The sequence below is a fragment of the Pangasianodon hypophthalmus genome, chromosome 11 (assembly GCF_027358585.1).
Source record: "Pangasianodon hypophthalmus isolate fPanHyp1 chromosome 11, fPanHyp1.pri, whole genome shotgun sequence".
Classification (NCBI taxonomy): Eukaryota; Metazoa; Chordata; class Actinopteri; order Siluriformes; family Pangasiidae; genus Pangasianodon; species Pangasianodon hypophthalmus.
Window position 1 is genome coordinate 6,675,248 of NC_069720.1, and position 264,291 is coordinate 6,939,538.

The following is a 264,291-nucleotide window of genomic DNA, read 5'->3' on the forward strand; positions in this document are numbered from 1 at the left end:
TCCTTTTTTTTTTTTTTTCAGTAAATGCAGGTTATTAATTCCAAAGGCATGAGTCATATTAAAGGGATGCTTTGGATAATTACAAGTAAATAATAGTCTAGTGCCTACATGTCCACCAACTTAAATGAAAATGAAAACACTAAATCAATTGTACTCCTGATATTATTACTCATGGCTAAAGTATCTGGGAGGGAGAAACGAGCACGAGAAAATATGCGCGCCATCAGAGATGACAAATCTGGACGTAATTTTGAAGTGATGCCAATTAATTACAGAAATGATAAAACTGGCGAGTTATACATTTTGTTCATCTTGTTCTGCTGTATTTCCCTGATTCATTTGTTAGATCTTTAAATAGTACTTATAAGTATCCCTATTTTTAGCATTAAAAATAAATTTTTAAAAAATGTATTACTACTAATAATACTTCACTATAATGAAAACATATATGAGGCACATGTAATGTCAAACTGGGTCATCAAGCAGATGTTGATTACAAGCCCCTAGAGGGGTGAAAAATTTAAACAAGAAAAATACCATTCGAATGAATCTGTCCTTTTTTTTTTTTTTTTTTTTTTTTTTGCAAAGTCATTATTTAGTGAGGCACACTTGTTCTGTTCTGTTCGCTCGTTCTTAAAGTGGGGTCCATGAAGCATAGCCAGAGGGTAGGGATCTAGTCCAAAACCAGTCTTGAGATGTTTACTGTATTGACTTGGCCTTGTTGCAGATTTATTGGCATTTGTATTTCAACTTATCTGGGTCTTGAGCATTGGTCTTCCTAAATATGGTGTTGGTCTCAAATAAGAGTTTGTGAAAATAATGTTTGTGTTCATGCACAAAGTTTGATAAGAATTACTTCCTTTTTCTAGTAAACCACTGGAGCAATGCATGAGTGAAGCCAACTAGCTGGAGTACAGGCTTGGCTTGGAAAAATGATTTGATGATTTTCAGACTTGATCTTGCTCAGTCTCACTTTCATTTGGATTTGATTTTGACTTGGCCTCGACTCCCTATAAGAGTCATCTTCACTCTGTCTCAGCTAGACTTGGACTTGAATATAGTCCTACTGTCAGTTATTATATTTATTATAGATTTATAATATAATTATATATAATAAATATATACTATTTTATATTTATTATTCATTATTAGCCAGTTTGACTGATCACTTGATTACTAGGTTAATCCAAATCTCAATAACTCATAAAGAAGTAACCTATAAACAATGAATCTAATGCCAAATTTAGAAAAATGTGTCTTGTGAGCTAAAAGTTCAAGAATAAAAGCTCCTTGCCTCAAGTAAATAGTCAAAATATTATTGTGCACAATATTATAGTGCATATTACGTTGTGTATTATTGTGTGAATAGTTGGATTATATTCATAAAATAAATCTGTACCGTACACTGTACAGATCCGTGGATTTTTTTTTTTTTTTTGAACAGTTAAAGGGGCCCCTGACTGCAAAACATTCGAGAAGCTTTGGTATAAAGGTCTATCTGAAATTACTAACTAATGACGAGTCAGTCTTTAACATTATTCATGTTTCAACTGGTGTATTCTGTTACGTAAATATTTGTTTGAAATTTCAGGAATCAACAGATACCTAGATGTTTTGGCATGCAAATACATTACTTCAGTCTTCTTAATCAACTACTGTCTGTGTGTGCATCATTTATTTGGAAGTGCTGGAATTTCCTGTGATTGTTTTATCAACTCATCGACAGACAAACATGGCCGTGTATCAAAGAATGTGACACTCACAGGTTACGTTACAGCCGGTATATAATGACTGTTTGGAATTTTTAATTGATGCCAGATGAAAAGAAATTGCCATGAACTTCAGTGTTTTATCCTTTTATGGGCTGATTGAAAGTTTACTCACCAGGCTAACAACCCCATTGGGGGTTGTTTGTGACTCAATCCTCAGTTGGATTTTGTTTGCTGAGTCACTATGCTGTGAATTAGGGAAGTAATTGTCATGTTAAAAGAATACGAAGAGTCAGGTGGTATTACCTGTATAAAAATTGGATTTAGCATGATGGTAGATTCTCAGAAATTGCATTGTCTTAGTAACATAGGGTGTGTGAGTTATATATTAGCCCGTCCTTCCTGCAATCTTGAGCTAATGAAAGATTCCTGGTATAGCGGCTCCATTTCATTGAACATCTGAAAAAGTTATGTGTGTAAGTCGCTGAGTTATTTATTAGAGTTTTCAACCTGCCATCGTGAGGAACAGCTAGGAAAGGACTGTACTTGGAGTAGGTATATATTATATATTCAACCAATCATATCGCGGCAGCGCAAAGCAGATACAGAGCTACAGAGCTTCAGTTAATGTTCACATCAGCATTGGGAAAAAAAGTTTGAGTCATTTAGAAACCACTGATCTCCCAGGATTTTCACACACAACAGTCTTTAACGTTTACACAGTATGGTGCGAAAAAAGCAAAAAACGTCCAGTGAGCGGCATTTCTGTGGGCAGAAACGCCTTTTCAATGAGAGAGGTCAGAGGAAAGTGGTTTGAGCTGACTCTAATAACCACTCTATACAACCGTGTTGAGCAGAAAAGCATCTCAGGACACATGACATGTCAAACTTTTAGACGAATGGGCTACAACAGCATTGGGTTTCACTCCAAGAACAGTTTGTGTTCATGTTAAGGAATTCTGGGGGAAATATATATGGTTCCAACATTACATCTGCCTGTTAACTGTTAAATTCAGTGCACCTCCTCAGTACAAATCCTCAGTACAGTTTGGATTAAATCAATTCAATTCACGTGAATATTAATGACATCGAATCATTAATAAACACTTTAGTAATAGTGGGTTGTGATTTCCATTGTATAACTAAATTTTTGAAAAAAGAGTAAGAGTTTCGTACCACTCATTGTCAGCATCACTGTTGCTTGGAGATGTTTGCTTGATGGACTATTTCTCAATCCAGCAGTGACACTGAGAAATAAAAGAGCGAATGAAGCTGTCACACAAGTTTGCAGCTTTTACACGTGGAACTTTAAGCCTTCCCGGCCTGAGATGATGATAGAGATAGTGTAACCTACTAACCAACATGGAGACAAATGGAAGTCTTTCTAACAGGGGCGTGGCACACCACATGGGTGGCACAAGGTGGCAGTTGCCATCCGTAGAATAAGCATTGCCACATTGCCTCGAATTTGATCTTAAATCAATTTCTCTTCTACCATTTCCATTTTCTCTGAGAGATCTGATGCTTCAGATCTGATGAGATCACCATTCATGAAGGCTGGAAAGAAAACCTCATCCTGAACCACATTGCATATGTTTATGCTGAAGAGTTTGTGATGTGTTTAGTGAATCTGGTGCTCGTCTGTTGGTTGATGCTGTATTGTTGTTATTCCTGTGAGAAGTATGTGGTTGTTTGCTGTGCTGATGTCATAGGAGTACATTGTTATTGCTAGTGCAATTACAAAGGTATTTAATAGTAGGAAAAGAACCCCCAATAATCTCAAACGTAAGGGACAGTGTTCCGGTTTTCAGTGTTAAAAAACATTTTACTATATGTCCATATTCAATGTCATATTAATAAGAAATCAAGCATAGAAGTATGGACTCAACGTTCCAAAATGCAGTGCAGCTATATGACGCCATGTTACGACATAGACTCGGCTCAGCTAGTAAGCAATCTATGAAATTATGAACATGATGACATAGTCAGCAGTATTAGCATGAAAGTTGAAGCTTTGCCAGCTAATCTGTTTGCGCACAGTGGCTTTCGCACAGAAGACTTTCCACAAGAGCATTAGTGAGGACAGACTGATGTTGGCTGAGGAGGTCTGGGGTGCAATCGGTGTTCCAGTTCATCCCAAAGGTGTTCAGTTGGGTTGAGGTCAGGGCTCTGTGCAGGACACTCGAGTTCTGCCACTCCAACCTTGTTACACCATGTTTTCACCGATCTGGAACAGGTTTAGCTCCAGTGAAGGAAAATATAAAATTACAGCTTACAAAGACGTCCTATTCAATTGTGTGCTTCCAACTTTGTGGGAACGGTTTGGGGAAGAACCACCTATGGGTGTGATGTATCCCAGTTGGTGTATAGATGACTAAATTGCCCCTAGGTGTGAACGAGTTTGTGCATGGTATCCTGTAATGGACTGGCACACACTAAGGAACGGCATTAAGAGATTATACCCAAAATGAATGCTCATTCATTCATTCATTCATTCATTCATTCTTGAGTAAGTGCATTATCCTAGTCAGAGATTATACCCAGAATGAATGCTCATTCATTCATTCATTCGTTCATTCTTGAGTAAGTGCTTTATCCTAGTCAGAGATTATACCCAGAATGAATGCTCATTCATTCATTCATTCATTCTTGAGTAAGTGCTTTATCCTAGTCAAAGATTATACCCAGAATGAATGCTATTTCATTCATTCATTCATTCATTCTTGAGTAAGTGCTTTATCCTAGTCAAAGATTATACCCAGAATGAATGCTATTTCATTCATTCATTCATTCATTCATTCTTGAGTAAGTGCTTTATCCTAGTCAGAGATTAGGAACAGTTTAGGGAAGAACCACATATGAGTGTGATGTATCCTGGTAGGTGTATACATGACTCTAAATTGCCTCTAGTTGTGAATGAGTTTGTGCATGGTATCCTGCAATGGACTGGCATCCATTCTTGGGTGAATTCTCCTTGTGCCTTGTGCTTGGTATTCCTGGGATAGACTCCAGCTCCACCTCCACCCTGACTTGGATAAAGTACTTACTCAAGAATGAATGAATGAATGAATGAATGAGCATTCATTCTGGGTATAATCTCTGACTAGGATAAAGCACTTACTCAAGAATGAATGAATGGGCATGTATTCTGGGTATAATCTCTTGATGCCGCTCCTTAGTGTGTTTTAACCTACAACCCTCGACACCATGATGTGTTCCTGTTTACAGCCTGTTGGATAACAGAGAGCAGCCATGGCTGAGGTCTTGCGCGCGCCCACGCCCATCCAGCGGGGCTCGCGAGCCGGTGCGCCTGCGCACTCGAGGCGTCGGTGTCAAACATGGCTGTGCTTTTGAAGAAAGAAAAATGCTGAATTGTGCTGGAGGAATTGGAAGAAAAAAGTGGCAAACATGGCTAGGCTGGCCGATTATTTCATCATCGTTGGATATGACCACGAAAAAACAGGTGAGTTCCTTAAGAAAGTGAAAGAGGGAGAGAGAGAGGGAGGGAGAAAGAGAGAGAGAGAGGGGGAGAGGGAGAGGGAGAGAGAGTGAGTTCATGTTGTGGTTTATGCAGGCCGTCCAGCTTGGGGCAGCGGGAGCTTAGCATAGTTTAGCTTAGCTTAGCATAGCATAGCATAGCATAGCATAGCAGTTGCTATCTGAGATTTATGTGTGTAAGAAATGTAAATGAAGGAGTATGTGTGTGATGAGTGAACTTTAGTAAGGAGGAATGAAATGTTTCGACTTTAAATTACACTCAGAGAGAACAGAATATGCTCCTAATTTCATTTTCTGTTTCATAAAGAACACTCAAATTAGACATTAGAAAGTCTGTGGTGTATTTATGAACAACCCCAAACTCCTAAACCATCCTGTAAGGCTAATTAAAGCAGACATTAATGACATTAATGACACAAGCGTCATTTGGTCTGTGCAGCGCTCGTGCTGTGTTTTTAAAAACAAACAAACAAACAAAACAAACCAGCACTCAGGCATCTCGTGTTTGTGTTTATTTCCGGTTTAACACTGCATTGATTTATTTTTTTTAACTGATAATGCACAACACACATTGAGTCTCTGTTCAGGATCAGGATCGTACACGTTCAGGAAAAATATACTGTTTCCATTGCATATCCCAGATCCTGTGTTGTATGGGAAGGTGTGTGTGTGTGTGTGTGTGTGTGTGCGCGTGAAGAACTCACGCGCTTCCTCTTGTTGTGGAAACCGGATGTGGTGCTCCAGAACGACAGGAAACAGGAGGGGGGATTATTACGAGTGATGAAAGCTTGGAACTGCACAATAATGCTGAGCTCATTGCTTACACAGGAACTCCAGTCCCTACTCCTTGTGTTTCATGCTACATATAACACAGCGCTGTTGAGTTCTCGATTCTGATTAGCTGGAGATTCCGATTAGTTGCCAGTAAAGTACTTTAAATTTACAGTAACTAACTGTAAAACATGTTTATAGCGTGTAAAGAATAACACATTACAGACCATGTGGTTATACAGACATAATGCACACTGGTGGGGTGTGATGTGGCACAACGTGCAAGCGGAGTGCCGCTACCCCACAAAGTGCATTATTTTTCATACAACTGCATGGTCTTGAGTGTGTTATTCCACTTATACCACAGCGATTTGTCAGCGATTACAATGTTTAATTTATTAATGAGCAACATGTCACACATTTTAACAGTTTAATGTTAGATTTAATGTTGTGGATTGTCTGAGAGACAAGTTACTTCCTGTTCTCACCTACATTGTAGCCGTGATAAACAGCCATTCCCTCACCAGCCTTTCCTCCTCTTTCTCTCACTTGATTGTCACCCTTTCTCTGTCCCTCTCTCTCTCTCTCTCTCTAAAAATGCAGTTTGTCATTTTACCAAGAACCCGGAAAGTGTAAACCCCTCTGTCCTGAAGACCTTTACATGCTGATAAACTTTGCAAACTGTTGCAAAGCTATTACACGTTTTAAAACAAACCTGTTTATTATTAGTCTTATATTATGTGACTTACAGTTAAAGCAGGATACAACTGAGCTGAAGGTTAAGGGTCTTTCTCAATGACCTAACCATGGCCACTTGGCAGTGCTAGGATTTGAACACACAACCTTCTGATTTGAAACTCAAAGCCTTAACCACTGAGCTTCCACAGCTAGCTTGCACTGATTCAACCATTTCTACCACTGAATTTACTCTAACTAAAAGATGAATTTCAGTGCTTTACTGAACCAGAGTTTTTACTACCCTATAAAATTAAACTCAAACAGGGTTTGGGCACAAAAATGATCCGCTAGTTTGCACATGTCGATTAACTTTAGATATCCCACTATGCATTGTGTTTTCTGATATTTTACTGTAAACCAATGCACTGCTCTAATTTCCTAACTGTTTACAATACAATCCTGTAAAATAACAAAACATTTTATTTTGCTGTAAAATAAATACTGTAAATTTGCACAATTTTTTACACTGAGTGCAGCGGCAAATCACTTCTTCTAACACATTATAATTTATAATAATTCTAATACTAATTATAAATAATTTAAATAATTCTGAATTGTACTAACAACATTCACAGGGACTAGGATTGTTATGTTTTCTCTAAGGATATGTTTATTCAACATTTATAGAAGAAGTTTCCAGTGTCAGTGCTTTGTAACAGTTAGTAAGTTAGTTTCAGGGTTTCTTGAAAACACGGCAAGCTGTGTTTTTTTTTTTTTTTGTCTTATGATCTTCAAGAGAGAAAAGAGAGAGGGTGGTGAGGGAATAGCTTGTTTCACAGATGTTCCACAACATTAAATGTAACTATAAACAGATAAAAAGTATGGCTTGTGATTCTTTAATAAATAAAACACTGAGCCTCATTTACCAATCATTTAGTAAAATTGTGTGTAAATGTTTGTTTAAACCAAACTGAACTAAAATTTTTGGAAATGCTGGTTTTCTTTGTACTGACGTGCGTATGGTGATCACCCGTAAAGTGCTAAGCACGTTCCTGACACAGCTCACTTGCATGCAGGGAAGCCCACAAAACTCTATAAAAGGTCAAGTGTGCAGATAGCTGAGAGCACGAAGTGAACTCTCAGGGTAAAAATGAAAGCTTGAAGACAGAGGTGGATGTTATTTTGACTCACTTCTATGCCAATTCAGTAATAATAATAATAATAATAATAATAATAATAATAAAGGAGCACTAAATCTTCCATCAGTTGAGACATTTGTTTATGGTTTACGGCTATGCGCAGACAGATCGACCCGTCCTCTGCTTATATAGCGCCATTTCTTTTGTCATAATTGAATGATTAGTTTTATTTATCTTAATTTATGGTTTTGTGTTGGCTCACTTTCTTTCTTTTCTATATTCTTTTATTAATGCCAATAATATAAAATACCTGTTTTTCACAAAATGTTCTCCGTGGTACTCTTAGTCCCTGACCTGCAGTAGTGAACTAGCATGAGGATGTGCTTTTGACAGAGAATCCAAAGCACTACTGTAAGTCGCCCTGGATAAGGGCATCTGCTAAACGCTGTAAATGTGAAAACAATAACAATACGCAATTTAAGCTCCACAGTATATTCCAGTTAAAATATATAATACTATAGTGCAGTAATCCATGCAAATATATATGATATCAAGTCAAGGTTTACATTAGTTAGTCTTCTTATGTGTAAATTTACACACACTCAGGAGCACGAGTAGGATACGACCGTTTTTTCGAATTTATGCGATTTTCATAATTACCAAATTTCTTGTTTAAAAACACATATGGACAATTTATGCATAAATCTGTTCGTATCCAGCTAGATACATGAGGCTTATTGTTAGCATTGGCAAATTTCTGTGGTGTAAACCAGTAGTTTTCAAAAGTGCGGTCTGCGTTTCATGAATTTTTTTTTTTAAATACACTTTGTTACAGTGGTTATTATATTTAGGGGTCCAAGCACCAAATTCAACTCAGACCTAACGTGTTCTAATTAGGTTTTATTAACAGTAACTCCGCATAACGTTAGAAGCCACATCACATGAGTCCATCACTGAGTGTTTTCCTATAACAGCACACCCATCATATTTTATGTTTCAAGCATAACATTCATTCTTTACTGTTCTAAAATGTAGATTGTTCTCCTTTAGTTTTCTCTCTTTTATTAGTACAAAAACTAGCAGTGCAGACAGAGACACCATTAATATTACATTCATTCATTTGTCCTTGAGGTGTTACTGTTACCCTGCGTTCATATCTACGAGTGCCGCTTCGATGTTGATTGATCTGAAGCAAATACTTGTATATACAGCATAACTCATCTAAAGGTAAGAAGTTGCTTACTGTTCAATCTGTGAGCGGCCATTTTGTTTTGATACCACTTGCTGAACTCAGGGTTGAGAGAACCATCCAGAAGTTACGTTTTATTTGTTTCTCCTGGTCTAAGTTCAGGAATTACAAGTTATCACCTCTAGTTGAATGCAGCGTATGGAAATTATACTACGCTCATCACAGTTATGTTGCTAGCTTGTTGCTAACTAAAGAGGATCATTGAGGCATCCATGTCCCCCCCCCACTTTGTACTTTGAGTGCATGGACATTAAAAATTATCATACTTCCGAGCTCCCGCTTACCACTTCTGAGGTAAGTGGAATGTGGGATCAGTGTCACTGGTAATTGGTTGACCTGTAGATAGAATGTAGAATAAAAACGAACTTGACTCGATGTCTTTTGTACATCATGTTCCAGTCCAGTCGGTTGTTATTTGTTGTTACGCAATAAAGAAGCCATGTAGGAATTTTTATGAGATTTTAAAGTGCATTCAATCAGCCAGTGTTTTTTTTGTACTGGAGTTATGAAACTAATTTTGCTAGCAACTAAGGGAAGCTCACAGCCTCATAGCATGGTGCATTAGCAACAGCACGTTGAATTCATCACACACTCGTGTCAAAGGTTTTTGTGGAGTTGTTTAGTGTTTAGTGTCTCAGTGAGATGTGTTTATGTGGTTTGTGATACCATGTGACATGCGAGTATGTATAACAAATGGAAATAAGGACATCACAGAGCTAAAAAACAGTCACGAAGCTGAAACATTCCTCAACACGTAGTTTGCTGTCGTTCCGACTCAACTAGGAGGCGTGGCCTGATGTTTGTAAGGTTGAGTGTATGACGATTTTGACATGCAGTTACTAAACTGGAGGCTGTAAGCTTCCATTACTTCTTAGCTACATTGCTATTAAGAAATCAAACTCTGGACACTAAACACACCTTGGCTGATCATTTAGGGTCAGGAAAAACAAACGGATGGGAATGTACTCTTTGGATATTCTGCTCATGTACTTGTGCTTGCCAAATGTTACATCATGTTAGAAGTGAGCCAAAAAACTGCTGAGCATTATTAAAATCAGTTATTTTTCTCTCAGACTCCAAACTCCTTGTCCAAGCAAGTGGATTCCAGTGCCGATCCCGGACACCTCCTGCCCTACCCTGCATGTTTAGTGTTTTTCCATCTCTAAGACACTCAAGCGGGATCAGGTGTGTGTGTGTGTGTGTGTGTGTGTGTGCTGACAAAATAACAAATAAAATAAAATAAAATAAAAAAATAACAAACTGTCCAAGGCAAGGATGCTCCGGAACCACCGGTGTACGTTACATAAGCCGTGTCATGGAGTATTTACAGCTGCCTGTTATTCCAGACTTCACATTCCTGCTAATGATCCATGGATCATTCCAATCCATGGAAAATTCCGTGTGAGATTCTGGCACAGAGGATTAGCTCATGCAATGTAGATTTTAATTTTTTTTTATTTTATTTTATTTTTTTTAGTTGGGATGGTTGTAAACACAGCAGCCAAGTAAAGTGTCTCAGTGATGCATGGAGCTCGGTCCTCTCAACTCAATCACTTTACTGCTGTTTTGCGGTAATTTAAATGGCCCACCAGGAACTGGACTTTATCCAGGGATTTGACTTTATAGCTGAGTCCGATAAATGAGTTGTTTCTCATTTGTGGCACTGACTCTGTTGAGTAGGTAAACAGTGCCCCCCTCCCCATCCCGATCATGGCCTTGTACTCACAAATGAGAAACAATGTTGTTGTGTAGAGGGAACAAAATGTTCCCAGCATCCGTAGGGCTTGCGAGTGGATCCGTAGCTCGTACAGCAGTGCTGCCGGAACCATTAGAAAAGATGACAAATGGACTTCCTGTTCGTCTGCATCTAGTGTTCCGAGCTTTAAATGATGTTGATGACAAGCCCAGCAGCCATCTCTGCTGGCTTTTCCATAACGAGGAGTGGAAGTGCAGAACATTCCGAATGCGAATGTAGACAACAGGCTAGGCGTGATTTGCTGTTTGTCAATCGTAATTGCAATGCTGGCATGAAACATGGAAATAAGACTTTCTGGCAATGGCATGACAAAAATACTTAAGGGGCTTTTACTTGTACAGAAATCACATTCGGTGCATTAAGAAAGTGAATAAGCTCTGAATCGACTCGACTTGACTGCAGAAATTCAGTCAAACACGTCATGTCTTGGGTTGCATGTTTTTTGTTTTTTTTTTATTGATGTGAGCTGCTAAACTGAACTGCTAGGCACAAACTGAGCCAACGGACAGAGCCTTAGAGTTGCAGAAATGCCACATGTGCTGTATATTTTGACCAGTGTCAAATCAAGTAAATGAAAACTGAATGCAACACAGAAAATGTCTTGAACCTTATTCGGGTGGGATTAAATGTACATGGAGTCCTGGGATAATTTCCTATTTAATTTTATTTCTGTCCGGATCGGCCATGTCAGTGTTTATCTCCGTCCTCTTCTGAGAAAATTACAGGCCGGATCACTTGCTGTTTTTTTTTTTTTCCCCAACCTTAGCGCTCGTCTCATCTGGATACACACGTCAATGATTTCGCCTCACATTGGAAAAAAAAAATATTCAACTGCTGCTGCTTGCTGTATTTAGTTGTGTAGCACGTGTATCAGTGTCCCTCCCCCAGATATTAAACATTCTCGACTCGCAAAACTAAAAAGGTTCACAAGATGCACTCTCTAGACGCTCGTATATGACAGCATGAGATTAAACCGCGGTTATATTGTTTTCTTCCAAACAGTAAACAGGAACTAATTGCAGGTAGGAACTACAGTGGGGAACTGAAAAAAATGGCATGACACAGATGATAGATAGAGCCAATCATATGAATTTTTCATATCTAATTTGCATAAAATTAAGAAAATCCCAACTCATGTTGCAGAATGGTCGCTTGTCATTTTGTCGCTTGCTAGTATGAACGCATGTTAATAGGAATTGTGTGTAGTTACACGAGTGAGGAACTCATCGACAGCTCTTTAATGCAGGCTGCTCTTCATTCGTGACTCTTTCACAGTTTGTTGTAATATCTCAAATGCAATAGGACGTACAGTGGATATAAAAAGTCTACACACACCCGGTAAAATGGCATTTTTGAAACCAAGATAAATCATGGCAGAACTTTTTCCACCCTCAGTGTGACATTACAATGTATAAAATTAAGTGAACAGCCCCATCCCCAATTATAAAAGGATGTGCACACTTACGCAACAAGGTTATTGTAACTTTTTTTTTTTACTATTTTTCCCTAAAATGTTTCTGATTGTTTTTCACTTAATTTTTATACGTTGTATTTTCACATTGAGAGTGAGAAAAGTTCTGACATGATGGTTTCATCTTTTTACATCACAAAAACGTGCCATTTTAACGGGGTTTGTAGACTTTTTATAGCCACTGTATTATAATTGCATTTGCTACTTTTTTCTATATTGTGTAGTCCTAGTCCTATGTGTTTTGAACATTTCCTGAAAACACCTAGCAGCTTGCATGCTGTGTGTTCATTGTGTCATACATATAGTGTTAATGTCTTTTTATGTGTGTCTGAATATTTACAGACTGGAATTGTGATTGTGCTACTATTAATGTCCACAGGTGCACAATAAACACAGGAACGTTTGGACTTCCTGTGGCTTTGACCTTAGTTTAATAGTCCCTCAGTAATTACGAGATTACAGATTACATATTTATGAGCAGCAATCTGTTTTCCAGAAAGAACCATGAGTAATTAGCCATAATTAAAGAAGACATTCTTTTAGGCTCACGCAATCAGCATGCTTTTTCGATGCGTCTTACTGTACGCGACTTATCTCATTGCTTTTATATCCTTGTGCTCAGAGAATACTCGAAAGTGCACTGTCTCATGCTTAAGCACAGTGACGACTTCTTAATGTACGTGTAGAGTTACTCTTTTATTACCTGTAAATTTGCCTCCTGGCACATTTTGCACACTTAATTGCCATTTGCTGAACACGTGAGTTCTCTTTAATGCTTGCATCGCTACAGACGTCAAAAAAGTGCCATAGTTTTTACTGCGGCTTCAGTGTTAGACACTAAATACGTTAACGTAACCTGGATCTTTTTCTATTTTTGTTAAGGACAGGAGACTTTAAAACACTTCCATATGCTGATTTCTGTTTTTAGAAATTGATTATATCTGTTCAGCTCAGATTATAGACTCTCTTGTGTGTTGCAGAATTTGACTCAGGTTCGTTTTCTAGGCTCGTCCTCTCAGGGTAATGTGATACATAGTTATAGATTGCGGAAATGATACACGTCAGCACGCTGTAATGCAAAAGATGCTCTGAATTACAGCAATGTCTGCAGAACTGATTTTGTACAAGGTTAATAAACTGTCAATAACACACTTCTCTGCGTGTTATCGTTTGTGGGCGGCGCTAATAATCGGCGGTGCTTCATATAGAGGAATTCCTTCCAAACTGTGACTCAATTACGCAATTCCATATGTCCCTTTTGTGCATGCAAGTTCGCAATATTATATGCACTAGGTTCATGTGTTTGCTGTTATTTGTTATTTTTCTGTGTTACCAACAGTGAAGCAGCTAAGAAAAACTCATTTTGGATGCACAGCATGTCATAGTAGAGTAGAAACAGAAAGTAATGTGATGTAGAGTGAGTGTGATCAATTCATGTAATATTAACGTGGTTCAATTCCATTATAAAAATGATAGTGCACAGGTAATGTCACTGCCTCCCGATGCCAGGAGTTCGATCCTGAGCTCTGTTGATTGCGTAGAATTCGATTTTATTCCAGGGCTTTGAATATACATGATCAAATCAGGGCTGTTCAAAAACAAATCGTGTTAATGTGTAAACTCGGTTCATTCACATGCAACCAGTATATACATTTGAATTCAGTAAATTCAATGAACTTTTTTTTCAGCATACAGTCATGTACAGATTTGATAAACAAATATTCTGTTTGTTACAAAATTGGTCAACAAACTGTGCTCTCAATCCAAAGGCAAAAAAACCGACAATTGGTTTTATCTGAAGATTTGGAGTATTTTGGAGCAGCCTTAGTATTAAATATGAATTGGTGATGGAGTGTAATGACTCACACTCAGTAAGTTTGATATCTTGTTTTGAGTAGAGAGAGAATTACAGAGAATCATGTGGTCAGGATTATTGTAGTCATGAGGAACTAAACCTGTATGCAAAAATCATACTTGCTTTGAAAGTCAGGAAATTGTCGTTACCTTTTGCGTTGTGTCTGTTAGAACTACTAGGACTAAAAGAAATTTTTTTCCTCTCTGAGAATTCTTTATAACAGCGATTATTGATCCTCTGCATGTTTAGCATTCTTTCGGGTCTAAAACACCCCTTAAGTAAGAGGTGAGTCAGCCGTATGAAGGCTGATTAACACTTGCTGTTAACTACACGTACGCAAGGTGGCCGCTGGTTATTTGGAGTGTCGTTTGTACACTGTTTTGAGTACCACTCTCCTGCGTTTTCTAGATCAGTAAATATTTTTGTGGATTTTGGATTTTAGACCCAGATCATGACAACAATCACACCGACGGCAGAAAGGTTTAAAGAGTTTAGCGATTTCATGCACAGTGATGTTAAACATTACAGTTTGACTTGGAAACTAGATGGACTGAGATGTTTTGGATTTGACTTACCGTTTAGTGGCTTTTTATCCTTCAGATTTACATATAATACAGTAGAATATGTGAACAATGCCACTAGCGTAGCAGCTGCATGCACGCGCATATGCGTGTTGAAAGTGAAGTATGTTTGCAGCTTTAGGTAGGAAAATGTGGAAGGAAATATTTTCACTTTCTATTCTCAGTAACACTGAAAGAAACTACACATTTTTTTTAAGGTTTTGTTAAGGGACATGAACTTAATCTCATTTACGCTCTTATAATCTTTCTCTATAATTTCACTGTAGTGCTTTGAATATGATGCATAATAAGCCAAGACTTTAAGAGGTTTAAAAAAAAAAATTAATCTCGCCTTGTTTGAGTTACAGGACATGGCGGGACATCATAGCTTACAGCGGTAACATTAAGCCATAAGATAATCGTTATGTAAGCCAAGCCGATCTGCTCTCATCTTACTGCATGTGTTTCTTGCATGTACAGGCTATACAGATAATTTATTTTCAGAACGTGTCTGTGAGATAAAGAGCAGGGAGGAAACAGTGTGGGTGGATTGGGGAAAGATTTAAAGTCCCATCACGCACAATGAAATAAACTGAGGATAAATTATGCCACATTTTTGGATATCACAAAACAGAGGTTAAGTCTGGAACATAATCTCCAGACAACGCCTTCATCGTGCTTGAACATCAGGACTTTATTCAGGACTGGGGAATATGATCATATGCTACTCGAGTCAATACAGTTTTTGTCCTCCAGTCATATCAAGGAGAAGCAGCATTGAGACAGCGGTTGTGTATGTAAGCCAGGATCAGATGCAGATTCTGCAACTATATTGAGGCTAACACGTGCTTCGTCTGAGACATGTGAAGCCAACAGATCATGTTTTTGCTTACTGAGTAACACACTCAGAGGAAAGCGCTATCCGCCCTTGTAAGCCCCTCCCACCCATATAGCATTTTTGCTCCCTTGGCTCCTGGCCACAGACAGCTGTGGAGTCATCAGGATTCGGAATTGCCATCTCCCGACTTAGTACCATGTTGACAAAATATTTATAAAAATACATTATATAGATGCACTAACACGTAGTCGTAGTGTTGGGAATCTTTAGCGAAGCAAATCTTTTGTGATGAAACTTGACCTTGTAATTCGCTCTGCCACTTGCTCGAGGGTTCCCTGTCAAGCAGGAACAGCAAAAGATTGTTTTTTCCTCCGATGCTTAATTCATTAAATCCGCAGCATGCCCATACAATCACTTTCTTAGTTTGTCCATCTTCAAATCTCCCAGCTAGCTTTGCTAGTTTCTAACATATAGCACGTGTGCTAGTGTACACACTTAGACGTTTTACCATCCAGGTAGTCAGTTGAGAAGTAATAACAGGCTCATTTCTTCAGAATCATTTAAACAGAGAATCAAGATGTGTCTAAGAATAGCTTTGTTTCTCTCACTCTTTCTTGAAGTGAAGTGAAGTGAAGTGACTTGTGGCAATGTTGCAGTGGCACGGTGTCTGTTAAATGTGCACACTTTTAAAAAGTTATCATATTTCATATGCAGTAACAGGAAACATGCCTTAATCAGCTTTATTGTCGTATGTAATAACTGCCAGCTTATTAGGTCAATCCATCGTACTTGGAACTTGGAAAGTACGAAGTCGGTTTTTCCGAAGTTTTGATCCAAACACATTTCAGTGCTTTGGCTCTGAAAAGCATGAACACCTAGAGCGAGGTCATATTTGTATGGCTTGCCTGTAAAATTGATAAGCATATAAAGAAGTGAATGAAATGAATTATTTCTGCGTGATTAGTGATGAGAAATGACGCATCAGACAAGTCAACTGTCCGGTTCATCTTTGCTTATAAAGATCTGTCACAGTAGTCTTATCATGATAGTCTAGTGGAATTATGTTACAAATCTAAACTTACAAAGCTGTTAAAACAGTTTTTTCACAAGACTCAAGCTACATATCGAGTAGAATCAAGTTTTATCAAGTAGAAAATAATGCAGAGGGTGTTCTGTTTATTGTTTACTGTTGACTGTCTGTACGCTGCCATGTTGTTTTGACTTAAGGTGTGTATGTCAGAGAACTCGGGCTACTTGGATGTTGTCTGAGATCCCAACTGGGAATTTTGAATGACTGTTACGTTGCACTTTTCCATGTCGGAGGTTGGGTTTTCCGAGTACAATGGTTTGCAGCATCAAGCTTCATTAGCTTGTCATCACTGCTGTTTTTTTCTTCTATACATTGTTTTTTTTTTTTTTTCATTTCATAAGTATTGTGTGCACTGTTTTTCCATGTGATTTTTAAGGGACGTTACTAATTGGCTAAAGCAGTTAACTCATGTTCTGTGGTGGACACTGAGAGCATGAGATATTTCCACCAATATTTCATGATAAATATCTTAGTATTGTTGTGTAACTTTGAGGTTGTATACTATGATTGTCTATGATTGACACTGCTCTGTCTAGTGATTGCTCAACGTTTGCGTTTGTGCTGCTTTGGTTATTATATGACTGAAGAGTGAAGGTTGGAATTGGCGTCTCACATCAAAGCATTTTTTTATTGTTGTTATGGTTTTGTTGCTGATAGGATGTGAATTTCTGCGTCATGGAAAGATGCCATCCGTATCCGTGGCGGTGCCATAATATCACTTGGGATGTGTTTTGGTGTCTTTTTTTTTTTTCCTTTAATCATTTGCATGATACCACGGTATTGTGTTGCGTTTAACAAACTTTCATCATGACAGCTGACTTTGACTTTAAGCAAATCATTACATGTTAGAAGTGCATGAGAGGGAATAATCCCTAATCTATATCTGTGCTACTGATAGAGTTGGGATACACTGTAAAGGAAATCACCACTGATGCATGCTAATAAAATGTCAAATATTACGTTGTAATTGTGTGAGGTATCTGATAAGAATAATAAAGGTCATTGTTGTTAGGTCTCTGACACTGTGTGGGTGATATATGATTTAAAAAAAATACAAGAACAGGTTAGTATCTGTAAAACGTTGATATTTGTGAGAAGAGAAATAAACGCTACATACATTTACGTCGTACATCATGATGATCTGGTTGGTTGATATGATGAGCTTTTATGTGTGGGGGGAAGTAATGAAGAACGATTTCTTTCTTGCTTCACTTTAATCTGCTTTTGAAGTATCTATACTTCACCTGAGGTTTCTGTCTTCTAAAACCTTTGACTTTCACTCACATTTAACAAAATTTTCTTTTTTTCTCTGTCCCTTTTTTCTTTTTCCACTGTTTTTTAATTTCCTATCTATACTTTTAAACTGTTTCTTTTACAGTCTCCTTGTTATTATTATTATTATTATCATCATCATCATCATCATCATCATCATCATCATTATTATTACTTTTTTTTTTTTACCTCATCCTAATCAACTCCTGGAGGTTAAATGCTAGCACTGTTATCCCAAGGTTTGATTAATATCTTGGAGTTTTTTTTTGCAATCTTCCTGACTCAGGGTGCTGGAAAAGATATTAGTAATTCTGCCTATTATCCAATTTTATCATGTCACTTTGTTTTTAATCTCCTCCTAATAAACTTTGCTTGAGTTTTTGTAAAGCACTTTGTATATGAAATGTGCTGTATAAATAAACCTGCCTTGCCTTTCCTTACTTTCTACTCACCACATTTTCTCTATAATCGTCTATTTGTAAAGTCATCAGGCGAATTGTTAGCATCTAAATTCTAACAATCGAACCTTTAACAGATGTCCGTATTGGATATCGTTCCATTACGGTTCTTATTTACTCGCACTCATAAAAAATTCTCCAACACCAACATCCGATACTATGTTACCTAAGCCTAGAGTTGCGCTAATGAACAGACAACACGAAATGGCTCTGGAAGCATTTCAGGATTAGTAAACTATCAAGAGGAGGAGATACAGCATCTTCCTACAATGCAAATATCCTGATAAAACATCTTGTGGTGTTTAAACAGTATCTAAGCAGCTAAGTTGAGTGTGCAAATGTAGGCATGAAAAACGAGCACAAGGTGCCATGAATTGTGAGTGCATATTGGAATTTGCAGAGCACTTCACTTCTGCGAGCACTAAGCACTGATGAGACATGCATGCTTCCTTTTCCCTCGCTCGGTCTTGCTTTGTGTACGAGTCGAGGTGCAATTCACGGTGTCTTGCATTTAATTTAATGACCGCGCTCGCTGATGCTGCTTGCACGCTCAGGTCGGTTGTCCTCGCTCTTTATCGCACTAAAGATATAAAGATATCAAACATGAAACTCTGCATGAGGAGTTCGGTGCTAGCAGCACACGGCACCAACCATTACTAATACTGAATGATGCTTAGTAGGTTATTCATTTCTGTGTCAGTATTCAAATCAAATCATTTTATTGTTACTTCACTATAACCACAAGCCTACAGGTGGTGAAAATCCTGGGTGCATTCTCCACAGCTGTGGAGATGGAATGCTGAGGAGTATAGAATAATGACGATAGTGAAATGAACATTGCTGGAATAGACATTGCAGCATTATCAGTTTGAGTCTGATATCAGTCTGTCAGTCAGAGTCCAGTGGAAATGCAAATGATAAAGTGCAGTGGATGGAAGGTAGAGTGGGTTGTGCTTGTGGTGGTGTTATCAGTTAGATTTCAACGGTCTGATGAGCTGCAAGAAGAAGCTGTCCCCCAGCCTGCTGGTGCGGGATCTGATGCAGCGATACCATGTGCCTGATGGTAGCAGAAAGAACAGTCCATGCTCAGGTGGCTGGAGTCTCTGATGATGCTCTGTGCTTTGCTCACATGCTGCCTGATGTTGATGTCTTGAAGGGAAGGAAGTTCTCCTCTGATGATGTGCTGGGCTGTCTGAGGGGGGTGCTGTTCCCATACCAGGCGGTGATGCAGCCAGTCAGGATGCTCTCCGCGGTGCAGGTGTAGAAAGATTTGAGGATGTTGGGGCTCATACCAAACTTCCTCAGCTGTCTGAGGATGAAGAGGTGCTGGTGAGCTTTCTTCACTATTGCCTCAGTCTGAGTGGACCATGTAAGGTCCTCAGTGATAAGAATACAGAGGAACTTAAAGATGTTGACCCGCTCCTGTCGGTCCCGTCAATAGTGATGGGGGTGTGCTCCCTGTCCTGTCTTCTGTAGTCCAATACAAGCTCCTTGGTCTTACTGATCTTGAGCAAAAGGTTGTTTTCCTGGCACCACTGTGTAAGAGTGTCCATCTCTTCTCTGTAGGCAGTATTCGGTATCAACAAGTATCACAGTATGTGTACTTGGACTTGGTGTGACAAAAATGGTATTCCCTAGCAAGGACGAGACCCATCTATCAGTTACATACACTTTGTATTTAACACGGATATATGTATCCCGACACTTTGGAACAGCTAGCTATTATGCTGCATTCGAAGCAAAGTTGCAACTTGTAACTCCCTGCCTACATATAGTAAAAACCACCAGACACCTTAACCACGAAAAACACCTCCTCAACTTAAAATTTCAACTTGTCAACTTTTCTCAACTACCAGTTCCTTCCCTGTTTATGGAGTGATGTCAAATCAGCATGGCTGCTCACACTGTGAACGGCATAAAGTGTCCCTTCTCTACTGTTAAATGAGTTGATAGCAGTATTGGCTTTCAGTTAATGTACAGACACTGTACTTGGTTAAATCTATAACATTCACCATTCATCACTGTTTTGAGAAGGTAATTATCAACATTTGAGTTATTACTAACTTAGTTGGCTAGCTTGTTGCTAAGCTACTCGCTATTGTCCACTGGCTATCTCTTTGCTAAGCTACTCGCTATTGTCTGCTGACTAGCTTGTTGCTAAGCGGCTTGATTTTGTCCATTATTGTTGCTGTGCTGATGTTTCAGGCCAAAATGTTGCATGAAAGTTCACTATAGTAGAATAGAACCAGTAGCCACTCAGGTGTGTAACTGTAAAAGTGAGCTTTACATGCTCTGACAGAGCAAACAATGGGTGGGGAAATTACACTGTAACAACTTGCAAATTACCACTTACAAGGCACTCATGATTGCAACATGTAATTCCCAAGCTCCAACCAGTAAAAGCCAAAGAATACACCCCCACAACTTGAAATTCCTAACTCCAACCAGTAAAAGCCAAAGAAAACTCCACCACAACCTGAAATTCCCAAGCTCCAACCAGTAAAAGCCAAAGAAAACTCCACCACAACCTGAAATTCCCAAGCTCCAACCAGTAAAAGCCAAAGAAAACTCCACCACAACCTGAAATTCCCAAGCTCCAACCAGTAAAAGCCAAAGAAAACTCCACCACAACCTGAAATTCCCAACCTCCAACCAGTAAAAGCCAAAGAAAACTCCACCACAACCTGAAATTCCCAACCTCCAACCAGTAAAAGCCAAAGAAAACTCCATCACAATGTGTATTTCCCAACCTCCATCCAGTAAACGAACGAGTGGTTGAACGTTTGTGGGATTTGTATGGAATTATCATTGTAACTAGCAGATGAAGTGATTAGATTTTGGAATTGATCTGAACAGGGTCAAGGTCACAGCAAGGTCAAATGTCTGAAATAGTTTTTCATCAATAGCTTCTTTCACATTTGAAGTATCTTTTAAGAATAGTTCTGGCATACAAATTAGTAACAAGAAGAACTAGACTTGTTGGTCGCGGAGACATCCCCGCTGACGCTGTTGGGGTCAAGTTCCACAGGTTTTTACTTATTTTTGTGAAGATGTTAAATTTGAAGATTTTTTTTTTTATTTAGATGAGTTTTGAACTTTTGCATGTAAACCAGTATTACACTGTAATATCGGAGGATTGGTGCATTCAAAAATCTAGAGTGGTGCAGCACATGAATTCAGCATATGCTTAGTTAATTAGAGCTTGGAGAAAAACTGATTAGCTCAAAGCTGATGACTTGATGGGGTTACCTGGTGACGATAGATACGCTTCAAGTGTCAGGTGTGTGCTAAAGTGTCTGATGTTTATTTTGCACTCACGGACACAAGCTCGAGCCGTTCATCTGCACGTATAATTTGAGAGAGCATTCAAAGCGCTTATCTCTTTGTTCAGGTTGTTTGATTTCATGGCTGACCTGGTATAGCCATATCGAATCACATTTTCTTGTAGGTTCACATCACGGAGCGCTTTGTTAGCCCGTCAGCGATTATTTTTCCAGTTCATGGATGTCGTATCGCTTCCTGGAATTTGAGCTTTCTGACATCAGGGATTTGCTAACCACTGATGCCCTTTGCCATTGCAAACATCCTCCTTTGCATGTATATCTCTTTTAATAAAGCACGTTGACATTTAAACACTGACTGTTCATACTCCTTGGATTGTACTGAGCACAATCGGGTGAAAAATGGATCTGACGTGGGAGAATATTTTCAAAAGCCCACATGCGTTGCAGAGATAACTATGAGATAATGGAGAGATCTAGAAGCAGATGCTCTTAAGCCTTCTCCCGCATCCCACCTGTCTGTCACACAGTAACGTGCCGCTGACGTAAAAATACATTCCTTTTTAAGTGCACGTTTGTCTCTATTTTTTCGTTGATTGATAGTGTAGAACTAGCCAGTGAATGACAAAGGATAAATGTTTCTAGTAGAAAAATGTATTGTGGTTTATGTCTTATTCTTCTCTGACCTCTTTCTTGTATTCCCCAGCGAACATGTGCCAAGCAAATACCATAAAATATAAAATGTGTTGATGTATTTATTGGGGAATACAAGCGGACATGCTGTTATAGGAAACTTTTTTCACTTTTTTGCCGTTTTACCGGTCTTCACTTATTGCAGTTTAATAGTTGGGCAATTCCAACCTGGAATTTTTACCGCTGCTGTCTCACTGCTGCCTCCGTGTTATCTCCGGGTTACAAAGACTGACCATGTGGGGTGCTGGTGATACGTTTTGCGTCTGGAATGCTAAGAATTTGTTTGCCTTGAGGCAGAAGCGAGCCTCGTCAGGATTTCGAACATGTGATTTCAGTTAACGTGGGCTACGGTCGCATCGTCATCGCTTGTACTTTGGCCGAAAGCCGAGGATCGACTCGAGGCTCGGAGATTAATCACTCCACACCTTCGCAAAGTATCTTTCGGAGGTCAGGTGTTGGAGGAGTCGCTGACACATCGTCCAGGATGTAAACCGCTACAGGTCACTACGCTTATACACGCAAGTCTAACGCCACCAGTGCCAGACTTGTGTTACATAATCACAGTGGCCTAAATTCCTCTCTTTAGATCCAAGTGCTGTTTTCTTTCCTCTTACTGTCTACAATAATCTCATTGTCCACACAGCAAAGCAAATCTGATTTTCCTAAATCCAATTAGGGTGCTTTCACACTTGCATTTTTTTGGGTTACAGAAAAACCACCAACTCAAGCTCTTTTTTGTGCTGAAAAACTATGGCCCATCAATCTCCATCATTATCAATCTTTTTGCAGAAATGCGTATTTGTGTAAGCCAGACTGAGCAAATTTTTGGGAATTGCTTGCACACGTAAACCACAGAGTGCGTTTCCGGCACTTTTGCATTTAATGACGCCCACAAAACTCTATATAAGGTAAAGCACTCGGAGAGATGCGAAAGCACCAGATGATGAATAAATGGCTATACCAGTAAAAAGTTTTAGCAGCGTAACAGCACATGAAAAGGCCAGATTTACAAATAAATTCATTCGTGTCCAGCTTCATAATTTAGGTCTGTCGTTATTTTTAGCTACATTGTCAACGTTGTAACATTGGCAGTGAAATATTTTTTACCCACACGTCATCCTCCATTTTAGTATTTTTATCAGTTGCTTTCCAAATTGCGACCCGATTGGTCAGGAGCTAAAAAGACTGTTGACGTCACAGCCGTTTTCTCCAAAGTGTAATTTTTTTCAACTTTCAGTGGTCAAAGAAAAAATCTTGACTGAGTCAACAAGAAGTGGATTTTAGCTCAAATTTTTTTTATATATGGTCTGTGTAGATTTCTTTTGTTGCTTCATTTTAGAGTATATTTAAATGATGTACAGACATGATGATACCCATCTGATATATATTTTTTAAAACCGGATATGTAAGCTAAAACTGCAGCTTTTGCACTAAAATCACTTACAGTGTAAATAGAATAAAGTATAAAGCCAAAATATAAGAAACTCATTCCTAACCAAAAATTGAATTGTCTCTTTAGATGTAAAAAAAAAAAATAAATCAAGTCTCTCCAGATGTCAAAAAAATTAAATCAGATCTTTTTAGATGTAAATAAAAAAATAAATCAGGTCTCTTTAGATGTAAATAAAAATAAACCAAGTCTCTTTAGATGTAAACAAAAGATTCAATTGTCTCTTTACTTGTAAACAAAGAATTCAGTCAAGTCTCTTTAGATGTAAGCAAAAAATTTAGTCAAGCCTCTAAATGTAAACGTTTCCATTTCCACAAAAAAATCTTTTCCAAACCCAAATTCCATTTTCCACTTGTTACAGGATCGGATTAAATTTGTTCCTTTATTTTCCTCTCCCATATCTGATCCACCATTTATTTATGTTATTTGTAATAATATATGATGGGTGTGGATTTTTGTCTCCCTTTTATTGCTTTTCAATAAAAAGTGTTAAATGGACATATTGATAAATGGACATATCAAACACAAACTTCTCTACAATGTATTATTATGTCCCTCTTTAGTAGCACTCAATAATAACATATTAACAGAAGCTGAAACTTCTTTATTTGTACCTCAGTCCTGGATCAGTACCTCACACTGTTTCAAGTACCTCAGCTCTTTCTTTTTTTGTCTGTTTTTTTTTTTTTTTTTTTTTTTTTGCTCTGACGAATTAAAGGCTACGAATTTTCTCTGTGGTCTTATTTAGGTGCCCTTTCATGGCCTTGTCCACTCTCACATTTTTAGTCAAAGGATTTGTCTCTTCTTTGTGTGTTATTTTGGATTTGAAAGGGTTTTAAGAAAGAGAAGCGTGTTCATAGGGTTATAATTTTGTAGAGCAATGTAGTGATTTTAGATGTCTGTAGCCAGAACTTTTAGACATAAAACTGTAAATTTGTGAGCAGGGAAACATTCAGCGTTAGAATGCAGAGTCGTAAAGGACAGGACGCGATTAGAAAATTACTTTTAGCATCATATTAACTTACTAAGGATGCGATTTCAGGCAAAATTACTGTTCAGATATTTAATTAAGTATCATTCGAACATGACTGTTTTTGCCGCGGTGTGTCAGGCATTGTAAAGGAGATATCTTTAACCATCTTCATTTTGTACAAGTTGTAATTTATCATGACTGATCCTGGCTCCATGATTCTTCTGAGTCACCTCCTGATAATCCGTACTCCAGCCTCCCTCTGCATTCACATCATGATTAATTGCAATTCCTTATGCAAAGCTGAAACTTCCAGCTTTCACTTTTCAAGTTTCAGGTTGAAATGACCCATTAAATATGTCTTTCTTTTTTTTCTTATCAAAAGTTGAACAATACTGCAAATTTCCAATGTGAAGTGTTGTGTGTGAATCATTTTCTGTACTGAACATGAAAATTGCATCATGTTGTTCAGCTCATTCTGACCTGATAATAAAAAAAAGTGTAATAAGTATTAAATCTGATTTTAGTTGCAGTTACCTAACCTCCTTCTTGTATTTAGTCACCAATGGGATCAGGAAGGTTCCTAATAATCTGGTTTGTGTTTCCATGAATGGTTGCTTAATTGGGGTCAGAAACCAAGGCTGTTCATTTTTATTATTCCTCCGCTACTAGGCATTATGTTTTCAAGGTCATGCATCCGTCCGTCCGTCTCAAGTACGAGAGGTTAAATGTTTGAGTGAACTGATCAGATTTTGGAATCGATCCAAATAAGGTCAAGGTTACACCAAAGTCAAATGTCTGATAGCTTTTCTTCCTCACTGTTTGAACTGCACTGTATGTCCAAAAGATTGTGGACACCAAACCATCACACTCAAATGAACATCCCATTCCAGATGTAGTCCCCAATTTGCTGTTATAATAACCTCCACTCTTCTGGGAAGGCTTTCGACTAGATTTTGGAGTGTAGCTGTGGAGATTCGTGATCATTCAGCCACAAGAGCATTAGTGAGGTCAGGCACTGATGTTGGGTGAGGAGGTCTGGGGTTCAGTCGGTGTTCAGGTTCATCCCAGAGGTGTTCAGTGGGGTTGAGGTCAGGGCTCTGTGCAGATCACTCAAGTTCTTCTGCTCCAATCTTGACAAACCATGTCTTCATGGAGCTCGCTTTGTGCACAGGAGCATTGTCATGCTGGAACAGGTTTGGACCTCTTAGTTCCAGTGAAGGAAAATTGTAATGCTACATACATAGACTTTCTATACAAATGTGTGCTTCTAACTTATATGGATGTCCACATACTTTTGGCCATATAGTGTTTGCACAAACCAAACAAATTAGAAGTATTAATTACAGAGCAATAGATGTAAATGATTAGAGAAGCTCGAAGACTAATCTGGAGTCAGTGCTAAAGGGCAATAATGTCCAACAAATGCCGTTTTATTACAAAGGTTATTTATAATCCTCATCTGCTTTTTTATACAAAACAAACAGGATTTTTTTTGCAGGCAGAAATGGTTAAAAACTCATCTCAGTGGAAACAGGCCGGTATTATTCTTGCTCGTAACGTGTTTCAATGTTTGTTTTTTTTTGTTTGACCGTGATTGTGCGTTTGTTGTTTCTGTTGCCAGGTTCAGGAGAAGGATGCGGCAAAATCATCCAGCGCTTCCCAAAAAAGGACCGGGATGGCACAGCATTCCCTCAGGGTGTGGAGATGGTGAGTGCAGCGTGCAGTGTGCAGCATACGACTTCACTTAAAGCTTGACGTGGCTCGGTTAAGAGAAATCTCTCCACAGCAGTCAGTTATGTAGCCTTTACTGTATGCGAATGAAGAAAATGGATAGATTTGCTAAAACTCTGAAGGGAAAAACTCCATCAGCTCTCTGAAAATATTCACTTTATGACAAACAGAAGAACTTCTGTTTTTCCCACGAGCACAGCAGGAACCCGATTTCTCTTCCCATCTTTGCATTTCCTCTGTCTTCAAATGCATAATGTTTGTTTGCTGAAACATTTGATTCTCACCCCCTTTTGATTTCCTCTAAACGAGGAATGAATTCCATGCTCGCATCCCAGGAATGTTTGTGCGTGTTATCGTCATGCCTCTGCTGGGGGTCCATGCCTTCTAAGGGCAGCAGCAGGGAGATCCTTTACCCCCTGCCTCCTCGCTCTCAATCTGTAGGTCAGGTCGCAGTTCGGGGTCTGAACTCCAGACTGAACAATTATCAGAAAGCACAAATCATCCCACTCCAGCACCAAATATTTGCTTATCTGAGCCAGAGAAGAACAAGCTGTAAATCTCGAGAGCAGCAGTCGCAGTAAATGAGCCTCTTCCCTCGGGATTATGAGATCACACAGTCTATCACAGGATGCCTGGCTCTCTCTTTGGGTTTGTTTATCTGTTTACTAAGGCATGTTGGAGGCAAACAGGAACTGCCATGGACCGGAAAACACGGACAGAAATGCCTCCACTTCCTTCATTTTTCTGCCAAGGATATTTTCTGTGCAGGAATTTGTTCTGACACTCTCCTGAGTTGACGCAAAACAACATATAGTGACATAAAAGTCATTAAATTAATTAATTATTAATAAATAAATAAATAGTTCTATCATTAATAAGTTGATAAAATATATCCAAGCTTTATTTAATAATTTATTCTAAAAACATTAATTTATTGAGGGATTTATTGAAAGATATATTTCGAGTTTTTTTCCCCACAGCTTTAAGGTTAAACTCTTCCTTTCAGTTTTCTGAAAAAGGGAAGCCGCTGAACTTTGAACTTTGCGGTTTCTTGGTAGCTGCGTTTTTCCCGCATCTTATTAACTTCAAGAGAGTGAAAAAAAGAGAAGATGGTGACAGAACGACCGTTTATAGCTCCTATAACGAAAGTGATAGGGGACAGGAACAGACTTGTTTAGCGGACGTTCCATAACATTAAATGTATGGGTTGAAAAAAAGACTACATGTATGGCATGTTTAATAAACATAATCACTGAGAAATTGCTGTGGTATAAGAGGAATAAAAAAAACTGTGGGATGTCTGTTGTAGGATAATAATAAGAAACTCTGCTAGAAAATAACTTCAAACCAGGGTGGAATTTATTTTTAAAAAAAGATATCACAAGTGCACTTTTCAAGCAAAATATTTCCCAAAAAATTTATTATATTTAAAAATATTAAAAAATGAATAGATATGCTGGTCATTAGACAAAAATATATTCAGACACTTAAGATTATTCTGATTGTCACAGTTAATCCACAGTTAATGTGATGAACTTCGCCATGTGCTTACTTTGCTCGGGGGCATCCGTATGAAATCAAAGATAATTGAATTCATACATCTATTGTAAATTACCTTGGGACCAGCTGGTTAAAAGTAAAATCGCAAAAATGACGAAGAGGGAAGTAAGGTTTGAGAAAAGGTCTAGTATCATCTATTTGAACAAAGAAGGCCAGTCTATTCGCCTGATCAGCAAAAAAAAAAGTTCAAAGATGAATGAAACAGGCAGAGCAAATGTTGACCCAGGAAGACCACCAGCAGACTAGGCAGGATAATTGTGAGTAAAATCAAGAAAAGCAGGCAAGAAACGGCATCCGGGATTGCTTCAGACATCAATAAGAATGACCAGATACAACAAGAGCATGAGCTATTCAAAACAGGATCAACGAGTATGGTTAGAGAGGAAGAAGAATGCGGCGGAAAGCAAGGGTGAAATTTGCAAGAGCGTGCACAGAAAGACAGCAGCTTCTGGAGAACTTATTTCTTCATTTCATATGAATCCAAATTGAATGGATAGAATATTTGTGTGGAGAAAGCCAGGAGAATAATTCCAACCAGACTGCACTAAGGGGACAGTTGGTGTTGGTGAGCTTGTGTTCACTGATGGCGTCACGAACTCCGAAGTGGATGCAAACTTGCAGAAATCAACGAGGAAATTACTGTTATAAGGTTTTTTCATGTCAAGCAGTACAAAGGAACTAATTGTAGGTTCGAACTAAAGTTGTGTGAGAGGAGACACGATGCTGTGGTATGACACGTGGCATAGGATTAGTCCAAGGAATCATTTGAGCCAATCATCTGGATTTGTTGCTTTACTACTCCTCATCTAATTTGTATAAACTTGAGAAAATGTTGTTTGTCATGCTGTCGCCGCAATCGTGGCTCCATGCCGCTCATGCACATAGAAGATGATACATAAGCTGGATCAGTGTCCTTTACAAAACGTCCTTATTACTGAATACATTTTTTTATATTTGTCTCATAGTCATCTTTAGCAAGAACTCAGGATAATGACATGTCAAAAGGTAAAGTAGAAACAGAGATCCAGTTAAGTCAAGTGGGTTTTTATTGTCATTCTTCTATAAAGTTTGTCTACATTGGAATGAAATGTCGTTTCTCCAGGAGCATGGTGCAATGCATAGCAGTATGCAAGACTACATAAAGCGCCAATACACAACTGTATGAGATGTGTGCAGGACAAAAAGTACGCAGGACAATAAATACACAGAACATGGGCTGTAACTGTAACCTATTGATTGTAACACCAATAAGTACAGCAGCAATATTTGCAGGAAAACAATTTCCACAAATATAAAGTGACTGATGCAGCTAAATGAAGTGCAGGCATACAATGTTTTTGAGTCATACTGGGTTAGATGTTTGATTAGCCCAGGTGAGAGTTGGGAGGCAGCAGGGTGTTGAATAATCTGGATTCTGCAATGCTGCTGGCTTTTTGAGACGTCGGGGTTGGGTAGCTCTTCAGCTCTTCTCACAATCCTGTAGGGTCTGTAGGGTCTTGCAGTCAGAGACTATGCAGTTCCCGTACCACACAGTGACACAGCTGGTTAGGACGCTCTCTATTATCCTTCTATAGAAGGTGGTGAGGATAGGAGGGGAGAGTTTGGGTCTCTTCAGCCACCGCAGGAAGTGGAGGCACTGCTGGGCCTTCTTGGCTACGCAGGTGGTGTTGAGAGTCCAGGAGAGGTCCTCCATCATGTGCACACCAAGACACTTGGAGCTTTTGACTGTCTCCACAGTTGTTCCATTTCCTTAGTCTTATCAACATTAAGAGATAGACTGTTGTCTGTACACCGTTCTGCGAGCTGCTCCTCCTCCTCCTCCCTGTATGCTGACTCAGCGTAGTTGCTGATGAGGCCCATGACTGTATTGTCATCAGCAAACTTGAAGATGTGATTTGAACTGTGCTTTGCAGCACAGTCATGAGACAGCAGGGTGAACAGCAGTGGACGGAGCACACGCCGGTGTTCAGTGTGGTGGTGCTGGAGGTGGTGTTGCCGATCCTGATGGACTGGGCTCTCCCGGTCTCAAAGTCCAGGATCCAGTTGCAGATGGAGGTTACAGTAAATCTTTATCCATCATGTTGACAGACAGGTCTACATTTATCTGTCATTTTCTCTTTTTTTTTCATTTGCCAAATGAATAATTGAGACGTTTCTCGCAAAGATCATGCTGTCATATCCGGTAATGAATAGCAGCGTTCCCGTTTCCACTTTGACCTGAAAGTACGGAATTGCATGAGTGACAGCGAATCTGAACATTCCGGATTAAGGTAAAAAGTAAATAGCTAGCTAAAGTTTTCTCACTTGGCTCACTAGCTAATTTGTTTAAGCCAAAGTTGCTTATTCATTATACAACACCAATAAAATAGATGTAGGCAACATGTGTATAGGGATGTGTCGCAGGAACAGGTCCTGTGTATATATGTGTGTATATATATATGTGTGGGTTTGTGTGTGGGTATATATATTTTTATTTATTTGATCTGTCCCTTCAAATCGAGAGGGTATAGCTCCATGTTTTAAGCGTTTACAGCCATTGGTTTGGAGTGAGTAGTCAGGTTCTTTGAAATGTTTCAACATCTTTGAGACGTTTGTGCTGCCTCTTAAAATGTTAAAGTGCTCACCCTCACCATGGCGAATAGCACCAAGCCATTTCTTTCCCACAAAGACATCGGTGGGAAAGGAGTGAATGCTCAAGTCCAGATGTTTCCATGAATTATTTGTGCATTTAAGAACACTGAAGTGATTGCGAGTGATTTGCTGCTGCTGTTTACCCTCTCAATTGAAGTTTATAAAGCTACTACGTACATTTCCTCACAAAACACGGAAGAGCGCAGTTCTGCTTCTGTTGCTGAATGAGTGTATGATGTTCTATGGCGGAAGACAAAGAATACCCTACACGCCTAGATTAAATGCCTTATTTTGCATCCATCAAAATGACAGCTGGCCTTTAGAAATGTCCTGTCAGTGCTTTTAAAATGAAATACGGTAAATGACAGGAAATTCTTGGTTTACGCAACCCAAGATTTTTTTTTGTTTGTTTGCCATAAGGCAATGAATCTGGGGGAAAACATTGACTTTATGAATGACTGATTAGAGGAAATTTCCGTTTTGTGCGATGCTTCGCCTTTGTGACACATTTGCACACCTCACTATGTCTTCGACCTCAGATAACACTTTTTTCTTTCCCTCACGGTCATATTTAATTCCCTCTTATTCGAACGCAGATCTAACTTTAGCTTTGACGTTTTTTACACACCTGAGGAAGTCATGCACATGTAGCAACATGAGACTTAATTGTTCACAGGCTGCTTTTTTGAAGGCTCACTAGATTATTTTAAAACACTCTTAAATTAATTTGCTGTACTTCTCCATGGCCGTGTTTTCTTTTTTCTTTTTTCTTTTTTCTTTTTTTTTTTTTTTTTTTTTTTTTTTTTTAAATCTTAACACTGTGGGTTTAGCTTTTTTATTTTGTTCTGATGAATTTATTTTTTATTACACATAATGTGTTCTTGGTTAGGCATTGAACATTCCTCGCTGTTACAAAATCCTGTTTAGGAGAAGTAAGGAGATTGTCTCATGATTTCACACTTTCAAAATCCCCTCGTGCCTCACGGTGCATGTCAGGACGAACAGGGAACAGCTGGGCGATTCCCGGTAAGTTTTCCCGTCCTGTCAAACAAGCCTCATCTGGTAGATACAGAGCAAATCGCGGAGCAGGTGGTGGAAGCTCTGTGGAGCCAATAAGTTAAGAAATTTTGGTTAAGCTTGATTTGGAGGGGATTTTTATATTTTAGTGCATACCAACTTTTATTATCCATCCGAATGTTTATTTATTTATTTTTTTTAATTTCCATCCATTTTAGGAAAGCACATACAGCATCTAGAGTCCAAAAATGATTTTTGGCTACAGAGGAACTGTTTTTTATTACATGAACTCAAAACATTTTCTTTCTAAACACATGAAGAATTGCATAATAATTTAAGCACAAAAATACAATTTTAATGAAATATATGGCATAACAATTTTTTTAAAAATAACAATTTAAAAAATTAATTTCATACGAGAATCTATCAAGGAGCTAAAAAATGAATTTGTCTCAGGTTTAAATACTTTGTTTTTGAATAATAACTATTATTGCAAATGAAATAAAAATAATTTGGCCCACACTGTGTTTGCTTTAGCTTGATGCCAGACATTTTAGTTTTAAATCTTTATGAATCTGTTGAGCAGTGTACCTCTGTTAAGTGCACATGAATGTAGATAAATAATTTAAATAAATAGTTTATGGGCTTTAATAGAGTTTCTGATACACAATATGTATCATGATGTGTAGGTTTCCTAATAATCTGCCAGCAGTACAGTAGTGCATTAACAAAAAAAAAGAACAAAATAAATAAATATAAATTAGTTTCTAATAATAAAATTTTGATGTCTTATATTAAAAAAAAAAATTATTTATAAAAATTAAATACAAAAATGTAACGCTGAAAAAGAGAAAATTTGTAACACATGCGTACACATTTGTAACATTTTCATAAGTTTAAGCATCTTCCAGTCAGTTTACAATTATTAAAAATAAAAAATAAAAATCACAAAATCTCAGCAAAGGATACTGTGACATAATTTATCACAATATTGATGTTACAGCATCATATCCAGCCCAGCCCAATGTATAAGGAATCGATTTAGCTTTGAAAAGTCTTTAGATTCAGTTTGATTTTATTTATATAGCTCTTTTAACAATAGACTTCATCACAAAGCAGCTTTACAGAAATGCACATGTAGATTTAGATCGCTAACGAACAAGCCAGAGGCGACAGTGGCGAGAAAGAACTCTGAGACAACACGAAAGAAACTTTGACTCAAAACCCGTGTTCTTCTGGGTGATGCCGGATAGTGGGATTATAAATCATTACAGTATACAGGTGTAGAAGAGAAAAGACAAACAGTGCTGATTGTTCAGTATGAGCAGAGTCCCGGGATGAGCAACAGGACAGTGTTGCTGATTACAGCAGCGGCTCTTTGGTACATGTTTACAGTATCCAGCTGAGATGAAACACTAAAGCAAGGGTGAGACTTGTGTAAACCGTTGTTGGTGCCCACAGCAGCACAAGATGTGTCACAAGTACAGAAAGCACCAAGAAGAACTAGAGCACCAGGATGAATCCTGCAGGATTCAGACACAGCAGTAGAAGTGAGTCAGGTGGAGATGGAGAGCAGGTCTAACTATCGTCCTTATACCACAGCATGGTTTAGACAGCCTGAATCTGATTGGTTGGAAGGTGTGCATTATTTTTGTATAACAGCACGGCTTGGACAGTAGTTCCGGCTATAACACGGATGGTTTATATACAAGAATACATTATCGTTTCCATGGTAACAATTCATTTCATAGGCACTCATAGGTACAGCAGACGCTTCGCATAATCCAAGACTAATAATAAACAGATTTTAAAATTTCTTCTTTAATCAGCGATGTGGTGATGTTTATTTTTTTGTGTATGAGGAGAGGTTTATTTAAAATTTATGGAAGGAATCTCCAGTGTCAGCGCTTTGTAACAGTCGTGGTGCTTTGCAAAGATTATTTTCGTACAACTGCACGGTTTATTGCTCGTTATTCCATATGCAACGTCATCTCTGAAGCTGAGATTTCTATTTCGTGTTTATAATATCAGTCTGCTTTTACTGAAATAAAATCTCCCTGATATTCAGGTGTATAAAATCTTTTACTACAGAACTATGAACTGCTTTATTGGGGTTGGACATGCTGTATGTCCTCCTCACACCGGAGCTCAAGGTCAGCACAGTCGACTGTCTGTATTAGGCTTGAGGCAGTAATATCAGGACAGCTGTCTGGTTGGATGATTGAGAAGTCTAGAGGAAAACGTTGTGTCTGCAGATTAAACATCAACAAATATAAATTGTTGTCTCTCTTTATATGTGTGTTTCCTTAAGTTTCGCCTTTTACGAACCTTAACAGCCGACTTCGGAGTATAGCAACAAAACATCTTTCTCTGATGCATCTTAGCTTCCCTTAGATAAAGTTGTGAATGTCTTTGCTCACAAAACATAAATGGGGGATTAAAACCATGAACCATGTGTTGTTTATCAGGGTGACCTCACTATAAAAGAATTGAAAAAGTGTCTCTGCTGTTATTCAACACAAAGCACATGCATGTGTGGTTTATATAATTTTATTGGAATTTTATAATGAGATTAGTTACAGCTAATAACTCGTTACGTATGTTTACAGTTTTGCAAGCATCGCTGGTCTTGTTAACAGGTAACAAGGTATCATTAATCCAATACAACTGACTACATGCTAATGCGACTAGCAGCTACAGCCAACTTGAAAGCAGCCTCTGGTCTTTTTTTTCTTTTTTTTCTTTTTTTTTTTTTTTTGCTGTAATGACATAACGTGTACACGACACACTGAAATCTGGCCACGCCCACTTCTTTTTCTGCAGAGTCAGCATCGCTGTAGCCTACATCCCTCCAAAGCCAAAGAGATACTCTCATGAATCAGCGAAAGTTAGAGGGCACAAGCTTAATCTGTAGCCTGGATTCTAAAAAACATGCTCATCAGTGCAGAAAAGAAGTGTGTGTGTGTGTGTGTGTGTGTGTGTGTGTGTGTGTGTGTGTGCGCGCACGCTGTTACTGACCCTGCTCCCTGCAGTATGACAGCGCCTTTTTTTTTTTTTTTTTTTTTTGAATTTTTTAATGACAGTCCTCTCCACAGTTTGTTGCAGAAACCTACACCAACATGTGGAGCGCTCCTAAATATAGACGAGAGCTCTGGTTGTTCAGACAAACATTTCCGCATTTGCCAGATGTTGTTGATCCCTCCAGTTACGCCACTTGATTTCATCCTGCACTCTGTTGTTGTGGTTCAATCCAGCAAGATGGCAGTTATTTTATTTTTATACGCATTTTGCGTGTTAGGAATCTCTCAAGATATGATGATACGTCTGCTGTGTTATGGATCAGTTTAATGCTTACAATTCAAGAGGCTACAAACATTTTAATGATGTTAATAGCGTTCGTATGTTAATTCACATTTCAGGCTCAACCATTTGCAAAGCGAAATTGTTTGCCGGGGGTCCAAAGAATCCAGCAGAGTTGCTTAAACTTTGGTTATGTGGAAGATTTACTTGAATTCTTGCTTGGTAGTTTTTTTTTTTTATATATATATAGATTCTCTATAGCCTTATAGCATTCTAGGGTTTACCATGCAAATTTTTATTTCAAAGTACGGTACCCTGTATTGTTTACAGACTTTCATTTGCATTGTGAAGATTTCGCATGGGAATAGATAAAATGAAACGACTGGGACTTAGCACGAGAAGCATCTTGTGGCCACAGCTGCCACCCAGCACTCTAAATAACTACAGATGAGGAATGTTCCAAATTGTAACCAAAAAAAAAAAAAAAGACCAAGACCCCCACGAACATATTTGCAACACTTGCCTACAAAGGTGTTTTTAATCTTGAAGGAAGTGAATCAGCCCTGCTGTTGCGTGCCGGTTTGAACCCATGTGCCCTTTAGAGAGCTCTGTTCACCTAAACAACTCTACAGGGATAATGGAGAGACACGTAGACACTCAGTCCCTGAAGTCTCATCAGTTGTGAGGATTCATTATAAAAGGCAGGTTGCCATTAAGGTCAACCTAAATGGTTCTTCGGCATCGTATAAAATATTGCTCTGGCGTCAGGTGTTGATGGTACAAGACTATTGCTTTTTATTAGAGAACAATTTGCAGTTACGAGACTTTGCTTTCTTGTTAAGGGTCAGTTAAAGTTTTTTTTTTGCACATTGGCAACACAACCTTACGCGAATATGTTTTGGTATATTTGGATTAGGACTGGGTGCTTGAATATCAGAGAGGACAGTATGTAAAGAGCAACACACGACAGACCGTGCAGTTATATGAAAATTACGCACCCGGGGGTGGTGTGATGCAGCACTACGCAAAGCGGAGTGCCGCTACTCCAAAGTGCATTATTTTCGTATAAACACTCGGTCTGGAGCGTGTTATTCTGCTTATACCACAGCGATTCTTCAAGGATTACAATGTTTAATTTATTAATGAATGACATGCCATGCATTTTAACCCTTTATAGTTAGATTAATGTTGTAGGATGTCCAAGAGACAAGTTAGTTCCTGTTCTCACTTATGTTATAGTAACGATAAACATTCATTCCCTCACCAGTCTCTCTCTCTCTCTCTCTCTCTCTCACTCCAAAAAAAAACACAGCTTGTCAAAATCAGAAAGTGTAAACTCCTCTGTCCTTAAGACTTTCCTGTTCTGGGAAACTGTTACAAAGCGCTTACACTCAAGACTATTTCCGTAAATAACCACATGAACAATTATACACTTTACTTTATTAAACAGCATGTTTTTTTTTTGTTTGTTTTTTTTTTTTTATTTTTTTATTTAAATCAGTTTATTATTAGTCTTAGATTATGTGGATTGTCTGCTGAACAGGTCCCTATGTATGAGCTGTTACTAGAGGAAGATAATGTATTAGAATGAGCACATTAATATAAACCCGTGATTTGCTCCTGTCAGTGCTGCTGTTATTGAAACGTAATCAACAGCTTCTGACCAGTCAGAGTCAAGAGTACTAGCAAATCTAAAAACAGGAGTTTAAGAACATCGGAATTCGATCGTTGTAGTCTTGGTCCAGTCCAAAACCCCCTTGACCTGTGCTGAACGGTAAAGAGCATTTTGCGGTATTTGGTGTCCTCGGAAAAAAATGCAGAGTCATTCAGTTACTGACCAACCAACCCGGTGTGTCCTTCCATGAAGCTATCTCGACTTTTCAGGAAAAAAGTAACTGATTGAGCACAGGGCTGCTGGACACAGCTCCAGTTCAGGACCTGCTCTAACACACATGGTAATAAACGGAGAGTTGACTCACGTGTCTTTAAATGGGTTACTACTGAACTGCGTGTGAGATTTGGTGTTAGAATGTGCCTCAAGCACCTTGTAATCTTTTCCACACTTTTCACACAGGAGCCTGAATTGATTTGTAAAGCTCGAACAGCTCGAAGAGATTTACAAATCAAACCAGACTCTTCTGAAGATTTTTAGCATTTTCTCTACATTCAGAAGTATTTTTACTTTTTATTTTAGTTAAAAATTTGGTTCAAATTGGGTTTGATTCCACTGGAAAGTTCAGGGCTGGGCGATATGATAATAATATTGATATTGTGATAAATTATGTCCAGTACACTTTCTGCGTTTTTTTTTTTTTAAACAATTACAAAGTCTGTAGTCTACCATTTTCATTCTTGAAAAAAAAAAAATTTAGATCGCCCTTTTTTTTTCATTTAATTTATTTTTTATAGACAGTAAAAAATGGTTTTGATTATGTTTTTCTTTTGAATGAAGTTTTTTTAAATGTAGCACTGCAGTTTTGCCAGCAGTTTATTTATTAGATAGATAGATATTTGCTGACTCCTGAGGGAAATTATGAGTAAAAGTGTAAAAAAACAAGCCGTGCTGCCATGTGTAAAAGTCAGCTTATGCAGGGCAAATGTTTATTCTATACAGACGTACATAATTATGCAGACGATCATTTGTTACTGTAATTTTCCTGCTGTATTTTTGTCTTATTGTCCTCTACACAGCTGCTCTTACCTGCCTATTTTAGCAACAGCCTCGACAAAGGCAAACGAGGTCTACTATGCATCGTAACCAGAAAGACTGACAGGAATGCATGCCATATTTATTGACACCTAACGCTGTACGTCCCGCTTTGAACCTGAAACCTGCCCGGCACTCGTTAGCCTGGGACCAGCCTTAGGACATGTCTAGAGAAAACGAGGCATTACAGAAGCATTTCTAAGAGCTTTAAACCCCCCCCCCCCCCCCCCCCCTTCATAGGGTCCTCCTCCGTTAATGCACACATGAGTGTTTGAGATCAGGGCACACTTCTGTGTCAGCGTCCTGACTGATTTGTTGGTCTTTCTTTTTACGGCTTCAGCCTGCAGTGTTTGTCTTCCATCTTCATGTAAAGTGGATTAATGTGTCCTCTTTCTTTTAAGCCTGAAAGAAAACATTTTCCTATCACGTAAAGTCAAAGCGAATTAAACATTTTGGGAACATCCACTGATGTACACTGATACTCTCATCACTTATAATGGTTTATTTGCCGATTAAGAAAACAAATGGTGAATTTCCGAGAACACTATTAATCTTTTTGACGACAGAAAAATGTACCAAGACATTCTTTGAAGATTTAGTCCAGTTTTAATCTTCTTATACTTTGTTTTGAGAGAACCGCGATGAAACACAGTATTCCTTTTTAGGGCCTGACATCCCATAATGAAGGAATTTGACCTCTCAGCACGGGGCAGATTGTAAATGTTTGTGTCATCTTGCCTGTGTGCTGGCTTTGACTTTTTGAACCGCTCTTTTCCCCTCCTGGATCCCGGTTGTAATGTGGAATGTGGCACGTACTTCCGGGAAAGATGCAAGGAGTTATTCGGAAAATGTGTCCATGATTGTAGTTTGGTCTGTAGGCTGTCTGCTATCTAATTGACTTGCTTCTCTGAGGACTTACACACACCGGGGTGCATTTTTTTAAAGTCAACACTAGATTGTATTTCGGTTTAATGGCTGCACATAGTGTTACCCTCAAGAGGAGTGTGTTTATGCATCGAGTGACGAATGAAGGCACATATTTCTAGCAGTACGATGAGCACATAAGGAAATTCATCAACAAGATTAAAGCCTTTTTAACTGACTCCGGAAATTATTTTTAAAAAAAGCACAGAAATGAACCGCATTTGTTGTGTTTCTTAGCAATGCTCAAAACATGTTAGTAAACATTCCTAATCACACACACAGCTTGAATATGCCACCCATGAACCGAGCTGTGACTGCCATTTCTGAAAAAAGACAACTAAATCATGCCCAAACAGTAGACCATATACCGAGAGTCCTGTTATTTCCTGCTCAGGGACAAAACGGGAAATAGTGTGTACCCAGAGCCAGTTTCAATGATTCAAAACAAGCCAAATATTTCCTTTTAGCAATTGCTTATGCACAATAACAAAAAAGGAGAGATTGTGTTATGATGATCTGTGTGTCCAGGAGCCTCTTTTATGTCTCACTGGGGCACCTGACTGTTTACCTGCTGTAGTAACACTGACGTAGTTAGGAAAAGGACAGAATATTTAGCATATGTACATATTTTATTTCAAGAATACCCACCATTTTATGATAGAATATGTGATAGAACCAAATACCTACAATGTTCCATATGTTATAAATGTCATAAGTCATATACGTCACAGTTGACAAACGCGGTTTGCCAAATTTTCCTAAAACCAGAACACAAGTATTTGCAAGTATTTGCATGTGTATGTTTTTTTGGTGGATTTTTCCCTGTTTTTCTCCCTATCTTGCTTACCTGCCAATTCCATCATAAAACAGTTACCAACCGGGGAGGGTGAAGGTTAATATGTGCTTCCTCTGAGACACTTGACGAGTCTTTTCGAGCTGCTTCTCCTGCTGCGTCACAAGGCAGCGTAACACACTCAGAGGAAAGCTCTGAAATCTGCCCTCTTCCACATCCATGAGCTCACAGATGCCTCCAGTTGCCTAGGTGTTGTGGTGATTGACAGGAGAGAGAAAGTACACCATCCTTCCCACCTAGAGAGCAGCGATTTTGCTCACTTGGCTCCCTGGCATGGATGGCTCTGACATCGCCGGAATTCGAACTCATGATCTCCTGGTGATTGGGTGTTGCTCCACTCAAGAACCCGCATGTCTGTTGTCGTCAGGGTTTTACAATATTGTGCAACAAACTCCTATAGTGCATGTAGAGCTTCACCATTGCAATATATTGAATCAACTGTAACAGTTTAAATCAATATAACATAAATCAAACAAGCTAGGACCCTACTGAAGGTACCAAGTGATATAACTCAAACATCCAATACTGCAAGTGCTGTTTAGCTGTTTTCAACCAGACTGTGAGTTTTGTCTGAGCGAATGAACCTCAATCCAGCTTTTTGTCACTATTTCCACCCTCAAGTCCCACCACTAATATTTTGTTAAGGCCTGTTCAGGTGCACTTTGTTTATCCTCATCTATTTCTGCAGGAGAAAAACAGTTCTATAGTAAAGTTAATAGGTCAGTAGTGATCTCTGTGTATAACTCGTCCATTGTTTCGAGAGTGCGGAGGTGGGCAGAATTTCCAGGCAGAATCAGGGTTCATGTTTTTCTTCCTGGGTAAGCACTAGAGAGTGAAGGCCCTCGTGACTGCCGATGATGTCAGGGTGTAGCCAACCTGCAGCTTTGTTTTGTCAGGTGAAGAACACAAAAGGAAAGAAACAAGCTCGCTGATTGGAGAGAGTGACGAAGGGGCTGAGCTCGGCGCTCTGTGACTCACAGGAAGCACCTGTCCCTGATGCGTTATCGCTCCGTTTACAGGCAGGGGGCTGCTCGGTGACGCAGGCCTGTATTGTGCATCTCTTCAGCTCAGGACAAAGGTGTTTACACTCGCCTGGCCAAAGCCTGCTGAACTTCTTATTATGTTTTTTTTTTTTTTTTTGGTTGTTGTGGTTGCTGTTGTTGTTGTTGTTTACTGATGGTGACTATTTGGCTTTTTTTGGGCAATGGTCCAGTTTCACAATTAACTGTAATACGTGATATTACATATTGCAGTCAATTGTGGTATGTAACCTGTAGCCGTCCATATATCACAAGGAATATTCATCAGGACTTTCCCGAGTTTGCTAGGAAGTTGTGTCCATGTTTTTCCACATTGTCTGGCTAGAGTGACTGAATGAATGAATTCCCAAATATTTGACTGAAAAGCTGTACACAAAACTGTACACAGCTGACTGTGATTGTAACTCACATTACCACAACGCACCACATTACAGATATAATCCCCTAGCCTTTATCACAATTTCTTGCATGCATGGAACATCGTCAGGAATCCAAATTATAGGGTTTGGAAGTCTCGTTATTGCTAACTTTCCAGTTTTGATCTGTGGTGAATTATAGACATCTTTCATGACTCGCTAAAAATATCTGTCCCTAAATTGAACCGTGTGTGCAGGATTGCATAACCAAGCCAATGGCATGCCCAGCTGGAATTGTTTTTAGAACAATACTTGACCGATTTTTTTATACGATTTGGCTGAAAAGTCCATAATGTTGTGGTTAACATCTCACCACAGCATGGAGCTACTTTGTGTAGATTCTATACAGGAGCGCCAGTGCAGCACAGTCATGCATTAGAGTTTTTTCCCCCCTTTCTTTAGCTTTGACCCTGAAGATGCTCTGAGGAAGTTTTCACGTCGGGAGTTTTCAGCCTATGAATAGAGCATTCATTTTGGCACTTCCTAGCTCAGACATGATGCTGGCGCTGGCCCTAGCTGTCAGAAATAGACCTTCTACATGTCTGGAGTTTAACATCCAACCCCATCTTGTTTAGTGAAAGCGTGCTGTTGGCTGAAGACCTCGAGGATGGCTGAGGTCTCCTGTGTCACCCCTTTCCTCCTCTTTCATTTATGTCATTGTTTTGTCTTCCTTGAAAAAAACTTTTGTTTTTCATTCCAGGACTTTAGCTTGCTATTTCAGTTGGTTTTAATTATTTTTTCCATCTAAATATGTGGCTTTTGTTCATATCATGCCACAGTATGGGGTCAATTTGTCATGAGCCTCTTTTCGATCACTCACTGGTTTTTCCCCCTTTTTTTTTTTCCTTTCTTTTTTTTTCTTTTTTTCAAATCTTCCAGTTCTTACTTATAGTTTCCACAGTTTTTTTTTATTTGAACAAACGCCCTACACAGACAGGATTACATTTACATAGAATTGCAAGTGCTCCTTCGTGATTTTGCTTCCCTCCAGATCCAGCCATGTTGGTGTTTTTCATTTTCCCTTCCTCCCCTGAGAATTGTTGACTAAATTACTTACTGTTTTTGGACCAACTCAGTCATGGTCTGATCATTTTAATCCCATCCGGATAGACACGTCTGTGGTTTTGCAGGCAGATGCTGCCTCTTGCATTGGGCAACAAAAAGTTCTGGCCACTTCTACACTCTGTATTTAGTTGTCTAGTGCACGTATCCATATGAAACACTTCCTAAATTGAGAAATCAAGAGTATGATATCACAGGGGATTAGTTTTCTTGAAATAAATGAGTGTATCGCTGTCAGTTCCTTAATCATCAGCATTAGATGCTGACAAATAAATAAATATAATCGTTAATGATCCAATAATGTTCTCTGTATTCAAACCTTAAATGCATTTAAAATAATGTATGAGTAAATGTAGACGTATGAGTAGATACATCTCAGAGTAGATGTATAAAAATATTTATTACAGACGTCATGGAGTGAAAGTGATCCCATCCAAATAGGGCTTAGGATAATACCAAATAATGATAATACCAAAGAACCTCGTGAGGTTATTCTGAGCCTGTAGCTTGCACTTGACAGCTCCTGCGGTTCATATATGCCAAAATGTTCTCTTTGTCCTCCAGACGGGACAATGCTTTACGCTATTTATAGCCACCACTAAAGAGGCACGACTGGAGTAATTGAATACACCAGACAGCAGATGAAGGTCTAATTTGGTTGTCCTGTTCTTCATGCTTGCTCAGCTTGCACCGATTCTTAGCAGGTCAAGCCGCAGATCCAGTATCGCTTTGTGGAACGGGCGGCATGTCCACATGACGAGGAACCCTCAGCGAAAATGTTATCGGGCTTATTGACATCACAAACTCAGGAGCACTTGAAGTGCCATTGTCACTTGACTGGGATCTAAACTAAGCGCAGGATGTGTTATGTCTTTGATATGACTCAGCTGGTTCAACACAAGTGTGTATGTGTGTGTGTGCACGCGTGTGGGTGTGTGTGGTTAGATAGACTGTTATGAGCATTCTGTTCGTGGTCACACTGTACTTTGTATAGAGGTCAGTTATGAGCTTACAGTAGTGGAGTTTCTTATCAGAATTCTGTTTATAGAGTCACTTCTCCCCTTGATATCACTCTGACTTGCCTCTTTACCCTTCACAGTTTTTCTGTTATCTGCTTTTTTCTGATGCTGTTTCGATGCTCTTTGTCACACTGTTGTGGCTTGCTTTTCTTTCTTAGCATCAGTAGCCTAAATAAATTCCTTGCATTCCTTTGCGTAATGCGTTAAAGTGTTTTATTATGTTGGCTTGGAAAAACCAAAATGCTGTTCTTCTTGTACTTCTCTCTTTTCACACATCACAATTTTTGACATAAAACCACAAAGTTTGGCGCAATCGTAGATCCTATACAAGAACAGTGGCCTTGTGCTTTTGGAAAAGATCAGAATTACGGTTGCCATGTAGCACTTTTTCACATAGGAATATATGGGGAATGGTTTGTTGTTCCTGTCTTCACATGATTTAATTCAGATGTTCTGGAGTCAATTAAAACTGCACTGCTCCACCCACTAACACCCTAGCAACCCCTTAGAACATGATAGCTACCAATTAACACACTAGAAACTAGCTGAGATTCAATAGCAACTTCCTAGTTACAACCTGGCAAAAACCTGGAATAGCATACCAACCACCTAGCAAACTCAACCAAATGGAATGACTAAGGAATCATTTAGAAACACTCTAGCGATCATGTGGAATACCAGAGCAACCAGCTAGCAACAACCTAGAATCCAACTGGGATACCATACCAATCACCTAGCAACCACATGGAATGACATGGCAATCACCTAGCAACACCCTAGAAACCACCTGGAATACCACAGCAACCAGCTAGCAGCAACTTAGCAACCTGCTGGAATACCACAGCAACCACGTAGCAGCACACATAACTTCCTGGAATACCATAGCAAGCACCAATTAACACCCTAGCAAACACCTGGAGCACCATCGCAAACAGGTAGCAACACTCTTACAACCACTTGTAATACCATAACAAACACCTAGCAACACCCTAGAAACAAGCTGGAATACCATAGCAACCACTTAGTAACATCCTAGATACCAGCTGGAATATCATAGCAACCACCTGGTAGCACACTAACAACCACCTGGAACAGCCTAGCAGCACCCTAGCAACAAGCTGGAATACCATAGCGACCACATAGTATCGCCCTAGCAACCACTTACAGTACCATCGCAACATCCTAGCAACCAACTGGTATACCATAGTAACCAACTAACAACAGCCTAGCAACCGCCTGGTTTAACATATCACCCATAACTAACTATATTTTAACCTTTTAACATTTTAGTCTTTAAACATACGTTTTTATCATTTTCAAATTTAAACATTATAACCTTTTACCTATTTAACCTTTAAATGCTTAACTGTTTAATTCTTTTTAAAAATTGTTATGGTAAATTGGGTGGCTGCTGTTATTATCGTGTTATTATCGTGTTGCTTTGCATTATGCTGCACTACAAACAATTCTGTGATGTTTTTCAAGCTCAGTTTGTTACATTTGTTTTTTTTCTCCTCTGATATCCGATCCAGCATTACGAATATAATAAACATGATCAGATCAGAGCATCCCTAGTGTGTTCCTGTAAAGTGTATTGCTTTAGTGGTTTTGTGTTCTGTAATGATCACCAGACTTTTTCAGAGAAATGCAGTCAGACATCCTGAAAAAGAAATTTATCATTGTGAATCAGATAAAATAACTGCTGTTCTGATGACAGCCTGTCATGGGATCTGACTTCATTGTTGGCTGTCCATAGTGATTGAATACAGCAGACAGCTTTGGCGTCTTACTCTGAGACACGTCCCAACATTAAGACACGGCCCAGATTAAGCTAATATTACTGTACTCATCAGACAGGCATGTACAAATGACTTCTATCATGGTTATTGTTTGGATTTTATTTTTGTGATTGATTAAACCAGAACAAATTGAGAATTTCACTTCTAGTACTTGACTCCCAAGGCAGAATTCTGACATTTCTAGACGTTTAATCTCTTTCTCAGCAAATCTTAGCTATTCAGAGGAAAGGGCTGTTGATGTATTGATGTGATTTTAGCCAATTCCACTCTTCTCCGTCTTTTATTGACGTGTCCTCAGGTAAGCATCTGTATTGTTTATCTGTTTTCCTCTGGAAATTTACCACATACTTTGCATATTTTCATATTTTCTGTTACTTTCCTGGCACCTGTCCCGATCTGATGATGCCGGAGCATTCCGCTTTTCCCTCCGCTGCCTTGTGGTGTTAGAGATTTCCTGCCTGCTATTGTGTCTGCCGTTGGACTGTGACATCCTGGTTCAAGCCCTTGGGTTGCCCCACCACTCTTTCGCTTTCTCTGCCTCTCATTCTACTTCCTCTCTGTTCCTCTCGTCCATGCGTAACATAACGGACACTCCGTGTAAACGTGACACAACTAACGTAAGGCAGTGCATGCTTATGCTTGATCATCATATGGCGCTCTTTTGCAGTGACTCTGACTCAGATACAGCCCGGAATGTTGCAGGACATCTGTTAGCCTCAACGCCGCAACTCTGCTGACGGCTGAAGAACCAGTTTTTGGTTTCTCTGATTGGACAAATCTGTATCGTCTAAGTAGCCAATCATTTTTTTCAGGAGCAAGTAGTGATACAAATGAAACGTAATTACTTTAACCTTAACATGAGGCCGTTGCTTGATGTTTCCTGATCTACATTCCTGATTGTGAGTAGAAAATTCTGAACGGGAATGTAGGTGTTCAGAGTAGGTGGCAAGGAAAGCGGATGAGTGCCATTTCCTGCTCTCTGATGAGAGGATAATGTAGTAGCTGAAGGAGGACATCCTGCTCCTGGTCTCCACCGACCATTTTACGATTATAAGTAGCCAGTATGCCAGGACCTCACAAAAGCCCCCTCTCACATCTTGTTCCAGTAAGCACTCTGAACACTCTAGGACTAGATGTTAGGATGTTTAATTTTCTTTTGAGAATTCCCTTTTATTGAGTTTCCAGAAATATGTTATATAACCAAAGGTATGCAGACAACTGACTATAACACCCATATGAGGGTCCTCCCCAAACTGTTGAAACAAAGTTGGAAGCACACAGTTGTATAGAATGTGGCATTAAGATTTCCCTTCACTGGAACTAAGAGGCCAAAACCTCTTCCAGCATGATAGTGCCCCTGTGCACAAAGTGTGATCTGGACAAACATGATTTGCCAAGGTTGGACTGGAAGAACCCGAGTGTCCTTCACAGAGCCCTAACCTCAACCCCACTGAACACCTTTGGCATGAACTGGAATGACGGCTGTGCACCAGGATTTGTTCCCTGACATCAGTGCCCAGCCTCTCGCGCTCTGGTGGTTGACTGGACAAATCCCCACAAGCATTTTCCAAAATCTAGTGGAAAGCCTACCCAGAAGAAGATTATTATAACAGCAAAAAGAGCAACTACATATTAATTCCCATGGTTTTGGAGTGGGATGTTCAATATTCAGGTGTCCACATACTTTTCGGCAATATAATGTATGACCTCAAAGTTGCCTGTAACAATAATTAGTCTCATTAGGTGATGTTATGCCACCACTATGTTTTTGGTTTGTCCATCTGCCTGTCCGTATATCCGTCTATCTGAGATTCTTTGTTAGTGTGATATCTCAAGAACGAGTGGTTGAATTTTTGTAGGATTTATTTGGAATTATCTTTGTAACCAGTAAATGAACTGATGAGATTTCGGAATTGTTCCAAACAGGGTCAAGGTCACAACAAGGTCGACTGTCTGAAATGGTTTTTCTTCAATAGTTTCCTTCTTGTTTGAAGTATATTTTAAGAGTATTTGAGGCATACATACAAAATTAGTAACAAGAAGAACTGGACTTGTTGATCATTGTAGGCATGCCCTTCTACTTGTTGAGATTTTTTTTTTTTTCGGAGGAAATCGCTAGCTACCCTCTTCCACATACACAATATCACAGATGCCCACGATTGGCTGCTGTCACTCTGATAGACAGAAGAGTGTAGAACCATCTCTCGCCACGGATGGCTGTGGCATCGTTGGAATTCAAACTCACAATCTCCCGCCGATAAGGGGAACACTTTTCTGTTGCACCACTAAGAAGCCCTCTCAGTGTAACTGTTGAGGTTGTTTGATCATCGAATGGATGTTCTTTAGCTCTCTGTTTTATGTTCTTTGTGAGATCTAAAATCATATGTACGTGTGCTCTCTTTCCACAGTTTTGTCAGCCAGGAGGATGGAGGCTATCTCGCGAAAGGAAGCCTCCTACATTCTTTACAGTGGTGCTGACAGACATCGACTCGGACCGACACTACTGCTCCTGTCTGACTTTCTACGAGGCTGAGGTCAACCTGCAGGTAAGGCTGACTAGAGCTCTAGTTACGGTCTATGGTTTCCTTTAGGCTTATGCGATAATGATTTTTCCCCGCTCTCCATTTTCCATGGTAAAATATTACGAAAACGAATGAGTGTTCCAGAACTGGTACCCTAAATAAGACAGGAAAGTGAGCATGTTGTGTTCAAGGAGAGTATAGGAGGGAGTAATAATATTACCAGCTGTATAAATTGTGAAAACTCAGCTGGATGGTGGATTTTAAGTGATTCTGCAGTAATGCAGTAAATGGTTAAAAAACATTTCAGCGCAAATTTCATATAATTCTTTTACAGATAGGTTGTCTAATATCAACATGGCTGATGTTTTTCACTGTTGCTGCTGCTCGCAGGAGAGCGCTGGTCAAAAAAAGGTCTACTTAATCTTTTTGGTCAAAATCTTTATCTTTTTTTTTCCCTTTTGAAATAGCAGGAAACCATTTTAACAATTTTCAACCAAAATGGTCAGTAATATATTGTAATATATTGTGAATATCGTTGCAATGTTATGTCATGTAAGTACGATAATATCCTTACATCGCACAAGCCTAGTTCCCTTCCTTTACAGAACCTCATGGTCCCACATAATGTACATGTTCTGAACATGCTCTGTGCTGTCGCTTTGACTGAGAAGGAACTTATGTCCTTGATGGTTTTCAGAGATTCATGCTTGAGGGTTTAAAATGACATTCCACTGAAATTCCAAGAACAGGCACCATAAAGATTAGTCTGGGAATGAAAAAAACTACTTCAGATGTTAGTGAACCATTGAGGTTCTTTCCAAAGCAAGTCACAATGAGTAAAAATCTAAGCTATATATATCAAGCATCCTGTCAAACATCCTGACAATAGAATTTGAGCGCCAGCCCAGCATCTGGAATTCAAACCTGGTCATTAAGACCGAATATCCCACACTTTTAGATGCAGTGAATCACATTGAAATTACATCTTACAGTTAGACTGCTTGGAAAGGTTAATTAGTTTACCAACACATTCGGGAATCAGACCATTTAACAATGGTGTCAGTCTTCCTGTGAACGCATGGAGTTATGAGATCAGTGAACCTTGTTCTCTACAGTAAATCTGCATTATCTAGAGTATTTTCTTTGGTTTGAGTCATTGTGGTACTAGTGGTAGCTAGTACATGAATGACCTTTTGCAACATTTTTCTATAGAATTTCCTGGTCTAGATTCAGTTAGTGATTATTAACATACCTCCACCATGCTTCATAGTTGCCATGGGATTTTATAAAAAAAAAAAAATTTCCCACTTTTTTTTTTTTTTCTTTTTTCAAGAGAGTATTTTCTCAGAGGAACACATACTTTTTCCACTAATGACCTCTATCGGAAATTCAGTTTTAAATTCAATATTGGGTGCAAATATAACATTACAGAATCTTGTATGTTAAATAAAACTGTTTACTATGACCTAGATTAAGGTCAGAACACATTTTAGGAGCCAGAATTATGGAAAATTCCACGTGTTCCATAAACATTTTTTTATATGGACAGTATAACGACAGCTGTGCATTTGTGGCCTGGTCCTTTTGAATGTTATGCAACAGTTTGGCCAGGATGAAGAGCACATCAGGTCTGGAGGCTGTGATGGCCCCCAGCTGTTGGCTGGTGCTGCCTCCTTTTGTGACTTCTCGCGGGAGTCGTCCTCTTGTGCTCTCTCTCTCTGTCTCTCTCTCTCTCAAAGAGATGCTTTAATCCTCCTCATCTGGGTTCCCCCTGACGTGGAGCGCCGAAGGCCACCCTGATGCGTGCAGCTGCAGTGTCATCGCACCCATTAACACCAAGGAATTATTTTTTATTATCAAATGGGACTTTTATGCCTCCCAACTGTCCTCTTCACTGTTTTATTTTTTTTTATTTTTATTTATTTTTATTTATTTATTTAATTTATTCCTCTCATTTATTCCCATGATTCAGACTACCCACAGCGCTTGACAGTAGTGCTGGGTGATAGGACGCTGTAATCAGATATTGTAGATGTCATTGATGGATTAGCATCACATATAATTTGTGAAATATGCTAATTTTACCCAGATATTTACAATCTATTTCCATTTGTCCCACGAATAAGATAAGGTTACCGAAATAGCCTGAATTAACTGATCTAGTGATTAGCGTGGAGTACAAATACATTACCGAAGCAGCAGGCAGCTTAAATAAATTTCTCACAAAGTGATTGCATATAAGAAAGAAAAGTAGGACAAGACATAGACTATGATCTGTATGGCCAAAAGTTTGTGGACACTTGATCTCACCCATATGTGGTTCTTCCCCAAACTGTAGCTACAAATTTGGAAGCACACAGCTGTGTAGGATGTCTTTGTATGCTGTAAAATTAAGATTTCCATTCACTGGAACTAAGAGGCCCAAACCTGTTCCAGCATGACAGTGCCCCGTGCATAAAGCAATGAAGACATGATTTGCCAACGTTTGAGTGAAAGCAGTCTAGTGTCCTGCACAGAGCCCTGACCTGAACCCCACTCAGCACTTTAGGGATGAACTGGAACACCGACTGCACCCCAGACCTCGTCACCCAACATCAGTGCCTGACCTCACTAATGCTCTTGTGGCTGAATGATCACAAATCCCCACAGCCACGCTCCAAAATCTAGTGGAAAGCCTTCCCAGAAGAGTGGAGGTTATTACAACTGCAAAGCGGGACTAAATCTGGAATGGGATGTTCAACAAGCACATATGGGTGCGATAGTCAGGTGTCCACAAACCTTTGGCTGTATAGTGTATTAAAGCATTTTTTTATGATGTGGTTACTTATTACAGTAGGTAGACTTAAAATTGAATAAAAACAGTTTCTTAAGGGTTTCCTCTTTGCTGTTTTCAGCCTAGTCTAGCTATTTTCACCAATAATGAGTCATCACGGACTCCTACGCGAGTATGTCATGAACTGACTGTGGATTTCTGGTTTTTGTTATTTTTACGCCTTATTTAGACTGATGATCTCTTTCCAGTGTACCAGTGTCTTGAAACTGGAAAAAATGTTAAATAAACATCTATCATTAGGCTTAGCTTATGTAGCTCGTCTGCCGTATAGGTTCCTGTCCGTGAGCTGTTACTATAGAAATGATAACGTATTAGAACGAGTGCATTACTATAAACCTGTAAGCTGCAATAATTGACACCTTCTGACCAATCAGAATCAAGAATTCAACAACTCTGTGGTATGAGCCATTTAGTAAATGAGGTAACGGTAATTACCCAAAGGATGTGAAACTTAATTAAAAAAAAAACCTAAAAGGTCATTAAAATGAAATGAACAGTTCAAAGGCTACAACCTCATAGGGGATTAGTTTTCCACCAACCAAAACTACCACTGAAGCAATGGACACAAAACCTGACGCAGCAAAAAGTAATCCAGTCCAAAAATCCATGTGATTTTTGGAGGATCAATGTTTAATTCATAGTTTAATAGAACACTATAGAATTCAGAGTATTGAAATAAATTTTATCTGATTGGAAGCAGCAGCTATGGAATGTATTCCCTCGTAATTGAGCCAAATCCTCCCAATAACGCCGAAATGTGTTTCCCATCTGTGGGGGTATTTTAATCCCAGCGCTCCCCACGGAAGATGCTGTGGCTCTCATGGCATGTTTTCATTGTCTGAGCAAAAAGGCAATAAAGAGGCGAGTCAGCAGGGTTTGAGCGGTGGCCACCAATATGAGCTTATGCGCATTATGGAGGCTCAAATAGGGCAATTCGAACCAGATTCAGCGCATCAGAACTCGATATTGGTTGCATATTTCAAGAAGAAAATTAAAAATGAGTACTAAGGTTAAATATTTGTTATTCAGTAATTTTGGTTTTCTGTGTTTTTCCAGTTCAACTCAATGAAGAATGAATCATGATCCTGAAAAAGCACTTTAAATACAATGGGTCCTTTTCATACGTTCGGGTTTTGCTGTTGAGTAGAGTAACTGTACTTCCGATAAAACAACAATGGCTGAATTGAACATCGTTTATGAGTAAGATTATAGAAAGTAGGAGTAGAAATGGTTCGCTGTTTGAACGCAGCTGATCTGAGACGCTTCAGCCGATCTCAGGTTTCTGTGGTTCTTCGTTCCTCCTCTTCCACTGCCAGCAGCTAGCTAGCATCTAGGTTAATAACATACCTTACACATGATAGCCTACTCTGCTTAAATAAAACCACTGGATTTAACCAGAAACCTCTGTGTTCATTTTTGAACATTTTTAGAGCATCCTTCTACTCTGCAGTGAGATTTGTTGCTTGTGGAATCACCGTCACTCCATCATTGAAAACCCTGCCATAACTTGCTGCAGCTAGGCAGGAAGTGACGGATTCTGGACAGGAAATAAGGGCTATTGGGAAAATGTTTAGGTTTACTCTACGTTTTCTTGAACTCAGATTGGAATGGAAAAATAACATTATCCGGTCAAGTGCTTTTTTTAAAATAACATTTTCACTCTGGAACAATTTACAGAGAACTTGTTTGCGTTCATTAAAAAATATCATTCATTTTCGCATTTCACTTTTGTTCTCATCCCTGGTTCTTACTACAAGTGTTAACTCAGCTCTCAATTATACAACTTTGGTATCCTTAGTTTGCTATGAATGATGACTTTTTTCTGAACCTTTTCAACTATCCACAGTTTTAGCATTAGTGGAAATACATACACAATGGCAATTAACTCCATATCTAGCTAGTCATTATCAGTGCTAACGTCAATTAACGTTACCTTACTCTGATAGCTATGAATGATTCCTATGAAGAATTTATATCCTTTATTCTGCTCACATTCCTTTGGTGCTGAGTTCTGGACACATCTTAGAAATTTAGTCTCCGCAGCGTTGACAAAAATGAGGAGAAAAATCTTCCCACTGCGACCGAAGGTGATGATAATTTAAATGTTTCTGTGGTAAACAGTTGGCCTTGCCCTGGCCTTCCATGTACTTCGGTCTGGGTTTTTCTTTTTTTCCTTTTTATTTTCTTTTTTGTGGAAAGGGCCCATTATTTTCTTGGGCTCATTAATGTAAGGAAATGAGGATATTAGATGTTTTTTTTTTTTTTTTTGCATAGATTTCATGTTTGCAATGATGTCATCTTGTTCGATATTGTTAGACATTACATTTTTCTCTACTGTCACTCTGAGTGTAATGTAATTGATTCGATTTCCACCTTCCATGGCTCTGGAACACGGTTTGTGTATCATGAGCCATCATGGGTTAGAATAACATCCCCCAGGCCACTGGAGAGGTCTCTTGGACAAAACAATCGCCAATTATACAATTACACAGTTTTTCTTAGATTAAAGTCTATTAATAGGACGACACACAGGTTTGACTTTCATTTCCTCTTGGATTTCTGTCATTAACGCATAACCTAATCTCGTATATCACAACATTTTTTGAATGTGTGCGTCCTCGAGCGATGTAAAGTCAGCATGAGCTCATGCTCTTGTGGTATGCAGGCCCCCTAACTTGATTAGATCATGTTATTTTCTCGCCGTCTTTGTTGAAAAACGAACAGTCACTTCTTGGTGCTAACGCAATTCATCAGAATATCATCAGAAAAGGCATTTTTTGTGCAAGTTAGCCACACTGTATTTACGAGAAACTGGGGTTTAGCTGTAACAGTATAATCATATTTATGCGTTACTCCCTCAACTTCCCATCTGAGATGAGTATACAGTGAGGGAAAAAATTATTTGATCCCCTGCTGATTTTGTACGTTTGCCCACTGACAAAGAAATGATCAGTCTATAATTTTAATGGTAGATTTATTTTAACAGTGAGAGACAATACCAACAAAAAAAATCCAGGAAAATGCATTTCAAAAAAGTTATAACTTGATTTGCATTTTAATGAATGAAATAAGTATTTGATCCCCTATCAATCAGCAAGATTTCTGGCTCCCAGGTGTCTTTTATACAGGTAACAAGCTGAGATTAGGAGCACTCTCTTAAAGGGAGTCCTCCTAATCTCAGCTTGTTACTTGTGTAAAAGACACCTGTCCACAGAAGCAACCAGTCAATCAGATTCCAAACTCTCCATCATGGCCAAGACCAAAGAGCTGTCCAAGGATGTCAGGGACAAGATTGTAGACCTACACAAGGCTGGAATGGGCTACAAGACCATCGGCAAGCAGCTTGGTGAGAAGGTGACAATAGTTGGTGCGCTTATTCGCAAATGGAAGAAACACAAAATAACTGTCAATCTCCCTCGATCTGGGGCTCCATGCAAGATCTCAGCTCGTGGAGTTTCAATGATCATGAGAACGGTGAGGAATCTTCTCGGTGAGGATCTTGTCAATGATCTCAAGGCAGCTGGGACCATAATCACCAAGAAAACCATTGGTAACACCCTACGCCGTGAAGGACTGAAATCCTGCAGCACCCGCAAGGTCCCCCTGCTCAAGAAAACACATGTACAGGCCTGTCTAAAGTTTGCCAATGAACATCTGCATGATTCAGAGGAGAACTGGGTGAAAGTGTTGTGGTCAGATGAGACTAAAATCGAGCTCTTTGGCATCAACTCAACTCACCATGTTTGGAGGAGGAGGAATGCTGCCTATGACCCCAAGGACACCATCCCCATCGTCAAACATGGAGGTGGAAACATTATGCTTTGGGAGTGTTTTCCTGCTAAGGGGACAGGACAACTGCACCGCATCAAAGGGACGATTGACAGGGCCATGTACCGTCAAATCTTGGGTGAGAACCTCCTTCCCTCAGCCAGGGCATTAAAAATGGGATGTGGATGGGTATTCCAGCATGACAATGACCCGAAACACATGGCCAAGGCAACAAACGACTGGCTCAAGAAGAAGCACGTTAAGGTCCTGGAGTGGCCTAGCCAGTCTCCAGATCTTAATCCCATAGAAAATCTGTGGAGGGAGCTGAAGGTTCAAGTTGCCAAACGTCAGCCTCCAAACCTTAATGACTTGGAGAGGATCTGCAAAGAGGAGTGGGACAAAATCCCTCCTGAGATGTGTGCAAACCTGGTGGCCAACTACAAGAAACATCTGACCTCTGTGATTGCCAACAAGGGGTTTTGCCACCAAGTACTAAGTCATGTTTTGTGAAGGGGTCAAATACTTATTTCACTCATTAAACTCATTATTCACTCTCAATCTAACAGAAATTGTCTTTGTCCTTAAAACAGTAAGATGATTTAATTAAAATAACATTTCAATGATTTGATTTTTTCGTACTAAAAAAAAAAATCTTGCCATAGGGAACCAATGATGAGCTTTAAATAAACGAGGCCCGATTTCTATTTAAGCAAGCTACTTTCTCATGCCATGTTCTGGATATTTTGTCATTTTTGTCATATTCATCAACATTTCACAGCTAAATGAAGTGATGAGCTTTTGCACTTCCCTCACAGATTTCTCACTGATTTTCTTCCAGGGCACAAAGACACTGCAAGGCGACGGAGATGAAGACGAGGAAGAAGATGGTCTGATCCAGCCAGCTCAAGTGTTTGCACCCAAAAGTCTAATCCTGGTCTCCAGATTAGATTTTCCAGAAATATTCAGGGTAAAAAATAAAAACATGACTCTTGTATTCAATGTTGTTGCTACAGAACTTCCAATTTGTTTTTCCAATTTGTTGCCTTAGTGTGTCCAAATGGTGGCCTTGTTAACAACACTTCATCTGATGACCGCAGCAGCTAGCAGGTTTTTATTATCAGTGTGTGTCATTGCATTTTTAAAGCACTACAGCAGTACTTTTTCAGTAGTGGTGCATGTGTAGTTTTGTGGTTTTATTATATCTGCTCTTCATTTCCCATCCTCACATTTTGCTTCTCAGTTAATACTCCATGGCCTCTAATATCTGCGGTTGAATCACATTGGTCAGATGATTGATTAATTAACAATTTTGTTAAGGTTAATTAACAATTAAAAATTAATTTTGTAATCAACATCAACTCTGACACTAGTTCCAGATGGAACTCAGAGGTTTATATTAATGCACTTGTTTTAATACATTATCATTTCTATAATAACAACTAATTAACAAGGATTTGTATGGCAGAAGCCCACATGAAGTGAAGTGAAGTGACTTGTGGCCAAGTATGGTGACCCATACTCAGAATTTGTGCTCTGCATTTAACCCATCCAAGTGCACACACACAGTAGTGAACACACACACACACACACCGTGAACACACACCCGGAGCAGTGGGCAGCCTTTTTTTTTTTTTGCTGCAGCGCCTGGGGAGCAGTTGGGTTCGGTGCCTTGCTCAAGGGTCTCACCTCAGTCATGGTATTGAGGGTGGGAGAGAGCGCTGGTCATTCACTCCCCCACCTACAATCCCTGCCTGACCCGAGGCTCGAACCCCCAACCTTCACCTTCGGGTTGCAAGTCCGACTCTCTATCCATTAGGCCACGACTGCCCCCCTCACATAATCTAAATGGTGAGATTTTCTGTAAGGAGATGTTTATTTAACATTTATGGAAGGAGTCTCCAGTATCAACGCTTTGTAACAGTCAGAGATAAAGCTGTAACCTTAAACAAGAAAATCTTCAGGATGGAGAAGTTTACGCTTCTTTCTATTAACTACAAGAGAGAGAAAAAAGAGAGGATGTGAAGGAACGGTTGTTTATACCTGCTGTAATGTAAGTGAGGACAGGAACTCGTCTCGTAGGCCTTCCACAACACAAAATTTAACTATAAACGAGAATAAAAGTAAGATGTGTCATTCATTAATAAATAAAACGTTTAATTCTTGGCACATTGCTGTGTTATAAGAGGAATAAAACACCGAGAACAGAAATTGCGTCTTCGATAAACACATTAATATTCAGTTTAGCAAGGCACAGTTTAGGAAAGGAGCTATAGCAGGAACTATAATGATTCCTGAACTATGACCTAGCAAGGTCTGGCAAGCGAACAGCAGAGTTATATAACAGCTTTGCACAGTATTTTATTTTGTTCAGCTTTGTGTTTCCACATACCTGATTCTGAAAAGATTGTCTATGTACCAAATGAAAACTTTTGCAAAAGTTAACAGAAAGTAGCTACAGATTTGTTTTTCTCTGCCCTCCTTGTCTACTTTTTGGTGCCTTGGTTTTCCAGAGCCTGTTGTGGAAGATTAATTGTTGTGCTCTACTATTCATCAGATTGATGTCTGTAGAACTTCAGGCACATTCTTCCGACTGAAATTAGTCTCGGTGTTGGCATTTCCTGTTAGTGATGTTAAAACCCTATTAAATCTTACTGAGACCCTCTGAAATGCTTTGGTGTGTGTAATGTGCAACCAAGTAAGACTTCTTTTTCCAATCAGATGTGTGCTGTTAATTGTACCAGTGTGTTTTTGTGGGTATCTGTGTATACAGACTGACGGTCCTCTCTCCCTCAGGGCTGTTTGGGGCTGATCTACACCGTTTACATCGACAGTCTGAGCTTCCCTCTGGAGGGCCTCGTGGCAAACCTCCTCACGTGCACTGTGCCTACAGCAGGAGGCTCCCAGGTGAGACATTACTCAGCCAAACAACAATTCCTCAAATGCCTCTACCTCTGACCCACACAGGCTCAAAGGGGGAACGCCAGCACCACGGAGGGTCACTCGGGGTTAATTGGCTCGCTCGGGTCAGGCCAGAAGCGTGGCTGTGTCAGAGAGGAGGCGTCTTTTCTCACCTCCTGTATTTACACTGAAGAGTTTAGTTAGCTAGTCAGGGTCCTCATGCCAGATGTTAGGAATGTTTCACAATACACCCCAGCAGTGTTCTTTGCTAATTCAGAGGTGCCAACAGCTACATTTTAGCTGTATCATTTAAATTATTTTTGACATCTTGCTATGTCAGGAGGTGCCTGAAAACTAGACTTTTCTACTTTTTCAGCTAAAGCATATAAAAGTCACCTGGCAGAAAAGCCAAAGAATGAAAAAGATGCAGCATGTGAAAGGCACATTTTTTTCTGCCACTTTTGTGTTGCATTGTGTTTAACGCTATTCAGAAGGAATTAAATGTACATGGGGTCCTGGAATAATTTCCTATTTTATCCCCTGTGATTTTGTTTTCATCCGGATCGGCCACATCTGTTTTTTTCTCCATCCTCCTCTAAAAAAAATCGCAGGCCGAATTACCTGCTGCTTTTCACCAAACTCAAACTCAGTGCTCTTCTGATAATTTTAGTCTCGCCTGGATACACACGTCCGTGATTGTTGGGCAAAATTGTTGGATCACGTTGGACAAAATGATGTTTGACTGCTGCTGCTTGCTGTATTTAGTCTCGTAGCACGAGTATCACTAAACTTCTGCTGTTATAGCCCATCCTCCTCAAGATTCGGCATGCTGAGATGCTTTTCTGCTTACCGCGGATGTAACGAGTGCCTATCTGAGTGCTTATGTGAACCAGTCTGGCTGTTTTCCCATGACCTCTTGTCTCATGAATAAGGTGTTTCCACACACAGAACTGGATGTTTTTTTGTTTTGTTTGTTTCTCATTCCATTCTGCATGAACTCTAGAGACTTGTGTGTGTGTGTGTGTGTGTGTGTTTATGGGTGAAAATCCCAGGAGATCAGCAGTGCCCATCCGGCACCAACAAAAATGCCACGGGCAAAGTCACTAAGGTCACATTTTTGATGTGAATATTAACTGAAGCTCTTTCATGCATTCGTGTTAATTTTGTAACAGTTGTATAAAGTGTGCTTGTACACTCTGGTCCTGGTTTCATCTAAATGCAAACAATTCTGCAGATATTTGTGGTAAAAGTGTGTTTTTTTTCCTCTCTGCTTGCTTTCTTTTTAGGAATGCAAATGCCACCTCTGCATATTTAATTATTTAGTTGGTTGGTTAGTTTTTATGTGTCTGTCTTTTTTATTTTTGCTTCTAAATTGGTATCTGGCTTTGTGGTAACAGTCCCATCTAACAAAATTCCAATTGAACATCGCAAGCATCACAATCTGAACAGCTTGTAAGAAAAAAAAATCAGTTTAAGAACCAACGGAAAGAACGTAGGCCGATATGATCTGAAACAGGATCTCACATTTGGACCCTGAGAATAATTTACAGGTTTTGGTATAATGCACTGATACATTTCACAATCCCTCCTACAGCCGTTATTCTTCCCAGCTGCACAGTGAGCTCAAACAGAGCACAAGTTATAAACCGGAGGAACGGCGCAAACTCCTTCAACACGACTCAAACTTCCACTCTGAACGTGAGGGCTGGCAGCGTCCATCAGCGTCTCTCGTCCTGCCTTCACTTCACGTTTTGTTTTGTTCAGGGCTAAATGTCGCTCTGTAGAACCACACACAGAGAAAGTTTGCACTCTGCAGTTTGACTTTGACTCATATTGCTGTAGACAGCTGCTATACTTGCCAGTTTTATTTTTGGGGGAAACCTATGATTTTGGGTTTTCTCTGTGCTAAAATTAATTCGGTTGTGATGTGGGAACAGTATAGGATAAATTCGACATGACAGAGTACACAACCACTTTATTTTTTTAAACACGTAAAACCCTTGAAGTGATCTGAGAGCAGTGTGGTTCATAGCATTGCTATTCTTTACTCATCCTGCAGCATGACAGTGATTCACTCTTAAGTTGTGGCTTAAAGCTTCCTATAATTATGACTCTTTATTAACGTAACTCATAATGTAAAGCTTGTCATTAGATATGACAGTAACAGATCATTCAGTGGCATTGCCATGCTCATGCTGACCTCAGTGTTTGTGTCCATTTTTGCAGAAGCTCTTTTCTCTCGGAGCTGGAGACCGACAGCTGATTCAGACTCCACTAAATGACGACCTGCCTGTTACCAATAAAAGCATCGCTCTCCTCTTCCAGCAGCTAGGTGGGTCTTACTCACTCACAAGTCCATTATTCTACATCTGTTTCCTCTATTTATTCATCAGATGTTTCATCTTAACCAAATCAGATTTGTTACTTACTGTTTAACATTTCATTTATAATCATGACTATGTATTGTATTAAAAATGCTTGATGAAATTGATGCATTGATTAATTAAACGCTGCAAAAAATGATATATTAGTGAGTGAAGATATCTTGAATAAAGGATAAGATATTTAATATTTCTGACTAGCAGCTCACTGGACCTGACTAGCAGCTCACTGGACCTGATGAGCAGCTCACGAGACTTGACTACTAGCTTGACTACTAGCAGCTCACTGGACCTGACGAGCAGCTCACTGGACCTGACTAGCAGTTCACTGGACCTGATGAGTAGCTCACAAGTCTTGACTACTAGCTTGACTACTAGCAGCTCACTAGACCTGACAAGCAGCTCACTGGACCTGAATAGCAGCTCATTGGACCTGTCTAGCAGCTCACTAGACCTGACTAGCAGCTCACTAGACTTGACTACTAGCTTGACTACTAGCAGCTCACTAGACCTGACTAGCAGCTCACTAGACCTGACGAGCAGCTCACTGGAATTGACTAGCGGCTCACTAGACTTGACTACTAGCTTGACTACTAGCAGCTCACTAGACCTGACTAGCAGCTCACTAGACCTGACTTGCAGCTCACTGGACCTTACTACTAGATTGACTACTAGCAGCTCACTAGACCTGACTAGCAGCTCGCTAGACCTGACTAGCAGCTCATTGGACCTGACTAGCAGCTCACTAGACTTGACTAGCAGCTCACTGGACTTGACTTGCAGCTCACTGGACTTGACTAGCAGCTCACTGGACCTGACTTGCAGCTCACTAGACTTGACTACTAGCTTGACTACTAGCAGCTCACTAGACCTGACTAGCAGCTCATTAGATTTGACTAGCAGCTCACTGGACCTGACTAGCAGCTCAGGTCTAGCAGCTCACTAGACTTGACTAGTAGCTCACCTGAATTGACTACTAGCGTGACTACTAGCAGCTCACTAGACTTGAATATTAATTCACTGGATTAATCATTATAGGATTTGACTAGTAGTTTATTAGACTTGACTAGCAGTTTGTTCGACTTGACTAACAGTTCATTGGTCCTGACTAACAGCTCATTGGACTTAATTAGCAGTTTACTGGAGTTGACTAACAGTTCCTTAGATGTGACTAGCATTTAATTGGATTTGTCGATTCACTGGAATTGATAAGCAGCTCATTGGGCATGATTAGCATTAAAAAAAAATCTTTGGGGTTAACATTTACAGAAATAGGATTGGTATGAGGTAGTCGTTAGCTGTTTGAGTTTAAGGAGCCCATGTTGTTGTTTCTGGTGGTTGCTTTGCTTCTGTGTGTGTTCTATAGAGTACACAGACCATAAATCTTTTTTAAGGTGATGATTGAGAAGAGTAAACTCATGTCCTCTTGGTGTCCTCACGAGGATATTGTGCAATAATCCTATAAGTGCACAGTTTTACAACGTCTGCTCTGACATGTGGTTGTGCAATGTTTTCAAGCACATTTTGTACATTTTGTACATTTTGTTATACATGAGGAAAAGTCAAAGGAAACATCAAACAATTTCAAGGAGTGGAAATAATTCTCCCGTCTCATGAAATGAAAGTGCTGAAAGTGCAGTATGGCCTGAAAACGATAGGTAGTGACCTCCTTTGGAATGCTCTAATAGTTAGCATGCGTAGATTTGGAGACATTCATAAACGTTTATCAGCGATGCACTTATCTGGACATTATTAAAAGGCAGAGAGCTTGTGTGACAGACAAATTATCCGCACCTTGACTCTCTCCTGAGCCTGGCTTACGTCAAACGCACGTGTTTCACGTTCACCGAACTTGAGACAACAGCCGTGATTAGCCTCATATGTGTAACATCTAAATGTGAATTCTAGAATATTCAGCAAGCACTTCATGCTCTGCCACACGTCAAGTGTGTTTGCGTGCTCCGCTAAAGCCAAGACATCGTTGTGCTGAAATGCAGCGAGGCTTTCTCTTTGTCACGCGACATTTCATAGGTGAATGAGTTTGAAACCAACACCAACAACAAACACGCACTCTGAAAAATGTATCTTCCCGCTTGAACTTGAAAAACCTTTAGGAACACTTGAAAACAGGATTCACTGGAAGTGATGACTTGGTCGCTGTTCATTTTGGCACAGATCGACTTGAACTGTTGAACTTTTATTCATCTGAACTATACGATATCAACATACCGAGAATATTTACGGATTGATGAGATTAATAATGTGCTCTCAAAGCGAATGATTTACTGAAATCCACTAAACATTAGGAGCAAAGTGCTGTTTTTTTCTGCTTCTTCTTTTTTTTTTTTTTTTTCTTCCATGCCACATAGCCCTTTCTCTGTGAACCATGCAGCATGCTCCAGCTTCCCCATCTGACACACACCAGCGTGAGAATAGCATAGTCTCCAGAGACCACTGACTCGCTTAATAGTTTGTGAAAAGCCTGAATTAAGATTGATGTTTGTGGCTGCCTGAAACAAACCACAGAGCCTGGAAGCTCGTCAAGTTGGTCATTACCTTTTATTTTTGTTTATCATGCGGTTCTAGAGCGTGCTAAAACAGCTGAGAAAGTTGGAGCACAAGTGGGAGGTAACTAAGGGAAAAAATCCTTCAAGGAGCTACTGATGCCATTCATTACATTCAAAAAATGCAAGTTCATTTTCCAGTAAAGTGTTTTATTACTTGTTTACCACAGAAGTTTAACAACGAATACAAATATATGTTTATTAACGAACACATCATACTTTTTATCCATTTATCTCTTACGTTATAGCAGCTGTAAACAGTCGTTCCCACACCAGCCTCTCTTTTTTCTCTTTTGTGTTAATAAGATTCAAAAAATTGCAGATTGTTGTGTTACTGGAAAACTTTGTTACGGCTTTGTTACAGCTTTACTGTCAGCTACAGCTTTAATTGTAAGATTCGGTGACTTCTTCTCACTTCTTTGCTATTATTGTTTCGCTGTGACTGCGATGTTTTTCTCCTTCCATAACCAATCAGAGCATCGTGAGGTAAACTACCAGAGGTCCGAATCCCAAATCCCATGACTCGTCTCCGAATCGGTCCCAAGTCAAACTTCGAGAACGTGGTCCAGCCTCGTCTTGTTCTGCAGGAAGCGCAGACCTGGCGGAACAGGAAGTAGTTCGTGTGCAGTGTGCCCTCGGCTTGTTGTCTGCCGGCCTGCATTTATTTGGGGTCGGAAATGGACCCCTGTTTCCAGCTGATAAGTAAATACCTCAAGGTCGGGGAGACAGAGGACAATGTGTGTGGCTGGATATCTCTCAGATTATGAAACCTGTTGTCTTCTGTTTAGCTGATGCAATGAAGCATTTATTCCGCCAGAGGCCAAGGACACCAGCTGGGGATGTAAACATGGTGGAGTTGAAGGCAGATATAAATCTGAAATATTACATTCTTCCTTGAGAACTCATTATTTTGCTTCATGGCTATTTGTGAACGGTAATAAAGTTTTCTGGAAGGTGTGCATCCCAGGAAGTCAGTTGTTGTAACAGTGACAAAAAAGTGCCTGTTCATTTCCCAAGCTCTTCATCCTTCATGTTTGTCATTTGTAGCTCAGCTCCTGCTCGTGTTCATATCATGTTCCTGTTTGTTAGTGACTGTTAGACTTTGACACATAGCTGCACCGCTGACCCTGGGCCATTCTTGCGGATGCCTCTGTCACTGTTTGGCCCTCTCGATCTTTCCCCAACCTGTGATTAATGATCTCCTTGGTATGTTGATAACAAACAATAACAGGAACTGTAAACCATTTCTCTCCTCCTGACTGTCGATTTGCTATGTCCTTTTATTTATATTGTTTACAAGATGCATAAAGCCTGCTATCCTGTGAACATATTGTGATTATACGGCTGACTATGAAGCGATGATTTATGTGGAACGTGAGCTGCTATGATTGCTTTCAGTATAGCGTGAAATTATTCTGCGTTCCAGGACCCTTGTGTCACGCCCGGGTTGACTTGCCTGGTTCACATTATGCCGGACATTTGGTCTTTGTTTTGGCCATGTTTGTGACTGCCTCATGGGTTAGAAATGAAATAATCAGCATTTTTACTAGACTTTAGCATAACGCCATTCGTGACTCTCGTCTCGAAAACAACACTTTATTTTTAGAAGGATTTTGTAATTCATAGCAGAGTGTTCGGTCAATAGGCGTATCCTAAGAGAATGCATATTAATGGGATTTTTATGTTGTTGATTTCATTTCAGGCATCCAGAATGTTCTGAGTCTTTTTTGTGCAGTTCTGACAGAACACAAGGTTCTGTTCCACTCCAGCAGCTACCAGAGACTCGGGGAGGCCTGTCGAGCTTTAGAAGCCCTGATGTTTCCTCTCAAATACAGGTGTGTAAAGAAAAGAAAATAGGACACAATTCCACAGAAAGAAACACATAATCTCTCTGCATCCTTTTTTTATTAAAACTAAATCTCACAGTCTGTGTCTGTTTCGCTTCGCATAATAGCATCCTGAAAGTATGATTGTAGGGCAGTAACATTAATTCCTAAGTTGTGGATAAAGGAACTGAATGGAAATTTCCAGAATATTTCCAGTGGGAATGTTATCACATGCTACTGTGCCATGTGCTCATTTTAGCTTTTTTTTTTCCAAGAATTAGAAAATTAGAACAGTTTCCTTGCTCAGGTGACACCTTGTGACTTTTGCATCTGACTGAGTAAATGACTCATTTTATTTTACCATCCCCCTTTGTTACTGAATACATTTGAGGACAAAAAGTTCAGACATTTAGTGTAGGTTAGGTGTCACAAATGTACCTTCATTATCACAAGTAACAAAAATGATGTAAAATATTAATAGTAGGAAAAAAATCACTGTTTGTTTTTTTGTTTTTGTTTTATTTTATTATTAATCATATTTTATTGTAGTTTTTTATTTATTTGTTTATTTTGATGATTTAGGTATTTATTTTTTGATAAAATATTTGTTCCACTCTTTGTGTCTTTTAGTGAAAAAAAAAAACACTAATTTGTTTTCTTTTTCCAAATTTTCTTTTCTGTCTTTGAGTGACACACAAAAAAAAAAACGCTAGTTAGTTTTTTGTCATTTCTTTTTTTCGTTTTAAAGAGTTTTTCCCAATTATTTTGTTTTTTCTTATTTAATTTAATTTATTTTTGTTTTTTCTGGTAAATCTTTTTTCTCCCACTCTTGGTTGTGTCTTTGCTTTTCACTCCATTTAGTTTTCTTTTGTCATAATGGTCTCTAGTGCTGTGGAAGGTCAAAATGTATTATTATTATTATTATTATTATTATTATATCCTAATATGGTTTCAGTAGGAAAGCTTCATTAAATGGACTCAGATTTCTCTTCCATCACCTGATAACCCACCCAGAAACCCGGGGTGGTACAAACATTTGCACTTCATCCAGTGTTCGTCCAGCATTAACTCACAAATCAGAATTGAAACATGTATAAAGGTGGACTGTGCTGTGATGCAGTGCAATCCAAATGTAGATGCTACAGTAGCTTTGTGAGAATAATCTACTATAAGATGTTTGTTGTTGACCTCCAGCAGCGGTAATCCCCTGCCTCTCTGATTTTTGCACTGCAGCTACCCGTACATTCCCATCCTCCCGTCTGGGCTTCTGGAGGTCCTCAGCTCACCCACGCCCTTTATCATCGGGGTGCACTCCATGTTCCAGAGTGAAATTCAGGATCTGGTGAGTTCGGGGTATTATACTGTTATAATATATTTTGATCAACGTTCATGTCCCTAACGTGTTTGTCGTGGGGCAATCACAGCTGGACGTGATCACTGCTGACCTGGACGGAGGAACGATAAAAGTCCCAGAGTGTATCCATCTGTCTCAGCTCCCCGAGCCTCTCTTACACACTACACACAGCTCGCTATCTATGGTGAGTCCCCCTTACACACTGTAGCTTCTCACCCATATACACTCAACGCTGATTTGGCATTCACATGAAAACTTCTGTATTGACTGACTCAGCGCTCATCACTTCTAATCACTCCTTTGCAGCTAAAGCAATAAACTCATATTTCTTCACTCTGACTGCTTCCAGGTTTTGCACCCAGATCTGGAGATAGCTGATAACGCCTTCCCTCCTCCGCGCTCCGCTCCGTCCAACCTCAAACTGCTGGTAAGTGTTTCACTAATAACCCCCCAGCCTGCCCTCCTGACCTCTGAGGTTGCTTTTTAATGCAACATCGTTGAAAAGGATTCAACTTCAAGATGAATATCTGGTTTGATATGCTGGTTGCAGAAGATGGTGTTATCAGTTATCTGCTCTCCAGGGGGGCTGAAAAAATGTTTCAGCGAGTTAGGAGGTGATTTAAGAGTTTAGCCTCTTTCATTAATGGCTCTATTTTTGAACGTTTGTTAATGTCTCTGACTCATGACAGTTAACTTTCTCTCTTTTGCTCTCTCTGTCTCTGACTGGCAGGATAAGGAGGTGAGAGCGGTCTTCCTGCGCTTGTTTGCACAACTGTTTCAGGGCTACAGGTCCTGTCTGCAGCTCATTCGCATCCACTCCGAACCCGTGATTCACTTTCACAAGGTGAGAGACGGCGCGCCAGGCCAAAGCACTCTGACATTAACCTCTGCCTATGGGGAGGGTTTATGAGGGTCCACCAGTGAATAATTACTGTAACCGTCCTAGTCCTCTTCAAACCGGTCTAGACTCGCGCTTGCTGGCGTGTAATGCATTTCGTATGTTTTGTTCACAAAATTCTTTTCCGCCTACAGCACACAATTATTTGGTGGATTTTGAAGTAATCAGTCTAAATCAGCCACTAAGAAAACAGAAATTGCTTTATTGCTTGACGATGATGATTATCCCCCTCCAAGCGCCCCGCTATGAGCACTTGCTGCTTTTAAAACATCATTTTCATTTCACTTTTAGTCACCTGACCTCTGAAATATTTAGCTAGCTGTCTCTTATTTCGCAATAAATTCATGCCATACATTATATTCGCATTTTTATAATGATGCCTAATTAAATATAATTAGTCCCAGAACCCATATTACGTATTAATACTTAATGTTAAGCAAGAATATTACATGTCCAAAACCTAAATATGTGCATATAGTGCACTATGTAGAGTGTGTAACATAATTATATATTAAACAGGGAGCCATTTGGGATTCATGCAGACAAGCTCAAGATGTCATATGTTTATGTTGAACATAAAGCGTAAGAAATCCAATCTAAATAGCAGCGTCATTACAAAATTACTGTGGATAAATAAATGAAAAATGATTCTGAAACACATGATCTAAGGCAGTATTTAAAAAAAATAGGGTCATTCAGCATTTTTGGGGTAATTAAAATCAGCATGCCAGTTTGAAATTAGTTTTACAGTCTAAGCCCGTGTAAAGGTTTGATTTTTTTCAGTCTTTTCCGGTCCGTACAAAATAAGTATCGTCTGCGTGTCCTGCTGCTTTTTGTGGAGACACAGACCCATAAATTATCACTGAAGTGTCCTGAGGCTGGTGGGGAAAAAAATGGCCGCCTTTTCATAAACGGTTCTGGAGTACAGGGATAAACCGGGAGATAAGCAGGAAGCCATGCTTTAGTTCATGAGACAGTGACTCGGCTGTAAGAGCCGATATTATCTCCTCGCATTAGTTCAAAAATTCTCCGTCCTGTGAAGAGCCACATGCAAAGAATCAAAATGGCACTCGTTTGTACGTGTTTGCGTGCTCGCCCACACACCCCCTCCCAGCGTTGTTTTTATTTGCTTGGGAGGTCGTTTCCACAACAACATCTCTGCACATCCTTCTCCGAGCACCCCACATGGCTCAGATTATGGCAGAGGAATGCAGCATGTTTCCCCATTAACTCTCAAGCATCCCTGTGTGCCAGCTGCACTGAGGCCCAGCGCTTTGCTCCATCCGTCTCACTCACCCCTTCGACAAATACGCTCCCTCACTGCAGTCATCTGTTTATAGTATGAAGTCGTCTAATCATTTTTTATCCACACAAACAGCGGCGGCTCTCAGGAATGCTGCGGCTGATCACGCTCTTTGTTTCTAGTTTAGATAAGTCATTCTGTATCACTTGAATCATGAGACATATGGAGTTTTAGCGCCACACTTTTTATAATAGGGATTTTCCTGGAGACTGTGAACTGTGACTCATTGATTGAGCATGCCACAACGTTTGACATCTTTGTTCCTTTTTTTTTTTTTTTTTTGCTGCAGGCTGCCTTCCTGGGCCAGCGTGGCCTGCTCGAAAACGATTTCTTGCCCAAGGTGTTGGACAGCATGGCCTTCGCCGGGTTTGTGTCAGAGAGAGGGCCTCCGTACAGGGCCTGCGATCTCTTTGACGAGGTGAAGTGCAGCACTCTTTTGTCCCTTCCCCCAAAACCCCTTTTTTTTTTTGGTTTTGGTCATGTCATTCTCAATGGATGAGCAAGCTCATTTTTTTTAATTACTGATTCAATAATTTAGCAAGTATTATATCTGCAAGATGTCTGAGAATCCTCAAGTAGATGTAGACTGAGATGACTCTCCTGCTGTTATCTTGCTAGTTGGTGGCTTACGACATGGCGCGTTTTAAGGAGGAAGAGGAGAACCCAGGCAAACTGCAGAAGCACATGAGAGAGCTCTCCGAGCAGCTTTACCGCAATGTGAGCACATAAAACTCAGCCTCATGACCTTTTTCCTTCAGGCTGTCCATCTCTACCTCTCTCCTTCTCTCTCTCTCTTCTGACCTCTCTTTCTTCACTCCATCTGGTTGTCCTTTCGAACAAATTTCTCTGTTTTTCTCTTTCCTGCTCTGCTGCACTGTGTTGATTAAGCACCGTGATTCTGCCAAATATTTGACCACTGATGCTCTCGACATGGACATTTCAGTTAGGACTAAGGGTTTGTTTATTGAACTTTTAAGCATCTGCAGAGTAGCTTGGCTCAAGAGGATCTCTATGATTAATGCAGGCATTTTTACTGCTTGCCATCACTGCAGTTTTTATTCCAGGTATATCCTGGGTTCACTCGCTGTGTGTTTGCTCCTCAGGAAAATCCCAACCCTCATATGGCCTTCCAGAAGGTACCTCGGCCCAGCGAGGGCTCTCACCTGCGCATGCACATGGTGCCGTTTCCCCTGATAGAGGAGCAAAAGGTTGGGGAGCTCATGCACGAGAGCCTGGCCAAACAAAACCATTCCAACATCAGTACGCGAGTCGAGAAGAAGTGTGTGGTTCCTGCAGGTCCCCCTGTGGGTGAGTACCAAAAGCACCAGGTAGGTCATGAATTACATTCTTCTGAATATTTATTCTAAGGACCTGGAGAACACTGAGCTGGTGCTCGATAAATTGCATAAGGTATAAAACACTTTGGGTTATGCTATTATAGGAAAACAATCAATGAAGTGGTGGTGTGCTTGAGAGTTGATTATTTTTCTATAACAGCATGTCTTTCATTCCACTTATACAACAGCAATTTGCCAACAATTACAAATTTTTTATTTATTAAAGAACATGACATACTTTTTATCCATTTATAGTTACCTTTAGTGATGTGACTAAAGGTAACTATAGTGTTGTGACTGTTACCTCTGACTCCTCAATACAAGTACAAGTTGTTACTATAGAAATGACATCGCTAATTAGCACCAGAGCTACTGTCATAGAAAATTAATCAACATTTTCTGGCCAATCAGGACTGAGAACTCAACAGCAATATGGTATAATACTTATTATACATTATGATGATCACTAATTAGGGTTAGTGTTTTCCAGACCAAACAAAAGGCCACTTCCAACCATTTTATTCTTGTGAAGTTGAATCTTTTAGTGTTTAACAGACCCTGTGTTCTCTGTCTCTGCATTTCAGTGTCAATCACAGGGAAGACTAGCTCAGTGTTTAACAGCGCCCGGCGCCTGGAGGTGGTACGAAGCTGCATCGGCTTTATCTTTGACAACAAGACGCTGGAGACCGAGAAGGTGAGTGAAGCAAAATAGCAGCAATAATGCAGATTACGCACACGCATGCACACATCTGGACCAAGATGGTCCAGAGATTAGACTGTATTACTCATGGCATTAGAATGGATATCACCATCAAAAATCCATCTGGGAGTCGTACACATGCAGCAGCTGAGGAGTGAAAAAGGGTGAACAAACAGTCACACATACTCCTCTTATCTCCCTCTCTTCCCCCTATCCCCCTATCCCAAACAGAAATATTATTCTAACATTAACTGGCGGCATTGTTTGCTTTACATTTTCTTCAGCCAAATAAATCTGTAAACCACCTAAAGCACAGGGGTTGCCAAGATCTTATCTGAATCTTTTTTTTTCGGATGGATTCCCCTTATAACAGCTGTGGGATGGTAGCCAGTTCCTTCACGCACCCATTATGTTTAATATAAAAGCCTTCACTCCTTGGTGGCTACAAAAATGCTGAACTCCAAGCTAACTGCTCCACGGAGCCAGTAAAGCCATCACCACCGTGTAGCCATTTCCACACCACTGATATGAAAATCTGGACTGAGCGCTAGCAGAGCAGCCAGAGGTTTCACCGGTGTCCATAAATGTTATGTGATACAGTTGGATATTGGCTATATTGTAATGTTTTTTTAATGAATTGTTCCAAGCCTCAATATCAAAAGCACCTTTCCACATTTAATATTATAAATTACAAATTAAAGGAAAACCACAGCTTGATTTTGACGATGCTATGGGGGCATTTATTTATTTTGCTTACATTAGTGTTGGGTCAACCTGTTCCCTTAGAGTGAAGCATCACTGCAAATATACACGATGAAACCTCTCTATCCCAGTGGGCACATTTTTAGTCCGAGCAATCTCAAACACCATCATCAAAACACCAACCGAGTGAATGGTAGTGTTCATTGCTTCAGTGATGTATAGAATCTAGTGCTTTGTACGGGCCTGATACCTTCATAACATACTTCATGTTGGCTTTTTGTTTGGTTTCTGTCTATAGAGGGAACCACAGAGGGGTGGGAGGTGCTAAATTTCCAGAAAGAAATGTTGTGGTGTCGTGTATATATGTATGTGTGTGTGCTGTGGTCCATGTTCATTTTACTGATACCATACCAGGAAAACAGGAAATACTAAAAATAAATATGTACATTATGAGCTTTATTAACTTTTTTCCAACAAAAAAACTGTTGAATGATGGACAGTGTCAGAAGAGTTATGGAGAACCTTATGAATGGAGACCAAATAATAACCAGTGCTGACAGAACAGGTGGAAGCTCTGGGTTTTGTGGGGTTTTTTTGGTGCTGAGTGAGATATGAATGCGGTGTTGTTGTTGGTGTCGTGTCCAGGCTCTCCCTGCAGCCCTGCGCGCCCTGAAAGGCAAAGCGGCTCGACAGTGTCTGACCGAAGAGCTCAGTCTACACGTGCAGCAGAACCGCGCCATCCTGGACCACCAGCAGTTCGACCACATAGTGCGCATGATGAACTGCGCTCTTCAGGTGGGACACGTCACATACCTGCACTCACAATTACACGACTTGGAGAGCATGCTTACAATCCTGTAAAAGATACTTAATCAAACAAAGTTGCAATTTTGCAGCTCTTTCTTAAAACTCATGACTTCCTTACCTATTTTCCTTAAGGTATTTAAGAGCTAAACCACAAACGATACCAGCAGAGACACTCTAATAGCTATCATTTCCACATTTAGCTAGTGAGACCCCCAGCTGTCTTTTCATAAATTAAAGCCGTCTGATGTCTGTGACGTCTGCGATGCCATGTAATGGGTACAGAGGTGGGCAGACGTGTGTGCTACCATTTTATTACTTTAATTCGCTCAGACTTTGCAGTATCATCATTATGACTTCTTTTACTTATGACTTCTTTGAATATACATGGAGAAGTGATTTGGGTTAGTTATGGCACTTTGGTTTATATCGAGTTTGTAATTTATGACTGTTTGAGAGAACAAATCACCAGATTCCCATGAAAGTCCTGTTTTTTTTTTTTTTTGTTTTTTTTGTTAGTGCGTTATTAAAAATTTCCCCTAAATTTTTATGGTATTCTTCTATAAACTGTCATGTTACCATCAATCACAGCGTAACGAGATCCTGCTGGTAGTCCTTTGTTTTACAGCTCCACATCACGAGGTTGGGGGATTTTAACAGCGCGGCGCCGTTTTACTAGTGCGCAGCTTTTATGGAGTCACTTTGAGTTCCTGGCATATTTTGGTGCTCTGAACCTGGGTGAGGTTATTAGCCCCAACATCTGCAGCTGTAGTGGACTTGAGCACTGCAGCACTGCAGGATCACTGGATGTGGGAGCTATAAAAGCAGTCAGGGGCACGACGGCTCGAGCTGTTCACGGTTTGCGTCTATGACAGGAGGTCAAATATGCGCTCTCTAATGTGTTTTTGCCCCTCAGTGCAATATTTGGAAAGGCTTTGGTATGTCACCTCGTTAGATTGCTGACCCTCTCGTGTGTACTGGATTGAGGCCGGGGGGGTTGGGGGGGCTAATCCCGGAGGGAGACTACGATATTGTTAGTGAAATTTGTAGTGAACAAAATATCTGTCATGTTTATCTTTGATATATTTAATCACAAGGATGACCACCATGTGATTCCTGTAAAACAAGAATGACTGTTAAGCATATATTACTGGTCAGTCCTACTCTTAACAATACTAGACAATGATTCTGCTTGTAGTGACATATGACTTATAGTCATCTGGAAGTCTCACCAGGAAAAATCTTAGAATTCTTATCAAATATTAACGTGAAGGACCTTATATAGCTGCTGTTGGTGACACTGTTGGAATGTTGTGAAATTTTATCTTTGTAATATTGTAAGAATTCACAGAATATTTTACCTGCCTTGATCTTGCCGTGAAAATAGCCATTGATGCGGTCATGGCATTAAAAGAACAATAAATGAAATAATCACGTGGATGTCACAGTTTAATAAGGCAAAGGGTGCCTATTTTTTTTTTTTTTATTATTGAAAGCAGGTTTCCTTGAAATAGTTGAAACAATGCCAGAGCTTTCTGTATATAATGATGTGCATGAAATCCAAACTCAGCCATCATGCGCACTTAATGATGACGACTAACAGCATGGCAGACGATATAGCGTTCTACACAGCGTCCATTGACTTCACGTAGATTTACAGATACAGAATTAGCAAGGAATGCTTCTGAGTCATGTAACGAACATAACATTTTGCAGAATTTGCAGCAGGCCATTTTTTTCCCCCTTCACATTGGGCCTCCGTTTTGTGTCAAGACCATCTTTCTGAAGTTACCGGCACATGGAGACGTTCTAATGGAAGCCACCTGACCGATAGTAGAGCGCAATCGTTAACTGCAGCAACGATAAAAGTCTCATCCACGAGAGGCCGCGATGTCAGTGTGTATGTTCACGCCACCCCAAATGGGAAATAATCAGCGCTGGACTGCACGCAATGTGTTTCAAGGAATGTCTCAATGGATGTAACAGATATCACTTTATATTACAGACACAGTTACTGCTTAAAACATTCACATTTTTGCTTTTACAGTTGCGTAGTCATAAATCTTCCTGTGTCACCTCCATTTAATAGACACATGTCAGTGTTTGGAGAACTTGCACAGATTTGCACTAGGCACCTGTAGCAGCGTTAATAAACGCCATCTTAGATGAAAAAAAAAATGTTTTTGGAGCATGCACATAGTTTTAATTCTTTCACATTTCCAAACCAGGCTTTATTTTTAAAAGCATGGCACTGTTTGGTTACACTGTAGATAATAAAAATTATTATCCAAATATGCAGTCTAAATATTAGTCGCATACTATAGGTGTGTGTGTGGCCAAAAAAAATTAGAGAAAGCATTAGAAGAATTTTTTAATTATTTCAAATTCCTCTTTTAGTTAATATTCCACTTTAATTTTTGCTCCTGTATTATATTATTCCAAACATCTATTGCAAAATGATCTTGCAAGGAGCCGGGAGTCGATGGATTAGTTTCAGATGAGCTGGAAACGAAACAGAAATAGCGGATAGCTTGCTCTCTTTAATTGTTTTCATATCTCACTCTGAGCAATCTCATCGCCTCGCTTCATCACAAGAAAAGGGAGGGCCGGCACAAAAAGTGCTGACATACGACAGCCAGCAGCGGTGCCAGTACTTGTTCATGAGATATGCATGTAATGACCTCGACGCTTAAAAATGAGCACACACATACACAGCCCCGTGGAGAAAAGATCTGCTCCTCGTTTTTGGCTTATCAGCTGCCTTGTCACACATGTCAATGTTGTAATCGAGCATAATAGCTCATTAGTGTAAATAGACTGACTACAGTTTGCCTATCTGCGAACAATACAGTGCATTCCTGCACATACTCCTAGTGAGGTCAAGGCATTATGGGATCCACATGTCGCCCTGGCTGCCGTCATGGACAGAGGTCTGGCTTGTTTTTCACTATAGGTGACAAGTCTGTTCATTCCTCTGTTATGTCAGTGTGCTGGTTTCACTAGGATATATTTTTCCAGGAACAACGGTGCACATTATAGTTACATAAGTTACAGGCTGTATGTTAGATCAGAGGTGAAATAAAATTCGCCACATGGGAGAAAAATTATGCTCCGTTCGCTCTGATAGACTTCTCTAAAATCCATGACCATGTGTTTCTATGTGCAAGTTATACCCACATGTGCATTAAATCAGCTGGATATTTATGCACAGCCATATGTGAAGCTGTTGGAGCCTTCTCTGGAGCTCCACAGGCTATTTCTAGACAAGCCGGAGATGGAGACAACCAAAAGGCACAACCCTGTCACTCAGCGCTCGTCATCCCGAGCACTTAAGTGATCAGATATAGTGCTTAAAAGCTTGAGAGAACACATTTGTCAGCAGGAGGCTTTCGTCTTGTCTCCAAGCACTTTGAGATGAGCTGGAGGTAACTGGAAGCGATGGTGCCTGCTCTGCTCATTGTCAATCTCCTCCTCAGCACTGTCTATGTTAATGAGCACATGCTTATGACCACTAACACAGACGCTGCTGAGGAGGAGATGGATCATAAACAGAGCAGGCACCATCGCTTCCAGTTAACTGCATTCCCAAATCGACACGGAGCATCTGTTGTCGGATTTGGATGTCACGAGTCAGATGTGGATGCTATGAATATACATTGGTTTTGCTGTGCAGAAAACACATGTGACTCGATCTGATTTCTTGTTATTGGAGGCGCCGCATCTGCAGGTGGGGTCAGCTCAGGTTGGGTTGGTGGCAGTCGCTCTTTCCTTTTTGCACAACTTCTTGGAAAACAAGTGAGCTAATAACAAAGCCGTTGTGTTTTACATTCCTGTGGTGCTTACCGTCATCCTGTTTCGTTTTTACACCAAAGCACGAGGACAGCTTCAGGGCAAATGCCGCTCGACTGTAACTGTTTAAGCAGACTAGAAATGATGAGTCGATAATAATCACAGCCTCATATAACAAATATGTTAATAAGTCTAATAGTAGTATTTAGAGTAGAATGTTGTTTGGATTTGTTCTAATGGGTGAGTTATAGCTACAGCCATGGCCAGCTCAGGGACAGGATGTTGAGCAAGACAAGCAGAGACCCTGCAGGGCGACAGAGTGCAAATTCATCCTGGCATCCCAGCCATTTCCTGCACAGTGACAGATGACCAAGCTGTGAGACAGCACCCACTCTGTTCCTTGTGCCGGAATCTGTTTCTTAAGGCTGTGCCTGCGGCTGGTGTTTTGCAGAAATAGTCTGTTTGCATTCTTAAGTGTTCTTTGTGTGTCCTTCTGAGGAAGACTTAAACGTTTTCTTTCACATTGTAGAAATGATCACCCCCTAGCGACTAGCCCCTAGTTACTGGATGATATACACTGCCTGGCCAAAAAAAAAGTCTCACACTCTAATATTTCATTGCACCACCTTTAGCTTTGATTACAGCGCACGTTCGTCGTGGCATTGTTTCGACGAACTTATGCAATGTCACAACATTTATTTCCGTCCAGAGTTGCATTAATTTTTGGCCGAGATCTTGTATTGAGGATGGTAGAGTCGGACCACTTCATACATCCCACAGACTTTCAATGGGGTTGAGGTCAGGACTCTGTGGTGGCCAATTCATGTGTGAAAATGATTCCTCATGCTCCCTGAACCACTCTTTCACAATTTGAGCCTGATGAATCTTGGCGTTGTCATCCTGCAATATGCTTGTGCTGTCAGGGAAGAAAAAAATCTTGAAGAAATTGACGGGATAACCTGGCCGTTCAGTACATTCAGGTACTCAGCTGACTTCATTTTAGTGCCACATGATGTTGCTGAGCCTAGATCTGACCGATTGAAGTAACTCCAGATCATAACACTGCCTCCAGAGGCTTGTACAGTAGGCACTATGCATGACAGGTGAATCACTTCATGCACTTCCCTTCTTACCCTGATGCACCCATTGCTTTGCAATAGGATAAATCTTGACTCATCAGACCACATGACCTTTTTCCATTGCTCCAAGGTCCAATCTTTATGCTCCCTAGCAACTTGAACTTGTTGTTTTTTCTGATTACCCTCACTAACTAGTGGCTTTCTTGTGGCCACACAGCTGTTTAGTCCCAATCCTACAGTATAAGTTCTCGTCACACTGTGCGTGTGGAAATGCTCTTACTTTCGCTATTCAACATAGCCATGAGTTCTAATGTCAGGTTTTTTTTTTTACGATGTGACTTCACCAAGCGTATTAAAGATCTCCATTCACAACCATTGAAGTTTTTTTCTGACCACATTTCTTCCACAGAGTTGACAGCTCACCACTATCCTTCCCAGCTTTAATAATGTGTTGAACAGTTCTTAACCCAATTCCAGTGATTTCAACAATCTCCTTAGTTGTTTTCTTTGCTTTATGCAGGCCAATAATTTGCCCTTTCTGAAACACAGTAACATCTTTTCCACAACCACGGGATACATCTTCTGACATGGTTGTTTAAGGAATGAGAAGCTACACACTTCATCAGTTAGGGTTACAAGAAATGTTGCCAGCTGAAACGCATTAATTACTGAAATAATGATCCAAGCACAGGCGCTTAAGTATCTGCTTATTTAAATCCAAACAGTGACCCATTTTTGGCCAAGCAGTGTAACAATTCAAAAATCATCACCAAAATACTTTTTTGGGCTTAAACTTGAATCACATTATTTGCCAGAGGGTTTTTTTTTTTTTTTATACAAAATTCAATATTTGAACTGTGAACTGTAATAAACCAAACCAGAGAACAAACGAAAACTATTTTATAATGACTATTGATGATGTGTTGCACAACAGCCTAATATATTACGTACTTAATATATTAAGTACTCCATCATTTATTTAGCTGCAAAGCTACATTGTGTCTTTGTGTTTGTTAAAAAAAAAATCAGTAAAGGGAGGAAAAAAATCACTCTCTTATTCCTGAGCAGTTGTGACTCACACACAATCCTATTACAGTCATTCACTGTCAGCACCATGCCAGGGGGGTCTGTCAGAACTGGCGGCAAATTTGTAGTCATATGACATATACACCAGCACAGACATGCCAAACATCATTACATGCCTACTTCAGATACAAAACAAGTCCAACAACAGTGTGACAGACAGGAGCTGACAGCTAATCAGAAGAGAGAGAGAGAGAGAGAGAGAGACAGACAGCATGAGAGTGTAAGCAATGGGACTTAGACTCAGTTTAATACTATTAGGGGAAAAAAAGCTAGATTCAGAACCTTTTTTTCTTGCTGAACAAATAAGGCTTCTCGAAATAGCTGGCTAGTGATGAACAGGAAGTGGTAATCTTCAGCTCAGTTTATATCGAGTGAGTCGAGTCATCTGCTTGCCTCTGTGTATATTTATTTGTGTTTTAGCTAGTGTGCCAAAACTATTTGCAAGGCACCAGAGGTGATAGTTTTGTTCTCTGCTCTGTAAATTAGATAGCTTTAGATAGTAGGCTAGCTTTATCAGCTCCAGTAACTGTGACAGTCACACTGATCAGCACAAGCAAGTTTTTTCTTTTTTTTTTTATCAGCACAATGCTTCTGTAAGCCTGAGGAAACAGCAGCACATAATGAATTCCTCACACTCACGACTGCTTGGGCCACGTCCCAAACTGCATACTACAAACTGTTTAGTCAGTACAGCATTGCAGTCTTTGCTGTCAGTGGACAAGGGCACAGAACATTGTTCATTGCTATGAAATGTTCTTTAACATGTAGCTTGGTCTGTCTGCATTGACCACGTACTACTTACTTCACACGTGTCAAACTCAAGGCCCAAAACGTAATACTGAAACAGCCCCTAGTTTCTACAAGGTGGGAGACTGAGGACGTCCTGTACGTTCTTAGTAGAGACAGAGTTCTTCTTAAAAGTTGTTCTAACAATTTTCTACTGTTATACGCGTATTCCATTATATATTTTTGATATTTGGAAAACATATATTAAAATAAAAAAAATTTTTATTATTTTAATTAATGTTTTCTCTTAGAGTTCTTCTTTTTCCTAAAAACCATCTATTCTAATTATAGAGCCTAGGTTAATGGGGTTAATTGATTAAATAGATAATATGATAAAAAATAAAAAAATAACTTTAAATTATAGCTTTTTAAAGATGCCCAAAAATTCAGATGTGGATGAGAATTTGCAATCTGCCTTACATCATTATTCAGCTTCCATAAATCAGCACTGGTGCTCAGGATTTGTTCTTCAGACCAGCAAAAGTTGCACAGCAGTTCAGCAGCTACCTAGCACATTTCAAGCCTTTTTCCAGACAGCAAAAGATGTCTGTGCATCCGTCCAAGAATCTCGTTAGCGTGACATCTCAAGAACGAGTGCTTGAATGTTTGTAGGATTTATATGAAGTTATTATTGTAACCAGATTTTGGAATCCATCCAGACAGGGTCAAGTTAACAGCAATGTCTGAAATAGTTTTTCTTTAGTAGCTTCTTCCTGCTTGTCATACAGAGATGTAACTCAAGTGCTTATGCTCAAGAATTTAGGACCCATGCTCTGGCTATCTAAGATTTCTGTCATCGGTCCGTCCGTGCGTCCGTCCGTGCGTCCAAGATTCTCATTAGCGCAATATCTCAAGAACTAGCGGTTGAATGTCTATAAGATTTATATGGGGTTAGCATTCTAACCGCAGATGAACTGATCAGATTTTGGAATCCATCCAAACAGGGTCAAAGTCACAGCAAGGTCAAATGTCTGAAATAGTTATTCTTCAATAACTTCCTCCCTGTTTGAAATATGTTTTAAGGGTATTTCTGGTATACAAATTAGGACTAGACTTGTTATTTTATTCCCAACCACTCTATTCTATTCCACTCTACGACTCTTAATATTCACAAGGCTAATGGCTTTATCATCATCTCCAGCATTACTGCGATTGCCAGCGTAAAAGACAGTCTGGAATCCTTAGAACGGCAGTCTGATTCTTTTTTTTTTTTTTTGGCCATAGAACAGGGCACTGTTCTAGTCACTGTTTTTAATTTTAAAATCCTCTCATAACATTTACTCTGCAATATCTCTGTCTGTGCGTGAGTGTTAACACAGAAACAGTGCACTGGGAAGTTGTGATGTAGATCATTCCCATGCAGAGCTTCAGGAAAACCTTTTAGTAACATCAGGCAAAAAAACCATGCAACACCATCAGCCCTGGCCTTTGGCTTATTCACGCTGGCTGAACAAACAACTCTGGATGACTGGATGTTATTCACCAATGCATGGTGCAAATATTACACAGATTATACAGGAAACTTTGCACAGACTTGTCGTGAAACACCTGGTTTTTAGAGGTTATTGTGCTATTTTTGCCCACTATTATTCAGATTTCTTGTCAAGGGCAAATCTTTTCACAGATCCTCGAAAGAGTGTGTGAAGTAATGCGTACAATAAGCTGAGCCATCTTCGTTTTCCACCTTAGTGTGTACAAAAGTCAACGTGCCAAAGGGAACTAGGTCATGTAGAGAAAAGGATATACACACACACACACACACACACACACACACTTGTGTAGGGACACGTACTGTATGGACTCAAAGCATCATGACTCACAGGCACATGAGCTCGTCCTGCATTCCTCTGTGGTTGAGTAAAAGCCTCATACGTGCTGCAGCTCACAGCAAATAAATGCATGTTATATTCTGCACTGTTAAGCATGACGTCTCAGTGATGTGTGTTTAACAGTAGCAGTAAAAAGTGTGTGTGTGTGTGTGGATGCACTGTTATAAGAATGATTAGTGACAAGGTGATGATGTGTGTTGGTAGTGATGTGATGGTTATTTTCCTATAACAGCATTATATTCCTCTTATCCCACAGCAATGATTGCATTATTTATTTAGCGAAGAATGATGCATTGTGCGTTTTATCCATTTATGACGTTAAATGCTTCTAACCTCTTCTTATTTTGAAGCAGGATGTTTAATAGCCAGGATGTTTTCTGACTAGTGTAGTGTCACAGCTGCTGATTGCCACAATTCACCCTTTTGTTGGACCATTTCTCGGCCATCGGAGATGAATCAGTGTCTAACATTAACTCTCCCAGCCTGTCTACTTCACACCAAAATGCTTCATTCTGTTCCCAATATAACCTCTAGCCAGCAGCAGAAATGGACCAGACGTGAGCCTAGCACTGTTCTGTGTTGCCCTGATTTCCCATAAAGCACCTTGTTGCTGATTATTTTCAGGGAATCTCCACAATAAGAAATCTGTGATCTAACAGTCGTTATATTTAATGTTGTGGCTTGTCTGTGAAACAAGTTTGCTCCTGTTATCACTTACATTACCAGCCTCCTCACCAGCCTCTCTTTTTCCTTCTTCTTCTTTTTATTACTTGTCTTACAGTATGTTTTGTTTCATTTTATATTAATCTTTTGTGATTCTTAATATCCTTTGATTTTTAGCATACTTCTGTACACCACATTGGCCAACAAAAGTTAAATGTGCGATATAAATAAATTTGACTTGACTAATAAGTCAAAAAATGCCACTTGTTACTAAACTCCCCCCAGTCTGAAGACTTTCCTTCTGCAGAAGCCTTACAGCTTCACTTCTGACTGTTGCAAAGTGCTGACACTGGAGACTCCTTCTATAAATGTTAAATGTTAAACATCTCTTCACAGAAAACTTCTCCATACTAATGATAATACATTTTTCATTGTTAAATAACCGCAGGATTTTTTTTAAGCTGTTTATTGTTTGTCTTAAGTCTGATCGGATTAGTTTATCAGGGAGACATCTGTAATAATTTTTTTTTTTTACACTTATAATAAAATGACCATAGGTGCAGGTTTCTAGCAGGTTGTATTTTCTATAAACCCAGAGATTTGTGTCGTGAGGTCATATGATCACACTAAATTCACAACCTGGCGTCCAACATGCTTTTTTTTTATGATTTTATTTCTAAAGCATCTATTTTTCATTTTGCAATTCGAGAAGTGTTTAATATCGGCAAGCAGCAACAGTCAAAACATCTTTTTTTTCCAAAGTGAGGTGACATCTCCAAAGGAAGTCTCAGATGTGTGTATCCGATCGGGACTAAAATGAATCTGTGTGGTGAATGATGTGTGCATCTGATCAGGACTAAAATCAGATGAGCTCAGAGTTTGAGTTAGGTGAAAAACAGTAGATAATTCAACCTGCAGTTTTCTCAGGAGGAGAAAAACACCGACATGGCCGATCTGAATCGGAATAAACTCACAGAGTAGCATCTGTGAAATTGGAAATTACCCCAGAACCACATGTACATTTAATCTCGTCCAAGCAGGGCTTTAGATTATGGTGTTACTCTAGAAAGGAATGACATATTTGAGTAAACTGATTAATATAAACCTAGGAGTTGTAGCTAGGAATTTGCGAGACTAGTCGACTAAACGGTACTGCTGCTGCTAGTTGACACTGGAAATACTAGTTGATTATATAAAAAATTTTTTTTTTTACACATTTATGTTTTGCTTTGTATTTTTGCAAAGGCTATGTTCAAATTTCTGTCACATTAAGGTTACGTTTTAAAAATAACACGTTATTTTGAAATGTGGATATCTTGAGAGGAACGCAAAATCATTTCATTTCACCACTCACGGTGGACTCGGAGAAATATCCACTCGGAAGACGAGCAAGCTGTGGGAGTATTTTGACTTAGAAGAAAACAGAAAAGTTTTCTGTCGGCTCTTTTCTTGTCATTTGAAACTGGCGTATAGCAATTCCACCGGAGCCATGCATAACCATACTCAGCACACACACGAAGGTGTTAGCATGGGAGAGGATTGCATCTATACACAATGTTTTCTGACTGTCTGGAGGTTTCTTACTTTTAGACTATTCGACTAGTCAGTTACAGAATTTCCATTTAAACGTCAGTGAATGTAGTTGTAGCTGCACTCCCGTCATAGATACTATTATAGAAAATCAATCAGTACCTTCCAACCAATCAGAATCGAGCGTTCATCATGCTTAAAGCCCTATTCGGATGGGATTAAATTTACGTGGAGTCCTGGGGTAATTTCCTATTTTACAGGAGCTACTCTGTGCTTTTATTAGCATCTGGATAGGCCATGTCAGTGTTTATCTCCATCCTCCTCTGAGAAAATTAGTTTTGTTTTTTTTTTCCACTGAACTGAGCACTGATAAACTGATCATTTTAGTCCTGTTCAGAAACACATGTCTGTGATTTTCTATGCACGTCACCTCGAATTGGAAAAAAAGATGTCTGGCTGTTGCTACATGCATTATTTAGTCTTGTAGGATGTGTATCAGTGTCCCTCCCCCAGACATTAATCACATTCCAAATCGTGAAACGGAAAATAGCTGCTTCTCAAAGCATTTGTGATTGTTTTTATTGTATTTTCAAATTGTTGCTGGAACTTTGCGTCACCCCAAACAAACAAAATCCAGTGTCTCCAGTGCCTCTTCAACTGTTTGGATGCCGTGTTGTGAATGGAGCGTGCAAGAGTTTTTAATCACTGAGAAAACTTGTAAAAATTATTACCAATGCCCCCCCCGATAAACTAATCCAATCTGGATAGGACTTAAGATTCCAAGGAAAAGAAGACTACTTTTTTGTTGTTGTTTTTTTGGTTTGTTTAATTATTATCAGTATAACTATCCAGATTCAGCAAACAGACTAATAATCCTAAATCACTTCTGATGCTGCTGCACTGTTTCATCTGTTTTAGTTAATTTTACATTCAGCAGATTCTGAAAAGACGGAATTATAGAATTATACAGAATGCAGGATAGTTTAGTATCTGTGGATATACAAGCTGCCATTCTTCATCTGTGAACCATTTTGTTTCTCTCTGGAATTCTTTTAAACAGTGTTGTGTGTTATAAAACAGCCATGTAAGACACTTAGAGGAAAATCTGCTGCGCACTTGGTCTATGGGGGGTGTTGTGGGGGCGTTGTGGGGGCATTGGGGGGTATCGGTGACACGGCTTTCGTGTTCTGCACTTCTGTTTTGCATTTGTTCCTCTCCTTACATTCCAGTCTTACTCCTTTTTTAATTTTTAATTTTTTTATTTTATTTAATTTTTTTAGTTTTTGCGAGGGAAGATTTTTTTGTCTGGAGACGTGGTTGTAAAAAAGGTGTTTTAGACAGCACACGGGGATTTTAAAAAAATGCTCCACGATTAAAACTCAACCAAATCTTACCGGTTTTGACATATTTGTGGCTAAAAAGATAAATCCTTACATAGTTGTGAAGACTTTTCCATTTCCTGGATGATGCTCGTTGTTTATGTTGTCGTAAATCCAGCTATTTGTCACAGACATTCTGACTCCAGATGCAGTTTCCTCCTTGACACATTTGCTCATCCACCTTTGCTGTAGTTCTTCTGTCTGCAGAAACGCCGTGATATTTAGGGCTGTGCGATATGATGATATATCGCTATTGTGATATTTTCACTCCATGCTGCAGTTTTATAAGTATCATTGTTGTCGTCAGGAGTTTGTGCTTCTATAAGCATCCATCTCACTGAATATGTCACTTTTTAGTATATTTTAAATCATCTCTGAATTGATCATTTCTTATATTGTCCACTGTTTCGTAAACGTCGGCAAAACTCTATTTCAAGCCCTTTAAAAGGAATTATAATGTTCTAGCAGACAATTTTTTTTTATTTTCAGATAATGAGCCATAAAGTTTTAACCCTCAGTAAATATTTTTCGGTATTTTGTCGTAAAACTTTTCCCATCTATTCAGTGATACGTAAATAACATAAATGTCCGGTAGCCAAAAAAGTCGTATAATTTTGCAGTTCCAATATCATGATAAGTATCGTGATATGATATTCATTCAATACAATCATCCACCACCTAATGTTACTGCAATAAAAAATGTCTCCTTTTATCAGTAAATTTTATATAATGTTAATAATAGACTCTTTAAAAAAAACCATGAGCATGCTTACGTTATCTTATTATACTTTGATTTGTTGTAATCACCACAGATTTATAGTTCATTCGTAATGACTGTGCCTTATCTCCTTATCTTTATATTGTGCTTTATTATTACATTTATCATGAAGCACTTTGAAATGGTATATTTTAAGATGAATAGTACAATATTAATACAGATTATTGTTATTATTTCAGGTCACACAGTTCCAGTAACATTGCATGTGTAACAGTTCATGAACATTTTTTTTTTTTTTTTTGGTGTTTGAATTATGCCAAGACAACTCCAGCGTCTTCTTGGAATGCAAATCATGAAATTGTTTTAAAAAAAGAGAGAACAAATGAGTCATAGAAAGGTTTATATAAGTGTATGTGGAAGGACAGTTACAGGACAGTGAGCTAATGCACAACGCTCCTGCCAGAACTCTGATAAGGCCAAGTATTGTTTGGATGTGTGATTATGCAGTAATAATTTTTTTAAATAATGTGAACCAGGGTGTTATTTTAACAGGAATTATTTTCTTATGTGGACTATCAGATTTTTTTTTTCCTGTTAGTCATCCGCTCTTATTATCTCTGCCTACAGGACTGCTCCAACTCTGAAGAGTATACAGTGGCTGCAGCTTTGCTTCCTCTGACCACAGCCTTTTATCGGGTAAGTGCACTCTGAGGTCAGTTCTTCATATAATTTCAACATGATGTCAGGAAAAATGACTGCTACTGATGTCACTTGTAGGCAGGAGTTGTTGATGTTGTTGTTGTTGTTTTTTTTTTGTTTTTTTTTTTTACTTCGAAATGTATAGTTAAGTAAGAAATAACAGAACAGATCATGTATTTATAGGAAAATAATCCATGCTGATGTGTTCTGATGTGATGCAGCCTGATACGAAGCAGAGAATTCGTGTAACAGCACGGTTTAAAGTGTATTATTCTGCTTATACCACACCGATATGCTAACACCGTCACACATTTTAACGGATTATAGTTAGATTTAATTTTGTGGAACATCCGTGATACAAGTTAGCTCCTGTTCTGACTTACGTTTTAGCCGTGATAAACAGTCGTTTCCTCATGAGCCTCTTTCTCTCTCTTTCTCAAAAACACAGTTTGTCATTTTACCACGAAACCAGGAAAACATAAACTCCTCTGTCCTTATCCTCCTCCATACCATAGGTTCACACTAGCAAGTAAACGATTGTTCCTTTTTAATGTACCTGCTCGACACGCAGGCCCGATTTCAGTAACAGCGGCAAGCAACAATGTTTCTCTGTCATGCTGTTTTTCCCCCACAATTTCAGAGCACAGCAGCATGAGAAAACTCATGTCAGGAATGGAGAAATAAATAAGCATCTTTGAAACCCCAAGGCTGCTGGGATTTAAAAAAATATATATATATATATATTATTTTGCTGGGATGCTGAGTTAACACGCCTCTGTGTGAGCAGATGACTGACCACAGTGTCCACACAGTTGTTGTCATAGACACAGACACAACGGATCTCTGTCAGTTTCTTGCTGTGTGCATGTGAGAGTGTGTATTGACATAATGACTCACTGCTTGCCTATGGGATCTCTGATGTAACTGAATCATTCGGGGCGATCGCTGTTTCCTTTCCACAACAACAGCACCTGCTCTGTCCTCGAATTAACCCACTTAAATATTTGCAGCACATCTGCCCCAGGCCTGGGGCTGAGGGCCAATGCAACCCACGCTTGCATGGAACTCAGGTTGTTTTGTATTCATGTGTTTTTATTCGTCTGTTTTTTTGTTCTAGTGTTTGTTAGCAGTTCCTGGCCACCTATAGGCTTAGTGACACATCATCGCCCACTTACACTGTGAGGAAAAAGACACTAACCTTTGCCAGAGTGAATGTAGCTTACCTTTAAAACTCCTAGGAAACACATTAAATATGTTTTTATTTTCAAGTATTTCTGCTGTGATTATTGATTTTGCTGCTTATTTGTTTGGTTGGTGTTATATTTCCTTTATTCCTGTGATGTAAGTGATAAGGATCAGGTTTCGCTGTTAGCTCCTAAAAGCAAAAGAGCAAGAGCTTCTTTTCTCACTGGACTCAAGAAATCCAGCGTAGAAGTAGCAGAGACGTTGGTGCAAACGTTGGAAATGTCCCAGAATGCAATACAGCTATATGTCGCATTTGCTCTGAGTTACAGCAGAGACTCAACTCGGGTCGTTAGCGATCGACGAGATGACGAGCACGATGGCATTGACGCTGGCATTAGCATGAAATTTGCAGCTTTGGAAGCTGATCTGTTTGAGCAGAGATTACAGATGAGGAGGTGAGAGAGCTGGACAGACTGAAAGGCTAATGCGCCACCGCATCACTCTTTAGGTTGAGAGTAAGCGAAGGTTAAATTCCACTGAAGGCCAAATCATGGAGGAAGTTAAATAAGGGCAACTAAAGATACAATATATAGAAAACACCCTCGAGGGCAAAGTGGTACAGGTTAATACCCTTTTTCTCTTCAGCACCATCAGCTCTTCACAGCCAGTAGGAAGTCTGAGACCGATTTCTCCGAGCAGTGAGTGCATCTGTGATTGGAATTCCAATTCCGTGAACCTATTCCTGACATAATCAACAAGCGCTTTTCTCCGCACACCCACGGGGAGCCCGGAACAGCATCATGTAATTTGTTTGTAAGACAGCTAATGGTGTGTATTTCCACAACCAGAACATTGCAGAACTATTTTTCCCCCCTTTGTGAATGCAGCTTAAATCACAAGTTCACTGACCAGCTGTGCTGTCTTTAACATCTGAAAACTATTCTTCAGCATATTGGATTTCTTGTAATTCCTGTTCCATTTTACATAACAAAAAAACTGATTAAAGCGTTGTTTAAAAAGGACGCACCACAACGTTTATATAAAATGAGACGTCTCTGATATCAAGAGATTAATGAAACCGTGTGCACTTTTCGCCACTCCAGGAATCCGATTTCTCCCAGCTTTCCAAAGGAATGATGTTTGTATGCAGCTTGCTTACGCAGGCAGATCAAGGCTAGGCCCGTGATTTATTCTTTGTGTTATCAATCTTTCACCTAAAGCCAAGGCAGGGACATTTGCAAACATTCACACAGCCGTTTTTCACTGTATCGCACATCTCCACGGTGTGTATTTCTCCGGCTCCCAGGACCGTACTCATGCACGATGTGTGTTACTGGCTTCTCAAAGCTGGCTTGGCGGGAGATGAAAGCATAAATCTCTTTTGAGTATTCTGTCTCTTCTCCTCTTTTGACGTTAAACTGAGATATAGAGGTAAGAGGAGGACGTGATGGAAGGATCAGGAGTCATGGTTTGGATGCTCCTCTCTTCCTGTTTCCAGGTGCGGTGTTGGTTAGCGTAGAGTGCAGGTCACGCCGTGCCGATGGAGTTTAACGTGGACGGGTTTATTGGTTTATCTTGGATGGAAGATTAACCACGAGTCCCAGGCAAGTCAATCGAGGACATCGGTATCGCTGAGTGTGAATCGTGTCCTCATGAGAACCTGCTGTGTTTAAAGACTCTGCAAATTAAAGTCGTTGATGGTTGTAATGAATGCTCTTCCTCTTACCTCAATGAAAAGTTAGGGGCATTGTAGGGGCAGATTCTAATCTAGCACATTGTGTTTGCGTCCAGCCAATTCAGCAAGCTGTTGGCCAGTGTTACTGCCATGACGTGTCCTCGCATTGCACATTAAAGATGTACGAGTCTGGCTAGTGTCTTCTCTTGACGTGTTTAACCGTGAGGAGACTGACCAAACCAAACAAAAATATAGCTGTGCTCCTAGGCTACGGTTGTGTGTTCTTTTAGTTACCCACAATAACATTTTGTTATCGCAATTTAACATGGTTATAAAATTCTTACTCATGATCCAAATATAATTCACTATTTTTAGGTTCGGGTGAATCCCAAATGGCTTTCTGTTCACTTCGTTTCTGCCCTACATAGGGTATGACATAATGCCACTGTATATTCTACCTAGTGCCCTTCCTGCATACTACATAGGGTATAATATAATACCTAGTGTCCTTCATTCATACTACATAGGACATAACATAATGGCTAGTGCCCTTCCTGCTTACTACACAGAATGTGACATAATACCTAGTGTCCTTCATTCATACTACATAGGACATAACATAATGGCTAGTGCCCTTCCTGCTTACTACACAGAATGTGTCATAATACCTAGTGTCCTTCATTCATACTACATAGGACATAACATAATGGCTAGTGCCCTTCCTGCTTACTACACAGAATGTGACATAATACCTAGTGTCCTTCATTCATACTACATAGGACATAACATAATGGCTAGTGCCCTTCCTGCTTACTACACAGAATGTGTCATAATACCTAGTGTCCTTCATTCATACTACATAGGACATAACATAATGGCTAGTGCCCTTCCTGCTTACTACACAGAATGTGACATAATACCTAGTGTCCTTCATTCATACTACATAGGACATAACATAATGGCTAGTGCCCTTCCTGCTTACTACACAGAATGTGACATAATACCTAGTGTCCTTCATTCATACTACATAGGACATAACATAATGGCTAGTGCCCTTCCTGCTTACTACACAGAATGTGACATAATACCTAGTGTCCTTCATTCATACTACATAGGGCATTACATAATGGCTAGTGCCCTTCCTGCTTACTACACAGAATGTGACATAATACCTAGTGTCCTTCATTCATACTACATAGGACATTACATAATGGCTAGTGCCCTTCCTGCTTACTACACAGAATGTGACATAATACCTAGTGTCCTTCATTCATACTACATAGGGCATTACATAATGGCTAGTGCCCTTCCTGCTTACTACACAGAATGTGACATAATACCTAGTGTCCTTCATTCATACTACATAGGGCATTACATAATGGCTAGTGCCCTTCCTGCTTACTACACAGAATGTGACATAATACCTAGTGTCCTTAATTCATACTACATAGGGCATTACATAATGGCTAGTGCCCTTCATTCATACTACATAGGGTATAACAGGGAATCAATTAATAGGGTATAACATAATACCTACTGTCCTTTGTGCATACTACATTGAGTATAACGTAATACCTACTGCTCATGCATACTACATAGGGTATAGCATGATTACTACTGCTCTTCATTCATACTATATAGGGTATAAGTTAATACCTATAATACCTACTGTCCTTTATGCGTACTACATAGTGTATGCCATGATAAGTAATTCCCTTCATGCATACTACATAGGGTATGCCATGATAAGTAATGCCCTTCATGCATACTACATAGGGTATGCCATGATAAGTAATGCCCTTCATGCATACTACATAGGGTATAACATGACACCTAGTGCCCTTCATGTATACTATATAAGGGATCAATTATAATAGGGTATAACATTATACCTAGTGCCCTTCATGCATACTACATAGGGTATAAGTTCCCTTCATGTGTTTTAACATTCTGATAAATTTTGACCTCAAACTCCTCTCAGTTTTTTTTTTTTTTTTAAACCAAAGATTAAAGTATTGGCACACTAGGCTGTCTTCCATGAAAGCAAACTAACTGTGTCTCGTGCTCAGAGGTTCGTCCTGCAGGGAGACACATGACAGCACTGTGCATGCTCTGACGTAAATGACGTGCCTGCTCATGTCCATCACTATTCACCCAGTAACCTCTCAACATGATGAGAAACAAACACATGAAAACCCACATGCGCATGTGTGCGCGCACACACACACACACACACACACACACACAGATTATGGATAGTTGTGGCTAAAAAGCACTACAAGTGTTCATGGAGATGTGGCTCACGGCCTGCTTGTTGCACTGAATCACTGAATTGCACTTAATTACTGTGAGCACGCGCTGTCCACGTGGCCGTGTGTGTGTTTGGGTAATGTTGTGGTGCTCATCTATGGAAGAAACTAGGTCAGAAATTCACATCCAAAGTTTTATGACCTTTGTCAAAACTTGCCTGCACACTTTTAAAAAATTTCACAGCTTGACTGCCTCCTCTTTATAGCCCCATTAACCAGATCACTTGCTCTTACCTTAACCAGTGTTCTTAGACTCGTTTATTTATTTATTTTTTTTTTTTACAGTGGGTCCAAATATTTAAAGCTGCTGTAGATAATTAGGCAGTAAAATATGTGTTATTTTTGTCCTTGCTGGGATCTCAACCTCAGAGCTGTGTCCCAGTTTTATGACATTCAGCAGCTCGGTAGCTGAAGGCATTTTTACAGCATTAGAAAAACGAATGTCCCCGCCTCCGCCGCAACCACTTGCTGTTTGTGTGTGTTGTAAATGTATCTGCTCATGTGGTTTACCCTCTTACCAGGTTTGCCGAGTGAGCTTGGCAGTCCTCCAGAGCTTTGTCATCTCTCCCTTACTCTCTGTGCTCGAGGTCTGCATGCCATAGTGCACAGGAAGCACTTCAGCACTCAGGCCACTGTTTAAACCTCTGGACCTGCAAGGTTCTTTTTAGGTTGTTTTTAACTTGATATATAATCTAATTTTTATCCTTTGACAGAGATTTCATGTCCTTAAACTGCAGGTCATTATAGTAAAGAGTCTCCTAAGGTTGCTTTTAACAACAGTAATCCTATGAGAAGAATTTAAAGAAGTGCCGCCAAAGGCTCCTTTTTTTTTTGCTTGGTCACAGCGGAGCTTCCAAAGTTCAGCTTTTTTCAAATAAAAGTGCCTAGCTTTCTCCAACTTCAAGTGTTTAGAGTGAAAGCGAGAAAAATCAACATGGAGGTGCCAGTGAAAAAATGAGTCTTGTTTGTGACTGAATATGAGGAGATTTATGACGTGTTGAAACAAAAAAAATTCGTAGCCAATATTCCAGTGTTGCAATGTAACTAAGAATAACATGTCTATGTTTGGGGCGTTCAGCAGTATGTGATGTGATACCCAGTGTGGAAGCATCCTTATAGGTCTCTTTTGGCCTTGTAATATTATGATTTTTAGATGCCTCCAATTCTGTGTGTTTTTAAAGTGATGTTGTAAAGTGTGTGTTAAAAAAACTGCTAGTTATGGCCTTTAATTTGTGTCATTATGTACTCAACTGCAGAGCTGGGAGAGAAACTTTAAAAGTGTATTCTGTTACAGTTACAAATTACTTCATAAAAAATGGTAATCAGTAACATAGTCCAAGTATCACAATATGAAAGTAATGTAATCAGATGTAATGTAATGATTACATTACATTTAGATTAGTTCAAAGTCACATATGTAAATAAAGTCAAGAGAAAAGCAATATGAACAACATCAGCAACATCACAATAGCATTTCAGAGAACAGCTTCAGAGTTTCAACTGAAGTTCTGATGGAAATGAGAAGTGACAGTAGAGCACATATCTGCAAGGGCAGTGACCAATTGAAAATTTAAAGATCAAAAATATTATTAATTTTCATAACTTTGCAACTGATCTTAGATGCTTTATTATACAGTGTGTCCTTATTAAACACGTTATTTATTTAAAAGTTTGATTCAGCAAAAAGTCCAGTTCTTTGTATATTCATTGTACATTTTGTTCTTGTACATTCCAATTTCATTAACTGATGTTAACAAGTACAAGGAAGAAATATCATTACCATCAAACACAACATTTAAAAAAAAAAAAAAAAGTCTACACCATCTACATGTACATTATGCTATTTCAAAATCCATGTTGATCAAGGCCGTGATCTTTCTTCATTTCACCGATCGACCTTGGGGGGGGTGGCGGGATTTCCCCTTACTGGCTTTGACAGTAGGCATCCCGTGTACCAGGAATCGATGGAGTGGGTGATCGTGGAGGGACTCGTGTTAATTTCTACCAAATACAGGAGGTTCCCAGCTAATTCAGCATAGCTGGCAACCTTAACCACAACGGTGTCCGTGCAAACCAGGGAATTTCAAAGCAATAACACTAAATAATTTGAGCTAAACTAGCTAACATGATTTCCGTGCCTAAATGTTTTTTAAATTAGATGTTGAGTGCTTCAATAAAGACAGCGTCTTCACAACAGGAAGGCATAGTTTGCGATGTACTATGATGTTGTTGTTTTTTCCATTTTCTCCTTTATAGACAAAATAATTTTGAAATGTCCACAACTGTATCGCATTTTTTCCAGCAGACATCATCGTGATAAACAGCCGTTTCACCGTGCCTCTAGTTCAGAATGATTAGAGACAGATGTTATTTGCACATGCACCAAGAGGTGGCTCACGTGAGTCACGACAGCCAAGAGAGAACCAGAAGTATAATCAAGCAGCTGTCTGTGTTGCGTTATGTCAAAAGATAAATTGGTTTTAAATTTAAAAGCTTGTAATCCTGATAGTGTTCCCTTTTTTTTTTCCCCACAAAAGTCTTTTTTTTTTTTAAGTCTGATTCCTTTGTTTTTTGACGTAATTGTAACGGATTACAGTTACCAGTTTTTTGTATGCTGATTACATAACACCGTTACATGTAACCCTTTACTCCCCAAGCCTGCTCAATTTTCCTGTAACAAAATAACATCCACCAAAATGACTCACATAAAAATTATGTTTGCGAAAATACCAGGAGTACAAGTTTAGTGTCACAATTCATGATACTAAAATGATAAAACATTTGTTATTGAATACCCAAATAATATTAGGTCAAATATAAAAAGTCTTCTTGTTCTGTCTGTTCATCACCAAGGTAGGTAACATACTCGATCTGCACTATCCACATTTTCCGCAAGTTGAGAGATTTTTAAAATTTTTATTTATTAATTTATTTAATTTTTTTTGCTGTAGATATTCAAGGTCACACATTAACTATTAGCACACAATTGGATTTAAGAAAAGGCAGAATGCATGCAGCCTCAGTTTAGTGTAAATGCAGCACTGGAACTATTAAAACAAACATTATGTACCTCGAGGTGATCGATGCTGCCAAAATTTCACATATTTGCCACGTCTGCATACAGACTGTTAAAACTCAGGAATATTTATTTCAGATCTTACAGTGAAAATGAATTTGACATGAGCGTTGTGTGGCTCCAGACTCCGCATTGTCGATCTCTGACCTTTAGCCAGCGCAGTACGATTGTTTGCATTCTTTTGGTCACAGTTTGTGCAGCAGGGGATTTGAAGGTTTTCTTTGTCAAGCTGTTATATTCCTCAAAGCAGTCACAGCGATTTGCTCCTATGACTCCTGCGTGCCTTAAGCTGTCCACTGCCTGACCTCTTGGTGTTTACTTTGCATTGCGCTACGTCCAAGCTGCGATTTCCAGAGTGTTCTGGAGTCTCTTTGCCTAGACCAAGCTTGTCGCTCGAATACGTAATATGTTGACCTGCTGTTCTTGTTGCACAGGTTTGTTTGTCAGATGTCATAGCTGCAAGTGCTTTGTTTGGTTCAAGATGGCTTTTAGTGCTCCTAGACACAAATATTTTGATGCACAATGTATTTAATTCTGTTCGTCAGCACCTCGGCAGGCACCCGATTAAACACAGAAGGAGTTTATTCAGAATGGATAAGCATTAAAGTGTTGTTAGCATTAAAGAGATAGTACGGCAGTTTTTCAGCCTAATCTTTATGCAGTCAAACTTTTGGAAAGATTATTTATACAGATTTTGAGAAGAATTTAGAGTTGGCAATATTGATGCACAAAAGTTACATCAATATTTACATGGGTAAATTCGCACATATTCGCACCTGCGCACCATTCGTCTGTTCGCCTCTGGGGTTTTCTTGAGTAGAAGTGTCCAAAATGAAGTTTTTCAGCAACCTCTAGACCACCGGCTTTAAACACAAGTACTTGCCTTTAAGCCTGAAAAAATCAGGGATAGAAAATGTGGACTGCATATATATATATATATATATATATATATATATATATATATATATAAATTGCGTTTTGTCTTATCTGTCAAATATCACAAAAGGATGCAACATAAAAGCAAGAGACCACTTATAAATCAGAAATAAAAAAGAATAATGCTACATTCACAGCACACTTTAATTTTATTCAGAATTTTATCTATAAAGAAATCGGTCCTTGAGATAAACAGTGTCTCCAATTAAGATTCTCTATGTGGGAGAAAAAACTTTAAAGGGATGATACTATTAATTAATTGATTAATAGTGTCATATTTGTTCCTTCCAGTTTATTCTAAGTCTATTTTGTAACTCATGCAATTCTTCTGAATATCACATAAGTCCGTAGTTATGTCCGAGTACGCAATTTTGGCATCAAATCCTAACTATGCACACTTAACCATGAAGCATAGATTTATTTGTTTATTTAAAGAATCCAACAACTGCCTTTAGACTTCCATTGTAGATGAGTTGGAAGTAAACAAGAGTTTCTGTTCTTTTCTCACTGCAGGGAAGTTCTTGTTCGTGGTAAGATACAGATACAGTGGATAGAGATTAGGATGAAACAAAATGGGCTATTCCTTTAATTAAGTACCGTGTACACCAGGTTAGTTCAGAAATACTCATGATTTAGTGATTCATTGTATATATATATAACTCAAGTCTCTCTCAGCTAAACAATGCATTCCTTTGACTTAATCACACAAATCACACGATTACTGTAAAAGATACTCATTGTCTCCCTGTTTTCTTTCTTTATTAGCCTGCAGTTATCTTTTTTTCCCTGCATGTTTTCGGCATTCCTTTTTGCTGGCAAAAACACACATTCTCATTCTCCAAACAACTGGAGGCTGTGTGACTGGAGAAGGTCATCTTGACTCTATCACTAGTGTGGCAAGACAACAGGCTGAACACACACACACACATTCAGACTTCCACTTCATGATGATGAAGAGCTGGGAAGGCTGAACTCCTGGTGTACTGCCCGTTAAAATAAAACTCCACTGTTTTAGGTTAATCCTCAGGAGCAGGGAGCAGCCTTATCACTACTGATCACTTGACTTGGAGAGCAGAACACGGGCCAGATTGCTCTAGATTTATCTTCACTCGCAGCGAGCGGTCCACCGCCAGCGTTTCACGTCTGGGTCCCTGAGGACATTGTGTCCAAAAGTTAATGGCTCAGTGTACATCCGACATAACAGACAGGGTAAAGCAGCATAAACTATTTAAACAAGCTTTCACGCGGTTGCTCTGAACCCTCAGTGATGGAGAGGGAAAGTTGAGGAAGAATGCATACATCTCTGTAGAGCTTCACATCTGCCATTTAGTTATTAGGGGATGGGGACTGCCATCTAATGGAAGAAACATGATTATTGAAATTATGCTTATCATGCAGGCTTGGAGAACAAACTTTGGCCTAATTTTGGCCTGACTGTGTTACTTTTTTCTTTTTAAACTGTCATGTTTTGGAAGTAACTAGATCTCATAAAATGCTTTCATTTGATATATAAAGAATAACAGTGATGGTGTGATGCGGTCCGATGCAAAGCTACTGTTGCGACCCCAGGCTATAACAGCACACTCCAAGTTGTTTTATCCCTCTTAGACCACAGCAGTTTACCAACAAGTACAATTAAATAAGGACTAAATAAACTTTTTTATCAGTTTATAATAACAATCATTGTTGTGCTACTGTGGAACATCCGTGAACCAAGTTAGTTCCCGTTCTCACGTACGTCATAACTCAAGGGTTGACACCCCACATTAGGGTCGCTTCGATTTACAAAGGAGGTTGTGAGAGAAAATCACAATCTCCTGATTTGTTTCATTCAGTTATTTTACAAATTAACAGATTTTGTGTGCTAATATTTTGAAATGTTACTGGGAGTCACATTCAGACAAACCACGTTTAAATTAATACATGCTATTTTAGTCTTGTCTGCTATCTTGACACTGCACTAGTATAGTTAAGCAAAAAAAAAAAAAAAGAAAAAAGTGCCTGTCCATCTACCTCCAAGTTAGCATTGTGTGTCAAATTGCATGCGTGTGAACTACTCTATACTGTTATTGAGTGCTAATACTGACTAGTTTTCCTATTACAGTAAATTTTAAAAACCTATCACATCACCTTCAAACCTACAGAATGCTGGTTTGCGTGCCAGCCTTCTGGATTTTCTAGAGTAGTAAATATTTTTGAATGTAAGATCAGAGTTTTTGATTTGAGACTCGGCTCATGACAACAATCATGACGACAGCAGAAGGTTTTGAGAGAGACAGACCTGTTTAGTGTGCTTATCATTGCTGTGCATAAAATCTCTAACCGCTTTACAGTTACAGACTTGGATGTTTTGGCTCTGACATGCTGTCTAGTGCATGTTGTTTTTAAATATTCCAGATGTACATAAGATATGCAGTGTGCGTGTGAATAGTAATGGCACTTGTGTTACCGCTGCTTCTGCATTGACACGTGAAAATGCGTCAAGTATAAACCAGGCTGATTTGAGTCGAGCCGTATCACACCGCCCCGGCGCGGGTTATTTTTCTGTAACAACACAACACTTCGCAAGGAATTTAAGTTACGCACACTTATGTTACTGACATACTAAATTGTTCAGATGTAGTCATATATTATAAATCTGGAATTAAAAAAATTTTGGGGTGATCAAGGCTTGGGGTCACAAAAAATTTATAATGTACATTTGGGTTTCTTTGTCTGAAAGGATTGGGAACCCCTGTTATAGCAGCTATGAACAGACGTTTTCCTTCTCTCTTTTGATGTAAATAAGACAAAAATACTTGTCGGAAAACTTTATACTGACACTGTAGACTCCTTTTCTCTCCAATCGGGCTGAAGATTTCAACAGCGTTTTATAAACAGAGAAATAATCAATTGAAATATTAAATGCACCACAAAAGATTTACTCAATCTCCACGTTACTGATCGTCGGCTCAGCATTTCACATGTGTGATCACAGTGATAATGCCTGTTTATATTCGTTTGTCAGTACAGATATTTGCTACGTTTAAATTACTGCACCTGTGAATGAAACATAAAGTTATACTCCACGTGAGAGCGGCAGCCAAAAGTGTGGCGGAGCGATTAGGATATGATACATGTGTAGTGTAAAGTTCTGAAACTTTCCTCAGGGGGGAAAAAAATGTTTCCGAAACTGCATCAATATTTTTCCCATGTACATCCATGTTGTCTTCCCCAAATCATTCTCTGCTCTTTCTTCCACCCTCCTTCATCGCAAACCCAACACCCCCCGCCCGCAGACGTGTTACTCTCTATGTCTGTGATTGTGATTGTGGCTGTGGCTGTGGTTTAGAGGGAGATGGGGTAATAGAGAGAGTCTCTAGTGTGGTGCTCTGTAAAGCTGAAAGGAAATCAGACACAAATTTAATAAGAGGTTTTAGGATAAAGAAAGGCACACAGCCTGCATTGTGAGTCAGAGAGAGGAGCCAGTGTTGGTGGAATGATGAATAGTTTCTCTGTGTAAGCAAAGTTGTATTATTAATAAAACTGTTGTCATAGTAGAGCTTTATTGTGTCTTGGCAGAAGTTTTATTGTGATATGCATCAAAAACATGAGAACCGGTTTTTAAAGTCTGCTTTGGGAGTTACGCCTGTTCTCAGTCACTTTTTTGTACGTGTTGAGAAAATTATAACCGCTGAGACTCATGGATCACTCAGAAGCCGTTGGCAGCTGCACATTGTTTTCCTCTTTTTGCCCCAGGCTCCTTTGCACGTGAAGTTCTCGGACTTGTTGCTTTGACGAGTTATAACATGCCATGTTTTGTATTGGTTGGGTGATATTTAGTTAATTAGTGTGCCAGATATCAAAAGTGCACTCTTTTTTTTAATTTTTTTTTTATTACTTATATGCAGAAACTGGCCCCAGGCGTGAACCAGTTTGCCTACACGTGCGTGCAGGAGCACCCCATCTGGACCAGTCAGCAATTCTGGGAGACCACCTTCTACTCTGAGGTGCAGAACCAGATCCGGGACCTGTACCTCAACACCCCTGAGGAGAAGCCCCTCATCACAGCCAGACTCAAGGTAAAGAGATTAAGGTTGTGCTTCCAAAAAAAAAAAAACATGCTTAAAACCAGGATATTGGATTATGATGTTATCATTCGATAAATATTTTTAGATTTGAAGCACCTCAAGGAACTGTCTTGTACCTCACTTGACTGGCTTCACGTGTCTCAAAGGAAACATCTTGAAAGCACAGAGGAAATGGGTGCTAATTGGCCATGACTAAAATGTGGAGAATTTTTTTTTTTTTTTCGAGTTTGTCGTCACATGCATGCTTTCTAACTAGTAACACTATTTGTACTGTATTATGCAGTCAGTGCCTGTAGTCTAAACCCTTAGTCGTACAGCAGCAGCACACAATCTCACCTTGGTTAAAATTTGATAAACCAACACTTTAACGCTTGTGACACCGCTTGAGAGCTGGTGTAAATTGCCGTGTAGTTGCAACTGCATATTCATAATTATGCCAGAGACTCAACCTGTGCATAGATTGAGAGCATCACAACCTCTTTCCTGTTTTTCTCATTCCCATGATCTCTCGTTCTGTTTCGGGTTCATCAGGATCCTGGCTCCTCTTCAGTGCCGGTCCCCGCTCGATCGGAGAGGACGGCTATGGACCTGGCAGCCGAGCAGCTGCGTGCATGGCCGAGCCTTAGCAAGGAGAAGCAGCTGGAGCTGGTGAAGAGTGAAGAGAGCACAGTGTTCAGCCAGGCCATCCACTACGCCAGCCTCATGGTCTACCTGCTCGTGCCTCTGGACGCCAGCAAGAACAAGCTGCTCCGCACGACTGCCCCTGCCGCTGACTGGGAGAGCGGCAGCAACAGCATCGTCACCAACAGGCAAGGCAGTGTGCTCTAGAGTTTTAGTGCAGTGAAAACACTGGCTTTTTTTTAATTTATTTACTGTCCGGCGTTTGTCATTTTAGACGAGTCGCCAGTCTGGAAAGTAGTGATGCAAGTCTGTTAAAATAGCTCACCAGCCTCCAGTGGCCAATTAAATAGAATTAAATTAGCCCTATGTTAGCGCCAAGTGTTATTCTAGGGCAGGATCATGCTTCTTTTCCATAAGCGAGGCAGCTCTAAGGAAGGTGCTGACAGCTCCGGGGGCGTCGTCTCAGCACGATGTGTATTCTAGAGATCCATTTCTGTGCCATATCCTCTCCACCTCGTCCAGCTGGCGCAGTAGCCTCAGCAGAGTGGGTGAAATCTTCTGATGTTCTGGCCCAGTGCACAGCAAGTGCTCAGTCACAACCAAAAACAACAATACTGGGGAACCCCAGAGCTTTGTAGTCACAATAATATGTGCAAATGTTGGGGAATGTTGTGCATAGAGTGGATAAAGACAAGCCAAATCGTTATCTCCAGCACCGGTTTTATTTTATTTATTTCTTGTTCCATCCTTCTTGCCAGGCTGCACAGTAGCCCTTTGAAAACACATTAGTTCCTCATACACACTGGGAGCTTTTAGGGCTACTAGATTCCTCTTCTACTGGCGCTTAAAGAGCAGAAGTGTCAGTTACATCACTCTCCTAAATGCAGACATTGCCCCAACCCTGAGCGAGCATGGTACATTTTAAACTTAGGGAAACTTTGGTCTCAGCTTTGTGTGAATTTCCATAAATCTACATAGTCAGCATGTTTTTTTTTTTCCAATTAAATTAGTCTTACTTCCAGAAACAGTGGTGTGATAAATTTGGTGTCAGGTTATATGCATAGCCAAATTATCGTTAATGTGTACACAGTTTTTTTTTTTTTTTTTTTACTGCTTTTGCTGTATTCCAAGGGGGAAAGCATTATGGGGAGGAAATAGTTTGTTATACTTTTAGCCTTGGGGTTTAAAGAGTGTTTATAGTTCAGTCATAAAATCAAAATACTGGCTAACACTTTATTTGCACCCTGCACCATAAGACTGAAAAATCGACCTCATAAACATCTCGTACGCTGTCAGTAATATAATCAGTATTACGTTGTCATTACAGGTAATTCTCATGATTGCCATCATAATGTTTGTCATGACACGGTCATTTTTTTTTATCATGGATGTTATGACTGTTATGGCTGTAATAACACTGACAAAATAGGTGTTAATGTCCACTCTGACATACTTAATTTCTTCTAAAAGATTATAACTTGCAATGATGTTATTGCTAAATCTATGGCAGCATAGTGGCGCATATTAATAAGCTACTGTTTTACAAGCTGGATGATTCATCATGATTATTATTTTTAGTTGTCCTTTGCCCTTGTACTTATAACTATGGACAAACAAGAATGTATTCATAAGCATGAACAAAAGATATATTTAAGAAAAGAAATTGATAGGGAAAATGTATATGGACAGTATATTAAAAATATGTCTATATAAAGTTTACATAAAAATAAATCAAGTTCTGCCAAAAAACAAAAAGTCAGGCAGATTGCATCTGCTGTCATTATAAAAGACGTCGCCATCGCAAGTAGTGATCACGGTGAAGCTGAAGGAGCTCCCTAAAGTTGTCAGGGACAACATTACTAAACAATACTCTAATAGAAAAAGCTGCAGAGCCATAACTAATAGCTAAGATTGATATCCCTGTCAGTACACTTGGTTCAGTAATATGTAGGTGGAAAGTTTATGGAGCCCCAGCGAATCATCCCGGGACAGCAGGAACAGCATTTACACGGAGAACAATAGGCAATGACCTGCACCGCAGTCAACTCCGTTCCTACACTTCACGCAATTCTCCTCTGCTAGAGGAGAAGCCCAGAGATGTGCGTCTAAAATTTACACACAAGCATTTAGACAACTCTGAACTCTTCTGGAAGAAAAGAAGAAACAAAAATAGAAACATTGACCGTATGCTTGCTGTCATGAAATCTGGATGGTTCCATAGGATGAGGTGCTTTATTTTAGAATTGTGATTGAATTTTTTTTGTATCCGAGCTACATTAGAAATATCTAGCGATAAAAAACCCACACTTGACAGTCAATCCAGAATAAGCATTTTATATGACTGTTATAAAATACGTGTAGTATATTTCATAACATCAGTCATAAAACTCTTTCCATGTGACAAAGTTGTTATAGTATATATCAATCATTATAACAGCTATCATGAGAGTCATAAGAACACTCATGTTATTTATGATCTTTTACACCGTGAACTCTTGATCAAATCACAGATTTATGTTTACACGCTCATTCTAATACTTAATCTTCCTGACATGTCACAAAGGGACTTGTGTGGAGGACACTCCTCATAAGTGAATCAAAAAATTTGTTGATGTTTCTTGAGGAGATTATTTATGTAGCATTTTTGGAAGGAGTCTCCAGTGTCAGTGCTTTGTAATAGTCAGAGGTTGGAAGTTTTACGACACAGGAATGCCCTCAGGATAGAGACGTTTATGTTAACATTTTAGAGAAAAAAATGTGTATAGCTGCTACACCATAAGTGATAACAGGAACTTGTTTCCACAATATTAAATGACAGATAAAAAGTATGTTTATTTATAAGAAAATAAGAAATAAGAAAATGGAATGATTGGCAAATTGCTATGATTTATGGGGAATAAACTTCAGAACATGCTGTTATAGGAAAGCTATCAATTCTGCTTTATTAAACCACCCCATTGTTGATACTGTTTCTATACCAAAACACCCGCAAGTGATTTAATCATTGCATATTACATGTTTATGACATTTTATATGGCTATGTCAGTCTGAGGACACAGTGCTCAGGAACAGTAGTATTAAATGCTGTGATATTCACTGCCTGTTATGCTTACAGCATCGCCGGCAGTGTTGCGGAAAGCTTCGACACTGAGAGCGGATTCGAAGACTCTGAGAACAGCGACATCGCTAACTCGGTGGTGAGGTTCATCGCTCGGTTCATCGACAAGGTCTGCACTGAGAGCGGAGTCACCCAGGACCACATCAAGAACCTGCACAGTATGATTCCAGGTAAGAACTAGCTCAAGGGGAAGATGCTAGTGAGTCATATTTATCACTTTGTACGAGCTTAGAGCACAACAGCAACATAACAGACATGTGCTGAGTTAAACTATCTTGTGTGTATATGTGTGTTTAGGCATTGTGGCTATCCAAATGGAAACTCTGGAGGCTGTCCACAGGGAAAGCAGGAGACTTCCACCCATCCAGAAGGTGAGCATGGTGTTCAGGTTTGCTGATATACTAGGTTTAGAATCATAATCTTTTCAGTGTCGTCTTTGCTGTGTCACGTACTGATGACTAATTTATCCAGACACTTTCTGTTTTGAAACTCCTAAATCTCTGGTTTAAATTTCTGGATTTGTTACATGCCTGAGTGAGCATGCTGTACACACGGCAGGGGGGAAAATGGGCCACGGTTCTTTTTTTCCACAAACATTTTGCAGAAGATTTAAAGTTAGGACCCAGTTCATGTTAATACACTTAACACTGAAAGTTCAGTGAGAGGCCATTAAAACAGAATGGACCAAAACTGACATGTCATTATTTGAAGAAATCTGAAGGAAAAGCTCTACAGTATGAACTTAACATGCATGCTCATTCAGTCTTTCCTTTGTTTGTTAACTTTTTCATCATTGGGAAATTAAATATACTAACTTTTCATGCACCTTTTTATGCTTGGCACATTTTTCTCAGTGCAACAATACCCATAAAGTGTCCAGGCTGGAAATGTGTGTGCAGAATACAAAATACAACACCTCCTGTTAGAGGAAAATAATCAGTGACAGGGTGGTGTGATGAAGTGGAGTTAGCGTTCCAGTTACACCATGGCTATTTGCCAAGGCTAACAGGTTTTTCTTTATTAAAGAACGACACATTGTTCTTTTATCCATTTATTGGTACATCTAATGCTATGGAATGTCTACGAAACGTACATCTTTTTTGAAAAAAAAAAAATGCAGCTTGTCACATTACCAAGGAACCACAAAGAGTAAACTCCTCAGTCCTGAAGATGTCAGAAAACTTGAAGTTATAGCTTGACATCTGACTGGTACCAAGCGCTGACACTGGTGACTCCTTCTATAAATGTTAAATAAACTGCTGTTAAAGAAAGTAAATCAACACAGCTGCACAGGGGTATAATTCAAAAATAATAAATAATGATATTTATCATTAATGTGCTATAAAATTACAGATCAATTTCAAGTGACTTTATTGTCATTTCGACCATATATATAAAATTGCATATCAATTTCAAGTGATTTTATTGTCATTGTCATCAACCATATACAGCCGGTACAGTACACAGTGAAACAAAACAACATTCTCCAGAGCCATGTTGCTACATAAACAACACAGAGCTACATGAGACTGCACAGAACTAAATAAGCCTACAGAGACATACACAGGACTGTATAAAGTGCACGTGTGTAAACGTGTGCAACAGCGCAAGACAGTACAACACTTACTAAACAGAACAATGGCACAGTAAAGGACAGTGCAGTGCTAACCAGTACATAGTCCTTGTATGGAATAAAGTGCAAAGAGATATTGCGCTATAGTAATGTGTTGTAAATATAAGCATAACATACTAATTAGCAGCAAAAATGCAGGTGGTCAGTACAGTATTTTGTTTACAATGTTTTAGGAGCAATTTAAGAAAGAAATGTGCAGAAATCGGAGAGGTAGTGGAATGGTGTTCAGTTGAGTGTGCGTGTGTGTGCGCGCATGCATGTATGTGTGTCTGAGTTGATGTCAGTCCAGCCTCTGGGTATTGAAGAGTCTGATGTGGAAGAAACTGTTAAACAGTTTGGCTGTGAGGGCCCAAATGCTTTGGTGCCTTTTGCCAGATGGCAAGAGGGTGAAGTGTTTGTGTGAGGGGTGTGTCTGGTCTTCCACAATGCACTGCTTTGCAGCGTGTGGTGTAAATGTCTGTGATGGAGGGAAGAGAGACCTAGATGATCCTCTCAGCTGTCGTCACTATCCGCTGCGGGGTCTTGGGGTCCGAAATGGTGTGATTTCCAAACCAGGCAGTGTTGCAGCTGCTCATGATGCTCTCAATAGTACCTCTGTAGAATGTGGTGAGGATGTGTGTGGGGGATGAGCTTCTCTCAGCCTTCGCAGAAAGTAGAGACGCTGCTGGACTTTCTTGGCTATGGAGCCGGTGTTGAGGGACCAGGTGAGGTTCTCCGCCAAGGAATTTGGTGTTCTTGATGATCTCCATGGAGGGGCTATCAGTGTTCGGCAGAGAGTAGTCGCTCCGTGCGCTTCTGATGTCAACAACCATCTCTTTGTTTTGGCCACGTTCAGGGAAGGTTGTGTCACTTGAACTTGATGATGTGTTTTGAACTTTGCGTTGCTGCACAGTCATGATTCAGCAGCGTGAACAGCAGTGGACTGAGCACACAGCCCTGGGGGGGCCCCAGTGCTCAGTGTGGTGGTGCTGGCAATGCTGCTCCTGATCCGGACTGACTGAGGTCTCCCTCAGTGGCTAGGATCAAGTTGCAGAGGGATGTGTTCAGTCCCAGCAGGCTTAGTTTTTCCGATCAGGTGCTGAGGAATGAATGCTGAACTGAAGTCTATGAACAGCATTTGAATGTAAGTGTCCTTTTTGTCCAGGTGGGTGAGGGCCAGATGGAGGGTGGTGGCGATTGCGTCGTCTGTTGAGCGCTTGGGACGATATGTGAACTGCAGGGGGTCCAATGAGGGGGCTTCCCCCTCCCCAGAGAGGCACTAGTGATAAATAAGTGTGTTCTAATTTTTCCCGTCTGTCTGTGTGCCTTTTCTGACCTCAGTGAGCTGTTTGGAGATGAAGAGAGAATGCAGGATAGGCAAAAAGTGATGTGGGTGTTGCAAGGCCGACAGGGACTCGTAGCTTGGGCGAACTTCATGGAAGACCCTCATAATGACCTCCATTTCCTCTGGCCTTTTCTGTGTGATGTGAGAGCGGTCAGAGGTTCTTCCAGGGTTCCTGTCCTCATAGCAGTCATTTGTCCACTGGTCTCACAGGCTCTGGCTATGGGTTTCAAAAACCTGAGCTTTTACAAGAGAAGGTCGTTCTTCCTGATAACCCTGAAATTCTTACAGTAGACAAGAGCCTTGTTTTACAAACTCGTCCTTTGCTCTTTTGCTCACATATTTCTTAATGAGCCGGACAAGGACAGAGCACAGCACCAGCTGACAGCGCCCGGCTGAACACTTCTTCAGTGATCTGGACAGTGTAAACATAACCGGATAATTCGAGCAACGTTACTTACAGTCAACAGAGATCCTAATCATTTGAAGTCTTCAGATACGTCGTCCAGGCGCCGTAATAACAACTTGACATTGTTTACATAGAATCAGACCATAAAGATTGAGTTGTGTTTATAAATTGTCCACGTAAAGCTGTCATTCTTTGCAAACCATTGAACTCCATGAACTCCTGGTCTTGGTGTTTTCAAAGCAGAACATTCTGGCTGTTTTGAATAATGGTGAAGTGTCTTCACTGAGGGAGACCCATTGTCAAACTCAACAGTACTGTGTCAAAAGTACTGGCTTTCAAGACAAAGGAATGAGAACTAGGGTTGTTGCGGTGTATGATCAGCCAGCTACCTCATTGTTGACTTTTTCACAATATTGATTCACATGCATTTCCATCTATTAACATTTCATGTTTTTGTACCTGATCAAGTTCTTTACTCCAGTGGTTCTCATCCTTTTCGTGTCTGATTACTACTCCGCAAAAATTTCACACCTCTTCCCTTTGGACCCGCCCTAAATCTGGCTTGCTCGAAGTAGGTGTAAGCTTTCTCGAACTAGGTGTAACTTGATTTACAAATAGGGTTGTGAAAGAAACACACGATCTCCTCTTATGTTTCATTAAATTATTTTACAATTTAATATTACAGATATGAAAAAACAGGATTTGTGTGCTAATATTTTGAAATGTTACTGGGAGTCAGATAAGCCACAGTTAAATTAATAAATGATATTTTAGTCTTTTTCACTATCCTGACATGCAGCACTGGCCTTGTTAAGCAAAAATAGACAAATTTTCCTGTCCATCCACCTCCACTAAACAAATATGCATTGTACCTTAAATAGCATGCATATGTACTGCCCTGGACCGTTATCATGTACTAACACTAACCAGTTTTCCTATTACAGTTAGTTAGAATTTTAAAAACCTCTCGTGTCACTTTCAAACCTACCAAATGTCTGTTTTTTTTTTTTTTTTTGTTTGTTTTTTTTTTAACCAGTCTTCTGGATTTTCTAGATTAGTAAATACTTTTGAATATAAGGTCAGAGTTTTCACTTTGAGATCCGGCCCATGACAACAATCATGATGACGGAGAAAAGTTGCAAGAGGCAGAACTCGTCAGTGTGTCTATCATTGCTGCTGTCATTCATAGCATTTTTGTAAATTTACCATACACAGTGGCTATCAAACACCCAGAGGAACATGGCATTGCTGACCACACCTAAACCAAGCAATTATCTGATTCTGAGTAAGCATCACTGCACACTGCCACGCTAGAAAGATGATTTTTTTTTCAGGTTATAACAACAACGTGATAAACACTGTCAATCTAAGAGATTTAGGGAAAAGTCATTCAAAAAACATCTTCATAAGAAAGAAGAACGCTTAGGAGATCTATGTGTGTATTTAGGTATACCTACAAGAATGTGCGAAAAATATTTCAGAATGTTTTTTTTTTTTTTTTTTTTTTTTCCCACCAAAAGCTTGAGTGCTTTCAAATACTGTGATAGAGGGAAATCGCAATATTTTTAGACAAGGTTATCATAAGTATTTGTATCCATCTCCACAGCCAAAGATACTTCGGCCCACGCTGCTCCCTGGAGAGGAGTTGGTAAGCGAAGGGCTGCGAGTGGTCCTGGACCCTGATGGACGTGAGGATGCTACGGGTGGCCTGCTGGGAGGCCCTCACATGCTGCCCGCAGAGGGGGCGCTCTTTCTCACCACCTACCGCATCATCTTCAAAGGCACTCCTCATGATCCTTTAGGTAAGAGCCAGCTCTCATGAGCCACTCTCTTATCAGGTTTCACAACAATGTGCACTTTGTGGACTGATTATCATGACAGTAGCACTATATTTGGAACATAATGCTTTACTGACACTTGTCCTATCTCTACAATGTAGTTCTTATCAACCTGACAGTTCTGTGTGTGTCTGTGTGTGTATCTGTATTTGTTTGAGTAGTCGGCGAGCAGCCTGTGATTAGAAGTTTTCCAGTGTCCACGCTGACTAAAGACAAAAAGATCACCATTCAGAACCAGCTTCAGCAGAACATGCAAGAAGGCTTGCAGCTTAGATCTGCCTCCTTCCAGGTATTACAGTGACTGAAAGGTTGAGAAGTGGAAAGGTTTTTGTGTTAAAACTTGTTTTTCCCTTTGGTGATGGATATTTCCGGTACATATGTGCAACCTTTTGTTTATACACCAGGGAAATAACTTGTATTATAATACACTTTTTTACAGAGTTCCTGCAGGCTGAGACTGACTTTAAAATAGTCGAATTTGTTTTGCATTTTTGTATACTCTTTAGGGGTGTCAATGATTTTACCATACTTTTGAGATAAAACATGATTCCACAATTTAGCCTTTTATTCAGCCTTATAATATTGAAAGTTTTTAAACATTACATTTTTAAATATTTTTAAGCAATACTGAATACATAGTATTGGCATGATGACATGAAGGGTATTTTAATGATTTACTTATGAAACCAAGAAAAAAGAATGACAGAACTGGCATTTATTCTTCCCATTATCTTCAGGAAATTTGGATGATATGAATTGAAAAAGATGTTTCATTTTGTTATGTGCGGTCTGTGTATGATCATGGAATAACTGACAACAGTATGGAACTATGTTGTTTGTGCATTTGAAGCACTGAAAAATATCTGCAGATTATAGAACAGCTCTGTTTCATAAACTGTGATAATTATGGAGGTGCAATGTACATTTTGATCCGATATGACTTTTTTTTTTTTTTTTTAATAACCATTATGTAGCTTTATGCTGCATATAAACCGAGCAGCGTACCCACATGTGTTGCGTTCTTCACGTACTATAAAGATTTTATGGCTCATTCCTATCTCTTTACTAACACGTGTTATATAAACCTGGGCTGCGTATAAAAGCGTGGGTCATTTGGGCCTCTTTGCCCATGTGTGGATGTGCTTGTGCTTGTGCTGTGCTGTCTGGGATGCATTATTAGACCTTTATTAAGCACGGCAATCCACTGGGGGTCTCTCTGTACTGTCAGAGTAGCCCCCTTAAGACCACAGAGATAGAAATGAAAAGGAAAGTGGATACACACAGGGTCATAGAGGCCAGCTAACCCTGCACAAAGATATTTCCTCCAGATCCTTGGGGAACGAAACGCTTTCCAAACCGACAACATCCATTTTAGAGCAGGTCAGCGGGGCCTGTTGTGTGTCTCCAAAAAAATTCCATTGATTATTTACAGATTGCTTTTGCCTTGTGGAGCCCTGGCTCCAGCTGAGAAATATTTTGGCAGTAAACAAACTGATAAATCTCACTAATGCAATCGTTGCTCATCGAGTAAGAACGTCTGTGTTCCGAGTGGAACTGATCATCTGATGTGATGCATCTTAGCTGATTAAGGTGGCATTCGACGAGGAGGTGACCTCTGAAATGGTGGAGATCTTCAGGAAGCACCTGCAGAGGATCCGTTACCCACAATCCATCTTCAGCACCTTTGCCTTCGCGGCAGGACAGACGGCTCCACAGCTTCTCCTGCCCAAGCAGAAGGAGAGGAACATGGGTTTCCGGTCAGTTGAAGTTTTAGTGTCTAACAGCATCACTGAAACCTCATCAGATTGTAGAACGCATTATTGAAATTAAATAACTGTCGTTAATTAAACATTTGGCCACAAAAGAACAGTTAGACTGAATATGAGTAACATTTGAAAGCCCTTTTTTCCAGACGTGGAAAAGTAAAAGACACTAAGGTTCTGAATCCATCATTTTTTTTTCCCCTTTTCCTGAAATATTTAATAAACTTTTAGAAATGTCAAGCAATGAATGTACATAGAGTACAGAAATTTATAAACCCAGATTGTCTTGGAAAGGTCTGGATTTTCACAAGGAAGGGGCAAGACCCCTGAAAAACTCAGTGCTCTTTAATGGGAACACGATGTGAAAGAGGAATTCACTTCCGGTTGCAGTTCATTTTGATTCACATCAAGTTTATCTAGATAAACTTTAGCCTTGCGGATTTTTGCAAGTTTTTGAAGCATGAGCCAACAGACAAGAAGAGGCAGTGGTCTCCTCTTTAAAATAATCAAATGGAGGGACTGCTGATTATGTAGTACTCAGAGTAGATTCCGCCTTTATATTTTCTTAATACAAAGCTTAATAATACAAAGCTTAAACTTAATACATTATTTAGAAAAAAACACCTAGCTTTTTAACACGTTAAAATATGTAGTAATGTAGCGTCACCACATAAAACCATTGTAAAACCTTTTAAGAATCACTTTATCATTGTTTTTGACAGTACGCTCTCCAAAACCATTGTAAAAGGAGCAAAGAGGGCAGGCAAAATCACCATGGGTCGTCAGTCCACGCTGCAGAAGAAAAACGACAAAGGCATGCGCATGACCTGGAACGAGGATGATGACATCTCAGGTGAGCTGCTTGCGTCAATGTGGGTAGCGGAAGGTCGTGGGGTATAGTCAGAGGTCATGACCTGTACTTATTGGTTTGTATCGTAGTATCAGATGACGGCGAGCCGCCCTCCAACAGCACTCTGAAGGCCTCGGACAAGTCCACTATGGAGCAGCTGGTGGAGCGTGCCTGCTTCCGGGATTACCAGAGACTGGGTCTGGGCACCATCACTGCCAGCTCCTCACGCTCCAAAAGTGGAGAGCAGTTCCGCGTGACGGCAATCAACAGACTCTACTCGCTCTGTCGCAGGTTTGATCACTCGTCTTGCTTTGACCTTGTGGATTAAACGGAATAAATTATTCTGAAAGCTTGTAAATTGGCAAGGTAATATTTAGAAAGAATTAGTAAAATTGTAAACATTGCTTACTTCAAGTAAGTAATCTTTATCTATATAGACCGTTTCAATGAGGTAAACAATAACAGAATTACTGCACAAGCCCGTTCCTAAAGAATTTCAGGTAGCGCCATGTTTAAAGATAAAGCTGTCAGAAAAAGTCTGATTAGCTTGTATTTCCTGAGTCTCCTGAAAAGTGAATGAACAAGATACAAATATATAAAATTTAACAATAAATGATCGATTGTCATTAACAATCTTTCAAACAAGAATTTGAGAAAACTGTTTGTTTTTTTTTTTTTTGCAGACGTAAAATTGATCCTGAATTGACTACCCAATGTGCACCGTTGCCTTAATACCTTGAAAGCTTATTTTAGTTTGGATGCTTACAATTAATTTCTTAGTGGAAAGATGGGAAACATTTGCTCTTATAATGAATCTATATTGTGTATGGTGAAGCTGGAGAAAGTACAGCACTGTCTAAAACACACTCAGCATGGTTTTTTGCTATGAAGGAAAGATAAGTTGCAAGCTAGCTAGCTGGTTAGCCTTCTTCTCTTTAGAAAGCAACATCCAGCTTGTATTGATGTCTTGTTTTAAATGTCTGTTAGACCTGGATATGGTTTTGTTAACGACCTTGAGTTGTGCAACAGTGCCACTTTTAAGAACGTAGTATTTCATTTAAGTTGAGATAAAATGTGTTCTGGACTAAATAGTGTGTGTCCAGCTGTCTCTATTTACTGCAGCAGTCCAGGTGTTTCAGTATGTTATGTCTTTTGGAAATGGATACACTTTAATTTCTGAAATCAGGTTTGTTCCCTGGCCTGAGAGATCATCTGACATCTGTACAACATGGTCCTAATCTCAGTTTGGATATCAATATTTAATATTAAGTTTAAGTTAAACACATTAAAACACACAAACAACACAGATCAGACACATTAGGTATGAAGACAAATAAAGGTCAAAGCATAGAAACGAGCCTTAAGCAGCTTTCTGAAAGTGTTCATTAATTCGCAAAGACAGAATACTCGCATTTATACGTCCGAAATATATTCAGAAGCTCCGTCGTTTAGTACTGAAAGTTCTAAATATCCATGGTGCATGAGACTAGCCATGAACACCACAGTAATGTGCTCCTTATAGTTAGAGTTTGTAAGAAAACAAGCTGCAGCGTTTTGGACTAGATTCAGGTCAGTTAAGAACTTGAATCGTCCAGGCTTGACGCACAAACGCAAGGAGTGTCTAAACTTGGCCAGTTTTCTTAATTCTTCACTGTTTTACAACAATGATAAACATTTATCTGAACAGGAGATTACTAATCAATCTGCTGCTCAGTACTGCAGTGTGTGTTATCGGTGAACTGCAGAAATCTAGTGAAATTAAATGAGAAGGTACAGTGATGGGTACAGTGTTGTAGCCTGATAGTCGATCTGCAATCTTCAAATGTTATGCAGTGCGATGTAAACCTCTTACCTTGTTTAACCTTGTAGGCCCCTGTGCCATTCTGTTAAATATTTATTGAAATAAATGTCACCGTGCCTGTTCTTGTTGCTATTACAGCTTTATTCACAGCACTTCACTAACTCATTAAAGGATTGGCTGTTTACTGGAAATGAAACAAGTGATTTATATCTCTGTGTTTTGCACAGTTACCCCGGGCTGCTGGTGGTGCCTCAGTCAGTGCAGGACGGCAGCCTGCAGAAAGTCGCACGCTGCTACAGACATAACCGGCTGCCTGTAGTGAGCTGGAAACACCCTCGCACCAAAGCCGTGCTGCTGCGCGCTGGCGGCTTCCACGGGAAAAGCGTAGTGGGACTGTTCAAGTCGCAAAACCCCTCCACAACAGGTGTTTAAATGAATTCCATTCCTCAAGGTTTCATCTCACTCTCCTTCTTGCATATAGACTGATGTAGGATTGTTATAACTGCGTTCACACTGACAAGTGACTTCATTTGAAAGGTTCCTTCGTTTGGCATTCATTACACATTTATAAGCATTGCACACATCTTTTATAAAACAATACTAGAGAATTTGTGTAAGGATTGTGTCAAAACCCAAGAGACGACCCGGGAGTTCAACTCTGACCCTGACACTGGGAAGCAATATAATTGGAAAAGTACCTACTTTGGGCTTTCATAACACATTCATTAGCATTGCATAAATATTTTATAAAGCAGTGCTGGAGAGTTCATGTAAGACATGTCAAAAGCCAAGACATGACACAAAAGTGTAACTGTGTTTACACTGGCAAGCAACACAGTGACTTAATTTCAAGGGTACCTCTACTGGGCATTCGTAAGCATTGTATAAATCTTTTATAAGACAGTCCATGAGAATTTATTTAAGGATTATGATATGGCACAAAAGTTTAACTCTGCATTCACACTGGTGTGTGGCCTAATTTGAAGGGTACCTACATTGGGCGTTCATAACACATTCATAAGCACTGCATCCATCTTTTAGTCAAAGTCCAAGATATGAAGTCTTTATGAAGTATATTGCTTTATCTTATGTAAAAGCAAAAAGAGAGAAGAAACCTAAAGTATCATTGTATCTGTATTTTATTTTTCAAATAACCTACATGTACTCATGCCTCTCTCTCTCTCTCTCTCTCTCTCTCTCTCTCTCTCTCTATCTCTCTCCCCATCTCTCTCTCTCTCTACCTTTCTTCCTCTGTTTCACCCCCTCTTTTTTCCTCTGTCTCTCTTTGCTCTCCGTCTCTCCCTCTGTGTCACCGTCTCTTCCTCTCTCTCTCTCTCTCTCTCTCTCTCTCTCTCTCTCTCTCTCTCTCTCTCTCTCACACACTCTCTCTATCTCTCTCCCCATCTCTCTCTCTACCTTTCTTCCTCTGTTTCACCCCCTCTTTTTTCCTCTGTCTCTCTTTGCTCTCCGTCTCTCCCTCTGTGTCACCGTCTCTTCCTCTCTCTCTGTCTCTAGCTCCTGTCTCTTCATCCGAGTCGTCCAGTAGTCTGGAGCAGGAGAAGTACCTGCAGGCCATCCTCAGCTCCATCCCTGTCTACTTCAAATCCAACTGCAGCAACACACTTTCCAACCGCTCCCTCATTGGTCTTTCTCCAGGTACATCATTCTCAGAACCTCTGATGCATTTTCCAATGAGCCCAAGCCCGAGATGTTTGTACTTGTTTTGGCTTTTTAGTTGTCCCCATTTCATCGAGTCTTATCTCCATGCTCCTTCCTCTCATTGCCAAAATTGTTATTTATATTTATGGGTCTGAGCTACAAAGGAACTAAAGCACAATGTGTGCACTTACAAAAAAGGAACAGGACACAAAAGGTCACCTCGAATTCATCTTACTGCTCCAGCTCATTCAGAAAGAACAACTGCATCATCAGCAAAGCCTCTCACACATAATGGGCCTCATTTATCAATATTTTAGTACAGTTGTGTGTAAATGTTATTGTGGGCCAAACCAAATGGAAAATTCCTGCGAGATTTACAAACATTTCTGTAACAGCTAAGATAGTTCATGGTGATTAAAAAAAAAAAGCGAATCAATTTGAAGTGGAGTTCAAATGATCGTTGACCCATGATCATTATCATATGATAAGTTAACATATAGGAGAAAAAAATGGAGTAGAAGAAAGGGTATATGCAGAAGGTCGTACAATTCCTTCCATCTTCTCACGTTCACTTGTTGAAATATACAAAAAAAAGATATTTTATTTAGTCATTGCTTAAAGAAAGGTCTTTTTTGTTCTTTTCCAAAACAAAGCCATTGGATGGTTTGCCTCATTTAGTTTTGCCTCACATTGAGGCCTAATTTACCTAAATTAGGTAGATTACCATACTATGAAATGTCTTAAAGTCCCACTTTATTTAAACATTAGTACATGCCAAACTGTTTTCCTAGGAAAAAGAAGAGCACTCATGAAGCGGGAAAGTGAAAAATCCCCAGAATACTTACTGGCTTACTGTGTGCTGAAGGATTGGATAGATAAGGCTGAATGTGGTTTTTATTTTTATTTTATCTGTCGTTCTCTGAGATGACTCAATACATATTAAACTGGTGAAGTGAAAGCAAGTGAAATGATCTGAATGAAACTATCACTTTCACAATGACGCCAGGTCTTCAGAAGGGGTTTTCACTCTCTACAGAGATTTGCAGAGCTACTTGCCCCAGTTCATGCAGGAATATAATCAGATTAAACACATAAAAATTAAAATGTAAATGCACTTGAGACACATGTGAAACAGATTTAAATCCGATTGCTCAAAACACCACGAGGTCCAAGATGCATTTTAACCACTTGGCATTTTGGAACCAATTTCACATATGCAGCATATGCATAAAGCAGTCAAAACCGTGGAGGGTTGTGTTTGAATGTAATGAACTAATTTTAAAATATTAACGTGCAGTACAAATAAGAGCTTGCTCATGAGTCTCATAAATCAGAAATCCATTCCTCTGAATCAAATGTCTTTCACAGCAACTGAAAGAAGAACATCCAGAATACCAAAGATGGTCCCTGTCCACTTGGATATTTCTTTCTCCAACAGTTTTACCAGAGGAGGTGAGTATGTCACGATCAGCTACTTTCATTAGCTCAGAGCAGTTTTAATTTTTCCTAAAGGCTCTTATTTTTCACTTCAAATCTCTAGTTAGGTTTCTGGTATTTTAAAAGCCGATTGTCTGTGTTCTGTTAGTGAACATGACCACAGTTGGACTTCCCACACACACACACACACACACACACACACGTTCATGCACACCATGTTGACTTTGGCCTGCCGTGAATTCTCAAATGACAGCTCAGCAGATGTTTGTTAGCATGATGCTCATGAGCACAGTTTTAGAAGTAAGGAATAAAATGCTGCTATAGGAAAATAATCAACGACGGAGTGGTGTGATTACGTCCCGAAATGTTTTTATTCCTCTTATACCACAGCAATTTGCTATTTGTATTAATTAAAGAACGACACATTGTACTTTTTCTGTTCATAGTTGCGTTTAATGTCATGGAACATCCACATAACATGAAGCTAATATGACAAAATCTGTCCTAAAGACTTTAACATGTCGTAGTTGCAAAGAGCTGACACTGGAGACTCTTTCCAAAAATGCTAAATGAACATCTCCATAGAAAAAAAACATCACCATATAAATGACTACACCTGTGATTTGCATTGCAGCCATAATTACTGGCAGAGCTGCTGTTAGAAAATGAATCAACACATTCTGCAATCACAGTCAAGAATTCAAGAGCGCTGTGATATAAAATGGACAAAACTTTGCATTCATCGATGATCATATTCTCGTATAACAGTTTCCTTTAAATGAATCGTTGATCCATCTGGAGTGAAACTGGGAGTGAAAGGGAGTGACCGTGTTGTAATTTGGGTTAAATGCGGCTGCTGCAAACGATGACTCAGACATCAGCGCTCAACCCGATGCTTTCCTTTCTTGGAGGAATGTACCATTGCTTCATCAGCAGGTGTAACCATTTAGAGTGCAATCCAATTACAGAGAGACCAATCCAATGTCTTGAACTTTTCAGAAATGTGGAATTGAGTCACTCATCATGATGTCATGAAACATCAGCGTGCACTAACTAGTGCCAAGGTGTGACAGCTCAAGGTGGAGTAAGAATAATAAAAAAACATTGATCAATGTCTGCAGCTGTGAGGTTAGACCATCAGTTCTACGAGGTCATAAGTATGGCACTTAAGTTACAGTTCTTCATATGTACATTGTGTATTTAACCCTCATTTTCATCCATCTCTCACCCATTTTGATTAATGTTGACAGTCATTCTGTAGCGCCGGCTGTTATAAAGGAATATTCCTCTTTTTTCCCAATCTGTAATGCATGTGTGATTACCATAGCCAAGATCTTTAATATGTGTGTGTGTGTGTGTGTTTTAAAGCCTCTTTAATGCAAATTCACTTATAATAGAAGTCTAAGGGAAGTTGGTAAAAAATGATCAAATATATGACTATACAAGGTGATTTATAAACCGCAGCTATTACACAGGAACAGTAAAGGTGTCAGGATGTGATGGAGATGAGAGAAAATCTTACCAAAGCTGAGTTTTATCAACTTTCCAACACTAGAGAAATACAGCAAAAAAGTACTTCCAGTTACTTCAGTGTAGGTTTTGTTTTATCCATACACCAGCATTGCCTGCCACCTCCACAGGTTCTTCCCCCTGAAAAAGTAGGTCCGACTCTCAAAGGACTAGTTATACAGTACCATCATATACTCAGAAGCCACTTTTGTTAGCAGTCTTTGCTCTCTGAACATCCGCAATTCTTGGCAGCATGGATTTCACAAGGTGTTGGAAACATTCCTTTGAGCTTCCATGTTGACATGATTGCAACACCTAACTGCTGCAGATTTGTCAGGAACACTGAACTCATTGTTGTGTTCATGGAACCAGTTTGAGAAGACAATCTCCACACCATTAAACCACCACCACCACCAGCCTGGATTCATCTCTGACACTAAGTCTCATGTCACAGCAGAAACTGAGAATCAACAGACTAGACGATGTTTTGAAATATTCTGCTGTCCAGTTTGTGTACGTCTGCTGTTGTAATCCATCTATTGACTGTCACATGACTGGCCAGTTGGATAATTGCACGAACAAGCAGGTGTACAGATGTTCTTATTAAAGTGGCCAGTGAATATAGAGCTTAATTTCCAAACATCGTGGATTCAATAATTCATGAAAGAATTCTACAAAAGAATGTTTGGTTTATACTTAGTTTATTGATGGAGTTATACAGCTGTCCTTAGACTTCCATTACGAAGGAGTTTGGAGTAAACAAACTTCTTTTTTAGTCCACAGAAACATCCCAACTGATGGAAAATGAGGTTGAAAAGCACTTGGAGGGGTGTGTTTGTGTTTGTAGTGTGTAATTTTTCTCCATCTGATGCAATTTCTCTGTCCTTCCCCCTCTCTCTACATCTTTAATCTACCAGTACTTGGGTACAAGGACAAACTTTTCACTTACACAAACCAAGCTAAAGGGAGACTCCACAATCAAGGTATAGTTCCTCTTTAACTAATCTGCTAATCTTTTTCACAAATCTTCCTTATAACACATTTCCCTCTGTCAGGTCATGGTCTACTTCACTAACCCCGGTTCTGTAGAGTTCACTGTGCCATCTCTGCCCACCACAAACCTCACTGACGTCCTCAGTTCCCCTCCATAAGTGTACAGTGAGCGCTAAGGACTCGGATTGTTTTGTGGTGTGTAGGAGCAGGTCTGTGCTGACTCAAGAGCAGTGTTCTGTGGTCTTCTGGTTTATGATTGCTGGGACATTCCAGCTGAGGACAGCAATTTGAGCGAGATTTGGTATTTACTGCTAACCTTGCAAGCAGATGGGAGATCATTCAGTGCTCTGAGGGTGAAACAGAATTCAGTTTCTAGCACAAGCAGTCTAGTCTCTGAGTAAGGAGTGAAATTTTAGGTGAAAATTGCATTTAATTTCATTACCCCGATATGATGCTGAGGTAGCAAACACCTTGCTCTTACTTCCTCCTCCTGCACTTGTTGTTATGTAATTTGTGAAAAGCTATTTAACCTTCTGACTGTTGTCCTTGTCTAATACCTGCACGTTCCTCTTTTGATGAAAGGTGTGTGGGCAAGTCTGCGCTCCAGTAACAGGTTCAGTCAGCACCTCTCTGCAGCCGACGTAGGGGCACGGCTGGCAGGCAAGGATCTGACGCCCCCTGCAGGAAGCGAAAGCCTCCAGACGCAGCTCCTCAAGCACCAAGCGGCTCTCTACATCTTTGGAGAAAAATCTCACCTCAGGGTACGGGCTCTGTGCTGATAATATTTGTTTTTAGTGATTTAAACAAAGGCATAACATTTATTCGGATGGGGTTTGTTTTACATGAAGTGCTGGGTCGGTGTTCTCGTCCTCCTCCCTTGAGAAATTCCATCTCAAAATGCACACCGCTTTTTGACTCAGAGTCAAAGGGCAGGCTGATCATTTTCGGCCCCTTCATAACAAAGCCATCTCTCTGACATCAGAGCAATATTTCTGACTGCTGCTAGTCACTAGACTTAGACGTTTTTGTGCACATAAATTAAAAAGATTGATAGATGCTTTGGAAGTCTCTTTAAAATTAGCGTTCTCGAAGTGAGGTCCACGAAGCAAAAAGTGCCTAATTTTTTTAATCAAAGAATTGTGTAATGACGAGATGGCCTGTTTGTTTGTTTGTTTGTGTTTTAATGAAAAGAGTTCCTGACTATAAAATGTTTTAGAAACCATGTTTCTTAGCTTCTTAGCAATAAGTCATGCCATTTTTCTCAGAACTAGAAAAGAACAGTCTATTAAAAAGGCTATTATAAGCTAAAGATACCTACAGCCACTATCAGGCCTTATCTTAAATCCATATATGCCACAATATCATGATACTTGTTAAAAAAAAAAAAAAAAAAAGTATGATTGACTTAATGCGATCATGCCACCTTGTGTAACATAAAACATGCGGGTTCAAAGGAAAAGAAAGCAGTTTGAAACTCCCCAAATCTATTCATCGTCATTCAGATGCAGCAGCTTTATCACAGAGGACATTGCACATGTTTGCAAATATGCGCAAATATTTTACTACAGACTACATTACGAGAAGCCCCGGGTCCGAATACGCCTTTAGGATTTAGGTTTTCTGTTTCAAAATGAGATGTCGGGTAACAGTTGCTATTTAACAACATTCCATAGCACTGAAGTAGATCTCATCATTTTGGCCTTTAAGTTAATTTTCCGGATAATAATAAATCTGCTAACTGATAAGATATTAATATCCGCTTATAAAGAGAGCTGATTTATCAATACAATTAACCTATTTTGGCTAAAACTGTATTACATTTGGACAACAGAGAGAGCTTTTGTACACAGTGGAAAACTGATGATTTTTTATTTTTTTTTTGGCTTGCTCATTTCACATAAATTAATATTCGGATTAGCAATTATGCATACTGAGTTCTTGTCTGCTTTTGTGGTCTGTGTTGTTTTTTTTTTGCATTCTTTTTATGCTCTGTAAAGGTCATTTCATTTTGTATGATCCACTGAGCATGAACAATAATTACTCAGCATTATACTGGTGATTGCAAAGTTCGTATCGCAACAGACGTGGTGCAGAATCTTTTCTTTGATTAAAGCTGCTACACACTATGATCTCTTAAGGTTGTTACTCATCACACTGTGCAATCTCGCTAAATTCTTGGGCGATTTCTATAACAGACTGTGTTTTCTCCATCATCGATCATGTTTGGTTGATTGGTGGATTTAGACAGCATTGTAGCAGCGCTATTTGGAAGCGTTATAGCAGCGCTCACACTCTTGAGTTCACTGCCCGAACTTTATCGGCTCGCGATGGCATTCTAAGTGTTCTAAGACCGGCAATGTCAACCAAAGATTTCTTTCATGATTGAGATTTTTGTCTGAGACAGCAAATTTGGACCGAACGTTGTACAGTGTAAAGCGGACTTTAGACCTGTTCACAGTATTACACTTTCTACGTGAGATAAGAGTGAGCTCTGACTTTTTCAGGGCTTCAAGCTGGACTCCATGCTGAACTGTGAGCTGGTGCCGGTGGAGTTCACAGACACCCGGCAGACCAAGGCCTCCTTCAAAAAATTGCTGCGGGCGTGCGCTCCCAGTGCCACGTCTACCGACTCCAACGAATCATTCCTTAAAGCCCTAGAGGAGAGCGAATGGATCCTGCAGGTGAGTTTTGTCCACCAGTTCATTCTTTGCTGTGCAGGTCTATGTCTTGATGTAAACACATGGACTGGGCCTTAACTGGGTTAATTTATGTGTCACTTTGGAGGATACACATGGTGTGTATAATATAGTCTGGTGTGAGTGTGTGTGTGTGTGTGTGTGTGTGTGTGTGTGTGTGTGTGTGCGCATGTGCATGCTGCCCTGTGATGGCCATCCAGGGTGTATTCCCACCTCGTATTCCTGGGATAGGCTCCGGATCGTTTGCGATCTTGACCAGGATAAAGTGCTTACTGAAGATGAATGAATGAATACTGTATAAGAACTGATTTATAAATTGTCAATTTCTTGTACTGTAACTAAGCAGCACTCGCAGCCCTGTTTATATACACAGTGCTCTTGCAGCAATTCACTGTGTCAGAAAACTTTATTAATTATTAACAACACTGATTGATGATGAAATTTGGGTAATGACATACTCTATGTGATTCCATTTGCAGTGTCAGTATTTTGGCTAGTGACAATGTTGACGTTATTTGGCATCTCGCCTCAGGCGCTGATGGGATACAGAGTTAATGTCAAGCACACGGTGATACATGCTGTTTAACTTAAAGCTCCATCTCTGCAGTTTTGCAATGCCGCTCCTGTGAGAATGGACTCTTTTCCGCTGCCGTGAATTTGACCCCTTCACAACCAGAGGAAGGGGGTCAAAGCTAACCCCCTTCCTCTGGTTAGCTTTCCCCAGGGAAACGATCCGATACAAAGATGGGAACTTATTGCGCTAAGAACCGTGCCCGACAAAAACCTCTTGCCCCGAGAACACCCCCTTGCCCCTCGTACACCAGAACAATATTATCTGTGAGGCTGTTTGCCAAGCGAGCTCATCTAGCTTAGTCAGCAGTGAACTCTGCCTGTACCTAGCTGACCGTGACAGAAATACACAGGAACTGCTAAACTTAGAGTCTGAGATTAAACCTGCTGTTCTGCTGATGTGTTTGTGTGTATCACAGCTGCACAAGCTACTCCAGCTGGCCCTCATCCTGGTGGAGCTGTTGGACAGCGGGTCTTCGGTGTTGCTGAGTCTGGAGGACGGCTGGGACATCACCACACAGGTGAGATTCCATCCTCACACGTTTATCACTCGTGTTCTTATTACCTGAGAGACTAGCGTCTTTGAATCATCATCTGCTGAGGTTAGGGTCAGAATGGACCAACCCCATCGTTTTTGTGTAACTGCAGTTTAAACAATGTTTCTCACATTCTTACAGGCTGAGCTCAAATGTTCCATGAATAAACGAGTGCAGCGTTATTTGCCGAGAGTGTTGTGTATCCTCAAATCCGTCTTCCCCTGGGCTTGTAAAGTGAAGCGATGTAGAGTGGGCACAGGGAGAGAGCGTGCCCATGCCAGACACGTGCTGGAACCTCTCTCTCTTTCTCCTCTCTCTCACTCTCCCAGTCTCTCTCTCTGACTGTCTGTCTGTCTCCCTCTCTTTCTCTCTCTCACTAACTGTCTATCTATCTCTCTCTTTTTCTCTCTTTCTCTCAGACTGTCTGTCTCTCTCTCTCTCTCTCTCTCTCTGTCTGACTCAATATTTGTTTCTCTCTCTCTTTCTCTCTAACTGTCTGTCTCTCTCTCTATCTCTGTTTTTCTCTCTCTCTTTCTCTCTCTCTCTCTCTTTTTCTTTCTCTCACACGCTCTCTCTCTGACTGTAATAACTCCCTTTCCCCCCTTTTCTCTCTGACTTTCCCCATCTGTCTCTCTCACTCTCTATCTGTGTGTGTCTCTCTGTGTGTCTATCTGTCTCTTTCTCTGTTTTCATCTCATTCTCTTTTTATGTCTCTTTATTGCTCTTCATCTCACACTGTCTCTCTGTTTCCCTCTACCTCTCTCTTTTCCACCCACCTCTCTCTGACTGTCTGCCTCTCTCTCTCCCTCTCTTTCTCGCTCTCTCACACACACTCCATCTTTCCATCCTCAGTTTTGTTCTGATTAAATAGGCTCCATATGCTCTGACTCGCTCTGGCTGCTAGCCTGCTCTGTTTGGGCGAAGCAGAACCGCATGTTCTTGTAGGATAGTTCTCAATTCTTCCAGATGACACCATGCATATCCGACCAGGAGGAGAGGTTAAAAAACAGAATTCTATACAGTCATTATGTCCCGACTGTACAAAGTAACTGAACTTTTGGCACTTTGGAAAGTAACTCTACTTTTTCCATCAGTGACTGGTTTAGCACCCATGGTTCCAGCTGGATGTTTTTTGGTTCCTGCTGAACACTATCTGCACAGACAAACACGGAATATAGAAGAATAATAGAAGCAAAATCAGAGCAGTACTGTTTGTGCCACACAAAAAAATGCACCAGCACAATTTTTTTTTTTTTTTGCAGCAAATGTGGCATGAACGAACAGAAATACTTTCATTTTCTAATACTACTTGCTGACTTTACAGCAGTGCATTGATAAAATCCTGAAAGGTTCACTTTGTTTTGTCATATCATCAGCAATTGGTTGAAATTAAAATCATTTTAATTTTGGTGTGGTGTAATCATTGTTGTTGAAATGTAAAAATGTATTAGCGAGTCTTTTTGCCAAATCAGATAAATGAGAAATGCTAATTTGAGCTGTTCTTTCACATTGGATTTAACAAGTAAAATTGGTTTCTGTTTGGTCTAGTTCTATTTGATTGTCCATGAGTGGGAACTGTAACTTATAAACTCATGCTCATTACTCTCTTTCGTTTCTCATGCAGGTGGTGTCTCTGGTGCAGCTGCTCAGTGATCCGTTCTACCGGACATTGGAGGGCTTCCAGGTCCTGGTGGAGAAAGAATGGCTGTCATTCGGACACAAGTTCAGCCAGCGCAGTAACCTGACCCCCAGCAGCCAGGGCAGTGGCTTCACACCCATCTTCCTGCAGTTCCTCGACTGCGTACACCAGGCAAGTGCTAAGGCCTGGCTTGTGAGCAAATGGAAAATTGAGAAATGACCGCTATGGAACGATCATTCTGCCCCGATCCATAACGACCTCCTCCTGGTTGCCGTCGAGCCATATCCTTAAGCAGTATGCATAGCCTAGCATTTCAGTCACGCAATTTTTTTCCGTTGCGGTCACTATCTTTCAGATCGAGTTTCTGGCTTTGCTGCACAATGCAAATATAGCTAGAGGTGAAAGATGACAGGATTCACTCACTTTGTATGTAGTGAAGTGTAATAGGGCAGTTGATTATCAGTGTAAATGAAAATAAAATTAGCTTAATAAAGTAGACAGAGTAACATTGATGCCAGTCCTGTATTCAGTCCCCAGAATTGCAGCATATAGTGTACGCAGGGAATACTGGTCATTTGGATCGATCCCCTTGCAGATAAAGCATTTTTTTTATTCAAAATTCTCGACCTCCCCTACTACAGCTATTTCCTTCTGGCTGCCTTCTGTTGTCATCACTTGTATATCAGTTTTATATCAGTGCTTAGTTCAGGGGGTTCGCTCTCTTCCGGCCAGTGTGGTTAAACAGGAAGCGATCTGTAATATGCAGGAAAAGCTTGAAGACTCCTCTCACTCCCAGCTGGGACCTCAGCACCACTCCCAGCCTCTTGCTTCATCCACACTGTTTCCCAGCATGGGTGACGAAACCGAGGCTCGGTTGGCCAAAGTGACCTGCACAAAGAAGTATGGCAGAAAGCGTCTGAAAATAGAACTGCCTCATCTTACAAGCAGCTGTTGTTTTTGCCAACAAACACAGATGGCCCCAAATGTGAGAACTAGAGCGAAGTTGGTCCCAGCTGACAATTGGATGGCGGCCCTTGTTGTTGTCTGTTTTACTGCAGTTTCCTATTTTTTCCCTATGTCCTTCATCTGGATGATTTAACAGGTCTTCTCCCTCTGAGCTCAGCCTCATCTTGTCTGTAATGATTAGCTTATGTGATTACATTAAACATGAATGACTGGCTGTGATTGGCTAATCCACTGATCTGACCCTCTTGTTCCAGGTCCATAACCAATACCCGTTGGAATTTGAGTTTAATCAGTACTATCTGAAGTTCCTGGCGTACCACTACGTCTCCAATCGCTTCAAGAACTTCCTCTTGGACTCGGACTATGAGCGCCTCGAGCACGGTGTGTATGAGGGGGGAAATGGTTTGAGCATACAAGGCATGAGGTGTGTGGCCACGTGCACACTATGCTAGGTTTTTCACGTTATATTTATCATATGGGAGAGAGTAAACATGAGTTGTATTAAATAGAGTTATAATTAAATGTAGTAAGATAGTAATAAGGCAGCAACTAAAGAGTAAGACCTGTGTCTGAAATAATCCCTACTCCCTACTGTTTTCAAACCGGAAAGTGGGTTTTTCGGAAAGAGTCTCCAGTGTCAGCACTTTGTATCAGTCAGTTCACTTCTTTCATGGGAAGTCTTCAGGGTGGAGGAGTTGCACTTTCCAGTTTGTCAAGAAAGAAAAACGTTCCACATTATTAAATGTAACTATAAATGAATAAAAAGCATGAGGTTCTTTAATAAATAATAATGTATAATCCTTAGCAAACCACTGAGGTATAAGAGGAACTTCCTTTTATCAAATATCTTCCCCAAATATTATGTTTCATTCGTCACCGATAATAGGGATATTCTCCACTGTTCTTTCAGACAAAGCTACAAAACACCTCAAATTGTGCATTGTACAGCAAAAGGTGTGAGGATTTGATTAATGCTGAATCATGAAATTTAATACTAGTTAAATTTCACATGTAAAACCAGCCATAGTGAGGACTTTGTTTCTATGGTAACAGTCAACAACTTCACCTAGAGTAAACAAAACTCCTGAAATTCAACACCCAAGAACAAAATCCTACTTGTGTGAAATGATGACAAACATCAAGCTGAATTGATATAAAAAAAAAAAAAAAGTCACATTAATTCCAACCTGTTTGTTCAGAATGAGGTTGCATCGCCACGTATCACGTCTGTATCAGATTTCAATAGCACGTCTGAAAGTGGCTCACAATTTGAGTCGAAAGTTTCAGACTTTAAAAGACATAGTGCATGATTATAAAGAGGTTCAGAAATACAGTGGAAAATATCCACCGATTTTTTTTTTTTTCAATTCTATAATGCACCATGAGAGGTAGTGTACCCTATCAGCCATGAAATACCCATAATGCACTGCATCTCAGAACGATAGGCAAACCAGTGTAGTGTAGAGTGCAAATTTGTTTACTTCAAGCTCCATAATAGTGTTTGTCTGGTACTCTTGGTTTTCCAGTGTAGCGAATAGAGAGTATGAATAGTAGTCCATAATGAACACAAAATTAACTACACTATACGGCCAAAAGTATGTGGACACCTGACCATCACACTCATATTTGCTTGTTGAACATCCCGTTCCAGATTTAGTCCCCCCTTTGCTGTTATAACAACCTCCACACTTCTGGGAAGGCTTTCCACTAGAGTTCCACTAGGTGTTATTTTTAATAATAAAAAAAAAAAAATAATTAAAAATATTTTATTATTTTTAATAATAAAAATAATAATAATAAATGTTATTTATATAGCACCTTTCATACAATGCAGCTCAGAGTGCATTACAGTGGGAAGTAGAAACAGAAAAATAAAGGAAAAAAAGGTTTAAAAAATAATAAAATAGGCTAATAATTATATAAATAAAAAGTGCAATATTTTAAAAATAAAAATGAAAACTAAAATACAGGGTGTCTCATACGTCTAGCATTATAGGAGAAAAAAAGACAAAACAAAAGCTTTCAGAACATGCTACTATTTTTCTCAATACACAAATTCCTATGAGGAGAATTATTTGGATTTGTTCTTCGATGCTCAGATATGTCATGGTCTGTAAAAACATACATTAACCCTATAACGCTGGACTTATGGGACAGCTTGTAGTATAAATTTAATGTAGCAGTACAAGTAATGCAGATAATAAAAGCTAATTAAAAACTGAAGTGAAGTGAAAACCTGCTTCACCTCTCTTTTTTAAGGAGGAGGCTAGCACTTGATACCAGTCTGTGTACCACCCAGAATGTGCCAGAATCGCACGTGCCTGTAGTGAAGCACTTACCACGCTTGTTTTTATCTGTGTGCCTGATCCCTTATCTCTCGTTGTGATCTCTCACCTGCTTGTGTTACGCTTGACAGCTTTTCTAACAAGCTGCCCTTTGTTTTGTTTTTTTTTTCTCACTATAAAGGCACATTGTTTGAGGATAAAGGAGACAAGCAGGCCAAGAGAGGGATCTGTATCTGGGAGTGTATTAACCGAATGCACCGCAGAAGTCCGATCTTCTTCAACTACCTGTACAGCCCTTCAGAGGCAGAGGTAAGGGTGAGAGGAAATTGGATTTGGGTGTGTGTATGTATTTGTTTTCACACAGACAGGCTGGTACATGTGTGTCCTTCAGCCTTCGAGGCTTTTACCCCAGTACACTTCATCTAGAGGTTGTCTCCACTGTCCTCTCCAAGCATTTTGATCTGCCATCCAAGATTACAGTCATGATTAATAGTTCTGCACTCTTGCATAAAAACATGTCTGTATTTGACCTTTGAAAATAGTCAGCCTTCTTTGTTTTGCTTGGGCTGCTGAGCTCCACGAAAACAAGAGCTGTGGATAAAGTAACTATAGATGGGAGCAGCTACAGAAGGACTTTATAAGGCTTCCTCTATTTCTGCTTTGTTTTTTTTTTTTTTTAAACCGGTCAGCCTCGTCACGCTAGTGGACCGTGGTGGTACTGCAGTAGTTATCTTAGGGTGCTTTCACACTTTTTTTTTCCAGGAAGTGGCTGCAAAGCTTGCCGTTGGTTTGGTCACAGCAGAGTTCCCAACATATCGAGTGCTTGTACCTCCTGACCAAACAAACATGGAGGACAAAGTGTCGATGAAAAACTGGTCTTGTTAAAACATCAGTCTTGTTATGAATTAATATGAGGAGATTTGTGACATGTTCCAGTGTCGCCATGTAATTAAAAATAACAGCATGTCTAATTTTGGGATGTGATGTGACATGACATCCCACTTTAACTGTGGCTGCATACAGTCAGGTCTAACAAACAGCTCCTCGTCTCCTGATTTTCTGCCTCCAAAGCTGCAGCAAAGGCAGACAACCTCCTCATCATCATCTCCTCATCACCAGAGTTAAACATCTGCCCATGTATGCCAACACATAGGAATCGTGTTTTGACCATTCGCTATCCTGATCCAATTTCAGTATCATGCCATTTATTTTGTGATGTGTATTTCCGCATCACATTGTGAGCTAGTTGGCAAAAAAAACAGCCCTAATGAAAACAACATGTCTTTTGACCCGTGATATAAGTTAAAGTGAAAAGGAAAGGAGCATCTTCATGCTCCATATCTGGTTCGGATCAGTTTTGTGTTATGATGTGAATTTGGCAGAGACTCTGTCCTGCTCTGATAAGAGAAAGCCTTTAGCACTTGGTTGGATTAATTGATGATTTTTTTCCCACTCCTTTTTATTCCAACATGAATAAATCAAAACAGTAAAAACTTCTCTTTTGAATCTGTTCCTCTGTAGTGTTTTACCACACTCGCACAAACACAGGCATGATTCATTCATGAACTATTAATGAACTATTTACTATGAATCCTTAGATGTTAGTTGGAAAGTTTAGAATTTGTGCAGTAATCATTTTTGTGCAGAACTGAGTGTTAACCCGTATCACCGCACTTAATTCAGAACTTAATTTGCTGTCCTCTATCCTCTATCTGTTTAGCCTGTCTTAAAGCCGTCCATTTCCATACCCAACCTGACCAAATGGGAGTTCTACACGGCCGAGACCCTGTCCACTGGACCCTCGTATGATTGGAGGATGCTGGCCGTGCCCACAGAGAGCTCAGAGGAGCCAGACACTATCGCCACCAGCAAGAGGAGGATCGTCTGGCCCTGCTACAGCAGCGTAGTCCGCGCCCAGCCCGACGCCATCACCAAACTACTGGCTGTAAGTCAGGTTTAATCTGCTCCCGTCTTCCTCCTCACTATTAGGATGTACCACAGGCACAGCAGGGTGTTGGAGTGCATTTTAGCTGAATGTTCGTATTTGCAGGACGTTGAGAGATTGGAGGGAGAGCTTGGACAGGTGCCTGAGCGATGGCATGCTACTCTAGAGAAAGTGCGAGTCAGTGTACAGGACGACCTCAAACAAGAAGGCAATGTAAGAGCTTCTATATCTTCTCCCTCTCTGTCCTTCTGTCTCTCTTCATTTCATGTAAAATTGCTGCTAGTTTTGCTATTTATTTTCCAGTTTTCAATATTTTAAATTTTATTAAGCAGTAACACTTAGCTCTTACAATAAGGATGTACTGAAATAAAATTTTATTTATTTATTTATTTTAGCCAAAAAGGGCTACTAATACAACATGAAAGAGATATTCTTCTTTCATTTTTTTCAAGATTAAATCCATTGGATAAAAATTAGAGATGGCACAATGCCACTTTTCCTTTTCCAATACTGATACCAATACTGAAACCTTGAGTATCAGCTGATATCAATAGCAAGGCGATATTTAAAAAAGCTTTAAAATGATATTTTAAATATTCATTCTTTTAATTCATTCTTTTATTTCTCCAGTGTCCGATCCACCATTTTTATTTTTTTTGGCTGGTATCGGCCTGATACCAATCCTGGGTAACAGATCCATGTCATCTGTAATAAAAATATAACACTTTGCAGATTATTTGTCATAAAGAGTTTTCACACAAGCGTACATCACATTTTCCAGCACTACCTGATTTTTGCACACACATGACGTTACCATTTTATAAGAAAACCTCCACATTCACGTTTTTCCCCCAATGCTAGATTGTCATGTTGTACTATTTGCAGGAACCCGATTGCTTTTGGTGTTTTGTCATTACCCTTTAGTAATGAAGCATAAAAATGAAACATAGAAATTAAGCATAATTTATGACATTACAAAAATATCAAAATGTTTTTATTTTAATGAACAGAAAACTACAACTACACCCTTACCATCATTAACAACAACACTGGGATCTATAACTATTCATGAATATGCAAATTTGGAAACGCCCCCATGCCCTCCTGCCATCGTAATATCACTAATATTAAACAATTTTTAGCATTTTTAGTATTCATCTGTGATCATTTGAGTGTTTCAGTGATGGTAGCTGTTTATGATAGCTGTTTATGAAGAGACATGAGTAATTCTCTTTCCTGTGTCTGCTTTTAGCTACGAAAACAGTCCATATCCATCTCGGGCTTGATCCCTAACTCTAACCTGCAGGCGTATCAGCGCCACTCCATGCTGCACCTCCCCGACGGCGGCCTGGGAGAGGACAGCAGCCCCACGACGGCCAACGGCATGAGTCGCCGAGCTGCAACACTCTATAATCAGTTTACACCTAAGAACGATGAGAACAGGTAAAGCGAAAATGTACCTTTCCTCTCACTCTCATCCCATTGTAATCTTCTTATTACTGTTTTTGTTTTTTTTTATTCTGTAAGGTGTACTTGCCCCACTGTTCTTGGACATTTTTACATGGTGATGTTGTTCTTGTTCTCGCAGGTCATTTGAAGGTGTCCTGTATAAGAGAGGTGCATTACTTAAAGCCTGGAAGCGTCGATGGTTCGTTCTGGACATAACAAAACATCAGGTGTGTTTCAGAATCTTCTGTGTCGTTCAGCGTGTGGTTTTTTAGTTCAGAGAATCTTACTGCAGATTGTTTGTGCAGCTGAGGTATTACGATACGGATGAAGACACCAGCTCCCGTGGCCACATTGACCTGGCTGAGGTGGAGTCGGTCGTAATCGCCACCCCGACCATAGGAGCTCCCAAATACATCAGTGAGAAGGCCTTCTTTGATGTGAGTTGATGAGTGTGTTATGCCTGTGCAGTATAATAACAAAATGGTTAAAGTAAAGCACAGTAATGAAACTAAAATTCTAATTATCCGTATGTTACCTGTAAGGCTTTGAGAAGCATAATTATCAAGATAAAAGAGATTTAAGCAAGTACATTTTTATACATATAGATTTAAACATGTATAATTTTTCATTCATTATCATCATGCAAATCTACACGAGTTGCAACTTTACCAAAAAAGGAAAGAAATTGTCCACTGAGCAAAAATATAACCACACGGTTTGACTGAGTCATTCGTTAAACATTTGACATCTTCAACTTTTATTCTATTATCGTCAAATGATTTAGAGCAACCTGGCACATACTGGTGGGGAGTGTGTAAAAAAGATTACGCATTAATTCAGTTATGCTCCAGTTAGTTCGTAAAAATGTAATGACATTTCAAAATGTTAACATTTGTCAAATAATCCTGATAGGATATGAGTGTAGCAGTGGTGTAGCTTTAAGGCAAGATGAGGTTGTGTACTAAATAAAATTTCCAAGTCTACCATCAGCTGCTCTTTCCATATTAATAACATTGCCATAAATTGTTATACCTTTATGACAGTTAATGAAAATGATTAAAATAAGATGCAGGTAAAAGGAAGAAATTCAAGATAGGAAATTTTATCTTGAAACTCCTCCAGCAGAAAACCCTAGTATGTAACCTCAATATTCATTATCTCAGAGCTCAGAGTGTAGCTATTCTGGCTTTTGAAAAGAAACGGGACAAATGCATGATTCCATTCAGTTAATCCTGTTTCTCACGATAGCCACTGGTAGCCAATAAAATGTGATTAAACAAACTAAGGGATACGTTCACTTGACTCCCGGGGAGGTTATTGAATCACAATGAGCATGACTATAGCACAGTTACGATACAAAAATTTTATTTGTTAATGAATATCATTTTTGAGCAGTAATTACACAAAAATATATAGAATCAGCTGTGCTGTATGTTCATTAACCATCCACAAATAAGCACCTGGAAACTGGAAACTACACAATATGGCCTAAAGTTTGTGGACGCCTGACCATCAAACCCATAAGAAACACGATACACTGGCTGAGAAAATGAGTGTAAATGTGAACATATAGAGCACGTGTAGCGAATAATGAATACAAAATTAAGTGAATGATTTTTTTTTTTGTTTTTTTTTTTTTTACTTTAATTGGTTCCTGTCTTTTCAGATACCCTGTAAAATCATGCATGATGATGTGTATATATATATATTTGGATTTTCATCTACAAAGCTTTCCTGACCCCTTACTGTCTCTCCAGCTGAAGACAACTAAGCGGGTGTACAACTTCTGTGCGGAGAACGCTCAGAGCGCGCAGCAGTGGATGGATAAGATCCAGAGCTGCATCTCGGACGCCTGAAGCCCCAAGGACTGGTGGGATCCTCCACCTTCATCACCACCGTCTCCTTCCCTGCAGGGAGACTCACTGTGCATTAGTAGGAGCATAGCGAAGCCCTCAGTGCCTGTCGAAGAACAGCGTGAGCTACCAGAGGAACACGCTCTCACTTTATCACTAAAAAGTGTGCACTCAGGCTTCAGAGTCACTGCCACACTAATCCTCCACGGAACTGTGCTTATTCCCATTAGATGGGTCTGTTTTACTGCTCGAACACTCCTGAGCTCATCAGTCTTACAAAGCAGTCGCACTAAAACCCACACACACATACAAGTGGAATCGATGCGTGAATATATTAGGAAAGGATTTTGCTGCTTAAGATGCAAAAGGAGCGCCAAAAAAGAGTGATGCATAATTTTCAAAGATGCACAATTATAACAAGGCAGTTTATTTGCACTTACTTCTTTGATATGCACTCCTTAAATATATAGATTTTCTAACAGATAAAAAGCAAGACAAAAAGCATTACTTAATGTACAAAAACATCTTTGTTTATAGATGCATACACTACAAAAAATACTTTGCACACTAAAACATAAATATCCATTTTTCTATTTAAATCATTGATGTTTTATGTTGTTTTTAATACATGAATGTGTCTCCATGCATAACAGGTCAGTTTTTGTGATGTAAATTATTTTTTTATCTTTACAAGAGTAACTCGTGTATGTTCATGGATGTTGCGTTGATGTTGTTTTGTAAATATCCGTCATTTTTATACTGTGGTGAAAGTGCTTACATTACTCTAACATTTACCTGACATGAAGCCACCATACACTTGTTTTTTTTACATTCTTATTTGACATACTGACCAAGAAAAGTGCTTCCTCTCTGTCAGCTTGTTTATAAGACATGAAGGGACGTACACTCGATTTCTCTGTCCTCACCGTGAGCTCTGTGTGTGCTAAAGGGCTCGCCTCTGAATCTGTGGAACACTACGCAGTTGGTTTGGGTTAGGTTTGTGATTTTGTACATTACTAAGACAGAAAACTGAAGAAAATTGCTCTGACTTGACAGGTATCTGTTCCTATACCTGAAAAGGACATCACTAAGCTCATGTACTCATGTTTTGTGATGCCACTAATGTTTCTATTCGGCTATTTTTTTAAAATTTGAAATAAATCAAGATTACTTGAACATAATTCATAACACAATGAAAATGTAGTTGTGGCTTGTAATGTTATCTTCTTACTTACATTTAACTGTATTACATTTCTTACTTGCAGTCCAGGTAAAATTCTTCATCTTCAGGTTGGACCAAATTCCAAGTGGCTCCTTGTTCACTATATATGCTCACTACATAGGGCAGGTAAGGCTGTCGCAGTGCACTACGTACCCAACAGAATGCCATTTTCGATTAAGCCACCAGTTTCCTTTTGTTTTTGTCCTTTTTTTTAACACAGTCTGACAAAGTTTGTGCTTGACATTCTTAATATTTTCAACTTTATTTGGGTCGCTTGCTGCCTTTAAAACAAGCTTGCTGTGTCTCATGCTGTGTTCATGCTGTGAGGGAGTAAAATTTTGCACGCTATATTAAAATAAGCAATACATTTGGGGTTTTTTAATAATTTAATGACAGAAATTTTTGCAGTTTGCAAATGTCGAATAATTTTACCAGTTGTGCCTATCACTAGTGCACTACTGCACACCCTGCAGAGAAACTCCTCCTACTTCATGGGTAGCATTATGTGATGGGAGAAAAGAACATGGCCTTGACCAAGTGTGCGCATAGTTCTGGGTTTGGGTTAGTAACTGTACCATGTCTTACTGTCCATACACAAGTCACTGTTTTCTGGACTCAATAATAATTAACCCACTAGACCAAATGCCTGGCATGTTCAAGTTAAAGTTTTTTTCCATTATATCTGTGAGCTTCATGAGAAGTGACAGATTGGCCATTTGAATCCTGCGAGCTATATTTTCACTGTAACCTGCCACCACAGCTCCTGACCATCAGTGAACAATACAGTTTGGTTATGTGCTTGTTTTTTTTTTTTCATCAGTGTTAATTTATTAGGCTTCTTTGGTACAGTAAACATTCCCATGCAGTGATGAGACTACGACATATTTCACATAGGATGTGTCAGATGGGCTACTTGTTGACAGTAAGAAGCAAAACTTCTACTTAATCCCCTGTAATGATTATGCGTGACCTCCAGTGGGTTAGAGCATTTTTAGACTGCCTTGATTTATTACACTGCTAACAAGTGTTTATTTCTCACTGAAGAGTCTGACCATCCTCATATAAAAGTGTTCCATCACTAGGATTATTTACAGCTGAGTGTAAAGGTTTGCTTTCCCTTAGGACAAAATAAATGTGACAGATTTCATTCATGGTAACAGGACATTTTAAGTAATATTCCATTATTAGCACAAGTGAAATATTTAACCATTTTTATTTAGAAAAAATGACTGAATATCTGTTCAAATGTTTGTATTTATCTTTCTGAATGTGACATAAATGTTCTCTATACCACAGCACTGTTGATTGCTCCATTCTGATTGGTCAGATGGTGTTAATTAATGTTCTGTTGATTAACAGACTGTAGTGCCAGCTGCAAAAGATAGCACAAGCTTTTATTAATGCGCTCCCTCTAATATGTTATTGTTTCTATAGTAACAGCTTACACAGGGACTTGGATAGCGAACGCTCCACATAAAGGGATAAAAACCGTGTACGTTTTCTGTGAGGAGACGTTTATTTAGCAATTTTGTAAGGAGTCTCCAGTATCAGCACTTTGTAACAGTCAGAGGCCAAACTGTAGCTGAGTTTTCTAATACAAGAGGCTGGTGACGGAATGTCTGATTATAACTGCTATAATGTGTAAATTAATGACGGGAACTAACTTGTTTCACAGACATTCCACAACGTTAAATGTGACTATAAATGGATCCGTCTTTCTGTAATAAAAATTAGTTAGTGATGGCAAATTGCCGTGGTATAAGAGGAATAAAACACTTTGGGATGGTAACAGTAACTCGTTGATTAATTTCCTATAACTGCATAAAACCGAGTGTTTTATTCCTTACCTATAACTCTAACCTCTTTCAGATTCTCTGGATCGTCTCTGTTGTTGTTGTTGTTAAAATCAAATTTTTTAAAAAAAGACCATGAACTTCCAGCTGTTTGTTTGAAGGGCAGTCAAATGTTCCATAGATCTGTCTCCAAAGTCATGATTTTTTTTTTTATCCTCGCAGGATATCATTGTGATATTAGATATTGCATGGAGATGTTTTTCTGGACTTCACTCTGTCTGACAGGGCGTGAACAAATCTTTCCTTTGTTCTAGCACCACTCTCACTAAGCCTAATTAGAGGTAAGAAGACACGTGCTGGAACGGAACTTTGGCTATGACTGTCCTGATCCAAGCCTTCTCGTTTACAGTGATAAACGAGCAGACATTGTGGCACGAGATAGAACATTTAGCTCAAGTGTACATGACACGCATACATATGATAAATGAAAAGATGCTCATGCTCAGTACCACTTGAAAAAATGAAAAGATATTTCTCTGTGTTGAACAATGTATTCGTGTTTATAACATGCGTTTATCTTTATACTTTCATGCATTTTCTACATTCACATTCATGTGTCAAGCTAAATCTGGACATCAAAACACGGAAAGTAAACACTAAGGTAAAATTTCAATTCAATTTTATTTGTATAGCACTTTTAACAGTAGATGTTCTCACAAAGCAGCTTTACATTAAGTGATTTAGATTCCTAATGAACAAGCCAGTTACAGTGGAGAGGAAAAGGTGACACGAGGAGGAAACCTTGAGAGGAGCTAGACTCAAAATGGAACACGCTCTCTTCAGGGAGACTTTGGATAATGTGATATAAATCTTAAATCATTATAAATTATTTGGTGAATTTTTCTCTGGAATGAATAAAATGATCTATCTGTCTATTACAGTATACAGTAATATAGAGACAAAACCAACAGTACACAATGAGTTGAAAGGATTCAGAATGAGCGAATTGGGAATGAAGGCGTTTTCACACTTGCCCCAAATACTTCAGTCTGCACCTCGGACCGATTGAAGCGAAACCCAGACCACCATTTTAAAGAGGACCAAGGATTGGTCCTCTCGACCTCTCCTGAGATCTTTAAAACAGCTTTTAGACTTCACCGAATGTATCAAACTCTTGGGGGGCAAACGGCCCAGATTCCAGGGAAAAATAACCCAGATGAGTGTTAGGACAGTCTTTATGATTACAGTAGCAGTTCCTATGAACAAATCTTATCCAAAGCTCTGGAAAATAAGTCACAACTGCAGAAAGCTTCAGATGACCAAGGAGGAGGATCTCAATTCCTATTACTGACGTGGTTTAGGCATGACAAGAGCAATGTTTGCTCCCACTGGTCTATTTTGTGGCATTCATCTTTGACTGAAACTCTGCTCTGATGTCACTTATCTTCCACTCATGTAAAATACCAAGAAGCCAATCAGAATGCAATACTGTGAAGTCTCCTTGGAAATGGACCATAAAGCCAAACCTTTTTTATTTACAATGATAACTGAGCAGACAAGAGGTCAAACAGTGCTATAGTGGTCCTGCAACCATTTTCAGCTTGGCACACGGCACTAAGGACATTCCTGTGAGATCTTCTTCATGTCAGCTGGTTCATACTTTCAGCAGGTGTGGCCCCAGTTTAACATCTGGGCTGGAGCTTAATAGTCTCTCTCAGTGCACTCCAAATATAGCTGTGGCAGGAAGAGGGGGATTAGGCAACCGCGGCAAGAAGAGAGGGTTGCAGCGGAAGAGCGAGTCCCACTGCAACCATTGGAATGAGACAAATTTGTTCTTCTGGAAGAGGCCTATCAATCTGTTGGACATGCACTCAATGGCTGAAGTCATAATTGTTGTCCTGAGAGATACATTCGAGTTTATCTAACAGCCTGAAATTGATCTGCACATGAGCTCATCAGACAAAAAAGTTGATGAATCACGGCAATCCATTCAGTAATCTGAAAAGATCGCAATACAAAAATCATACCGGATTTTCTTATCTATGAAGAGGCTTCCATTAAAAAAAAAAAAAAAAAACAACCAAACATAAAGTTATCTGTTCTCATAATTCTAATTTTTTGTCCAGTCAGAGGATGCTCGTCGGGGGTAACTGAGATGCTTCAGATGGTTGCACGATGAAGGAAGCCAGAGCAGATGTTAATGTGTGAAGCAGTGGAAGACCCTGGCTGTTCTCATTCATACAACAAATCAGCATAGTGTGACTTACACAAGCGTGAAGAATGGTGATTAACACAAAAGGCACATTCAGTTCATCCTACTCGCGCTCAATCCCTTAATGAAAAGAGTTGCTATTACTGGATTGAGAAACCTTGCATATTAATAATGGCATCATATAAATTTGCATAAGAGCTTTTAGTAACACGTTAATAAGGCCGGTGTTTATATATGTATGTATAATTTTTATTTCTAAATACTTTATATTTCAACAAGTGTCAGCTGTCATAAAATCTGCTTTTGCTAATTTTTATGTCAAGCTGACCAAACAATGCAATGGCAATGTAATTTCTTCCCAAGCCCTTATGTAATGTGTTTTTATTTTTACTATTTATGCAGTCATATGAACACTTATGATAATACCATTACTCTATATTGAATGTTATGTGTTGGCTAAAAGACTGGGTCAGAGCATCCCCAAAACGGCAGGTCTCGTGGGGTGTTCCCGGTATGCAGTGGTTAGTACCTACCAAAAGTGGTCATGAGCGCTCAAGGCTCATTGATGCGCGTGGGGTGTGAAGGCTACCCCGTCTGGTCTGATCCCACAGAAGAGCTACTGTAGCACAAATTTCTGAAAAAGTTAATGCTGGCTATGCTACAAAAGTGTCAGAACACGGTGCATTGCAGCTTGCTGCGTATGGGGCTGCATAGCCACAGACTGGTCAGAGTGCTCATGCTGACCCCTGTCCACCGCCTAAAACACCTACAATGGGCATGTGAGCATCAGACCTGGACCAATGGAAGAAGGTGGCCTAGTATGATGAATCACTTTTTCTTTTACATCATGTGGACGGCTGGGTGCATGTGCATCGCTTACCTGGGGAAGAAGGCAAGCTGGCGGAGGCAGTGTGATGCTCTGGGCAATGTTCTGCTGGGAAACCTTAGGTCCTGGCATTCATGTGGATGTTGCTTTACATTTACATTTATGGCATTTGGCAGACGCCCTTATCCAGAGTGACTTACAATTATCTCATTTATACAACTGAGCAGTTGAGGGTTAAGGGCTTTGCTCAACCAGACTGCCACTGCTGGGATTTGAACTCTCAACCTTCCGATCAGATGGCCAACATCTTAACCACTGAGCTACCACTTCCCCTTATTTTGACACGTATCACCTACCTAAACATTGTTGCAAACCAAGTACACCCATCATGGCAACAGTATTCCCTAATATTCCCTAATAATGACAGTAGCCTCTTTCAGCAGGATAATGCGCCCTGCCACACTGCAAAAATTGTTCAGGAATGAGTTCAAGTTGTTGCTGGACAATCAAGTCTGATCCATGGAGGCTCCACCTCACACCTTACGGGATCTGCTGCTAACATGTTGGTGCCAGATACCACAGCACAACTTCAGAGGTCTTGTGGAGTCCATGCCTCAACAGGTCAGAGCTGTCTTGGTGGCACAAGGGGGGCCTACGCAATATTAGGTAGGTGGTTTTAATGTTATGGCTGATATACGGTGTATATACACCGTATATGTACAGATGAAGTCAGAAGTTTACATACACTTAGGTTGAAGTCATTAAAACCCATTTTTTAACCACTCCAAAGATTTCATATTAGCAGACTATAGTCTTGGCAAGTCGTTTAGGACATCTACTTTGTGCATGACACAAGTAATTTTTCCAACAATTGTTTACAGACAGATTGTTTCACTTTTAAATGTCTGTATCACAGTTCCAGTGGGTTAGAAGTTTACATCCGCTAAGTTAACTTAGTGTACACTGAGTCAATTCGAGGTGTCCCTGTGGATGTATTTTAAAGCCTAGCTTCAAACTCAGTACCTCTTTGCTTGACATCATGGGAAAATCAAAAGAAATCAGCCAAGACCTCAGAAGAAAAAGTCTGGTTTATCCTTTTTGCAGTTTCCAAACACCTGAAGGTACCACATTCATCTGTACAAACAATAGTACGCCATTATAAACACCATGGGACCACACAGCCATTATACCGCCCAGAAAGGAGATGGATTCTGTCTCCTACAGATGAATGTAGTTTGTTGCAAAAAGGGCAAATCAATCCCAGAACAACAGCAAAGGACCTTGTGAAGATGCTGGAGGAAACGCCTAGACGATTCGAAGAAACATTTATATATTTAAGTAAAAGGCCACAGCCATCGAGCCTGCAGAGACAGAAAGTTCTCCAAGCTACTGGCAGGACCCCCCAAAAACCCCAATATCCTAGGGTGCTCCTACGGTAGATAAAGCATGATAAATTGCCTTCTACGGTGACCCTACAGTAGAGAAGATGTGATAAAGTGCCCTCTAGGGTGCCTTAAGATGGATAAAACATGATAAAGTGCTGTCTAGGGTGCACTTCTAATGGTGAATATGTGATGCAGGGTCCTATAGGGTCCCCCTGTTTATGAGAAAACATGATAAAGTGCCATTTAGGGTGCACTTCCACTGGAGAATACATGATACAGTGCCCTCCAAGGTGCCTCACGTGCCAAAAAACATGATGAATTGCTCTCTAGAGTGCTGCTATGTGCGAGAAAACATGATGAAGTGCCCTCTAGGGTGCACTTCCTGTGGAGAATACATGATACAGTGCCCTCTAAGGTGCTTTACATGCCAAAAAACATGAGGAAGTACCCTCTAGGGCACCACTATGTGCCAGAAAACATGATGAAGTGCCCTCTAAGGTGCCTTTCCAGTGGAGAACATGTGATGCAGTGCCCTATATGGTTCCTCTACATGTGAGGAAACATGATGAAGTGCCCTAATGGGTGTCCTTTCAGTAGAGCCTCACTTTTTTTAAGCCCTGCCCCATAGCCTGTCTGCCATCTGCAAATTAAATATTTTTATTGTTGGTTGTTTTAATGTTTCCTGCTCAAGATTGTAATTATTTTACTGCTGTGTAGCTTTGTGTATTGTTAGCAAATTCCCAATGAACAAATGAACAAATTCCCAAGCTTTTTATAACTTCCTGGGTTTATATCCATGTGTCCATCTAAACATGTGGATTTATGAACACAAGATCCCAAGTACCTTCCAAGATAAACATATAGTGTAACAGAGCTACCCTTATTTCTTTTCCAGTGGTTTACTCAAGAAGAGAACAATGTTGGTTTTCACTGGTCTGTTTAGTGGCGTTCATCTGTGACCGAAACCTTGCGTTTTCTGTCAAATACCAAGAGGCCAATCAGAAAGTAATACTGTAAAATCTCTTTGGAAAGGGATCAGAAAACATGCATCTGCCAAAGATTTATTCCTCAGTAAACGCTGGAACAGGAATGTTCCCATTCCAAAGGGTTTAAGAGAGAATCTTCTGGATGAGATTCAAGTCAAATTACAGTTTCACAGGCTGTAGGGGGGCACAGATGATATTTTCGCCTACGATTAGGATTCCACGGCTTGGTCAATTCAGTCATGGGGATCAGACTTCCTCAGTTCACACTAAGAACTGCTGGAACCATGTGTGCAGGAAGATCTAGCTTTCATCACGCAACCAGTCCATTTCTTTAACGATTGTTCTGTGTTCATTACTAAAATGGAAATGAAAAGTTTAGGAAGTGAGCTGTGTGAAATATCACGTCACTATCTTTCCAATCATGCGGTTGGGACAAGAATGAGAATCTCTGTACTTTTTCATGCAACACTACAAACCCATTATTTGAGTTTGATGTATGAGGATTTACATCAGTGTTTGAATAAACGTGTAAACTTCCACACTTCACCAGCTATTATTTGGAATAGTATTTGAAACTCAGTTCGGTTTTTGTAGAGCTGTAAATGTTGTAGAACTGTTTGATTCATCATCATTAGAGCAGGCAATATATGTTAATAGTGTAAAAAAAAAAAAAAAAAAAAAAAGTCTCCATAAATAAACAAACAAACAGATTCTCTTTTGGCCTGAATGTAAGACCAGTAAAAGGTGTAACCTTGGAATCTTTAAGTGCATTAATTAACTCGACGTTCCTCTAACAGAAAAGTAGAAAAATGACTACAGAAATTAATGCACCTCTTTTGAAATAATTGAAATTGAAATAACTAATTGTACTAATGTTAATATATAAACTATGATGTTTCATATTATTATTATATTTTGGGTTTTTTTTCATAAATCACTTTTAATAACCCAAAGACATGAAATGTCAACATTTTTCACAAATGAACGGGATGATACAGAAAAACAGATGATTGTGCAACAAATGAGACTGTTTATTTATTTATTTGCATTTTTTCAATTTATTCATTAGTATATTGTTTAGTGGTGGTGTTATTTTATTTATTTCTTTATTTATTTATTTATTTTATTAAATTTTTTAAATCATTTATTGTCTGGATTTGGTTAAGAAACAAAGGCATGTTTAATGACACTCAAATTTCACCAGAATTCCAGTAATAGAAGTGTGTGTATGTGTGTGTGTGTGCGTGCCTGTTCACAGTTTGTATGTTGCCCAGTTACCAGGACGCATCCAGGCATGTTCTCCGTGTCATCTTCAGCTTTGCACCTCAGGATGAACTGTGTTTGCTCTGCTGCTGTGCGTTTGATTAAACAATACCCACAGATTATCAGATTCAGAGCAACAGTCCTTCTCTGTTCAGGCGGGAAGGAGGCGTTACGGAGCAGCAGCACTTCATGTGGGTGCCAGGAGCAGAAGTAATGCCATCATATGCGCCTGTTTTGATCCTCTCGCATGCCAGCGAAGCCCAGTGCCTCCTCTATGCTGTAGGTGTTAATGGATTGCTGTGACATGTGGAGTCGTGTTTCTCATCAGCGGTGGAAGATGAACAGTGTTTAGTTTGCCTTATTGTGCGTTTTCAGTTTCGATCTCATTTCTGGAACTGCAGGGTCAGACTGAGTTCAGACATCATGATGTAGCGTGACATGAAGAACGGGAAATATGTCAAAACTAAAAGCTTTTCTCATTCTGAAAATGGGTGAAATTGATCTGAGACTTGCCTTTAACAATCTACAGCTGCTTGAAATATGAGGTCCTGTTGGTGTTGTCATCTCTCTGTTACCGAACAAGACTGTTTGGTATTAAAAGAGGCCATTAACAGGACAGGCCAATATCTCAGTGGACTCATTGATTATCCTAATTCCAGGGTTTTACAAGCAAAATTCCAATCATATGTTCAAATGTTCTCTTCTCCAGCGTTCTTGGAGCGCATGGAGTCACGTCCCTGTTGCTGCTTTACAGCCTGTAACCACAACAAATCAATGCCAGCAGCCCATATAAATATAGCACCCAAATCCACGGCCAAGCTGGAGGGTGGAGAATGGATTTGGGACCCCGTTCCCTCTGACAAGGGTCAGAGGCATGCATGCAGACAGAGCTGTGGAGAATCCAGCAGCTGGATGAGAGAACAGCTGGAGCCACCTCAGCACCTGCCAGCTATGAAGGGGGGAGACAGAGGCTTTTTTGGGGGTGACATGCCTTGAATGATCTTGTGTTGCCAGATGTGGTATTTGATTCGAAGTGCAGATAAAGTTTACATCATTTTTATCAACTCACTGAGGCAGCGTAAGTAAGAAATCTTAAGAGGAACCAAACTTAAAAGGAAACCTCATCCTATTCTGGCTGAACCCAAGGGTGCGTCCCTAAACTCTAAATGATGCTTTCTTGATTCCTCGATCCTACGTCCCTCAGCCTGTGTCCCAAAAATCAATCAAGGTAAAGGGGAAACATTTTTCAACAATCTTAAAGATCAGGGATAACAGCCATGTCCGGCTGTTAGCTCCCAAAAACAAAAGTGAGCTTCATTTCTCACTTGACTCTTTCATTTTCCAGTGACATTATATTCAATGTCCTATTAAAGAGAATTCCAGTGTAAAAGTAGTGGAAGCATTGGTGCAAATGCAGGACTCCAAGTTCCAGAATGCAATGCAGCTATATGAAACAGTTGCACTGAGTTATGGCAGAGAGTCAGCTGGTTAGCGATCTAGGAGATGAGTGTGGTGTTTGACTGTGGTATTAGCATGAAAGTTGAAGCTTTGGAAGCTGATGTGTCTGAGCAGAGTGTACAGATGAGGAGATGAGAGAGCTGGACAGAGTAAAGGACTAAAGCGCTGCTGCATCGTTCTCTTTAGATAAAGATGCGAGGACTGAATCCCACTGCAGCACTATCAGCTGGTAGTAGATAATGGCGTCATGTGAGTAATGTAGGAAAACTTTAACCAAAGTGAAAATAGACCAACATGTTGAAAGATATTTAAACTAAAGAAGTCAACTCAGAATTTAATTGAATATCATGTTACTTATAAAGATTAATATGTAAGTTGTTAAGAGTAGATTTTTCCTTTAAAGGTTGCCAGAGCGATGTGACAAATGCAGTCCAAAAAGCCAGCCCAGTGCCAAAACTCAAAACCCAATAAACTGCAGGAGTCCCAACCCAAACCCTGTAAATTACTTTTAAAGTCCAGACTGTTTTTGCCAAAAGTAATATTTATAAAGTAACATCATGCCTTTGTAATGAAGTAGGAGGACTATTAAAACATGCACTTTCCCTAAATAGTTTTACTAAGATCATAAAATGGTCCTGTTTATTACATTGCCTTCGTTAAATTATAGCTATGAGAAAGAGCAAATTCACTACCACACATTATACATTTCATACAAGGATAAAGACTTGTGTAAGAGAGCAGGCTTCTCCACATGGCTGCTCGTGCATGCTGGGATGTACTTGGTGTTTTCCTTAGACTGGATATAACGGAGAGTCATTTCAGGATTCATGTAAATCTGTTTCTCAAAAAAAAAAAAACAGCCCTGTTGAAAGATCCAGCTTTGCCTGACCATCTTTGCCATCTGGTAAGTTATTGTTATGCTTCCTTAGTACTTGACTAAATTGATCAATAATTTTTAAAATTATTTTTCATTGCCTTTAGTTATTGTTAGTCGTTAGATATTTTCTTTCAAATAATTTGTCAACGATAGCACGTTTGTAGTGGTAAATGTTTCCTTTCTACCGGCACTCACCAGCTGGTAAAGATGGTCTACCAGATTGGCCTGTGTTTTGGCAGCATGTAGCTGGTCAGACGAAGCTGTATTTTTCAGCAGGGAAAGAGAAAATGGTGTGTAAACTCAGTTGTGTGTTCATTGTGTTTACAAGATGATTTCGCATGAACAATTAAGTCTTGTCATATTCATTACTTTGGAAATTGAACTGTTTCGACAGCTCTGGGTTCACACGTTCTAACGCAATGTTGTCATTTCTCAATATGGCGGAACCAATGCAAGTTGAGTTGGTGGTCAACGCTAAGTGAAATTACAGTGTTAATCGTAAGGCACAGAGCGTGCAAAACAGAGATTAATGACGTATTTAAACCCGGGTGTGTATTTACTGTGTTTAAAGGATGATTTCACTTGTGGTATTCATTCCTTTGGAAATCAAAATATTTCGACAGCTCCGTCTTTACAAATTGTAATGCAATGTTGATGCTCCTCAACATGGCAGAACCAATGAGTGTGTGTGTGTGTGTGTGTGTGTGTGTGTGTGTGTGTGTGTGTATGTATGTATGCACAGACACAAACAGTACAGTGCAAAAGTCTTAGGCAGCCTATTATTTTTTACTACAAACTTTGTTACAGATTTTTATTTTATGACTTCTGCATTATCTAGTCAGAAGAAAAACATTTTAGATTTCCAAACATTAGTTTTCCAGCACAAAATTAAATAGTACAGAAAAATGCTTGTATGTCAGTAAAGAAAGCAGCATATAAGAGGCCACTTTTCAGACAAAAAAAAAAAAAAAAACAGAATGAAGGCTGCTGGGTTTTGCTGCAAAAATAAGAAGCAAGTGTGACAAAGTCTCCAGAAGAACTGTGGCTGCTTCTGCAAGATGCTCAGTAACACTTACAGCTCCTTTCCTTATAAAACTGTACAAATTGTACCTGAGACTACTAATATTTTTTTAAAGCAAAGGGTCATCACATCAATTATTGACTTTGTTTCATTTATTACTATTTTCTGCTTTTTACAGTGTTTTTTTTTAAGTAGAAACATTTAATTTCATTATTTTTTGAAGGCATCTTTGCTCTACAGCATTTCTTTGCATGTGCCTAAGACTTTTGCACAGTACTGCATATGATTTATATGATTTTATATGTGTGTGTATATATATATATATATATATATATATATATATATATATATATATATATATATATATATATATATATATATATATAATTTTATATAAAAGTCACCGTTGCATCACGATTCTTTATACTGACTTATTCAGTTAAGGAAAAATTAAACTTTTAAAATAACGAATACTTCAACAGTGGGCTATTCATATGCAATTTTGTAAACATCGTAAACACACAACTGCACTTAAAAAATGTTTTTTTTTACGATCATTTTATTGTGAGAACTTCAGGACAAGTGCTGCGAAAGTTTCAGAAATCTGCAAGTCAAGCAAAAGAGCAGTACTCAGAAGAATGAGTGGATCAAAACAGACATCATTCTTCTGTGTTTGTTTATTATAAGCCCTGGAGTGTGGCTCCCTGAGACCCACGAGAACCCTTCAACAGGGAGCTTTTATCAGTGTGAGAACATCGCTGCAATCATTTGAATAGTGACAGCATGTAGCATCAAAGAGCCCGATACAGTCCATCTGTATATTATTATCTTATGTCTTATCATGCACAGTGTCAGAGATGTTTAGAGAAGGATGCTACAAGATCCTGGACAATTTATTAGAATGACAGTGACATCTAGTGGATGAGACTGCACAGTTGCACACGTATAACCACGGCGTCACGCTGTTCTTCCTAACTGTTAATATTTAAGAACTCACAGTAATGCATGTTACAGTGTGTGGAATTTCCACTTGACAACATATTTAATTTCCTGAATATAGAAAAAAAAAGTGTAAGAGTGAAACTGAGATTTAAAAATTATGACACAAATCCACCATAAGTCTTATTTCTTCGTGTGATTGATATGATTACACTCCAGCTGCAGTTTATTCTATCTGTAAGCTTGTACTGTTTATACATTCAGCTCATCTTCAGTAAGCGCTTTATCCTGATCAGGGTCACAGTGGATCCGGTGCATACTGCGGGAACACTAGAGGGTGAGGTGGGAATACACCCTGGATGGGACACTGGTTCACTGAGGACACCATGTGCACACACACACATTCATGCACTCATTCACAACTAGGGGCAATTTAGAGTCTCCAGTTCGCCTACCAGCAGGTTTTTGGGAAATGGGGACCCTGGAGCTGTTAGGCAGCAACACACAGTGCTGTATAATACATTATTAGAAAATCTTAAAATTATAAAAGAACAACCATCTCAGTAATATATAAATCAGGATTAAGAAATGTGTACATTTGCCTTAAAAAATGACAAGCATGTAAAACAGATTATAGGGCACTGTCTGGTTTGTTCTTGTTCTCTTGCCAAATCTTCTCTCTCATTTCCAGCTCTTTGTCCGTGAATGCCGCCGGACCCCAGTTGGTCATTTTCTGCGGACCTTTGCTGCCTACAAAATGGGAGATCGGATTACAATTATACTCTGATGAAGTAAAAATTGTAAAAAGTAAGTATTAAGTTAATCAAATCATTTGATAAAATTTGTTGTCTAACCCAGGGGTGCATCTAACCCATCTTATCCGGAATGGGTCAGTGTGGGTGCAGGTTTTCATTCCAACCAAGCAAAGGCCACACCTGAGTCTACTGAAAGCCAAAGTCAACTGATTAAACAGCTGGAATCAGGTGTGGCTCCTGCTTGATTGGAATGAAAACCTGCACCCACACTGGCCCTGTCTGGGTAAGATTGGACACCCCTGATCTGACCAGATAGTGGAATAGTAGTAAAGTGCAGAGTAAACTGATAAAGCAGACAAATGTTTAGAGAGCTGGTTTAGTTTAAGCTCTGTACAGTCCAACATCAGGTCACTGACAGACAAACACTATGCACCTCTCTTACCTGGCTGGATGAGTCGAATTAGCCCTTCATGCTGCGCCACTTTATCCTTCCAGCTCTTCGTCTTGTTCTCTGCCTGCTCCAGTTTCCTTTTCACAGCCTGTGATTACATTCACACACATCAAGCGTCATTACATTTAATCAATAATGTATCATCTTTGCAACAAGTTTAATGACATATACAGATGGATGACAAAGGAAAAATCAACATAAAGTGTGTTGGGTAAATGCAAGCCACCAGAACAGCTTCAAGTCCCTGGAAACTGTAGAAACTTTTTCCCTTTAAAGGAAAAAGGGGGCGTGGCTACACAGTTGTTCTGACAGAACTAATGAGATGACTTGCATGGCAATATTGTGGGTCATAATTAAATGTATCTTTTAAATTGTATGCTTATTATAGGTCTAAGGACATATTTAAATATGAAAAAAATGCACTTTTAACTTTAATTAATGAACATTTTAGTCACATGAAAACACACAAAAAAAACAATCCTACACTGAGAGACTACACAATTCCATTAAATGTAACTAAAGGCAGTAAAAAAAAATCATTTCATTTCTATTGTATGCACACACTCATTCAATACTAGGGAGATTTTAGTGTCGCCAATCCTTCTTTTGGGAAGAACCCGGTGTGAGGAATCTCTCATGTGTTGTAATGCATTAGGAGATGTTTAAGATGTCAAATGTGTTCTGTAGTTGAATAGTGAAGTGAATAATGTCTATTTGGATATAATACTGATGCTCAGTACACATAAAACAACCAGGTGAATACATGGCGTGTGTGTATGAGTTAACTGGCCTCATACTCCTGTAGTGCCCCCTGTCTCTGCTGTTCGAGACTGTCCAGCTGCTGCATTGCCATCTGCAGGGCGCGGTCCTGCTCCAACCTCTGCTGCTTCAGCTGCTCTTTCTCCTGCTGTGTCTGACTGATGGCTCGCTGCTGCTGTAGGTGCATCTGCTCCAGCTCAGTGCGCTTCCTCACCTCCTCATCCATCAGCCTGGCATACACACACACACACACACACTCAGTGTTTACAGTACATTCTGACTCACATTTCATCCATGCTATATAGATAAAGTGTGTGTTGTATGTTTTTTTTTTTATGTGTAGTACCTGGCCTGCCGTTTGCGCAGATTCTCCTCATCCTGTCTCGCCTGTCTCTCGTCCTCTAGCGCCTCCTCCAGTCGACGATACATGTCCTCCAGCTCCCGGACACGCTGCAGGTACAACCTGAGCTCGCTCGACATCTGATCTACCTGCTCCTCCATCTGCTGCCGCACCTGACCCACACACACACGTTCACACACAGCACAGCTGAAACACGTCTCTCGCACGTCCAAATGATATCCAAGATTCTCCTGTTAGATGCTTTCTAACAGATGTATAGCAGGTGGATGATATGTGTGTGTCTGTGTGTGAGTATTTAAGTTACAGTGGTATTGGTTACCATTTTTTCTCTCTCCAGGTCCATTCTGTAGTTGTTCTGTAGCTCTGCTTGAGTTCGAATTCTTCTTTGCTCCTCCATCACAGCTCTCGCTGCCGCCTCGTCCAGATTCTGATGAACAAACAGAAGTTAGTGTTCCATGTAGAAGAAAATATATATATATATATATATATATATATATATATATATATTGTTAAGTGCATCAGGAATAAAATGCAACGTCACACTTTGTGGTGTTGTTGCATTTTAAAAGATGGGGTGGTATGATGCGGCCCAGCATTAAGCACAGATACAGTTATTGTATGCGTAATAGCTGCTGCCCCTGTAGCCCCCAGTTACCTTTCTCCTGTTGTTTAATAATGAGAATTATTATTAATGATAATCTGTTTATTATAACCTTGTTAGGTCCACATGAGACCTGATCTTCAGAACTATGCAGGATACTGTTACAAGCTGATAAGCATATCTCCTGTCAGCTCTCCTAAAAAAAAAAAGAGGAACTTGATTTTCTAGCTGTAATAGAGGAAAGACACTTCTGAAAGTGAAATGACAGGCTTAGCAGCTGAGGCGACTAAAAACAGGAACTTGAGCATCTACAGAAACAGCTTCTCTGTATAAAGAGCTCATGAGTTCAGTGCCCACAGCCGTGGCCTCATTTTGCATGTGTGGCTCTTTTTTTTATCACAGTTATCACATTTATTTAGTTGTGGCCTTTACTGGTTTAAGTTAAAACTGAGTGTTACAGCAGCAGGATATGAGTCACTGAGCAGTAACTGAAGCTGTGTAAAGCAGATGCACACACACAATGCTGGAAGTGATGCTGATGAAAGGCTGTTACAGATTCTGTAAAGTGAGACTGGGTGGGTCACATACATAGAACGCAAGTGTGAAGCGCAGAGCATGAAGGACAGATTGACAAGGGAAAAAAGGCAAAATAATGTGTAGATGAAGCAGATAACTGGAGAAGTTGATTGTACTGACACAAAAGTGTGCTCTTTCATACTATAACAGAAGCCAGTGGACATGGTAAAGAAAGAGAGGAAGAAAAAACAGAACAGCTGGAGAGACACGGTATGCTCAATCATCTTCTTTTCCACTTCACATACCAGTGATATTCAAACTGACAGGAAAAATAAGCAGATTTCTAGCTATGATAAATAAAAACAAAAAACATCAGTATTACGTCAGGGATGTAATATGGTTGCCAAATCATTGTGACAAATTTCCCACAGATGAACTGCATTCAGTAAAGATAGCTGCTGTTGTCACAACGTAAAAGCCACTGAGTTGAAAAAAACAAAAACAAAACACTGTATAGAATATTTAGCGTTTTGGTTTTAGCCTGATTTTAGAGCTAATTTTATTGACCACTGGGCTGTTTTTTGCACACACAGCTGGCACGGATTGAAGAAAAACTTATATTTCCTTATATTTACTTATATTTCCATGATTTTCACTTTCCCAGCAGAGTATATACATTTGGGCTTCTACAGTCTCATATGAGAAGTTGACAAAGCCAAACAGGCCATGTTTCCATTTGTATTTGTGGTCGTGTCACAAACCCACAAAGGATAAACTGCAAGCAACGCAAGTGTCATGTAGCCTGCTAGTGTGAATGAAGGGCAAGTCTGAACCCATGACGGCTTGTAAGAGTTTAAATGGGTAATGTTTAAATCAATAGAACAGGCGTACACGCTGTTTTTTTTTTTTTTTTAATTTTGTAGAGAGCTGTGGTCAAAATTTCTGCAAACCATGGTACGTGTGAAATTTGGCTATAAACAATGGTTTTGTTAGTTGGGAAGAAATTTCTAGTTAAATTTCTACTTAAAAAGTAAAAATCTGATTCACCAACAAAAGCACCAAAGCACCAACAAAAACGACCAAGACAATAAAATGATATTTACTTAGAATTTGTATTTAGATACGTTCCTGTCAATGAGCACGTGTGATTTGGGCTGTCGTGTGCTTATATTTTGTATATGTTACAGGAAAGGGGAATCTTTTTAGAGGGTTGTAAGGAGTTGGATTGTGATTGATGTTATGACTGGACTGTAGTACCTTCCTCATGGCTTCCAGCTCTCTTTGTTTCTTCTCGTTGGCCAACTGCAGCTCCTTCATCTGTCCCTCCATCCGCACTTGTTCTGCCTGCAGGCGGTTGCGCAGCTCTCGTCTTCGCTGTCGAGCCTCACGGTGGGGCGCAGACAGACCCTGCCTCAGCCGGTTAATGCAGTCCTGAATGGCTGACACACACACACACACACACACATATATATTATTTTTTTGGCATGTGATCAAAAATTGTCTGAGATCAGGAGTGAGAAAAAAAATAAAGAAAAATCTGAAAAAAATCTGAGGTATCTTAAAAGTGGAAGTAGAGAGTAATTGGAAGCATGCCCAATCTATGGTTTACTCAAGTATTTAAAAGTTAGAATGTTTTCTTTTTCAGTGTGGACACACTCAGAAATCAGCAATAATTTGGACAACAGAATTCATATATAAATTTATGAAGTTTAGGTTAAGGTTTGGCTAGGGTCAGGGGTGGAGTTAGGGGCGGGGTTAGCATTCATACCGTTCCTTACAAGGAATGCACAATTCATGGTCAGCCTGCACCTATTTAACATGCTGTAATGTCACCAGGACAGAGCCACATCTCTTGTATGTGCGTACATATGAGATACACTATATAGCCAAAAGTTTGTGGACACCAGACTATCACACCCATACATGATTGTTGAACATCCCATTCCAGATTCTGTTACAATAACCTCCACTCTTCTAAGAAGGATTTTGGAGCACAGCTGTGGGGATTTGTGCTCATTCAGCCCCAAGTGCAAGAGTGAGGTAAGACACTGATGTTGGGTGAGGAGGTCTGGGGTGCAGTTGTCGTTCCAGTTCATCCCAAAGGTGTTGAGTGGGGTTGAGGTCAGGGCTCTGTGCAGGACACTTGAGTTCTTCCCCTCAAACTTTAGCAAACCATGTCTTCATGGAGCTTGCATTGTCATGCTGGAACAGGTTTTGGCCTCTTAGTTCCAGTCAAGAGAAACTGTAATGCTACAGCATACATTCTATACAGTTGTGTGTTTCCAACAGTTTGGCAACAGTTTGGGGAAGAATCACATATAGGAGTGACGTCCACATACTTTTGGCCATATAGTATAGCTGTGTAGAAAGCTAGCAAAATGGACAATAAATGGTGAAAATGGATAATAAGGGAGAGCCTATTTTACAAAAGAAGAAATATCCGCACTTTTCTGTTTTCCCACAGGAACAATTAAATTAGTAGCTGCACAAAAAAAAGAAATATCTTGTTCATTATCTTTTGTGATTTGTAAATTATAATGTAAGAAACAGAAAGTAGAAAATATAAGAAGCATAAAGTTTATTCAGGGAAAAGGGAATGTGACATAGTTTGAAGTACTGAATTGATGAAGTACTTTCCACTGGGACACTATAAAGTTTCCTTACCCTGAATCCATTCTTGCCGTTTCTTTTTGTCCGAGGCACTGATCTCGAGGCTTTTGTCTTGACATTTGATGATAAAGAGGTTTCTCTTTCCTTCTCTGTCTGGTAAAGACTGAAAAAAACAAAAACACTTGAGCGTGACTTGCTCAGCATCATATTTTAAACACAGGCCTTGTTGAGTTCTCACCTCCACGCAGCAGTGACGGTCCAGTGAAATGGAGCCCTTCTTCTCACTGAGGTCCTCCGTCACATAGTACGAGATTGAATCGAGACGCAGCTCGAACCAGCGCTCTGTCCAGTTTTTCCTTTTGTGGCCTTTTTTCGTCATATAGCCCTTTAGGAACGGAAAGACATAATATTATATAAACACACAAACACACATGGAATATGTCTCTGTCATTGCATTTGTTTTAATCCTGATACTCTGTTTTGGTCAAAATTTACTACTAGTGGAACAAGATTAAAAATCATTTTTTGCAATGTGAAATTTTAAGTGTGTGGATTAATTTATCTAATAATTTATCTAATATATTGGTACTGTTTATATTGCTGAAAACATGACGGGGCGTGCTATTATACAGAAATAATTAACAACGAGGTGGTATGAGGAAGCAGAGTTAGTGTTTCCCCCTCAAAGTTTATTATTTACCTACAACAGCATGTCCCAAAGTCTTTTATTCATCTTATTCATTCACAGCTAATTGCCAACGATTAATGTTGAATGTTGTGGAACATGTGCAAAACAAGTTAGTTCTTGTTCTCACTTATCTCACAGCTGCAAACTCACCAGCCTCAATTTTTTATGTCATTTAAAGTTAATAATACAAAAAAAATGCAGCTTTTCATGTTACCAAGAAAGCTGAAACCTCTGTCCTTTAGACTTTCCTGTGACAGACAACTTAACGTTACAGCTTTAACCTCTGATGGTTACAAAGCATTAAATAAACATGTCCTTACAGAAAACTTAATCATATCAACTATTACACATTTTTCTCTAAATGTTTTCGTTAAATAACAGCACATTTTTAGTCCATTTAATATTAGGTTTAGATTATGTGGGGCATCCTCCATACAACTTCCTGTCAATCGGCTGTTACTATAGAAACGATAAAGTATTAGAATGAGGGCTTTAACATAAGCCCGTTTTCCTGAAAACTAATTAACACATTTTTGACCAATCAGAATCGAGAATTCAATAACACTGTGGTATAAAAGTATATATGGATGGTTATGGTGTATATGTTGTATACTCTAACCTTAGAAAAGAGGTTGGCTGAATATTAAACCAAACGTAAGGCTTAAAGTTTCACACACACCATTTCTCACCTGTTTGAGAATATCCAGAATGAGCTCCTGGAAGACCTGAGTGATGCCAATGCTAGTGGTCTGGCGGTCCATGCCCTTGGTGAAGTGGCCCATACCCACCAGCTCAATCAGCTCCCACACATTCAGACAATTCTGCTTCAAACTCAGCTGGGCCTTGTAGTCCACAAACCTGCCCTCATTCCAGTTCCCGCTCACGGCGTCCATCAGCTTCCTCAGGAAATACTCGATCTTGGGTGATGAGAAAAGAATAGTTTAAAATGACTCTCAGAATTCAATCAAATGAACTTGTGGATATTGTACAAGATTCGATTTTAGTTTACTCGCCTCTTCTGTTACGATCACAAGCGGATATCGGTCTTCAGACAGGAAGTTGAAAATACACCAGACTTTGAAAGCATCTTCGTCAGAGATGAGCATGCGGTTGTTGGAGATGTTCTTACGGGCGCACAGCGTCCAGCACATTTTATTCAGCTCCAGAAAATCAAACTTGCCTTGGATCTGGGATTAGAAAACAGGCGGTTAAACTCCTGAAAATCTTAAATCAGTGAGTCCAGATTTACATTCCTCACTCATTACACACCTTTACTATTAGTTTCATTCATTGTTATTACTGAATAATATGCTTTAGGGTGAATCACTGTATAATTATCTGGGTTTAAAAACATGATCTGAGATGATTCAAGCAGTATGGAACTTTCTTTTGAGTGCAAAGATAAAAAATTTTCTAAGAAAAATATTTGGCTTCAAAAAAATTCAAGAAAAATGTATGGTATGATTGTACAATAAGACAATGGTTTTTGGTGAGTGATATGTATGGTGGATGATATGTATGGAATAAAACACTCGTGAACATGCTGTTATAGGAAAATATTCAACGATGGGGTGGTGTGATGAGGCCCGACACGAAGCTCAACTACTGTTACCACCCTCAAGTTGTTGTTATTTCCCTATGACAGAACATCCTGAAGTGTTTTATTGCTCTTATATCACAGCGATTTAGTTTGGTTTTTGATCATTTATTGAAGAACACATCATGCTTTTTCTATATTTATAGTCACATTTAAAGTCGTCGAACGTGTTAATTAGCAATTGAAAATAAAATTTGTATGTCTGCCCCGTAACAGATCAGCATTAATGGAAAAGAGAGAACTGACTAAAGTGCCTTTTTATAGAATTGAATAAATTATGTCTACGTGGTCATTTCTTGAAGACATTCAGCGCTAAAGTGTAACTCTCCACATGATCAATCCTTTCTCAGAAGTAAACCAAAACTAAAAATACCAGTATATGAGACAAAAGTGTCATGTCACATGGGTAAGCGGAGGAAAAAGAGGAAAAAACTTGTTATTAGTCAGCAGCCCGTTCGACCACATACTTCTCCATGTCTGTATTCTGTGTGTAAGCATGTGTGTCTGTGAAGACCATGTTAAAGCACTAAAACACAAACCTTTCAAATAAAGACAACAGCATAACTGTCATAAATGACCTGTTAGTTACTTACTACTGAACACTTAGAAAGGAAAGTTTATATTTAAATATGATACTTTGAGAATATCCAGAAGATTCGAAATGTAAAGTTTACATTTAAATGTCACACTTTTATCTGGCTTCATATGATTGTACTATATGTCTATTTTATGATATGTCATAAAATGTTGGTATGGAAGTTAATGAATTAACTCAGAAAATCATGTAGTGATGTAATTTCTCATGATAGCAGCAGCAGTGTTCATCACACAGTTCAGTTTACCAGCCAGCACAAATACACTGATTGTTGTCTAGATATTTATTTACCGCCTATTCGAAATATTTGGATTGAACATAAACGGGACGTGCTTCATTAGAAAACATTAATGTGAGTCGTTTACGGTGAATGAAATATATGATTCGTACATTAACTGACATAATGTACATACGTGTTTATTATTGACATCATGAATGATTTTTATCATACTTTATAATTAATCTGCCCTCGATTCAGTAACTCCTCCACTCCACATTTCCTCCACTGAAAATGTATTACTGAATTAATATTTCCAAAATCAAAAATACATTTTCACACACACACTCATTCACACATAAGTGGCAATTTAGAGTAAACAATCCACATACTAGCATGTTTTTCTGAAATAAACATTATAGCACTAACGTTGCTTAGCATTGATTTATGTCTTAAGATTCAATTTAATGCATCTACTCCATCACTAATGCATTCACGTGCTTGTCCTTTGCTTTATGAATGGTAAAAACCACATTATATGGCCATAAGACTGATATTTTGTCTCAAAAATGTCATCTCACTCGAAACTACTACAACCCCTACAAACTGGTGATTACAAAAAGTAAATACTTTTTTGCTTTTTTTAATGCATAACACTTCTATTTCAGTGAATATTTGATATGCTATGTTTATTATGTATATTTTTGTGCAATTATTTTTTTTTTTTACTTTTTCAAGGAGCAGAAAGAGGAAGAGAAACAGATGGACAGGGAGAAATAAAAGGAGGAAGAAGAAGGGAAGGAGAATAAGGAGGTGAATGAGAAGAAAGGTGAGGACGAGAAGGTACAGGACGAGCAGGAAGACGGTGATGATTACAGTAAGATGAAGGTGAGAGCAAAAAGCAAACAGGAAGAGAAGAAAAGAATGAGAAGAAAAGAAACAATTGAGTTAAAGGTTCTTTTTTGTTTTCATGTTCACAAAAAAGTTCCTGAGGCATGTTTTTAAGGGTACCTCTGGCAAAACACACCAAAGAACCCCTTAAAAGATCTTTCAGGAACCTTTTATTATTACAGGAGGAGCACCATGAGAATGAGCAAGATGATAAGAGGAAGAGGAGGAGGTGGACTCCATCTACCCTGTCTAGGATGAAGTTGTTCAGATAGGGCATGTAGCCTTGCGTGGACACGGGTCCCTCATCGTCGTCCTTGAAATGTTCCTCCAGCTCAGAGGTTTGATATGGAATCTGCAGCACCGTATACAGGTTGTGTGACAGAACCTTCACAAGGCAGAGCAGACATAAAACAGCACTTTTAACAACAGACATTGTCACAAAGATGCAGTACAGAAATCCTTATGTAGATTTTGAACCATAAAGAGCAAACCAGAGGCGACAGTGGAGAGGAAAAACTCTCATGAGGAGGAAACCTTGTGAGGAACCAGACTCAAAATGAAGCCTGTCCTCTTCTGGGTGATGCTGGATAGTGGCATTATAAATCAGTACAGAATATGGGTGTAGAAGAGTAAAGATAAACAACACTAAGTGTGGTGTAGATTGTCAATAAGAGTCCTGGGTTGAGAACAGGACAGTCTTTATGATTAATCTCAGCTGCATAATTGCACCCGCTGTTGTAAACAGTGAAGCCAGGGTCCCACTTTGGCATAAACCGTTGAGAAAACTTCTCAACTGTGTAAGCCAAAACCACATGGCAGGTGTTCAGGGTTATCTTAAGACATGTGAAATTACTCAGAAATGAAACAAATTTTCCTCACCATATATATTTCCGTGCTGGCAGACAAGACAGACCAAGCATAAATCACATTTCTATAAATATGAACATGAAGTGACACCAAGCCTTTTGGTTTCATACAAGCCAGTTCTTTAGAATTTGAGAAGTGATATTTGTGTGTGTGTGTGTGTGTGTGTGTGTGTGTGTGTGTGTGTGCTGTAAAAGTTCTTAAGATTAATACAATTCAAATGCAAATATTATCAGATATTATTATGAGTCAAATCAGGTAAATTGGGACAGTTGTCCTGGAATTGTACAGCATTTATTTTCAGGCCTGATGAGCAAGTTACAAAACCCTAAACCCTTAATATCTTAATTCATTTGACATTCTGTAAGGGGGTGTGGCCAGCATCAAACAGGAAGTTGACCCCAAAGATCAGTATGAGCAGATTATAAAATTGTCAAGACTGATATATTACATATATTTATGATGCTTAAATACATGAGATGTACTTCTGTAACAAACTAAGCATCAAGTAAGTTCAAATCATGAACATATGTTTGTAATTTCATCATTTTCCTGATGGTTTGGTAATCTGGTTCAGCATGAGCCAATCAACTCTAATTAACTCTGGATCAGTGCAGAAGATAAAAATCACGCCAGTGGAAACGTGACGCGCGTAAATTAGAGTTTTATTGGAAACGTCTGTCAGAGACACAGACAGTGCTTATCCTATGGGGAAATAAGATCTTTTTTTTAAAAAAAAGGCGTTGTTATTTCCCCTTATAACAAAGCAGAACAATTCCAGCTGACGTCATTAACGCGCTTTCCGTCTAAACGCGCACGGACTTTGCGCACATTGTGCCAAAACATTAACGGTGTCATTAAAAGTCACTTAATATACCCAGTCCAGCTTCACTCCAAAACAAGGAAACAAACTGTTTAAAAAGTTTCTGTACATGCCAGTCTCTCCTGACTGATTTTCTTCCTTTACTTCCTACCTTCAGCTGAGACTTGGACACTTTTCCTTTCCGGTCCACATCCAGCGCGCCAAACGCGTGCCATACCGGCTTTAAGATTTCCTCTCTATGGACCATTTTACACCTGTTAACTCCTGCCAATGTACACAGCAGTCAGTCAGACACCGGCTATGCCCAACATCCGCACTGTCAGTCCTGTGCGCTCTGCTGGAGCTGTGTGAGAGAAGCACGCCACCTATCCAGCGCGCTCCGACGCGCAGTCACGCATGACGTCACGTGACTGAGTGCTGCCCTGGGCTGAGATTAAAAATGATTACAGAGCTATCACTCAAAGCTAAACAATCTCTAGATCATAATGCAGAATATGTGCAAAAACACAGTCATCAGAACACAAAAAGTTGGAAAAAAAAGTGACCCAGACTTTACATGGCAAGTAGACTGAGGGGAGACAGACTCCTACTGCAGACACAAACTACAGCTCCTTCAGCTTCACATGTCTATTTATGTATGTGGAGTCTTAATATTTAATCTCTCTGTTTTTACTATTTTTTCTGTTTTTATTTAATCTCATTCTTGTTTTTATTTTAGAAACTCTGCTTTATATGATTGCTTCTGTTTTTAATTAGGGGGCCAAGCACCGAAGGTGCATAGGCACCCTACTGTTATTCTACCTTTTCTTCTTCTTCTTCTGGTTAGGGTGTCTATGGCAGCCCACAGAGCAGTCTGGTAACAAGTTGTGAAATTTGGCACACTGATTGGAGAGGGTCTAAGGAACTTTTTTTTTTTTTCCAAATTTGGGCCAAGTGCTGCTAACGTTTGGGTCAAATTTTGGCGTAATTTGGAAGTACGTTTATGGTCATAACTTTTGAACCATGTGTTCAAAATTTAAAAGTTCAAAATTTAATTCCCTGGGTTCAGACGAGTTTAACGCACCCTATGATGTCAATTTCTTCCTAATTAGATTTTCCACCATCTTGGATATTGTCAAAAAGTGTTTTTCGCTACTCCTCCTACAAACTTTGTCCAATTTTGTCCAATCACCAGATTTAGCAAACATCATTTTCAGACTAAGCCTCACAAAAGTTTTCAAAAATTTTTTAATTCCAAACAGTTTGCCCGTAATGGGCCAACGAATCTGACAGCCGCCAAACAGGAAGTGAGGCTGTATCGCAGCAATGACTTAACACACTGACACCAAACTTGGTAGGCATCTTTAGGACCATGACCTGAGGCAATGCAACAAATTTCATGAAATTTCATTCAAAACTAACAATAACATGGTAAAAATGCTTCCATCTAACTGCCATTTTTGCTACTCCTCCAAATTTTGTCCAATCTTCACCAAGTTTGGCTCACATCATCTTGAGACCTGTCTGAACAAAAATTATCAAAGGAATATTGATATTCAAACATTTCTCCTCCAACGCCCTGGAAAATTCAAACAACAGGATGTGAGGGTATATTTCAGAAATGCATCAACGTGTCATCATGAAACTTGATAAGTATCTTCAGGACTACGCCCTGAATGTACCCAAGAAGTTTCGTGACTGCATCACCATGTGGTCAAGAACTGTAATAAATTTAATTTTTTCCTTATATCATTTGATGAATTTAATTCCCTGGAATATGCTGAAGTGAATGCACACCAACATCTGAAATTCAAGCCATTTTTGCTCCTCCTCCAAATTTTGTCCAATCTTCACCAAATTTGGCTCACGTCATCTTGAGGCCCATCTAAATGAAACTTACTTAAGGGACTGGCAAATTCATAAAACTACAAATCATTCTTGAATCTCTTTGTGTATAGTTAGGGCTCTGCTTTCTTGTGATTGCTTATGCAACAATTGTAGCATGTCTGTGAATGTACGGGTCACTGAGTGAGTGAAGTGAAGTGACGTGTAGCCAAGTATGGTGACTCATACTCGGAATTTGTGCTCTGCATTTAACCCATCCAAGTGCACACACACAGAAGTGAACACACACACACACACACACCGTGAACACACACCCGGAGCAGTGGGCAGCCTTTTTTGCTGCGGCGCCCGGGGAGCAGTTGGGGGTTCTGTGCCTTGCTCAAGGGTCTCACCTCAGTCGTGGTATTGAGGGTGGAAGAGAGCACTGGTCCTTCACTCCCCCCTGACCTGAGACTCAAACCCACAACCTTCAGGTTCACCTTTGGGTTACAGGTCTGAGACTCTAACCATTAGGCCACGACTGCCCCCAGTCTGGGTGCTTGGCCCCTGAAAATGCTGCTTGCAGCTTTAATTACTCTTATTCTTGTTTCTCATGTTATTTTCTAATGATTTTGTACATTTTATTATTATTGCTGCTCATATCATATCCCTATGTGATTCTTATAACTTTTATTGTCTATGAAATTTCCTTATGTAATTTCATTCCACATTCTGTTCAAAATGTTGCTTGTATAAAGAACATTATGCATGATGTTAATTGTGGAATGCCCAGTCCCAAACTCTCCGTGACTGCACTTCTATTCCTTCTGTTCCTTCTTGCATATCAGCTGAAAACTTTTCTCTTCACCCAATATTATTCTTCTATTTCTACTCCTACTTACACTCACCATCCACTTTATTAGGAACACCTGTACATCTGCAAATTCATGCAGTTCTCTAATCAGCCAATCATGTGCCAGCAGTGCAATGCAAAAAATCGTGCAGGTACAGGAGACTTTTGTGTGTGAAAATCCCAGGAGTTCAGCAGTTTCTGAAATACTCAAACCAGCCCATCTGGCCCCAAGAACCATGCCACAATTAAACTTACAGAGGTCATATTTTTCCCCATTCTGATGTTTGATGTTTGCCCTGTATCTGCATGATTTTATGCATTACGCTGCTGCCACATGATTGGCTGATTAGTTAATTGCATAAATGAGCAGGTGTACAGGTGTTCCTAATAAAGTGGACAATGAGTGCAAATTTTAATTTTTGTTACTTGCATACTTTATAAAGCAACCTTGGGTGTTAGAAAGGTGACAGATACATTGAACAAAAAAACAAACAAACAAACAGGTGGTGAAGTGTGCAAGCTTACTTTTATTATATGAAATTACAGTACAGTGAAACAATGCTGCAACTTTTAATCAAAATATGTGGCAGTTATACACAGATAAATTCCTTTCACACGGAAAGAGTGTGTGTCAACAGGCTCTGCAATAAAAAACCATTCATTACTCTGAAACATTCAGCAGCAGGTTGTGCAACAATTACTTCATTCAAGTGCTTCTTAAACACAATATGTCACAATATGACAGTCATCAATCAAACAGACATCAATTTAAATTTTTAAGATAACACAGGAAACTTCACAGGAAACTACTTCTTACAGTAGTACTGCCTTCCAATTAAATTGAAAAAAAAAAAAATTTAAAAAGAAAATGGACAATAATAAATCTTTTGGTTATTTTTTTCCATTGTAAATTTATTGCCACTTTATTTGCTATTTCTTTTTCAAATTCAAATATATGAAATTTGAAAGATTTTGTGTCATTACATAAAATAAATAATATAGTAAAAATATGATTTGTTTCATTTCCTATATTTATATCTTATTTAGTCTCCAGCTGTTTTTCAGAATATTTATCATCGCATCAATCTAAACTTCACTTCACAGCAATACTGAATATATACTGAAAACTAAATATTAGCCATATGGAAAAGCAATATATTTCAAATGACATTTGTAGAGGATATTGTCATATCGTTGAATCAGTCTAAACCTATATTTTAACCACATATCTAAGAACACATAATCTATATGGCCAAAAGTTTGTGGACACCTGACCATCACACCCATATGTGGTTCTTCCCCAAACTTGTGCCACTGGAATTAAGAGGCCAAAACCTGTTCCAGCATGACAATGCCCCTGTGCACTAAAACGAGCTCCATGAAGACATGGTTTCCCAAGGTTGAAGCGGAAGGACTCTAGTGTCCTGCAGAGAGCCCTGACCTCAACCCCACTGAACACCTTTCAACTTTTCAACAAGCTGATATGAGTGTTAAAGTCAGGTCTCCACAAACTTTTGGCCATATAGTGTAGCAATAAAAATCACATTTTTTGTTACTATGAATATATTTCCATGAATTTCATGTATACTGACATATAACTTACTATAAAGGAAATATATTCACATTCATAACTAACTGTATGGTCAAAGTGTATGCTTTTCCAAAAACAACATGGTCTCTGGTTGCAATCTGTTGCTTTTTGCAGATCAGAACGTAGTTAAACTAAGTGAGCGGTTTATCTTGGTCCTGTAAGAGACGCTCGGTTCCGCAGCTGCTGTGGATGACTGGATCTCATTCAGCTCTCTAGACATATACAGAAGCAAAGTGAGTTTAGAGAGGATGTAGACCAAATAAACAGCATTGATTAAATTGAAGCCTGGTTAATTTTACACCTCTATGAATTGCATCGCTTACTTCAGTAGCAGTGCGTTTCTGAACTTCTGTGCATGAAGCTGCTCGCGCAGGCTGTCGGCACTTAGTTTGGAGGCAGGCTGGAGGATGGCATGTTTACTGAGGGCTGAGGATGAAGGTCTGTGCACGGGGTCTGGATGAATCATGAGCTGTGATAAATATGTACAAATATTGTTAAGAAAATAGTCACTGATGAGGTGGTGTTATGAAGTAGAGTTACTGTTACTAGCCCACAGTTGGTTATTCCTGAATTGTTTTATTCTTCTAATACCACAAGAATTGCTAAAAATTACAATTTGTTATTCAGAAATGAACATCACACTTTTTATCCATTTATAGTTACATTTAATGTCTGTGAAATTTAAAGCAGCTAGAAACATTCGTTCCCTCACCAAAAAACACAGCTAACATGTTACCAAGAAACCAGAACTCCTGACTTTCCTGACACTGGAGACTCCTTATATAAATGTTAAATAGACATCTCCTTGCCATTGTATTGATCTTTCTTCATTATATAACAACAGTGTTAATCTGTGTATTATTAATCTTAGATTATTTTGGTGCTTTCACTGTACAAATCCCTGTGAATTAGCTGTTACTATAGAAATGATAATGTATTTATTTCAACCCATCAGAGCTGCTGTTATAGGAAACTAATCAACACTTTCTGACTACAGTCTCGTGTTGGATGTCTGCTCACAACTGCTAAATGCAAGAAACCTCACATGCATTATGCTTCTCATAGACGTCTCATAGACGTAACAAACCTTGAGTAGTTGTTGAAATTCTTCTGACAGCACTTGAGCTACAGTTGGGAGTTTCCCTCCACGTATGGCAAGCCACGTTTCCCCATTCCTTGGGAGTGCTTTTGCCCCACAGGCAGTTAGCACTGTCAGCGCCAGCGCAAAAACATCTGCTTTAGGTAGATTCCTGTAGTCCTGAAAGACTGGCATGGTTAGTTCATCCAGTTTACATAAAAAAATAAATTACAGTAGATTAGTAAAGAGGAGCAATTTACCTCTTGCAGGACCTCACTGGCTAAAAATCTGCTGTCTCCCTCTTGCACTCTTGGGCTGCTAACGTGAGTCACATGACTAAGATCTCCTAAAGAAGGAAACAAAAAGTGTTATCACCATAGTCAGCTATCGTGCACACTGCAAACAGGAAGTGGAAATTTTGCTACAAACCTATTTTGTACACAACATCTGCATCTGATCCATCGACGTCTGCGTTACGAATGGCTGCTCTCCTTGATATAAATATATTACCTGCAAACAGAGAGGACATGATGCTTTAGAATAAATCACACCAGATAAACCAGGTCTACATTATTAGATCTGTCGAACTTACTTGGCTTGATGTCCATATGAGCGAGAGAAGCAGAGTGGATGTACTTCAAACCCCGGGAGACTTGCAGAAGCAAATCTTTCAGCTGAGCTTCAGAGAGGAGCTTCAGGGTTCTCTGGTTCTCCGTGATGAGCTGCTCGAGCGTTCCTCCATCGCAGTACTCATTCTGGATCAGCATGTGTTCATCCTCTGACCATGCAGAGTAATACCTCACCACATGGGGGTGCTGTCCCAACACGGCATGGGCAAACACCTCGTGTAAAGCGTTCTGCCTGTCAGGAGAACCACATTTCATTTGTTAATTCATGCGTATTCACTAAGATGGTTTCAGTAAGAAGTGCAGCAAATATCCTATCAGAATAGTATCAGTTAATAATATGCCAATGTCACTAACAGGCCATAAGTTAGTGGGCATAAGTATAAGCAGTTAATAATAATTTATGGTCAATAACAATTTCTGACAATTCCACACACACTTATGGAGCTTTAGACCCATTTCAGGTTATTCGCTCAGGTTAAAAATATTCCCTAAAATGTAATCTATTTAAGTCATTTCATGTCTGTGTCTACATTTGCTCTAGAAATAAATACATGTTCTCTGAACAGAAATAGTCATTATGGTTTGAAATTAACACAAGCATTCATTCATTGTCTTATGTTAAAATTTCACATGTGAGCAATACAAGAAGGTGCATTTCACTATGTTATCCCCTGAAACTGCACATCGAGTACATCAGTGGCATTGTGTGAGTAAACTGTGAAAATAAATGAATCATCAGAAAAACCACATGCAACCAAAAAAAAGACGTGCACTACATGTGAAAAACGTGTGAGACGTAACGTGTCTAAAAACCACACGTGTAAATTTCAGATGAGAATTGTGGCTGTTCACGTGTGGAATTCGTGTGACTTTTCTATCAGGGCTGCCTGTGCTCGTGCTTTTGCAAATCAAGCAGGAAGTGTGTATCATGTAGCAACGACTTCCACTGTCTGATTAAATGTTATGAGAGATAAAAGACGGATGTCGAAAATAAACTAAAACAGTAACACTATAAAAAGATTATGAAATTATCTTGAACATAGTAATTTTAACTAGTATGTCCTATTATCCTATAAGATTACAATAAACCAAATATATGATTATTAAACCCATTTCTAGACATTCTTACTAAATGTCTTGCTCTTTTGGTAGACAATTTTTTCTCATTTTAAGCACTTATTTTTAGAAAGAAGCAAATCTGCCTATATAAAATTTAAAGCCTCAAATGAATAAAAACCTCCAAAAACAGGCTGAATAATCTTATATTTGATTTATAATAATCTCATAATAAGAAATATTAGATGAGTTTAATATTGGATGAGGATCAAGATCCCATTTTCTTGCAGACCAGGCACACCAGGCGAACAGAACTCTGAAATTATACTTACTCATCCACAGAACCCGCTAACGGCCTCTTGATGCGCTTGATGGCGTAGATGCACCCATCAAGTCTTTTCACACACTTGAAAACAGCCCCAAACTCTCCAGAGCCAATTTTCTCCAATTCGTAGAACTCAGATGTGTAGCGAGATGTTGGAGATGTCACTACAACACTCTTTCTCTGTAAATTAAAAAAGGTTTTGTCATGTCTTCAGATACAATCTAATAAATAACAGGCAGAATAAATGATATTTGGGGAAAAGCTGGTGGTCCTGAAGGGACTTGGGAGTGTTTGGTGATTTCTACTGTTATGTACTATAACATCACCAGATGTTTGAACCAGGAATTAACAAACTGTGCTGAAATTTAGTGTTGCTGTAAAGTATTTACCTTTAATGGAGGAATGAATTCCTCTTCAAAGTCCTCGCATGAGCTGTAAAAAAAACAAAAAAAAACAATCATGTTACACAGCCATTTGTATTCTGTAGAAGTAAAAGGCTCCCAGTCTTCTCAAGGAAGACATTATTTACAAGACTTATTACAATTATTTTTGGTTTGATAAATGACACAAGGAGCTGCTTCAAGCATCACTCCTGTCTGGGGAACATTTTGCCAAATGGGCATTGGTTAGATGAGCACTGTTATCAGAATGGATACATCTGTTCAAGTAAAAAACTCTTACTACTAGTTCAGGCCCAGTAGAATTGTTGGAAGTTGGGAAGTGCAAGGCCTCTTTTAAACTTAGGGTGTTGGAGAACTGATTTCTTGAGAAACATTGGCTTGTTTCCCCAAAGAAATGAACACAAATCAGAATATGTTGAAAAAGGGAGAGGAACATGAGCAAAATAACCATTTTAACAAGATTAATGTGACCCACAAGAGATAAAGGAAGCGAGGTCTATCTAGACATATCTAACTTGGATTTATCCACCAGTAGTTGAAAATTCCTAACAAATAAATTATTATATGAATTTGTAAAGAAAACTCCCAAGTATTTAAATCCACCTGGTGCAATCTTAAAGGGAAAAAGAGAATATGAAAGTTTCCTGACCTCAGAGTAAACAACAAAATAGCTCGCTTTTTTTGCAAATTTATCTTTTAGCCAGAAAATTTGTCCAAAGTGTCCAAAATTATGGATAAGGAAGAAACGGGATTAGAAATGTACAAAAAAAGGTCATCAGCATAGAGAAAAAGTTTATGACCTAAACCATAGCGTAAAATTCCCTCAAAACCGTCATGGATACGAAGCCAGGTAATATTTTTCACTAATAGTACTATAATGTGTAACATATGCTACTGTATAATGTCCTAATACTGAATGTGTCACTGAAAAATAAATCTCCTTGTGTTTCTAAGTTCATGGTTCTCAAAGTGAAGCATAACCAGGATGTCTGCGATTTCTTATATTTAGTGAAACTGCTGGAAAACTCTTCTGTTCCTTGTCACTGGAGTGATTCCTTTCATTACGTATCTTCCATGTAGTCTACCGCAAAGCTTTAAAGGTAATTATGGTCCACTTGTGTACCTTAATTCTTTTTTAATCCAAAAAACCAGGTGACATATAGCTACAGAAGGTGAAAGGTACACAAGATAAAGGTACCAAACCAACAACAAGGAAAGGTACAATTTAGAAAATTTTTTTCTGAAAGTGTAGCCTAATTTTATTGCACACTTTTAAATAATGTGCCTAATTTTATTGCACACTTTTAAATAATGTGCCTAATTTTATTGCACACTTTTAAATAATGTGCCTAACATTTGAATAGTTGTGAGGTGTATGTTTGATTTTTTTTTTTAACAGGGATTCCCTGGCTGCAAAAGGTTTGAGAACTCCCCGTTCTACATGAGTCTATGTGCTTTTACAGTTTCTTGTAAATCTGAGTGAATATACAGCACACTTACTCTTTCTGATGGATTCTGTTGTGGTTTCTCTTTGCGCTCACAGTTTGGATGAGAAGTGAGTCTGGAGTGAATGGGTTTATATTAATCCCTTGTCTTTTTATCTCTGATTTTGGAGTGACGGATGAATGAAGTCTTTCTCTCTTCTGTAAAGAATGATCTCTTTTAGACTGAAACACAAAGAGGAAATATTTAGGAATTAATAATAACCATGTCACACAAAAAAACCCCGGAATCTGTGCAGAGAATAGTAGCACGTATGCTGTTTATTACATTGTAAGATTTTCTGATGCGTCTGATGGAGGTGAGACACTGCCGTGGTGGAGACGTGTGTCTGTGTGAGATGTCTGATGAGCTTCTCAGCGTCTCAGGGTCTCTCAGGTCAGCTGTGAGCAGTGCAGGGGATTTTATGGAGCTCAGAAAGTCTTCATTTAGGTTCCTTTCATATTCTTTACATTCAGGACTGTTTCTGAGAAACTCTTTACACGTTGTGTGGTGTGGCAAAAATCTCAGCTCCTCTTCAATTCCTCTGCAGGTGCTGTCCTCTTCACCAGCATTGAAATTCAACCTCTGGCGAACTTGTCTCATCCTGGGCATCTGTAACGGGAAAAAAGAGTCTAATTTAAGATATAAAATCCTCCCTTCTGCATTGATATCAAGACTAAGTGAGTGTACAGAAATCAACGCACTACCTTTCCTCACAATGTGTTTCCCCAAAATGTTGCACCAAGCCAACCACACTGGATAATTACTCACCCTCTGCAATGACAGTGAATTTGAAATGCGGAATGTTTTTAATAGGATACATGCAGTGGGCGGGGCAGTCATGTGACCACAATAGTGCATCAGAGAACAATAACGTCTACAGAGGCTTGTGCATGATGACGTCCCATTAGGAAAAAATGGATCAAATAAATGAATAATAAATTAATTCAGTAAATATAAATGATGAATTTACATAGTTACAATATATAATTATAAAAACTAAATTATAAAAGTATAGTTTATGCAAATTATAGAATAAATAAACAAATATATATATATATATATATATATATATATATATATATATATATATATATATATTACATTTATAAATTATATAAATTACAATTATAAACCCAATTACCGTATAAAAAAATTAGGTTTAAAAAGTATTAAAGAGCAACATGATTGAAAAGGATTTAACGTAAGCATAAATATATGAGTATCTTTTGCTTTATTACTGTATTTACACACAAATGTTTTGAATAGATATGCAAAAACATTAAGTAATCAAAATTCCATTTCGGAAAAGATGTATAAGGTATATTTCATGTAATGCTTTCCGACATTATCTGAATTATAAATATTCATTGTTACTTGTTTTAAAAATGTCTTTTATTTGATGTAATATGTATTTTCTGTTTCTTCATACATCAGGCCCTGCTTTATGATTTTCATCTATGCAGTTCATTAGGTATCTGTTTTTTTGTTGTTGTTTTTTTTAACTTGGAATGAGATAAAAAAAAAAAAAAAAGATAAAAAGCATGTAGTACTTGCAAGTAAAATCTCACCAGGTGTATTTTAGAGATTTATTTTGCTATTTTTGCAAATAGAAATTTTAATATAAACTGCAGAATCAACTGTTTGACAATTTCATCAAAGATAAAGCTACATGAAAACCCAATCAATAATTTTTCTATAGTTTTATTCATCTTAATGTTGTTTTAATACAATAGTCCATTGAGGTTCGAGTTTGTCATTTAGGTAATCATGCCTGGACATGTCTTGACTGCTCTCTTCATTTTCCTTTCCTTACAAATCAGTCTGATATCAAACAAATATTATCTCTAAATAGGATTCCACCTGAAAGTAGATCTCAGTATTCACTAGGGAGCTCTTCACAACAGAAGCAACAGATTCACATGTTTTATAAAGTTCTTTATTTTTAAACACCCAGCCTTTCTGATCTTTCATAAGAACATTATCAAAAATATGAATTTAAACAGGAAGCTCTAGGAAATAGTCCAAGGTTTAACATTTGGGCAAAATAAGCACACAAAATGTAGTATTTTAATGAGAGTTAATGTTCCAGTTCTGCCATGGCTCCTTGCTGTATAGTTGATGCGATTCTCAGCTTCCTCCAGAGTGATCACTGAGCTGCATGAAAGAACATGACCCATATTGAAGATTAGTAATAATAAATACCAAAAAAATCCACAATTAAACTCCAGAGGACATGTATACACTATAATGCTTTAAACATGACTCAACATGTTTTTTTTGTCAATGCCTTCTGAACCCCAGGATGGCTTTTGAAGTTCAACAGCTTTAATGACAACCTTGATTAGGTGTGAATTTAAAAACTGTTCTGTTTAAACTCTAAATAAAAGAACTTCACAGCTTAAATAGGTGCTAATGTAAGTGAGAAATACGCCAATGATCACATCATATTTGTTACTTCAGTAAGTTATCATGATTAATCTTTAAGCAGGGACAAACAAAATGTCCATATCACATGACTATCCTCTTTAAGACAAAACACTGTTGTTCCTCTTTTGGCTGCTCCTGTTAGGGTTCGCCACATTGGTCCGCGTATTTGATTTGGCACAGTTTTTATTGCCAGATGCCCTTCCTGACGCGACCCTCCCCAATTTTTTGTCTCGGCTTGGGACCAGCACTGAGAGCGCACTGTTGCACACAACCCCAGTGGCTGGGGCTGGTTCCCTGGCCGTGAATCAAACCCAGGCCGCAGCAGTGAGAGCGCTGTTGATAAGGAGACAGGTCAGAGGCCTTTGCTTTGCTAATTACTTATAACAGATCAAGGTATGGGTCTGGAATCTGAATATTTTCTTTTACTCCTGGGCTCTTAATCTACATACTTCAACATGGGAGAGGTCTTCAAAGTTACACAAACTCCTTTCAAAAACAGGTGTATTTATGTTGAGCTCATGTGACACTTAGATTTCATACAGGTATTCAGCTAATTTTGTGACTTCTGATGGCAATTGCTTGCACGAGAACTAATGTAGGGGCTTCACAGGAACAGGGGTTAAGACTTAGACAATTCCTGTGTTTTTTATTTATAGTAATTTTGCCAACATATTGGTTTTTCAACCACTTCAATATTATGGGTTATTTTGTGTAGATTCATGACATATTATCTCAGTTAATTCCATTTCAGTTCCAGGTTGTAACACTACAAAATGTGGAAAAGTTTAATGGTGTGAATACTTATGCAAGATGTGCTATAGACTGCTGTGACATCCAGGGTGCATTCCTGCCTTGCACCCAGTGTTCCTGGGATGGGCTTCTGATTCACTGCGATCCTGACCAGGACGAAGTCCTTACTGAACATGAACAAAAGAAGGAATTACTAAGGAATGAATGAAAAAAATGAATGAATGATGAACAATTCAAGATTCTACATTCAAGATTCAAGGCTTTGTCACCTGCACATTCATAGCTGGTACAAAGGTGCATTGAAATAAGATGCGGCAAGACTGCTCAACAAACAATAAATATACTATACAGCAATATGCAATGGGTACAAGGTAAGGGAGAGTGCAAGATTACACACGAAAGAGCATTCAAAAAATACACATATGAAAAGGTATGCATGTATTTATTTATGTAAGTATGTATATACACACTAAAGTGTCCAGTGCATGTGCAAATATATGAGCAATGTCCTGGTGCTGTGTGTATATGTATGTGTGTGTGTGTGCATTAGTGTTAAGAGCTGGAGTAGTGCTCAGGAGTTCAGTGTTCTAATGGTTTTGGGGAAGAAGCTCCTCCTTAATTTCTCAGTCCTGGCCACATGGTTGTGGAGATGCTTTCCAGACCATAGTCGTTGTCCATTGTTGGGTGTGCGGGATCCTTGAAGATCTTAACTGCTCTGGTCCTGCACCACCTGGTGTAGACATTCTGCAGGCTGGGCAGTGCTGACCTGGTGATCTGTTAAGGAGTCCTCACCTTCTGCAGGGCTTTGCAGTCCTCGGCACTGCAGTTCTGCACTCTCTCCACTAGGGTCCTTCTGACCCCTCACAATAGCAGGGCTTCGTGCAACATCCTTTGTTTATATTCCAGTATGATAAAAATGACAACATGGTCAGTTTTACCAAATGCAGGTAGAGAAGTGGCTTTGTAGCTCTTCTTGATTTGAATGTAGCAGTGGTCCAGTGTCTCTTCCCCCCTGGTAGGGCACGAGATATGTTGGTGGAGGTTTGGCATGACCTGTTTAAAGCTAGCCCTGTTAAAGTCTCTGGCCAGGATGAGTTCAGTATACTTGATAGTACACAAGGGTAAGCCACGTTTCGGTGAAACAAAGGATATTGCAGTTACTTACGTCTCGTTGGAAACAAACTCTTGCCCTGATGTCATCCAGCTTGTTTCCAATAGACTGTACATTGGCAAGCAGTATGCTGGGCAGAGGTGTACGGTGTGCTCCTGCTCTTAGCCTGTTTTGCACACCTGAGTGTTTTCCTCTGCATTTCCTACATCTCCTCTGGGGTGCTCCCCTTGTTTTGGTCAGTGTCTTGGCAGAGTGATCACTGAGAAAAGTGTCTGCTAACTGGTAAGTGAGCTTAAAACCTATATTTTAAAGTTTGCTATGATCATAATTGACAAGTACCAAGGATGTGGGTGCAAAAGAAGTAAGTAAAACTGATCATGGGTTATTATATGGGCCATATGCCTTTTTGGAGCATATGGTTAGCACATGTTTTGATGTGTAGCATTTATTTCAACTTACCATAACCAGATTATGTATATTTTTTTCTTTTCTTTTTTCAGTTGGATTTAACAAATAACTAAGACACATGAACATATTTTTAATATAAGTTTAATATAAGACTGAATTCAAAACCACAGCTGGAGTTTATCAAGCATCGTTGGGAATAAAAAAAGTTTTTAATCAATTTAGAACAAATGCAAACCACATTCACTGTTTATTCTGTGTCTCGCTAATGGCACGTTCATGCATGTTGCATGCCACGGTGCACTGTGTCTTTATCATTTGTAAATCATAATAGCGGTGGTGGGTGGCCAGTATTTGGATATTTTCTTCACCTATGTATTTGCCTATGGCATCTACTTATTTGCCTGTTATGTAGTTATAAAACAGCACTGTAAATAGTTCCTAAGTCCATTTTGCATCGGTACTGCCAATATGTCGAACTCCTCAGTTTGTTGTGTTTTTGAGTCCCCTATTTTAATCAAAGTCCTACCCCCTATTCTTTTCATGGAGTTCATTTTTGGCCTCACAGGGAACATTGTGGCCCTTTGCATGTTTTTCTTCCAAGTGGACAGCTGGAAGCCAAACTCCATCTACCTGGCACACCTGGCTGTGGCTGACTCAATGGTGCTCTTCTTCATGCCATTCAGAGCCGACTACTACATCAGGGGCCAGAACTGGATCTTCGGAGATGCCTTCTGTCGCATCCTGCTCTTCGCTGTGGCAGCCAACAGGGCTGCCAGCATTTTCTTCCTCACAGCCGTGGCTGTGGACCGCTACCTGAAGATTGTGCACCCGCTACACCGTCTCAATCGAATGAACCTGAGGTACGCCATGTGGGTCTCTGCAGGCCTGTGGGCAATAGTTTTACTTATGACAACTCAGTTGCTGGGCTTGCCACACTTTTTCAGTCTCGGCAACCACACCCAGTGTGAGAGTTTCAACATATGCTTTGACAACAGTCTATCGTCAATCTGGCACAACACTTTCTATTTGATTCAGTTCTTTGTGCCAGGTGGCATCATCATCTTCTGCACAGCCTGCATTACATGGCAGCTAAAAACCAAGACAATGGACAACACAGGCAAGATCAAGAGAGCTGTCCATTTCATTTTCGTCGTCACCATGGTCTTCCTCATCAGCTTCTTCCCAAGCACTGCCTCACGGGTCGCTATTTCGGTCCTGAAGGCCTGGTACCATGAGTGTTCACACTTCAAAGAGGCAAATCTCGTATTTTATTTTTCTCTCTGCTTCACCTATTTCAATAGTACGCTAAATCCTCTGGTTTACTACTTTTCCACTCCTGCATTCAGTGGTATCTTACAGAAATTTTTCAAAAGACTTACAGGGCAAAAAGAAGAGGTGGCTTCATGAACAGCAGTGTGGCTACAGTAACAAAAATTTAAAGCAAAAAAAAAAACCCATTAAAAAACAATGCTGTTATTACATACTAATAGAAGTGCATTTTCATATTGTGGTAATTAATGATACGGTATATGCCAGCTTTTCATAGTTAAGAGTCCTTTAAGAAATCTATAGCCAACGAACAGGTGGTTGAAGTTAACTCTGTAAAATACTACATTAATACTATAAGGTAATACTGGACAGTTCCTGCATTATGTGACATCTGGACTCATATTGACTTGCAAAGTGTTTCATTGCATGCTAAGCTTGGCATCAGTGATAAAGTTTGCATATTTGTCATTTAATCTTTCCAGGGGAATGCAGACCAGTATTCAAAAATAGGACATTCATTTACATTTTACAGGTGGTAGCAAATTAAGAATAAGCTAAAGTAAGAATCCCTTCAACGCCACACACCTAGGGATTTCTACAATTTAGAATTCTGGTGGAAATTTCTGATTCTGTATTTAGTCATGAAATTATGCTTTAATTAATCTTTCATTCGATTTATTACAAGTTCAATAAACTGTGGGTTTATTTGTGCAGCATTGTGTGCAGTTTATTTGTGTGTCTCTGTTTTTAATTGTATTACATTTCTTCAGCATAAGTCCAAAGTCAGTACTGGATGGACAATACATGATGATTCTACCATCTCTCACCATTTGTCTCTTATTACTGTGGTTACAGGCTGACCAGGTGATTAATAGGAGCTTGGGGTATTCAAATAAAAAAAAATCAAAATTAAGTAAATGTAAACAAATAAATACGTTTAGAGTATATAATAGATAATCTGATACATGTAACGAATTTGGAATATTGGACATTAGCCATAGCACTTTTTCTAAAGTACACAAACGTACAAAGTCCATTTTTATTTTGAAGAAAGTATATAAATGCAAAATTTGTGATCAAAATATGTAGCTTTTCAGGGGTATTATATTGTGTAGGATCTATCAGAGTGCACAAACTCTAATGAACAAAAAGTTATAAAGTAATAAAATAAAATAAAATAAAATAAAGTAGTAACAGATAAATACAAAATTCATGAACAAAAGTCATAACTTCTCGTTAAATAGATGAAGTTTATAACATTAAAGCATATGATAATACATGACATACAGTATGTGTATGTGTAAACAGTGAACAGCAGAAACTGTGATGACTTTACTCTGCTGCATTGGTAATTCAGCTATGTCAGCATGGTGATCTATCATAAAATACCACAGTTACCACAGTTACCTGTTTCACATACTACTCAGTACAGTTGTACACACCATGGTTTCCATGACAGCCTCTGGAAAGCCCCACCCACAGTGGGTCTAGAGGTCAGCCTTTATAAAGCCCAAATGATCTGTTTTCTGATACTTCCACTGGTGGTGCATTAATTTCACTAAACATTTAATTTACACAAAACACACACACAAAATAGATACACACATGCTCTGACTGGCGCTCTGACCATTCACCCATCCTCAAGTGAGTTTGTGATTATTTATTCATTTTATTTATTTTTATTGATGATTGCTTTTTTGGGTTAATCTGCACGTTTTCAACAAGGGTCATCCATAAAAGTCTATATATTTCAGACATTTTTACTTTTAACAAGGTTATCACCAGTAACAAGTGTAACTTATCATTTATATAATGCTCTTTTATGTTAATTTAGTTCATTTATAATTATACAATATTTACTTTTATCTTTATCAGTTTACTTATAGTCAAGCAAAACAGGAAGACTTACTACCTACTTTCAGTCAACCACCGGAATTGTCAAGATTATTAAGATTATTAAGATCAAATTTAGTCTTTTTTTTCTTCTATCAACTCAAGCAGGCCCACTAAGTAATCATAGATTGTAGCACATTGTAAGACTGACAGATTTTGTTTTATTTTCTATCTTAAGGAGGTTTTTAAAATGTGTTTCACAGATTTGAGTGATGATGGAGGTAGATACATATTTGCATAGATAAGGCTCAGTTGTGGGGTTTTTTTTGTACTTGCAATGTCTGCAAAAAAATGAACACACTGGAAGAGAGCTTTTTTTTTGCAGCTCTAAATAATTACTAGCATGTAAAGGCTTGTGCCTGGGTGTACTGTATGCAAAGGCCTAGTTTTTCACCTGTGGCACGCATATGCTGGCCTCTTTTTTGCACCACAAAACTTTGTTTTTTTTTCTACAGATTTGAAGTGTGAGCTCAGACTTTCTCTGCACTAGTTCCCATCCGTGAAGGTGTAAGAACAGAAACATAACAAATGTCAATCTCAGCACTTTTTTTTTTACCGCATTCACGGCAAATGTTACAGGCATGCTAAATCATTATTTTGCCTGTTATGAGTAATGAGTAAGATATGTGGTGGTTAGCTTCCTATATGATTCTTTAGTTACAGTAATCTTTATCACATTGAAACCTGTATAAGTTTCTCTTCTTATTTGATAAAAGGTGTCTTTGCACCTTTTAGGGGTTATTGCAATGAGAATGATCCCAACCAATATATTCAGGTCTGGTAAAAACTGGTAAAAAGTATGGGGCTTAAGTGGATCTGTTCACAGGTTTCATGCTTGGCCGAGGCAGAATGTTATGGGTTTTAAAGTGGCACTCAACTGGGCATAATGCACCACAGCCACAGGCCCTGCTTTTTTGAAGCCAACATAGAAGACATCTGGGGTTTCTACACTCTAAAAATTCTGGGTTATCTTTACAACTCAGTTGCTGTATTAAGCTTGTTGAATAAGGTAGTTTGGTTGACATGAGCCAAATTGGGTTGATAATGGGAAACCCAGCATGTAGACCTCAAAGGATACGAGTACACTGCATCAGGATTACCTGGAATTTTCCACTGTTGCCTGTCACACTGGTTCTCATTTATATATAATTGTTGTAACTTGGTTAAAGCATTCAAAATTATATTTCTCTAGACATTATGTAGGCAAAAACATTTTTAACATGTAGTTTGTCTTAATAGCCAGTGTTAGCCTCCTGACATAAACAACACAAATTAGTATTTCTTGTAAGAATATTTTCAAGATTAAGTCAAATTCTTACTTAATTATATTTACAGTAAACCACACTTTCAGCTGCGACATTACTATTAACATTACCTCTAGCAAGTAAAATTACCTCACTCTATCTCTGTAACATTATTTCAGATTAACACCTAGCACTGGAGTCAAATTAATTTTAATCCTGTGTTTGATATTCAAAACCCCTTTTTTCTCAATTTTTTTCCTTTAGATGTTTATTAAACATTAGATGTTTTTGTAGAGAAAACTTACTGTCTGAAGCTTCTTTGGTGCTCATATAAAGAAATCCGCTCATGCGACCTGCACACCGTAACCATAACAACTTGGGCATCTACAGCCTAGCAATGTAATAGTTATATAAACGTATTTTAAAAAAAAAAAAAAAAAAAAAAGCATGCTGATTCTACATCCTAACCCAACCTCACTCAGTTAATATAACCCATGCTGGTATAGTCCATGTTGCACCCATGGCTGAGGTTCCAAATTCACCCAAATTGGGTTACTTTAAACTCAGAAATTTTATAGTGTATTCTTGGATTGGGTCTGCCCTTGGGTACCAGGATATCCAAAGTAGTCTAAGACCAGTTTTAGAGTTTGTCGTAATTAAGGTTAAAAATGCGACTCAATCAGCATAAAAGAATGCCTTATTTAATATATTGGGTTTCTTTGCAGCTCCCACAGCCACATGGCTCATCAGGGTCAACATCACAAATCACTTAACTGTCCTGAGGAAAACGATGAGACACGGAGTGAGGAGTTCCAATCTGGACTTCTCCTAGCACCAAAGACCTCTCTCAATCACTCTGTTGCCCTAAGCAAGGTGGTGCAAGGACAGACTTTTAGCCACCAACACAACCCTATGAGGCCCAGTCTTACCCAGTCCTGTGTAAAATTGATCCAGCATGATCAATTAACCAGACCCTGCCAACAGGTCCTGTACCCCAACCAAGTTGATAGTGACAGAAGACATCTGGGGGTTCATCGTGGCTGGCACTACCCCACCTACAATAGCAGAAGTCCTGGAGGAGGTCAAACAAGCAGTCTACCATCGTACTTGCCCTCTACTGAGTACCAGACTTACCTGGGGGCTGGCTGTGTTTTTCCCAGTTGGCATCACTCCCATCCAGGTACACACAGCCTCAGCCTCAACAGTCTAGAACAGCCTGGCTCTCTGCACTCTTTTCTCACAGCTGGATCTTCCGTACACACCAACCAGTTGATGCCATTACCTGACCTCCACTATGGTCCAGTTCCACACCAAGTAGACCCTCAGGATTATCTCATCCCCAGGCCTGGATATCAGCTGCCCCACAGATTCAAAGGTATTCGGATATAACCCGTTGAAAACCCCTGGAATTCCATCAAGTGTAAATGTGGATAGTGTTTAACAAATATTAATATTTCACTGCAAGTTAAGTATTGTGCCTTGACTCTTCTTACATCCTACAGATCCTGAGCTATTAGGATACACAGATCCAGGTAGCACTAAAAAGTAAGTAGCTGAATCACCTTTGACAACATTGTAGTATAAAAATAAAGGGATATACCAAATAAATTGTAAGAACTTATTATTTGGGATTTGGTAAGTTCTCTATCTATTCCAGTTTGTCTGAATTTTGCTTGGACATTTCATTGAAGAAATGAAGGCATGCAAACATTAAAAAACTTTTTTCATTTTCTATATGATCAGTCTAGATTTTCCACATATCTTTATGAACAAAGTGTAATGAAATAGTGAGTGAAAAGCTCGTGGTTGTGGCTGATTGTGGTTTCCTCTCCACAGTGGTGCTGTTTCTTGCAGACCTGGCCAGAAAAGTCCCTGCAGCACACAGCTTTCTCAGGAACAGAGTGAGTGCTCTTAATAGGCCGTTGTCTAGCAGACATTTATGAGACATTAATTCCTGGCCAGTGTGCACAATGCACTACAACACAAGGCTTAGTGTTAAATAATTTTGAGCACACTTCCTCTCTGATGCTTCCTCTGTAAAGCTTTGGGGAACCCATGCCAAGAACAGAGACGAACTGAATGTGAGTTGATTTTTGGTCTTCGGTGGTTATGCTGTGCCCTGGTTTTCATCATATCTACAGCATCAATCCTTCCATATAGCGTGGAGAGGTTTAGCTTCATCACATCACTACAGGAGTTCCTCTGGTTTCAGCTATAGGTCTATTTTTATTCTCCTTATACAATAAATCACTGTGCTTTGCAATCCAATCACAGGGCTTCTCATATCACTGCTATGCTGAAGACAGACAAGTCATCCTACAAGACATCCTAATCCACAGGTGTCAGAAAATATTGAACTGCCTCTCACATTTCTTGTAAAAGTACAGAACTGCCCAACATACTTTATTTCACTTTGTATCACAGCACTTTTGAATTCTCAAATCTGATTGGTCAGAAGGTCTTCTATAACAGCAGCTCTAACAGTAGTTCTGGCTGTAATTAAAATCACATGTTTATATTTAATTCACTCATTCTAATACATTATCATTTTAAAATTTATATAAGTATATAATTCTTTTCTTTTTTCTTTTTTGTAAGGAGTCTTTAGAGTCAGCACTTCGTAACAGTCACATGTAAAGCTGTTCCTTTAGGTTTTCTTACATGGGGTTATCAGTAACATGATGAAGTGAGTTATTTGTTTTACTAACTACAAGATAGAGAAAAAAAGAGAGGTTTGTGAGAGAACAAATGTTTATAGCTGCTTTTATAGCTGTTTATATATTGTGTAGATATATAAAGATAGTCAAATCTGGGGTAGTAATTCCGTGTCAAATCAGGGCAAGGCTCAAATCAAGCAGCCTTTTCTGTCACAATATAAGCCTATCTACCTAGATAAATTTTTTTTCAATAAAAATGAGACTGCTACTTAAATTAATTGAGAAACCTTAAATGCTAACTAAAAAGTGAATATTCCACAGTCTTCACTTCACCTCTTCATGGACAGTCCATCATTTAACACACCAAAGACAGGAAAACCCGATATCCAACATAAGCCAGTTAGTTATCTATAACTATGCTCAACAATGTGATTTAATTAAATGTGATTGATTGTGCAGCCATAATAACATCAGAGTACCAGCTTCCCTGACTATAGAGACTGCTCAAATTCTCTTACAAGCTTGAATCATTTCCAGACCCGTTTCATGTGGTACACTTCCTCTACAGAGCATTCAGAATGCTCCTGCTTGCCTGAATCATAACCTCCCAAAGTTCTCTCATTTTCTAACTCCACTATTGAGGTCATGCCACTGGCTCCACGTTACAGCAGGAATCAGTTTCAAAACTTGTCTTTGCATTCAAGGCCTCAAAGTGCTCTGAACTACATTTTCAACATACCTTGGTTTGGAACTACACACGCAAATGCCAGTTCTGGTCTTCAGAGTGCCTGCCCTTTTCTTCTCTGATATTTAGTCATGGCTTTAAGATGAGACCATGCTGCCTTAATCCTCTGGTTCCTTGCTGGGGGAATCAGCTTCCTGCTCCAGTTCAAGGGCAGCATCTCCATTCTCTGCACTTCAGACAATATCTACCTAAAAATCATGACTTCTTTTTTTCCTCTGCTCTTTGGTTTATTGTTTGTGCACTTGCTTACAGAATAGACTATCAACTGTACGAAGCAGCATTAGACTCTAATCCTAACACATCCTCAGATACTTTGTACTGTTGCATCTTCAGTTGTTTGCACATTTTATAAGTCATATGACTACATGTAAATGGAAATATGCCATGGATGTACTAGTCTACTGCTCTTCCTCTCTTCTCTCTTGCAATTAAAGGAAAAGTGTTTGTTACATATGAGGTGGACAGCGAAGATCATCTTAAAGAGGTCATCAAGTTTGTGGCCTTGTTGAGGAACAATGGCTTTGACACACACGTAAGAGGATATGCATCAGCTTTTGTAGTGTTTTTCTGTGAAAGCATCCTGAAGTGATGAATTATGTCCATCTGTATGTCTCCAGATTGATGTTTTTGAACAGCAGCTCTACAGCATCAGTAAGATTGATTGCATGGAAAGATATCTCAATGAGGTAATGCCTGTAAATCTCTTTTTTTTTTTCATTTTTACTGATATTCTTATAAATGGAGTGCCTATCATTTAATATCTTATCAAAATTTTACGTCATTGCCTTATTTGATAAACACAAAATCAACGGACAGTCAATGTTACGTAAAGCCTTACTTTTTATCTTTTTATTTAATGTTGTGGAACATACACAAAACTGTTCCTGTTCTAACTTGTGTTATTCTTATGTCGTTCACTCACCAGCTTCTCTATTTTCTCTCTCTCTTGAGGCTAATAAGGCAAAGAAAAATTCAGATTCTCATGTTACAGAAAAAGTATATCACAACAAGCACTCCATTCTGAAGTCTTTCCCATTCTGAAGTCTTTCCCATGTTAAAAACTTTACTTCTGACTGTTACAAAGAGCTGACAATGGAGACACCTTCCATGAAATTAAAATAATTGTTTAATCACAGGAAGCTGCATCATATCATATTAAAACACAATCACCACACTAAAAATGATTACAGGTTTTTAAGCCATTTACTCTAGAAACAATATTTTATCAGAACAAGAGCATTAAGATAAACCTTGCAGCCAGAAGTACTTTCAGAGCTGCTGTTATAGAACATGAATCAACACCTTCTGACGAATCAGAATCATGATTTCAACAGCTCTGTGGTATAATCTTTATTAGTAAAATGTAGCAATGTGTATGATAGAAGCCATTGCATCAATATAAGTTACAGTGACTCAAAATACTTGGCAATTCTTGGCAGATTTGTGTCAAAAGCAACCATTAGTACATCTTGATTACTTCATTGCCCTGTTTGTCTTTCTGCAGAAAGATTACATGATTATCATGGTCATTAGTCTGAAGTATTTTGAGACAGTAAAAGGTGCTGGTGTAGGTGTGGACTGTGATGAGAGGACCTCAAACACTGTGTACATCCACAAGCAGGTGTGCAGTGACTCATGATTTTTGTCTTTATAGCTTCACACAAATGAATTACATGTTTACTTTTGTGACTGAACAGAGTTAATATCTTCATCCTCTTAATATTTAGAAGATCGATTCATTCCTGTAAATGTACTTCTTGTGTTTTGTTTGCTCTTCAGCTTCAGAGTGAATTCATTCAGAATGGCTGCAGAAACTTCAGGGTTGTTCCTGTGCTTTTTCCTGGGGCTAAAAAGGTCAATGTTTAGCGTAGTAGTTAAGCTTTACTGCTAGTGACTAGAGTTCAAATCCATGGTCTGCCAATGAGAAATGGCTGGCACATTGAAAAAGGCTCAGCAGCACAGTTGTATGCTTTGATTGAATGAAGGGACATAAGCATATGGCAAATGAATAACTAGAAAAGTAGCACTGACAGATTTATGACATTTGGCAGGCACCCTTATCTAGAGTGATTTACATTTATCTCATTTTATACAACTGAGCAGTTGAGGGTTAAGGGCCTTGCTCAAGGGCAGCGGTGGCAGCTTGGCAGTGCTGGGATTTGAACTCATAACTGTCCAATTGGTAGTCCAATGCTGAGATATGCAAAGGGTAGAATTTCACTGTATTGTACTTGAGTACGTGTGGGAAAACCCTTCACATAGTGAAATTCTGACATTTTCTACTTTATATAGTTCTGAAAACTACTGAAATATGTTTTCCTTTTGCATGTATTTTCAAAAAGTTTGAGATGTTATATACTATATATTATAATCATATAATAATAAACACCCTATTTTTCCATCTCTTATTTTGCTTATGGTCCTCAGAGCCACGTTCCCTTTTGGCTGCAGAACACATATCTGTACAGCTGGCCTGGGGACCAGGACGATATTCTGCGCCGGCTCATGCGAGTGGAGAAGTACAACCCTCCACCTGTCGGCTCACTGCCCACCATCTTCTCCACGCCTATCTAACTAGCCCAGACGCAGTAGGGACAACAACAACAGTGCAGCAGTGTCTTAAAACTAAAATTTGGCCAGCTGTATGATGGGACATGCACAGTCAGTATAGATACAGGTGTTAAATGTCATGCTTGCCATCATGTATAAGAAGAGATAAGAAGTTATATGTACATTTACCAAATCTGCATTTTAGCTAAGAAAAGTGGGTTACTCACATATATAGGAATATTTGGAAACAGGTGAGGAAAACAGTCTTCAAGAAAGATGTCCAGAAGTTGATTAAATGATTTAATAATTATAAGCAGAAATTGAGCAAATTCCCTTTTCCTTTTTTTAAATTATTAATTCATTAGAGGTTTTTGCATATAATTGGCAATTAAAACAATTAGGTTCGTACCGTTTAATACAACTCTGCCATTTTGTATTTTAGTACTAAGCAAATGCAGAAAGTGCACATAAAAATATACAAACTTACCACAGTCACAAAAAATGTAACACAACATCTGACTTTTTTATATCAGATCTAAATAAATATTCACATTAAATTAACAAATATGAGCAAAATGTAGTACTACCATAATCCTGATATTTAAGGCAGATCTGTTGCCACATCACCATTCTTAACAAGCTAGTGTTCCGTGGTGCAAAAATGCAGACACTTACCCTAATCCCTAAAATTTAAGAGCTAATCATATAATATAATATAATCAGCATCTTATGTTTAATCCTGTAGTTAAAGCCTGCATAAAATAAACTACCTTCAATGTGGATTGATTTGTTTTGTGAGTGTAAGAGTAAAACTACTTAAAGGTATCTTTTATGGATCTGTACCAGTTTTGTTTCAGTTTGTCACATCCGTTATAATAGGGAATATTTTATAATAGCAAAGTCTAATGATTTATGTTAATAAAAAATGAATATGGCAGCAGCAGTAAGATCAACACAAGTTACAGTAACTTAAAATACTTGACCTTTTTTTTCTGCACCTGATGCACAGCAACTTTGTGAGGCTATGTAAAGATTGTTACAAGTCCACTGACCTTTTAATAACAAAGAATCCTAATCAGGGCAGCTGGAAGCATATTACTGTCTTCTGACATCATATTATATTATCTTCGAGTATTTTACACAAGATCCACTGTCATTTACAACAGACTGGGTTTCATACAACAAGCATCAAATACTGTAAAGAGAGAATATGTGACTGTATCTCATGGTACCTGATTGCCTCTAAACGTTGCCATGCACATCATCCAAGGTCTTCATTTCAGATTCTGATCTTTTTTTGGCAACAAAACACATAAGGGTTTGGTATTACACTTCTACACGAGTAAATACTTGCAGTTACAGTAGTGTTGCACTATTTACAGTCCGTAAGGTTCATGAGGTCACTGGCCTTACAAGGTGAAAGGTCAGAGATGGAGAAGGGCTTTTAGTTGAACATGATTGACTCAGGGTCCTGGTTCATCATTTGGGCCATGTGTCGTAGCACATCTTTCTTAGTGATGATCCCGAGTAACCGTCTAAGGAGCAGAGAAATAAGATGTCATAATATGAAGTCAGAAAAACCAAACTACAACATGGATTACACACTCACCATCCACTTTACTAGGTACACTTGTCCTACTGCACATTCATGCAGGTATCTAATCAGCCAATCATGTAGCAGCAGCACAGTGCAAAAGATCATGCAGATACAGGTCAAGAGCTTCAGTTAATGTTCACTTCAAACATCAGAATGAAGAAACAGTGTTATCTCTCTGACTTTGATCGTGGCATGGTTGTTGGCATCAGAAGGGCTGGTTTGAGTATTTCAGAAACTGCTGATCTACTGGGAATTTCACACACAACAGTCTCTAGAGTTTACACAGAATGGTGTGAAAAACAAAAAGCATCCAGTGAGCAGCAGTTTTGCAAGTGGAAATGCCTTGTTGATGAGAGAGGTCAGATGAGAATTGGTTTGAGCCGGCCAGATTGGGCCAAGCTGACAGTCTCCAGAGTTTACACAAAATAACAGTATAACAGAAACAGTGACTCTGTTCTATATTGGGCCACATCACACCACCCCATTGTTGATCATTTTGCTATAGCAACACACAGCACCATGTTTTATTCCTTACTTACAGCAGTGATCCTTTAAAAATGTCTCACCCATTTGAAAAAGTAGCTTTATGTAAAGGTCAATATATTACATTTAAAAAACATCATCGATTTAATCAAAAGTGTTATATATTTTAGTATTGAGCAAATCAGAAAAGAAAACCATGGCAACACCACTACCATTGCAGAAGGTTTTAGAGAGAAATTTGCAGAGCTTGTGTTTTTTCTATTCATTAATTGTTTTTAAAAGATTTTTCTCTCGTGTTTTTACGTAAGGTACTAACCTCCCCAACAGGGTTTTTAGACTAATGGTTCTCTTAGTCACTAATGAACTAGCATGAGGATGTGTTTTTGATAGAGACTATAAAGCACTTCTGTAAGTCTCTCTGGATAAGGGCATCTGCCAAATGCCACAAATGTAAATGTACATGTAAATGTAACTTCATGCCACTCTATAGCCATAAATATACTTGTCAGATTATTTTCCATTTTACAGATCAACATAACACAAAGTTGCCACGCAGTGACATTTCAGCTCTGATGTGCCCTCTTGTGGATATTAGCTTTCAATCCTCCAGACACACAAAAGTTGATGACCATTGCCACTTATGTACAAAAGACTCATGTGCGAACTAATTTATTAGGATTTGTATACAAAGGCATGTCATACTGACTAGCAGCACTGGAGACAAATAATTATTCATGGTCTAGGGTGTGGTATTTTTCCTTTTCACACTGATATGTATTCATTAGAAGCTCTTACCCACTGCGAGTGACAAGGCACTGGCGAAGGCCGAGCTTGCGAAAGATGTCCACCACAGTCTCCATAGGTGTGTGGTCAGTGACGGTAAAGGGACTGAGGTTGAGGATTCGCCTAAGCTTCAGGGGCTGAGGGTTTGAGGCTGGCAGCTGGGGTGCATCCTCAGTGAAGTACACTACTGAGTTACTCACCACGCCATCCTGCTTCTGACGTGCAGTCTCTAAATTTACATGGTCAGAGAAGATGGTACAAGTTAGATAATGAGACAGAAAAATAAATTAAAAAAGAAGAATAAATACAAAATATAAAAATAAAATAATAATATAAATAAAATATAATAAATAAATAAAAAGAAAAAAAATATTTAAAAAAAACAATTTGTTAAACTTTATTAATTCCTGATTCACAATTTTTGCACTAAAAGTATGAATAAGTCAATAAGAGCTGAACTGTGCTCTTGTCTAGATAAATGTTATATGTAGAACCTGGCATCATGGAAAAAATTGTACTTCATGAAGATTCACAATCATTTCTGTTCCCTGTCTTTCTGATATTGGCTGCTGACAGACTGTGTTTTAATAGAGCTGAACATCAGCTCAGCAGGTTAAATTAAATGCCCTATTGGTATCAATTTCAAATATTGCCCAGCTCTAGTTATGAAGTGGAATCTAATACTTCAGAAATGAGAGTAAATAAAAATTCTGTTTTTTCTGCAGAACTGTAGTCAACATAAGTCAGTGCTTACTGATAGCCAGGGTCAGATCCCTGCGCTGGACAAAACCGATGAGTCTCTCGGACTCGCGCGAGACGACCACAGGGAAACCGTTGTAGTCCGTCTCTTTGATGAGCATCTCTACATCCTCCACTGTGGTGGAGTCCTGTGTGAGGACGGAGAGTGGAGGCTCATTCCTGCGTGGTCGCATCACATCAGTGGCCAGCGTGCGGTGGGTGAACTCGTCCTGGTCCAGGTACGGGTAACCGTTCAGGCGGATGTGTGCCTCATAAATTCCCTCTTTACTGAACGCATCCGCCACCCACTTACTTGTAACAGCAGCGGCCATTAGCGGCACAATGTACTCTAACCCACCAGTCAGCTCGAACATGATGACCACCAGAGACACAGTCATCCGAGTGACTCCACCTGAGAGAAGGAGAAAGAGAGTGAAGACATAAGAGGGAGGCAGGGAAGGGGAAGAGGGCAAAATAAAATTGGTCATTAGACTGCAATGTAACATGTTTACATTTTGCACTACATACTAAACATAAATATGTTTGATATTTCTCCCAAAATAGATATTTCAGGACTTGTTTGAGTAATTATCATAGGTTTCTTTTCGCATAGATGAATTCCCTGAATTCCCTGTATTCCCTGTATTGCACCTTTGCACAATTTTATAATCAAATAATCCCTTTTTTTATGTATTCTTCATTCCACATATCAAATGAATGCCTTTTCCTGCTTTTGTGGAAATTAAAATGATACCAATCAGCTTATTCAGTGCCTGGACACACCCAGGCTTTAGACCTCACCTAGGTTTAAAAATAGCTTCACACTCAACCAAATGAACCAGATTCTTGGTACAAACAGACTCTGACTATAAGAGATCTAGTCTACAACCACATTCATGTTGTTAACAGTATAAGACAGGTTAGACTACAAAATTAACCATAAATGTAAATTAGTTCAGCAAAGCAGAGCCTCGATTATGGTAGACAGTCTTACCGAGACATGCTGCGGCCCCCACCATGGCGTAGAGGCCGGGGGTGACGCAGTCTGCACCAGGGCGACACCAGTTCTTAAAGATTATCCAGTCATGGTGGTGGTAGGCCATCTGCTCCACGGCGATGCCCACTATCCGTCCAGCAATAGCTCCCACTGCCATACTGGGGATGAACAAACCTGATGGGATCTGGGTGAAGCAGCAGCAATAGCACAGAAAACAGAAAATATTTTATTTTAAAAATCACTTACTTAATATATATATATATATATATATATATATATATATATATATATATATATATATATATATATATATATATTAAAAATTAGTAATGACTAACACACTTATATAAAAGCAATGACCTACCTTCATGCCAAAAGTAAAGATGGTGATGACGATCTTAAAGATCAAAGCAAGTGCCAACTGCCAGAGGGCGCTGTAGACCCCTGGCCCGGCTGGTCTGTCTGGTATATCGTCCTCTGGACGGCTCATATTGGGGTTATTGATGTAATCGCAGAGTTGGGAGGACTCGAGAGCACCACAGTCATTAAATAACTCAGAGATGAGCTCGCTGGTGCTGCGGCGTGTGTACGGGTTGGGGAAAGCCAAGATGGCTGTGATGCCCGTCACCACTATTACCTCCAGGACAGGGTACTTGCCTAGGCGAGTGGTCTTCCTGCGGCGGCACCAGGCAATGTTCCCCCGGATAAACAGGGTGCCCCAGAGGCCTCCGAATACCCCAAGCAGGATGAAGGGAACTAGCTCGGCCATGTACCATGGTGTGTGATATTCCACATAGAATAGCACCAGGCGGTTGTTGCCGAATGGGTTTATAGAGCGCAGTGTGAAGGCGGCAACCAGTGCAGCAAAGAACGAGCGCCACAGAGTCTTAAGAGGGAAGTAATAACTCACCTGAAAGAGGCACAGGAGGCTTATATTGGAGAAGGTTCATAACAGGAAGCTGTGTTCAATACTGTATGTGTACTCAAGAATTAAAATGGAAGACTTTCAGTATTTATAGAAAAGAAAAATATATGGATTGGATTGTTGGCACAGTTCTAAACTCACTTTTTCCATTTAAAACCTCCTCATCACTTCTTTACAAAACTGATTCAAGGAGCCTTAAGTATAAATTGAGTTTTTGATGCCACACAATAAGCTTCATGACAGGTAGAGATGCATATTTGGCTATAATTTAAGAAGACAGTGTTTACTGTAATGTGCGTACCTCCTCTAAGCTGAAAAGCACCCCGCCTATTGGAGCACCAAACGCCACAGACACTCCAGCAGCCGCAGCAGCGGATAAAACCTACAGATCACACAAACACGGCATACAGTGGTTGTGTTATTACCAGTCATGACGTCAAAAGAGAATGGCTTTGCCATCTATTAAACAATCATATTAACTTCTTAAACCAGCTGTGCTTTTCACCTCTCTACGTTTGCCTTCATTCCTGCTGTATTTAGAGAAAAGGCTGCAGAAGAGGTTTCCACAGCAGCAGGCCACGTGCACCAGTGGTCCTTCCTTTCCCAGACTGAGACCGGACGACACGGCCAGCACCAGAGTGACTGTCTTAATCAGCAGAGTCCACTTCCCCAGGTAACCTCGGATTATAAACCCACTCAGGATTGTCTTAATCTAGCAAACAAAAGACACAAATTCAGTTCAGTTTAAATGATGTATAATATTTAAACACATTTGGATTTTATTTATGATGAAGAAAGTACCATCCATTGTCACAACTTGTGGTCTATTGAATACATTCTGTTCTGCATTACTGAATACAGAATAAATAATCTACTCTAGCATCATTTTAGTGTTTACATTTGCCATAGGTTTACTGCTCCTGAGAAGATCATCACCCTGAGATATTCAATTGCCTGTTAAATCATTTCTGAGATATTAGCATAAAAGCACATTTGTGTTTTGGTTCTTGTACAGAATCACTTACCTCTGGTATTCCTGATCCACAAGCATATGGGGCAAACACTCGCACCAGAGACACAGCCAGAAAGGAGAAGAACAGTGCCCATAGCACGTACAGGAAGTAATTTAACACATATGCTCCAGCACCCTAAGCACCACACACAGGAGAAAACACAGTTCAATTATCCACTGAATTTCTGTACAGTCAATTTACTGTAGTTGGCACTACACACTACTACAGAGGAGGGCAAACTACAGCCCGCTGGGCACTTTCATCTGGCCCACGAGGCAGTTTTTAAATGTATTAAATATCATTACATTTGAGTTAGGATTTTGATTCAAAATGACTAATTTGATGCAATACAAACAAAATCCAATAGATAGCGCTGTAGCCTGCAGTACTGCTGCCTTGATAAGAATGAGTGAAAAATGAGTGCGGTGAAAAAAAGAAAAGTGGACTCCGAATGTTGCGTGTTTAATGAAGAATGGACAGCAAAATACTTTTTCACCAGTATCGGACAGAAGGTAGTATGTCTGATATGTCAAGAAAGTCTTGCCGTTTTTAAAGACTACATCCTCAGTCGTCATTTTTCATGCAAGTATGCTAACTATGCTGTCAACCTGTCTTCTTCAGAAAAGGAAAACAAAGCTTTAAAACTTGTCACAAACTATTCAAGACTCTGTAACGAAGGCTAGTTACGTAGTGGCACATAAAATCACAAAGCATAGCAAGCCTTTTGAGGACAGGGAGTTTGTGAAGGACTGTATGGTAGAGACTGCTGATATACTTTGTCCTGGTACTGAAAGGCAATTCAAGAATATTAGCTTATCACGCAGAACCATAACCAGGCGTGTGGAAGTGATAGCTGAAGAGCTAATCTCCAAACTGAAAAAAACAGATGGCTTCAATCGTTTTTGATGAGACTAGATGAGAGTACTGACACCAGAGACACCACTCAACTTTTGAATTTTGTCAGAGGAATACAGGAAAACTTTGAAATAACAGAGGAAATTCATGTGATGGAATCAATGATGGGAACAACTAGAGGCTCGGACTTATATGAAAGGGTGTCCACCTGCTTGGAAAAAAATTCCATGGAGAAAACTGACAAGCATCACAACGGATGGATCGCCAAATCTAGCCAGTAAAAACATTGGCCTCCTAAGAAAATTACAAGACAAAGTAAAACAAGAAAGCCCAAACTCAGAGGACTTAATATTTCTTCACTGTATTATACATCAGGAAGACCTGTGTAAAAGTGTGTTGAAACTAGAAAATGTTGTCAAGGTGGTTGTAAACTTGTCAACCTTATATGGGCAAGGGAGCTTAACCATCAGCAATTCATTGAAACAGAGGCGGAGCCCCATGAGTTGCTGTACCATTCATATGTGCGCTGGCTAAGCCTGGGCAAAGTGTTTCACCACGTCTGGGAACTGAGAAGTGAGAACAGTAACGTTCCTTGATACGGTTGGTAAAGTTGACAACTTCTCCGAGCTACAAAACACAGACTGGCTTTGCATTCGGTGTGGACATACTGGGTCATCTGAATGATGTAAATGTGAAACTACAGGGAAAAGATGTTTCTGTGCATGAATTGTACACCAATGTGAAAGCGTCCAAGGCCAAACTTACATTGCTCTCCAGACAAATGAGCAGCCGATCTCTGGCTCATTTTCCAACACTGTCTACAGTAAACACACCAATACTACAGTGTCACATTGAGACGTGCAGTAGCACTTTTTTCAACCTGCATGCCAAGTTTTCCCATCGCTTCACAGACTTTGCGAAAATTGAGACTGAGCCCCCTGGTCTTTGGACAGTAACATATCACCTCCAGACACACAACTGGAATTCATCAACTTCTAGTGTGACAGTGCTTTGAAGAAGAAGTTCAACACAACAACTGACCAGTTTATGCCTCACTGGATGAAAAAAAAAGTTTCCAAACATTAATAAGCATGCCCAAAGGATGCTTGATTTATTTGGGTCTTTTGTGTGTGGAAAAACCTTCTCAGTCATGAACTACAACAAATCCCGACACAGATCAAATTTAACAAATAGCCAGTAATTATACCAGACTTTGATCCCCTTGCCAAGAGTGGGGGCCAGGCTCATTGTTCACATTAACATTGCCACAACCACCGCTGGGAAAGGCTAAGATTATGCTTTCTTTCTCTGTTTTCAATACACATATTTTCATGGTGATGGATATGCAGTAATAGTTATCTAGCAATGCACTTGAGACGATTTGATAATTGTAAATATGGCTCACAATTGATATTAAATGAGAATTGTTCCTTAATATGCCAAATGTTTCAGTCAGATTGTAATATTAATTTTTTTTAGAACTGTTTATTACACATTGTCATATTTGTACAAATATCCAATGATATGCACAAGGGTAGAGATGCAGGAAACTGTGTGTTTGAGGTGTTATAGAAATGTATAATTGTTAAAAAAAAAGGGTAGAACTGCATGCCCATGTATACCTACAGTATAGTAGTAATTGAGTATCAATTTGGAATAAGTAAAAAAAAAAAAAGGCTTCATTTGTCACGCACATAGTATGCAGCCCTTCACTTGGTTTCAAAAACTTGATGTGGCCCTCAAGTCAAAAAGTTTGCCCACCCATGCACTACTATATAATAAAGCCTGACCAATATAAAATCAGCTGATATTAAGGTTCCATGAAATGATATGTATGGCTGGACATCAATTCAAATACATTTTTTAACAAGAGCACACAAAGCAGCTTTACAGAAATCTGGAAGTAGATTTAGATCCCTAATGAGTAAACCAAAGGCAAGAAAAAAAATCCCTGAGAAGACATGAAGAAGTAACCCTGAGACAAACCAAACTCAGAAGGAAACCCATCCTCTTCTGGATGACACCAGATAATGGGATTATAAATCACTACACAGTCATATACAGAAAAAACAAACAGTACCAAATGTATTGAAAGGAGAGTGAATGTTTGGAATCCTGAGAGAGAACATAAAACAGACAGATTAGTCTTTATGATTCTTAGAGGGTACAAGTCTGTAGTATCAAGGTGAGATTATCCATTGAAGCAGGAAGGTAAGTTTTAGGTATAAACTGGTTTTTAGAGTCTTTAGAGTATGCAATGTGAGAAAATATGAGGTGAAAATCACATCAATGAAGCAAAAGTAATGGCTCTTTAAATATTTAATGTTTTGTAAAAAGACTACAGGGCGTAATCACTCAGTGTGCAAACCAAACTGCTCATGAAATTAGACACTTGTCATTAAATCCCAACAGATATTTAAACCCAATTAATGCAATTTGTGGGCCTTTCACACCCTTTCTATTCTGTTTCACCATACTGACAATTGTCAGAGACTGAGCTTTTCTAAAATTTGCATTACACAAAAGAAAATAGTCTGGTTTGAAAAAAAAACAAACTGATTAATGCAGTGTGTAGTGTGTGTAAGGTAGAGGCACCTCATTTACTAAATGAATGAATAATTTGACAATTATATCAGTGAAGCCCTGTTGAAACTACTAGTGCTTGACTATATGAAATTACTGTGTATATGAACATTTTATTAAACAGTAGATGAGTGCAGCTTTTGTCCTCCCCTACCTCAGTGTGTCCTGTCATCAACTCGGCCCATTTCTGCCACTGAGGGCATTTGTCCCTGTCGGCGAACGTAGTCTCGTTGGATGTCCAACAGCACTGCTCATGGCTATACCAGAATGCAGATAGACAAACTCCCTCCTTGAGGTCTGTCATCCAGTCCACAGCCAGGTCTATCACTCCAGCCAAAGTGCCTGGGGCAGAAGGAAGGTAATCATCACTCTGACCATCAGCCAGTCAGCACTGATCAATCTCACATAGAGCCACTGAGTTGTGTACCTGACAGTAGTCCGATAAGCAGCATGACCACCCATCCTGACCAGGCATCCAGTAGGCTCTTTACAAACTCCCAGACAGACTCCTTCCTCCTGTTTCGAATCTAAGGACAATATTAGCATTCAGTCAAAGTTACATTATATGGCCAAAAATTTGTGGACACCTGACCATCACACCCACATGTGGGCATTGCCCAAACTGTTACCACAAAGTTGGAAGCACACAATTGTGTAGGATGTCTTTGTATGCTGTAGCATTAGGATTAACTTTCTCTGGAACTAAGGGGCCTGAACCTGTTCCAGCATGACAATGCCCCTGTGCACAATGTGAAGTCCATAAAGACATGCTTTGCCGAGGTTGGAGTGGAAGAATTCGAGTGTCCTGCACTGAGCCCTGACCTCAACCCCACTGAACACCTTTGGGATGAACTTGAACACCGACTGCACCCCAGGCCTCCTCACCCAACATCAGTGCCTGACCTCACTAATGCTCTTGTGGCTGAATGATCACAAATCCCCACAGCCACACTCCAAAATCTAGTGGAAAGCCTTCCCAGAAGAGTGGAGGTTATTATAACAGCAAAGGGATTAAAATCTGGGACTAAATCTGGAATGTGATGTTCAAAAAGCACATATGCATGTGATCATCAGGTGTCTAAATTAAGCACTTCCGGTACGATTAAGTAAGGGTGGCCTTAAACCTTATTAGGACCTTAATATTAATATATTATTATTGGTATTTTGTCCACCCCACTGTGTTTCACCACTCATCCAAAGGGCGTTATCAGTTTCAACAGCTCTTACATTTCTGTAATTCCCATTGATGATGTTGTGAAACTTGTTAAACTTGTGTGGCTCTCATACCTTCCTGTGGCGGTCAGTGTCTCTGGATTTCTCCCTGAGCCAGTCGATGGTGTGGAAATCCTCATATGTGCCCACATCAGGAATGGGCTCATCTAGGAAGTCCATCAGGTTCCCAGCCCCGTTCATCTCCTCTGTGGGGGTGGCATTGCTGATCACTTAAGAAGAGATCACACTGTCAGCTAAAAACAAACCTAACAACAGGGTCTACAGCTCAAGAATGAACAAGACTTACAAGTGGGGTTTTTACCACATACTACAGTGTCCCACCCAAAAGTAATGGTTACATAAAAATAAATCAAGTTGTAGATAAAATGATGCAAAAAATTTTTGCATGCAAGGAGCTTCCTAAAGTACTCAGGGACAAGGTTATTAAGCAGCACTCACTGTACAGCCATAGCAAAGAACTTAAACATCCCTGGCAGTACATTGGTTCGATAAGTTCATGGAACCACAACTAATTGTCTTTGGACAGGTAAGCCACGAGGGATTTCAAAATGCACTCTCAGACTAATGATAAGGTGGGAAAGATAGAAGCCAGCAGTTACTCAAAAAAGTTGCAGGATGATCTGAAAGCAGTAATAACAGTTACACAGAGAACAATAAACAATGAACTAGACCGCAATCATCTTCATTCCTACACATCATCCAAAGCTCCTCTGCAAAAAAAGAAGCACAGAGATGTATGACTGAAAAAATCTATGTAGGATTTTGAAATTGTCAGTCCATCAAAGAGAACTACATAACCTTGGGGAATTGAATCCATGAAGAATGGTCCAAAATTTAACCACAATGCTCCAGAAAGGTAATTATTTCTTAACACAGATGTCTTGAAGCTGTAACTGCCAACAATGGCCTTGAAAGAAAGCACTTATGTTGGTAATTTGTTATGTCTGAGTGCTTTTCCCCCTTTCAATTTAATTTTTTTAAACATATCTTTCTTTTTGCTTATGAATACATACTTTGGCTCATACATGACCTTATGTGTGTAAATCTAAAGTGGATATACATTATACACTCAAAGTATATTAAATAACAAAAAGAAAAGTGTCTGAATACTTGCTTTCCCTCAGTGTATAGGCTGTTTGTGCTGCAATGTGTGTCTTGGACCCACGAGCAAAAGCTGAAAGTGACCTTGACTGTGAACAGAACGATAACAGTGGAAATGTTGTGTTTGCTTTTTTTTTTTTTTTGAGTCTGTTTAGGAGGGATTTCAGTTGGCTAAATGAAGCCCTGAAAAGTGTTCAAAGAAAGTGAGAAAAGAGAAAAGAAAGTGTTCTCTCCCTCTCTCCATCTCTCTCTCTCCCTCACTCTCTGTCGAGCTACACATGCTACTTCTGAGATGCCAGTGATCCTGCCCCCTCCTGCTCCCCGGACCTGCCTGACCCATCCTGATGCCCTACTTCTGGTTGGAGTTCTCATCGGTTGAGTTCACTTGCTGCTGCTGGGGGTGGCCCCATATGGACGGCCTGAAGAACCATTTGGATTGCAGGGGATGGTGCCACCTGGGGGCTGTGGAGATGGCATGGGGATCATATATGGGGAGCTGTACTGTAATGGCTTGGGACTGCGATTGCTGTAGTGGCTTTGGGGCTGCGGTTGCCACGAGCACCTTCGTTCTCAGGACTCCATCAGTGGACAGTGGATAGATTAACCAACCGGACTTGTTGCAAAAACTGTGATGAATTTACTGGTTGCACAATTGCACTATTTGTCCATATAGTACACAATAATAGAAGGGATTTATTTATAATCGCACTATCCATTGCACCCAGATGAGGATGTGTTCCCTTTTGAGCCTGGTTCCTCTCAAGGTTTCTTCCTCATATTGTCTCAGGGAGTTTTTCCTTGCCACCGTCGCCTCTGGCTTGCTCATTAGGGATAAATTCACATATTTACTATATATATATATATATTGTGAATCCATTTATTTCTGTAAAGCTGCTTTGTGACAATGTCCATTGTTAAAAGCGCTATACAAATAAAATTGAATTGAATTGAATTGAATTGAAAAAGGAAAGAAACAAAAAGACAATGTCACTCTTTCCAAAGCCTGCCTCCCGTATCCTGAGTCCCCTCGCTGCTGACCAGGTTTTACTTTACTATATTAGACACATATTATATTTATTTAATTTCACTCACACAACCCAAATCAGTTACTGTTAAATGAAGATTCAAATAATGTTGTATTTCCATGTTCAGCAGTTTTCTACTTTTATTAAAATGGCACTAAGATTCAAGAGAACATACGTACGTTTTTATACGTATTGTTTTAAGATAATTAGCTTCAGATTAAAACAAAAATTATTCATGTGACTAATCAATTAGGTTTAGGACTATAAGAAATTAAGACTATAAGAACTAGCTGTATAAACTAGCTGTGTGTTATAACTACTTTATAAACATGATAACAGAGAAAAATGGGTTTTTTCCCCACTATATCTGTGTCCATGACAAAGTGCTGAGGAAGAAAGTAAAATATGTTCCAAATAATTATATATTAATAAATATTCAGTGTCATTTTGATGATGCAGATATGTTATAGACATTTATTAACTGACATGTTTACACAGAAACAGTTCATTAGCATTTTATTAACAAAGTGGATAACACGTCTGCAAGCTTAACATAACATTTACACAAAACTCCAAGCAAGCCAGACCAAATATGAGTCCACCAGTAAAAAAAAATAGCGTTATAGCATGAATAAAATGATTATTGTAAGGGATATCATTCATATTTGTCCATGAGAGCTGGGAAACAGGTGCATGTTTATTCCCGCAGAGCAGGATGTACACTAGCCTCCTGCTTACCTTCTGCCTCCGCCATTCTTTCTCCCGAAATTACTGCTGTATATCTCTTCACTTATATCTGTTTATGTAGCCAACCATTATTATAAAAAAACAATAACTGTTTTAAGCGCCACTTTATGGCTTCCATATAATAATTCAGCGAGCTAGAAGCTGGTAAATAAAATAGCCGTCACTTTCCCAGCATGCAACTGGGTGCGTCGCAAATCGGCAAAACCGTGCTGAGACATCCAGCCTGGAATCCAGAGCTGCAGCGTCTGTGCAGGCTGAGTGCGACATGCTCCAGCTTCCTGATTACTTCACTGAATTAATCAATACATGTTTGAGCTTCTTTATATAAAAAACTGTACTGTACAATGTTAAGGCTGTTTGCACTGTTAAATACCATCTGTCTCTTGTTGCACTACCATGGTAACTTGCCCTTACTCCTCATTCAGAACTTGCCTCCTTGCACATCACTGACTAATTACGACATACTACATGACTGCACCTTCTGTATGTGCACTGAGCTGGTCTCTACTATATATATATATATATATATATATATATATATATATATATATATATATATATATATATATATATTGTCTAAGTTTGATATATATATATATATATATATATATATATATATATATATATATATATATATAAATATCATATCTCTGTACAGTGCACCTTCTATATTTGTACACCTTGTCATTTGCACTGAGCTGGTCTATACTTTCTCTACCTCATGCCTTGCACATGTATTTGTATAATTTGTATACATATATATATATATATATATATATAGAGAGAGAGAGAGAGAGAGAGAGAGAGACATATTGCAATTTGTGCTTCTGGTTAGATGCTAACTGCATTTCATTGGCTATGTACTCATACTCTACACAATGACAATAAAGTTGAATCTAATCTAAGTTAATCCAATTTCTTTATTTCTTTCTTTATTATTATTTTGCATGATTAAAAATACACAAAAAGAAAAGTAGTAAGAATACAAACATACGGTGCAGGGAGAGGCAAAAACCTGTGAGGGCTTATTTAAATCCTCCACCTAAACAATGCTATTTTTCACAAAGTTATACAAAACATGTGTGTGTACTGTAAGTGCATGCCCGTGTGAATGTGCATACATGTATGTGTTCATCTATAAAAGATGCTTGAGTATATTTGTGTTTAGGCATGTATAAGTAACATGAGGGGGATATTGGTTTATACACCTGAACAATAATAATGATAATAATAATAATAATAATAATAATACATATCACTATAAATGAAATAAATAAAATATAATACATGGACAACAATAAATGGGAAAGAAACAGTTACAAGGCTGCAATTAAATGATCTTTTAAACATCTTTTATAACATTTTTCCATAAAAAGCCATTCCACAATTTGATACTCCTAAATTTTAAGATCCAAGATTCAAGATTTTATTTGTCACATACACAGTTATATACAGTATATAACTCGCAGAGAAATGAAAGCCTGGCCTACTCCTCTACAGACTGTGCATTTACAAAGTAATGAATAAGAAATAATAGAAATAAGAAATATATGTACAAGAATGTGCAAGAAGGGTTGTACAAAAAGCAAGGAATGTGCAAAAAATGGATTATGTTACATTTACAAAATATGCGAGTATGTTACGTGTAGTAACAATACAAAGTGCAAAGTGCAGTGTGTGGAGTTTCGATGGAGTGCAGAGTGACTGGAGAGTCTTTATGGAGTCCTAAGGGATCTGAGTGATGGACATATGTGTAGTGAGGAGTCTGATGGCCCAAGGGAAGAAGCTCCTCTTGAGTCTATCTGTGTTAGCCATCAGATAATGGAAGCGCTTGCCTGATTACAGAAGGCTGAACAGAGAGTTACCGGGGCGGGTGCAGTCCTTGATGATTTTAACAGCTCTGGAACTGCATCGCCTGGTGTAGATGTCATGCAGAGAGGGGAGAGCAGACCTGGAGATGCGCTCAGCTAAGCACATCACTCTCTGCAGGGCTTTGCGGTCCAGTAACACGCTGAGATGCACCGAGTCAGTAAACTTTCTATAGCCCCAGTATAGAATGTTTTCAGGATGGCTGTGGAGACCCTGAACTTTCCCATGATGTAGCATTAATCGCCGTTCTTCAGAAACTGATTCCTGTAAGCATTTACTGGCTGGTAAAGATGGTCTACCAGCTTGGCCTGAGTTTTGGCAGCTGGTAGCTCGTAGGTGTGTAAACCTCAGGTTTCCACTGATTTGTAATCAGTTATAAGCAATAATAATTGTTGCATCGATTCATTTCCATCACTGCCTTTTAAACTGATGCTTCAATCCAAATCGTCAAATCGCTACACCCTTAGTATCTCATCAGTATAAAATGGATTTTTCAGCAGACCTTGTTGAGTGGCATCCATTTTGTTGTCTCAAAGTGTAAAGGCTGATTTACATTATATGGCAAAAATTTTGTGGACACACGACATTAACACTCACGTGTGCTTTTTGGAACATCTCATTCCAGATCTAGTCAGGGCTCTGTGCAGGTCACTCGTGTTTTTTCACTCCAACCTTGGCACACCATGTCTTCACACTTTGTGCACAGGGACATTGTCATGCTGGAACAGATTTTGGCCTCTTAGGTCCAGTGAAGGGAAATTGTAAAGCTACAGCATACAAAGACATTCTATACAATTGTGTGCTTCCAACTTTGGTGTGATAGTCAGGTGTCCATAAACATTTGGCCGTATAGCTTATACTTCTGCACTGAAGCATGTTTGTATATCTGCATCACAACACAAAGAGGGGGATTATGGGTAAGCCTGGCACACAAAGATGCATTGATGAACTGGCATACTGTTGTCTGTATCTGTGGTGCAGTGCATCAACCAGCCTTCTGGAAACAGCTGATTGGTTGGTGGGGAGGTGTGGGTTTCCTCTGTTTCTCCAGTTTCCTCCTACTTCTCAAAAACATGCCAGTAGGTGGATTATCTAAAATAAATTGCCCTTAGGTGTTAATGATTATGTGCGTGGTGCCCTGAATTATCCAGGGTGTATTCCCGCATCATGGCCAGTGTTTCTGCACATCCTCTGCATCCACAGTGACCCTGACCAGGATAAAGTGCTTACTGAAGATGAATAAATGCCTGAAAAGATATTTCATGCTCAACGTTCCACCTAAGGCTTACAGTGTACTGTATATGGGAATTTTCTAGAATAATTGCTATTACAGAATCTATGCCCCAAGCACTTAACGTTAAGCCTATTTAGTTTTCTTTAAGTAAGTAATTTGAGACATCTCAGTCTTCAAGATGAACACACTGAACCCATTCAATATGCCTTCATAGTTGTTATTGTTAAGACTTCATATGATAAGTCTTTTTTTTTTTTTTTTTTTAATATACACTGTGGTCAAACATCAGTTTTAACATTGAAAATTTCAGCAAATTGGTTTGTAATTGTAAAATTTAAATGTTTTCTTAATATGATAAAGTGAATATAGCTTATAAAGCTAGAATGTTATATAATTAGCCTGTGAACTAGCAGGCTTTTAGCTAGTTCACTGGCAAAACATCTATGTATCTATCCCATTATTCCACAGCATTAAGTATTTTTTACATATATATAATAAAGTCTACTATGAACTCTAACACTAGCGTTTGGGACACACCCCTAGTCCCATTTACGACCTAATCAGGTCAGTCAGGTTTTCGATATGAGGAAGTAGGGCCGATTTTTGTCGATTTGAGACGCAGAAGCTGACTTCAGGGCAAGAGATCAGGAGCGTTTGTGAACGTCACCACAGCAACTGGAGGTGCGCATAAACTGTGGGGGACAAAACGTTTCAAAGACTGGTGCCTATATGTTAGAGATTTAAGATCAGGCCATTTTCCTGACAAAAATAGATGGACATGCATATTAGATAAGAGCTTAAAACTCGTTAGGCTGAGTTAAAACATTTGTCCTAGACTAGGCTACAGATATACTATTAACTGGCACTAGATTATCTAGGAAATGTTTACAAAATTTATCCAGAGTGCTGGGAGAGACACATCAATATTTGCTTTTTTATTGTCTTTTTGCCAGTGTGATTAGAACTGAGAAAGAGAATATTGAATATTGAGTACTGGCGCCCCCTGTGGTAACACATCGCAATCAACATGGAGATGTTAATATTATCAGAGAGATTTTGAAAGATGAGCCTCATCATCAGCATTTTAGGTTCTTATCATACTTATTAGCATTAAAATACGGTTTATTGTAAATTGACAAATTACATTCCAACATTTTCAGATTAAAACTCCAAACAAAGTATCTTTTCTGCCTTTATTTCCCAAATTTTATCTCAGGAATGTGCCATACTTGAGTTTAGTGGACTTCAAAGAAGAATTCCAAAGTGTGTGTGTGTGTGTGTGTGTGTGTGTGTGTTTTGCATGTGTCTTCTCTTTGTGACTCTGTGCCTCCCATGTTCAGACTCCTACCAGCAGACGTCACAGTCTGCATTGCACTCTGTCCCCTGACATGGCCTGCAAGAAAAGCCTTTTGTTTGATTCTGTTTGCTCTCTGCTGTTTTTTTTTTTTTTTTTAATTATTTGAATAGGTGTCCTGAGGACAAGGGAAATACAGTACACATGGTGCTTCTAATCACTCATCATATATATATATATATATATATATATATATATATATATATATATATATATATATATATAAAACGTCAGTTTTTCCCAGTAATTAAAATAGATCAAGTAGATAAATGAAAATAGATAAAGCACCTTTATCCAAAGTGATTTACAAGTGAGGCATACCCTTACTTCTAAATGAGGAAAACAACAAAACATTTAATATGATGTTCCTTCATTATTATAAGCAACAAAATATCATCTTCTGATTCTTATTTTGGATTTTTGAGAATCTCTCTAGCAGTTTTTTTTTTTTAACTATTTTGCTTCCACTCTTAGGTTGTGTCTTTGTCTTTTCATGCCTTAAACAAGACTTGCCGTTGTAAACCTGCATTGGATGTGTTAAGTGATTAAACAATCTAATGAAGCTCAATTAATGTTATCTAAATAAATAAATAAGCTAAAGCATATCAACATCTCAGGCATCTCAGTTGTTGTGAATCTATGTGTTGGAATAGATTTTTTTTTTTTCTTTTTCTTTTTTACAGAAAAACAGTTAAATGGTGTAATCTGGCATTTAAATTGTAATGCTACATTTTTAATGTTTGTCATGCTGAAATTTAAGGGGGCAAAAACTTTCGCATTTTGAAAACTGACCAGAAGCAAGTGCAAGACCACAGTGAAACATGAGACCTTGACTGGGTTCTTATATTCAAGAAAGCCAGAATTTTTTTCTGTAAAATATGATTTTGCTGGGGTGACTTTGTGGTTATTTTATATGGCGTGGCCATCAGTTGAAATATTCAGGCCACGAGTTAATATTTTGAGGCTACTAAAAGTATCTCATGGCCATGAATTATTATGTTGTGGCCACAAGATACCAAAGTCATGGCCACAGATTCTGTACCTGAAGCGCTTGACTTAATATGCTGGAATGTCAGAATTTATATGTCACCTCCAGTTAATTATTTGGTGAGTATAAGCGGAAAACTTCACTTTCATTGTTTGCTTAATCTAACAGTATATCCATGTCCCAATGCCAGTGACTCCAGTATGTCTTTATGCATCATACCAACACTGAAGTACAGTATAATCAATCAATTCCATGATTAGGTTCCTTTGGCCTCAGTTGTCTAATTCAACTGTTTTCTCTGTGTCTCATCCATTTTAAAATACAGTAGCTACCACAGGTTAAGTACTTCATGACCTTTCTCAAGCTCTTGGAAACTATACTTGTGGCTTGAATATATTAATTTGTGGCCACACTTGGTTAAAAAATAAGGTCTCTGTATATTTTAAACATTTGTGAAATCCAAAAGTGTGTATTAAATAGACACTGAGTTCACCAGAGTGAAAGTAACCAAAGACAAAGTAGCCTTAACATTAAGGGTTAGTCCAGAACATAAAGATTTTCACATTTTCCCCTTTCTACAATTTTGTAGTCAGTAGCATTGAAGGGTTTCTTAATCGTTAGTCTTCATATTGTATCTTTTCTGCTACAAAGATTGAAAAACAGAATAAGAAGCAGTAGTACCTTTAACCATGTGAAAATTCACACCATTCTACTAGCAGAATCTGCATTTCTGAGCCAGCCTATCTGTATTCTTCCCACACGTCCTGAGAGAGACTGTTTGGAAATGATCTGCATGTGTGAATAATGCTGTTGTTTTCCTACACATTTCCCTCGGCGCTGATCAGCGCAGCTCAGACGCGACATCAGCGAGAGGAGGGCAACATGTCAGGACGATGCCATCCTCCTGGCTGTGCCTGTTAATTGCACTCCTTCAAAGGAGACTCACTGGAGAAGGAGGAATCCTGTTAATGCTTTAGTAAGCAGACAGCACAGTGTTGTCCCTGCTATAAAGACTTCTCCACGAGTATAAGCTCTGGAGTACCATCATGGATCAGGGAGTATGTGTTCTGGAGCTTCTTGGTGTGTTCTTCTCTCTGAGCGCCTGGCTTTTCTCATTAACCACCACTCTGATGTCCCAGTGGCTCACGCTGTCCACTGATCTCCTTCCTGCCGAGAGCTACGAGCTGGGATTGTGGGGGACGTGTGTGGTGCAGGAACTGGGCGTTCTGGAGTGCCGGCCATACGACAGCCTCCTTGGACTCCCTCCGGATATCCGCTTGGCTCGGATCCTTATGTGTGCCACCTTGGCTACCGGTTTCATGGGAACATCTTTTGCAATCCCAGGCATCTACCTGGTCAACAGCTGTAAAGGTACCGAGACACTCAGAGAGAAAAGGACACTGAAGATGATGGGGGGAGTGCTGTGCTTCGCTGCAGGAGTTATGGGTCTGGTTCCCGTGTCCTATATAGCCCACCTGACCGTTCTGAGATTCTTCGATGAGTCCGTTCCTGACGTGGTTCCACGCTGGGAGTTTGGTCAGGCTCTGTTCTGGGGCTGGACTGCAGCGTTTCTGCACATTGTCGCTGGATCATTGCTTATTACGTCTTGCATCTGTCTGCAAGATGTGCCATGTCCACTGCCAGAGTCCGTGCCACTGCGAGGAGGACATGCCAGTCTTGAACTCTCTCCAGGAAGGAGGACAGAATATGTGTGATATGTGTTAGGGAACGATTTTTTTTAAATATTCTGCTTCCAGCGACCACATACCACTACACCACAGAGACAGTATTTTGGTGAGATAGAACTACTGCACTAGACCTGATGTGTAAAATTACAGGATGCTGCTCTTTCACCATTCTTTTAACAATGGTAATTTCATTTATATATTTTAAATTTCATTTCATATAAATTTCATTTATATATTATATATTTCAATATTTTTAATTTCACAGTCCACACAGAATACTGTTACAAATTAGATTAGATTTTATTAATTGTCCATGCTTGGAAAATTTAAGTTATGGCACACAGTAAGATAGTGTTGGTATATGTGTAGGGGTGGACACCCAGAAGGCAAGATAAAGCTCTAATGTCCCATGGTTAGTCCCATGGTTTAGTTGCCCAGAAACTGATTAGAAAGTACATAATAATCTAGCTAGTTTGCTAGTTAAGTGGATTAATACAGACCAAGGGAAACTAATGTAGCACATTGTGTTTGCACCGTCAACACAAAGTCAGCAAATCACTGGCCAGTGTTTCAGCTATGAGATTTGGTGCTCTGTCCATGCGTCACACCTAAAACACATTATTCGAGTCTGGTTAGCATATTTATTTTTTGTCTGAATGTTTAATCACAAGGTAACTGTGTGGTTGTCCTTGCAGAAGAGTTATATGACTGCTTTGCATCTAACTTTGCTTGGTCTCGTCAGGGTTTGCACATACCTGCATCTTGCTGATTCTGTCATCTGTGCATGTTAATGAACAGTACATTATGTACAGTACAGTTAGTGTACAGTACAGTACTGTTAATGTACATTGCATGTACAGTATAGTCTATTTCTATTTGAATATTTATAATTCAGCATTAATCCCCAAGCATATAAACAATTATTATGAAACATAAACTTTCTGAGATTTTTTTTCCCACTGCTACTGTAATGTGTGTGTATCAGCAATGAAAAAGACAATTTGATATACAGTATGTAATCCAAAGACTTTTTGGATGCGATGACATTTTGAAGTTTGCACGATGTTGCGTTGTTTTCCTACATGCTACCAGCACATTTTTTTTTAATTCTAATCTTATTATCAAAAAGTCATGCCAAAAACTGATAATGAAATGTGTGGAATAAAAAACAGAAAGCTAATATGCCAAAAACATTGTAGCATCTTCACAAGAACAAATTTATCAATAGATCATTTACTGTAAAGAACATGATTAATGATTTAAATCCATACTTCAAATAATGGATGGAAAATGATATATTTTACATTTTAACAGTTAGTGCTTTTACTTTATAACTGTATATATTTCAAGGTTATGACTTTTGGGAATTTTTTTCAGGTGCAATCATTATTTGGATGTTTTTTCTATTTATACAAATTTAGATATCTTTTAAAACTAGATGTTATCGTTATCGGCTATATCTATGTATTATGTCTATAGCATTTATAATTTTGTTCATTAAAATAAAATAAAAGCAGAACAGATTCCATCAAACCAACTTTGTTTTACTACAGATGGTACATGTGGGTGATGTCTGTGGTGAACACTGGATTGAACCAATAAAATAAATGCTGTGCAATAAAAATAAAGTTGCCTGATTTTACACACACCTTTTGATTACATTTGCAATAAGCATTAATGGACGTTTAATGGATTCATTCTCTGTGCTTTGTTTCTTTAAAAGAAACCTGACAAAGCAGGAATTTTAGAAGCAGTAGCTGAGTGTAATCTTCCCTGATCCTCCTGTCTGCACTGCTACACTAAGCCGCAGTTAATGACCACTTTAATGATGATACAGTTACACAAGCTGGCTCAAGACATTATTTAAATTTTCTCAGCAGTTCTCAAAACTCTCCCATTTTTTCTCGGCCAGGGTTTTTTCATCTGCCTTTGAAGTTTTCCACTGCTGCTATGTGTTTGTGTGTGTGTGTGTGTGTGTAAAGCTCTCTTTGTTGGGCTTCCACAATGGACTTATTTATCTTTGTATGCTAATCTCACCATCTTTAGACATACAAAGGTTTCTTCACCACCACAACAAGCACATGGTCCTCTCACTAGCTGCCCATTTCCTGCCCACTTCCTTTGTGCAAATGAACCACATGGATTTTGAAATTTTGCTTCAGGTTCTGATCTCCAAAGGCAAAAGAAAGAGAAGATGAATGTCATGTTCTCTATGGAAATCATAATGTGTTACTTCTATTAGGGATATTTGTGTCTTGTTCACCTGTACACGGGCTCATGTGTGCAATTATCCAATCAGCCAATCATGTGGTCAACATGTCAAAGAGTTTCATTTAATTTTCACATCAAACATCAGAATGGGGAAAAATGTGATCCCAGTGGCTTTGACTATGGCTTGTTGGTGGCAGATGGGCTGGTTTGAGTATTTCAGATATTGCTTATCTCCTGGGATTTTCACAGTCTCTAGAGTTTACACAGAATGGTGTGAAAAACAAAAAAACATCCAGTGAGTTTTCCATCCAGTTTTGCAAGTGGAAATGCCTTGTTAATGAGAAAAGTCATATGAGAATTGGTTCAAGCTGGCCAGATTGGTCCGAGCTGACAGGAAGGCTATGATTACTCAAATAGCCACTCTTTACAACCGTGGTAAGCAGGAAAGCATCTCAGAATGCACAACACATTGAATCTTGAGGCAGATGGGCTACATTAGAAGAAGGCTACACTGGATTCTACTTCTGTCAGCTAAGAAAAGCAGTCTCAGGCTGCAGTGGGTGCAATCTCACCCAAAGTGTACAAATGAAGATTAGAAAACTGTAGCCTGGTATTTTTTCAATCTTCATCTGTCTCAGCTTCAGATTCGTCTTTTTGATTGACAGGAGTGGAACCCGATATGGTCTTCTGCTGTTGTAGCCTTAGGCCATCAGACTCCTCAATACACATATGACCGTCTGCCAAATGCCATAAATGTAAATGTAAATGACTGACTGCTTAAGCAAATGCAAGAAAGATCAGTTGCACTGGTGTTGCTATTCAAGTTCCTGGTGGATGTACAGGGTTAATATTGGAAGTACATTAAAAGAATAACTGAAATGTCATAAGGTAGTATTTCCCAGCAGACAATTCTGCAGTCCTATAAAGGTAATATTTATCCTAATTGTTATGAATAGGAGCCTGGTGTTTTTATACGTATGTATAATTCAAACACATACCACACTTGTCATTACTCACATCTCATCATCATGAGTTGCCCTGTGCTGTGCAGAAATCACAGGTCCTGACTCCTGCCCCTGCCTTGGAGCCAGTCAGGCTGCTGAGAAAGGCCTTTTGTTCTGCCAGCATCAGCCCATTCGCAGTGCTGAGCACACTCACAGCCAGGTTGGCACATGCTGCACTTCCAGGCTAACAATTAATGCTGCTATGAAAAGGCTGAAGACGTGCTCATGTGCCCTGCTGTTGCCATCCTCCGCTGTGGTTCACATGAGCATGGGGACCAGAGGGGTCATGGACTCCAGAGCCCACAATTATAACATGTGTAACAGAGGCTGGAAACCTTATTACCTGGATAAAGAGCTCTCAAATATAGGCCAAACCCTACATCACATGAAGCAGTAATCTCTAGCTTGCATTGTAATTAGACACACCTGTCACAAATACAGGCTTTAGGTATTCATTTTGTGCTCTAGGTTTCACTGTTCACAGGAGACCACACCCCCAATTTAAGTTCTGTACCATTTTTTTTCCATATCCCTCCACTAATCCAGCAGTGGAGAAGCTCATTAATGTTAACATATTTTCATATATATAGCATTCTCACAATGCTGTTGAATTCTCAATTCTGATTGGTCAGAAGGTGTTGATTCATTTTTCGGACAGTGGTGCAGCTACAAACCACTTGCTTCTATTAATGTACTCATTCTAATATGTTAGTATTTTTATAGTAACAACTTACACAGAGACCTGTATAGTGGACACTACAAATATATGTTATTATTAATATGGTGAATTTTTCTGTGAGGAGACGTTTATTTAGCATTTTTGGAAGAAGTGTCCAGTGTCAGGTCTTTAAAAGTCAGAATTAAAGCTGCAACTTTAGGTTTTCCAAGAAGTCTTAAGGATAGAGCTTTTGCTCTATCATGACAAGCTATATTTTTTTGTCCTATTAACTTCAAGTGAGAGAGAGAAAAAAAATAGGCTGGTGAGGGAGTGACTGTTTTATGGCTGCTAAGTGATAACAGGAGCTAACTTGATTCTTGGACATTACAACATTATATTTAACTGTAAAAGATCATTACTACAATATGTCATTCTTTAATAAATCATTTATTAGTATTGGAAAATTAAATTACTGTGGTTTAAAAGCAATAAATAAAACTTCACGAAGTGTTGTTATTGGAAAATAATGAACTTTAGGCTAGTAATAGTAACTCTGATTCACACTGGGCCAAATCACACCACCCCGTCATTGATTATTTTCCTAAAATGGCAAAATTAATCTTCTGACTAGTCAGAATCAGGTATTCAACAGTGCTGTGGTATAACTGTACAGAATTACACATAAAGTCACAGTTAAAGTAACATAGAAGTCAGTGTTTTCTTTCATCTCTTTCATCATTTACATTTGCTCTCTCACTTTCATTAAACTAAAAAATCACAAACACTACCAGTGTGACACTGGTGTAATTTTTAAATAAGCAAAAAGCAATATACATCCACATGAAAATATATAATTTCCAAAGCACATTTAACACCGAGGTGCAAGAATACATTCAAGAATATAGTTCACATTAGATATTTTAGCTTTGATTGTGTATCGGTGTGAGCTGGTTGCAATGGCGTCAAGTGTCAAATTCCAAGAGACACGGATGTTTATGAATAACTTCCCAATTACTGTCCTACCCCAAAGGACACACACATTAATTGCACTAATATTATTTGTCTTGTAAACAGTCTGACCCAACCTCCCTTCAAAAACACTAGCATTTCAACGCATACTCATTTTACGAAGCATTCATGGCATTAGTCTATGATTGAAAAATGAAAACCCACATTCACCCATCCTTCTGGGACTGGAAGGCCAAGTTGTCAATACCGAGGCAGTTCTTTCTGCCTTGCTCGGCCATTTGTCTGGATTTTACATGCACTGCCATCCCAGTTTCACTCAGTCCACAGTGGTTTTCCTTTGTTCTTGAAGGTCTGATTTTGGAGTTCAGTCCTTCTGGCAGCTTGTAACACAGAAACACTGTTCCACTCAACACAACCAAGATGGATGCAAAAATTCCAACAGCGATACCCGGACCAACATACTGACCATCAGGAGCTGGGGGCATGTTGAAGTTAGGTGAAAAGTTGATGGTCTGGTTAGTCACCACGGCATGTAAGTTCCAGAAAAGAGGAATAAATGAGGTCACACCAGCAAGTAGCAAAAGTCCACCACCAAACGAAAAAGCCAGTGTGACAGATCTGGTCTCATCAAGTCCAAAGTAGATGTTCCTGAGTCCATAAATGACACTGGAATTACCAAAAAATCCCAAGATGAAGGCAAGCAGCATGAGCACCTGGGAAGCTGCAATCTCATTAGGCGTGTAAGCGTCCGTTAGTTGCATCCGCTGGCAGTACAGGTCCGTGTACTCAGACGTGACAAGCACATTGGTGAAAAAGCACACCCTCCAGATGCCCACCCACGCCAGACCAGAGGTGATGACAGACAGGTCGGATACCTCCCACACCCTCCACTCCACCAAGCCGATGGCTATGATGGTGAGGACCCATCCAACTGTACCCACCCAGAACCCCACAAACTGGGCATGGGCAGTGTGGGCCAGGTATGGCATGATACACTAGCTTTTACTGTCCAATGTATGCCATTTTACCAGCTACATGTACACTCCTCCTAACTGCCTGGGATCTGAATTGATTTGTGTGGAATGGACTAAGGTCTCTGTGCAGGTCTTCGTTTTTTGCTGGTCCCTCTCGTCCTGTCTCCAAGAAACCTGGCAAACACACCAGTGGCGTCCCTTAGAGAGAGGGAGGAAGAGAATGAGAGAGAAGGGGGGGCAGTTAAATTAGCAGGAACAAACTGAGGCTGTTTAGGGAAGTAAACACACAGGAAAAGATGTACATAAACAAAAAAATTTTCACAGAACTGATATTGTGCCAAGCAACAGTCCATTTACAGTTCACATTAGTGATGCTACAAAGCAATGAAGGATGACAAAGTCATTCAACATCTATTTCTTAAAGTTAAACCAGCTCTTTAATTTCAAAAATCCAGTTTACAGTATATCATATCAGCAATCACCAGACATGCAACGGAAAAACTGAATTGTTCCTTTTATTGAAATGACCATCTCATTGCACCTCAGCCGTATCTGCTGATTACACGTCACAATAACAGATTTTATTAGCTAGTGTACAAGGAAAAACAAATCATTACTACTAATGACAAACTGATAAGCCTTGTAGGCAAAAAAGCCTTACAATGTTTTTAAATTTATTTTATATACCCAAATTTTATTTTACTTATAAAAGTTAAAATGATCTCAAGATACAAAACGATGAATAATCAGTCTGTCTGATGGACATTTTTCCATAAATATGCATAAAATCTGAAAGAAAATCCATTCAGAAAATCTCAACAAGAAAAAATACCACTAATTACAGGCAGAAGTGGAAAAAGTACTAGGAAACTGTACTGTACAAAATCTTGCTCAAGTAAAAGTAGAAATATCTACATGAGGCAAAAATCTACATGAGTGAAAGCCTAAATTAGTGAGCTAGTTAAGTTTTGTAAATTATATGTAGACACTCTACATATAATTTATGACACTTCACTAGCTCACCAATTTAACAGGCTAATTTACATACCGTAAATAGCTAGCTAAATTAATTAGCCAAATTACAAAACTTAACTAGCAAATTTACCAAACTTAATCAACATATTTCTTTGGATTTGAATAATTGAATACTTTTATGTCTAAATTGCCTATTCTAATTTTACTTTACAACCTTAGAATACTGTTATCCAAAATGATGTAAAATCAGTCACTTATCTGCCATTATGCCTCAAATATAAAACAAGTAAACAAAAATCCATTCAGAAAATCTAGACAATGGAAAATTTACTTTTTAAAGCTCTGCTCACCTTAAGCAGTCCAGTGTCAGTGTTTAAAGCATGATGAGAATGCTTAACGTTGCACCTTGAAACTAAAAGCCTCACTTCCTCCTCACAGCCATTCAGAGTAAATATAGAAAGAATTGTATGTGTCAATTATTAACTGTACATACACACTCCTCCCAGATGCTGGGGCATGACGTCCTCAATAAAGCCATCCCAACGCCTACGCCCCAGATATTGTTATGATCAGGCATTGTAAAACTGCGTGAAATGGTACAATAAAATCCTGGGATATTTATTACGCTTCTACCCTCAAAGCAATGAAACATTATGGTGCAATGAACATGAAATGGGGCAAGATGCCTAACTTTGGCCTAACTTTCTAAATGGTGTTTAGTAAAGAAAAATACAAAGACAAGCCGTAATTATACTTAATCACCCATTTAATGCCGGAATTTGAAATACACCAGTTCCTGCTCTGTGTGTTCATAGTTGTGGATCTCAAATAAAGTGCTATGTCTGTTGTGGTCACACAGTGACTTGACTGCACTTTGTCCCTTTAAGGCTCAGTCATTTCCTTTAGTTCTGGGAAGCTTTGAGGAAATTTTGGAGTCAACTGTAAGGAGAACCCAAGGTTGCATCATACTCAAAACAGGTCATTACCTGCTTTTCACCTGATACATTCTACATGCAATATGGGGCTTTTATAAAGATTATTTACCCAATGTACTGAAGACTTAAGATATACATCTACTGGATCTCATGCATTACTCTGCTGCCACATGATTGGCTGATTGGATAATTGCATGAATGAGCAGTTATACAAGTGTTCCTATTAAAGTGACTAGTAAGTGTATATCACCTTCAAATTGTTTATATGCTGTAATATAATACTTCTTAATTTATAAACAACATAATACACCTGTGCAGAAACATTATTATATTCTCAATGCATAATATACAACAACATTACTAAAATGAAGCTTTATCACTTCATTCAGGTCATTCTCTACCAAAAAAAATTTAATTAAAAAAGAATAGCTCATAAATGCACCAGCTAAGGTAGGATAAGTCAAGAAGGAAGAGGTTAATTAACATATCCTGCAAAAAAGCCACATAATTCTATACATTAATCCATTTGAGGGCAAGTATGCACACTCTCAGACATGAGGTTTCAATTTTTTAGCAACCTGAACTCTATCTACTATATCTGTTGTGTATGTGTTATTACCATAGACAGGTTCAGCACATTTCCCTGTGGTAAGAATAAAAAAAACCTTCTAAACCCATTTATAATGGACATCTAAATACAGTCATTGCAGTTACTGGGCCAATAAACATTTATGTGAAACCTGTCTTTTTGTAGGCATGGGATTGGCGTCCCATCCAGGATGTATTCCGGATTCATGCCCAGTGTTCCCGGGATAGGCTCCAGACCCATCATGACCAGCCAGGATAAAACATTTACTGAAGATGAGTGAATAAATAGTTGTAGAAGGCTTTCAGGAATGCTTCAAAGGAATTTGTAACCTTAGCAAAACCACAGGTAACAGGAATTATCTATTATTACATTGCTCTAGTGTTGGATAAAACTCAATTTTTGACAAAACTCCATAAGAACAGCTTTGGTAAGACTTGCTCTCATATGCCTCTCATTCTAAGAATTTTTATTCTTAAAGTGTAACGGCTGTAGTCTTGTAATTTGTAATACAATCACATATTTTAAGGATTTGCTGACAAAATTCAGCTTCTTGGCTTAGACACTGATAATATGTAAGTGTCATTTCTATTCTTACTTCAGGGAATCATTTCAAAAGTATCATATGTCGTGATCACTCACACATTATAAATGCAGTAAAAAGATATTAGCTCTAGCAGTGCTGACTTATTCCTTTAAAGACAACAAAAACACACAACAGCATTTGGAAATCCAGAGCAATAATTCATCATACATTACCTCAATACCTGAAAGAAATTCATATTTATTAAAAAAAAAAAAAAAAAAAAAAAAAGCCAATTAACAACACAGCTTAATCTGCCAGATTGAATTCATTTTATAGAATATCCATTCACTGAGTAACTTCCTCACAAACTACTTGTATAATAACAGAAAAGTCAACGTGCCACAGTGCTGAAGATGCCAATCTGCCACCTCTCAGTTTAAATTAAGTTCAGTAGCCCAGTCTCTGCTCTAGAGGCAGGCTGTCCTTCAGACACTTGAGCTGTTCCTCTCCGAGTTTAATCCGGTCCTCAAGCTTTCTCTGCTCAATGATGAGGGCCGACTTCATCTTCACAAAGTGCTGGTAGTCAGCGAGGCGGTCTTCACTCAGGTAGCTGACCAGGATTTCGTAGACCAGGCGCTCCCTTCGGTCCAGGTTCTCCTTCAGCTCCTTGGCGTCTTCATGCTGGCGAATCAGCAGCTTCCGTTTTTCTGTTAGCGTGTGCTATATATACAGTGACATTCAGGCAAAACAAAAACAGAGCTATGATTAGATAAATTATTTCACCACTCTAAGGTCTGCCCTCTCATACCATTTGTCTAGTAATAGTAAGAGAATGCATTTGGTTTCATTTTGAAGATGCCGCACCTTCTCTTCAGCTGAAACACCCTCCTCCAGGTTATTGAGTGCATTTTCCACACGTGCCAGTCTCCCCGACAGTGAGAGCAGCAGACTGACCACTTTGTCCAGGTCTCCAACAAACATGCGGAACTTGTCCAGCTCATTGGGCTTGCAAATGGCCTGCACGGTGGCCTCCACCTCTTCACCCAGATTGTTGTTGTCCTGCATGTCCTCCAGAAGACTCTCTCTGGCCTCACGTAGTACCTGCAGCTTCCTGCTCAGACTGTCAATCAGCTCCTGCTGCAGGGACAGACAACAGGTACATGAGCTCATGTGAGCATCATACATAACAAGATTACAGGTCTAATATTAATGTGAGGGCTAGGTTTGCACGGACCTACAAGAGTAGTGTAGCTAACATGTCAATTTAATTCAGAAGAATTTGTGTATAAATAAACCTCAAACCAAATCCAGGTCTTCAGTGATTTCACACAGACTTTTTGATGTTTTAGGGAATTACTGTAATCTATAAACATGAACAAACCTTTACAGTGTAGCAGAATGTTGTAACATTATGGAGTACTGGAATCACTTTTTCCCTTAGCACAATTTGGTATCTAAACTTTATTTATTTATTTATTTATTTATTTATTTATACTCAAGTACAAGTGCTCTGGTAAAAGTTAAAGTACAGCTTCAAATTCTTTTAACAAAATTTAAAGGAAAAAATACATATTTGAATATAGAGAATTGTATTACTGTTTGAAAATGAGTAAAAGTCAAAAGTATTCAGTGAAAGAAAAATTTAAGGAAAGGAAGACTTCTATTACTTGTTATCAACATTAGCTTTATAGCTATAGTGCAAAATGAAAGAAGTAATGATCTGACACTAAACCGATCTTGTCTTGGCTGAGTAACTGTTGGGTGAAAAATTGCATAAATTTGTATATTTTAGAAAACCTAATGAAATAGTGACTATGCGTTAAAAAGCCGGAGTGAGGTGGCTGTACCTTCTTATTGGACAGATCATATTCAAGTTCATCTTCAGAGCCCTGTTCCCTCATCTGTTCTTGCATGTCCTTCATCTTAATGAGGAGCTCAGCTTTGGGAGCTGATGTGCTGTAGTATGAAGAGCTCGTCGCTAGTGAGGCTGAGGCAGCCATTTTGTCATCGGCCCTGCAAATCAGATTCATATTCGGTAATTGCAGCTATGTGTGGAAAAAAAAATAAAAATTTTTTTCAAATTGCAAGAACAGATCCAAATACACTGAGATAAACAATGAAATTCAGGCATTTTTAAATATGTGATACAATATAATTATTAATATTGCATATAAATTGACCAGTATATACATGTGCACAAAAAACCCTGGGGACCAACAGTATAAGAAGTCTGCTGCTGTGAGTCGAACAAACAGGAACTTTTACTACCTCAAAAAATTTTAATATATAAAGTACTTTATTAATATGCAGTATTACACCAGCAGAGGACAGTGTTGTCAAGTTTTTCTTGTTGATCCAGAAACAAAAGCGCAAATCTGAATCCACTAACTAATATTTAGTATACTACAGCCCTGTTGAATTACCCCTAGTCATTCTGGAGGTTGAGTGTAACATCACTAATCTAAACTGCCTCTCTCAAACTCAAAGACAATAGGCACTCACTTCTCCTGTGTGGTTTTGGGAGACTGCTTTGAAACCGACTTTCTCCTTTGCTGTAGCCCCTCTAAAAGCTGCTCTCCTTGAGGGTAGATCCCTTCCATCAGGTCCATAGTGGTCTTCATCTTACTCTGATCCAAAATGTCTACCAGACTCTTATCCATTCCCATGATGTCTCTGGCTAGTTCTTCTCTCTTCTCATCCTCCTCAGAGAGGCCAGTGGGATCTGCTCTCAGCCTCATTGTCTCTGTGTTGTCCATCTTCTGGTCCTCTGAAGAACTGAACTGCATGGCATGAAAAAGGGAAAGAGGCTGCTCTGGGGAGCATGGTAGGTTTAGCTGGTGGGTAAACCCTTTATCAGTATCTCCAGGTGACTCTTGCTTATTTTCTGTATTAGAGCTGCCTTCTGCATGGACAATTCTCATGGGAATGTTTTTCATGGCAGAGCTGGGCTCTGTTGAGCTCTCCATCAAGTTACTACATTGGGAGACAGATATAGCACATAGCAATACATTACAGATAACATTAAAAAAGTATGCCATGTAATATTATACCACAGGGCTATGCTCGAATTTGATTTAATTTCCAGTAGTGTAGAGTAATTCAATGTTAAAATACTATAATGTAAGTGATAACAAGAACTAACTTGTTTCACAGACTTTCCACAACATTCACTGTAACTATATACAGTGTTGTTTATTGATAAATGAAAAAAATACAATTGTTATCAAATTGCTGTGTAATAAAAGGAATAAAACACTTTGGGAAATGCTGTTAGTAGAAAATAATCAACTTTGTTTCTATTTCTATTTTGCATCAAGCCACATCACACTACCGCATCAGTGATTATTTTCCTTTAACAGAATGCCCGGAAGTGGGTTTTTTTTAAATAACAGATAAAACAAGAATCCACACTCTTAAACAAATTTCTAGAACCCGAAAGGAGATAGTGAGTACACCTTGTGAGAATTATGATTAAGCTTCTGAGTGGTCACCTGTGAATATCTGAATACTGAATGCTGGCAGGGAGTTCATCAGTAAGCTTCCGGAGTGAAATTGAAGACCCTTGTGAATACCCAAATTCTGAGGGTGCAGTAACTTCACCACCGGACTGAGGGAGAGGGAATTTGGGTGTTGCCGAAGGCACCAAAGCAGAGAGTGGTTTGCCATTATTCCACATCCGGTCCCTCTGTGGTATTGTAGCAGCATGTGGGTCTTCCTGCTGGGAGTCACTCAGAGAGGATGAGGATGTGGTTTCTAGCTGTGTAGATTCATTCTCACTGTAGTCACTAGGCTTTTGTTCTGCACTGCCTTTATTGCTGGATGAAAGTTCAAATACTGAGGCTTGAAAACGGAGATGATGAGGGTGTGAAGATGCTGGGCAAGATCCTTTTGTGGTGTGGGTGGAGTAGAGAGGCTGTGTCATGTCTCTCTGTTCCAGATCACTGCTTCTGCTGAACTCCAGAGGGTCAGAAATGTTGAGATGATTCTGACCCCTTTCAGATGTACTGTGACAGAAGACACACACGCATGTACAGATATAAATGCTCATTGAGACCTCAAGCATTACCTTTTTTTGTATTATAATAATAACCGATTATGGCTGTCATTGTAAATCAGTCCTTGTCTACAGTTTTTTTTTAAGGAACCTTCTCTATAGAATGGAGTCGATTTACAGTGCAGTCTGGGTGGAGCTACAAAGTGTCTATCACTGGTAATCCAAGCAGCTTCAGCTGGCTAAACTGACACACTTACCACCAGTCATATCTCTAGCCTGCTATTCAACCTGGAATCTCCATTACAGTGACCATGGTGGCACAGAACAGCGGAGAAGATATTAAAGCTCCTTTAATCCAGTGGAACTCCCAAATATTAAACATTACTTAGTGCTCAACCACATACTTTTTTAAATTAGTTTTGCTATAGTTACTGAATAATTCATAGTAGTTACTGAATATGTTTTAGATAACTGAACAATAGAAAGTCATAATGGGGTTTCAACTAAATAAGACAGAACTGGGAAAAAAAACTGGAAGACTGATTTACTGTATTTTAAGGCTTTTAAGCTTGTTTTTTGAGACAGATGTTGAAAAGTTATTAGGTATACTGTACATCTGGGCAACTTAGAAGAGTGATACCTAATAGTAACACTCTTCTAGCTAAATATTTAGCTTTTTGCTTGCTAGTTTGTCAACTTAGACTAGCTATGATGTTTTATATCTCCTGAGGCAGTAGTGTTAATCAAATTAGATGTTTTTATATCTCCTGAGGCAGTGATACTGTTCAAGTTATCTACCTGTTAATGATTGTCCAATCCGCTGACTGGAATGGTTTCCTTACAACATTTATTTCAATGAAGTTAAATCTTAAACATTAAAAAAATGCATCTAAAATATTTCCCTAGAATTGGACTTTCCTTCAGACATAATGTCTAGGTTTCATGTTACATTTACATTTAACTATTTAGACAGAGCTGTCCCTTGCTCATGTTTCTCTGGGAGCTGTGGTAATCGTTAATGAGGTATAGTAGCTAGAAATCCTAGCACTGTGACAATTTATTTGGTACCATTAATCAGATTTTGGACAGTTAAGAAAAAGTCTAACCTGTCACTATGAATTTTCTCCGGGTGTAATTTGTGTTCTGGATGAGGCTCTACCACAGGTTTCTCTGCTGACAGAGTGATTTTCTGGGGGGAAAAAGGCAAGAAACATCAGTTAACACACACTGAGCCCTTTATCAGAACAGCATAGTGAATCATGATTTCTAAACTACTTTACAGCAAAGAAAGCAATAAATTACCAACAACCAACATTTATAGGAAAGGAAAGCTGCAGAGTCAACCTATAAAGGATCTAATACCCTACCAATGATAGTGCATTTTTGCTAAATTCGAGAAATATAAAGTGCAGAATTGACCCCATTACAACTAAAGTACAATCATCAAAATATGTGTTCTATTATTATAATAACTATACCTTTTTACACTGTAACAGCTCTTCAGTTTAAGTGGTAGTTAATCATTATCATTATCTTATCATCAGCCAGAATGTACAATGATAAATTTCATTATGCAAAAAGAAACTCAACTCAACTGCAATATCTGAGATTAAAGCATAAAAGCATGCCCTGTGAACACAAAAAAAAGATAAAGATGTCTATAATAAGCATAATGGAACAAAGATTTAGGCTAGTGTGATTTTTTTTATTATAGAAGTAGAAAAGATGACTATTGCAAATGTCAACTTTATATACCAAATCAAGGAGAATAAATCAAGACAGACCAGGAACAACAAAATGTAGACCAATAACAGGCCCAGTAACAGACATCCATGGATGCCTCAGCTCAGTCAATGCTCAATGGGCAAAAAAAAAAAAAAAGACTTACTTCCCCATGAAAGTCTGCTGAAGGAGAGGACCTGGACCTTTCATGGATGCACACCATGCTGTTGCCTTCTTCCATCCCTGAATCCAAAATGTTCTCTGCAGAGTGATATCTACTGGATGTTCTTCCTCCTACTGACTTCCTCTGCAAGTTCCATGTTGCCTCATACTCTGCAAAGGTGCCCAGTCGCTGCTGTTCTTCAGCTGTGGCGTTACATTTGTGTGTACTGAACTGCTGGTTTGATGCAGACTTTCTATCATTTTCACCTACAAGCAAAGTAAACCTATTTTTATCTCCACTGATGCTTTCATTGACATTGGGTTGGGATTTCTTTGGGATGGGTTTGGAGAATGTTGGTCTAGAAGCTCCTTCAAAGAACTTAAATCTATCTACAAAGGAGCCAAGAGTTGCTTGTTTTGAGGCCTCTTCTTCTACACCTAATTCATTGATCTTGTCAGGCTCTGAGAAAGAATGGACCCTTTTGTCCAGGGGGAAACGTTTTCGACTTCCAATGCGGGAGACATGGCCATTGGTAGAATCTGATTTTGTGCCTAACTGACCTTGAAATGTTTCATTCCCAGGAAGCTCCAGATCTCTCCTTTTAAATGATGTGGCCTGTAGAACTCTGGCTTGTGCTTCTTTCAGGTGGTCCTTGTAGGTGCTTGTAAAGGATCCATCTGAAGAGGATGTAGAGGTCTCTGTGGACCTCCAGACCCCTAGGTCCTCCTCAAATTCTCCAGGACAATTTAAGGTAGCAGCACTCCGGCTCTTTTGAAGCTGGGCTCTCTTTTCTTGGATCTCATTGAGCAAAGTAGTGGCATAACGGTCACTTCGTCTTCCTTGCTTGCTACTTATGGGATCAGGTTTTTCTTGCAGTGTGCATCCTTTTGTTGTGTTCATGGTACTGTCAGTCAGAATCCTGTTCTCCTGGGCTAAAGAATGTAACAATGGGGTCTTCTGAGGGCAGATTTTATGTCCATTCTTGGAGATCCAAGGGTCATTTTGGGTATCTTTGTGTTCTCTGGTGGAAAAAGATCTCTGCTCTGCCTGTTGCTTCACTGTGCTGTTGTTGTGTTGGTTCTCAGAAATTCCTCCATCCTTCCTCCATGGATTTTCCTTTTCTTTTTTCCCAGAGTTTGACTTCAATATTGCTGGACTTGAAGCTTCTAATTTTGGAGGACTGACTGTGTGTTTGTAGCTTTTGTTCTCAGGTGCCTGCAGGGAAGTTAGAGGGTACTTTAATTTTATGGCTCTTTGATAGTTTGCTGGATTCCTGTCACTGCTAGCATGGATAGGCTCTGATTCTGGCCTCCATTTATGCTCTCCAACTCCATCTGAGATCTCTTGTTTGGGCTCATCAGAAGTGATGCAATAGTAGCGATAATTAGCCATTCCATCAGAGCTGCTGTCAAGAGTTGTGCTAGACAGAGACCCTGTGGCACTTCCAGTTTGCTTCTTGACGCCCCCATTAGTAGCAATATGCTGCAGGCTACGGTAATAGATGCCAACAGTCTGCAGATTGGGTGCAAACGTGTTCCTGGGATAAAGGTAGAAGGGACTCTCATCACTACGCTGCCGTTGATGCTGAGGCTGACAAGACAAGTGGTTCTGGCCTTGTCTTACATCAGTACTAGATAAGGAATAAAGCTTTGTGGTATTCAACTCATTTCGGCAGTAGTCCTCAGCTGATAGGTGTACTCGGAGAAAATCTTTTTCAGATTGTGGGTTGTAGCTATGTTGTGACTGGAATCCTTGTTCACTAAAATTGTAGTCATCAGCCTGCCTGTCGTTAACTCTACTATGGGACTTCTGATAGGAATGTACTGGCAGTCCATGCAAGTATGGGATGCCTAATCCCTTTTCATGATCTTTAGTTGCTGTGAAACTGTCATTGCGTAAAGGTGGAGCTGGTGGGGGTGGTGAGTAAGCTGCTGAAGACTTCTCTGGGACATGCCACACAGGGTTAATATTCAACTTCCCAGAGGAAAAGAATCTGGAGCCAGCCTGGTCCCCGATTTTAGGGCTGGTACAACCTTCATTACTCACAGGAATCTGTAGGTACCTGCGGTGTTCACTTTGGCTGCCCCGATAAAACATACACTCTGATGAGGCGGCACTTTCTGACAAATGCTGTTCAGGTGTGCAAGAAGAAAATGCTCTATATCCAGAGTTATGTATATCTCCGCTTCTCGTGGTTGCTAAATTTTCTGCTCCAATGTGATGCGTGTTGCAGGAGCGCTCTAGAAGTTCCATGTTGCCCACTGAGCTGAACTGGCATGACACAGGCTGCAGATTTGTCTGGCCCCAGCAACTGATGAAGTTATTTGAGGATGAACTAAAAGAATAGACAGGAATATTGCAACTTTATGAAGGACAATTCAATACATTTTTAAATTAAAAGGGCCACAGTGAAACACAACACAATGGGGTTTTGATGGAAATTTCTGCAACCTCACCCTGCATCACGCTTTGTCTGCCACGCCGGTTCACGCACAACAGTATCTTCAGTCTCATGAACTTCTGAGGAATTCTCAGAGACTTTGGAAGAATGCCATGAGCAAGGTTCATTCTTCCTAAAGGGTAAACAGACAAGAGTGGTTTAAAAGATACATTTGAGTGCAAAAGGCTCCATACCCTTGCTGTGAAATGATGAAAACAGTAAGGCATTTCAAGCATATATAGTATAGAGCTTGGTATTACAGATGCCTCTTCATTATCACAAGTAAGTCAAAAATGCTTTTTAAAGCTATCAATATTAAACAATCAAAATAATCTTTTCTCTACTCCACTTGTTCTAAGAAGTTTAAGAATCTGCATTTCTTTGGTTTGTCTCATTTATGAACCATGGTCATTTACTTTAGTAACATCTGTAAACACTGTAACATCTTTTTGTACCCTTCTCCTGCTGTATGAACGATCAAGATTCTCTGTCATGTTTAGATCTTGTGAAAGATGTTTTCTTGATTCCTAATGACTTTTAATTTGACTACTTGTAGCAAACTGCTTGACACTTTGAGCCTGCTGAGTCTGAGATGCAAACTTTGCACTCAACAATATGATCTGGCACTACCAAGGGACTACCACGAAGAATCCCATTCCCAATAAACTAGGGAGGCAGCTGATTCCCTGATCACCTGAGGTTTTATGTAAGTATCTGTGAAATAATTACACAAGATAATTACTGTAAATCTTGACTGATTTGCAACACACATACCGTTTGACCTGATTCTTCCTGAGAAGCATGCAAGATAAGGAAGGAAATACAACACATTATTAGACAGAATCACTAACCAAACACAATGCAGCAATGTCTCTCTGGATAAAAAAATTATTAATTTATTAAATAGTACAAATGCTACTGCATAGATTATTACTAGTTTCAAGGAATCCAATAAAAATGGCATCTTGGGAATCAGCAGGCATGTAATCCCTTGCTTGTACAGCACTGCTACACCACATGGCTGTATAGTTGATGGTGGAGTATGGAAGGACACTACACTATACAGCAGAGGCTCATCTGACTTGGGATTAACGGAAGAACTAGGGAGGGGCCAATTATTACGAAATACCTCATAGAACTTTGCACAATCTTCGTTAGAAAACTTCTGGCCACGTGTATGTCACTTTCTGCAGGCATTGTTTGTGTTACAATATCCACCATTTAATCTTCCTGTATAGCAAAGAGGAAGAGAAACTGCTCATGTAAGTGTAAATTTCATCTCCACATGCTAGTTAAAGTATAACCTTATAAAACTGAGTGTCACTTAGAAATTAAGATGTTTTCTGCAGGAAAATTAAGGTGTTTTCAGAATACTACCCTGCTGACATATGTAGTGTGTGAACAAAACACATTTTCTTAGATACATTATTATAAAGATAAGGGGTCATAGTTGTCTGACATTGTTTCCATTTAAAAATCTTCATTAAATCAACTAAGACAGAGAACAAGGGCATTGAAATATTTTGACTGTCAACATTCAAATCATCTGGGAGCAGTTTGTTTTTAACTGAATTACTTAATGCAGTATTTACAGCATCACTATTTTTTTCCAGACTCAGGGCCATTGCTCCAGGATTTCTGGTACATTTGGTGAAGTGTAAAAGCTATTTTCAAGCCTGAGAGCAGTCCAAAGAACCAACTTCCACCAAACCATGGTACAGTCCACCATCACATCAGGTATGAAAGTTATCCACTCTTGGTACTGTGTGTCGAGCAACGTGACTAGTTCATCTTGTCACGTTACTTCCTGTTTCAAGTTTTGTGATTGTGGGGAAAGCCAGAATGCCTTATTGATATATAAAACTGTAATTAGCTCAGCTTTGTGGTGCGAGTGCTTGCACTGAGAGCAACACAAAAAACACGTCTTGTGATGACCTAAATGGCTAAAAATCTTCTTATACAAGCACAGCTCCTTGTTTGCAGGTGTTCCTACACAACAGCATGCCATGATTCCAAAAAAGCACTGTTCTTCACCACTTGAGTGTTGTGAAGCTCTAGTTTTAAGTGTTATAGCCTGAGTTTTCAATCAGGACCAAATATCAAATAGACAATTGTACTTGCTAGTAATCTAGACAATGAAGTGAAAAAGACGTAGGTCTCTATGCTAGTTTTGTTTTTAGGTGACTGCCAAATACAACTGGTAATCCGTCACCAAAAAAATATATATATATATATATATATATATATATATATATAAAGATGAGAAAGTAAAGGAAAGAAGGGGAAAAATTACACACCTAAAAGTTTTCCGAAAATGATAATATTTCTGCCACATGACAAGACCTATCTAAGACCTGATTTATCTGAACAGATACAGCTTTGATGTATTAGAATACATCCCAAACATGAAGTAACATAAAAAATTTACATCGACAGCAGAAACTCTGGAAAACAACAGACATTTTGATACAGAGTAGCTACATCAAGACCAAAGTCTAAGGACTGTTAATGAATTACAAAAAAATCCCACTTACCAAATAATTATTGCATGAGAAATATTCCTATTCCTTCATTTTCCAATTCTGCAAATAAAGATATTCTCATTTAGCTCTAGAAGAAAGTAAATTTGTGCTTTACTTCTAGCCAGTGCTTTAAAAGATTCGCATGAATACCAGATCCTTTGGGAGCTGAGAATCTTAAAGCATTCCCACCAGCAACTCCTAACACTCGGAACAATAAGTCAAGTCAAATGTAGGCTGACCAATAGACAGTCAACCCCTACCCCCTACTCCCTCCCACACTCACACACTCGCTCTCTCTCTCTCACACACACATACACACACACACATACACACACACACACACACACACACACACAAAGCAAAGCTCCATACTAGGAGGATCACAAACTTATACCATCCACAAACTCTGTGTGTGTGTGTGTGTGTGTGTGTGTGTCCTGGTCAATAGGGGGATTATGCTAGAGATTTAGCTCTAGCAAAAGAGGGTTTCCAGTCATAACAAGTGCTATAATCTGCTTCTCTGATTGGCTAATGGCTTATAAACAATGGTGGAGCTACACATGTTGGTCTTCTGAGTGGTACAAGTAAGAAAAAGTCATTAATTAATTAATTAGTAGGCTACCTACAGGGCTACACAAGGACACATCTGTAAAAATTGTGTTGAGGTCTGGGAAAACCCTTCGGATATCACTGCGGCTGGTTAAATTACCTGAGTCATCGTTTAGTTATTTGGTAGCCTCAGCAGCCTATGCGTGGGATGCAGAGCAGACATGAGCCTGGACAAACTGCTGAATAGAACCACAGAGACAGCAGACAAAAAAATGCTAGCATAATCACAACAAGGCTTACTGGCGAGAGGGCACATCAAATCCTGGCTGACCCCACAACACATGCTCACAATATCAGATATTTCTTTTAATCTGAACCTTTTATCTCTAAGTGACTTTCAAGTGCCCATCTTAACCACTCATTAGTCTCAGTCCCCATGCTTATAAGCAGGGGTTAAATTATGTATGTAAATTAATATGTATGTATGTATGTATGTATGTGTATGTCTGTTTTTATTTTCTACATAGGTTGTATTTATCTTGGCATTCAATGGGACAGCAAAGAAAGAATTTCATTGTACAGGGAAACTTGGTTTCCTCACTGTGCACATGACAATAAACGCTTTGAATCTTTGAATCTTGAATCTAAATTAAGGGGAGGGCATAATAGTGATAAATTTGTGATAATAAAAGCAAAATGTTCACAGTGCAGATTTATATTTTCATATCATTTCAATGGCAAAACTGATAAACATGCAGAAAATGTAAGATCTGTTCACAGGGCTGGCTGGTATAAACAGACTATTAGGGCTAAGCCTCTATGCCTTGCAAAAGACATCAGGTTTCATTTTTGACATCTATGACAGAATGTTAACAAATGTCTTAAAACTGATTATTTTTTACTGTAGTTTAACCAAGTGCAAGAGCACCTGCAATGGTTGTAAGAATAATGCACAGAATGGTCTGAAGAAGTGAGGCTGGGGCTGATTTTTTTCTAGCCCAGAATGTAAATTCATGCAGCCTATCAGTGACAGTCGTGTTTGGTGACTACACAGTGTGACACAACCCCTACTGTTGATCTCCATTTGGGCTGATTTTAGAGCTGACTTCACTGACACATCTCTAACAAGACATCAGCAGTTATTGAGAAGCTGCATGTGAAATACAGTCGCAGGTGTAATGAACAAGAACAAGGTGGATTATTTACTCAATTTTTTCCCCCAAAACACCTATTAGAAAGATTAAGAGTGTCCAATAAAAGTACAAATTACGCCAAAGGACATATGACGGAACCATAACTTTAGCGTTTTGGTTTGAATGAAAGTGTATCTTTTCTGCATGTGCAATAGTTACTCAATCCTTGATAGGTACTAGATTTTAGCCCTTCCATCTAATATCACGACCAGCCATCGCTGTCTGTTGACCAAGTTTTAGTTAAGACAGTATATGATTTATCAAAAAAAATTTCCCCAACATTTCCCTGATATCAATGTTGAAGTTGTCCATATAATCATTTTGGAGAACCTAGCCCAGCATGTCTGAATTGCTGAAGGCCCAGACTTCATTCTGGTAAACTTTAAGATCACAATGTTTACCTGAGACTGTGGAGGAGTGTATGCAAGGACTGAGTTGTCACCTAAAGTAGCAGATTAGCACAGGTCTTCCCACCCCAAGCATATATGAGGATAAAAGAGATGCAGAAAGAGCAGACAAAAAAGAAAAAGAAAGAATGTCTCTGAGGTTGTGTCCCTCTCTTAGTTTTGGAGGAAAGTGTGTAGTTATATGTGTAGTCATATTTTGTCTTTTCTACACAGCTTATGGAGGTTAAACAACACATGGTCCATTTGCAGAGAAAAATGTAAATGTGTTTGTTCAGACAGAATCACTCAGTAAGTCAAATGATATTTCTTGGATAACATACAGGGCATTACTGAGACTTGTTCTACTCAAAATGGTGGGGGGAAATGGTGGGAAAAACGTTCTACTGTAACACGTGAATGTGGCGGCATTTCAAATCCTGTGAGGACAGATCAACTACTTCTTTCGTGATGTGACACGTGCCAGAGCATCTAAGGACAGCCCGAGAGAAACAACAAAAACATGATGGCCCATTTAAATGTTATGTACTAGACTATTAGAGATCTATAATTTTTGCTATGATTTTAACACTCTACTGTAACGTGTGAATCTGGTGGCATCTCAAATCCTGTGAGGACAGATTTCAACTACTTCTCTCCTGATGTGACAGGTGCCAGAGCATCTAAGGACAGCCCGAGAGGAACAACAAAAACATGATGGCTCATTTAAACGTTATGTAGTAGACTATTAGAAATCTATCATTTTAGCTATGATTTATGTAAAAAAAAATTTTTTTTTTAATGGTGTGCATGTTACAGTTGCATGTCCAGTAATTGGGTGGTCCTTGAGGTGTTTACATACACAGTCATTTTCCTTTCTGTGTTGTCCATATGCTGTACATATCATTTTACAGTTAATACACAGTGCCATCATTGTGATTATAATCATTCATAGCCCTTAAATTTAGTGTATTTTGACTATAATATGTCATGTCATATCCTATTCATTAAACAACCTTAAACAACCTCAAACTGATTGAAAGGTTCTCCATTTCTCATGTGCAAAAATATATTCTAAACATTTAAAAGTACATTTAAATGCACAGATATATTATGTATGCCTGTTATTGCAAAAGATACTTTTTCCCCCAAGACATTACTATTACATCAAGTATGCAATCAGTGTGATAAAATACCTGCTCAGTTGAATGAGTCAATCAATTCCTCCAAACGAGTTGGCTTTAATGTACATAGAGAAGTGCTTTAAAGAAGTTACTGCCCTTTACTGGATTACTCTGTTCCCAAAAATCCCCACCAAAACAATGGGCTCACACATAACAGCCAATCCTGTGGGCCCACTACACTCACCTAGGCAATGGCACCAACCATTTCTCTAATACACAGGGGGGGTTAGTAAATAACATTCCTATTCGATTTACATTACTGCAGTTTTAAGGGGGGAAATGCTTGTCATGTTTTCTTCACAGAATATAGAGAGAATAATATTATGCTTAAAGAATACACAATGTCAGGTTACTCCTTGAGATGTGAAATTTCACTGATTTCCCCCACACAGAGGTTCATCCAGCTTTGCAGGTTGTAATTGGATTCTGAGCAAAGGCATGAGTAGACAGATCACTCAAAGCCTGAACCTCTCTGTGTAATAAGTTAAACCATATATTGATATTGGTATAGCGTAATCTGAAATGGTAATACTGTTAGATCCTATATAAAGTGGATAATTTAAATTTGCAATCTGATAAATTGTGTGTGCAGTTAGTGATTGTGTTACCTATGTGTTACAATAATTGAGTAATATTTAGTAACAAACATAATGAGTAACATTATGTGCAAAGTCAAGAAACAATATTTGAATGAGTTTATTGAATATGCTAATGGAATGGTGGCACAGCGAATAGCGTTGCCACCACACAACCTTAGGTTCCCCGGTTTGATCCTGAGTTTGAGCAACTGTTACTGTTAAGTACTTTATCCTGGTCAGGGTCATGGTGTATCTTGAGTCTATCCTGGAAACACTGGAAGTAAGGCAGAAGTACACCCTGGCTGGGATGCCAGTCCATGGCAAGGCACCATTCACACACTCATGCACACCCAGGGGTAATATATGTTAGCCAATAAGCTACCAAATGGAAACTGGAGAACCTGAAGAAAACCAACATGGACATGGGAAAACATGCAAAGAACCTCCTCAAAGCTAGTAACCAGTGGTAGCTCAGTGGTTAAGATGTGAGACTACTGAATGGATGGACATGAGTTCAAATCCCAGCTACTGCTGGGCTCTTGATCCACAACTAAGTATATGAAGGACATACAAATATAAAACTGTTCAAATGTCCTGTATGGAAGAGAGCCCATTACTCTCAACAAGTGTTTCTAACTTTGATTACACTATATGGCCACAGTTTTGTGGACAACTGACCATCACACCCCATATGTGGTTCTTCCCCAAACTGTGGTCACGAAGTTGCAAGTTCACGACTGTTTAGGATGTCTTTGCATGCTGCAGCATCACAATTTCCCTTCACTGGAACTAAGGGGCCCAAACATGTTCCAGCATGACAATGCACCTGTGCACAAAGCGAGCTCCATAAAGACATGGTTTGCCAGTATTGGACTGGAAGAACTGAAGTGGCCTGGACAGGGCCCTGACCTCAACCCAACTGAACTGAACTGGAATACCGACTACGCCCCAGGCCTCCTCAGCCGACATCAGGGCCTGACCTCACTAATGCTCTTATGGCTAAATGGGCAATAAAAATGCTCCAGAATGCTCCAAAATTTAGTGGAAAGCCTTCCCAGAAGAATGGAGCTTATTATAACAGCAAAGGGGGACTAAATCTGGAATGAGACGTTCAACAAACACATATAGATGTGATGGTCAGGTGTCCACAAACCTTTGACCATTTAGTGTAGACGTTACACAAGGCTCAGTGCTGTTATTTTCTCCTGCACCAAATATTAACTGTGGTGATTAAAATCATTTTAAAAATATGTTAAACATTTTTTTAAAAATATAAATATATATTCAATTTTTCTGGTTTTCATTAAGGACACAATTATATAGGGGTCATTTATGACTAATTAGCCAATTACATGTAAGTAAATTCCAACATTAACCTTAGCAATAAACATTACACTCCTCAATGGTTCACTTCATCCTCTGAATTTGCAGAGTTCAACTTTTTTTTACCACTAGATGGCTCAAACCAACCAGTAACAAAAGGCTTGTGCATGATGGGAATCTTTGTCTCCAGGCTTATATATCAAGTATCCTATGCACTGTAACACTGGTCATCAAGTTACCAGTAATCATGCTGAAGTAAACATGCTATGGTGGTCACTATGAGACACTAAAAACAAAAATATTCCTAATGGTGCTGTATAATATTACAATAATTAACTGAAGTGCAGGTCAATCTGGTAATGGCAAAATAAACTTAAATTAATTTAACTACACACTGCTACAGTTATTAACCTTTCATGCTCTGTTCAATACATAACTTCTTGTCTCAGGCCTCAAGCTCCACATAACACCTTTTTTTAATTACAATACAGTCATTAGCTTCTTATTAGACTGCTGGTGTTTCCCTAACAAAAGCCAGGTTTCTCACAGGACCTTGGATCTCCTCAGCCTCACACTGGCTCTAGGACCCTGAAGCTTCACACAAAGCCCAGCGAGACTAAGCCGTGGCAGTGGTGGACAATGGCAGCCTATCAGGCCTTTTTTGTGTAATGGCATACACTCTAACAGAATAATGGGGACCCCTTTGTTCCACTTTGCTATATAATGTTATAATCCACTAGCTAGAGGCACTGACCAGACCTTTTTGCCAGCCTGAGTGTACAACCAGCACTGGCAGTCTCATATATCAACAGAAAAGATGTTTACGGCAGTGCTGAAATGAACACACTGTATGAGACAGGAACACAAGAAAGAGCAAAATAGTCAAGAAAGATGTGTTACAGTAATTATATGGACTGAAATCCACAACTAATCTCTGATTAATCAAAAGAAAAGGATTAGAGAAAAGACGATTTTTTTTTCTCTTTTTCCTTTTTTAGACTAAATTACTAAGCTCTTAATTAAAGATGCAAATTTGTAAACTGAGTACACAGTTAGTGGCTGTGTTGCGACCACATTCACATTCACAGATCACATTCATAGTTGTAGAAACCTATCTACAATATATGTAAAATGAGGTTTTGGCATGTACTAAATACTCTTGATAGCCATGACAAGTGTGGCTCTGAGACCTCCAGAAGAGTAAAAACTGTTAAAATACAATTTACATTAGATTTTATGCTGAAAATTGCATAAACCAAAATAAAAAATTGTGTCTTCACAATAAAATAAATATTTTCATTCTAACGATTAGATTTTTGCTTTTATTAAGTATGAAATTGTATGCAGAAAAAGTTCCAATATAAAGAATATCAGCAATCAAAGGGTAAAAATGAATTACCTAAAAGATTGCTATTCGCCTGTATGCTCTTGGCTTAAGCATAATGTAAATTCATTCTGAAATTCGGAATAATACATAAAACACATAAAACACCCTGCCCCCATCACTGTAGCTTTAACTCCTGGTCTAAAGAACTTAAAGGTTACAGTGCTTTTTATAAACCAAGTACTAGTTTGCCATTCTGAGGTCTCAGCATCAGACAAGCTTTTTTAAAATAAATGTTTCTTTAAAAACACAGTTACGATCCCCTTTCATTTTGGGATGTAATAGCAATGTAGAAGCACATAATGGTGTTCACACATACTATTTAAATAAAGACTCCATATTGCATTGGATAAACACAAAATCTTCTGGTCCACTGCGGCTCACTAATGATCAGTTTTCACCAAAACAGCCTGCTTTTTAACCTCAGCTTAGACTGTGGCCTGGAAAAACTCAGAATCTCAGAGTAATAACTATTTAGGAGTACACAGGTATAATGAATGGAAGAACTCTTTCTGCTTCCTAATGTTGTAATTTACACTTTAAACAAAGGGAAAAAATCATAAATGCTTTTTGATCCATAAATCATTTAACCAGAAAATGGCTTCAGGAAGTGAAAAGTTTGTGTTGGGGCTTGCTATTGGATATGTAAGGAATAAAACATGACAAGACATGCTATTATAGGAAAATAATCAACAACTGGGTGGTGTAACATCCTGATGTGTTCCAATAACAGCATGTCCTGAAGCGTTTTATTCCTCTTATAGAACAGCAGTTTGTCAATTCTAACATTTTTTTATTTATAAAAGAATGACAGGTCACACCTTATTTTTAATGAGTGGCATCCACGAAACAAGTTATTTCCTGTTATCATTCACATTATAGCAGCTATAGACAGTCATTCCCTCGCCATCCTCTCTTTTTTTTCGCTCTCTTGTTAATAAGACAAAAAAAAAACAGGATAAAAAAATCCTAGGATAATTGAAAATACTGCATTTTGTTGCCTCTGACAATGACAATAAAGTTGAACCTAACCTAAACATAAACAATTTTAAAATCCATTTATGTGGAGCGTACGCCATAAAGGTTCCCATGTAAGTAGTTACTACAGAATCAATAACATATTAGAAAGCGTACATTGATATAAACTTGCAATTTGAATTACAGACTGTCAGAGCTGCTGTTAAATTAATCAACGCTTTCTAAGCAATCAAAATCAAGACTGTGCTGTTCAATAACAGCAACTTATATCATGGTTTACAATATTATTTTTATTGCTTTAATCATATTTCTATAATGCTATAACTGATGCCATACAACAAGAACATTTGGCACCCATTAAAAAGTAGGGCTTCTCCACATCCTAAGTCCTAGGTTAACCCATAGCTACACTGTAAACGTCAGTAGATGAGAGTGTATGAATGGGTATAAGACCCAACCGCACAGTGTCACGGTGTTTAAGGCTCAAGGCCTACCGTTTCAACCCCAATGCCAGAGTTTTGAAGGAGCTCTTCACCAGGCAAATAGCCTCCTGTCTGTAGCCGCTCAGAGGAACTGTGTTAATACTGACAATCTCATCACCGACCTGGAGCTGGGCCAGCGCCGCTCGGCTTCCCTCCTCCACCTGCACACACACACACAACACACATACAGGCTGGTCATACAGCTGACATGGCAGCCACATGCATTGTAAATTGAACTATGGAACTCAAATGATTATGACAAAATAAATTATGATAGGATTTTTTCTAGTTCAAGTTATTAATTAAGTGTATTATATATTTATTACACAGAACAGAAGGCACACAGAGCCCTCATGCTGTCACACTGTCATGGTCAAACCCTTCACAATGGGAACAGCAGATAAGTTTGTGTGGCCACCCAATATTTACTTCTGACATTTCCTTTTTTTCATTGGAGAAAACAGAGCTTTAGCTGACTGACGTCTGGTGGAAACTCTGGTCACTGCTGATACAGTTCCTCTTTTTATTTAAATCTAACCACAATGATGATAACAACCCTTTTTTTGCTCATTCAACATAGTTGTCATAGTTATCTGCAAATAAAATAAACCACAGACACAGTCTAGCACATAACAGTAATGAGGATGCCAGGCCAGAATTGCTGTATCATCAGACAATTAAGAGAGCAAAGGGCTATAACAGATTCACAAGTCCTTAAGTTTATAATACCACAAAAGGACTGACAGTAAACAGTATATCAGCTCTCATCCTCAGGTTGTTATATTTCTTCCCTGAGACAGAAAGAAATGCAACCTGAGTATAATGGTTAAAAATTCAACACACTGAAACTCTACCCTGTGCAGAGGCCCGTGTTTCACAACGCACAATCTCCAGTGCTTTTGTGGTGTGGCCTCTTTAACCTGCTGATATAAAGCTATACATTACAAATCCAATTATAAAAGGGGATGTGTTCTTGTTCCTCTGATGGCTGCAAAAACTTCTGTACACTCTATTCTAATAACAATTTTTACTTTCTCCATTAATTAAGAAAAGAATGAAACACAATGGCATGTGCTGTAGAAAAATAATCAACAATTAAGTTCGTCATTTTGCTATAAAAGCACATCCTGAAGTGTTTTATTCCTCTCATACAGCAGCCAATGCTAATAATTCTTTATTTATTAATGAACGACATGTCACAATTCATATCAATTAATACTGATGTTTAATGTTGGGGAGCATCCACTATACAGGCAATAGACTGGCGTCCCAACCAGGATGTATTCCCACTTTGTGCCCAGTATTCTACCGCAACCCTGACCATGATAAAGCAGTTTTGAAGAAGGAAGTGTGTGACATCTGGAAGAGTTTTAACAGACATGTCAGGAAGAATAGATGAGACATTTCTTAGCATAAATTTTTCAACTCTTATTGTTAGTTTCGGCAGTGAAAAAAACCCGTGAGACCTAACACACAATTACTTATTTTTCATTTTGTAATAAAGGTATGTAAGGTATTTCAACAAAATACACAGATATGCAATTATCATAGAAGTAAACTGAAATGGCATGTCGGATCTACATTTTCCAGGATATGGAAGCATACATTTCCAGAAAAAAAGTCTAAAATATGTGAGGAATTTTAATTATAACCAGCCTGTTTATTTTGCAAACACTTGCTACATAGTGGACACGATGGCAGCCCAAACAAGATAAGTAAATCCTTTGGTTTCACCTAGAGCTTAGAAGTCTTTTAAAACTTGCATGTCAAGTCATGACTAATTCTATTAGTCGTATACACATCCAGGAACTACGCATTACTACTGATCTACTCACTATATACATTGCAAACTGCATCATCACCATTGCGCTGTAATGAATGAACATTCAATCAAATGTCCATGAGCACTGAAATGACGACTGTAAGAAGAGAGTTGCTCAGACTACCTAGAGAAAGTTACATTTTCTGTTCTAGAGCAAGATTTATCCTCAGGCATGCACAGGCCTCACAGCGGGCTGATACAAATAATGCAGTGTGTCTTCACAGAATCCCACAAATCACATACATTCCTCGCCAGCTTCTGGCACTGTTCATATGACCCTCTGTGGCCTCTCTCTCTCAAACTTCCTCCAAGCAGACTTTCCAGCAAAGAAAAAGGACGTAAGCAAGTCTAAATACCGAGCAAGAAAAGCAAAGCAATAAAAAAAGCACAGCTTTTCAGGGCTATATTGAAACACAAGGTGGATCTGATCTAAACATTTTCCCAATAAGTACCCAATAGGGATGTGCCTTCTGTCTAATTTTAATATGTGAATAGCCATAATAGCTAATGAACGGATATACAATTAACTGTTATGGAAGGGGGAAAAACTTCATTAATCTGATGCCATCAAATATAAGTTTTCCACTGCAGTAAAACCTTCCTGTTGTTGGTGTCAGTGCACATATTTATGGTTGACCTACACAATATGTAAGCAATAGAACAGAAATCAGTGTGCTGTTATTAGAAAACCATCCGCAGTGAGTCCGTGCGATATGCCCTGACATAAAGCGGAGTTACTGTTACCCCTCTGAAACTGATTATTTTCCTATAACAGCATACCCTTTATGCCACAGCTACTTGACAACAATTACACTTTTTTATTAAAGAGTAACACCATACATTTTATCCATTGAATGTTCCTGTTATCACTTATTATAACAGAATAAACAGTTGTTTTCTCACCAGTCTCTCTTTGTTTCTGTCTCTTGAAGTTAATAAGAAACCTCACCAGCTATTACAAAGCACTGACACTGGAGACTTCTTCCATAAATGTTAAATGAACATCTCCTTATAAAAACCTTCAACATATTAATGATTATACACTCACCGTTCACTTTAATAGGAACACGTGTACACCTGCACATTCATGCAGTTATCTAATGCATAAAATAAGCGTAATGCATAAAATCATGCAGATACAGGTAGACAGTTTCAGTTCATGTTACATCAAACATTAGAATGTGAAAAATATGATCTCTGTAACTTTAACCGTGGCATGGTTGTTGGTACCAGATGGGCTGGTTTGAGTATTTCAGAAACTGCTGATCCCCTGGGAATTTCACACACAGCAGTCTCTAGAGTATACACAAAATGGTGCGAAAAACAAAAAAACATCCTGTGAGCAGAGGATCTGCAGGATGAAACACATTGTTGATGAGAGAGATCAGAGGAGAATGACCAGACTGGTTTGAGCTGACAGGAAGTCTATAGTAACTCAGATAAGCACTCTTTACAACCATGGTGAGCAGAAACACATCTCAGAATGCACAACACATCGAACCTTGAGGTGGATGGGTTAAAACAGCAGAAGATCACATCGGGTTCCACTTCTGTCAGCCATGAAAAAGAATCTGAGGCTATCATGGGCACAGACTCATCAAAATTGGATCAGAAAGTCTGGAAAAAGACCAGGTGATCTTCAATTGTCCAGTTTGTGTGAGTCTGTGTGCATGATAGCCTCAGATTCCTGTTCTTGGCTGACAGGAGTGGAACACAATGTGGTCTTCTGCTGTTGTAGCCCATCCACCTCAAGGTTCAATGTTTTGTGCATGCTGAGATGCTTTTCTCCTCATCATGGTTGTACAGAGTGATTATTTGAGTTACTATATCCTTCCTGACAACTCAAACCAATCTGGCCAATTTTCTCTGATCTCTCATATCAACAAGGCATTTCCATGGACAGAACTGTTGCTCACTCAATGTTTTTTGTTTTTCTGTGTTTTCTGTGTAAACTCTAGAGACTGTTTTGTGTGAACTTCCCAGGAGAGCAGCAGTTTATAAAATACTCAAACCAGCCCTTCTGGTACCAACATCCATGCCACGATCAATGTCACAGGGATCTCACTTTTTCTTCATTCTGATGTTTGATGTGAACATGAAGCTCTTGACCTGTATCTGCATGATTTTCTGCATTGCCCTGTTGATAACTGCATGAATGTGCAGGTGTACAGGTGTTCCTAATAATGTGAATGGTGAGGGTACGTTTTTCTTTGTTTCTTATTAGTTTCAGATGATGTGGAGCATCCACCCTACAATTTTCTAAGTAAGTAAGTTACTATAGAAACATAATGTATTAGAACAAGTGCATTGATATAAGCACATGGTACATACTTACAGCCAAAACTATTATCAGAGCTGCTGTTACAGAAAATTAACCACCTTCTGACCAGTCAGAATTGAAAATTAAACAGTCCAGTGGTATAAATATTACAGCATGATAGCTGCTGTCTATAATACACTGCATACATGCAAAACAAAAGGCAGGGCATAGGTTTGGGCTCTATACTAGCGACTGGTAGGTTGTGAGTTCAAATCCCAGCATAGACAGACAGCCCTATATGTTTTTTGTTTCTGTCTATCAAAAACATGGCCCAGATCTAAAGGTGGAGGCAGACAAGAGGATCTATGAAAAGTGGAGCCAAAATTCCTTCAACTAAAATTTACAATGAGAAGGTGCATGATGAGGCCGGAGTGTGGGGTTACGCTAAGTTAGCATTCCTTAGCAGATAAACATGTATGCAATTCCACCTGCATGTAGTTAAAGGATGTAGCCTAAAGTACATTATAAAAACAGAATTAATCCAACACAGATGCAGCTTCCATGGAGGAAATGTCTGTAGAGGAATGGTAAATTCTAAACCCAGTAGGACATGGTACTAAGACATGTACAAAAGAAACCTTTACAGGTTTTTAATTGGATGTTTGAATAGTTAAAGGTATCTCATATTTCCCCTCAGGGTTTAATAAAGTACATATCTATCTACCTATCTATCTATCTATCTATCTATCTATCTCTGATTGAGAAACACTCAGTCAGGTTGTACATTACATCTTTATTAGACATTTTAAGGTAGTATAAATATGTTTTGCTCCTTTTCAATACCTCAGTTTAGTACACCTCTGGGAAAAAATGACCTCAAGGGTTCAATCTTTTTCTGGACCCTTTTCTAAAAGGAAAAAGGACATTTGTTTATAGAAGTGTACTAAATAAAGGTCTTATAAATAAAGGAAACAAGGTATTTTAGGACTTTAATGGTACCCTTTTTGTATGCTTTGGAGAAACATTCAAGGTGTTTAAGGCTTTCAACATATTTAAGTGGCTCTACTAGAAACTTATTTTCTGAAAAGGAGCCCTCTTTAAGAGTTCCCTCAGATGAACAAACCAAAGAGTGCTTTAGGGTTCTACATCATTTTTTTAAAAATAACATCAAAAACAAGGACTTTCAAAACCAATACCCACTTGAGTAATGGTTCTTCAAGAATTTAGGGTTATAGTGTCTTAAAAGAATCCTATTTAGAACCTTTTCTAATTGGCAAGGTTCTACATAAGAACTTCGATAGAGGGACAAACCAAAGAACCCTTAAGGGTGCCATGTTGAACTTTTTTGTGTGTATCAAGCTATCTAAATAAAACCAATTATTGAATGTGAATCCATAATGCCATTATCTTATATTTTATGGCTTTTAAAATGTTTATATTTATATTAATTGTTTAATATAAATATAAATCTGTTTATTGATTTTTCCAAATCTTTTCCAGGTTTATGTAGCAGAACTTCACTATAACATAAATATCATATATCGACTTATATCAACTGTTTTGATATTCTAATTTCACCAAGTCACCCATCACTGATATTGTACTGTGATGGTATTATTCTGTACCTTTGTAATAATCAGTGGTTCTTGGTATTCCAGACCTCCTCTCAGAGTAAATCCCCACGGAGCTCCTCCAATGAGAACAACATCCACCAGCACCCATTTCTCCCCATCTGGTCCAGCGTGCTTCTCCATGGACCTCCATGTGTCCCTGTCTTTAATGGTCTTAGACCTGGGCTCTCCTGCTGGAGCTCCAAACGGTGGACATGCACCTACGACTTCCATGGTGCATTTGGAGAGAAGTATCAGCTTCAGAGGAGATCCTGACAAGTGCTGCTGTGTTGCTGTTTATACATCTGAGCAGATGTTGGGACTATGACGTTTTATGGCAGATAATGAAGATCTTGAGAAGTGTCCCTCATACAGTACATCAGTCTTCACTAACCACTAACCACCAATAAGCACTCAACTCTAAGACTGGTTAAAAAGCTCAGTGAAGAAAAACGCATAGCCCTGAATTTAAATGGTCCTTAGACACCATGCATCATCCCCACACACTCCTCTCCGTCATGGTGAGTCCGTAAGGTCCAAATAAATTCCTCTCTCCTGCGTAAATGAGCGTGAAGTACGAATCCACAGAACCAGTGGGAAAGTATCCAAACCAACTTCTAGTCCTTTTTGACACTGTTGAACCATGCAGTAGCCCACTGAAATATCTGCTGCTGTATACGCTAAATCACTCTCGGACTGCGACTGTTAGACGTTACGTGTGTATAACTAAAGCCAATTTTGCGTAGCAGACACTTGTCGTGAACTTTTGCTTTTACATGCACTATGAAGAACTAACAGCGCTCTCACGCGCCCCCTGCTGGCAAATTACATTCACTGCAGCGCTACACTTTACACTTGATAACAGCGACAACAATGTAATAATAATAATAATAATAATAATAATAATAATAATACATATTATTATTAGTAGTAACAGATTATGGAAATATATTTAATCTGTAAATCTATTATTATTATTATTATTATTATTATTATTATTATTATTATTATTGATGTAGTTGTTGTTTTATTAGATCTAAGGTATAATAATAATAATTAATACATATTATTATTAATAGTAAGAGATTATGTAAATATATTTAATCTGTAAATCTAATCATCATATGATCATCATCATCTATTCTATTCTATGATCATTTTATTTATCATGAACCATAGTCATGCTGAAATGTATTATTATTATTATTATTATTATTATTATTATTATTATTATTGATGTTTTATTAGATCTAAGGTATAATAATAATAATAATAATAATAATAATAATAATAATAATAATAATAATAATAATAATAATAATTTGTATAGTTAAATCCTACAATTTTAATAAACAAGGATTTTTTTTCCCCCACTCATTTGTTTCCAGTAAATGTTTTATCCTGGTCCGAGTCACATGTGTTAATTTATTGAAGCCAGCCCACCAGTCAACCAAAATATTTTTTAGGAGATGGAATGAAACAGAAGGACTCTGAGGAAACCCATACAGACACAGACAGTAACCTGAGCTCAGGATCAAACCAGGGACCCTTATTATTATTAATATTATTATTAGTAGTAGTAGTAACAGCAGTAGCAGCAGCAGTACTAGTAGTAGTAGTAATAGTAGTAGTATGTTAATCCATGGGAAATTATATTCAGTATGCTCAGTATGCTTCAAGTAATGATCACAGATGATCACTTTGTCTTAACAATTGCATATGGCACAATTTGTTTACCTCATTTTCACACTTTTACATTATAATATCTCATTCTGTCCTACAGAAACATGATGAGTGTCAAAAAACTGTCAACATCAAAGGTCAGTTTGAGAGTAATAAAATCATACCATTAGTTCTAACATCATCACCAATGGATATTGTACTGCCTCCACATCATTATGAGAAGTTTCTCATGGTATTACAAGGTGCAATCCAACAGAGTTCTTCATACATATAAGCCAATAGGGATAAATGTACAGTGCAATGCTGTGTCAGCTCCTTGTATGAGATCAAGGATAAGTGCTTTCTCATATTTTAATAAATCCTCTCTGACTAATCCATTTTTCAACATCCACTCTCCGTGCTGCTTATCCTACTTTCTTGACGTCATTTGCCATTTGTAACGGTTGCCCTAGCAACCACTAGCATCCCCCCGAGAGAGAGGTCTGGTGGATGAGACAAGCTCAGATATAGTCTCTATACTGTATCTGTACACACCAATAATTTGTCAATAATTACTAATATCAGTCTAACTTGGTGTAATTTGTTTTCCGACAAGGTCTTTCTTTTTTTGTTATGTAAATATATGGCTCTGTTTTTTATGGGTTTTTTTATGTATAAATATAAATATACAAAAAAAAAAAAAAAAAAAAAATTACACATATACACCAGTATAAGGGGAATATACTGTATTGTCCCAAATGTCCAAATCTCCCTATCTGTCCAGACAATATGAACCACAGATGGCCTGGATATGACAGAGACAGTACTGTATAGGTCATCCTCTTTCCAAGGCTATTTATAGCTCATGTGTCTTTTTTAGAACATGTGCCATTGATGCTTCATGTTTCAGCGCTCCAGTCACGTCTCCACTCCTTCTCAATAAACACTTGGGGATTCAGTCAGTTTTAAAGATCAATTTCTGGCATTTTATTAAATGTATACTGCTTACGTTGTACCAATAATATGGAATCATAATACATAGACCTATTCACTACAGATTATACATAGAAATAGCACTTCAGCAGTGCTACTGTCTATGTGTCTGCTTTAGCAATTACTGTAATTGTTAGTATGCTGAGATAACAAGTGATATGGTCTTGAGATAACAGGATAGAATAAAATATTTCATGGCCTCTCTGGACTCCTATAGTACTTTATATATTACCACTTTTGGTTTCCTAATATTAGCTAATATTATAAGTTATAGTGTCTGAAAGCTATAAGAAAAGTACCTTCTTCTTTTCCCAGTTATCTTACAGAAAAATGTATAGACAATATGCATAATGCATAAATCATTAAAATGATAACCGTGGATAACAATTTGATCACAAGGGTCAAACATATTATTATAGCCACTTGAGTTAACTTGGGTTATTATACTGATTCCATAATTCTTTGACATATTCATATTCCTTTAAGTATGACTAACAAAACTAAACTAAATATGTCGATTTAAATGTGCTATTAAAACATAGTAGTGTACAGTATATGCTAGAAAATAAAATTCGCATTAAAGCTCAGATATTGTCAAACATCATCATATCCAAGCTTTATGTATGAAAGAAGTCAGGCTACAAGTGACAGACAGGAGCCAACAGCCATTCAGGAGTAAGAGACAAAAAGTAAGAGTGTGAGAGAGTAAACAATCCAAACAGCAGTCAGAGAAAATGGATTGAGGTGTTTTTGCATTTATTTGTTTGGCTTTTACTTGTTGTGTAATTTGTTGGGAAGTTAGGGAATGAAGCTAACACTACCCGGCTTGTGCCGTTTCTGACATGCTGGAGAACAAATACATGGAGTAGATGATGAAATACACAGACATCACTGATCGGGTCAGAAAAATACACACACTGGAAGTGAACAGAGGTGATAGTTTCGTTCTATACTCTAGCTATAGCTATCTAGTTTAGATAACTAGATAGAGTTCGTGGGCAGTTCACAGAGCCATGGAGCAGTTTACAGCAGACTAACCAAGAGACATACATTTCAATGTAATGTATGCTGACATATACATGCGTCAGCCATATCAGACAAACTTTATGAGGCTTCTGTCATTCACAGTGGTTTTTAGGAAAAATATTCAACAAATATTCAATATTACAGAAGCATTATGATTTAAAAAAAAAAAAAAAAAAAAAAAAAAAAAACATCTTTATTATGTCCATAAGTGAGTACCAGCAGGGGGAAAACAACATAATGTTCATCTACAAAATTACTATTTAAGATAATTTCACAGTCAGCTATTATGTGTTTTGTGATTGTTTAACATTTCACAGGAATAATGACACCTATAGTAACACTACACACACACGTGAGTAATTCTGGAGGGAAATGAGTTGAAATTAAAAAAGTTAGCCTTCTGCTAACTCGACTCTCTTCAACAAAAAAATGTAACAAAGAATTATTTCCCTCAGATGCGACCAAGCAAATCTGACAAATCCCAAATTGCTCTCTACTCCACATATAAGTGCACTCATATAATACGAAATAATTGCATCTCCGCCCTACATTGTGCACGTTTTGTTCATTAGGGAGCCATTTGGGATTCAGCCTGAACCCACACGTAACGGATACATTTCCTGTTTCTCATATCGCCGCTGTGTTCAGGCAGCCGACGGACTAAACCATCATTTTAAAGGGAACGTCAAATGAGGATGAGATTATTTTTCAGTCGTCTGTAAACCTATTTTGACGTTATGAAAGTGATTACGTCAAATAGTTTTATCTTCTAAATAATATATATAATGAATATGTCGTTTTTTTAAATAACCACAGTATATGTTGTGAGAAATGAATAGCGTGTGCACCCCTCCGCCTCTGCTGTTGCCATGTTCCCGTTTTCTCTATGGGTGTGGTGAAGAGACAGCTTGTTGAAAATTGAGTTCAACCGTGGCGAGGGTGCATGGCCCTTTAAATATATTACAATTAGTAAAACCGAGTGCGCTTTATTTGTTGTTTATTTTACACCTAGCAGCATGTGTGGATTTTGAAGTCAGCTGGGTTACAGAGCAATACGACGAGCTTGATTCAGGTAAGGTTAAAGCGCAAGTAAGTGGCCTGTGATTTCTCTCATTTTCGGCCGTATTTCCTGCTTTTAGAAACGAACACACACCGAGCAACAAGTTAAACTGTTTGGTGACACTGAAGGCTGAAATATTGTTTCTCCTTCCCAGGATGTGTGATTTCCATGTTAAAGTAATAGCTAGTAACTGTTAATTAAAGAGTTTGCTCGTGAAACAGGTTGGACAGAGGAGTATTTACGACCTTTTTGGCAATATGCGGCCTATGAGAGAGTAAAAACTCACACACACAGCAGCCGAGTGTGGAAGCAACACACTTTTCCGCTCAGTTGTTGATTCAGTTTGTGTTTTTTTCGGGATTTTTTGAGATGGCAAAATCAGTAAGGAGGCCGGAAGTTTATAGATCCTGCCAAAGCAATTGCAACACAACAAGACTGATTACACCAAGGCCTGCGAATGTGATACACATTAAGTCATTTTTTTTATCTTTAGTACGATTAAAAATCGTAATTATTTCAGTATTTGATATGTAATAGCCCTAGCAAGTCTCCTTTCTACATTCAAAACACTTTTACTTTCAGTTTTAGGCGAGTAAACTGGGAAGTGTGTGCAATCTCGACATAATTAAGACATAAACAACACCAGAATCATTGGGGTCCTTCAAGAGAAAGGGCAAAACCCACAATTATTTCAAATGAATCAAATAATGTACCCTTTTTTTTTTTTTTAACTAAAAATCATGAATCTTTTAAAATAGTGGTTTCTTAAATAAAATGTCAAAAATAATAATTAACACCTTAAATATTTGCAAACTAATTATCTTTTGGAGAAAAAGTCAACATTTACTGCCTAGAAAAGAAATACTAAATCTTAGGTAATACTCCTTATGTTTATGCAAAAGGGTGCCAATAATTTTGTCACTGACTGTAGTTTTTTTATTTATTTATTTATTTTTTTTCCTGAGACAGTTTTTTGATGCTTCGTATGTATTCATTAAAAATTGTCTTCTTTTAGAGATTTTGCTTTGAAAATACCATTTAAGTGCCAGTCTGAAAATATGAGGTGCTTTACACATGCATTCTTATGGAAGAATATTTCAACTAACCCATTTTATCAGTCACAGTTTACTACACAGCACAATATATTGTTTGATAATCCTTATCACAATATTAATAGTATAATAATGCAATGCTAAAATCACAGAAGGCTGCAGATTAGCCCTCTAAACAATAACTACATGTACTGTTTTGGGGATGTGAGCATACTGAATCAATGTCAGATGCCCCACGTGGAAGTTTCTGTGGTGGTTTTGAGGATTTGTGACCAACCAACAGAAATAATTCAGATCAGGATATTGCAGGAATTCAGCCTCACAGCTCCAGGGTCCCTGGTTCGATCCTGAGCTTGGGTTACTGACAGTGTGTATGTTCTTCTTCCCATGTACTTGTGGGTTTTCTCTGGGTTCTCCGGTTTCCTTCCGCCTCCCAAAAACATGGAAGAAGGTGGCGACTCTAAATTGACCCTATGTGTGATTGAGAATATTAATGTGTGTGTTCAATTCGGGGTGTATTCCTGCTTTCCGCCCAGTGTTCCCGGGATGGGCTTCGCATCCACCACGACCCTGACCAGGATAAAGCAAATACTGAAGATGAATGAGTTAATGAACTATTGCAGAGAGTTTTTAATAAATTACAAAGCGTATCACGAACATAATGTAAAGCAATTTAAGTGCACTATACTGTAGTATCATAATTATATTGATCTTTCTGAAGTGCACTTAGTCCTGATGCTGTGTCAGTATGTCAGTGACATTATATGCAATAGGTAAATTCTACAAATTCTCCTGTCACTGGTTGCTTCAGATTTGTTCTGTCATGCTGTAGTGAGTTGAATCGGCATGTTGAAACCGTGTTTGGTGTGCCCAGTGCCAAGCTGCGCTGCCACACAGTGGACAATGGGGTGCCGGTGCTGAACAGCACTTTTGTCAAGATTGTCTATGGGTGCCATCCTATTGGCTGGGTAGATCTGCTAGATTATAACCTGATTATCAAATTCTCTCCTGTTTAAATCTACCAAGGCTCCAAAGGGAGTTTTTTCTCAGCATTGATGCCAGAGTGATTTGGTTCATGGTGTGGTTTCAGGTCAATGACATCTGTTAGCCTAGCTTGGATGTGAAGAATGCATGCTGATTGCCATTCTGGTATAAAGAAATGAAAGAGGAATGCTACTTCCTTGATTTTTTTTTTTTTTTTTTTAATTGAGGTGTAAAATACATAAAATAAAGATAAAAGTGGTCTTTAAGGTCCAATTATGTATATTTTACAAGGTACGCCACAAGTACTTTCCGAGGTAAAATGTGTTTATTATAAAATGTGTATTCAGTTTTGAGTGTGGCCCTAACACTATCATTGTTGGAACAGTTATCATAATGGCATAATCTAATATTCTACTATCCTTTCAAATCCACGTGCTTGCATATTACACGCCTTACAATGTATCAAAAGTGATGTGAAATTATAGATGAAATCATGGGCACATGGGGAAAAAAATCGGAGAGCATTCGGTTTTTGAGACCAGATAGCTCATCGGCTACCCTACTAAAACCCAACTACCAGTGTCATTTATAGTGATTTTTGAGCTCGTATACAATGTTTTCCAGATTTATGTCATCCAGAAGCTGCTCAGCATGAAACACCATTTCTAATCCCAAGTTAATCAGTCAAAATTAAGCTGTGTCTTAAAGGCTCATTCCATGTCTGAACAGCGTCTGTCTGTGTTGCAGGTTCCAGCTGGTCTCTTCTGCCTCACAGGTGCCTCATACCAGGACGATGAGTGAACTGGAGCAGTTACGGCAAGAGGCCGAGCAACTTCGCAATCAGATCCGGGTAAGAGGGCTAATGGATATCAACAGGTTATGAAGTGCTCTACAGTGTATTAAGATGACTCCGCTCTCAAAACCGGTTTCTCTTACATTGTGTTTTGTTCCCTGAACAGGATGCCAGAAAGGCTTGTAGTGACTCTACTCTGTCAGAGGTATGTGATAACGAGTGTTATGAGGAAACACATATTTTCACATTTCAACTTTATAATTAGTTGGAATTCGCTGCCTAAGCTCTATGATGACAGGAAAAATTAGTCACCTTAAAATGTCAATATGAAAGGGTAAAAAAAATTGTATTTATGTAAATTTTTGTTTGAGTGCACAGATTTGTCAGTGTGAAAATATTTTAAAGGAGTAGTTTGTCATTGTTAGAGCCCTCTGCTGCTTGCCAGGCAAATTGCCAGGCCATCTAGCCTATCCCACCCCCTCTGCTGAAATGTAAGGAAATAGGGTGGAGCTAATTTTTGAGAAAATTTCACTGGGGATGGTTTTGAACATGTAATAGACAATGGTTATTACGTCATAAAATATAAGAATTTACCACTACTGGTTGGTCATAAGGTGGATTATTTATATATATATATATATATATATATATATATATATATATATATATATATATATAAATATATATATATATATATATATATATATATATATATATATATATAAAACCTCAGCTCTGACCGTAATCTGACCTATAATTCAAATCACAGGTTTATATTAATGCACTCATCTCTATTTTGGGTACTTAATAATAATTTTACTATGTCTAGATTTTGTCAGGTGATAGGTGAGTTGGCGTGGGTTTGTCCCACAGTGCTGTCTTGAGTCATTTTGGCTTGAACATAAACAGTAATTACACGCAAATTGGGACAAACTTGCTTTTCTGAATTAAAATGCATCCACTGTGCTGACCCTAGGCAGTGTGTGATGTGCAATCACATCCTGTCATTGTGCTCGCCTTATAGATCACAGCTGGTCTGGACTCAGCAGGAAGGATACAGATGAGGACCAGACGTACTCTTAGGGGGCATCTCGCCAAAATCTATGCCATGCACTGGGGCAGCGACTCAAGGTGTGTGTGTGTGTGTGTGTGTGTGTATGTATGTATGTATGTACGTATGTGTTTCTCGATTTGCTCTGAATGATGATAGAAGCCTTGTTCAGGTTTTGTAAAGCCATTGAAATGCTTTAGTGGCACCACTCTCACGTTATTGTGATACTGCTGAGATGGAGAGTGTGTGTGTGTTTGAGCAAGGAATGCCTGTTTTGGTCTCTCCAGGGGACCTCTTATATAAGTGAGTGATGAATATTACATAAAAAAGGCATTCTTAAAGCAGCTGAGCTCACATTTATACTAAATACAAATTCTTGCAGTATCAGTTTTTAGGCCCTCTGTGATCTGAAAAATGTCTGTGATCAATGAGACAAAAGAGGTTTATTTATGCTTTTGTGTTCAGGTTACTTGTTAGTGCCTCCCAGGATGGCAAATTAATCATCTGGGACAGCTACACAACAAACAAGGTAATGTGTCAAGGCTACCTGCTTTTGTCTAAGTGTCGAAAGTAATATATATATCCATATTCACTTTAATGAATGTGGTCTTTGTCATGTGAGCTTTATATCTGATCACTTGTTTGCACCTGCATGAAAGTAAAAACCTGTTCGCATGACTTTTTTGCTCTGTCCCACAAGAAGCCAGTCTCAGTGCATACCTTTATACATGTGAACCTTTATGGCAAGCTTTCTTTAAAAAAAAAACCCAAAAAAGCAAGTGTGCACTTCGTATACATATCTGTTTGTTCTGAATAATGTATTCATTTCAGTTACATCCACACTTTTTTCCTTTGAAGAGAAATGTAGTCCAGCATATGATACAATGCACTTGTATTTATACGTGGCTTATATTTGTCTTCTTTCTCAGGTGCATGCAATTCCTCTGCGCTCATCCTGGGTGATGACATGTGCCTACGCCCCTTCAGGCAACTATGTGGCCTGCGGCGGCCTGGACAACATCTGTTCCATCTACAGCCTGAAAACCCGAGAGGGCAACGTCAGGGTTACCAGAGAACTTCCTGGACACACAGGTAAAGCTCTCATTCTTCTAGAAACAAAGACAACAGGTTGTTCCCTCAAGTGACAAATTGCTCTCCATATGATGGAAATCACTTTTGTCTCCATTGTAACCATAGTGACTGTACTGTTATTTTAAACTCATAGGCTCCAGTATTGACAATAGAAAAATCTGACCATAATGAAATTAAAATCATGAACTTTGATCAGACCTTTAAGCAAAATATAGACCATGGGTCTGACAAACATTTAAAAAATGGCTGTAGTTCTTACTGGCCGTCTAGTTTTCTAAACATCTCTGATACGTGACTGTTTCTCTAGGCAAAGTGGTTTTCCTTTGTTCTACTAAATTCCCAAGAATTCATCATATGCACTGTCCAGTTTCTTTCCCTCATGGTCATGTGACCAGTCATGAATCACTAATGCATGTAACCTTTATTTAACCAGGATACAAAACTCATTTAGATAAAATCTCTTTTACGAGAGTGACCTGGAAAAGAGGGCAGTGAAAAAAAAACACAGTTAAAGACACAACAACATTTAACACATTAAGAACCACATCAAGGACTGTTGTTGAGTCATTAAAATTAAAACCTTTTTTTTTCTTTTTTAAATACTAATATCCAAATTTTAATGAAATGTGAAAATGCTACTAATATGTCTCTTTATATTTGTCTGCTTTCCTCTGCAGGATATTTGTCTTGCTGTCGCTTCCTCAGTGATACCCAGATTGTCACCAGCTCTGGAGACACCACGTGGTGAGTGCAGAATTTGTGTTCTGTGTACACACTTTATTAGCAATGTTCAACAACGGTAAATAAACTGATAAAGTACTGTGCAGCATTGTTTTGTTTATTTTAATTTGTTTAAAGTATATACTTTGCATAAGCATAGCTGATTGAGAACTCTTGCTCTCCAGTGCACTGTGGGATATCGAGACAGGCCAGCAGGCCACCACTTTCACAGGCCACACCGGTGATGTGATGAGTCTGTCACTCAGCCCTGACTCCAAGACCTTCGTATCAGGTGCCTGTGACGCCTCCTCCAAGCTGTGGGACATTCGAGACGGCATGTGTAGACAGACCTTCACCGGCCATGTTTCTGACATTAATGCTGTCTGCGTAAGTGTCGAGCTTATTTTGAACATTACTGCACTCTGTATTCATTCTGTATTTAAATTCATATACCACTGTGTTCAGTAACACCTCTGGTCTTGCAGTTTTTCCCGAATGGAAATGCCTTTGCTACGGGCTCAGATGATGCCACCTGCAGGCTGTTTGACCTGCGTGCAGATCAGGAGCTCATGATGTATTCGCATGACAACATCATTTGCGGCATCACCTCTGTGGCCTTCTCCAAGAGCGGCCGCCTGCTGCTCGCCGGCTACGACGACTTCAACTGCAATGTCTGGGACACGTTAAAGGGCGAGAGAGCAGGTGAGGCCATCATTTCCGTTCTCACTTGTACATTGTACATTCTAAGATTGTTAGCTTATTCCTCAGCATGGGAATTATGGGGTCTGTGGATGCCAGTTTTCAGCCTCAGACACTCTGTGGCCCTCATTATGTTTTGTGCACTTTTCTGGCCACAGCCTTCAGAATTTTGAAAGTTGCAACCCGATTGGTCCTCCACACTTCCATGCATACTTCCAACTTTTGAACACTGCGATAGAGCTTTATCGAGCAAGATATATGTAGTTACTAGACCAACACAGTTAATGAAATCCCATATTTAAGTTGTTAAATGGTTTTGTTCAAAGCCAGTAGTGGTGAGTAAACAAGATAAGCTCATGTATTTGCTGATGGGCTACAAGAAAATGGCTGTGGTTGGTCATCTTTCGTGTCAGAAAGTAGGCAGTTCTTCAGAACATTAATTGAAGAAACGTGCACAACTCTCTAACAAATGCTAGAAGTCTGGCCTGTGAGACTGTAGGGTGCTAAAAGGAAACTAGAGTTATCTTCAAAATCAGGATGAGGGAAGTTCAGTGTCATTTTGAAAATATTTGATGTGTTCACGTAGACTACAGAAAGTTGTATAAGCTCTTTTTAAATGTTATTTTGACTTTGAAACATTTAGAAATGAACATTAAAAGATTCCATGTAATATAGTTACAGTATAGTTTATGTAAACGGCTAGAACATCTACATTATGGCTTGCCCTTTTTGTGTGAAGCTATCTATGCTGGTGTAATATATATTCTGAATCTAACTATTTATACATTTTTATGTAACTGTTTGACGTTATAACATCAACCTCTCATTTAAATGCAAATTTAGCTTAGTTTAATGCGTGCATTTGGTAGATTGTTGATGTGCCAGTCAGAAACAGCTGAATCAGCACCTCAGAATTAGCTCTGAATTTCACACATCATGACATTGCTGGCATTTTAGGGGATGTGGCAGTTCCAGTTTATGTGGGTTGAAGCATTAGAAATGAGCAAACACGATCTCAAGTAACTCACATTTACAGTTTCACTTCCTCTGCTTCTTAAAGCACTTCAGTTAACGTTACATTCACTTTTCATATCGTTACCCAGGTGTCCTCGCCGGCCACGACAACAGGGTGAGCTGTCTAGGCGTGACGGATGACGGCATGGCTGTGGCCACGGGCTCTTGGGATAGCTTCCTCCGTATCTGGAACTGAGCCCGACAGCTGGACTTTATGGAGGACTGCACCATCACTACAGGTCTCAACTGTGAGAACAACATGCCTTTTGTATTCACTTATTACGACACATTCCTGTGAAGAGGCCCAGGCTGACCCGACAGAGGTCAGACAGGAGGTTATTGAGAAATGATGGAGGCATCATTGTGCTTTATGTACATACATATGTACAGTATATGAATATAAATATGGTATATATGTACAGCAATATGCGCATGTATATGCCATATATATTCTCACACAATGGTATTGTATATATTTTTGTAGTTTGATTGCAACACATTATAGCTGTTTGTTTTGGAGATGCATCAATTACAGTATATTAAAAGTCCAGGATATTTTTAGCAGATTCTTGTATGCCAGTGCCCTTTAGCACCTGTGGTCAATTTCCTTTTTTTTTTTTTTTTTTTTAAAAGAAAGCACTTTCTAAGGACCAATTTCCTCAGAAATGATAAAGCACAGGTGCTTTCTGAATAGTTTAAATAGATAGGGTGTGGCAGCAACTGTCTGGCATAAGCAGCAGAAATGGAATGAAAACTGTGCTTATTAATGATTTCTACCCATTTCCTTTGGTGAAATAACAATATTATAGACCTTAGGATACTAGATAGCTAAAGGGCATTATGGACTTGTGTAACCAGCAGCTATGTAACTAAGGACATCCACGAAATGTGTTTGTTGCTGTGGTATTAAATTAAGTCCCTTATTTTTCTAGTATAATGCTTTTTGTCATGATCCCTGATTTCTCCAGGAATTGATCCAAATTGAGAATTTAAGAGCTTAAATATATCTTGTATTGCCTTGATACCAGATGGTTCTGCACTGATCTGTAAGTGTACCAGGATACTGCTGCCATCCAAAAACTTACATCCCAGCTCTAATGTACAAACACAATCACAGCATAATAAATGCTGGGGGTTTTTGTAGCCAGAATAAGGCAGGTAATCCTAGACACAAATCATTATTATTACTGCAGTACACAACATGTAGAAGGTTATTTTTTTCTGCACTATTGATCATTTCTCATCTGCCTGAAAACCCATTCAAGCTTTCCAAGTGCTACTGAGACTATCTAGAAAACCTCAGAAGACCCAGACCTGTGCAATGTAAGATGTTATCAGTCTGTAGGTAATTATAAAGCAATCGACAGTACTATAGCCTGAATGAACTATGTTTATTTGTTGGGTCGAGTTTGTTAGAGCATGGTTAGTTTTAGTTGTGAAACTAAATTTAGGCCGCTGTTAATGAAGAACACTATAAATATATTGTGCAGAAGGTGTTGTGCCTGTTTTGCCTTCACTCATAAATGATGCAGTATTTCATTCTTTTATCGGTTTGTACCAGCAGTAACCAAAGGAACCAAACAATTGGCAGTGTTCATTTACATTCTTAGCCATGCCCATTGCAATTCCTTGCAGTATATTTGATACAGCCAGACCATTCAGCCATGTATTTTTTTGTATTATAAACCACGCCTTTTATAATAAGCCTTAATGTGTAATCTTAGTTACATTCATCAAAACATTCCCAGTCTATTTTATACCCATTTTTGTGCCATTGCTCATCTTGACTGTGGAACGTATCAAGGGATTTTCTCAATCATTCATTTTGTTTAACAAGCGAGTGTAGTGGACACACTGTGTTAGAATGCAGTCACGTGTACAACCCTGGTGCTTAAATGTGTGTATGGCAGAGTGTATTATTGTAGCGAGTGTTTCAGTGATGACCCAACGGCATTAGCAGCATTTGCTGTTCCCATGGTCAGTTTTTTAACTGCAGAATGAAGTGGTGTTTTGCTGATTTTTGAAGTTGTATGGATTTTGGCCTATCAGACAGAAACTGTATTAACACTGTATTAAGACTTTAAAATAAAGTGAAACAGGGCAGGTCCACGAAGCAGAAGTAGTTACCAGCCCCTGCTTTTTTAATGTTTTAAGCCAGTAAAAAAAACAAGGCTTTTGTGCCTTGATATATTTTATAGTGCCATCATGTGGACTAATCATTTGTTAAGAGATGATTTTTTTTTTTTTTTTTTTTTTAAATAGTCTCACCAGTTGTTGTTTTTTTTTTTTGTTGTTGTTTTTTTTGTATTTGTACAGTGGCTTGGTGATAATGGTGTTACTATAAGGTTACTATAAGTTGATATTGTATTAAATAAAACTTTTAACCAAATCTGTTGGCCTTAGTCACATTCCTTATTCTAAAATATAGGCAAGTAATTATACACATTCATGGGTAATATTTTAATTATGTTCTCTACTAATTTTTAAACTGATTTTTTCATCTGAACATTTCACATTTTTACAAAGCACAGAGTCCAAAAACAAACTCTTGACAATGGGTTAGAATCATAGAAAGGATTTAGAGGAACATATCGAAAATAGGCACTGATCAAAAGGCTATCTACAAAATACTGATTTCAGATAAACACTTCTTGAATTTTCCCTTCTAGAAAACGTGGTTCAGAAAAGGGCTTTGTTTCAAGTCAGCTGGATGTGAACAAAGTAATCTGGTTTTGTTTAGTAAAAACTGCTTTACAGTGTTCTGAGAAGTGCCATGAAGAACTTTACAGTTCAGCCCTTTTCGTCATTGTTTTCATGTTTTTCTTTCAGTTCTTACAGTAGTGTGATTTAAGAGATAGTCAATCAGATATCATTACAAAACAGATTCAATTTAGACACCGCAATCAAACCACAACTCAATTGTTTATAGTACGAAAGCCAGAAACCAACCCATGACATTGTAAATGTATGTGACAGTTTTTCACTGATGACCTTTTTGAAAGTGAAGATACACTGCTGCTACGTGTCTTGTGTGGATCCTTCCTGGTGGAATAAAACAAACGTCCCGTGGCAGATGGCCTGAGACCGAGGCGCTGAGTGAGAATGGGGAGTTCATTTCTGTGGCTGGAGATACTGGCTCGTGAAGCTCTCCAGCTGCCTCTCCAAATCTGTGGCTTTGTGTCTGGAAGAACCAAAATAAAATCGTTTATTACGAGTACCAGGAGTTCTCAGACTTTTTGCAGCCTGGGACACTTTTAACTTTAAAAAAAAAAAAAAAAAAAAAGACCCCCCTTAGTGCAGATTTATTTTATGAACATAATCTACATATTTAAATACTAGGCTCATTATTTAAAACAGTACAGGGCACAGTAATATTTTGGGCACTTTACTGAATCTATAGAGCTTTTTATTACTGAACTTTCTAATCACACAACTGTCATTAGATGTAAGTTGATTTGCTTCATGGATTCCACTTGGACAACCATAGACATAAAAGTAATTTCAATTTGAAAAGCAAAATGACCCACTTCCAAAGCTTACAGTAGGAAAACAGCCTTGTAAAGATTTACCAAATCAAATCTATGTACTGGTCTCAATAATTAATTAATGAAGTTTTATTATTAATTAATTTTTGTCTAAAAAAAGTTGTGTACTGACCTAAGTGATTTGGAGCTGCTCTGGACCGTCTCCAGCTGCTGAATCTTTGTCGTCAGCCGGTTGATTTCTCTCTCCAGGTCCCGTTGGGTTACATCCACCTGCTGGCACAGCCTGGCAAACGTGCTGGCTATCTCCCTGCATGGCGCAAATCATCACTCACAACCGTGTACAACTAAATCAGTATCTTTATCAAAAAAAAAAAAAAGAATAGAAACACAAACACACGAATTCCAGAAGAACCCCAGTGCTTCTATTACAAGAGATTATTCCTGAGTGGCCTGTTGGGTAGTTAAGTAGATAAGTAGGTTACTTACTGCTGCACTTGGTGGCTGCAGTTTGAACTGGTGAAGCTGACGATCATCTGGAGTTTCTCGGTGGCGTAATCTACAAATTGCTTCTTCAGTGCTCTCTCCTTAGCCTTGGTGGTCCAAGTGAGTCTCTCATATAAGTACACCATGCCATAAAGACTCAAGGATAGAGCGATGACTCTCCAGCCTATCATCCTCCACACCTGTTACAAAGTCAAATGGGGTGATTATAATATTGTGATCTTAAATCACGAGCAATGAGCAAGGAATAAACATGACAGGGCATTGTTGTTATAGGAAAGTAATCCACAACTGTGTGGTGTTGCATGGCACGAAGTGGAGTTACTGTTACCACCCCGAAGTGGATTATTTTCCAATAACAACATACTCTGGAATGTTTTATCCCTCTTATACCATAATAAGACAAAATGCAGAGAATTCAAAAGTGCTGTGATATAACCTGAGAATAAAATCAACAAACAAGAGTACCACTAAAAAAAGCAAATATATTTCCAAACACTTTCTTTGTAAGACATTGGACTTTAGACAATGTTGGATTAATGTGTTACCCACCACTCCCCCGACAATGACCACACTCATGGAAGTGCGTGAGGTGATGGAAGCCAGATTTGCAGCCATAGACATCATCAGCTCCTCCTGGCTCATCACAGCCTGGGATTGGTTCGGAGTACCCGCAGCAGCTCTAGGGGGTGGAGCCTGTGCAATGGCACCACTTGTTGGAGTGGTGGCCAAAGGACGTGTGAGCTGAAAAAGACAAATGAGAAAGAAAATGCCTGTGAGATGGAGTTTCTCAGTGAGATGTGACAAATGATTTGTTTTAGAGTAACAAAAAGGCAATATTCATGTAGGCTAATTTAAGAATGACATTTTACATGACTGAACCACAAATATCCGAGGTTACCTGGAGGTTTTGATCCACCAGCATGAGGGCGCGCTTGGCGTTGGCCGGGCCGAGGAAACGGCTGACCAGAGCAGTCCAGCCAAGAGAGAACTGAAACTCGATGTTCTCCTGGAAATCGGCGCAGAGCGTGGCGCAGTTCAGGTCGTAGCTGAGGTCAAACTTTCTGGAAGGAATTAGCATGTGGATCTGGCTCTGAACATCAGGGGGCAGCAAAGGCTGCAAACATTCTGTTAGCATAGTGGGCAGGAGATCATTAGAGGACAACGTCCTTTGGTACAGGTCTGCAGCATGTGCTGTCTCTCGTGTAATAAAATTGCATAAAAATAGAACACGTTCAGTTATGGCTATTATGCAGATGAGTTATGTCACCATGATTATTCATGTACAGACCTTGGTTAACCAATCTCCAAATCCAAATCTCTTCTAATATGAGGAAACCAACCAATAAACAATTACATTTTATACCACAGCACCATTGAATTCACAACTCCGACTGGTCAGAAGGTGTTGGTTAATTTCTTATAAAAGCAGTTCTGACAGTTAGTGCCAGCTGCAGAGCAAATCACAGGTTTAAATTAATGTGCTCTTTTTTATAGTAACAACTTACATATGGCTTGCAAGGTGGACACTCTACATAAATGGATGAACCAATGTGTGTAATTGTTGATATAGTTAGGTTTTTTGTAAGGAGATGTTTACTTAACATTTATGGAATGAAACCCCAGTATAAGCACTTTGTAAAAGTCAGAGGTAAAGCTCTAAGTAAGTTTTCCAGTAAGTCTTCAGGGTGGAGGATGTTGCACTTTGCAGTTTCTCAGTAAATGAAAAAAAGAACTGCAATTTATTTTGTCATAGTAATGTCAAGATAGAGAAAAGGATGCTGGTAAGGGAATGACTGGTTATAGCTTACAAGGTAAGTGATAACACAAACTAACTTCACGGATGTTCCACAACATTAAACGTAACTATAAACGGGTAAAAACATGACGTAACACAAATTGCTGTGGTATAATAGGACTAAAACACTTTGTGATGGAAAGTAATCAACTTCAGGGTGAAAGCAGTAACACTGCTTCATGTTGGGCTGCATCACACCATCCTGTCATTGATTATTTCATTATAACAGCAAACCACGGCGTGTGTTATTCCTTACATAATGCACTTCTGTACATTGGTAACATATTAGTAAAATAAGTAACATTTTAGTTGACTTTCATTATAGTAGGCACACACACCGATCATTTCTTTCTGAGAGGACTGCACAGAAGCGTTGACGGCGTTAGAGCAGCGGAAAGCCAGATTCTTTCCCATTCCCTTCTCCACATGATTAAGCAGCTCCTGAGAAAGAGGTTTGCACATTTAGCAAATTTGTACAAGACATAATTATTTCTATTGCTGAAATTGTTCAATGAAAATGAAAATTACACAAGCTTCCTCCTTAGTATAAATGTACTTGTTATTAATATAAATAATATATAACAGAAATAAGTGTCTGAAATTTGCCACTTTAGTTGTATCCCAGAACCACACTGTAGCCAACAAATGAAGGAAGATTATAGCCTTCATGTCTAAATCATCACACACTCGCCCCAAAAGACATCATTTGGCTAATATGTTTTTTGACATAAAATATTTCATAAAATAGCAAAATAAGTCAGCTTTAAAATGTTAAATATCAAAAGCAGTCTATAGTACCATCGGAATCATTGCTTCAAGGTGGCCCTGACTACCGTTTTTAGCTCTGTGATGTCCTTTTATCCGTTTTTATAGATAAGAGTGTGTGTAATAGTGTTAGCAATTATGTTAGCAGATCTGTCTGAACCACTCATGCAAAACTGGAACCTTTAGGCAACATTAGCCTTGTAGCTTCAGTGCAAACTACAAAAAGCAACCTCTGAACTCCAAACTTGTCTTGGCTAAATGACTACATCTGAGCCAAGGGAACTTGGGTATTTTAAACACTGAAATTTATTGAGAACTTGCACTTATAAGGAGAACTTAAGTTAATTTAGATGCAGCAATATGCACAATGTATGAATCTCTCCTTATAGAAGTGTCCAAGAGAAGATCAACTCACTGATTTGTAGATCTTTAGTACGTGTGGAGATGGATGGAAGTCTGAATGAAACTCGTCTATGAGCACTGAGAGTCGACAGATCTCCTCTGCCATGGCATTCGATACCTGGTAAAGACAGACAGGCAGACATAAATATACATACCTCAATGACCGTCTATAGTTTATTCTAGATCACTTTCTATAGTAGGTACTGCGTTCTTCCATTTCTACCTGTTTGGCCACCTGCTCTGAGACCAGCTTAATTTTCTTTTTGATATCCTCAATGAGAAGGTTGAGCTGATTTCGGACAAACTCCAAGCGGTCGATCAGATACTCTCTCTCCTCCAGAGAGGCCACCCTGATAACGGTTACAAAGATTATCACAGATGCATCTTGCTGCTTATGAATCTTACGAATATACACAACAGAATACAGATCAACTCTTTATAACAGACATAATGTATGAGTGAGATATTAAACTGTGCTCTGAATTTCACACTGGCCTGTTGCAATAAGTTAGTAGATATACAGAACCAACTGTGCCAGAGTGAAACTCAGAAGACAGAACTAAAGAGAGTGGACCCACCTCTTCTCAGCGGCAGCAATGTGGATTTGATCCATGATGCCTTTAACACATTCAGTGATCTGCTTTGCCCTGATTGTGTGCTGCTCAAACTTTGTTTTCACTGCTGACTGCGAGATACACTCCTGCGAGGCCACATACATGTTACTGGGATGAGCGACACTTAAAGGGGTGAGATACTGACCTGCTGCTCTGGCTCGATGACGCGAAAGGACAGCAGCAGGTCTGTACCATCGTAGCATCATGCTTCATCTCGCAGTAACTTTCAGTAAATAAAATGCAAAAGCAATACATTCAAATCAGGTCAAAGAGAAAAGTAAAAAAGACTTAAACATCACAAATCACAATAATCTGGAACAGAAATTAAACTATATCAACAACAAAAGAATGAACAGGTACTCAACAAATACTGTATTTTCTGAATTATAAGTTGGTCATATTGTGTATGAGGGGCTCCCCGCTAAATTCTGTCTGCTTGAACACATCATTATGCAGCACTGTTTCATGCAATTCGCTTTATAATATTGATATGGTGATAAATTAATTAACACACTTTTCTGATATATCGCCAGGATCATCATTATTTTAGGACTCTGATTTGAAGCAGCAGATTAGATGTTAAAATTTATACTAAATCTTTAAAATTACATTCTTTAAAAATTTTTCCTCATTTATGTAGACATTAAATTGTCACTTAATTTAGTTCTTCACATTTTTTTTTTAAATCCAACACTACTGTTTTGCTGGCAGTTTGTTAGCAAACCTACATATCACATCATATAGTGTATGACAGAAATGTCTTCAAGTATCACGTGATATTTTTGTCATATCACCCACCCCTAAACACTAACAAATGGGAAGCTCACAATTAAGCTTGAACAAAAATCAAATATTTTGCTGTATGAGAATTTAAAATCTTACAGTCCAAAAAATACAGTACTCAAAAATCATACAAAGAACATCAAAATAATCCACAAAAGACTGATACATCAAATAGGAAAACACAAGTGTAAAGGTGAACTGAGGAGAAGGGTGTCCTCGCCTTAGCAAATCTAGACTTCAGCAATGAACACACAGATTGACGAAAAAGAGCACATGGGCCTAGGAAAAGGAAATGGCTAGGTGGGAAATAAACTGGCAGAGTAATTAAGCTACACTTCAGCAAAGCACTACAGTGTGGAAAGGAAAAAAAAACAAAAAAAACTTTGCATGTGTGTGGTGTACATAAAAAGTTTTGCTTGTGGTGTCAGAAAGCAGTCAAGAAATGATCTGGCAATAATTTATACTTGAAAAGAAGTAAATTCTAATTGATCAATTTTCTGTTCATTTCACCAATATTAAAATGAAAATCTTTATGTTTTGACTCAACTTTTTATCCCAGTGCTACAATATTTTAATTTACATTACCTGTAGCTTTAAGAAATCAATTGAAAACGTTTGCCTAAATGTGTTAATTCCTCTGTATTTACACTGAAACATGGTTTACTGTAGACAAGTTCTACAGATGTAAGAGGAAAACCATCAGCTTGTGATAATCCCTATGTTAACTCACTAGAATGTTTAGTGGCTAAGACAGTTTTCAACCGATCATCAATCTGTATTTCAATTCCCTAAACAGCCCTTCTCATCTTAAAGAAACATTCATTTAAAATTTTCCTAAATACTTGATTCTGATAATTAGAGTCAGTGACATGCATGGCTTTCTTCTTTCTCTTCTTTCATTTTTCTTACTTAGGGGCACCAGACTTAATATGATCAAGGCTCTAGATTTTTTTTCTATTGCTTTTTTAATTTTAAAATATTTTTTTCCAGTAAAACTCCACTGCCATCTATATCGTCACGTCTCCCTACTCTAACGCACTTGCTTCAAATCAAACAGCTTCCACACGATATTAATTTTTTTCATCCTGAATTTTTTTTGTTCTGGTAGTAAACAGACATCATATCCATGGTCGTCTTAGCAATCACTTGCCTCAAACGTCCTCTCAAAGTTCTGGAACTCCTTCAGTCTCTCCTGGAAGCCTTCTGCTAATGCTCCACCTGGAAAGAAGCAGCCCAGCTTCAGCACAGCAGCTCAAGGGGTTGAAGTATTCAAATATATGACTTAGCAACATAAAGGCATGCCTGACTGTAGTTGAAGTGTGAAAAGTTTAGGTCAATTCAGGGTGTCACTGATCCTCCACTGGCACACATATATTCATGGCTAAAATTGCCGTGGGAATTTAATGCATCTTTATGGACTTAACCAGAGAGAGAGAACATAAAACAATTGCAACAGAGAATGTGAGCTTGTGTTTTAAGTGTGTCTAGATTGAAACACAGCCTAAAATGGAAAGAGTATCTGATGTGTGTAAAAAATTCTTCAGAAACATGTCTTAATTGTGTTAATTGGCCTTTAATATAAAGATTGCCTCCAAATTCTGAAATGCATCACCCACAAACAACATGTAGGTTATTAGAGAAGATAGACGTATGATTTCTTCTTTATTGCTAGTAAAGAAGTTGTGGTATGAATGAATATCAATTTGTCATCATTATGAAACAAAAATAAATATGCTAAACTGACTCATGGCCATACTCAGATTAGAGAATAAAGGCACTTATAATACTTTAAAAAACATAGTTTATGGCTCTACAAAGGCTCACAAAAATGCCCATGTGGTCAAGGCAGAAATTGATTTCATATTTATTATGCAATCATGCTATTATTCATTATTTAAACTCATTGCAATTAAATATTACAGAATTCACTGCAATATACATTAATTACTCATTTTTATGGTCATCACACATCCTCACTCATGTCCAATAAAGGCCCTGCGAGTCAGCATCATGTGGGTGTAGGTGTGTCTTGCTTTCTGGCTGGTTGTCGAAATAAATGAATGAATAGTGTATATTTCCTTATCATTTGCCCCCTTTTTGACGCTGTCACACTCTGCTTAATATATTTTTTGTTACTGATATTGACAAGCCATGTGACAGAGCTAAAATCATCTGCTAAAAAAATCAGGAAGTCACTGTTCAACTTCTCATGAATATGTGGGTACACTGTTGCTGTTAGTAAGCTCGGACAGGATGTGAGTGGCAACGTGTGGCATGCTGGCAGAAGGAGGCAGCTAAAGTGCCATGTACCCTGAGGGTGACCTCCTGCTTACCAGACTCTGGCATACCCTGCGCCCGCTGCATTCTGGAGTTCAGCACCTCCTTGGCAGACACAAAGAAGATATGATTGGGAGCCTTTTGGCGATCCACCACCCTGAGCTCCTCCACCAGGAAGTTCACACATCGGTCCATGTGCTGCTTACGGACCTACAGCAGAAGGTAGTTGTAAAATTAGTCATGTAATCTCGCAATATAAAGAGATTATGAAAAATCTATATAAAACTTGTGATGAAAAATCATAAGGCACTCACATCCTCCATGTATTCAGGTTCAGAGGCGGAAGCATCCCAGCGATTATTCAGGATGAAAATGTTGGGCTTTGAAAGGCGTTCGTTTACTTTGTGGAAGAAATGTTTCTCCTTTGAGGAAGGAAACACAGAGGAGAGTCAGAAAGGTTACATTTTGGTAACATGGTAACAACTCAGCTGAGAGAAAAACTCTTCTTCAACAATCAAGACAAAAACAGGCAACATCAGGGACCCTTGTACAGCCTGTCTTATCTGAGCAGAAGTATTTCACGATGGAACAATAAAACAAACTAAACGGTTAGTCACAAAATAAACAGATCATCCTTTTTTCAATGTAGGCTACATGGTACATGAAATTAAACATGATGTTGCTGAAAGTCTGAATTCATGAGAAATTTGCCAAAGAACCAAAAAATATTTATGACCTAATTTACCTTCAAACTGATGCACATTTATACAAACTATCGAACTGAGATTAGGCCCAATTAGTTGGTATTAGACTACAACTAATACTTAGTCTCCTTCTAAAATCATTATTAAGATCTTTTAGGAAACGATTTTTCCACCTTGATAGATTTATACATTACATTATTGCTCTGACTGGTTCTAACTATTTTTATGAACTGCTCATTATTTTGTGTTCATGTGTTTAATCAGAGCAAACTGGTTATATTAATTGGATATATACAGGACATTTAAATATCTACTGTTTATGCAAGAATTCATTTTGCTCATTCATTCATTTTTTACAGGCTTCTGAAAAATAAAATCTGAGTTAGTTTAGATGTTTTCATGATGCAGCTTTAAAAATCAAACAGACTCTGGAGCTCTGCTCCAAGCTCATATAAGGGCCTCAGTGGCCTCTGCATGCCATGCATACTGCAGCTGATCTAAACAGAGCTGGGAATGAGCATCTGCTCTCCAAAACACAACCAATCAGAAAACTCAGCAACACGCCACTCCTCCACTCTACCAAATGGAAACACATTCTTCACCTATACTGGTGCTGTGGTCACGCTTAGAAAAACCTGTGACTTCAGATTCCAGATCAGCTGCCTGTGTAATGACTCACAGTCAATTAGGAGACACCCACTATAATCAATTTAAAAAATTTCAAATCCCATATTGTTATTTTGGAATTTAAATAGGCTACAAATAACAATTTTGTCAGCAAGATGTGCTGTAACAGCTTCTCACCGTGTTCATTAGTGTGGATTCAGAGTTGGCCACCAACACAAACACATCAGCATCCAGACAGAACTTGTCTATCCAGCTGTCCAACTGTGTGGTGACATCAGTCCCAGGACTGTGGATACAAAACACAATCAATGTCACCCTACTGTTTTCCCCTAAACTTTTCACCTCCTTCTTTATTTTAATGGTAATACTCATGAAAGGCATGTATGTGTCTATCAATGGACAGCCATACAACAATGTACATTTTACAACGGACATTTGTCATATAAATCAGTACCTGTCCATGAGTACTAGGTCATCCCTAAGAAGAGCGCACTTCATTTTGGGCCAGAAGACCTTAACCAGACAGCCAGCATCAAGACTCTCATCCATGTGCAGAGCATGAGCCAGCTGATTGACAGTCTGTGAAAACATGTCAAAGCATTCACACTTTTACAATGAGGTTTAAATGCTACTCGTCCAATAAGCACATGCAACGATCACAACAGATTCAGTGTGAACACCAAGACACATCACATGACAATCTTAACAATTTTACATGTAGCTACGAACATAAAACGTACGTGCTGTTTTTAACAAATAAACAAAAAAAAGTGTTTGCGTTGGCCAATTGCTGTGGTATAAGAGAGAAACATTTCAGGACATGCTGTTATAGAGAAATAATCAACTTTAGGGTGGTAATAGGAACTCCACTTCACATCAGGCATCCTGTCATTGATTATATGATTAATTATTTTCCTATAACAGCTCACCTCAAAATGTTTTATTCCTTACATATTATATAATCTATAATGCAATTCCATAACATCACCCTATTAACCTGAGTTTTAATAAATCTTGTCAAGCTGACTCTCACCTTGATGCTCTTCTCTTCCTCTGATCCCTCAGTCTTCAGATAAGCCCTATCTTCATCAGTGCCTTCAACGCTCAAAAAGCAGTTAGTTGTGTGGCCGATGCCACTGGGCATCACCCGGTCACGCAGCATGGCGTTGATAACGGTGCTCTTTCCATTGCTCGTTCTGGTAAAATACAATCCCTTAAAAAATCATTCATACAAATCCAGCCTCAGGTTACAAGTTAGCAAATTATTTGCTTCAGAAGGAAGTGGAACTGACCTGCCAAAAAAGGCCACCTTCATATGTCTGCGAGCCAGCACCTCTTTTATAACTGCTAATTTACTGGCGTACGCCTCTATCTCCTCCAACTGATCTCTATTTGCAATGTGCTCTAACGATTCATTATAACATGTATCTGATAGACAAGCAGATAAAGAATCAGAAATCATACCAACAAAAATATTTGATTAGTTCAAAAAATGAAAAACAAGTGATTCATTTCATTTCACCTTTAACAAACTGTGAACCGTCCTGGACATAATTAAGCAGCTGCTCAAAAACATCACCAATCTTCTTTTTGGCCAGGACAAAGTGTTTGAGAGGAGAGCGGTCCTCTTGGTCCATGTCTTTACCTGAAAATAGGACAACATTCAGGGCTCAAATTTCACCACTAATCATGTTTCCTACGGTGCGTTGTTATTTTCCTTTTATCGTACCTAAAAAAGTCTCCAAACAAGGAAGATGTGCTGAACCTGCAGAAAAAATAAATACACAAGATCATTTTCATCTTCCACAATATTTAAATAGTTAATTACACCGATTCTTTGGTCATACAGGTTTATTTCCTAAATTCTGTTTTAGATTGAGTGTCCTTATTGCAAATTACAGTTATTCTCAATCAGATCTGTTAAACCATAGCTCTGATCTGACACAAAAAATGTTCCTTTAACCTGATTGGGAAAAGACTGATTTTGTGTGTGATTTTGCTTTTCAGACTACAGAAACTCTATTTTCTGACTATTGTTCTTATGTTTATAACACTAACCAGCTCCATTTTTTAGATGTTAAAATCATTTTAACCATATTCATTCACTCTCAATCTCATAAAGTGTAAAAAAAAAAAAAAAGTCAACCTTCTCAAAAAAAAAAAATTTAAAAAGTCAACTTTTTTCATGTTTTTAAAATGAAAAACATTTTAAAACTGGGACTTGGTGAGCAAACCTTTGAAAAATTAAATACCGTAATGTACAGCAACGGTAAAACTAAATACAGTACATCATTAAAACGTCAAAGCATCGTGATTTGATAGTTTTGCCATATGGCCAACACTAAAAGAAAGTGAAACCTACCAAAAGGTTTAATGCACAGTTTAATAGGTTTAAAGCTCTGATATCGTATAACAAACAACAGCGACGTTTAAAAGTATAGATTAGTTTGTTTTTATTTGAAGAATCAGCAGAAACAGCAGTGTGTTTTCCTACAGCTCTCTGTAATGTTTCTCAATCACTAACAACTTCAACCTAGAAAGGTTATTCAATAAGTCGAGATAAGTCTAAATAAAAAAATATATAGTTGTTACCTTTTTTTCAACAGTTTCCACTGATAATGTTATCACACATCATTATGTGACTGTAACTAGATAATATAATCGTGTTTGACGTTGATATTTACTTGATTTGCCTCATTATCTAACATTTAGTTTAGCTAGCTTGCTAGCTATACAGACTAGCGCACAGTACAAACATATACACCAATTATTTTAGTTAAAATAATTTCAGCTAATAAGTAATTCGGTTTTAGATAGCTAAACAAAACAACCACGGTCATTACCGCTTCAGCTAGGTTAGCTAAGTCGACTGAAGGCATGCACCGGGGATACAGGCTGCTAACATGCTAACTGGCTCACGCGCTCAATGTCAATTTTACCTCAGATTACTCCAAACTGAATATTACAGCTTAGTACATGACAGGATACAGTGTATAATGCTCAGAAATATGACAAATTAAACGACTGCTTACCGATTTAGAGACTGCTTATATCCTCTTTGAATTTGACATACTAGCGGTAGCTACAGGAAAATATTTGACCCATAGACACACACACTCACACACACTCACACACACACACACTCTCTCTCTCTCACACACACACACACACTCGACATGGCAGATTATAAAACAGTGGAGCTGCTGTTTCCAAAGTAAAAGCCTGCATCTCTTTACTGAAAACACACCAACACCAACATCACACATCAGAGGTGGAAATGAACAGAATACTTACAAGAGTTACTGTACTTACCCTGCTGAAAAAAAAAAAAAAACATCACAGATGTTCAAATGGTTTCCACTACAAATACCATTACAACCCATCAACTAACCATTAAAACCATTACCATTACTGGTCCTTAATGGTATCCACTAGACATAACATGCCACCAACAGAAGGCAACAAATTACCAGTAGAGACCCACAGGGACCATTAGAGTTTCCATTAAAACCAATACAAATTCTGGGAGGGTTTCTATTGTGTAAGTCTGTTTCTTAAGTGTCTGTACTTTATTATTTAGATTTTCTTCCACCTAATGCGTCTGAATTTTACTCACAAATCTACCATCTCTCCCTACTCAGTACATTTTCATACACATTTCACAATAATTATATATTTCATTCATTCCGCTTGAGTAACTGTTTCAATCTGGTCAGTGTCATGATGGATCCAAAGCCTATCTCAGGAACACTGGACATAAGTCGGGAATACACCCTGGATTGGACACCGCTCCATCGCAGGGCACCATGCAAATCCACATTCAAACCTAGGGACAATTTAAATCTACCAGTTTACATACAGGCATGTTTTTGGGAGATGGCATGAAACTGGAGAACCTGGAGAAAATCCACATAGACACAGGGAGAAAGCCTGCACAGACATTAATCAGAGCTCAGGATTGAACCCTGGAGCTGTGAGGCTGCTGTGCCACCATGGTGCCCTAGTTGCTATCATTAGACTTATTATCATGCTAGCTAACATTTGGGAGATTAGTAATAAAACACTTAGGAATGTTTTGTGGTAGGAAAATAATTGATGACAGGGTGATGTGATACAGCGCAAAGGCTTAGTGTTACCATCTCGAAGCTGATTATTTTCCTATAACAACTCATCCTATAGTGTTTTATTCCTCTTATACCTCAGCAACTCCCCAACAATTACTATTTATAAATGACAAGACATACTTTTAACCATTTATGGTTACATTTAATCTTGTGGAAAACAGCTAAGTTCCTGTTTTTACTTGCATTATAGCAGTCGATCCCTAACCAGTCTCCAGTGGGTAATTGTCTCATTATAAGTACAAAGTAGAAAAGACAAGGTTGAATGTATTTTATTTACCCACTGGCTCCATCTTCTGGTCATCCTGATGAACATCAACTTCAGTCAGGACTTCAGCGTAATAATCACAAGTTAGCGGGCGTCTGCAATCTTTATTACTTAAAGTTATTACAGTATAATAAACTTGTAGCTTATTACAGTTAACTGGAAATATTTAACAGATATTTTAGAAATTATCATTTGTTTGCATTTATTTTTATGTAAATTTGTGTTCATTATTTTAACACTGTTTACATAAAATAGCATATAAAAATGTATATATAAAATCTAATTATTTTAGTGGAATTTGTAATACTTGTGAGAATTTTGTAAACAGCAGTTTTCCAAGACATGATTTCACAATATCAACATTATCAAGTTATCAATACTTTTTTTTTTTTTTTTTTTAACACTTAAAAAAAAGTAGAAGCTTGTTGTGCTGGGTTCTGTACTTACATTTTTAAGTCAACTCTTCCCATACCTGTCAAATCACATCATCAATTACGCCATGATAAATATCATCTAATAACTTCTATAAAATGCATTTATAAAAAAAATATTGTGAGAGATATTAACATGAGAAAAACTCTAAAGACTGGCCCCCCCAAAAAAAGAAAAGAAAAAAGAAAAGAAAATCCCTGCCACAAAAATTGACTGGACTTGTAACTTATTAATATGTTATTATTATTATTATTATTGTTATTAGTAGTAGTAGTAGTAGTAGTAGTAGTAGTAGTAGTTGTAGTAGTAGTAATAGTTAGTTAGTTAGTTGGTCAGTTAGTTTTAATTTGCCATT

At 38.8% G+C, this 264,291-nt stretch overlaps 12 protein-coding genes and 1 long non-coding RNA gene across 19 annotated transcripts; 7 read left to right on the forward strand and 6 right to left on the reverse strand.

The window, feature by feature from the left end:
* The first annotated feature begins 4,974 nt into the window (after nt 1-4,974).
* Nucleotides 4,975-131,593, forward strand: sbf2 (SET binding factor 2). 3 transcript variants are annotated; one of them, XM_034308662.2, is made up of 42 exons: nt 4,975-5,172; nt 26,363-26,448; nt 47,209-47,346; nt 54,762-54,890; nt 56,717-56,827; nt 59,048-59,153; nt 63,469-63,601; nt 64,826-64,934; nt 65,017-65,130; nt 65,296-65,373; nt 65,677-65,790; nt 67,437-67,565; nt 67,766-67,864; nt 68,251-68,455; nt 69,069-69,178; nt 70,532-70,681; nt 84,177-84,245; nt 97,320-97,490; nt 98,031-98,308; nt 101,236-101,408; nt 101,536-101,609; nt 106,208-106,403; nt 106,601-106,728; nt 108,021-108,196; nt 108,925-109,055; nt 109,148-109,343; nt 111,081-111,277; nt 112,369-112,509; nt 113,881-113,964; nt 116,376-116,441; nt 117,034-117,212; nt 118,956-119,132; nt 120,137-120,238; nt 121,878-122,063; nt 123,113-123,239; nt 125,325-125,452; nt 126,864-127,088; nt 127,194-127,301; nt 128,341-128,531; nt 128,677-128,764; nt 128,843-128,974; nt 130,295-131,593. In XM_034308662.2, the coding sequence occupies exons 1-42, from the start codon at nt 5,118-5,120 to the stop codon at nt 130,391-130,393; spliced, it is 5,688 nt and encodes a 1,895-aa protein (XP_034164553.2). In that variant the 5' UTR covers nt 4,975-5,117; the 3' UTR covers nt 130,394-131,593. The 3 variants fall into 3 exon arrangements, with proteins under 3 accessions (XP_034164553.2, XP_026786310.3, XP_026786311.3); XM_026930509.3 differs by having other exon boundaries at nt 4,976-5,172; nt 109,142-109,343; XM_026930510.3 differs by lacking the exon at nt 116,376-116,441 and having other exon boundaries at nt 4,976-5,172; nt 109,142-109,343.
* Nucleotides 59,160-62,824, forward strand: LOC128319156 (uncharacterized). Its single transcript, XM_053237868.1, has one exon. The coding sequence runs from the start codon at nt 59,441-59,443 to the stop codon at nt 60,146-60,148; it is 708 nt and encodes a 235-aa protein (XP_053093843.1). The 5' UTR covers nt 59,160-59,440; the 3' UTR covers nt 60,149-62,824.
* A 12,951-nt stretch (nt 131,594-144,544) lies between the features above and the next one.
* On the reverse strand, nt 144,545-156,457 carry swap70a (switching B cell complex subunit SWAP70a). Its single transcript, XM_026930731.3, has 12 exons — nt 156,252-156,457; nt 154,658-154,798; nt 152,127-152,300; nt 151,803-152,030; nt 150,664-150,810; nt 150,480-150,588; nt 149,073-149,254; nt 147,018-147,125; nt 146,684-146,850; nt 146,369-146,567; nt 145,570-145,666; nt 144,545-145,122 (listed from the first exon to the last, which is right to left on the reverse strand). Exons 1-12 carry the CDS (start codon nt 156,345-156,347, stop codon nt 145,004-145,006), a joined length of 1,767 nt encoding a protein of 588 aa, XP_026786532.1. The 5' UTR covers nt 156,348-156,457; the 3' UTR covers nt 144,545-145,003.
* On the forward strand, nt 147,033-154,664 carry LOC128319344 (uncharacterized). 2 transcript variants are annotated; one of them, XR_008302796.1, is made up of 3 exons: nt 147,033-147,142; nt 148,026-148,085; nt 154,261-154,664. It is a non-coding gene; the product is annotated as an uncharacterized LOC128319344 (long non-coding RNA). The 2 variants fall into 2 exon arrangements; XR_008302795.1 differs by lacking the exon at nt 154,261-154,664 and having other exon boundaries at nt 148,026-150,760.
* Nucleotides 156,458-159,265: 2,808 nt separating the features above from the next.
* LOC113536768 (wee1-like protein kinase) lies at nt 159,266-166,144 on the reverse strand. The gene is made up of 11 exons (XM_034308534.2): nt 166,026-166,144; nt 165,607-165,930; nt 165,337-165,503; nt 163,825-163,867; nt 163,443-163,615; nt 162,018-162,286; nt 161,855-161,935; nt 161,686-161,771; nt 161,435-161,605; nt 160,671-160,816; nt 159,266-160,559 (listed from the first exon to the last, which is right to left on the reverse strand). Exons 2-11 carry the CDS (start codon nt 165,928-165,930, stop codon nt 160,463-160,465), a joined length of 1,557 nt encoding a protein of 518 aa, XP_034164425.2. The 5' UTR covers nt 166,026-166,144; the 3' UTR covers nt 159,266-160,462.
* Nucleotides 166,145-170,225: 4,081 nt separating this feature from the next.
* Nucleotides 170,226-171,509, forward strand: LOC113536733 (hydroxycarboxylic acid receptor 2-like). Its single transcript, XM_026930866.3, has one exon. It carries the CDS (start codon nt 170,486-170,488, stop codon nt 171,422-171,424), a length of 939 nt encoding a protein of 312 aa, XP_026786667.1. The 5' UTR covers nt 170,226-170,485; the 3' UTR covers nt 171,425-171,509.
* Nucleotides 171,510-172,453: 944 nt separating this feature from the next.
* On the forward strand, nt 172,454-180,519 carry traf3ip2b (TRAF3 interacting protein 2b). Its single transcript, XM_026930607.3, has 9 exons — nt 172,454-172,930; nt 175,149-175,798; nt 175,926-175,968; nt 176,260-176,324; nt 178,260-178,357; nt 178,443-178,511; nt 179,330-179,446; nt 179,605-179,679; nt 180,253-180,519. Exons 2-9 carry the CDS (start codon nt 175,162-175,164, stop codon nt 180,397-180,399), a joined length of 1,251 nt encoding a protein of 416 aa, XP_026786408.2. The 5' UTR covers nt 172,454-172,930; nt 175,149-175,161; the 3' UTR covers nt 180,400-180,519.
* A 139-nt stretch (nt 180,520-180,658) lies between these two features.
* Nucleotides 180,659-194,640, reverse strand: clcn4 (chloride channel, voltage-sensitive 4). Of its 2 annotated transcripts, XM_053238300.1 has the most exons (13): nt 194,447-194,640; nt 191,637-191,791; nt 190,777-190,876; nt 190,504-190,691; nt 186,924-187,046; nt 186,404-186,610; nt 186,200-186,280; nt 185,338-185,883; nt 184,971-185,157; nt 183,993-184,388; nt 183,251-183,467; nt 181,789-181,910; nt 180,659-181,666 (listed from the first exon to the last, which is right to left on the reverse strand). In XM_053238300.1, the coding sequence occupies exons 1-12, from the start codon at nt 194,460-194,462 to the stop codon at nt 181,820-181,822; spliced, it is 2,307 nt and encodes a 768-aa protein (XP_053094275.1). In that variant the 5' UTR covers nt 194,463-194,640; the 3' UTR covers nt 180,659-181,666; nt 181,789-181,819. The 2 variants fall into 2 exon arrangements, with proteins under 2 accessions (XP_053094275.1, XP_026786407.1); XM_026930606.3 differs by having other exon boundaries at nt 180,659-181,910.
* A 6,132-nt stretch (nt 194,641-200,772) lies between these two features.
* LOC113536670 (putative claudin-24) lies at nt 200,773-204,456 on the forward strand. The gene has a single exon (XM_026930767.3). It carries the CDS (start codon nt 200,947-200,949, stop codon nt 201,613-201,615), a length of 669 nt encoding a protein of 222 aa, XP_026786568.3. The 5' UTR covers nt 200,773-200,946; the 3' UTR covers nt 201,616-204,456.
* A 1,642-nt stretch (nt 204,457-206,098) lies between these two features.
* On the reverse strand, nt 206,099-210,691 carry LOC113536608 (claudin-34). The gene is made up of 2 exons (XM_026930663.3): nt 208,730-210,691; nt 206,099-207,602 (listed from the first exon to the last, which is right to left on the reverse strand). The coding sequence occupies exon 2, from the start codon at nt 207,417-207,419 to the stop codon at nt 206,637-206,639; it is 783 nt and encodes a 260-aa protein (XP_026786464.1). The 5' UTR covers nt 207,420-207,602; nt 208,730-210,691; the 3' UTR covers nt 206,099-206,636.
* Nucleotides 210,692-210,710: 19 nt separating this feature from the next.
* On the reverse strand, nt 210,711-235,778 carry shroom2b (shroom family member 2b). The gene is made up of 10 exons (XM_034308838.2): nt 235,029-235,778; nt 229,334-229,482; nt 218,762-218,878; nt 216,309-218,640; nt 215,527-215,609; nt 213,918-214,430; nt 212,929-213,399; nt 212,274-212,439; nt 211,291-211,563; nt 210,711-211,146 (listed from the first exon to the last, which is right to left on the reverse strand). The coding sequence occupies exons 1-10, from the start codon at nt 235,245-235,247 to the stop codon at nt 210,874-210,876; spliced, it is 4,596 nt and encodes a 1,531-aa protein (XP_034164729.2). The 5' UTR covers nt 235,248-235,778; the 3' UTR covers nt 210,711-210,873.
* Nucleotides 235,779-239,557: 3,779 nt separating this feature from the next.
* Nucleotides 239,558-249,548, forward strand: LOC113536389 (guanine nucleotide-binding protein subunit beta-4). The gene is made up of 10 exons (XM_026930268.3): nt 239,558-239,766; nt 242,538-242,640; nt 242,750-242,788; nt 243,608-243,714; nt 244,100-244,163; nt 244,564-244,726; nt 245,404-245,470; nt 245,632-245,833; nt 245,932-246,148; nt 247,249-249,548. Exons 2-10 carry the CDS (start codon nt 242,584-242,586, stop codon nt 247,353-247,355), a joined length of 1,023 nt encoding a protein of 340 aa, XP_026786069.1. The 5' UTR covers nt 239,558-239,766; nt 242,538-242,583; the 3' UTR covers nt 247,356-249,548.
* Nucleotides 249,549-249,595: 47 nt separating this feature from the next.
* Nucleotides 249,596-262,283, reverse strand: mfn1b (mitofusin 1b). 3 transcript variants are annotated; one of them, XM_026930266.3, is made up of 19 exons: nt 262,148-262,283; nt 260,845-260,880; nt 260,638-260,760; nt 260,408-260,543; nt 260,149-260,311; nt 259,570-259,694; nt 259,293-259,401; nt 258,099-258,206; nt 257,856-257,994; nt 256,658-256,725; nt 254,689-254,810; nt 254,334-254,460; nt 254,124-254,228; nt 253,282-253,384; nt 252,047-252,273; nt 251,698-251,889; nt 251,131-251,327; nt 250,817-250,951; nt 249,596-250,340 (listed from the first exon to the last, which is right to left on the reverse strand). In XM_026930266.3, exons 3-19 carry the CDS (start codon nt 260,750-260,752, stop codon nt 250,271-250,273), a joined length of 2,241 nt encoding a protein of 746 aa, XP_026786067.1. In that variant the 5' UTR covers nt 260,753-260,760; nt 260,845-260,880; nt 262,148-262,283; the 3' UTR covers nt 249,596-250,270. The 3 variants fall into 3 exon arrangements, with proteins under 3 accessions (XP_026786067.1, XP_026786066.1, XP_053094060.1); XM_026930265.3 differs by having other exon boundaries at nt 257,841-257,994; XM_053238085.1 differs by lacking the exons at nt 260,638-260,760; nt 260,845-260,880; nt 262,148-262,283 and having other exon boundaries at nt 257,841-257,994; nt 260,149-260,328.
* Nucleotides 262,284-264,291: the final 2,008 nt, after the last annotated feature.

Coding starts and splice junctions, on each gene's coding strand:
- sbf2 (XM_026930509.3), top strand. CDS start 5,118: ATGGCTAGGCTGGCCGATTATTTCATCATCGTTGGATATGACCACGAA. Junction 108,197..108,924: donor GAGAGGAACATGGGTTTCCG/GTCAGTTGAAGT, acceptor TGTTTTTGACAG/TACGCTCTCCAAAACCATTG. Junction 128,765..128,842: donor TGGACATAACAAAACATCAG/GTGTGTTTCAGA, acceptor TTGTTTGTGCAG/CTGAGGTATTACGATACGGA.
- LOC128319156 (XM_053237868.1), top strand. CDS start 59,441: ATGAGCAGCTCACGAGACTTGACTACTAGCTTGACTACTAGCAGCTCA.
- swap70a (XM_026930731.3), bottom strand. CDS start 156,347: ATGGTCCATAGAGAGGAAATCTTAAAGCCGGTATGGCACGCGTTTGGC. Junction 152,031..152,126: donor TTGTGATCGTAACAGAAGAG/GCGAGTAAACTA, acceptor TCATCACCCAAG/ATCGAGTATTTCCTGAGGAA. Junction 145,667..146,368: donor GGGCACTACAGGAGTATGAG/GCCAGTTAACTC, acceptor ATGTAATCACAG/GCTGTGAAAAGGAAACTGGA.
- LOC113536768 (XM_034308534.2), bottom strand. CDS start 165,930: ATGCCCAGGATGAGACAAGTTCGCCAGAGGTTGAATTTCAATGCTGGT. Junction 163,616..163,824: donor AATTCATTCCTCCATTAAAG/GTAAATACTTTA, acceptor TTTAATTTACAG/AGAAAGAGTGTTGTAGTGAC. Junction 161,772..161,854: donor AGATGTTGTGTACAAAATAG/GTTTGTAGCAAA, acceptor TTCCTTCTTTAG/GAGATCTTAGTCATGTGACT.
- LOC113536733 (XM_026930866.3), top strand. CDS start 170,486: ATGTCGAACTCCTCAGTTTGTTGTGTTTTTGAGTCCCCTATTTTAATC.
- traf3ip2b (XM_026930607.3), top strand. CDS start 175,162: ATGGCTCATCAGGGTCAACATCACAAATCACTTAACTGTCCTGAGGAA. Junction 178,512..179,329: donor TGGAAAGATATCTCAATGAG/GTAATGCCTGTA, acceptor GTCTTTCTGCAG/AAAGATTACATGATTATCAT. Junction 179,680..180,252: donor TTTTTCCTGGGGCTAAAAAG/GTCAATGTTTAG, acceptor TATGGTCCTCAG/AGCCACGTTCCCTTTTGGCT.
- clcn4 (XM_053238300.1), bottom strand. Junction 190,692..190,776: donor GCTTATCGGACTACTGTCAG/GTACACAACTCA, acceptor CTTCTGCCCCAG/GCACTTTGGCTGGAGTGATA. Junction 183,468..183,992: donor GGATCTGACCCTGGCTATCA/GTAAGCACTGAC, acceptor ATGTAAATTTAG/AGACTGCACGTCAGAAGCAG.
- LOC113536670 (XM_026930767.3), top strand. CDS start 200,947: ATGGATCAGGGAGTATGTGTTCTGGAGCTTCTTGGTGTGTTCTTCTCT.
- LOC113536608 (XM_026930663.3), bottom strand. CDS start 207,419: ATGCCATACCTGGCCCACACTGCCCATGCCCAGTTTGTGGGGTTCTGG.
- shroom2b (XM_034308838.2), bottom strand. CDS start 235,247: ATGGAAGTCGTAGGTGCATGTCCACCGTTTGGAGCTCCAGCAGGAGAG. Junction 218,641..218,761: donor CAGACAAAGCGTGATGCAGG/GTGAGGTTGCAG, acceptor CTATTCTTTTAG/TTCATCCTCAAATAACTTCA. Junction 212,440..212,928: donor CCCAAAACCACACAGGAGAA/GTGAGTGCCTAT, acceptor TCTGATTTGCAG/GGCCGATGACAAAATGGCTG.
- LOC113536389 (XM_026930268.3), top strand. CDS start 242,584: ATGAGTGAACTGGAGCAGTTACGGCAAGAGGCCGAGCAACTTCGCAAT. Junction 242,641..242,749: donor AACTTCGCAATCAGATCCGG/GTAAGAGGGCTA, acceptor TTCCCTGAACAG/GATGCCAGAAAGGCTTGTAG. Junction 244,164..244,563: donor ACAGCTACACAACAAACAAG/GTAATGTGTCAA, acceptor CTTCTTTCTCAG/GTGCATGCAATTCCTCTGCG.
- mfn1b (XM_026930265.3), bottom strand. CDS start 260,752: ATGGACCAAGAGGACCGCTCTCCTCTCAAACACTTTGTCCTGGCCAAA. Junction 259,402..259,569: donor GACCTAGTACTCATGGACAG/GTACTGATTTAT, acceptor TTGTATCCACAG/TCCTGGGACTGATGTCACCA. Junction 254,811..256,657: donor ACTTTGAGAGGACGTTTGAG/GCAAGTGATTGC, acceptor GTGGCCTCGCAG/GAGTGTATCTCGCAGTCAGC.